We start from the raw sequence: 234,549 nt of genomic DNA on the forward strand, positions 1-234,549 counted from the left end.
CTCCTGATAAAGTCACTTCAAAATTAATTTATTACCGTAATAGTACCATCTTAACCACTCTGAAAAATCTCTGCCAAGAAATTAAAATCTAGTCGTCTATTGTGGTTGAAATTCACAGGTCTTAGGTTCGATCCGTGGAGTGAAAATCAACATTAATTTCTATTCTTTAAGAATGTTTGTGTCCTTTCGTTTGAGTTTATTCTATGTTGTCTTTTCGTCTCTCACTTATTTAATGACGAAGTATCAATTGCTAGGTTATTTAGCGTCGATGAAATTGTTAATAGCGAGTTGATATTTGGCGAGATGAGGACGAGAATTCGCCAGGGATTACCTGCTATTCGCTTTGAAGTTGAAGAAAATCTCGGAAAATATCATGAATTTCGTCGATGGCTCAAGTTCTGACACTATCTGTGCTCTCCGATGCCGTCAGAGCGGTGGGGGATGTTTCACTTCAAGTCGTAAAAAAAATATCAATTCAAGAGCTCATGCTTAGCGTTGGTTTCGGAAGAGGAGTAAAACTATTTGTAGGAGAAAAGTGGGCTTTATAAATTATTCTTAGAGTTTCTTGCTTTATTCCTATTCTATTTTAAGGGGAAAGACCTACAGGAATGACCAAATATGAGTCAAAATTAACATTTATTTCATTTTTAGTCTAAAAATACATCACAGTATTGACTTCATTTGAACGAAGTTTCAAGATCGTTAGGAAGAAAATAATTGCTTTTACGCCATTTTTAAATAGTCGCTACGCCCCAGTCCCTTTACTCTGTGCTCAAACTTATTCGTTGAATACAGGAGTTTGTTTATTTTACATTTTTCAACATTTAATGTGTAATATCTCAGACAATAATAGAGATAATTGAATAAAATTTTCAGGCCATACTCTCACATTATACAAGAATAATTCTGTGGGAGGAAATTGTCAAATTACAAATAAAAGTTTAAGTTTGAAATAGACGTGCAATTTTTCTTTCTGTTCATAAAAATGCAAAATAAAAATAAAAATTTATAAAAATCATCAAACATAATTTATTAGTAGTCTTTTAGCTTTCATTTAAGAGAAGATCTGTGATTCTATGATACTCTTGAGAGTAGATATATAATTTTTTCTTTACAATACCACTTTCTCTTTGCATTTTTTAGTCTGTGACTGTACCATAAAGGACAAAAGTGAAATTTTTGTATTTAAAAGGCTTGGTACAATGATATAAAACTATGTTAGGGAAATAGAGGCTCTACTTAAAATAATACTCCTCGCTCACACAAAAAAGATTTCGGAACGCACAGATAAAGTGTCAAAATTCTGTATCTTTATACTCGGTTATTTAACGACGCTGTATCAACTGCTAGATTATCCAGCGACGATGGAATTAGTGATAGCGAGATGACATTTGACGAAATGAAGGTCGAGAATTCGCTATGGGATTACTTGACATTCGCCTTACAGTGAGGGAATACCTGGGAAACAAACTAGGTAATTAGTCTAGGCGAGATTAGAACCCGCGCCCGAGTGTAGCCTCGGATCAGTTCCTGGAAAGCCCCAGAGCCTGAAGCCTCAAGTCCTTCTTATATCAATATCGGAAACACGTAAATATCCTAAGACTTGGCTTAACTTGGGATTTCGAGGGCCGCCCGGGACAGATCTTTGCACTTAGGCTTGCTTTAGGCCCATTCTGTGCACCATATGCGATTACTGTCCAAGTCTGTGGTTTCTTTTTTAAAATTAGCACGCAGTAGTACCTATAAAATTGTTAGCCTGTAATATATTATGTTTCCAACCACGTCAGCTATTTGTACGTTACAGTGCTATAAATATTACAAAGTTTCTATTTTATGAGATATAAAAACAATATAGTTTTATTTTATATGTCAGTATTATTTGTTCTATTTTATATAAATGTGTTAATATGTTGAATCTGACGTACAAAGCCCATTGTTTTCATATGTGCATGAAACAGGAAATAACAATCAATCTCAGTATTTTGTTATTCGCAATATATCAAGGCCTACATGGAGAATAATTCAAAGTACAGAAGTACAAAATGAATGCTTTGCAATTATGTAAGTTAATAGTGCAAAATAACGGCAGAGGGGATATATCAAATACTTTAACGACTCCCAAGGGTCCTACCTTGTCGTGATATAGAGAAATAACATTATAGGCTACATAATATATCCACACATTTGTTATTCACTGGCTTTAAAGCCTGGGTCACACTAGGCTGCTAGTATAAATGAGGATCACGTAAGAGTAGTTCCTAAAAGGCTAATTTGCCCGTCTCTTCAGTGTTGTCAGACATCACCAAAGAGGGTAAAGTCACAATACCATGTACTGAAATAATAATAATAATAATAATAATAATAATAATAATAATAATAATAATAATAATTTTATTGGGTTATTTTACGACACTGTAACAACATCTAGGTAATTTAGCGTCTGAATGAAATGAAGGTGATAATGCCGGTGAAATGAGTCCGGGGTCCAGCACCGAAAGTTACCCAGCATTTGTTCGTATTGGGTTGAGGGAAAACCCCGCAAAAAACCTCAACCAGGTAACTTGCCCCGACCGGGATTCGAACCCGGGACACCTGGTTTCGCGGCCAGACACGCTGACCGTTACTCCACAGGTGTGGACAATAATAATAATAATAATAATAATAATAATAATAATAATAATAGCCTAATATAGTATTAACAATAACAATGCCTTGCTCATTTATTTATTTACTACATCTCATCTTTATGTTGGGAGGTGTTTCCTAAATGATTCAATAATTTTCGAAAGTAAATTTTCCTCATGGACCTCTCATACATTATGTTGGTAATTAGTAGATTAGTGTGATCTAATATTAAAATGTATTTTGTCTAACAAGATGAAATTCATTGCTTTGACTAAACAGTTTACGATTGACGAGACCTAACCTAAAAATGTATTTTGTTTTATACTTGAAATGATTAGTATGAATTCTGGAATTTCGAAAACAGAATACCACTTTGAAATGTATACCCTACTTAAAATGCATACTCCCAAGTCTCTACTATGCTATTTCCTCTCTTAGACATTTTAATAAAAATCTGAACACTAAGAAATAAATTACATTTCTGTCCATTAGCAACGTGCATGCTTCATTCATACCAAGTAGGTCTATAAGTTATATTTTATTTAATTGCACTTGCCTGAATATAGCGTTGAATTAGAACCATAACACAATACGACACAACTGAACTATATATTGATATTAATATCGGTATTACTAATTAATTATTAATTACGGTCAAATTCCACAAGTTTAGGAACTTCCATTTCATCAGTTCCCTTTACTGTAAACCAAAATGATTGCTGCCAACATAACAGTTAGAAAATAACTGCCAGTTGTCGTATTTGTGGGTACTTTAAATTTGAAACAAAATTGGTAAAAGAAAATTTAATCTGACATCTAGAAATCACTATAAATGTGAAAGTGGGTCCATGTTTTGTTCTGCCCCACTTTACGAAACAAGAGTCGCGTGAGCCCTCAGCAAGTACTTCGCCTGCAAGATGCACACTTGTAATCAGTCATACTGACTCAGCGATTTGCGGTCTTGCATTATCGTAGAGAAGCAGCACACCAGACTTCAATAGCTGTAGTCGGTTCTGGCGAATTTTTGGGCGCAGTTTCCTATGGACATGTCTGCACATGTTATCCGTCTGTCTTCTTCCAGAACATTGGCAACAATTACCTCTGTAATGAAGTCCGTAGATGGTATCAGTCTTCCAGTGCGTTAGTTATCTTCTGTAGCAATATGACCTTCACAGACTCGTGGAGACCATCGGGAAATGGTACTACGGTCTACTGTAGAGTCACCACACACTTCTCTCCAAGCAATTCATAAATTTCCGGCGACTTATGTCCAATGAATGATCTTTGATCTCAGACACTGACGTGACCTGACTAATTTTCGTATTCCATTTCAATCGCCTAAGCACAAAAATGTTTTTAAGCAATTCAATTGAATGTACACTATTAACGCAATAAATAACAACCTCGCACAACCATAAATACAGGAGCGCATGCGCAATGTGCATTACTTCTGGGATCGCCCTCGTATAATTTTATTACCCATAAACCTATTGGAAAACCAAAATCTTGGCAAAACTAGATAGAATAATTTTAAAATATATAAAACTTCATTTATTTACTCACTTACTTACTTACTTATTTTTATCTATCTATCTATCTATCTATCTATCTATCTATCTATCTATCTATCTATCTATCTATCTATCTATCTATCTATCTATCTATCTATCTATCTATCTATCTATCTATCTATCTATCTATCTATCTACCTATCTACCTATCTACCTACCTACCTACCTACCTATCTATCTATCTATCTATCTATCTATCTATCTATCTATCTATCTATCTATCTGTCTGTCTGTCTGTCTGTCTGTCTGTCTGTCTGTCTGTCTATCTATCTACCTACTTATTTATTTATATTTATTTAATTTAATTTATTTAAACTATTTAATTTATTAATTTAATTTATTTATTTATTTATTTATTTAATTTATTTAATTAATTTAATTTTATTAATTTAATTTAATTTAATTTATTTATTTATTTATTTATTTATTTATTTATTTATTTATTTATTTATTTATTTATTTATTTCACGGTTCTCTTTACGATATTAACAATGAATACGAAGAATCAGTACTTTCTTAGAACTGCCTTTATATCTGTTTGGTAATCACATGAAGACAAAGCACCTTCTCCAGACATTGCAACAGTAAGAAATAAGAGGTAGGGGGTAGCTTTAATGATAGAACACTTGGACGGAATGAGTGCATTAGAGCTTTTTACTTCGTTTCTCTCCATACATGTGGGGCACTGGGAGAGGGAATAAAGAAAGATTTGCTCTTAGCGTGACTTGGCCTCGTGGGAGAGGGACTTGTTGTTAACGACGTACAAAAACAATATATATAACACATGAGTTGGCATCATTTTCAAACACTAAAAATATGTTTCTCCTGCAAAGCCACGTGGTGTAACAAGTTGCCGCATGCCTTTATGTCGGCTTCTTTTGACAATAACTGGCACGTGCAATATTGCACTGCATTTTGGCAAAGAAATATATTCTTAAGCGCTCTATAAATTTTATCTTGTTAATTGTAATGCTACAATAGTAATATGCGTTACAAGAGCGGTATGTTGAAGTTTTCATGTTCGAGGAAAAGTTTGAAAAAGCGAAACGTTTTGAGCTTTTTTAATTTCCGAGAATTGAAAGAAAACATACCGCTCGTGTATCGTAGATTATTTTGTGCGAAGATCATTTATTACATACCTGAAAGAGGAATTTCTAATTAGTTGCAATGAAATCTCCATCTTGGTTTCTGTTCAATGACGGCAAATTTGCAAAAATATATATATATATATATATATATATATATATATATATATATCTTCAACATTGTTGCTTTAAAATGTTTTCTGTGTTTACTATACTCCAGCAGGCCGTGATATACGTCTGTCTTCCCCCCCCCAGTCTATAAATGCGAACTTAAAACAAACGGTAAGGTTATGTAATGATTGAGAGTTTACTTACTTTTTGCAAATATTTAAAAACAATAATTAACAGTGCAATTTAGGTGAAATTGCAGTGGTAAGTTTCCAATTTATAATTATTACTATATTGAACGTCTCTAAAAATAATATGTTAAAAGCCTAAAGCAGTAAAATCAATATGTCACTTAAGCGGTAAGAAGAGGGAAATTGTTATGTTTGTTAGGTTGGGAATACTGAATGTGGAATTTTAGACTTACCGCGGATTGGTTTTGTGCGGAAACCAAGCAAATACGCACGATCTCGCACAAAAGCTTTTTATACATTGCGATTTTTTAATAATTGTTCAATCGAAGACCATGGTTATCGGAAGGAACACAAAGAAGGTAAACCTGCGAATTCGAAATGAGGCAGTGAAACAAGTGGAAAGCTAGGGTGTACTGTAAGTATTAACACGAGCTGCTGACAGGAAGTCAAAAGGAGGCTAGCAATGGCAAAAGAAAATTTTAATAGAAAAAGGGACATCATCTACGGTACTTTGGAAAAAAATAGGTATAATAATAGTGGAGTGCTTTGTGTTGAGAGCGGTATTTTATGGAGCAGAAACATGGACTTTACGATGAAATGAGAAGAAACTACTGGAAGCATTTGCAATGTGGGTACGGAGAAGAATGGGGCGTATGAAATGGCCAGAAAAAATAAGAAATGAAGCTGTGCTAGAAAAAGTGCATAAAATAGAATAATACTGAAACTAGAAAAAAATTGGCTAGCTCACCGGTTAAAAAAAACTACCTACAGAAGGATTCATTGGAAAGAATGGTGAACGGGAGAAAAGTTCGGTAGAGAAAAAGATGTGAGATAATAGAGACAATTATATTATCACACCCTCAGTGCATTAGTGTATCAATTTAAAATTAATAGTTTAGAGAAAATGGCTTCTAAGTTTCAAATTATTACATTAAAATACATTTCACGTTACCTGCAATATGTTATGTATTATACATAACAGGTATCAGGTGATCTGGAATGTATTTAATTTCATCCTTTGAAACTTAGAAGTCATTTTCTTTAAACCAGCAATTCTGAATTAATATGTTAATGTACTGCGAATGCGACATAAGTATGGATTGTATGCGGAGACGAAGAGGCAGGCAGAAAAGAGAGAAAATTGGAGAATGCTGGGTTTGCAGTGAAGTACTTTCCCTTGAGCAGAACACTATAATTGAATGGATGAACGAACGAAGGGACGAATGAATGAATGAATTAATTAATTTATCAATCAATCAATGGGAGTGGAAACAATTAAAAGGTACGCGAAAAAACACTCTTGCAAGGGAGTTTTGAGCTGAGAAAAACAGAATATGTGAGCTCCAAGACTGTTGGTTACTTGTCTCACTCGAGTTTTGCCGTTGCACTGAAGGAATTTTAGAGAAGGTAAATATAACACCTGCGATGGAAATATCTAGTTCACAATAAAAACTTCAAACATTTGTCTAATATTGATGTTTCATTAATCATAGCCCTAATTTCTACAGCTACTACCATATGTTTACTCTTGAATTTTGTATTACAGGTGGCAAAGGCCATGCTGGCCAAAGTCGTATTATAATAACTAGTGCTTGGATTTCTATGAACTGAAACCTCTAGAAAAATGCATGCACTTATGCCCAAAAAAATTCCAAACATAACATAAAAACTTAGAAATATGACGCAAAACAAATTAAATACTGTGCGAAAATTACTTAGAAAAAATTGTTATTCACCATTCAACATAACTGGTTTTGTGAATATTATCTCCCTTAATGTGGACTCGTCGGATTGGGTAGCGTAGTCGGTATAGCGCTGGCCTTCTGTGCTCGAGATGTAAAAGCATTGGTCTCGCTGATGGCAGGGTTGAACATTTTCACCCCTCTTTCCCCCCCTTTCCTTAGAATTCCTTCATATTCCCTATTGTGAAATGTGAATTCAGTTGTGCAGCATACAAGTCTAGTTTTAAGATGTCTAAAGTAAAATACTTGATGATGCATGGGTTTGTTTAAGAGTTTGGTGAAAATATTTTAGTACTGACGGGGAAATTTTGCTTTCAAAATTTGTGAAGTGAAAGTTACGACTCTCAAATGTTTTTCAATTCACCAACATTGCAGTACTGCTAAACATAAACCCATCAAAATAAATAATTCGCTGCAGAAACCATACATCACTTGCTGTTTGAGAAATCAATCTGCAGTTCCTCTCCGAAGCGCATCTGAGTTTTTATAATGATCTTTGTGAGATAGAGGTTTCACCGAACATTCCTTTACAAAAAGTAAATATCCATAATTTCCGGAAGTTCTTAAAAAGGTTCACAACTCATCCTATTCCTTCAGAGACCACATTCAAATTTAAAATTTAAATTATAGTTTATTTAACGACGCTCGCAACTGCAGAGGTTATATCAGCGTCGCCGGTGCGGTGTGCCGGAATTTTGTTCTGCAGTTCTTTTATATGCCAGTAACTCTACTGACATGAGCCTGTCGCATTTAATCACACTTAAATGCCATCGATCTGGGCCGGGATCGAATCCGCAACCTCTATGTTAACAGGGTCACTGGTTGTGTATGAACTATTACCTTACAAGAGCAGGGCTAGAAACACTTAATCGTCACATGTTTGGGTGAAGGAGATGAAGGCAAATCCCACCAGCAATAAACTGGCCACATTCCTAACATTAATTTCCTTTTTATGTTTTGACAATTTACTCGCAAATCCGGTTACCTTCAAATTAGATTTAACCACAAAATATTTCTAAGGAAAGGAAATCTAAAATAAATAACCAAGTGCAAACAAAATCCCTTGCCATTATTGACATAAAACCTGTGAATAATACTTGGAGAATTGTTAAAACTAATTGTAATATGACTAAAATATGCTTTTATACCAATTTGTTGGTCAAATGTAACTTAATGTTAAAATGTGGTAAGATATGAATTTATATGACTAATAAAAAGTCTTGCCATTGTGTTCAGAAAAGCTAGCAATATGTTTAATTTCATTTGAGTTCGTAAGAAGATGTTAGGATAAAAAATATGACGTCACAGAACTCTGAGCCATAATAACACTAGATTAGTAAATTAAATATCTTATTTAATAAGATGTTTCATCTTCTTTTTACTAATTGTTTGTTTATTATTCCATTCATGAAATAATCTTATTAAATATCAGGCGAAGTCTTCATTTCTCTTGCGCTCGCGTATTTTCTCTACATAGTTCAAACCACTTGACATATTATTACCTATTATAATTTTATCACCTTTTTGAACATAAAAAGCGACACATTAGAAATATTACGTAATATAAAAAATATCACTATAAAACACGACTCTGGTTGTGCGGTTAAATAATCACATTATTATATCAATATTTTATAACCACAGAATACCTATAAAACGGAGTATATAATTTCTTCACTATCAATCAACTCACACGCTCCTTTCTGTTTCTATTAGGCCAATAAAGAGTTAAATATGAGGTCTGCGTATAGCATTCATAAATCACCACTGTAATTGAACAAGGAGTTTAATTATGACTATTACACTTTTACTACGTCATACTACTTTTGACCAATAAAACGGTACGAAAGAACGTCTTTCAACCAATCATGGCTGCTTATCGCACAATTTTATCACTTCCCTAGCATTTGTTTATTTTTATCACTTCCCTGGCTTTTGTTTGTTTTTATAACTTCCCTGGCATTTGTTTGTTTGGCAACATTTCAAACTGCAAATTCTCTACAGTACTATAAAACATGCTTTGCGATCGTCATTTGTTTCTCGCATAGATATTCGACTGAAAATGGCGGCTCCGTTCAAACGTTTTGGTGAAGGTAACATTAGTGGAATATAATTTTAGTAAGTCAATTAATATCTATTTTATTGTATTAGAATACTTCATTTCTTCTAATCTTTATATACTTTCTTCTGTTTTTATCATCTCCCTACCATTTGTTTCTTTGTTTGCCAACATTTCAAACTAGAAATCAGTGCTCACGGCTGGTACTTTTATTCGTGACTCATGATTCGTAGTTGTGAGTAAACACTCATACTCATGACTGCTCTCATATTCGTGACTCGTTATTCAGTGACAAGTCACTCGTGGTCACGATTGATACTCGTATTCGTGACAAGTGATTCGTACCTATGAGTAAGTAGTATTTCTGGACTTAGAAAAGACGTTTGACAGTGAATTCGAATAAACTTATGGTGATCCTAAAGAAAATTGGTGTGGATTAGAAAGAGAAGAGGCTGTTCAGTAATCTTTATATAAAACAACGAGTCAAAGTTAGGACAGGAGAAGAAATGTCGGAAGGAAGTGAAATAGGGAGAGGAGTACGTCAAGGATGCTCTTTAACATCTACCCTTTCAACATCTACTTGGAGGATTTAATGAAGAACTGTTTTCAGAACATGAGAGGAGTGATAGTAGGAGGAAGAAGAATAAAGTGCATAAGATTTCCTGATGATTTGGCGTTGTTAGCAAAAGAAGAGGCGATACTAAGGGATATGCTAGTGGAGCCAAATGACAGCTGTGAGCAATATGGGCTGAAGATAAATGCAAATAAGACGAAGACCATGGTCATAGGAAGAAAAATAAAGAAGAAAACCTGCGAATTCGAAGTGAGATAGTAGAGCAAGTGGACAGCTACAAATACTTGAGATTTACTATAAGCAGTAACATGAGCTGCTGCCAGGAAGCCAAAAGGAGGATGGCAAAGGAAACTTTCAATAGAAAAAGGAGCATCTTGTGCGGACCTCTGGAAAAAGAACTATGGAAGAGACTAGTGAAGTGCTTTGTGTGAAGTGTGGCATTGTATGGGGCAGAAACATGGACATTACGATGAAGTGAAGAGAAACGACTAGAAGCATTTGAAATGTAGATATGGAGAAGACCGAAGTGTGTGAAAATGGACACACAGAATAAGAAACGAAGCTGTGTTGAAAAGAATAGGTGAAGAAAGAATGATGCTAAAACTGGTTAGGAAGAGGAAAAGGAATTGGCTAGGTCGCTGGCCTGTTGAAGGATGCACTGGAAGGAGGACGAGGATTTTTCCTCACTTTCTCTTGACTTCCCAAATTCTATAAATTTCATGCCACAAACATTCTTAATTTCACCTCATGTCTTCCCTTTTTGCGCTTTAAAATCTGACACAGATTACCATACGGAATTAAGTCCTACCAGATGTAATTTTATGTTATTTAACGACGCTGTATCAACTACTAAGTTATTTAGCGTCGGTAGAATTGGTAATAGCGAGATAAGGCTTAGGATTCGCCACAGATTACTTGGCATTCGCTTTACGGTTAGAGAAAACCTCAGAATAAACCAAACTAGGTAATCAGCCCAAGTGGGAATCGAACCCACACCCGAGCACAGGTCCGTATCAGTATAGATGTAAATTACTAGACTCTCACGGCCATGGATCGGTACCGATGAGGAACATTTCACAAGATTCGTAGGAAATGCTCAGTTGGCGAGATCCGCTAATTTACGAGGATGGTCAGTTAAATTGATTGGCCATTTTACAAAAGGACTTATGTCTACCCCGTTCCTTCGGTAAATAGAATGAAAATAATTCTGCGCTGTATGAGGGATACACCGGCACTCAGAAAGTCACCCGGTTTTGGGACTGAAACTACAGCTGTGTTGTATGATTTTTAGGCTTTCACGGTGACTATGATTTGAATTAGGCTTTTGGGTAATCCACCGTGTCTTGGAACTTAAATTTCCAACGCTCGGTACTACAGTAGTGGCAAAAAAAAAAAACCGGACCGAAACTTGTAGCTGATTTCAGAGTCTTGTTCACTCCAGAGCACGATAGATTGGTAACTAAAACTTTCGTGGTTCGAATCCTGTCTGGGAAGGAACCTTTTTTTGTTTCTTATTGAAATTTATTCTCAAAACTTTTCGATTGCAGCGATATTTTACTACTTAATTAACTTATTATTCCCAGAACATGAATTTTACCCGCAATCGAAAAGTATTGGGAATAAATTGGAATAAGGAACAAATAAAAGTTTCCAGACAGGATTCGAACCTTGAAAGTCTTAGTTACCAGTCTGTCGTCCTCTGGAATGAACAAGGCTCTAAAATCAGCTACAAGGGTCGGTCCAGTTTTTTTTTTTGCCACTACTATACATACAGATTCCATCATCAGGGTAAAACCAGAGAAGATGCCTACTCTGTTGGGCTCGTTACGCCAAACTTATCCCGACAGTTGTGTTGATTTGAATGCTTTATTTTTCTTTCGATTTACAAATGAAAAGCATGGATATATGATAAGAGAAGTAATTACAGACATGCAATATACTTTCTCTTCATATGAAGCGACATTCCGAAATTAGTCCCAGCGTCAACACATTTTTTACTATGGATCACTCAAAGTGTATCGTACGTGGCTATTGTCATTTTAATGTTGCACAACACGCGATTGAAAATCAACGAGCGTTCGCACAGTTCCGTAGGTGCTCTAAATCCGGAGGTATTACCACAGTCTAGTATATACAGTCACGAAGCTCAATACGTAGTAAATATGCAAACATTAGGTAGTTGCTCACCACTAGGATCGCTAATATCGGCTCATTACAGGCAATGCAAAATTGTACCGGCACAGTCTATTGTTTCTAGCACCCTCAACTCAAGCTTCGTGGCTGTATATAGTAGACTGTGGTATTACCCTACATCAGGTATGCTCATTATCTGACTCCCGATTACGTTCTGTAATCGCGACCTTTGAATGTAGAGCGTGCTGTTCCTCGTTCGAAGCTCGACGGATGACTGCGGAAGGCAGTTCAAGTACTTAGTAAACGTACAAACAGTGCGGGACAATGACACAGTCAAAACCTTCTGTAAGTAAACGATCATTCCGTACAGTGTGGGAGGAAGACTATTTTTGTTGTGAAAACGTAAAGTGTTTACTATGTTGTAAGGTAATGTCAGGAATACTACTGAGCAACATAAAACTATATTTTAGGCTATGCTACCCAGAACATGCGGAAGTGACAGGCAAGCTGTTTTCTGTAATATGAATTCATATATCATTATTATTATTATTATTATTATTATTATTATTATTATTAATATTATTATTATGACTACTACTAAAATTATTGTTATTGTGGTGATTTTATTCCAACAGAAATACATGTTATGATGAAATAATTTTTCAGAGGTGCAACGTGCACTACAGTTTCAAAAATTGAAAGCACTTCATGATACGCCAAACATGGAAAAGAGTCGAACAATTCAGAGTCTACGTTTAGGAGCAAAGTTATGTAGTATGTTGGGAATTATCTAATGCACTAAAAATCCTTCACGGATGGTGAACTTGTAAAGAAATCTATGGTGCCTGAATAAAATATAGTTAATTACATCTCTCTACTGGAACAGCTCAAATGTGATTTCACAGAACATGGATTTAATGATTTTAGATTTATGGAAAGTGATATTAATCTTTTTGTTAACCCTTTCATAGTACATTGAGTACAATCCGTGAGAGTGCAGTTCCAGGACGAGTTAATTGATTTACAAAGTCACGTAGAATTCAGAACTAAATGCGGAGAATATGACTTGCCAAGCATAGAAGTATTCAAAAATGAACAAAACGCAATATCCCAAGATGAGCTTATTCGCTGTCACTCGAAATATATGTGCAAACAATTATTTTCGAGAATGAAGGTTGCTGAATTAAAAAATCAAAATATAGATCCCGATTAACAGATGAGGATCTTTTGTGCATTGCAGTAAATTCGTTGGAAATAGATTTCCAATTACTTGCAGAAAAGAATAGGCCTACACATGTTGAATGTGGGATATGAAAATAACATTATCTATGATATAATAGTATCATAACTGTATAAAATATAATAAATAATGTAATAACTGAATATTTCCTTTCTCAAATTCAGTTTATTATCCATATTTCTAAGACAGTGAGAGCGATGCCACGGGCGGTGCTGCAATGTAGTTGCGGAGCCCAGTTCCTACGCTGTGTGTGTTATGCAGTGCAGCATCATCCGTGTAATCGGCGCTTTTATAATTTTGAGCATACCTGCCCTAGATCATATATACCCAGATAGCTCGGCCTTATAGGCTTTCACGGTAACAACTTTTGTCAGGTTTACTATGCTGGCATCTAGTTGTTACATAAGGAGTTACGTCATAATTCCCATTTGAATTGCATTAGTGACTGTACTGCCATCTCGTGTTCATTTACGGCGGACGGGTGGCGATCCTGGCGGTTGTTCTCTTCAAAGTGCTGCCGATTTTAACATAGGGATGAGCTATCTGTTACATATATATGATCTAAGATATTACTGAGAGAGACCGCGCGGCACTGCTAAGTTTCTACCACAGTCTAGTATATACAGTCACGAAGCTCAATACGTAGTAAATATGTATCCACAGATAGTTGCTGACCACTAGGATTGCTAATATCGCCTCATTACAGACAATACGAAATAGTACTGGCACAGTCTATTGTTCCTAGCACCCTCACAACTCAATCTTCGTGACTGTATATACCGGACTGTGTTCCTATCCAACTTCGACTCCCTCATGCCCGTAAAGAGGGGAGGCAGCGTCATTGGACCTGGTCACACATTCAACATTAGCCTTCGGCTATAGTTATACTGTTACAGTAAGCGTTTGAAATTCTGACATTTTTGTTTCACCACGGATTCCGGAACAGGTGCCCATACTCGGTGCGGGAAAAGACGTATTCTACGTTAAAACTACGAGTTCGCTGTAATTGAACTCCAAACAGAGAAATGGAAAATGTTAAGTTTTCAAATACAAATTAATTTTCACAACAAAATTTAAAACTAAAAGCACAACGAAAGATATTCACTACAACAGTTAGACTAAAATCATAAGGAAAAGTATAAATAATTCTGCATAATTTCTGTTAGTAAAATATTTTTTCTTCCGTACGAAGTATTTTTTCTTCCGTACGTCAAATTAATCTAATATACAAAACGTAATACGAAGACTCGTGGTGAAAATCGCCTTCTTTGGTTTATAGCAGATCAGCATTGTATGTTTTGACTTAAGCTAAGGACCATTAATGCAAAGCCATTTGGCAGGTACACAAATACAATGCTAGAGGATACACAATAGCTCTTTCGGTTACAAAAAGTGGCAGGGGATTTGAGGAAATCCCTATGATTGCGTTTAACATCTGCACAGGAATTAGAGTAATGGAATTATGGTTAATAAATAAATTTGCAGTAAGTTTTAAATGTGCCTAATGGACTGAGTGAAATAAAAAATCACTAAAATAGAATGCATTATTAAAAGGACAAATAAATAACTAATTATGAGCCACAGATAATTAACAATCTAGTATACTGTATAAGCACATGAGAATATCCCGTAAATATTGTTGTTTATCTATTTGTGATAATGCCAAGCTTCTAATAAACTTTCTATAGTTACGCATGTATTGTACATTCGTTTGTTTCGCGTTCATATTTTAGCACATCTGAATAACGTATTTTAATATAAATTATAGGCTATTTTGCAACCATGAATTAAGTTATAATAAACTTTTCCAAGTATGTTATATATATATATATATATATATATATATATATATATATATATAAATGTAACCAGAATTTCAAAAACATAAAATGGAACACTTACTAATACCTAATACTACAGCTTGCAGAAAACTCCCTCTCCTAGTAGTACAACATTCAGTACCTGAAATAGAAATTAAATTTGTTAATTTTAAAATAATGTGAATATAAAATAGACATTAATTTTTAAGATAAAAATTATAGCCTACTCGTAGCAATTCTATTGGACATTGGTGAATAAATTTCTATAAAAATGTCTTATTCTTCTTGAAGAAATTGAATAAGTGAAGGAAATATTATTCTTAATTAACTTTGGTAATTAACAATGCTTTCAATGTGTAAACCTTTACTTCTATTTTCGCCGATGTCCATGTTTTATTCTGGTAAAAACTCTTAATACAGAAGAATTGGTTCCAGGCAGGTATAAGCGAAATTCTGTATACTTTTAGCTGTGTTTCTGATGACAATTGCAGATAGGAGAAATGTAGAAAAAGTCACTCACATTGTCCTGGTCAGCTGCGGCTCGCATTTCTCATTGTTCTATAATTGCGTTACGCGTGTGAAGAAATAGTTCTGCATTTTGGAATTTCACACTACTACCTCAGTAATTACTATTCAACTTGAGTTTCATAGAAAATTCTAAAAGAACCCACACAGTGTTGATAACACGTTAGATAGGACGTACATCTAAAAATTACCAGCACCTAATGCCGTGACCCCCAAGATCACCAGACTTCATACCGTGTGATTCATTTTTGTGGGGTTGTATCAAAGAGAGGAAATTCGTCTCACCGATGTCGCGTGATATCGCAGCCTAAGGGAGCGGATCATTGCAGCGGTTAACACTATCGACAAGTTCGTGTTGATGCGAGTGTGGCAAAAACTAGACCATCGTGTGGATGTGTGCCGTGTTAACCAAGGAAGACGCATTGAAAATTCGTATAAAAAACTGTTTGAGTTCCTCGTTCGTTCTGGATTGGTTTCATACACTAAGTTCAATAGTTTATTTGCAATAAAGTTTTATAACCCGTCAAATCTTCATGAAACGCGGAGTATTACACAAATGAAGAGTACAGGGGAAAAAGGGGAGATGTCCACTTTTAAACAATTCTCAGGAAACCAATTTTAAAATGTGAAACTCTATCATTCCGAATATAATACTGAGAATTTGACCAGCAGTTATTCTGTGACTAAGAACTTTCTTCCCCTGTTCTAAGTGTAGAATGAATTCACTTCATATGAAGTATATAAGGGAATGGAAATCTGAATTTTGCCTGAAAGTGGACATCCCCCCTTTTTCCCCTGTACTCTTCAAATGCTAAATGCCCCAGTACTTGAGTTACGATAGAGACAATTAGAGTACCGATACAAACTCTGTATGTGTAACCTTGAAGTTTGTAATATTTTTTGTATTAAACAACGGGTTTAGATATCAATGACGTCTACTATTTTTTTCTGCTGAAAACAGCATTATTATTTTCTGAATGCAATATTACTACATCTGTATCCTGAATTGATGAGAACAGCGTTTTCTTGGCGACGTAGCTATTCTTTTTCCCTCTAATTCCCCCTTCTTAAAATGTGAATAGGGGTTTGAAGGAAATACCAATCTTCTCTGAGTAAGCCTTAGGGTCGCATGAATGACGTCTTCCTGGCAGCTGACCTCCCTTCATTTTCGAGGGTGGGTTCTGGAAACCCACGTGCCAACTGGTCTGAAACCCGACGCTCGCACGAGTACGCGGACATAAAATATTTATTATACCCACAGCTCAGGAAGGACAGCTGATGTGGAAAATATATCACCTGCTAAACTATAAAGAAAAGTGCGCTGCTTCGGCAAGAGAGGGGGAAAATGACGCAGATTTCATTTCGATGTCTTGTTTAAACTATTGCAAAAAATGAACTAAATAATCCATGTTGAATCTTTCGTACACTACTTATCACTTGAATATAAATAATTGATTAAATGGCGATCTTACTCGTGTTAATTATGTAAGCATGTGTGGCTTACAGCTGTTTCGGTGTTAACATCATCCTCAGAGCCTACTAGATTTCGGTGCTATCTCAACTTCGCTGCCTGTTGTGTGGGTGCGTTCGTGTGATGAAGAGTTGTGTCAAATAGTGTGTGTGTTCTGAAATTGATCTGTGTGTTGAGAATTTGATTAGGGTGTGTTTTAGTGTGTCTGTATATTTCATATTGTTCTAGTGTATTGAGTTTTTGGTTTTTGGGTTGTATGTGTATTTATGTTATTGTATGTGTGGTTAGCATTAGTTATGTGTTCGGCGTATGTAGATGTATGTATGAGACAAAGAACACATTAAAGCAATAACCAGAGGACACAATACATCTACATACGCCGAACACATAACTAATGCTAACCACACATACAATAACATAAATACAGACATGGAAATCCTACACATACAACCCAAAAACTCAACACACTAGAACAATATGAAATATACAAACACACTAAAACACACCCTAATCAAATTCTCAACACACAGATCAATTTCAGAAAACACACACACACACTATTTGACACAACTCTTCATCACACGAACGCACCCACACAACAGGCAGCGAAGTTGAGATAGCGCCGAGATCTAGTAGGCTCTGAGGATGGTGTCAAGTAGCACCAAAACAGCTGTAAGCCACACATGCTTACATAATTAACACGAGTAAGATCGCCATTTAATCAATTATTTGAACTAAATGACTTTCATGCGTTTGAAACCAGAGGCAAAGATTCATAGTAGAAAGATACACTTATAAACTTTTTACTCGTAATTGCCGAATAAAAAAGATTCGTATCTCATCGAAGTATTAAATTGGTCACTAGAGTACTGCAGGATAACTTTCAGAACGGTCTGCATAGCGACCGTGACAGTACTACTTATTCACTTCTTTTAATGGATTTGATTGCGACAGTAGGCCGCAACTGTAAAGCTACGGTTTGGCGACGAAGATCTTTGTCGAACGAACATCGCTGGCGATTGAAATCGCCAGCGTTCATCGTCAGAGAGTGGTTTCTTTACCGGCAAACTTCGTAGGTGGATAGAATTGTTTTATATAGTTGATCAGCTGATAAGTGGATGATGATTTGATAACGTTATAAGTTTTGCCTTGAAAAACAAGTACGGATCTTCAAAGTAGTTAATGTCATGTTTAGAAATAGATATACAGAGAGCTCTTTTAATTCATTGATATTAAGACATCTTGAAAATGAACCCACCAATTTTAAGGAATGTTTCAGACTTTTTCCCGAACAATTTCATTTTGTTTTAAGTTCAATTGAAAATGATATTGTAAAATTATCCACAAAATTTATTCACAAACCAATAAGCCTAGCTTAAAGATAAGCATAACTTTAAGGTAAAAACCAATTATATAAACACTTTACTTTTACTTTTTACAATGTTTTTTTTTTTTTTTTTTTTTTTTTTTTTCATTTAGGAGCATTTATTTAGGAAATAATGTTACAAATAAAAAAAATAATGTGAGGAGGTTGTTGCACTTCTCTCCTTTGCTCGGAATTCCACTTCACTTACTATTTCACACTGAAAATTTTGCTTTAGTAGCTAAATCTGCCGCATTGTGTTTGTGTCCTTCAATTATGAATCACTTTACTCAATTGTATTAACAGTTCTGGTTGTTGCAAAATATAGATTTGTTATTGTTTACGTTGGTTCTTTTTTTTTTGGCTCATGTCGAACAGGGATTTTTGTTTAATCAATTAATATCTCGTCTTCATTAGTGGAGAAATTACAGAAAGATTTCTGTTTTACCGCCATTATGGTATGTATGACATATAAATCACATGTTATTAAATGATTTAATTCATCACCTACTGTAATTTTACAATTGGTTTCTCGGCGATGATCGCCAGGTTTTTGCCTCCAAGGCAAACGCCGATGATGTTCGTCGAGCCCAGCGACGTTCGTTAACGTTCATCGCCGTAAAGAAACCATGCACATTCAAATCAACGGAATAGAATCCCAGCGAAGATCGTCGGTGAAGATCGCAGTAGCCAAACCGTAGCTTAACTCAATGAGCGGTATTTCAAAGAAAAGCCACCTTACTCAGCTTCGACTCCTAGCAAGAGATGAAGATCTAGTTCGTTTACACAAGGATTGGGTATTGGCCGAGTGAGCAATATATACGTGATCTGGACTACTACTTATTCAGCTTGTCCTATAATGGATTATCATAGGCAACGCTTTGCGAAGTAAAAGTTTCAGCGGAGTTTGAATCATATAAAATATTGGTTTATAAAGTGTGTCGTGCCCCACGATAACGAGACGCTATGGAGGGAAAAAATCTTATGTTGTAAAGTAATGCCATTAGGAGTTCAAGAGAGTAACGCTAGCCAAAAGAAAAGAACGAAAGTTTTGAAGTCCTTGTTGAAATATATACAGTTCCGTACTCCGCAGTTTCGCATATACAAATGCAGAAGAGGTGTGGTGGGGGGGGGGGAGAGGTTGAGCAGTTCCGTAGCAGTTAAGGCTGGTTCACAATAAACCGATAACGGAAATGACAACGAGAACGAGAGCGGAAATATTGTTGAAATAAATGTATTTAAATGTGAGCATTCACAATTAATTTTCACGTTCCCGTTCCCAGACTCCGGTAAGCTTCTCGTTAATTGTGAATGCTCACATTTAAATACATTAATTTTAACAAATATTTCCGTTCTCGTTCTCGTTGTCGTTTCCGTTCCCGGTTTATTGTGAACCAGCCTTTACTCCAACCGTGTATTCGCAAATACTAATTGTGCTATAAACATACCAACCATTGGCGCGGCGTAGGTCAGGCGACAGAGCTTTTGTCTACTTATCCGGAGCTGCAGTCGAGCAAGGGTTTGATTCCAGTTTGACCTGATTACCTGGTTGTTTTCTTTTCGAGGTTTTTCCCAACAGGTAATCCTGGCGAATTATCGACGTAGCGTCGTCTCGCCAAATACAAACTCACTATCACCTTCCTAACGACGAACCTAGTAGCTCAGCGTTTCCCAACTTGTGATCGGGGGTCCGCGAGTGATATAAGTAGGGTCCGCAGAACCAAAGTGTGTCTTCAAACTGTATTTTAATTAAGCTCAACTTTTATTACGGGTTTTTTTATTTTTATAAGCTTGCTGAGATATTTTTTGTTTATCTCAGACATTTGAGACACAAACTTTAACAGGAATGAGTTCTTCTGAGAGACTTCTCTTGGCTTCCAAGTTTTGCGTACCTACCCGATATTCTAATCTTCAGAGTCCAACTTTAATTTGTGTTCACCATCATGACAGGGCTGAAGCAACGATAAATAAATTAAACTTGTGGTCTTGCTCAGTTAATGATCGAAAATATGATTCATTTCCCACGCTCAGTGACTTTCTAGCAACACACGATGATGAACTCACGTCCGATAGCCTATCTTTGGAAGTATAAAAAATAGACATTTATTGATTGACATTAAAATTAAGGGAATATGCCTATTACCCTTTCTGCAATGGGAAAAACAATAATTGTATGAAATATTCTTTCTCGGTGATAAATAATAGTTTGTCCATCAAAAAAAAAGGGGGCTGTTGGAATTGTTAGAATTATCTACTGATTTAAGTTTAAAAATCGTGTTTTCGACAACGTTCCTGTTGTAATCTTAGTTGCATGCACTACCCATATATCCCCATGTTTCTCGAATTGCAATAGAACATTTAATTCCATTTGCATCAGCATACTTGTGTGAGAGTATATTTTGTGCTCTGGTCTTCTTCAAGAACAAAACTTGACGTAGACTTGCGACTTAGTTACAGTGTCTGTGATGCTTTCTTTGTAACATGTTTGAAATAACCTGCCTGTCTGTCCGATGTAAGACACATCACAGCCATAACTAAATCACACAACACTTCCACATACGCAGAACACATCACAAACGCCAACCACACCTACAGTAACATAGACACAGACATGGAAATACTACATATCCAACCAAAAAACCAGAAAATTAACACATTAAAACAATACCAAAATACACAGATATACGAAAACACATCTACAACAAATCCTCAACACACAACTTAATTTCAGAACGCACACACTATTTGACTCCACACTACATAACACAAACGCATCCCCAACAAGGGTAAGATACCGGAAGATGCACGCACGGACCATGCACTTCTGAAAATGACTCCCAAGCCGAAACTAGTCAACCAAGGTATTTTTAAACTTAGTTCATTAACATGTGAAAGTAATATATAGTCCATTTTGAATCTTGCGTACACTACTTTTTAACACTTGAATATAATTAATTGATTAACTAGTGGACTTACTCGTGTTAATTATGTAAGATTTGTGCGGCTTACAGCTGTTTCAGTGCTTCACGCACCATCCTCAGAGCCTACTAGATCACGGCGTCCGTGATCTAGTAGGCTCTGAGGATGGTGCGTGAAGCACTGAAACAGCTGTAAGCCGCACAAATCTTACATAATTAACACGAGTAAGTCCACTAGTTAATCAATTAATAATATATAGTATTACATATTTTTTACCCCTTAGTGATACAATGTTAAAAGTTGTGTAATCAATATATATATAAAAATACTCTGTTGTGGCTGAAGTGTGCCTCTCCTTTAATCTTCTTTTTCTTTATTATATTCTGTTTCTTCTCCTTTCGTTGCTTACGTTCCTTTCATGGGGTTACTTCTGCACCTAAAGATGACTCCATAACTAATACAATTCACGTGCCAAAGTATTTTCCCTAAGGTGGCTTTTGCTGCGTACATAAGAAGCAGTACTGCCAATCTACTACAGTTTAAAATTGAATGAATAAATGCAAATCTGGCTTTCAGGTAAAGCTCTCTGTGAAGCAGACTTGAATAATTTCAAGGGAAAAATTGTTCCAGGGCCGGGTATCGATCTCGGAACCCTTCGCTTAGAGCAAGTCACACAGAGTTTGTGTGCGCTCAAAGTTGGGTTTCTGGCGCCTTGTCAGCCCACTTGAGTTGTATGCATATAAAGGGAAAAATTAGGTCGGTGTCGAGTGTAATTCCTGGGTAGCTCAGTCGGTAGAGCATTCGTGCGCTAAGCGAAGGGTCCCGGGATCGATACCCGGTCCCAGAACAATTTTTCCCTTGAAATTATTGAATGGATAAATGTTTCAATATGATATGAAAGGGATATTTGTAAATGCTACCATCGTCCTGGATCGACAATGACTGTTCTACAGGGCCATCACAATATATTGATTTAAATATTCGTTATTTCTAAATGTTAACAACACTGCTCAAATAAATTTAATTTCCTTCGTCAGCACCAGCTAGGGTTGCCAACCTTCCCGGGATCTCCCGTATTTGGCCCTAATTTTTAACAGACTCCCGGCTCCCGTATTTTATTCTATTCGAGCATTTTTCTCCCTTATTTTTGCATAATGTAAAAATCATTATTCTAAACATTTGATTTTGCCGTAGATGATGACTGTTTATATTATGCATTTTGTTGTTCAAGAACTGCATTAAAATGTGCAGTCTTTTTAGAAAGTAATGCTTGCCAGAAATGGGTTTTAGTGCTCACCAGTTTAAAATCAAACAATACCAATTGTAAATTTGGAAAATTGGCCAGTTTTGTTCTAAGCATACTAAGTAGTAATACTCATAAAAGAGAGTGTTTCATCTCATGAACAATAACTGGATGAAACATGAGCACGACACATCTAATCAAATCAGAGCTGAAAACTGCAGTCGTCTTCAACTATTAAGCGAGACAAAATCTGTCTCAAAATATACTTAATTTAAGCCCAGCTGCCGGAATGTAGAATAAAGTCTTTTTTAGTAACTGAACCAAAAACTTTGTATTTTCTATGTTAAATTTGGTCGATTCTTAGTCTCCCGTATTTTCTTAAAAAAAAGTTGGCAACCCTAGCACCAGCTCTAAGTCATGCTGCCATACGGTGTGAGGCAGTGAATATTTTTTGTGACCTGTTTTAAGTGTGAAAGTATAAAAACCGTATCCACTTCTTTTGAAGCTTGGGTGGTCTTGTCCAACTCATTCCTCACTCGTTCTATTTCTTGTGGGTTACCTAAATGGCCGCATAGGGTATACAAAGACCGTCAGCACACGATTGTGAAGCTTCAAAATTAAAATCTGTTACTAAAAATGTTTCACATTCCCAATAATCAGCAATTCCAAACGGCTATGTCTAGTAATTTAATTAATGATAACAGTAACATGACGTCTATAGTGGACGCAACATATTGTGAGGTAATAGCATGCAACTTCAACACCCCCCCCCCCATTATAGCATACGAGAAGAATGAGCTAGGTAGGTTTGCTGCGATCTCTGTAGAACGATTGAAGGTATAAAATGCCGACCACTGATTTTATAAGCCCTAAGATATAAGAGTAAAACCCACGTTCACGTACAATATACGGAAAATAGAAATCCTAAGAATAATGTGTATTTGAGCCCTTGAGAGCAGAAGTGGTGTAAGTCAAAAATGGGTAATGAAGGTTAAAGTTCTGTAAAATACAGCGCAAAGTAGCAATTAATATTCGATTTATTTAAACTATTAGTAGTCAGTGGATAGCACGAAGGGCATATTAATTGCGCTATATTTTACAGAATTTTTGCTTTAAACCTCATTACCCAATTTTGACTTATATCACTTCTGCTCTGAACGGCTCATTTAATTGTAATTACAACACAGTAACATTTATTACAGATTAAAATCATTGCATTTGTGAAAATTTACTAGAATGAACACTTCTAATAGCTCAAATTTCTTCAACGGTACCGGTAAGATATGTATCCAGATAAACAGGTATTACGAACTGCTAGAATCTGCTTTCAGATTCCCTTTAGCTCAAATAGTTGCTGAGTTAAGTTAATAAATTTTCATTAAGATCGGCATATGGCAGGACTTTCACCGCAAATCCAGCATTATCCAATCTTTCCTATTTTCTGCCTTCTTCTTAGTCTCCGCATATGATCCATATATCTTAAAGTTGTCTATCATCTGATATATTTTTCTGCCTCAAACTCTTCTCCCATTCACCATTCCTTCCAGTGCATCCTTCAGTAGGCAGTTTCTTCTCAGCCAGTGACCCAACCAATTCCTTTTTCTCTTCCTGATCGTATCAGCATCATTCTTTCTTCACCCACTCTTTCCAACACAGTTTCATTTCTTATTCTGTCTGTCCACTTCACACGTTCCATTCTTCTCCATATCCACAATTCAAATGCTTCTATTCGCTTCCCTTCACGTCGTCGTAATGTCCATGTTTCTGCTCCATACAAAGCATTTCACTAGTGTCTTCCTTAGTTCTTTTTCCAGAAGATATTCCTTTTTTAAATTATTGCTTCATATCTTTGCAGAATAGATCCCTAAAGTTATCACCGAATTCATTCGAAACTGTTTTAATCAGATTTTGTCCCAACAATTTCAAGTTCGAGTTTCTAATAACAAACCTAATACCTTGAAATTATTATTTTGTTCGAATTATTAAAATACAAGGAATTATATTAAGAATAGCCCTAATGTACAAAACTGCAAAACAATATTCTATTTAACACACACTGTTTTGTTTATATCATTAGAAGAAAGACATTAAATTTGTATCCACAACGCTACGAGGGTTTGTGCGCCAAGCAATATGATCCATTCCGTCTGTAAGAAATGTCACGAGCATGAACAGCTGCGAGGGAAACCACGGCAGCTGGCAAACGGTTCCCCTTCCAAAACCATGTTCACTTTTGAACCAGGTCCGCCTATGAAGAACAGACTTTTATGGACATTTTACGAGCATTGTTATTGCCATTTTGACCTTTGGCATCTCGCATTTTTGCAGCGCGGAGTGCATGCTATCCAAGTTAATCTTACCTCTTAGTTTTGAAGAGTAAATAATGCAAATGAACACAAATCTATTAGCAACAAAACAGCAATTATATATTTAGTACCCATATGTTTATCTTTATTATAAAGAGATATATAACAATTAATTGTTGTTCTGTAATAGCTAATTTAAAATTAATAGGCTTCAAAATGCGAGAGTGCTTGTAAGGATAGAATACTACCTATGAACCAGCATCTTTCAACCATTCTCTTTGAGAAATATTTCACAAATTACATACTTAAGGGATGACTCCACTGAAAATCATGAAAATTTTTCCAAATTTTTTTTAGCTATTTCACTTATTCAGAATTTATATTTTCATATCCCAAATGGATTCAGCTCAATTCTGATTACAAATACTCGTATGTTTACACTTTTTAAATTAAGGCTGGAAGGGGGCGTGGAATTTAAAGAGCTGTCAAAATTGTTTTTCATCGAAGAATTCTTTTTTAAAATTTCTGATTACAAATCTAATAACATTTTGTTGGCTCCCTGAAGTTACTAGATGAATGTAGCGGAGGAGAACATTAATTTACATAAATATTCATTTTATTTTCAAATCTATTTTTCTGTGTTCATTTTTGTTGATTCAACACCAACTTTCTTATGCCAAATATTAATCAATCTGGATGAAATGTTTACTGCAAGTATTTATGAGGTAGCTGTATGTTTCTGTGCATTTATTTTTTTAGAAATGCTGCTAGTTTATTTTATTAATATGTTTCTTAATGCTGCTAGTTTATTTTATTAATATTTGTCTTAATAAAATAAACTAGCAACATTTCTCACAAAATAAATGCATAGAAACATGCAGCTACCTCATAAATACTTGCAGTAAAAATTTCATCCAGATTGATTAATATTTGGCATAAGAAAGTTGGTGTTGAATAAAAAAAATGAACACAGAAAAATAGATTTGAAAATAAAATGAATATTTATGTAAATTAATATTCTCCTCCGCTACATTCATCTAGTAACTTCAGGGAGCCAACAAAAAGTTACTAGATTTGTAATCAGAAATTTTAAAAAAGAATTCTTCGATGAAAAACAATTTTGACAGCTCTTTAAATTCCACGCCCCCTTCCAGCCTTAATTTAAAAAGTGTAAACATACGAGTATTTGTAATCAGAATTGAGCTGAATCCATTTGGGATATGAAAATATAAATTCTGAATAAGTGAAATAGCTAAAAAAATTTGGAAAAATGTTCATGATTTTCAGTGGAGTCTTCCCTTAAATGAGAATTTTTAATATGCTGTTTTGACAATAAATAAAATTTTTCCTTGATACAATTAAATTGCTGAGAACGAACACTATCTGAATGCAACATGTTTTATGATTCTTTTGACTCAGTGTCATCAATTAATTGTTAATCATTAATTGTAATTTTATTCTTCATATTATAGTCGTAATTCCCTGGTAGACGGACAGAGAAGGCTTGACGGCCGGCCTTATCTCTACCAGGTTAAATAAATAAATACTACTAATACTAATCCCGGGTAGCTCAGTTGGTAGAGCAGCTGGCTACGGACTGGAAGGTCCGGGGTTCGATCCCAGGTGATGACAGGATTTTTTCTCGTTACCAAACTTTCAGAACGGCCCCGAGGTTCACTCAGCCTCCTATAAAATTGAGTACCGGGGGGTAAAAGGCGGTCAGAGCGTGGTGCCGACCACACCACCTCATTCTAGTGCCGAGGTCATGGAAAGCATGGGGCTCTACCTCCATGCCCCCCAAGTGCCTTCATGGCATGTTACGGGGATACCTTTACCTTTTTTTACCTTTTTACTAATATTAATCAATTTTTTTTAACTTTTCTGCAATTAGCCTACGTACAAAGCGAAACGATTTGAGAACTAAAGGCATGTGATAACTTAATTGAGAAGGAAAAACTGAAAGTGTAAAGGAATTTCATAAACCGAGTGTCTGACAAACATTAAGAGGGGCGTGGAAATAATTAAACTATCAAGCAAAATCTATTTCTTTTTTTTTTTTTTTTTTTCGTCAGTTGTGAAATCAAACATGTTCATCTACTACAATGAAGATTGTCTCAGTTACTGGTCTCTACTTTAGCTATGAGCCTACTACAGAATAAAAAATGTTAAGAATTAGACCCTACAGTTCCGATGTGAGGCAAATAATACTTTATGGAGTCAATAATTTAAGAGCTTTGTGTAACCTACAAAATTAAGTTAAAATATTTTCTACATGTGAACGGAAGACGTGAATAATTATGTAAAGAGGAAAGCTTCTGAAACAATGGATAGCGAGACAAAGAAACTAACATAAATAATCCATGAATTAGGATTATGAAGGCCATACATAATCTTCAAACAAAATTCGGAAGTTTCCTAGTACCCTAGTTAAGTCAGCCATTGTTGTATAATCATAAAAGATGTACATTTTCCCTGGACCAAAAAAATATTACAAACTGACTAGAATCACATCTAGTAACAAACTATTAAAATTCTTTTCAGAAAGGACCCATTGTGTAAACATAAAAACGACCTATGTAACGAGTACAGAGTACTAGGAAACTACCACCTCTTCAGTTTCCGAGATATGTTTCTGGTTATATTGAACTACAGTACATCGGCAGTTAAATTGTGGTTGAATAATTTTAAAGAAACAGTTTTATAATAAAAAGAGCAAGAATTGCTTGAATGTATTTAAACGTGAGAAAAGTTTCTCGCCTCTAAAATACGTCGCGTGTTTGAAGGAGTCAGCAGTATAGAATATAGCCTATACGTACAACAAAAAATGTATTACAAAGTTTCTTTTACTTCACTGACCTTGATTTGGATGTTTTGTTATTCGTGTATTAATGATAGTTTTAGGGCAAGTGTATAGTTCCATATGAAGGAAGAACAATGTTAAGATCTCATATTAGTGCATTTAACTTCTGGAGGTACATTTTAACATACAAAACATCACAAACATCTACTTTCAATCACACATACGTCCTTATAAAACAACATCGTTACGAGAACAAGCGCTACAATTTACGTACACATATGAGTACATAAGTTACGACACTTAAATTACGTACCTTTTCATTTTGCACTGTAGAAGAACGTGAAACTAAGCTGGAGCTGCAAAAAATGCCAGTAAAGATGTCTCGAACACTTCTCTGTTTCACTACTGATCACCATAAAGTTTTCCATTGGGGAAGGGAACTTATTTCGTTAAATTACAGTACAAATCCACGTACGCGGACACGGAGCACCACAATCTAGTATATACAGTCACGAAGCTCAATACGTAGGGAAATGCATCCATCCATAGTTGCTAACCACTAGGATCGCTACTATCTCCTCATCACAGACAATGCGAAATAGTATCGGCACAGTCTATTGTTCCTAATCCCTCATCACCTCAAGCTTCGTGACTGTATATATTACACTGTGGACGCACTCAACGCCATATTCAATCAGATCAGTTAACCTATTCCAAACAATCGAACACTACATAGCGCTAAAAAAAATATATAGGCCCTACTTGAACCTATATAATAATCTAAATTAAAATTCTAAAAATAGTCCCAATATAAACAGCATACCTACTTACAGATAAACAATAATGAAAGAATGAAGCTCCTACGTTCTTGTCCACACCTGTGGAGTAACAGTCAGCGCGTCTGGCCGCGAAACCAGGTGGCCCGGGTTCGAATCCCGGTCGGGGTAAGTTACCTGGTTGAAGTTTTTTCCGGGACTTTCCCTGAACCCAATACGAGCAAATGCTGGTTAACTTTCGGTCCTGGACCCCGGACTCATTTCACCGGCATTTCACCTTCATTTCATTCAGACGCTAAATAACCTAGATGTTGATACAGCGTCGTAAAATAAAATCTACGTTCTTCAGTTGTTTGGAAAGAAGTAACTCAAAAAATTTAATAGTAAGATTTTTTTAGTTGGTTATTTAACGACGCTGTATCAACTACTAGGTTATTTAAAGTCGATGAGATTGGTGATAGCGAGATGAGGCCGAGGATTCGCCATAGATTACCTGCCATTCACCTTACGGTTGGGGAAAACCTCGGAAAAAATCCAACCAGGTAATCAGCCCAAACGGGGATCGAACCCGCGCCCGAATGCAACCTCAGACAGACAGGCAAGCGCCTTAACCGACTGAGCCCGGTGGCTTAATAATAAGATTTGAATAGGATCCAAGAAATAATACTCCGGAACATTAAAACTACAAAAACTATAAGCATACCCGTACAATCGACCTCAGGACCTCAAACATTATTACTAAAAATGTAGCTATACTTATGAAGAAAAAAAAAGTTTCCAAACATTTTTACAATAGGAATAAAAAAAATCAATTGAATACCCCACCCCCCAGAATAAGGATCTAAGTACATAGGGAAACAATGTACCATATACCCTTATTCCGGGAGGTAGTCAATTTTCATAAATCTGTAAAACTGAGTTTTGTTTCACACCTAATTAGTCTCAATATGCGAGCTGTTTTTAGTTCTAAAAATAAGAAAGCGGTATCTGATTAGGGATTTCTAGTATTACTTGCTGAATCACGTCAGCCATGAGAGCCGTGCGGCTTCACTAATCATCTGGCAGGTGGTCAAAGCAATGGATCTTTTCTGCATAGAAGTTTTTAATACTCCAAAGGAAAAAAAAAGGCTGTAAGAGACGACAGAATGAATGCCCTTCTCTCAGTTCATCAGTTTGGTTCTTGGGGCATAGAGATTGCAGTGCGAATAGTCAAGCAAGAATAAAAAAACTGAGCTTAATAGACTTTTATTTAGTTGTCTCCAGTCAGCGACGAAATTGTGTTTTTTTTTTTTTTTAACTTATTCATGTTGTTGGGCAGTGACTTCCACAAACCACAAAACACTCTGAGTTTTTATTACATTGTCACCATTTTGCTGTTACCAAAAAAAAAAAAAAATTCTCTTCTTACAAAACTTAGGCAGTTTTTTTATTTTTGCTACCTATTTATTTAATATTTTCTTGCATTTCAAACTATTGAGAACTAAAGGTGGTAATGAGAAAACAGAACAGAGAAGACTGAAGGTGATAGAGATGTGATTTTTGAGGTTAGAGACTGATGGACCACAAACGAAATGAAGATGTGGAGGAAGATCTACAAGTAATAGACACAAACGAATTATCGGTAATTAAATTATCGACAGAAATGGTTTGAATACTTAGGCCTACAAAGAATGAAAATAATATTTCCGAAACTGATATTGAACTACAAACCGAAGAATAAATGAAGAAAAGGATGGTTCTTAAAATGTTGGAGTGACCAACACTTCTACTAATCTCGTAATTGGAACAGACTATTAAAGCCTAATCCATGAAGTAGACGAGTGAGAATATTTGTAACAACACTATGACAAACCAAAGGCTTTTTGTGGGTTATTTTACGATGCTTTATGGTTATCTAGTGTCTAAATAAGATGGTGATAATGCTAGCGAGATGAGTCCAGGGTCCAGCACCGAAAGTTCATAATGGATTGAAGGAAAACCACGGAAAAAACCTCAACCTGGTAACTTATCCCAACTAGGATTTGAACCGGGTCCGCTAGTTTCACAGTCAGACGTGTTAACCGTTACTCCACAGTGGTGGACCTCCTAAGTCTTTGGAAGAATTGTCCTATCACACTTTCCACCATAAATTTAAAAGATATTTTCCTTAGATTGAACCTGGCTACTTTGCTAACATGCCATCAGCTGGTTGAAGCACGCCTGGACCCTGTATAAATGCTTAAAAATGCTTCCTATGCCTATTACAAAATTATTAACTTTCGACACTTTGGCTCTTCCATTTGGTGCAACATAATGTCTATTAATTTCCGTTTATTATCTCTCAGTCCATATGAAATAAGAAATTCTATTGAGCCAAATCAATTACAGACGTAGATATGAAGCTTTAGTCACCACAAATAGATAGCCTACAAACTGAAAAACTGACGTAGGAGGAGAATAAATGAATGACAATATAAATTAAATAATATTCATATGGAATTAAATTATCTTTATTTTGAGGCGTCATTCGATATCCAGCTTCAAACACACTGCAGACTAATGACTTAATGTGTTCACTCTAGTTCACTCTATGATTCTTGCTTATCACTCAAAGGTTTCTGAGATATTGCATGTCGTCCTGCACAAACTATTGCACCACACCAATCGAGATGTTAGCTCGCACAGATATTGTATAAGCACAAAACAGAAAAGTCAATGAGGCGAGAAACAACAGGTCAGTAATTTTACTTGGGACCCTCCCAAATCAGGGGCAGAATTCTACTACAAACAGTAAATTTACGACACTAAACCCAGATTTTGCTTCCATCTCGAAGTGTACTATGCTAAGGACTTTTATTCTTTTTGTGGGCTGGATTTGAACCCACGAACTTCTAACTAATCATTAAGACCACGAATTAAATATTGTCACGTACAAATAACAGATGCAAATTACTCAATAGATTCAATATACTGACCAAATGAATTCTATATCAATATGAAGTTATACTGGGTTAACTCCAATTCCTACAGGAGAGTAAAACCATACTCTAGTATACAGTCATGAAGCTTGAGTTGTGAGGGTGCTAGGAACAATAGACTGTGCCGATACTATTTCACATTGTCCGTAATGAGGCGATATTAGCAATCCTAGTGGTCAGCAACTATCTATGGATGCATATTTACTATGTATTGAGCTTCGTGACTCTATACTAGACTGTAGTAAAACTTTGTGAGAGATTTTTAGGTATTTGCACGGCATTCTAGATGTAGATATATTCAACATTTCGGAACTACATCAGCTCCATCATCAGGGAAGATATGGAAAGGGGAACAGGAAAACACATCTGTTGCATTCTTTACCATGAGCTATTCCCCAAGACTGATGAAAACAACACACTTATCTTCCTCCATACCAAAAAAAGTCTATTCTCTTGGAAGCATCACCCATTAATCCCCCTCTAGAAATCGAAACTATAGATCTTTTTGTCATCATTCTGTTGCCCTCAGTGCACCATGGAAGTGATCTATATAGCACTGCATGATCATTAATGGAGCAATGGTGGAATATCTGTACGGAAACGGGAGTACCTCGCGAAAATCTACCACTAAGCATTGTTTTTCTCAATCACAAATTTCCTTGGGCATTCCAGAATTCAAACCTGGGTCACCAGCATGGAAAGCCGGCGCTCTAACTTTCGACCAACAGTGCACCAATTTAGGTAATATAGTTTATAAAAATTTTAACCACAAGCTCCACTTTTCAGAAGAGGATAAAATAAAATGAAAAGTGTAACAAGGATTCATATTTTATTTCTGAATAAAAGTAATCTCAAATTTTAAACATTAGAGTAAAAATTGTTAATTTCTAAAAAGGTAACATGCATAATACTTGTTCAGCACTAGAATACACAAGAGATACAATTCTCATTTGTACTGCAATGCAAGGCAAACTGCGACAGGCACTATAATATGAAAGACAAACTTTCACAACAGCTGAAAATGATTAATAATGTCAATAAGATACAACGCCCAAATATTTGAATACCCCTCCAGAATAAGAATCTAAGTACACAGGGAAACAATATACCATATACCCTTATTCTGGGGGGAGAGGATATTCATTTATAAACTTTTAATGAATTCGTAACATTTAAATAAACACAATTTGACTACCAAAGAAATGCACATCTTCAAAGCTGTCGATTTAACAGATTACATTCGAATCATTTCTAAATCTACTCGTCATGGGTAGTGTATAACCACACTTATAGTCTTGTGTTTGCACTCTCTGTCTTCAGATTATATTGTCGACATTTTATTTTTAAAATACTGATATACTAATACATCTCGTAAGAATGCAAATATTGTCATACAGAAATGAAATAATTTTATTGCTTATTGGTGATGAAATGTTGTCCTTACTGTTTGAAACTATATTTTATTACTTTTCGCTTCTTAGCAATATATTTTTAAGAATGTAACATAATCAAAGTAATTAAATAATAATGACACATAATGCCATTTGTTTGTTATACAATCTTGGTACTGTATGTGAACAGAAACAGTTTCATAAAACTAATAAAAAAATACATTAATTAAAAACATATTATATACATAAACTCAAAAGAGAGTGCATTTCTTTAAATGTCAAAATCAAGTCTGACAGAAAATTCTCACATCACTAATTATTACAAAATTTTTTCATATAATAAATTATTTTGGTTCAATTTCTCTTCTTCAGATGCCAATAATTACAGCTGCAACGTTTGAAATTAAGGTTCTCTAGTAGGGACACCACCAACTTTGGGAAAAAAGCAAAACATGCACAAAACCCAGTTAAATCAATTAATATTGTCTGTCACTTCCATTATATTATTAGTATCTGGTAATTAAAATAAATTGCACTTCCTACTCATATATATACACACAAAATTCCTGATTTAATTTTCAAACGGAAGAATCACAATTTCAATGTTTGTACTTCCTATGTGGAATAAGACTGCCTGTATCGAGCATGCCAATATAATTTAAAGGACCTTTACCAGATCTTACATTATATTTTAATTCGTCTTACATACGAGAATACAACATTCCATAATAATATTACCACAAATCGAATCTTTAGTAACTTATGTTGTATTAAAACTATAAAACAAGCGCACTGCTCTTAAGACAACATCTTCTGTACACTGTACACATCAAGTACTAATAGTAAAAAAAAATGCAACAATAATTGTCTGATTCCGAAATATTATTTAAGCTTTTACATGTATTTCTCCAGTTCTGTATATAGGTACTTTATTTTAATTTTCTTCAATGCATTCTTCTAAAAGAAACGTAAATCCCATTCTTCCCTCTCAAATAAGAATGAATGCAGCAATTTTAAACAAGTTTTATCAATGTGGTAACATTATTGTAGAATATTCTGCACTTGAACAGCGGCAAGAAATAATTTTACGACTAATACAAATATAAAATAGTTACCATCTAACCTATTTATAAGTGCAATATGTATAAAAATGAAGCTGCATTTTCAATAGTGTTTCTCTAACCTCGAGGTTATCCTATATTAGTAAACAACATACTAAACTAGTAGGCTAATAAATTTGAATGGTTAAGTGCACAAAGTATCATCCACTTCAATATTCATGAGGGAAATATACTGCGATCAGCCAAAGGAAATCAAAAGGGACAGAATTTCCTCATTATCTTAAGTCATCAGACACCAAACACTAATTTTAGTCCTTAGCATTGTAATTTAAGAATCGCCACTGCCACCAACATCATTAATAACAAAATTAGCATCTTGACATCACTATCATCATTGTCATCGTCGTCGCATAATCGGAACCAGTCTCTACATAGATAGTGATGACAATTTGGAGTGGTATAGTGCCAAACAAAATTCGAAGAATGCAGAATAGAAGCTGCAGAAATGAGATTTTTAAGAGATAGGAAAATAAATAATGACATTCAAAAAGAACTCAAAATATTCAAATTAACAGAAAAAAATCTCAATATAGGAACGATTGGATGGAGCATCTAGAACAGATGGAAGATGACCGCATTCCAACATTAATTTTAAATTATAAACCGAAAGGTGTAAGGAATGTTGGCAGACCGAGAAGGAGATGGATACAACAGTTGTAATTCATGAGACTGGAACGAGCCAGTTATGGCTTAAGCCCTGAAGCTGATGATTATGATGATGACAATCTTCTTAAAACAAAGTACTACGAACTGCTGTTAATGTACCATGACTTGTACAAAATTACAACTACGCAGAGAACTGGGATTATGCACTATACAAGAATTCATCCACAGGCAGGCAAAAAAACTTTATTCTCAAACCTTAACAATATCTCAAGAGCAGCTTTCTTTTCTCTCGGGAAAAGATCCACTCAACCCACAAGAATCAAGAGCAGTCTTCCACAGGACATTCTATTAGAACCTTCAGATTTATTCACTTCATCTGATGATGAAGACAATTATATAAATTTATCAGATACAGTAATTGTTTCCAAAAATTCTTTTTTCTGTCGCAGAAGGACCTATAAATTGGCTGACCTCCTTCAAGAATCAAGAGCTGTCTTCCACAGGATATTCTATTAGCCCCTTCAGATTTATCCACTTCATCTGATGATAAAGACAATTTTACAAATTTATCAGATAATTATTTTCAAACATTCCTTCTTTTGTCGCAGAGAGACCTGAATTGTCTGACCTCCTTGTTATTTACTTATTGTTATGTTATTTATTTTCTCACAGATCTGTATAATGCTACATACTGAACGACCAATAAAATCTATTTTTTAAAAAATGATCGCAAGATAAAAGACAGTATCCCAAGAACACAATATTTTTCTTTGAAAATTATAATGCAGACTTCTGAGATTTGAAGCTTGTCTTCAAGCGTGTACTTAGTATTTAGATAATGATGCACTAAAAACATATTCACAGACTTTGAGATCATGAATAAACATTAATGTTAAGTTTTGTAGGATTGTAAAGAAGACCAGCATTTACAATTTTAATCTACTTAATTGTTTTCGTTTCTTTCATGTTACATGTGGTCAGAACGATGATCTCCCCCCCCCCCCCCAACTGTTATAACTAGTTTTCAAAATATAATTTCGCTAACTAGCATAGCTTCCCAAATTCGTCATAATGCTGGGTGGGCATCAGTCCCGTACACTGGCTGAAATTTCATGAGAAAATTTATTTCTCCATGAGGTCTTAAACCAACCCTCAGTCTGCAACTTCAGTCCTGGCCTGATGTCTTACACCACAACGCTATGGCGTGTTTTACAATGACAAAAATTGTTTTATGTACAGTAAGTAAAAAACTAATAAAAACTAGCATTTGGATTTATAATAGAGCCAACTTGATTTCGATTTCATTTGACTGACCAATGTAAAAACTTACACGAACACACATACATTAAGTGCACATGTACATTAAGTTATAAATTACACTTTCCTTCTTTATATCATTTTCAACATAATACAAAATTTATGTAGGTCTACTGAAGATATAATGGCGCCTCCAGTGCTTTGTTTTTATGTACAAGGTTCATTTAATAAATAATGCACAGGTTGGTAGAAATGTGAAGTGGAAATGAAAATTACATCAGTTGCAGTTGAAAATTTGAGAAAGAAGCATGTGTGTTAGTTTCGACCATAGTATATTCTGTGTTTAGGTAACGAGAGCTAGAAATGGAGCCTACACATGTCTCGGATACTGTGACAATTGAAGATCCAAGATCGAATCTTTATATGGCAAAACTTCACAGAAATCCACAGTGGAGAGGAGATTGTGGTGAGCTTACAGAGGACTGTAGTACACTTTCTCATTGGGCTACTCGTTTCATGTCAGCTCAGACGATGTTGCAAGGTCAGGAAGATCGAAAGCATGAACACATAAACAAAGTGTGAAACTTGTGGCGGATGTTCTTCAAGAAGATCATCGAGCGACATGTGAGGAACTTTCAGAAGCTACACGGATTTCACCAAATTCAGTATTCCATATTCTGACAAAGAATTTGAAGAAGAGAAAAATTTCTGTGCGATGGGTCTCTCACTGCTTGATTGATGAACAGAAGCAGAAAAGCCTGGACATTGCAAACTTACTGACAGGACCATCACGAAAACGAGTAGCTCAACGAGAAACTGTATTGCGGGCCCCACAAACTCTACTCAAAACACTGTAGAAGTGTGGATTTCTGTGGGGATGGGGAGCTTTGCCATATAAAGATTTGATTTTTGGTTTCAATCGTCACAGTACTCGAGACACATGTACGCTCCATTTCTAGCTCTCGTATGCTATGGACGAAACGAACACACATGCTTCTTCCTCAATCCATCAACTGCAACTGACATAATTCTCATTGGTGTAACATCATCCACTTCACAGTTCTGCCAACATGTGCATTATTTATGAAATGACACTCGTATTTTGTTACCTAGGAACTCACACATTTCCAAATTATAGCATTTGTTAACAAATAAGCATTGGTATAATAAATTCAGAATAGGAATGAATAGCAGTTATGTTATTGCTACATATGCCCTACACTTGCTTCTTGGCAAAGATAGCAGTTAAGAGAATGTAGTTGCATGGAAACTTGTTTAACCTAGTAAAAGAATACTATGAAAAATTTAACGTACTCAGCAAATAGAAAGCAAAAAGGGAGGGGTTAAATTGTATTTTGCTTAATTACGATAGATGAAGAACACTAGTTCTACACTGAAATACAAGTATAACAAGTCTTAAAAATCGTGATATTTAAATAGGTTAAATTTCCTGCATCATTATGAAAACTGATGCATATAATTCTATAAATATGTATACTATCCTCATTTGCTTTCATTATGTATGGAAGTATGAAAGTGCTTATATTACACACTATAAATAAAAAAGAAACCTTAAAAAACTACCATACATTATAAATACAAATCAATATAATTTTCACAGTATTAGACATACTCCGGAATTCAAATGTATCAAACTCAATTTTATAGCATAATAAAAGGTAGTGTAGTGATTTATATTAAATGTGTTTCTAATCATCTAAATCAGTGGTCGTCAGCACTCGCTGAAATGTGCAATGGGTACGCAATGCCATCCCATGTGCACTGTCGTGCAACAGGGAGAGATAGAGAGCATACCCGCTAGCAGCTACGAGAGCACTATAGTGCACTGCGTTTTCTGCGGGTACAAGAGGCTAGCCCCAGCATGCTCTGTACTGACGACCCCTGATCTAAATTATATACCTGAGTGGTTAGAAATAATAAATTTAATGACCTATTAGTCAAAAATGTCTACGATTAAACTGAAATTATCAGAATAATGCTAAAAAATCTATCAGTTTCACAAGTTCAGTGCAATAAGGCTGTGAAACAGAACTACACAATTCAACTATGGCTGGACGTATATAATATACTCGTTTATTCAATTTTAGATGATTCTCTTTTAAAATTCTACTTAATCCTACACAGATAGAATTCGTTGTTGGAACATATATTCAATTGTATAATGGTTCTGTAGCAATGCTGGAAGTGGCTTTAAAGGAGGTGACAATATGCAACTACAGTAATATGAGTAAATACAGGAAGTGTGGTGGCAATAATTTGAAGAGAGTCAATAATTATTTAGAAAAATTAACTTCAAAAATGGAGTAGGATACAAAATACATAGGGCCTATTTAAAAACCTCAATTATAAAAACTACAAATAACCTCTTAGCATGCAACATAACTTAAAAATTACACTAACAGAAAGTTATTCACAACATACATTTATTTAAAGGGTTACTTAAAGATGACGTATCCAAAACTCTCAACAAGAGCCACAGTTTTCCACACTTCCTTTCTTTCGCGTGTTGGACATATTGTGTAGTCTTGTACAATTTGAAACGGATACTGATCTCACATGTGTCTCACTGGTCAACAAGGTGTCATATGAATCATGTCCATCCCGAATTATAAGAAGTTATTGACCTTTTATAAGAAAAAATTATAACAATTTCATTAAATTACCTATGCAAAAAAGCTTTCATCGTATTCATATGTAATTAAACGCAACTCCAATAAAATAAAACTGTTTGAGATAGATGGAAACATTATATAAAGGTATATTAAATTCACATTTTATCAGTCTTATTAATGGTATGCCACACTGGCTTGTTTCCCAGATTTCATATGCATATCAGCTCATACCAGGTCACTTTAAGCACTGCTCTGTAGTATTTAAATTACTCTAAAAGATCCAAGGTATTAATATGGAAAATGACATTACTCATTCACAGTTACTAGTATCTCACCCACACACACACATAAATTCAGAACACTTATTTCATTCTTTCCAATTCACTTTAAGGAATATAATTGCTTGACTTTCTAAATTTAAATGCAACTCACGTAAAATACAAAAAGTAAATATGGTAGCTTCTAATATGACCATGGGACAATTATATATACTGGCTAGTCCTGTCAATTCATTATTGGCAACAGAATTAAAAGAACAAAATGTCAATATTAATGTATACTGGTAATAATTTAATTTTCTTATAATCGTGACACTATATCATCGCCTGAATGCAAGAACTAGGTAACTTGATTTTTAATATTTTGTGACATCGCCTATTTACTTATTTATTGCACTAAGGAATATGTCTCGTTTTCTTTTACCTATTTGTTATATTGGAAAATAGATGTCGCTGGTATCGTTCGATCAGTTACCTAGATCCTGGATTACATTTGTGCGATTTTTGCTATGCTATAAAAGAGGTAACTAAAAAATGCAAATTTCGAGTTACCTAGTTCTTGCATTCAGACGATATTATATAATGTATGGTTGGTTATATAGCATCGGTGGAATCGGTGATAATGGAATGGTATTTAGTGATATAAGTTTGAGTCGCCATTGGATTACAGTTAGTGAAAACCTCGGTGGGGAAAAGCCCAAACAGGGATCTGGACCCACATTAGAGTGCAGTCTCGAACTGTTTATGTTGTACAATGATATTCTTGTCAAAATGACAAAACAAGACCAAACAATGTCAAAAGTTGAAATACCTTCAAATTTTGAAATCATAAAATGAGGTGTATATAAGTTAGCTATTTCACTACAAACAACAATTTATGATACAAATATATTGTTAATGTAAAAAACTTAGGTCGAGTGTTCCATCAATAATAAGGAAGCAACTCTTTACTGGAAATAAATGTCCTGTAAATATTGACATTATGTGGTAATAAAATTACAAAATAAATGTAAAATTCTACACCAGAGGTTCTTAATCTTTTTTGCTCAAGACTAAAAATTAAGTAGGCGTTCAACTTGCACAACCCACGGTTCTATTTAGAATTTAAACAGCGCTAATGTACTAATACTGTACAAGTGCACAAAAATGTGTTGTTATTATATCATAGAGAGACACATTATTAAGTTTTCATTACTGTTCGTAAAAACGTCGTTCTGAAAAGGATTATAATTTTAAATGAAATATTTTAATTAACATTTATTTATTTTTGGACTGGGGAAGGCTACAGTGACTTGTAGGTTAAGAACCTCTGTTTTACACTAATTTCTTATGTAAGATGTAAATTTACACAGACTCAACAATCAACAATTAACACACCATCTTCTAAAAAGGATTTTGAGTTCTCTCAAATAAATCTACTTCCCATGTTTGCTATGTATGTATCTTTAAGCTTCCAGTCGAAAGACAAAATAAAGGCACATGTATAACATGAAATTCTCATATCAATTCACCAAATACATAAAGAAGTCATTATTGTCAAAAATGTATTGCTCTTTACAGACCTAAAATGAAGGTCTGGACGAATAGAATTATTGGTAAATCAGAATACACTTGCAGTATAGTAACAATAATTTAACTATCATATTCTCAACTCTTTAACTTTCTATCTTATAAGATTTGAGCGACATGACAACAAAAATACACAGAAATTACTGTAAGCAAATACAAATACTCTGTCCAGCAAAAGAATGAAGTGATGTAAAGTACAGAATATAAATCTGTTATGGCAACAAACAAGGGTCACTGCAATCACCAGCATAGCTTAGTCAACTGAGATGCTTGCCTGACAATCCGGGCATGAATTCGATTCCTGCTTGGACTGATCACCTGGTTTGGTTTTTTCGAGGTTTTCCTCAACGGTAAGACACATGTCAGGTAATCTATGGCGAATCCTCGGCCTCATCTCGCCAAATACCATCTCACTATCACTAATCCCATCTGTGCTAAATAACCTAGTAGTTGATACAGCATCGTTAAGTAAGCATATAAAAAAGGAGTCACTGCCAATTCGGAGATCTCAAGACCACGTGGCGCACGTGTTTACAACACTTTATTTTTTTCGTTGGACAGATTTTAAGTATAATAAATAATGCTACATTTCGTATACTACAAAAGTAACATTTTTTCTTTTAACAGCAGACAATTCTAGATTTAGCTGAAGAAAAAACATAAACATAAAAAAAGATTTTTATTCTCTCATTATTGCTGAAATTGAAGTAAAGATTTCAACAGGTTCCTGACCAAGTCTTCTTAGAATATCTAGTCAGTTGTACAAGCACATAGGACATTAAAACCCGAATTCCTGAACATCCTTACTTTCAAATATAAGAACATTTTCCTGTAAAAAAAAAAAAAAAAAAAAAAAAACAGAATTTTAAGCAATTTTTCAGCTAACTCTAGAATCATTTAACAGGACATCATGATCGACCAGTGGCGAAGCTACTTGGAGGGCAACTGAGGCAATGCCTACCCAAAAAAATTGTCACTATTAAAAATTATAAATAATGTTTCAATAAATTTCCCTGCCATAATTGTTGTGATTGAGAAAATTAGCCGTTTGTATTGGGTTCTTTGTTCAATGATCAATGGATAGTGGAACAATAGATGTGCTCAGATGAGGAGACCGAGAATCTACGGTTGAGGCACATTTTCCCTTGCCTCGTCAACAGTCTTGGCTTTGCAGGGGTGATTGGGAGAAAGGAAAATAGTGTGAAGTTCTCTGATGCAGAAGGAATTTCTAGCAAACCCCTCCACAGCGCTATGAGGCATGTCTCACGACCAACCACAGCGACTAACAAGAAATATTCTGACTTTCCCGAACTTGAAGTCTGTGCTACCAACTTAGCTACTTTTAACAACTTTTCAGCAACAAAATTAATGAGACTTGAAATTGTTTAAATATAATTTAGCGACTTTAAAGTCTCTTACGAATGAAAAAACCCTTATCTATTGATAACACAGTAATGTATTAGTTTCTGTCTACCCACTCTTTAAATACTGGCTTCGCCACTGTGATCGACAAAACCAGATTTAGATTAAAATGTACTGACATACTACATATTGTCTCCCAACAAGATCCACCACACTCATAGCCTCGACTTCAATGAATTAAAATAAGAATGATGTGTGGAGAAATGGTAAGAATAACTAAAAAAACGATATGCAAAGGGTATGAAAGTGTTGTCCTGAATTACGAATAGGCCTACAACGTTTTTATTTGCTGAAATCTATGGAGTTATTGAATTTTCTGTAGCATACAGAGATTATCAATGTAGTTTATTATGTACAGATGATTTATACGCTTAGGCATACAATGTGTGACAGAAGGTCAATGTGCATCAGCCTACAGAGTTGATTGGGAGGGAAGCAGAAATTTGTCTCCCATCAACTATCCAATCTACTATCAAGATGTAGCACTATCAACCATTACTTCACATTTACAACAGATCACATGCAAGATCAGCACTCACGAGTCAAAACTGTTCAGGATGTTGTGATTGTTATTTGTGAACTGCTTGACCACAACGCTATTGCAAGGGATCTTCAAACTAACAAAACTGTAATTAGATGCAATGATCACAAGAAGGATTGAAAAGGTACAATAAACAGATTTCTTTGTTCATTACTTTCGGTACAAAGTATGTATATTGTGTCATATTGTATAATGCTATTGACCTCCGATCCCTAAACTTATTGCTTAGGATTTTACTTTAAGGCTGGGTTTACACATTGCGATTTTGCAGGAACGATTTTGTGGGACCGATTTTGCTGGATGACAACAACACATTGGTTTAAATGAAACGGTGTACACATTGCCGCAGAATCGGAGCTTGCGGGATGGGACTACAGCATGCTGCAGTTATGCAGGATGCCGCACGGCGGGATGTAGGACTACAACACATGGATTCAAATGGCGGCGTTTACACAGAGCAGTTTTGCAGGATCCTGCACAGGGAGTTTTACAACTACAACTCAAGCATTCAGGTAGTGACGTTCACACAGTTCAGTTGTTATCTGTTTGTGGTCCTGTGCGTGATATTCGACACAGACAGATTTATTCAGTGTGTTCAAGAACACCCATCATTATGGGAGAAAGGGTGTAAAGATTACATGGACAAAAATGTGAGGGAGAAGAGCTGGATTATTGTGGGGGAAAATATGTTTCCATAATGGCAACAAATGACGGAAGATGTGTAATTGTGTAAATTGAAAAAGTATTCGAACAGTTTAAACTCCAGTGACGATTAGACCTGTGATTCCGTTTTTGTGGGAAATGTGTAGACCGATGAAGGGCATCCCATCAGGCAGGAGGTAATAAAACGGGTCCTGCAAAATCGCAATGTGTAGACCCAGCCTAAGAGATAGACTTTTGACATAGATTCATTCAAAAGTCTGTTATTTGTCCATGAAGCAAATTATTATTTTCTTTAATATAATCACGTTGATATTGTTTCCCTACATGAAAAGGGGAGGAGAAGAAGCGGAAGAGGAGGTAAAAGATGACCAGAAAAGAAAGAAAAGATTAAGGTAGGAGGATGAATGAAGATGAAAACGAAGAGTGAAACAAAAGATAGTTCACATGGTATGGAGCCAACATTTTTAAAATTTTTAAAATGCTTTCTTTGAAATATGACAGGAAGTGTTGAAAATTTCAAATGTATCTGAAGAGTTTGTTTACCAAATAAACTGAAAACGTGCAAGAGCACTCTGAAGAAAAAACAAATACACTCTCTCAAAATTACAGTTTCTTAAGGTGAAAGAAACCAAGCTTCTTATACATAACTACAGTACAGCTTAAACTTCTTTAACAAACACAACAATAATGAGATTGAAATATTAACTACAATATTGTAATAAACAATAAGTAGATTCAACACAGAGGCGCCAGTAGTAACTGGTGACATTTATACTTTTTGTTATTACGTAGATTCTTTTAAACATATTGTATTCACGATTATGTATACTGGGTGTTCAGTTCAAAGTGTGTCATGGCTAGCTGTATGCCGTCATGTGGCTAGCCGATGAGCCTAGAGAATTCAATCTTCCTACACTTCCGCAGAGGTGTATAACCTATGAGGCAGAGAAGTTGCCTAGCAAGTACGGCGTTCATTCTGAAGAGTATGTATCGATACATATGGTAATGCCGGTAGTGGCAGGTATGTGAACTGTTTGGAAATACGTACTGTCGGGATATGGGGAGAGGGTTAAGACGATTACTTACGTACAGTATTTGTTGACATTAACTTCGACAGTCAACATGGACACGGAGCATTTGATTTGTGTTGTGGAATGTTACCGTACGCAACCAATGATAACAAATACCCTGCGTACGACTTGCCGGCACAAAACACAGTTCGAAAGAGGTTATGGTAGCACACAGACCGTACAGACCGCCATCTGTTGCTACGACGTTCAAGTTATACCGTATACACGTTCTCAAGTTCAGACTGAAGAACGCCTTAAATAATAGGCAACTTCTCTGACATATAAGCTGAAACTCGCTTCAAATCGGTGACCCAACAACAGTGACGTCATGACACACTTTGAAATTAACACCCAGTATATTCCATGTGTGTTGATTTCATTACAATATGTTGGAAGAGAGATAATCAGCACAAAATGTTCCTCTTAAAAATTACCATCATTACATGGGTATCAAGGAAGTCTTTTGCCCTTACTGAAATAAAAACCTACAGACACATCTGACACAACCTTAAATCTCTATTTCTGGTCCTGAAATCTCACAAGTTTTGAGTTATTTCATCTGTTACTCTTTTTCATTCTCTTCATTACCAACATATTCTCTTTCTGGTAATGAGAAGTAGCTAAAAATTAACACTACTGTAATAAGCAACAGAATATTCAACATCAATTCCCTGATTCTGGTGTAGAACTCTCACAAGTTTTCTCTTTCTCCACCTGTTGCTCTCTTTGGTTGTCATCATTACTGATACATTCACCTTCTGATACTAGTGGAATGTGTTCGTCCTTACTTTTGTCATTAGATTCTGTTGAATTAATAGACTCTGACTTATTTGATACACTCCTGGACTTCAAAGTGTTACAAAATGAGTATGAAACTTCATCCAAGGCACACAATGGAGAGAGAATCTAAAATCAGAAAGAAAGCAGCATTAATAGCATCAGGAATCTAGTTTGTCTCCAATAGGAATTTGATATCTGAAATCATTTTTATATATATTTTTTTTATTTATTTTTTTTTTAACAATTTCAATTATAGAGAATCTCAAGAGACAATACTATGAAGGCAATACAAGAATGAAAGTTGTTGTTGTTTTTTTTTCTAATGCCAGGCATTTGACAATAAAGTCATTTGACCTCTTGCACTCCAATATTTTTCAAAGATATTACCATGGCCAGCTACTGAAGCACAGATTTTGAGGTGTTCCGAATCCATTTCTTGGTTTGAGTTGCACAATGGGCAGTTAGGGGACTGATATATTCCAATTCAATGCAGGTGTTTGGCCAAACAATCATGGCCTGTTGCCAATCTAAATGCAGCTACAGACGATTTTCATGGTAAATCGGGAATTAACTGTGGATTATGATGCAGAGAGTTCCATTTTTTCCCTTGGGATTGTGTTATCAAATTTTGTTTGTTGAAGTCTAAGTATGTAGATTTAATAAATCTTCTCACAGAGTAATACGTAGATTTAGTAACAGGTCTGTAAGTAGCAGTGCTGCCCTTCTTTGCTAAAGCATCCGCATTCTCGTTTCCCAGGATTCCACAATGGAATGGTATCCATTGGAATACAATTCTTTTATTGAGTGATATTAATTGAGAGAGCATTTTAGTTATTTCTGCTGTTTGAGATGAAGGTGTGTGTTTAGAGACTATTGAGAGAATAGCTGCTTTGGAGTCTGACAATATAACTGCATTCTTAAATTTATTGATGTGGCATAGAAGATTCCTGAAACTTTCACTTATTGCAACGATTTCTCCATCAAAACTTGTTGTTCCATACCCAAAAGATCTATAAAGTGAGAAGAGACAGGACATAACACCTGCACCGGCACCTTATTCTCTGGAGATCAAGGATCCATCGGTGTATAAATGAAGCCAGTTTTGTGGAGGGTACCTAATATTAATTGTTTCTAAAGGCAATTGTTTCAGTATTTCAGTGTTTACTTCTGATTTCAGTATTTCGTCTGTTAAATTTAGATTATATTCTATATTTAATAGAGTTAAAGGGTTTGGTTTAATTTGTAAGTTTTCTTTTAAATTCGGGTTACTGATTTTCTGTTTTAATTCGGCACTGAAACTTACCACATTTTTACGATCACCTTCACATACATCTGTTACTGTAGCGCCAAGTTGCAGCTTATCCATAAGCTCAGACAGTTTCCTTGCTTTACGAATTTCGTTTTGTTCTATTATTGTACACAGATGTTCTGTTAACATTTCCTTCCGTTCTAGTTTATCAAATAGGATCAACTTCGCATCAAGAAACTCTTTCTCAGCCTTATTATATCGTTTCCTGAAACCAATAATAAAATAAGGATAAATCACATACCCAGCACCACTGTGTTTTCTCGTAATTTCAGACGTGAAGGTCTGTTATGCAACACAAGGAATAAGGGATAACTAACACGATCTCTGTAACAACAACTTAACTGCAAAATCTTGAATTTGAGATACAGAGCATCAAACATTTTAGATTTCAAAATTTCATGATAACTTCTGCCAATATATTGTTGTCACCTGTGATAAAAATTACTGTCACATCTGTAACAGAAGTTTTAAATATAATAGAGTTCTTTCAAAATAGTAATGCAAGCATATGTTTATGCACATAATTAACCTTACTTTCCTGAAATATTATTCATTTTAAACAACTCGTTTCAACAAGAAGAAAACTTATTCATGTTATCTGTAACGGATGTGACAGTACACACTGCTTATTTTGAAAAAAAGAAAAATGACCAAAGAAAACTTATCAGAAATGAATAATCAGATTGAGATACAGAGCAATGCCTCAGTTTCACTGTCATGTTGCTCCAATGTCCATCAGCTGATTCAAAGTTGGGATTTCAATTTAGCAAACATAAAGTTTCTTGGTGTTTCTGCATTTCTTTCAAATGCAATCTTTATGATGAAAAACCATATAAAATATCTTTAATATAACAGAAATACGTTTAGAATAATAAAATTACATATTTTGGTGATGCATGCATGTGGCTCAATCAGTCCTTAAATTTTATAAAATGACCATTATGCTCATTTCGTATGGAATGGATCTTCAAGCATCATTTTCCCTACTGGTACTTACAGTAAGTATGGGCAGCATTTTGTTCGTATTTGTCTATCTGCTGTGGAGATCTTAACAGTGTGTACAGTTTAAAGGAGGTTTTGACATGAGACAATAGAGCACGTATACAGAATAAAATTCTAAAATGTTTTAATATAATATTAATCTATATTCTTCTCGATGTGTGACAATAAAGGGAGAAAAGGTGTTATTCATATTCAGAATTTGCAAAAACTTTCAGCTAATGCTTAACCCATCCACTTTTAGTTTTTAAAAAACATATGCGCAGGCATGATTATGAAGTATTCTCCACAATAACAGGCAAGCTGTTTTAGAAGTGCTAAAAGTTATGAGCTACATGAAGAAGTAAAGGACAATTGTTGCAGACATCTCAAGTCTTATTAGTGAAATATGTTACTAGTCAGCGATGTATGCACTGGCCACCCTACAGCCTTATCTCATGGCTTAGTTGCCTGATAGTGATGCCTTATTGGTGTCACTTATGAGGTTCCAACCAGTCTTTGGGCTGCTCACTAAACATATATACATGAAGAAGTTTGTACTTCAGATAGAGGTTCTAGGCCTATAAAAAAAAATAAAAAATAAAAACAAATATTGTAGTAATCGACAGGCACAAGGAAAAAATGCTATATTATTAACCCAACAATATAATAATCGAAAAATCTGTAAACCAAATAAAGGATGTTGATACAAAAAAGAAACAATATTACCAACTCTACTGCATCTACAGGCAGAAAAATATGACATTCAATCTTGTGATTTTTTTTTTTGATCGTGAAATGATTTCAAACTTTGATGTCTCATATACAGAAGACTTGGATTTAACATTCTTAAAGACTCCTTAAACATTTTACATAATCATTTGTACAATGCTAAGACTGAGTTCTGAAATTTTTACAATTTTAATCCCTTTTTTCTTTTTTTTTTTACTGTTTGTTAGATGCATTAAGAATAGGTGTGTGCAAATTTTGAGCTCAATCACACTGCTAGTTTCGAAGTTAATTTTATTTTGATTATGCAAATTAGTGATATAATCAAAATGTTTCGCATACAACACATTCACTTACAGCAAGTTTCTATTTTTTCATATGAACCCAGATTCATGGGCAATATTTTAATATTGAGAAATTCAAAATACCTAGTTTAGTTTGGGCACAATACATTTTTGAAAATCAGACATTTATGTATTCATATTTTTTTATTTATGTGATCATTTTTTTAGTTTCCAATTTTTTAAATACTTAAAATGTCTCAATGCATGGACACGTATGAATATTTTGGTAAAATCTGCATGTGCATGGAGGACTGTCAATATCAAAAAGTAGTTTCGAGAAAAAGGCAAATTTGTGAAAAGAGATATAATACTGACTTCTGGAGCTCCTGGAGCTCAAAGAAGACGTAGAAGCATAAAACCACTTACTATCAACTTATTAACTATTATATTAACTTATTATACTAAGATCCCAAGGAATATTTTAGTACAAAAAACCGAAAAATGATACTTTGGCCATTTTTTGTAAAAACTCAGTCCTATAGTCCCGTCGCTCTTATTTCCAGCAGCCAATCACGTTGCAATTCGGCTACATTTAAACATGTGTGTCTTGTCATTCGCTGTTGATTTCGTTATGGACTTCCTAAGGCTCTATAGATACTGGGTGTAATCATCTGCCATTTTCGTTCTTTCCTTGCCATTTGAAGCAAGCAGACGAGAATTTACAACAGTACAAATTTTAATTCCGCGCTCTTTTAGGTGTATTTGTTTAAAATAATAATAATCATCATCATCATCCTTCACGAATTAGGCCTCTGTAGACCTGTTTCGGCCCCATCTAGCAGTCTTCTTAAAGGTCTTCCTGGTCGACGATGTCCTCTAGGTTTATATTGCATCATAATTTTTGGGATTCTTGAATTTTCCATTCTTCTTACATGATCTAGCCAATTATCTGCTGATTTTTTCTTCTACTGACTCTACTTCTAATTGTTCTAAAATTTCTTCATTCCTTTTTCGGTCTAAAAGAGTATATCCTGCTGTCCTCCTCAAAAATTTCATTTCCGTTGCTTTGATTCTGTTCATGTCTTTTTTCTTTAATGACCAAATCTCGCTTCCATATAAAAGGGTGGGTAATGCTAGTGTATTATATATTTTTATTCTTGTAGATTTTTGTACTAATTTAGCTTTTAATGCATTGTTTATTATTCCTAGAATTTGTGTAAATTTGGTAATTTTCTTGTTCACATCTTTTTCATTTTGATAAGATATTTCACAACCCAGATAATTGAAATTTTGCACTTGTTCGAGGCATTGGTTATTGTGTATTATCTTACTTCTGACTGGGTCTTGTCCTAAAAATGCCATTACTTTTGATTTTTGTGCTGAAATTTCCATCCCAAAATCTTTTAATATTTTATTTAATGTATACAATCCTCTTTGTAAATTATCCTCTGAATTGGAAATTATGACTTGATCATCGGCATAGAGTAAGGTATTTAATGTTAGAGCACTGGTTATTTTGATTCCTGATGTGTAGATTTGGTTCCATTTTAAAATAATTTCATTTATATAAATATAAATACATACAGCCTCTCCTATCCAAATGCCATCCTCACCTTCCCGTGGCCCACCCTGTTTCTACCAATGAGGAAATGGCGACCGAGTCACAGCGGTATAACTGTTTCATCAAATGCAGAGGAAATGCTGCATTACAAGCCTGTCCAGAGGCTAAAAGTGGCAGCCCCACTACTGGACTACCTAACGATAAGGCTAGTAACCTATCTTAGGGAAAATTACATTACTTTCAAGCCTCAAACAAGCAGTATAAAATAATAATAATAATAATAATAATAATAATAATAATAATAATAATAATAATAATAATAGAATCAAGGGTAACAATCGACTTAGAGCCATGCAGCTGGATACTCCGGTAATTAAACCTTCAACAAACAGTGCAACATTTGATCCACATACATTAAACATTATAGTCAACAATTGATTTCGTTAGGTATTCAAAAGCTATCTCAACATTCACTTAGCTATTTATTTTTAAGTTTCTCACATTAAATATTCTAACAAGAACGTAATCGACAGGTTGAATTTTTTTCCGGCAGCGAGTCCCACAAAGCGCGGGGCCTGGGGTGACCGCCCCGCTTGCCCCGCCGAAGGGCCGGCCTTTCTATGAGAATCCACAGTTCTAACAGACCTAAGTTGTTACTCTGCAAACTGAGGTCCGCACATATGTTGCTCCCAGTAACTGGGAAACTAGTACGGTACAGGTTTCGAATAGCAATCACTTTTAAAAGTAATTCTTTCTAAACATTTCTCTCCCTTTGACTCCCATCTAAAGTTAAAAATAGAAAAACTTTTGAAGGTGTCAATGTCTATTTTGAACATGACACTTCGAAGTTAGTCATTTTTTCTCCCTTCCCAAAAAACATTTTGATATCGAATTTTTTCTATGCTTTCCTTAGATATTTATCTATGAAACCTAAAATTTACAATGCGATTATCATAGGTGCTACGACGTGATCATGTTTAACGATGCGCAAAATAGCGTCGTCTGCTAACCGCAACTGGCAATGAAAGAACTAAAATGGCGAATGATTATATGTACCTACTCTTTATAGAACCTACTCTTACTAGGACGTAAGCAAAGAGGCGGAGCCACGCCGGAAATAACAGCAACGTGACTATAGTATCCCCTTAATATTTCATTCTATTTTAATGAAAACCAACAATAACATGATGGTAACTACCCATTGAGCAACATATGTTTTGTAATTAATTATAAATATAGGCTAATTAACATTTATACTCAAATATTACTTATTGTTAAATGGTCCTTTGGCTTTTATAAGTAGGCTGGATATTTTAGGTCCCCTAGAATGGACAGCTATCTCATTTGGGAATATCAGTTACTTACTGTGCCTCCATAAACTCATGACTGGCTACTTCAATCTGATCTCTCAGAATGGACACATCATTGCTCAAAAGCATATCTAGTTTCTGCAGCTCGTCTTGGATCTGCTGCAATCTACGAGCTTCTTCAGTTGTTTGTTTCTTTCTGGAAAACAAAATGTAAATAAATATTTTGTTTATATGCTAATCAAAATAAACACCTTCATCTCAAACAGCAGAAATAACTAAAATGCTCTCTCAATTAATATCACTCAATAAAACAATTGTATTCCAATGGATACCATCCCATTGTGGAATCCTGGGAAACGAGACTGCGGATGCTTTAGCAAAGAAGGGCAGCACTGCTACTTACAAACCTGTTAATAAATCTACGTATTACTCTGTGAAGAGATTTATTAAATCTACATACTTAGACTTCAACAAACAAAATTTGATAACACAATCCCAAGGGAAAAAATGGAACTCTATGCATCAAAATCCACAGTTAATTCCCGATTTACCACGAAAATCGTCTGTAGCTGCATTTAGATTGGCAACGGGCCATGATTGTTTGGCCAAACACCTGCATAGAATTGGAATATATCAGTCCCCTAACTGCCCATTGTGCAACTCAAACCAAGAAATGGATTCGGAACACCTCAAAATCTGTCCTTCATTGGCTGGTCATGATAATATCTTTGAAAAATATTGGAGTGCAAGAGGTCAAATGACTTTATTGTCAAACGCCTGGCATTAGAAAACAACAACAACAAATAAACAGGAATCGTCACGTGTATAGTTTTATACTAATACCTTAGCTGAAATAACATCTAATACCCTCATCTTTCAGAAGGTCGAGTTGGAAAATTTTCTTCTGTGTAGAATTTCGTAATCATTTTGGGAGTAAATGGAAAGTTGAATTTAATAAAATATAGTCTGTATCTAATTCGAAGTTTTTCTTGTTATGTTAAGGTCACACTCTGAAATATTATTTGCTATTGTTTAGTCTACTGCAGACTGTGAGTCTGAGATGTAGTAAACTTTACTTACTGTTTAAAAAATTTATTTAATTAGTACGAGTAGCACCACTAACTTACCTGTCTGCGAGAGCCTTGGCCAGAAGCTCTTTCCTCTGACGATTTTGTTCTTCCATTAATTTCTGCCTGGACTGAAATTCGTCTAATGAAGCAGAACTGATGTTACCTTTCTCGGCACTAAGAACTTCATAGCTCTTGCCCTCTTTTATTCTTAAGCACACTGTCCCATGACTTGGACTGGTGCTTGGAGATGCAGTATTGCTTGTTACAGATGGAGTTTCAGTGGTACTTGATACACCACAACCAGAATCAGAACTAACTTCAGCTGTAGCTGAGTCAGTCTCCATACATACCACATCCTGCAAAAGAAGCAGGGCTTTAATATGTTTCTCAGGCATTTCTTGAACACAGTTACATTGTAAAATGTTTCTAAAACAGACAGTATAATAGTATCAGTAATTCTTAAAACAAAACCAACATTTCATTAAGTGCATGCTCTGGTTTCAAGATCCAATGATAGCCCAGCACAAGTGATACAACAATAATAAAGAATAACAGAATTAAAAGTTGAATACAATTAAAATTTAGGTAATTATGCATAACAGCTACAGAAGCGATTTTAAATTTTATTCTTTCCCAAAACCCTACATTTTTACCCCTTTAAAAAAAAACTTAAAAACAAAAGTAGGAAAACAACGTAAACCGCAAAGACTTAATGTAATAATTTTTTATCAAAAACCTTAATTTTCACTCCTTTTTCAAGAGGACAAATATAAGCAGCAATAACCTAAACTAACCTAACCAAAATAGCCACACAAAGACTGAATCAATTTCACAAATTCGTCAAACAATGTCAAACACGATGAACCTTACCTTAATAATTCGGAGGATACAGGGCTGCAGCTGCTCTGAGAATGCACACATTCTCTCTTCCATTAGATATTTACACTTAAACATATATTCTCCCAAATATCCAGTGACGCAACCAAACGAAAAACATCCACAACACTAAGTTTACTACGTGCCAGAAAGGTACCACAACGACCAACTTTCTTCTGTTTCGCATACTTCCGGTATAATCTCCCACAACGGAAGTTCAGATCCGTCTTATTTGCTCTCAACTCATGGCAATACACTTCGCAAATCATGCAGTCCTTACTAATACCGTGATTCACGAAATAATCTACAATATCCTCCTCTCTCAACTCTATACAGATAAAGAACGAAATTCTACACCCATTACAACTCACAGCGATAGACCACCTGCAAGATGAGAAGAATACACGCACCAACTACGACAAACTACAATCATACAGCCAACGACTTAGAGAAACTACTGGGTGTTCAGTTCAAAATGTGTCATGGCTCGCTGAATGTCGTCATGTGGCTAGTCGTTGAGCCTAGAGAATTCAATCTTCCTACACTTCCGCAGAGGCGTATTACCTAAAATACAAGACATAGCAATACCTACAATTGCACACATATTCAATAGTTCCTTAATCACTTCAACTTTCCCTAAAATATGGAAGCAAGCTTTCGTTCTTCCTCTTCCAAAAGTCAAAGTTCCCACCGACCCGAACGACTATAGACCAATCAGTATCCTGCCAGCCATATCAAAAGCACTGGAAAGAATCGTACACAGACAAATTACTAACTACATGAACGAACACAAACTATTCGACAAGTATCAGTCAGGTTTCAGAGCTGGACACAACACAAGCACTGCTCTACTTAAAGTGACCGAAGACATTCGTGAAGCAATCGACTCTAATAAAGTAACAATACTAACACTTCTTGACCTTAGCAAAGCTTTCAACTCTGTAAATTTCGACCTGCTCACCCATAAATTGAGAAATCTGCATTTGTCAGAGACTGCTGTGAGTTGGTTCGAATCCTACTTACGGGAAAGACAACAATGTGTTGTATCCGGGAATCGAAGCTCTTCCTGGCTTAACATAACATCAGGTATACCATAGGGTTCGGTACTCGGACCATTGTTGTTCACAATATATGTCAGTGATATTACATCTCATGTAAGGCATTGTAACTATCACTTGTATGCTGACGACCTTCAATGCTACATCTCTTCCCGCTTAGATCGAATAAATGACGCTATAGATAAATTGAACGAAGACATTGACTCGATTGTGACATGGACAAAGAAATTCCATCTTAATATCAATCCTGGAAAGACACAAGCAATCATATTAGGACACAAACGGCAAACCGACGCTGTAAAGCACCTCGACATTTCCCCCGTTAAAGTAAGTACAGTGCATATCCCTTTCAGTTCTTCGGTAAAAAATCTTGGCATTCACATGGATAATAATCTCAACTGGGACATGCAAATCACAGAAACCTGCAGAAAAGTATATTCTATTATTCATGTGCTAAAAAGGATAAATGTTCATCTTCCCTCTTGCTTAAAAAAGTCCCTTGTGCAGACCCTTGTATTTCCCTATTTTGACTATGCTGACATTTTACTGACTGACCTTTCCAGCGACAACAAAATGAAACTTCAACGTGCTCATAATTTGTGTGTACGTTTTGTAAGCAATGTTCGTAAATATGATCATATTACCCCATCCCTGGAAGCAATAGGTTGGCTTAAACTAGATAAGAAAAGAAATTTACATTCACTTCTCTTTCTCTTCGAAATCTTGAACTCTTCTATTCCTTCGTACCTGTCGTCTCGCTTCACTTACCTTTCTTCCCACCACAATCTGAACACACGCTCTCGCCATGAAACAATACTAACAATACCATCCCATCGCACCTCTTCATACTCATCCTCTTTCACAATAGCCCTGCCAAGACTCTGGAACTCGCTACCTGCTAGCATCAGGGACTGTCGAAATAAAATTCAATTCAAACGCAAACTTACTAGGCACTTGGTCAGTAATTGAGACTCGTTCAGACATGGTTTCTTGTAAATAGTTCTTTTAATCTACCACAAAATATCTCAATATCCGGTAATTTCATCACTATAGAATTTTGTTATTGTAGGTTTAATTTGTAATTTAGTAAATACAAAAATATTCTTTGTTCTTAACTTCTATGATAAAATGTCTAGCTTTCATTAATCAGGTATTCTTGTCGTACTTTAATTTTTATTGTAATTGTAATTGTAAATTTAATATTAATTGTAATCTTATTGTTGATGTTATAGTTGTAATCCCCTGGTAGAGGGGAAGAGAAGGCCTGACGGCCTTATCTCTACCAGGTTAAATAAATAAATCTAATCTAATCTAATCTAATCTAAATGCGAGAGAAGTTGCCTAGCAAGTACGGCGTTCATTCTGAAGATTACTTACCGATACATACAGTAACGCCAGTAGTGGCAAGAATGTGAACTGTTTGGAAACACGTACTGAAGTGAGTTTTTTTTCTTACTGTCGGGATATGGGGAGAGGGTTAAAACGATTACTTACGTATTTGTTGACATTAACTTGGACGGTCAACATGGACACGGAGCATTTTGATTTGTGTTGTGGAATGTTGCCGTACGCAATTGATGATAACAAATACCCTGCGTACGACTTGCCCGCGCAAAACACAGTTCGAAAGAGGTTATGGTAACACACAGAATTTACAGACCGCCATCTGTTGCTACGACATTCAAGTTATACCGTACACGTTCTCAAGTTCAGATTGAACGCCTTGGTTAATAGGCAACTTCTCTGACATAAAAGCTGAAACTCGCTTCAAATCGCTGACTCACAACAGTGACGTCATGACACACTTTGAAATGAACACTCAGTATAGCTCGTAACATAAAGCTATCACTTAACCACAACCATCCAATCATACCGGAAAAATCATCACCCAATAACAACACACAACGCTTTATGACTTAACCACAACCATCCAATCATACTGGAAGACACATCACCCAATAAGAACACACACACTTCAGCCAATCAAATCACAATACATTAAAAGTTATGCACTCAACAACATAGTCTTCTAAACAGGAGAAAAAAACCAAGCTCAATTCTTCTTCATATTTAAAAAAATCTACTCTACCTCAACCATAACTGACCTACGCATGATATACACGTACTAATAAACGAAATTCAATATTAAGCACTACCAAACCACCAAAAATAACAAAATCACTTCTGTAGTTGTTCTGCATAATTACCAAAATTTACAATAATAATAATAATAATAATAATAATAATAATAATAATAATAATAATACAAAATTTAAAATAAGTAAATTAAATTGTAATGTTAATCAATGGATGCATAAAAGTAAAAATAAAAATAACAATAAAGATAAAATTAAAACAAACCATCTTCAAGGAAGAATTTTTTTTAATCTACCGGTATGATATAGGTCTATTATACTATGAGAATAATAGAGATGATGATACAATGAAAATTAAATATTGTATAATTTCTAAAATAATACATAAATGATAAGAGCAAACTAAGTCTATACATTGAAAGGGTCGAATTCGCAGCCATGCATGTTGGCATTTTTAATGCATCCAAAGACTGGTGAAAGAAATTTTGAAATTTTGTTATAGAAAAGTTTGTGGGCTCTCATATCTTTCGACGGAATACATAAGGTAATATTGTTTAAGGAGGAGTCACAGGATATATCACCTATGAGGACTTTACAAAAGAACAGATAATCGAGCTCATGGCGACTAGCATATAGGTTTCGACAACTGAAATATTCACATTTTCTCTCGTAACTATACCTGGAGTTAATGGGCAGAAATCTGAATGAGCATAAAGATATAAATTTTCTTTGGTATTTTCTAATTTAGCCGAATCTGTAGTTGTAATCGAGTTCCAAGGTACAGATGCATATTCGAGTTTTGATCGCACCAATGTATAGTAGAGCATTAAAAGAGAATTAGGCATGGAAAAAGACTAAATTATTGACTGTATTATTCCCAACATTCTGATTGCGTGATTGTAAATGTAATCAACGTGACTATGATAATACGGTTTATACTGTCAATGAATATTCCCAGATCTTTTACATAATCCGTTCTGTTAATTGGAACATTATTTAGATAATATATTTAAATTTCAGTGAAGAAGTTGTTCTAGAAAAGATTATTACATTAGTTTTGGAAACGTTAATTCTTCTTACCATTTTGCAACTAAGTTAATATCACATTGAAGTGATTGAATAATAATAATAATAACAACAACAACAACAACAACAACAATAATAATAATAATAATAATAACAATAATAATAATGATAATAATGTCAAATATCATGTCATGTATTATCTATTCAGTTACTGGTATTCACTAAAATAGCTAGGTAGCCTATCTCTAATCATTTCAAAATACTATACACTGACATAAAAAGTATTTCAAGTTCAATATATAATGTTTATCATACAAGATTGTGACAGAAGAACGTGAATTACGTTGGACACAATGAAAAATGTTTGTACTAATATGGGCTATATAAAACCTTGTATACGAGGTATAACTACAGCACTTACAGATCATTTTTTTTAAATACTGCCCACTTACTATCTACGCACTTTACAGCCTACAATAAACTGTAATTTATTTTAGAAATCAAATTCCCTCTTTAATATGAAGAGAATAACCTTGATAAATAAAAAGTCTTGACATATATATTGTGCTCTTTCATTATTGCAAAGATTTATATTTATTAGATGAACTTCCACCCTCTCTATGCATACATTGTAATTCAAAGTTCTCAGAAATCTATTTTAGTAGAAGTGATAGGAAATACACTAGAAGAAGGCCCGATAATTGAGAGACAGGATTAGTGAGAGTCTAATTCATGTTACGATACTTTTAAAACATCCTGTATGGTAAAAAAAATCACTTTTTTGTGATAAGCATCTGACGATCTAAATTAAAGAAAAGATTAATTTTATTATCAACTTACTTTGGGTTTTGACAAAAATGCTTCCTTTGGCATTTTATCAGTGCAGTTGTTTGGTTCCACTGGTTGCTGTGATTTCTGCAACATTCTTGAACGTGTTACATTCTTCTTTCCTGAGGACTGTGCTATACTGGCTTGACGTTTCGCAACTCGTACTGCAATAGTTGGTTGTGGCTGAGCTAGAAAATATCATAAATATTAATTACCTACGATACTGGAGTTACATTATGTTTATGGAACTTACTAAGTCTACCGTGAAATTAATAGGACATGGGATAACATTAGATAATCTGCTGCCCCTCTCACAAAAAAAGTGTCATCTCAATAAGTAGGCATATCTTCCCTCATGTGCACAGCTTTCGCTACTGTATTCAAAAATGAATGTCTCGAAAATTCCTCATTTTCTCATTATACGTATGAATATCATAACAATGTAGCTCTTCGGTCAATTCAATATTTTTTTACAAAAAGCTTTCATTTCTGTGAGGTGACATGATAAAAGCAAAACAATGGTAAAATGACATAGGTACCATATGTAATAAAAAAACTAATTAATTTATCGTAGCACAACTCACTAAAATTGTCTGACAGGAGATCCACAGTGCACTTTTGAGAAAAATAATTTGAAATTATCAACAGTTACATGAGATTTACAAAGTCTAAATCTGAAGGCATGGTTGACAATCTCAAACTATTCTCCACAACCCAGTCAATGTGTTAAAGCCTAAAATCTCGTATGTAGACTACCTTATCCTTCTGAACGTGTGTAAAATTACAAAATATTAGCGGTAAATTGGCATTATGTCAGGAGTAGGCAACTTGTTCTAATTCCTATTCTCCTAATTACATAAACTGTAAAAAAAAAATCTACAGAAGACTCATAGATCTTCAACAAGTTAAACTACCAACTAATTATGTATTTAGTTCAAAATATTCAACAAAAGATAATGTCTGAAACAGATCGTTTAGTGGGGTGTATTGTCACTTTACTGTCACTCGAGTGATCCTAGTTCAATAAATTAAACAAAATATAATTATGTCATTATTTAAATGTTACCTTCTATTAGACGTTCACATGCGCTAACTTTCTGAATATCTTCATCCGTAAAACCTTCCCACTTTGCCATTTTCACCTTTCATAACTCAAATTACAATCACCGATATGATAGAAACTCTCCTGATGCCATGTATACATTCCTTAATTGCCTTCTTTGCGCCGCCTACCCATCTTCCTTGTGTGGTGTCCTGCCGTCCTGGTTACGCTATTTGACTTGGTTAGATCATTGTGATGATAGGCGTGGAACTCGATTATGAGAATAGAAATAGAATGACAAGACATACAAAGTAAACGAGTAAACCAACGTAATCGGTTTCCCTTAGTTTACACAGCGACTAAAAGATGGCAGTAATATTTAAAATATTCCAGAGCAGTGAAATATTCAGTTCCTCATACGAATAATCATAAATCCTCCGCCACTTGTCAATGACATCTAACATGTGTCATTTAGTTAGTTTTAGCAGACACACTGGTACCGCTCTGTCTCTTCCACTAATCTCTTTATTCATGTTTAAACTATTGACAACGAACACGACACTTACAAAACCGTCGCTAGATATCTCTGCAGATTATCATACTTTACAGTGACTTGAGACCTTGAGAGGCCTGTGAGGCTGTGATTGGGTATCGTATAAGTGATGGCGCGAATTTGGATATTATGAGTTTGTAAGTAAATTCCAAAGTTTACGTCCTTCGTGAAGGTTTGATCATCGTTCCTGAGTTTTAGCCGAAGTGAGTCTTTCCAGTTGTATTTAAATTTTCACGGCTTCACAAAAAATTCTATGGTGAGTGCATATACGCGTATTTTATTCTCAAACGTAAAATAACAAATATGAGAGAGACTTTACTGTATTTTTAGTACTGGTAATTTATTATTTACGAAGACTGTGGTTTACTTATGTCGGTTTCTGCTCTGAAGTAAAACTATGGTTAATGTTATTGGTAACGTAAGTACTACGTTTATTTCAGTGTCATCATCATAACATATTATATATTTAAAAAAAACTATGCTCTATCTTGAATTTAAATGGGCCTATATGGTGCGTTGCTGAAGTAATTCCTCCTGAATCAACACATGAAACTGCTTGCAGACTTTCTTACCTGCTGATCTGGAGCTCTGGCCTCACCTCATCTCTCCAAAAAATTGTATAACTCTTACTTGCTCCACATCTTCCACATCAATGCTAATGTAAGTTCTATGGAATACAATAAATATGAAATGAAATTTTAAAAATGAAAAGCGGCAGTGACCCTCAGTCTTTGTAACTATTTACTATTTTGTTTTACAGAAATCTTGCATGACTAGATCAATTTTTATTGTATAGGCTGTAATATGTTTATAAAGAGTGGCAGTTTATGGAATAATATTTTGTGTTGGTCAAGCTTAAACTTAAAATAGCCTTGCACTTTCATTTACTTAAGTAAATGATAGAAAAATTCTATTTTTAATTACAACAACAAAATTGAAATGTATGAGAGAAATCCTTCCATGTCTCAATGAACTTCAATTGATTTTCTTCTGTTCAGAACTTTTCAGAACATGCAACAAGTAGTTAGATCATTATTATCATCATGGATTGGATCTTCTGATCTGTTCCAGTAGACCTATTCGTACATTTTTCGACCTTTTCTTCTCCTTCTTCTTTTTCTTCTTCACTTCATGGATTAGACTAAAGCCTTTTCCGAATTCACACATTTCATTTTCTCCAGGGCCTTCCCTGTTCTCGATGACCTTTGGGATTGTAAGAACCATTTTTCCTGCTTCCATTAACTTTTTGTATAAGGAATATATTTATAATTTCTGAAATAGATCTATTTCTTTGTTTCTAATGTGGTATGGTATACTAGTAGCTACATAGACCTTCTCAAAATAAACGATGTCATCAGTATGACACTTTCTCATTACCATCTACATTTTGTGCATTTAGAAACAATAACCTATGTCATTTCTCATATTATTAGTTACAGTACGATTATTTAGTCCAGACGTCGCTGGAGATGTGCGCCTGGGTTAGGTGAGTCCATTTAGTTATGCCAAGGGGTTTTTGGGTTAGTCACTCGCTTGCCATCGGACCAATCGGATGTCACGCATGTGGTAGAGCAGTATGTTTCCAGTACAGTTAAGCTGTACCCTCCCCACTACTCCTAGTACTTCCCCCCTCTTTCGCGTTGCTGAGCTGTCAGGACTAAATAATCGGTCTGTACATTCGTGTCTTTGTTACTACTTATGCAGACTTTATAGCAGATATCTATTACCTTGCTCGACAGATCATATACGCGGGTGCGCACGCCGCACGCACGCACACACACACACACACCGACACACTTCCGAACCCACGCAGACTCCTAAATTTATATGAAACAGATGCTAATCCTGCATACAATAGTCACTTCTAGTATTGTTACTGCCAGTACTGTTGAATTTTAATATTTAAATTGTTAAAGGTATTTCAAAATTACCGCATTTACTCGCGTAATTTTCGCACCTCAATTTTTAAACATCAATTTTTTACTTTATTTTTTTCCCCGCGTAATTTTCGGACCCAAATGTTTAAATTCCTATTTAAATTTTCTTTTTACTTTCATTTTAACTGGTCAGTTAAAATGGGAAAGTATGGCGCACCCTGCAGCTTGCCGTCCTTGATCAGCTGTGACAAAGAGTTTATTTGTTGCCAAGGTCACCAAACACTCAGTTAGCATCAGGTTTGTTCCTTGTCTCAACATGATTGGTTCTCCTAAATGGCGGGAATTAGCAGCTGTATGGAATCTGTTCCTATTCCAATGCAGTTCTTTGAAATAAAATGCTGTTCTTCATAATGTCATATCATTTCTTATTTCCTCGCGTAATTTACGCACCCCTACTCAGAACGGATTCCCCCCCCCCCCAAAAAAAGTGTGATAAATACGCGAGTAAATACAGTCTTACTGATTTTTAATTACACTTCCCATACCTATAATACCTATTGTTACTTATTGTTGATATAGTAAATTATGACTTGTAACAGAATGGGCCTGAATATGTTAGGAGAAAATACACAAACGATTAGGGAAAACACGGAAATTTTACTTGAAGCAAGTAAAGCGATCGGTTTGGAAGTAAATCCCGAAAAGACAAAGTATATGATTATGTCTCGTGACAAGAATATTGTACGAAATGGAAATATAAAAATTGGAGATTTATCCTTCGAAGAGGTGGAAAAATTCAAATATCTTGGAGCAACAGTAACAAATATAAATGACACTCGGGAGGAAATTAAACGCAGAATAAATATGGGAAATGCGTGTTATTATTCGGTTGAGAAGCTTTTATCATCCAGTCTGCTGTCAAAAAATCTGAAAGTTAGAATTTATAAAACAGTTATATTACCGGTTCTTCTGTATGGTTGTGAAACTTGGACTCTCACTCTGAGAGAGGAACATAGGTTAAGGGTGTTTGAGAATAAGGTGCTTAGGAAAATATTTGGGGCTAAGCGGGATGAAGTTACAGGAGAATGGAGAAAGTTACACAACACAGAACTGCATGCATTGTATTCTTCACCTGACATAATTAGGAACTTAAAATCCAGACGTTTGCGATGGGCAGGGCATGTAGCACGTATGGGCGAATCCAGAAATGCATATAGAGTGTTAGTTGGGAGACCGGAGGGAAAAAGACCTTTAGGGAGGCCGAGACGTAGATGGGAGGATAATATTAAAATGGATTTGAGGGAGGTGGGGTATGATGATAGAGACTGGATTAATCTTGCACAGGATAGGGACCGATTGCGGGCTTATGTGAGGGTGGCAATGAACCTTCGGGTTCCTTAAAAGCCATTTGTAAGTAAGTAATAGAATGGGCCTTCTATTGCTCTTCCATATTTTTCATTTACCAGGTATTATCTCTCAAAGCTTGCATTTCATTAATCCTATAATTCACGGAATCACTAGATATTCCATTCTTCAATCTCGAGACCATTCTATCCCAAATATTATAAGGAAAACGCAATGTTTACTATTATAGGATCCTTTTATTTCTCTTCACTAGCTTTAAGGATAGGTCTATGACCAGGGATTAAGCTCTAAGGAAAACGCAAGAATGGTCTCTGTCTAGCTGATGTTAAAAGGGTGTGGTAGAAGGAATGGAAAGGCATCTAGTTTACCTCCGATTGTGTGTATATACTCAGCTTTTAACAATCGATTTTTTTGCTTTCGCAATTCACAAACCATTTGTTCAGTTCATGGTGGTCAGAACTCTTAATTTAAATGCTGCATTTTAACACTGTAGGCCTATATTGATTCACTATATTGTACTTACCACTGGATATCAATAATAACAATAATAATAAGCAACCTGCTACCACAGTCTAGTACATACAGTCACGAAGCTTGAGGTGATTTTTTACATTTCTCGCGATACACTGCTCCAAGTGGTTAGCAACTGAAAGTACTAGGAACAATATACTGTGCGATAGTAGTGATCCTAGTGGCTAGCACCTAAAGTTCAACTGTCAATGGATGCATATTCTCTGCATATTGAGCTTCGTGACTGTATGTACTAGACTATGCTGCTACTGAACAACAAACCGAGTGCAATGGGGGATAAAAATACCATTTTTTTTTTTTCCCCACAGTCTGAAAGATTATTCTCATCCAGCTAGAAGTGTTGGTAACAAGTGAATCTCGGACTCGTTTCCTTTTCCACTATTTCAACAGTTTTACCACACATTGTAGTGTGTGACTTTGTTTTACTGTGAGGTTTTTCTGGTACCTAAGAAAAACATTGCCAGAAATTCTAATTTGTTGTTTTTTACAGAAGCATATTTTTCTCATATTACTTCGAGTCTGTAGAGAGGCAAAGAATTTCTATGCTATGTAAAATAATATATCGAGGATAGGTAGGCCTACAGTAAATTATGAATCCCAATCAACACATTAAGTCCCGTGCCGTGGCGTCGCGGTCTAAGGCATCCTGCCTACGACTCACATTACGGAATGCGCACTGGTTCGAGTCCTCTTGGGAGAAGAAATTTTCTCATGAAATTTCGGCCAGTGTATGGGACCAGTGCCCACCCAGCATCGTGATGCACTTGGGGAGCTACGATAGGTAGCGAAATCTGGTTGCGAATGCCAGCTATAACGGCTGGGGGGAGGGATCATCGTGCTAACCACACGATACCTCCATTCTGGTTGGATGATCGTCCACCTCTGCTTCGGCATGTGGGTGTGAGGCCAGCAGCTGGCTGGTCGGTCTAGGCCCTTCACGGGCTGTATCGCCATGGATTATTATTATTATTAATCAACAAATTAAGCTTGTATAAACGTATAATATGGTTATAATAGAGTTTCAAGCCAAATGTGACTATCTCACAATATCACAAAAATTAAGTCTCTTATCTTAATCACCTTGATATCTTAATCTACTTTGTGGTAGGCATGAATAACTGTTACCTTAACTACTAAAGGCTACAATTGTGAGATTAAGTTTGACAGTATTCTCGGTTGAGCTCAAACCTTGAATATCTCCGAAACTATTTCATGTGGATTAGTCATGTCTGGTTTGAAACTCTTTATATGTGAGTGTGCATGTATATTAACTTTACTATTTGTTTCTCAGACTTTCTAGAAAGAAATTTATATTTCTTATAAGAACACTAGCAATAAAGCAAAATATTATCGGTATGTAAACTAAAAACTATTGGAAATAAAAATCTGTTGTTTCTTCTTCCCCTCCCCCCACACCCAGATATAGTCTCTTATAACTACAACTAAAATGGTGTTTGGTGTCAAATTTCGGTAATTTTTTCTAGAGCATGTCACAGCAATTAATCGTGTCATTTATTTATGCCAATCATTGATGAAATTAGTGTATGAGTGACTGGGGCGAGGAAAACTTCTCAACTTCAAACTGTTTTAAGTTTAGAACATTTAACAATTTCTCTCTCCCATATTGACAGAGATGAAAATGTTTGACTTGTTTATGGTTTGAAATTAGAGATGACAGCAGAAAGCATGCCTTATCATTTTCGACTATTTATGTAAGAAATGTCTAACACCCATAGTCTTTTCAATTTGATTTTGAATTAAATTAGCTGTCGCCTCTTTTGATATGGTGGAAATATTGTACAAGTCATAACTTCACAATATAAGAAGTTTGACACTCGGAAATTAATTCATATCACACTAAAAGTAAACACTCTAAATACAGTTTTAAGCTAAAAGTTATATTAATAAGTTTACATACTCCGTCCATTAACATTCACAACTACGACATAAAGGCAGCAGTATCATTCAGTTTGCGCTCCACTCAGAATATATAATGAGAGCTGTCTTTGCTTGATTACGATGTGAGAGATAATAGGTAAGGAATATATGTGCAACACTGTAGCCTATCCTCTTCATTAAGAGTTGTTGTTGTTTTCTAATGCCAGGCTTTTGACAATAAAGTCATTTGACCTCTTGCACTCCAATATTTTTCAAAGATATTATCATGACCAGCCACTGAAGCACAGATTTTGAGGTGTTCCAAATCCATTTCTTGGTTTGAGTTGCACAATGGGCAGTTAGGGGACTGATATATTCCAATTCTATGCAGATGTTTGGCCAAACAATCATGGCCTGTTGCCAATCTAAATGCAGCTACAGACGATTTTCGTGGTAAATCGGGAAGTAACTGTGGATTTTGATGTAGAGAGTTCCATTTTTTCCCTTGGGATTGTGTTATCAAATTTTGTTTGTTGAAGTCTAAGTATGTAGATTTAATAAATCTTTTCACAGAGTAATACATAGATTTAGTAACAGGTCTGTAAGTAGCAGTGCTGCCCTTCTTTGCTAAAGCATCCGCATTCTCGTTTCCCAAGATTTGACAATGGGATGGTATCCATTGGAATACAATTCTTTTATTGAGTGATATTAATTGAGAGAGCATTTTAGATATTTCTGCTGTTTGAGATGAAGGTGTGTGTTTAGAGACTATTGATAGAATAGCTGCTTTGGAGTCTGACAATATAACTGCATTTTTAAATTTACTGATGTGGCATAGAAGATTCCTGGGACTTTCACTTATTGCAATGATTTCTCCATCAAAACTTGTTATTCCATATCCAAGAGATCTATAAAGTGAGAAGAGACAGCAAGTAACACCTGCACCGGCACCTTGTTCTCTGGAGATCACGGATCCGTCAGTGTATAAATGAAGCCAGTTTTGTGGAGGGTATCTAATATAATTGTCTCTAAAGACAATTGTTTTAGTATTTCAGTGTTTACTTCTGATTTCAGTATTTCGTCTGTTAAATTTAGATTATATTCCATATTTAATAGAGTTAAAGGGTTTGGTTTAATTTGTAGGTTTTCTTTTAAATTCGGGATATTGATTTTCTGTTTTAATTCTTGAACAATGGATATGAAACTTTTTTGAGTTTTCAATCTACAGAGAGGACTGTATGAATGCCAATTGTTTCCTGGTAATCTTCATGAAGAGTATATCTTAGTGTAGCAGTTCCCAACCTGTGGTCCGTGGGACCATGTTTTCAAATGGTATTCTAATTAAACTTATTATGTTGTCTCATTTTTTTCAGACAAAATCTGAATTTTTTTTTCCAAATTGAAATAAAAAAGCTTATGCATTATTTTGGTGTGAATAACAATTTCATCAAAATACTTTCAAGAACTAATATACCACAGGTTATTACTCATAATTAAATAAAAATATAATTGTGTGCCTGATATTATTAATCAGAGTTAATCCAGCTATAAGTAAAAATATGCAGGAAGTTACGGACTAATTATGATGCAGTCTACACCAGCCATGCAAGCATGGCTGATGCACATGTTCCTGGCTGGCAGCCAAACTGAATGCTCTGTAGCATTGCTCAAAGATGAGAATTTTGTGAAACATGCCTTTATGCATTATGTTTCATGGCAAGCTCTAATATAGAAAATGAAACAATATGATGTTGTTGTTAGTGCCAATTCTTAGCAATCTTTACACAAGATTTTATGTGAACATATCTCATTTCCTGAGCTACAATGCACATAACCTACTCACATTTAGATTTACATATACCAATAATGAATATAAATGTAACTGGTCCCTTTATTTTGCATTCAAACTGTCACAGACTGACAGACAAGACAAGTTAGGATTGCAAAAACAACATATCCAAACTTAGGAATACTGAAAAACGTATAGCCTACTCTATCTGAGTCAAAATCAGGAGAAGTTTTAGTGTCACAGCATGTCTTTCTTCGCATTATACCATATATGAAATGTACGAATGAAAACAACACAAAGATGTGCATATGCTGTATGTTTTGAAGTTATGTTACAATAGAGGATCAGAAGCAAAGGGGAATACGTGCACTTTAGTTACTTTTGGGAAACATGTTTATGTGTTCGTAAATTTCATAAATTTTCAATTTTAAATTTTAATGTGTGATGTCGCCACTAAAGCTTTTTAGTCTTTAGCTTACCCCAGATGCACTTAATTCATATTTTAGGAATGTCACTTGTACCCTTTGCTTCTGACCCTCTCACTGCAACAGTTAATTTCATAAAGTTATAAGTAACTTACTATTATACAAGAATCACAATATAATGTTATCTCAATATGCAATGTTCAATACTTTCTTATAAAACTATCTAAAGGAAGAGATTCATAAGAAACCATTGTTGCATGCATCACGTCTGCAAAACTCGAAATTAAATTAAATATATTCATGGTAATAGTTTTGAATTAAATAATTTATTAGGATACCAACAGTTACGTTTGTAGTTATATAATGATTTGCGCTTAATTTGCACTGACGAAATACAATTTCTCCTGAATTATGCCATATATTTCTAATGTAGAAATACCACTTCTTACTTTAGCAGAAAGAAAAACAGTATACACATCTCTACAATTTCTGTACACATTTAAAAATCTAAAAAATCACAGCATTTAAACATCAGGTGAAGTTTAGTCACATTTTCATCAAAAGTTACAAAATTATGACAAAATGTAACGAAACAGGCTTCACATTTGATATTACATGATGGATTAACGAAAATTTTATAACACGACTCAAAACAATTACATAATTCTTATTTTTTATGTACACGACAATATAACATACATTAATAAATAATTCAATTCTGGTGAAGGAAGTGCAGTATTATATTAAATGTGTGACAGTAAAGAGAAGTTATAATACAAATCAAAACAGCTCGTATTATTAATGCTATTTAATTGTGAAGGTACTATGTATTTGATTTGATGTCATCACAAATTAAATGTACAAATTTACACAATCGTATATGTTTCTTTGATCTAGAGAAGTGATTCCCAAAGTATTGTTCGAGAGCCAATGACGTTGCAGAAATAGAGCTAAACTATCTAAAAAAAAAACATTTTGTATCATTGCTGTTGTTACAGTGTATAAATATAAGTTACATATTCTGCTTTAGTAAAATAGTTTAATCAGAAACTCGAGAGATCTAATGATACTCCTGCAAGTTTCAAGTCTGAGAACCACTAATCTAGTTCATTTCATGATGATTACTCTTAACCATCCAAAGGAGCATCTGTATTAACAGTATCTTTTTCCCTATACTGTTTACAGTGCAGTATAACCATTGCTGCAAGTTCCTTGATACGAGCATAAGGTTTATCATTATGTATAATCTCTTCCAAAATGTTCAGACCACCTTCCATTTCCACCAGTGAACAATATCTGCTTGCTGCAACAAACAATAGGAAATTACTATGTAACAATTATTAGAAGTACAGACCCATAAACAAAATTGGTCACCTGAATTTTCCAACTTCCAGTTATAGCATACTGCACATGCTCAGTGCTTACATCACCATTACCAGTACTTATGATCATGCACAGCAAGTTATAACAGGAAATTGGAAAAATTCATGTAGCCCAAATTTTGTTTATGAGTCTGTACAATAATATAACTAATCAGATTTTTAAATTGTAAGTGAATTAATTTTGAAAAATGAACGTGAAGGTCTGTAGTTGTAAACTGTGAAGTAAAAAACCTATTTGAGTTGACAAAACTGAATTTTAATTAGCATTAACACAATGGTGTCAAAAGTATAAATATTTGCAATTGTACCGAATTTTAATTGAAGTTTTAAAGAAAAGCTGTCATATTTTCGGAAATTCTTTTGTGCGAGATCGTGCGTATTTGTTTATTTTCCGCACAGAACCAATACGCGGTAAGTGTGAAATACCACATTCAGTATTCCCAACGTAACACACACAACAATTTCCCTCTTCTTACCGCTTAAGCGCGACATTCATTTTACTGCTTTAGGCTTTTAACATATTATTTTTAGAGACGTTTAACATAGTAATAATTATAAATTGGAAACTTACCACTGCAATTTCACCTAAATTGCAATGTTAAATTATTGTTTTTAAATACTTGCAAAAATTAAGTAAAGTCTACTACTCCACGAAACTTATTGCATTCCTGATACAAGTAACATTAAGGAAGCCGTGGAAAAATCAACAAGATTCCAGATGCCGATGTTATTACTGCAATATGTTATATAAATAATATTGTTAAAATATTAAAATGAAAAATAAATCATTACATAACCTTACCGTTTGTTTTAAGTTCGCATTTATAGACTGGGGGAAAAAAAAGATAAGACGTATATCACGGCCTGCTGGAGTATAGTAAACACAGAAAACATTTTATAGCAACAATGTTGAAGAAAGATATTTTGGTTTTCCGAAGTTGCCGTCATTAAACAGAAACCAACATGGAGATTTCATTGCAACTAATTAGAAATTCGTCTTTCAGGTATGTAATAAACGATCTTCGCACAAAATAATGTACGATACACGAGCGGTATGTTTGTTTTCATGTTCTCGGAAATTAAAAAAGCTCAACTACGTTTCGCTTTTTCAATCTTTTCCTCGACCATGAAAACGTCAACATATCGCTCTTGTAACGTATATTACTATTTTGTTGCATGCAACAGTTTTTAAATACAGGTAGACCTCAGTATATGCAATAGATATGTTCTGCAAAATTACTGTGTAAACCGAATTCACATAAAATGAGAATAATTTTATATGCACAATATAGGATTAGGTTCTCACATATTCACAAATTTAGCTTAAAATAATAGGGACATATAGTATTTATATTAGAAACAACCAATATTACCTTTCTAAAACTTAATATTAATGCAGAATTAAATTACATAAGTTAGGTCAGATGCAACAGTGTTCACGAGTAGGATAGTTATATATAACTGTATTATATTACTTTTATTAAATATAATTATTAATGCAGAAATTAAAAATAATACACTGACGATATATTTTAAAGCTGAAACTCAAAATAATACAAAAAAATTATTTTTGAAAGTCCTACTTCTGGCTCATCTACATCAGTGTATTCTGCTAAGTTATTAAATTTGACTAAATGCACCCCCTATAAGGGGTAGTTCCTCTATACAAATGTAATTAAAGCGTGTATACAAAACAAATATGCTACCTGTAACTACTGAAGAATTTTGTGAAAATCCGTTAGATAGGTCTAATTGCACCATCCTATAAGGGGTAGTTTCCCATACATAAACGTAATCAGAGTTTTTATACAAAACAAATATGCAACCTGCAACAACTGTACAAAGTTTCATGAAAATCTGGTTAGTAGAAAAAAAAGTTATTAATTTTGGATCTTGAAAAAATGCGTGCTGTACAGAAGGCAAATGATGGGCACACAAATTACTGATGTGGAATATGCGTAAAAATGAATAATTAAAGAAGTTATATATAGCCTACTGTAGTCAAATGTGTTTATATGGGTTTTATTTTACGCTGTGTGGACTGGTGACCCTTTAGGCAAAGGTCATGACCAACTCCGTATTTAATAAAAAACAAATATAAAAATAGTGATTTTTTTTTTACTGTTGTTGTTGTTTTCTAATGCCAGGCGTTTGACAATAAAGTCATTTGACCTCTTGCACTCCAATATTTTTCAAAGATATTATCATGGTCAGCCACTGACACACAGATTTTGAGGTGTTCCGAATCCATTTTTTTTACTATGTGATCTTTTTTAATTTCTCAAACAGTGTATATACTACCATTACGTATTATATATTATTGTCTAAATAAAGTTCATTCAATTCAAGACAGAATGTCATATACTGAATTTAAATTATTAAAACAGTACAGCCTACAATAATTTCAACTCTTGATATTTTAAAAAGATTACTTACGATAGACTTTAGTAAGATTTGCTAGTGCCCACACAGCCCAGTGTTGACATTCCGGTGTGTGATAAATCTTTGACAAGTATAAGATGGGCTCAAACGACCTATGAAAATGAAAGAAAGAATTATACTTGGCATTATGTTATTTAAAATTACATAATCAGACGAAAAAAGTATTTTTGTTATGTTACCTGTAATTGATATTTCTTTCTGTATGAAGATCCCAGCGTTCTATAGCAGCTACCATTCTCTGCAGCACATCTTCACGTCTTGGTGATTTCAGAGTCCATGCCGCAGGTCCATCTGATGCCATATGAGACAAAACCCCAGCTGCATTGTAACTAACCTGCGCATTGAAAATACATTGAATATGTATAGTTTAATCCAAGAATCTGTATAAAAGAAGAACTTTATTCAAATATAGCTTGTGAAGATTACATAAAAGAGTTTCTTATTTTTGCTTTAACATTATGTTCATTGCTTGGCATCCCATGTAGATCCAAAGCCAACCAATCATTAACTGCTGATCTCATGTCAACATGCCTCAGCAGAGGTGAATGATCAACAACCAGTATGGGGATAATGTGTAGTTAGCATGATAATCTCCTCCAGACATAGCTAGCTTGCAAAAACCGGATTTTGCTCCTACAAATTCATCGCTAGGGCTAGAATTTTCATGATTTAGCATATTTTTTTAATAAGGTCATTAAGTTGCTAAGTATACATAAATACATTTAATGAAAAACTAGTTAAATTAAGGTACTTTGTTAGAGCATATTAGCAATTTTATCATCATAGAGCATATTTTAATGATTTATTGGTCATATTCAGCATATTTTTACCTATTGAAGCTTTTTATATGTTCTTTAATTTTCCTCTGGTAAAATTTTAATATTTCCTTCTCCCCTATTCTGTGGAATGTGCAAAATGGACTTGACTCTAAATGGTCACGAATCATGACAGATATTCGTCTATTGTTTTCAAGCAGATAGGAAAAGTGGTAGTTAGACATCTCACTTGAAGCAACTGGATGTGGAAGTAGGGGAAGTAGTTGCCAAATTTTAGAAAGAAGAGAGTGTGTGTGAAAGAAAGGGAGAGAATTAGAATCAAGTGATACTCTTCATTTTAAATTTGTTCCCATTTTATAAGTATAATAGAAGAATGTAGCTTTTCTATATAGCTACAAAGCTTTGTTAGCTGACAAACAACCATTTTCATTTGAAAATTTTCACAATGTATTCATTGTACATTGCAATTCAGATCTCATAATATAGATACTGGTACAAACTTAATGAAAATAACGCTAATATGTTTTCGCGGGATGTCAGCCAAGTTAGGATTTTGGAATGCTCCAAGCTTTCGACTGCTATCTCTGCAGCCATTTTCAGGGAAGTGAGGTCCGAACAGAAAGTCGAAGGTTATATAGATGTTAGGCTGTCTCAGGTGAAACGGGATTGGTTGGCGGATCGGCCAATCCGGGGTAAGTTCCGCCCCTCCCGGGATTCCTGTGTGAAGTTTGGCGGGCAGCGAGCCCTGTTCCGCCAGTTGGAATCGGTTGCCGTCCTCAGTCTGTGATCTTCATGACCTTGTTTGTAAGAGGGCCTAAGCTGGTCCAAGGCCGGTGTCCATGCCTGACTGAGCTGTAGTCCACCGTCCCTGTGAAAGTTGTTTTTCTCCAGCTTAATCTCTATGGCCTCCTTGATTGTATGTTCCCAATAGTGGCTTGATTTGTTAATGACCTTGGTGTGGTCAAACAGTATTTTATGCTCCTTTTCTATGCTGTGTTGCGCCACTGCAGATTTTTCCGGGTAATGGAGCCTCAGGTTCCTCTTATGTTCTTTGTCTTCTATTGTGCGGCCAGTCTGCCCTATGTATACTTCGCCGCACTCACATGGAATCTTGTAAATCCCTGGTGTCCTTAGGCCCTGACTGTCTTTAACCTGAAGTAGATGACTCCGGATGACTTTCTGTTTGGACCTCACTTCCCTGAAGATGGCTGCAGAGATAGCAGTCGAAAGCTTGGAGCATTCCAAAATCCTAACTCGGCTGACATCCCGCGAAAACATATTAGCGAACCAACGCTGAGAAAGCCTCAAATCATACATACTTAATGAATATAAGTTACCATTTTCTGTTTTGAATAAAACTGATATGCCTTGAAATCCCTTAAATTTCACTTTTTTCTCTTCTGGTAGTCATTCTAGATACAGTTAATACCTTCAAAGTAAACTATAAAAAATATTTGAATTTGTTACGGCATATTTTTTATATTATAGAGCACATTTCTGGAATTTTTACGTCATAAGTGCATATTTTATACTGCATATTTTGGTGATTTTTAGGGAATAAAAATCTAACCCTATTCATCACAATGCTGTAAAAATGCTAACATATTTATTTTATTATACTTGTTGACAATTACTGCATTAAATTATAGTTTCTTATGCAATATCAACAAGATGGGGAGAAGAAAGAACAAGAGAGAGAGAGAGATAAGAAAAAGACCCCCAAAAAGAGACAAAGAGAGTGTATCCTATTGTTAGTACCTCAATTCCGTCACTGCATGAATCCAGAAGATCAGCGAATACAGATACAAACTGGCTCGTCATCAGTCGATGCCTAAGGATCTTAACTTCAGCTACATTTCCCAGCAAGCCCATCATGTTGCGCAGCAGTTCTTCTTTGTCAGGAAATGTCTAAGAAAAATAATTATTCAAATATTTAGTTAATGTGTTTTATGAATTCAAGGTTCTGAACAATAAATTTAAGCATAATAAGCACACTATAATAAATCCATCTTCAGTGTGAGCATATCAAATTTTATGTAGGAAAAATAAGGCATTTAATGATGAGTGTTCTTTAATTGAAAGGTACCATTAGATCTGCTGCATTATTTTTAAAAGTCTTAAAACACAAAGTATACAGCAATACTTAAAAATGCCGACAATTCATTTATTTCAATTCTGCTTTAATAAAAATATTTACTAACACAAGAAACGGAGTTCAGAAATGCACACTATTAGCTTAACAGCAACAATGTTAGCTTCTCCTACTGGAGACCGTGGTTCAAATCCTGGCGAGTCCAAGTGGAATTTGTGTTGGACAAGGACTATATTGGGACAAATTTTCTCAGAATACTCTCATTTCTCCTAATATAGTTTCAGAATTTCTCCATTCGCTATGATCCATACAACAAAATAGACGTGCAAAGTCATACTAACATTGTGATGTGCATACAATTCTGCTGATTCATGGCAAACAGACACAACAAAATATTCATTCATGACAGATATTCTTGGACTTGGTTCAATGTACTTAGAGATACATCACACACAGAATTAAACTAATGTTTTCCCAGAGCTCAAGAATTTCTAGTTAACTCGCTGGTAATCACTTATTCAGTTTTAGCTCCTTACCGAGTTTTCTTGTTTATCTCTCTCATCTTCATTTTGTTAACAGGTAGATTAGAGTAATTTGTTTCAGAGTACTTCAATCTGCTAAAATATGTTTAGACATATTTCTTCTAATTTAAAGATAACTGCTGTTGGGAAGATAATAAAGGAAAATGCGGAAATAATTTCTACATTCATTTTACATAGGCCCTAATTACGTGTTATTTTAGCAGTGTACTATCCATATAACACACATTCATTAGCAGGTGTCATACAAATATAACAAATTCATAAATAACAACATTTCGGTAGAATAAATTATTCTGAATTTCATCTCTTCAAAAAAAAAAAAAACAGCAGATAGATTCATTTGTGCATGAATGTTATATGCGATGTCTGTAATTTTATGAGAAGTTTTAAACAGCAATTATTCCTATATTTTCTATACAAAAACAACTTAGCAGCTACTGGCGTGGCTCAGTTGGTTAAGGCGCTTTCCTGCCGGTCTGAAGTTGCGCTCAGGTTTGGGTTCGATCCCCACTTGGGTTGATTACCTGGTTGGGTTTTTTCCGAGGTTTTCCCCAATTGTAAGGTGAATGCCAGGTAATCTATGGCAAATCCTCGGCCTCATCTCGTCAAATACCATCTCGCTATCACCAATCTCATTGATGCTAAAAACCTCGTAGTTGATACAGCGTCGTTAAATAACCAACTTAAAAAAAAAAAAACAACTTAGTAAACTCAAGAATCTCTAAAGAAAATAATATTTCAACGGATCCTATGTATATCTGAAAATGAAAAAGCTGATATCGTTGCAAAACAGGCAATGCATTTGCAACCAACACCACAGCAAAATGTCATCTTTAACCAGTGCCTTTACTTCAATCAATTCTTATTGTAAAAACCTGTGAATCAATAATTGGCTCTCTTCTGACAAAGACAAATTTTACAGGTCACGCAAAAGAAACCAAAAGACATGAGGATGTACAAAAACTTACGAAAACATATTCAAACATTTTTAACAAGAGCCAGAACAGGTCACACTGTCACACAATCATATCGACACCAATTTCACCTTTCTGACAGCCCTATTTTTCTATAGTGTAATAAATTATAAAGGAGATCTGGAATACATTTTTTTATACTGCACATCCATAAATCTTATATAAAGCAAGTTAAAGTCAACACCAGTCGAACAAGACTCAACTCTGCTACACATACTGATCAGACTTCAACCCTGGCCGCTGGTGACTAGCATCTATAATGAAACTGATCAAAGTACCCCTCATCTGCTAGGCCACAATGAACTATAATGGACTTGTCAGCATTCTGCTGGATGCATTAAGAAGAGTGAATGATTAAACAGCAATTTAAGATAGTTTTTATGAGCTTTTATTATATTTCAACACATTTCTGTCCATATTTCTTTAGAATGATTTAAAAATACAACATCCATCTTATGATTGAAACTTGTTACCTAACTCAGCTTGTGATTCGCCTTTTAATTTCATTGGATATATTAATTATGGTCACGTAAAAGAAACCAATGGTGTCGATCAATGTGCTTAAATATTAAACTCTTCTACTAGTTCAGACTTATGATCATCTATGAATCTATGATGTACTTACAGTACATTCAAACTTATTATGACTATTTACATTTTAGAGACTTACACTTAAGCACCCAAGAAAGAATTCCATTCCCCTTCCATCCAGAAACCTCTGACAGTTGACTGCTGTCTCATCCGTCACGTTCCACATAGTTGACCATGCAACTTCCAATGCATCATCGAAAACTTTTCTCGCTAGTCGGTCCTCAATAAGAGTCAACATTTGCTGGAAGAGAATGTGATGCCTTATGTAATACAGCAATTACTGAATTTAAAGTACAACAGTATTTACAGTGTAAGTGATATATGTGTAAAAACTACAATAAAATAAAACTTCATGATTTTAATTGAAATAACGAGATATTTCGTTTAATACATGAATGAAGAGCTGAAAACCATTTCTTTGTCAGGTGTCGAAAAGAAATCCATAAACCATTTAAAGTTATACAAAATGCTACTTTCCATACCTAATAAATTACTTGAAACTCAGAGAAATTAACTTTTAAAAGCGTGAAATCTATACTAAAAAAATAAAGTTAGATTAAAACGTGTATACAACACAAATTTCTATGTATCATATATCAACATCACGTGGAAATATTGGGAAGCACGAAGGAGAATGACTTCATTGTTAAATCAAGAACATTAAATACATACATATATGAGTAGTTTAATATCAAAGACGGACATCTGTCATCTCCATAGTTTTGATCTAGAGGCAATTTTTTGTTTCACAGTGTTCTTTGTAATATTTAACACAATTTATTTTATAAATGTAGTGTTAGAGTTTGCATATGATTTCACTTTAACTGGAAAGAGCATGAAAAATTGTATAAAAATCCACAGCTATCTAAATTTCTATCTAAGGTCAGATGTCCGCCTTTGATATTAAGCTACTCATATCATACTTCGTATAATTTTGTTTTTTCAACTTTTGATAGGAAAATTAATATAAATTCTCATCCAAACTTGTGCATTTATTATTGCGATATGTATTACATTCGTATTAGCATACGAGTTACAAAGTAATATTCAGCATTCAAAGAGTTGCAAACTTCCTTATTCGTCACTAACGTATGTCAAGTGTGTGTAGAATTATGTAACAAGTCAGTGTCAATATAAATACCTATTTAGAATTGAGATGTAAACATGAGGATCCAGTTATATGAACTCACCAGTGTAAATAAAAAAAGCTGTAATAAATTAGTGCAATACATTAAGATCCAATAAATTTGTCTCACTTATTATTACATATTTCAGTTAAAAAAGAAGTCCTGGAAATATTGTTTTTGTAAATTATGAAATTAAATAGGTATAATATGTAACTGATCTTTAATTAAATTTTATTTACATCGTATTCAGAAAAGAAAGACTGAAATCCTGTTAACACTCATATCAGACGAAAGTTAATTGTAAATAATAGCGATTTTTAAATAATATTCAACAAGTTTTAGTTTAAAAATCATCATTTTTTTTATTTGACAAAGAATTTATTCCGAAGTAAAGATATAATATCAATGGTGTTTAGGCAAAAGGGCTTAACCTTAATTTTTTTAATGTGACTTTTTTGCTGAATATTTGCTAAGTGGGCTTTATTTGCTCATGTCATTTTTCGAATAGCACCATTCAGGCATACTCATACACTCATTAAAATTCAATTATCCAGCAATTAAGAACATGAAGTACAAAATAATTTTTATCACAAGTAATGAATCATTATTTAATAAAATAACACAAAATATTTAATTACTCAAAATAGGTTCTAAAACATTATTATTATTATTATTATTATTATTATTATTATTATTATTATTATTAAAAACCCATTCGTTTATACCTCATTACACTTATTGGCACTTTCAATCATATTGGCACTTTCAATCATAGCTTTATACACAGTATGTTTTAATCTAAAAACTTAGAAATTAAAATTATATACTTATACTTCCACTCAGAAACTTTTAAAAGAAATTCTAGGCTTGGAAGAAAAGTGCTGATTTCTACATTCCGAGTTTTGGCTAACAGTTCAGGACTACTTACAGGTTCCACCATGAGAATAATAAAATATCAGATCTGATGAGTCACCTACTCTATTGTGTTTGTTGTGTGTGCCAAACTAGTAAGAAATGTTAATGTGCATAAAACCATAATTATTTTTAATAGAAAATGCTCAAATGTGTGACCATTACGGTATGTTAGTGTTTAATGATGAGACTTTTAAGTCTCCACATTGACTGTTTAGGAACAGAATTTAGATTTTACACCATGTGTTTGAACTTAATATTTTCAATGTTTAGAAAATACTGACTAATCCCATTGCCAGAACAATAGGCTACAGTATCAGACCTGATCAGTCACCTAAGCTGTATCTATCAGATATGGTCAGCGTTCGGGGTCATCAGACTCTGTTCCATGATTGTACTGTAACTCACACTGCAACAGGGAAAAGGGAGCCAATGTAGCCTCTAATAATAGTGCACAATGTAATCTTTTTGTTACTGAAAACATAAATTGAAATTTAAGGCTGGTAATAATAAGCACTAATCTGAATTACAAGAATCGAGAATTGCTGAAAATGAAGTCCCTCAGCAGCAACACATTCTCGAATCTGCGTAGAAAATTACCATTAACACGCATGAGTTCTTCAGGTGTGATTAAGGCAATTTCTCGACTATTTTCTTTTAGTTCCTTTATTGTGTGAGGGTTATTCTTATAAACCTTGTCTTAAGTTCCCTCACAAATAAAAATCATACAGAGTGAGGTTGGGGGCTGATTGGGGCTACGAGGGAGCCACAACCCTGTGTTGACAACTATATCCTAAAAAAATCTCTGAATCTATGATTTGTAAACAGTGTGTACAGTAGCAGAATCCTGCTGAAAGAATGATTTCTGTCTGTTAGTTGTTCGAAAAAGGGTCTTAATATTTTACATTGATAATGTATGGACAAAAGTAGACCCTACTATTTGGTGTGCATTCAAAAATAAAAAATATACCGAACACCAATCTTTTCATCATAATGAAACTTCATCAAAAGCTGGGAGATTTCTGCATTCCAGTAGCAAATGTTTAGTGAAATGACATGGCCATATAATTCCAACTATGCTTAATCCGAAAATATGACTAATTCAGGATCCACTTTCCTATCAGTGACACTCTCCAGCGTTCAGATACAAAATCAAGCTCTACTTGCAAGATCATGCAGTATCAATTTTTGGACACTATATTTAAGCAATATAGTGACATCTTGCAGAGGATTTCGAAACGTGTTTTTTTCTGAACAAGCCAACAAAGAGATTTTTTTCGGGATATATTCCCATCATCCCGCTTATTTCATTTATTAAATTTTTCTTCCATAAGAATTCTGCATCTGGTAACAAGTTCTTTGTCGTTGAGAAATCCTCTTTGTTGTAACATTTAACAAGTTTGCGAAATCTTTCCTACCTGGAAGAGAATTGACAGGATATTTTCTTGCAAATTGCCTTATCTCTGTTCGCACAAGTTCGTTTTTACATGTGTATCGTACATAAAAACGCTTTGTTCTAGACTATTATGTCGAGACATAACTAACAATTAATAATATCACGCAAAAGCCATTTTAACACAGAACTGAGTAACATGTCAACTCACTAACAGTTAAACTTTAAACCATACTGAGTGGCGTGACTCTGCACCTCTTGGTGTCTATTTCATTCCATGATTAGGCCTGAACTCTTAGAGTAAGGAGCTAGGTTCTGATGACTCCAAAACTACTAACTGATCTTTATGTTAACCTAATGATGGGACCTGTAAGTAGTTCATGGCAATGAAGGTTTTTAAGCATAAACACACAGTGTGAAACTCAAAACTTTGATTTTATTTCATAATGACTACACAAATTTATTATTTTAATAAAACTGCTGCAGCACATCAAAGAATCAATTTAACCACAAGAACATCCTGATCTTCCCGTAACATTAAAGAATATTTATATTTTTTGCCACAAAATTATTAGTCTTATTGCTTTTTTCCCTCCTTGATACACTCTTCACAGACTAAATCATACTTTAACTTACATTGATAGCCCCAAGATCACCCAAGAGTTGCTTCTGGATACCATCAACCTGGCAAGCCAGGGAATTAAGAAGATATATTCCAATCCTCTGCACAAATCCTCCTTGCTCCATTTCTGATACAATGTGTAAAAGTATGTGAACAAGTCGCTCGTAGTCAAACAACTGTTGAAATGAAATAAACATTAAACAAACCTACATTCAAGAAAATATGTTCCTGTTCTCAGCTCTACAATCACATTATAAATTCTACAGTATCAGTAGCCTATATATTCCATAGAATAATCTTTTCACTCAACACTTTCCATGGTGGTTTTCTTCTTTCGCTGCAAGAACTAAAGAAAATGTAGTGATACCCATAAACTAAAATAAAACTTTCAATATCTTCATGGAGTACACATTAAAAATACTCAAGATGTCAAAGAAGTGGCTTCTGGCATCTTGTCCTATTCACTAGCCAGATCTGCCTAATGTCTATGTTTCTCTGTATATACTTTGTAATACAGTAATTGCAGAAAAATAATTTACTTTAAAGTCTCTTATCTTTTGTTTTATTTGAAACTTCAGCTCTACAAGATTCATTTTATAATGTTCATTCTCACATTTTCTTACAAATCCTAGTATTTTTCTTTAACATTGTCTGTTTAAAAATTAACTATAATGTACATCCTTTGACACGGAAAATGGTCGTTCTCCTGTAGCATGAATTTTTCTAAGCATCGTTCGGGTTAATACATGATTCATATGGGGAAATATTAAGCATCAAGGTCCGAGGATTAAGTCAAGTTGTAGCAGCGACATATCTGTGTGTCACGAAACAAAATATTTCCTATGAAGTCTTTATGCTTGGCAATAGAGCTTTTTCTTCTCATTCCAAAGACTGGGGTTCAAATCTATGTAAAACACATACACGTAAATACAGCATACATAATTATTCCCGAGCTATTCCGAGGTGGTACTTAGTCTCTGAACAACGACCAATTTCTGTATTAAAGGGTGTACATACAACATCCTGGCTTCAACTCCATTTTTGTACATTCTGTAAACTGTGCTTAATGACCATCAGGCACACGAAACTAGATTTATTTTTTTAACCTCGAGTACCAAAATTAAAGCATAACTAAGATTCAGTTTTAGTCATTAAAAGACAAACACAAATGTAGAATGTGTGTTTAAAAATTATCTGCTTCTGGTATGGTACTGCTTAGTAGATGCTGTAATTTGGCATTATAGGTTACCTAATCTGGTCTTACTTCGATTCTTTTTTTAAAGACCAATTACAAACTTAAATCTTTGGCATTTGGATCTTCATTAATTTACTTTTGTGCAAAATCTCAAGTTTGTTCAAACTAATTATTACATACCACATCTTCCGGAATTTTGAACTGAAAGAGGGTAAGACAGCCATTTCTCATCATTGTGTCATCTCCTTTATGTGCACTCATCCCATTTATTAGAGTACAAATTATTCTTCGTTTTTCTTTTACTCCAAACAATTGTCTTTCCTTACTCTTGACTATATAGAAGAGAGTTGCACTGAAAAAAGTACACATAATTAATATTCATTAACTATTCGAAGGGACTTGTCTGCCTAGTCAACAGGATAATAAAATTTATGACCGACAGACAAACACACCCTCGTACCCTCTCAAATTTTGCAAAGAAAACTTGTTTTTAATCTTAGTGACCTACATATTTGGTACATTTCTTGAAATTACACGCTGTTTCAAAATATTGTTTACATTAAAACAGTACGTCCAAAATATTATTTCCGTTTTGAACAGTAACAGGCAGTTTCTGTTTTATTCAGGAAAAATTGCACATAATACATATGAATTTCGTCGGGACCAGTAAGTTGTTCTGAAATACACAGGATTCCAGATTATTCAGATTCTGATTTGAACAGATTTCACTGTAATAAAATTAATACTACGCCACTGTAATCTAACATCTGCCAAAAATTTTATCATAAATTCATAATGTTTGTTATAGTGTATTTATTCACATAATGCTTCCAGCTTTGTACGCAATACCATTAATATTAGGAAAACAAGCACGATGAATACTTTCATTTAAGTTTGTACAGACGTCAATATCGATTTTTCAACTTTACTTACTTCTTAATATGTGTCCAGCTATAAGCTGATTACACAATGTCCACTGTAAATCAAATATCTCAACTATGAAATATCACACTTATTTTCGTCACCACTACTCTTCTGAAATATAAGTTCAGTATTTACCTTCCAGAGATCTGAATATGCTTCTCGGTAAGATGTCGGTCCATTGCTTCTAACACAATACTCAGTGCATAATTCACGTTTTGACATGTCTCATATCTGAAGAGATGATATAAATCGTTAAGAACTTTCTGAAGGACGTCAGGTCGCTCAATATACGCAGCTGCTGCTACTAAAATTTGATCTTCATTGGCGTCACCAGAGACCTGAAATGAAAACATCCATACACGTTTATTTTCTTTCTATTTTTGGTCAAAATATTAACAAATCCTATTACTGTACTCAGACTAACCATTCTGGCTGGTATGTCATGTCGACGGCAAGCTTCATGATGTGTTCCATACAGACCTAAGAAGTCAAATGGGTTGAGGACTCTTGAACTAAGACCGGGTATATCTGTCTGAGGGACTGACACTTCATGCTGACTTTCAGAGGCTGGACTATGCTCTGCCACACCTATAAAATGTTCACGACAAAATATAATCATAAACACATACTTCATTCATAATGAACTATGCTTCTACTATGGTTAATGCATTAATTTTATTTTTACAATTAGCTCTTTTTTCAATGTGTAATTTCTTTCCCAGTGTTCTGAAACAGATCAACTCACTGCCACCATCTATCATTATTTGAATATCAGATAATTTGATATTTTTTATACAAAGCATAATTATTTTCATAGTACATTAGCCATTACACAACTATCATTATTTGAATACTAGATAAATTGAAATTTCTGTATACAAGGTACAATTATGTTGTTGTTTTCTAACGCCAGGCGTTTGACAATAACGTCATTTGACCTCTTGCACTCCAATATTTTTCAAAGATATTATCATGACTAGCCACTGAAGCACAGATTTTGAAGTGTTCCGAATCCATTTCTTGGTTTGAGTTGCACAATGGACAGTTAGGGGACTGATATATTCCAATTCTATGCAGGTGTTTGGCCAAACAATCATGGCCTGTTGCCAATCTAAATGCAGCTACAGACGATTTTCGTGGTAAATCGGGAATTAACTGTGGATTTTGATGCAGAGAGTTCCATTTTTTCCCTTGGGATTGAGTTATCAAATTTTGTTTGTTGAAGTCTAAGTATGTAGATTTAATAAATCTCTTCACAGAGTAATACGTAGATTTAGTAACAGGTCTGTAAGTAGCAGTACTGCCCTTCTTTGGTAAAGCATCCGCATTCTCGTTTCCCAGGATTCCACAATGGGATGGTATCCATTGGAATACAATTCTTTTATTGAGTGATTATTAATTGAGAGAGCATTTTAGTTATTTCTGCTGTTTGAGATGAAGGTGTGTGTTTAGAGACGATTGATAGAATAGCTGCTTTGGAGTCTGACAATATAACTGCATTCCTAAATTTATTGATGTGGCATAGAAGATTCCTGAGACATTCACTTATTGCAATGATTTCACCATCAAAACTTGTTCCATATCCAAGAGATCTATAAAGTGAGAAGAGACAGCACGTAACACCTGCACCTTGTTCTCTGGAGATCAAGGATCCGTCGGTGTATAAATGAAGCCAGTTTTGTGGAGGGTACCTAATATTAATTGTCTCTAAAGACAATTGTTTCAGTATTTCAGGTACAATTATTTACTTAGCTATTCTGCTGTGATTCATTCTCATTGCATGATTTTGCCAGTTTTTCTGATATTTATTTTTAAATTACATTTTCCACTTTCAGCTTTTGTCTCGTTTAATTTGTTTTGTAATCCAATGGAGTATAATCCATAACAGGCTTCGGCTGTTTCACCTACCACTTCTATTACTTTCTTTTGTTGAGCTGTCAGAATCCATATTTTGTAGCCATATAGTAAACGGGAAGTGTAAAAAATTTTTTAATTGTTTCTCTCCTTATCTTCTTCAGTAGACTTTGCTTCCTATTAAATGTTTATATCTATTAAATTTATTGTTCAATTTATTGTTTTTTTCATAAGCAACAGACCATCCCAAATAGCTGAAGCATTTCACTTGTTCTACAATAATATAATGTATTATAATCTTTGCCTTCAAAGCATAAAACCTTTATCTCCTTTATTGAAGTTATTAAATTATAATCTTTACAGTATTATTTAAAGTGTACAGATGCTTTATAAGGAATTTTCTGAGTTTCCAATACTACTTGGTCATCTGCAAATAGAAACGTATTTATAGGAATTTGTCCAATAAAATAATTTGATTTCAAATTCATTTGTCATTCTTTGTTGACTTCGTAAGGAATACTAAATTTTCAAATACTTCATATATACCACTAATTCCTTAACAGTATTCGTTGGAATAACTGTCACTTCAGCAAGTTCTCAAACTTTCAGTCAGTCTTCCCTCAGAAGATCTTCGATATGACAGATATATTCATAAGCGTTCTTTAGCCTGTAATAAATCTACTTAGGCTAACAGTTATTGCTTGTAAAAATCGAATAACTATGCGCACTTCAAGTTTGGAAATAAATTTTAATAGTTATATCACTAATTTTCTTTGCTTTCTACACCCCATCTAAGCAGGGAACAACGAAACTTGATTGGCTACTACTACTATTGCCTTCACTGCTGACTACAGGAACAGTTGACCACTACAGGTCTCTAAAGTATATACAAGGTGGGTCAAAATTTGCTTTCCCCAATATCTGTATATGTGTACAAGTATGAAACCTGAGAACGAATATTGGGGAAAGCGACTTTTAATCCACCTTGTATGTGCCGAAAATTGTTACCTGTAACTTTTTTACCAAATTAACCTCATAAATAAATCCAAATAAACCAGTACTTCATAGTGAAGGTAGCCTACTTCCTTTCCACACACCTGTTCCTGCTAGATTGGTCCCAGAAATATCTAATGATGCTAAGTGTGGCAGATTTTCAACAAGCATGGCAAGCGTCTGATTCTCGTTCCTAAATGTACCGTGCTTCTCCTTTGATTGTGAGATATCTAGATGCCTGTTGGTGAAACAAACACACTTAAAATTATTACTATTGAATAATTACATCTAAAGTACAGTCATATAATTAAACAGAATGGCATATAGTGGTATTCAATCTATGGTATACATACCCCCAGTAGCCTGTCTCAGGGGGTATGCATCCACTGTCTAGGTATGTAAAAATGCTGACACTTTATTATACATGTTGATAATTATTGCTGTTTACATATTTTCTTTTACAATATCAACTCTTGTTTTTCCTGGCTTCAATAAAAAATTATTATAAACTATGTTTTATTTAATGATGTTCACAACTGCCGAAGTTATATCAGTATCGCCGGTGTGCCGGAATTTTGTCCTGCAGGAGTTTTTACATACCAGTAAATCTACTGACATGATCCTGTCGCATTTTAGCACACTCAAATGTCACTGACCTGGGCCAGGATCGAACCTGCAACCTCGGGCACAGAAGGCTAGTACTATACTGACTGCACCACCGAGGCCGACCCTGACTTCAATAACATTTCACATAATTGATTAATATTATTATTGCATCAATAACCACTGTATGATTGATAATAATAATAATAATAATAATAATAATAATAATAATAATAATAATAATAATGTACACTCACTTATTTGCATGTAACATCAATCACAGTCTTTTGTTATTTCTTACATAAATAATTTCAATGCAGTTTGGGGGTACAAAGGTAAGAAAAATTTATTTTGGGAGTCTGCTAGCAAAAAAAAATTGAAACCACACATACATACGCAGTGCAACGACTGAAAAATGTGACTGATGCTGAAAAAATTTGTGATTTTAGTTATGAACAATGTGAACATTGTTTATTCAAGGTAATTCACTTCTGCACCTACCCACTTTACACAAGATAGGAAGCAACTGAAAGGAATGACAAAGTCGCGTCTGAATTCTGTTCATTGGTTTTCCTTGCAACCATTTATAAAATGGTTTTCAAGTCATCAAGCCTTTTAATGGTGCTTTGAGTTTTGGAAAGAAATGTACAAGCTAATTACACTCATAGCTTAGTTGTCAGTACGACAACTCATCCTGCCCTTGGTTTTCTGTGGTTCTCCTCGGGCACTAAGGCAAATGTCAACATGAGACTTAAAAAAATGTACCTATTCCTTTCCTCAAAATTTTACCTTTATATTTCTTAGTAATTTCTCTAAATTCGCGTCATTTGCTTTCTCCAATGGACTTTTACTTCTTCTGGTTTTGGCTTCGTCATCATACATCTGCAGTCAATCTTGTCTGCCAAGCAGCTAACCTTCTTAGAGGCGCGCGCACTTGCGTGCGCGAAAATCTTTGAATGTAAGGGCTGTGATGAAATGTTTTCTTTCGTTGCCTGATCTACCCTGTTTTAAATTGAGTTAATCTTTTCAGGCATTTGGCTAAAAAGTTAATTCATGTAAATGACGCTATGTAAAGATTCATCTTTATGGACGAGGAAAGCTTAGTAAAGACAATTAGTTTTGGTTGTCTATAGATGAGTTTCTGAGGTTTCCGAAAAGTCTAACAACTAGTTTATTTTTAAAAAAGAAGAAAAAGGACAACCCGGGCAATGTTGGGTGCTTTCAGCTAGTTAAATATATATTTTTTTTACATAACAGTGTCGTTATTGATACACATGTTACCAAGAGAAAGTAATATCAGAACCGAAGGATCACCCTGTACTTATATAGTTCTGGTCGTGTCTAATGCTTTTTGGAGATTGAATTCATTAAAGAACACATGTAAAACAAAGAAAATAAAAATGATACAAGGCAAAACTCTTTGTTTGGTAGCAACTCATCTCTAAATTAATGTTTGTAAACAAACCAACAGATGTAGTCTTTTACTGGTGTTTTAAATATACCAATTAAGTTAAGGGGACACTCAACTATATTTTGGAACTTTTTTCCTATTTGACCAATCTTTTTCAAATTTGGAGAAAAAGTTTAATATACACATGGAAAGTAACATGCAAAATCTCAGCTCATTAGATCCAATACTTTTCAAAATAAAAAATATTCCAATTTTTAATCAATCATTAATTGAAATATCACTTTTAATTATCATTTTTTATTTTTTGACTTTGTGCATTTGACTATGACTTCTCAATGAATAGGGGAAGAATTCTGCGTATTGATTTAGTTCTGTCACGTAAATTAGTGTAGAAATTTAATTTTTTATTTCTATGACACTTTTTCTCCAATTTTTAAGTTGAGTGTCCCCTTAATTACATGTTTCTTAGAATAGTCACATTTCCAGTTAGAACTATATATTTTATGTCTTCTCCGTTACTGCATATGTAATGCATGTGAGGAGATCTACATTATTCAATGCTTTATTGTATGCTCAATTCCAGGGGCTATTCTATTCAACATGCTTTGTTAATAGTAATGATTTATGAATAGAGATATACTGTAGCCTATATTAAGTTTATAGGTCTAATAATGAAGTACAATATCACTTTCGGAGGTACATTAATTTAGTTTATTTTTATACCTAATCATAATTATGATTTAGTATATTATTAAGACCAAAATAACAAAAACTTGTGTATTAAATGTATTAAGAATATTTAAGCAAAATGATGAAAAATAAAATACTTCTAGTTGGGGGACAAATTGTGATTCTTTAAGGATCTGACATATGATTTATAACCTCAAACTCTCAAGTTACGTTAAATATTATTTTATTAGAAACACCTTGAACAGAATTCGAGTTTTGGCAGTGTACCTGTAATTTTGTGAATAAACTGTTGGACATCGTTCAAGTAAACTGTTGCCAAGAACTCTCAAAACGTGGTTCTCGTATATCAATGATCTTTGAAATAAGCAGGAAGTCATAATTTGCTTGGATGTAAATCCTATTAATAAAGAATAATTACCATCGTACCAGTCATAAAACTTTTAGGATTTGAGATGTCTTAAAAACAAAATACCAATATATCAATAACTCATTATGAATTGCGTTAAGAGAAGTGAAATCTATTTACAGGACTGTAGACTATGTAACTAATCACGTCCATGAACTAAATTAAGACTTCGGCTAAAATGTTATTTTCAAGAGTAGTTTAAAACACCAGAGCTGTGAAATGAGGAAAGGAAAAATAGCACACAACATAATAAAGTAAATATTTAATGTTTTAAATTAAAGTATAAATATACCATTTCACATTAAAATATAAAGTGAAAAATGGCATACAATTATTAACATTTGAAGTAAATATATATAAAGTTTGAAGTTAAACTATAAAGATAATATTTTACATAAAAATATAAAGACAAAATAATTTATAAACAGTAATAAACATATTTAAGTATGCTATAGGCCTACTTGTCATTCTCGACATCTGAGGGGCTATCATGTTCACCATTAGATACAAGGTCTGTGGGTTCACACCCAGTCAAGAGTGACAGGTTCTTAAAGGCAATAAAATCCATAGTAACTTAATATGAATTCCTTCTGAAAAACTGATAGCCCATGTTGTAGGTTTAAAACACGTAAAAGAACCATGTTCCAGAAAGAGATGGCTCTAAGCAAAATTCCTGGCCATTTCTTGCCCTTTTAAAATGTGACGGTAGCTCAGTGCACTTGTACAAATGGCCAAAATGCATGTACATCCACCTCGAATTCTAGTTTTCTTATAAAATATAAATAATACGAAGTAGTTTAAATTATATTAAAAACAAAAAAGGTTTTCAAAAGGTGATTTTCAACATCAGCTGATCTTTTGCCTATAATGACAGAATTTTTATTATGGTGATAGTCTCCACAGCGATGACATTTTTCTGGCCCTTGTCATAGCATTGTTTAAGGCACAATGCCTGGATTCACATTATGGAATGAGCATTTGTTGGAGTTCTAATGGGGGAAGAATTTACTCATGCAATTTTGGCCAGGTTTGGGACCAGTGCTTACCCAGCATCATGATGAATTTGGGGAGCCACACTAGATATCGAAATCTAGTTTCAGAAACCATCTATAATGACTGGGGGAAGGCAGGGGAATCACTGTGTTGACCATATGTTACTCCTGTCTAGTTGGATGATCGTTCACCTCTGCTGAGGCTTGTGGATGTGTGGCCGGCAGCCAGGTGGTCGGCCTTGGCCTTCCATGGGCTGTCATGCCATGAATTATTTATTATAATAAATTGTTTCGAAAGTAGATTACTCATGATGAGATATGTGTCTAATATTAAATATTTGTAACCTATTTATTAGAATGAGATTTATTTTACATTTTACGCACTACAAGTATCCATAGGTGTGAAAGAAAAACTCTTGCACTAAAATTTAAAGTAAATTTAACAAACTGAAACATAAATATTGTTGGTCTATGCAGAGTAATAAGAGCTGTGAAATAATTTATATGAAATAAATAACTGAAGTAATTAATTTTGTTAGAAGTGTTATGAACAGGGGCGGATTCATATGCACTAAAATGACAAAATATGCATGCACGTATGCATTTAATGGGGGAGACGGTTGAAATTTCAGTCATTTTCAGTCAAAAATCGCATTTTCGTTTTCTTGTGAAAAATCAAACAGTCTCTTGTTTATATGTTGAGAAAGCTTCAATGTTCTGCGGCATTTGAAAGCATAAAAATTATGCATTATATAAATGATTGTACCCTTGAATTTTAATTGCATGCAAATTTTACAAGCTGTTTTCTCACACTTTTTTTTTCAGCATATTTCGTCAGGTTCGAAATGTAAAGGCTCTTACAATTTTGATGCTACAAACATGAAAATTTACTGCATGTTCTATATACTGTGGTTAACAAAATATTTATGATTACATGAATACTTTTTAAATTAAAAAATGAAATATTCATAGTGGCAATTGAAAATTTTTATTTCGGTTATATTTCCCCCCCCCCCTTTTGTAGAAAAGATATAGGAAAACTACCATCTAACGTTTTTCTAAATATGCCATTGGTCTTGCAAAAAAAAAAAAAAAATACTGAAAAATTGAGCGACACATTTCATTCTGAAATATACAAATTTTTCGAAATATTTTTGTTAATAACTCAGAAACTGATTGACTCACAGAAATGAAACTTCACCACATCATTAACTATCACACCGTGATTATGTGTACAAAAAATCAAGAACGTAGTTTGAAAAATGTAGAAAATAGAAATTTCACCCCTTGACTCCCTTAAAAATCGGGTATATAAAAAACCTATTTTATTTTAAGCAATTTACTATTACTAATGGTTTTTCTCTTATACATAAGAATATTGAGACAACTTTATTTATTTCTGCTGGAGTTGTATGTTTTTCTAAATTGTCAGGCAACAAGCTTTTCCTATTTTTTTTAGTTGGTTATTTAATGACGCTCATCCCAGTGTTCCCCAACTCTGTGTGTGTGTGTGTGTGTGTGTGTGTGTGTGTGTGTGTGTGTGTGTGTGTGTGTGTGTGTGTGTGTGTGTGTGTGGGCGTGCGTGCATGGATATAATTGTACATATAGTATGAAATGAGCAAAAAATTATAGCAAATAACGGCCTGTGCCAGTATATCATGATGGGGATTTACTTAGGTTTATTAGTTTGTTACTCCAGTCATATTTGTTTGAAGTCTCTATTGCATTCAATAAGACAGATTTGCCAAGTAAATAACTACCATACAAAAGACACTACAACTTAACTCCCTGAAGCTGAACCAAGTGGGTAAAAAAACAATCAATGTTCCTGGTACTGAAACTGTTCCTCTCATCTGGCCACTGTGAAGTCATAAGACTGAAATCTCTCTCTCATTACTGGGAGTGAGAAAAAAATTGTGCTTTGTTTAGGAATTGACTGACCTACGTATTCATTAGTGTGGCAAGAATAAAAAACACCATTTTTTATGAGCCATTAGCTCATCCCAGTGTTTCCCGTCAGTTTCAATTTTATTTTGCACATATGACTTGATATGAATGAATTAACTAAATATAGGCCATTCGGTATCTCGTGAAACTTACCTGCACTTAAGGTGGAGGAAAAATTGGACTGAGAAGCCCTCACTAAACTTCGACTTGCAAGTCAGCTGGCTCACTTACCCCCACCATGCTATGAGCTATGAGCTATGGTGTACGAATGCATTTGGTTTCACGAGATAATGAATGACCTATAGTAAACTATCTACAATGTATTTTATCTTATAATCATTTAACAAAGTTTTCAACTACTAACCAATACAGTCCCAGTTCTTTTAGCAACATCCATCAAAATGTGAAAAAGTTTGTTAAAAGTCTACCGTGCCAAATGTTAAATATTCAACTGCAGCATCATAAAATGATTTACTGTTCAAATTGAATTCATTGTTGCAGTACTATAGTAAAATTACAAACATTTTTACATATTGCTTTTAAAATCAGGAATTGTATTTACAAAAAAAAAAAAAAAAAAAAAAAAAGTGCCCTCAAAACGGAACAATCCTGATGTATCAGGACTTATGGTTAATCAACAAGTTACTGTATGTGTCATTATGGTAGAGAAATTAGCATACATATATAATATTAAGTACCTAGCTAGAATATTTAGCTCAATATGACATATGAGGCTATCAAGTGCAAAACTCGCCTTATCCAAAATTAAAAAAAAAAAAAAAAAAAAAAAAAGAGTTACATATGGGATGTTGTACTTCTTACAGCTCTCTCTCTCTCGCTCGCTCGCTCTCTCTCTCTCTCTCTCTCTCTCTCTCTCTCTACTGATATAGTCGGTTTGTGCAAATATTGTCTAATTCCCCTTCCATAGAGCTCAGAAAACTACTATCAAATGCAAAACTGTCCACATCCATAATGGCTTTTCCTGTTTTCTGATGAATCACTTTACCTGGATAAGGCGAGTTTTGCATTTGATAGCCTCATATCTTGAACTAAGAGTTAGCTAGGCCTATATTGCATGGAATTGTTTGATAATGCGGTAGCTAATTATTTTTATCTCTGCCAAATTTACATATATATTTGTTTCCAAATCTGTATTTATAGCAGTTCTTAAACATGCTAAAACGAAGATGTAGTTGATCGTATATACAAGGCATAATAAAAACCTAAACTAACCAAACTTAACCTCTCACAGATTCGTATATGCAAGGTGTATACGCGGAATATTGTAGTTCCCTTTGTACGTATGTATATGTATATATGTTGGGACTAAACTAGCACTGAGGTAGTTTTCTTCGTATTCCGCTTATAGCCCCTACACCTTGCATATACGAATCTGTAACAGGTTAGATTTAATTAGTTTAGGCTTTTATTATGTTCTTGTAGCTATATAATATCAACTGCATCTCCGTTTTTATTTTCGTTTTCAGCATGTTTAAAAACTCCTAAAAATACAGATTTGGATTATATATAGTATATATAAATTTGGCAGAGACAATTATATAGGCCTATAAACTTGGCAGTGATAAAATAATTACCGTCATTTCCCATAACTATGGTCCTGGAATACAACTATGGTCCACAACACATCATTCAAATGTTGTAGCCTACTCCATAACGTAGTACTCGTTTATCTTTATTTTTGCTGTACTATAGTTTGAAGTCAAGTCACTGCAGCTATCTACGAACGGTTTATGTTACTTGTACAACGTTTTTTGAATGGTTGTATCGTGGACCATAATTGTGTTCCAGGACCATAGTAATGGGAAATGACTGTACTAATAACACCATGATAATTTGGGTTGCAGGTAGATTAAGTTTTATTTATTTCTGTGTATAGGTATGTCTACTTAAAGTGGGATCAAGTTCTCTATAGTTGCAAATAAAATAGTCACATTGAGCCACGTCTTCTTAGAGGTAACTTAACTACCCTATTACAGTGAGTCCCAGTGAATGTTCCAGGTGTTTTTGTCAGCTGACCAGCACCAGGTCCCCCCCGTTTCTTCTGCTGCTGCTGCTTGCATCCACAAATTTTGCCAGATAAATATATAATATATAATTTATTTATTTGACTTACCTTAAATTTACGAGCTTACAGAGAGATCCAATTGCATCTTGTAGTCGCTGTACATTATACAGTATTAATGAGATGAGATTTTTTAGTTCACATAAGTAAGATAAGTCTCCTAAATCAAAACATCCTGACAAATCGAGATACGTCAAGTTGTGTAAAGGGCGCAGAAGTAATGGAAAGTAAATCTTCTCCCCATCTACTATGAAATGTCGAACAGCCAGACGTCGCAAGTTAGGAGTTCGTAATATATATCCTCGCTTATGGTAAACACTGATGCTCTCTTTCTCTTGCACATGTGAATTAGCTGGAAATAGTGTGTCAGGTAACAGATTTACTGATGATCCAATAATCAATGACAATAAACTGTCACCACTCTCATTTATGTGAACCAATGATCCTTCTGTGATATTGGAACAGTTTGCTATATCCAATTCGATTAACTTCTGATTTAAAAGAGAGCACAGTCCATCATCTGTAATACTAGAGTTTCTTAAATGGACCCTTTGGAGTCTTGTTGTTTGTGGGTTTTGAAATATGTTTATAAAGCTGTCGTCTAATATATGACCACCCTGTTGGTAAAACTGCAGTATTTTTTCACAGATTTCACTAGGGAGAGCAAGACCATCCTTCAGCTTGTAATCCTTTGTAAATGGATCAACAGAACATATGGTGTCAAGATGATCGACCACATACTTTAAACACAACTCTAATAATGTCTCCGGTGCACTATCCTTACACAACGTCAGGAAAGGCAACATAGTCATGGGGACTTCTGCTGTCCTCCAACTGCAATAATGAAATACTAATTAGACATTTATATATTCATAGAATATAGTGACCTTTATAAATATAATGTTATGTATTTCATTAGAGATTAAAATTATCATTGTTAACAATCAAAATATGAATCTTCTCACAACAATCCAAAAGGACACTGTCAAGCATGTCACAAACTACGGATTTAATTTTAATGGAAACAACCTATTCGTAAATCGTGTTTATGCTTAGAAAAATTGTGGCTAAATGCATTGCATCAATATTTTTACAAGTAAAATAACTATTTATGCAAATAATGTATATGAATTACATCGAACTTAAAACGAATCCTTACCTTCAATGATTAATCCGTACAGATGTTTCTCCATACACACATCATATGCGCATGCGTAGTGTCTGTCATCAAGGTCGGCCGAACTGAACTCGCGATAGTCGCATGTGTCGATATTTCTGGGCGATTTAAATACCCTATGTAATAAAAAAAAATATCTAGCTAATTTAAAAGCCAATTACCTGTGAACCTTGCGACAAGAATCTCTGTAAGATATATAGGCTGTTTATTCCGTGATGAAGACTTCTTTTGCGGTAATCGCTGTCAAATAATATGCCAGTAATAAGTTAAAACTGTAATTACACAATTCGCATATTTCTTATCCAATGCGCATTTAATTTAATTTATTGGTGTAACCCAATATTTTGGGTTTACCCTGCGACACAGAATAGCTCACAATAACATTTAATGTAAAAGAACTAGGCTATATACGATTTAAAGTCACAAAACAAAGGAAAAATGATCATTCGTGAGACAGACCTACGGTCTTATATTTGCATAAGTTCAGGTCCGTATTCAGAAAGTGGTCTGGCTGGGCTATGCTGACGTTATTTTTATACAAATTTAAAATACATATTCCGACCAAAATAAAAATCCTCATTCAAATCAAGATCTTCTAGCGACTGGGTTATTAAATAAAAAATGAATTATACTTACCTTGCAGTGCAAACACCATTTATTGTGTTATTCATAGTAGAACGAGCTTATGGACTAGAAAATCCTTATGAGTAATAGAACTACGGTATTTTTATCACATTTTGATGGAATGGCCTAAACATAACATGCATTTGGAATCTGAGAACGTTTTGAGGGAATTCTCCGTTAAACGAAATAGGAGTTTGGATTTTCTGCTTCATTTTGTGTTATAGTTAGTTTGAATTTAATTAATTTCAATTAACATCGTATTAAACTATAGTTACTATATACAGTGAATCACAGTGAAAATGGAGCACATACGGTATTCTTTTACAATTCCTTATTTAAATACACCTTTTTCCAGTGCATTTTTTGGCTAAACTAGAATCTAGAGAATAGATACCATAGACAAATAAATAGATCAACGCGTAAGAATTAATCTCTCTTCTAACTCGTTGAAATAGAGCCCGTTCGCAAACTCGTGGCACTAACATGCGCGAGCTTCTTTCTGAGACTTCGAAGTGGGGGGGGGGGGGCAGTTTCTGTGTATGCAGGCGACTGCTTACTCATAGAGCGTATTGTTCAAACATCCTCCCCCCCCCCCACCAAGCAAGACTCTTGGGAGAGTCCATGTAAATGGATGCCAATTCGTCTTTTGCGCATGTGCCACGAGTTTGCGATCGGGCTTTACGTCCCTTCGTACTCCGCTTATACACCTTCAACTGTTTTCATTTGTTTCTTCAGTCTCACCAACATAACCTAGCGTGATATTACGCAAATTTCACGCTAGTGTACAGTGGAATTTGTACGTTATGTTAGCTTTAATCCTCTATTACATATGATCTAGGCTTTAATTTAGGCTTTTCGTATACTTTGCACATAAGAATCTGTGATAGGTTAGGTTAGTTTGGCTTTTGGTCTGCCTTGCATATACTCAAAATTGTCTAGCACTAGCAAAAATTGATGACTTTTTTTTTAGTGACATCAGTGCTAGTCCTGATCACATATACAGCTCATGCATTTTGTCCTAGATCATAGTATATATGGATCTAGGATTTTGTCAAGACACTCCTTGAACTCGGTATACACACGGCCGACCTTCCCTTCTACTCCTACCCCCCGTTTCCGTACTGCATATCGCGAGTGTCTTGAAAAAATGCATGAGCTGTATCTCTGACTGCATTCTTTAATTTGTTTTTGCCTATAACATAATCAGTAGAGCCCTGCATTTTGTCACTTTGAATACAAGTTAGGTGCACGACAATCATAACTAACTTTGCTTGGTACGGAGAGCACTGTAAGTTAAAGCAATTTAATCAACAGGGAAGCAGTCTCGCACAAGTTCCAAGGTACTTTGTGTTTACATCTATTTATTCGTGTTACTGTGTGTATGTCTGTGAATAAAAGAAATAGTACTCATGGTCAAAATACGACTTGAATTTCATAACAAAGTGTTTATTTAAAGGCAGCTTATATGCAGTAAACTATTATTTTTACAAGGGATAGACAAAACTCAAAAATTTTCAAAGCCCAGCACATTTTGCCCACACATGCAATAAAGATACATTTACTGAACTATATTAAACTTCAATATTGTTTTTATTATTATTATTATTATTATAATATTATTATTATTATTATTATTATTATTATTATTATTATATTATTATTATTACTATGATTATTATTGCTACTATTATAATTATTTATTTTCCAATGACAGGTACTGAGATTTATATCTTTTACCTAAACACAACTTCAATATATATAAAAGACATAAAATTCAAAAGAAGAAAATGTCCTTCATTGTATCATTAAGTTCTTCGCCTCCCAGTATTGATCACACTCTTCCACATTGGTTAAGTAGGTGGTACCTGTTCATGTCTTCTATTATTATTATTATTATTATTATTATTATTATTATTATATCATCACCTTCAGCCCTTACTGGAGCAATTATCATACCATATTATTAACTGATCGAAACTTAAATACATAATTTTTGATCCAATTTTATATCAACATCTATGTCAAACAGGGTGACATATTCTACGTGTAGGTGTATTCCTGATAATAGTGTAAAGTTTTCTTTTGCCATTCACAGGCATCTCACAGATATTAACAGCTAAAGAAAATTGTGTTACGTCTTATTACATGCTTTCAATGTTTATTTTCTGAGGATTTTGTAACAATATGTGTGAATGAATAGTAACAGTATGAGTGAGTATTGGTGTAACAAAAAACAGTACATACTGTACTACTACAAAGGCAATAGTGTGTAAAATATTATATTTATCACCTTCACTATATTCAGCTTATAGGCTATAGTCTTAAGAGAACTGTTACAATCTATAAAGACTTTTCTTTCCATTGCTTGTTGGAGTGTCGCAGTTATCTTCTCCCTGTTGGTCTGTAATTCAAGACTGCCCTAGGAATTGTTGCTCTGGACATTAAGTTAACATTTTGACTGCAGTTATTTTAATACCTAATGTATATATTCCAGTATTGGTTTCATTTCTAGTTCATAATTTATTTTATGATCCTTCATAGCATACCTAGTTGTATGCATAAATTTCATCTCATTAGCTGTAAAATTCTGCTTTCCTCAAAATCCAGGCTTTATTCCCATAAGAAAGGTCAAATCTTGCTAAGATCTTGTATATAACTCAAAATTTTCTCGGGCTTCCAGCCAGGTCATAAGTTGGTGATCCACCAACATTTCGAGGATGTTCATCTTCCTCATCTTCTGGGTTAAATGATAAGGAGCTGGGTACCCTTAGTTATCATTTAACCCAGAAGATGAGGAAGATGAACATCCTCGAAACGTTGGTGGATCACCAACTTATGACCTGGCTGGAAGCACCGAGAAAATTTTGAGTTATCATGTCGCCAGGAAAGCTTCAGTAGTTATCTTGTATCTTAATATATGAAATTGAATGTGGGTATGTATGTATGTGTGTGTGTGTGAGTGTGTGTGTATGTTCTCTATACAAATCTACACGCTTTGACCGATATGTGCCAAAGTTTGCACATTTAACCTTCATAACCAGGAGAAGATCATAGGCTACATTAAAATTGTGCAAATGGAAGTTAAATTAATTAAATACACTCAGGGACAAAAAAAACCGGACACTTCTATATTTGCTTGTATTTTGTTGCCAATTATTTCAAAAAGAAACAAAACCCATTTGAACAAAATAATGTTCCATTTAGCACCTTATACGACAACATTTGAAAAAAATAAAAATCTCTGATGAGAAAATTTACAAAAATTTACAAAGGGCGTATAACTATGGCATCGTTTGGTCTAACTGTTTTTCCATTTTATGGTGCCTTAAACATTAAAAACTCTTTTTAGTAACGGGTATTACTCCCTCTGGCTTGAATAACTGAATCCATACGTCTTGGCATGCTCTCAATTTGGTTTGCAATGTCTTCTTGAGGAATAAGTTCCCATTCTTCGCCAAGTGCTCGCCTCAACTCTTGTAACGATTCTGGTCTCGGTGTCTATTCTTAACACGCCGTCCCAGCATGTCCCACACGTGTTCAATTGGGTTCAGGTCTGGACTCCTTGCTGGCCATGGAAGAACATGGATTCCCACTTCTTGGAGATAATCTCCGACCGCATGGGCAATATACAGCCGTGCATTATCATGTATTAAAACAAAATTATCGCCTACAAATTGGCCAAATGGCACAACATGATCAGCCAAACATTCATTTATATACCTATCAGCTGTTAGTCTTCCATTTTCAACAAAAACCAACTCTGTACGAGCATCCGTACACACTCCTGCCCAAACCATCATTCCACCACCTCCATACGGCACATTTTCGGAAATGCAACACTGTGAAAATCGTTCTCCCCTCCTTCTCCGAACTCTTTCACGTCCATCAGGTGAGCACAGATTGAAACGGGACTCATCGCTGAACAGAACACAGCTCCACTGTCCATTTCTCCAATCCCTGTGATCATTTGAAAAACGCAGTCGTTCAACTCGATGCATCCTGAGAAGTCTGGGACCAGTTGCAGGTCTACTTGATATTAGTCCACTTATTTTCAACCTCCTTCTAACTGTTTTGGCCGACATTGGGCGTCCATGCATGTTAACAAATTACTGGGCTACACTAGTAGCTGGCAGGTTGCGCTCCCTAAGAACTCTCAACACCATATACCTGTCTTCATTTTGATTTGTAGCTCTTGGACGACCCGAACCTGGTCTTCTGGGATATTCTAGGGTCTCTCTATACCGTTTTATGGCATCATGGGTTGTGCTTCTAGCCATATTCATAACATTTGCAATGTAACGTACACTGCGTCCATCATCGTAAAGGGCTACAGCTCGAGCCACATCTTCAGGTCGAATCTTGTTTTAAGACAAATGTTACAACCCCACTTAAACTCACAAAATGTAAAAATAAAGAAATAACGAATGATAACGATAATGAAGCACAAAATGGTTGAGACAAAATTGTTATAGCTGAGACTCCGAAAGCAAAATTGGAATATTTGGTTGTAATGGCTTGTTTATAAAACAAAAAACAATCAACAATATATACACGTCTCCATAACAACAGATGGCTACCATAATATTGCATGAGAAGATAATATTTTGGAAAATACCAGCAAATATTAAAGTGTCCGGTTTTTTTTGTCCCTGAGTGTATATAAAAAATAAAAATAAATAGATCAAATATTCATGTATTATATTAAAATGCAAAATCTTCTACAGTCAATTGTTCTTTATTATTGTCTGTTGTATTCAACATAGACTTTCACGAGGCCTAGGAAATTTCAACACGAAATTAAATTACATTGTTGTTACACATCATAAAGGCTAAAACTAGATAATTCATGCAATAAGTATCTTTACGCAGTCCAGGACCGTATTATGAATTTCTCGATGCAGTTTTGTAGATAGTGAGCAGACTGTTTTATCCAATTGAATTCTAGAATTCTTTCAAACTACAAGGATTGCTACCACATAATTTACTTAATATTGAATAGCCATAGTAGACCTACTATTGCGAAATATTGACTCACCAAAATTATGCACTAACAAGAATTTGTGTCAAAAACTCATGTGAAACGTAATATGAGTGGCAATATTAACTTGAAAAACGAAAGAAGATGATGTTTTTATCCCACGTATTGCTATTATAGCCATTCGATTTTAAGCAATTATTGTAAGTTATAGTAATATTTGCGATAATATTACAATATTATAATATTTCAATAATAATATAGAGCCTATTTTACTGTTACTGTTAACCCGTCTTTATTAATAAGTTATGGTCACTAATGACTTGGCCGTTTATAGAAAAATATGATTTTCTGTTGTGGTAGTGTTCTACATTGTCTTCTCCAGGAGAGTGAATTCTGATGAGTATAGTCTCTGTTACTGCAAAACACCCTGAAATCCATGTATTTGATAGAATCCATCCGTTACAGATTGTAGTTTGGCTTTGAAGGAAATTAAATATATTGTGGGCAGAAAGGCTTAATAAATGCATAATGCCGAGGTACGATAAATATTATCATCAATCACAATGTTAAATATCTTAAATATCCCTGTAGCATAAGGTATTAATGTTATTAAAACTCTATTCATAGGTGAGATGGAATTATTTCGATTAGTCAGTTTCTTTGGATATTAGTGGCACTTTCTTTAATATTCGTCACTAGGGAGGAGAAAACATAAGTAAATATGGTTCGTTTTGGTTTTATATAGTTCCCTTGCCAAGGTCTCCGATAAGTCTAACAAACAGTTTATTTAGAAATAGACCAAAATTTAAAACCCGGGCAACACCGGGTAATTTAAGCTAGTATATTTATAAAATGCAAAACAAGTAAGCTATTGTTTACAAGTTAGGTATACGAAATGAAGAGTTTATGGTGATGGGTAGCAAATATGTGTGGTGAACAAGGTTCTGCATAACTAGAACATCCCTATTCCATCATGGGATGAGATGGTCAGAACAATATACACTGTAAAATGGGAAGTATGGTTACCCTAACTGCGTGTTTAATAATGTTCAAATACTCACAGAATCGTAATATAAAAGAGAAAGCTATATTTTTATTCACCATTTTAACCTTATGACTCCTAACACCAATTTTACTCAATAACTGTATCACTTAAAAAACCGAAAGTCGACTTTTGTTTCTTGCATGCATGCATTAAAATGAGATATTATGGCATTTAAATCCCGATCAGTTATGTATCACAGAGGTATTTAAATTTAGGTGCCAATAAATCCATGCTGTGCGTTTTGATTTGCTGTTTCCAGGAGATAGAAATGGGTATCTCATAAGCTAAAATTATAATTTATGTTATATCAATATGTAAATTTAATTTTACATAACTGTAATGTAATTACTGTACTTAATTAGTACATTATGCAACGAGCCTATAATGATAGTAATTAAGAATCGAGTATGGATATTTATGAAACGAGCGCAAGCGAGTTTCATAATTTTCATACGAGCTTCTTAATTACCATTATAGGAGAGTTTCATACGACTTTTTATGCTCGACCATATTTCTAACTTGAAATTACCGGTATTCAGATGTATACATTTTATTTGTATCTGACAAGATCGGAAGTGACCTTGTTCTAGGTCGTGAATTGTGAGATGTGCGCAGACGCGAAAGTATTGATTTTTTCCGAGGAACAATAATGTCATTGACCTTGACGTAGTCCTGTTAAACTTGATAATATTATAATATTATAACCTTGATTATTGAATTCGACATTGAAAAACGAGATGACAAATTGAATTTATTTGAATATTATTTACAATTAACGCTAATTATTATAGTAACAGAACATAACCTTCTGCGACGGTATTGGATTTCCAGCCTCCGTGACTTTTCGCTAATTCTCTTTCGATTGCATATCCGAGAATAATCGATACTTGCGGTTTTATAACGGTACAAAGCTGACTTGTCATTGGCTGAACACATGTAAGCTGAGTTATCATTGGCTGAAGACCTGTACTTTAATGAGTAGGTGTACTTTAATGACATGCATTAAAGGACTGCTACCAGATGTATAATTAGTACATTTCGGCATGGTCGAGCATAAACTTATTTAAGCAAACTCATATTTTATGTTACAAAAGCATTGTATATTTCATTTGTTTCTTTTTTTCCATTCTGTATTTCACATTGGAATAACATACTGACTAGGGGAATATCTTATATTTCTGGAAATTACCTGTAATGACAATTTTATTTCTCTAACTTCAAAACTAGTCTCTGGAGTCATCAGACCTTAATTGCCAAAATATCTAGAGTATAATTATGCAATGACATTAGAGTGAACGTGATGAACTGATTGCTCACATGTTGGGATGACCTCCACAAGCAACCTGTCATGTTCTGACACATTCAGAAGTGCAATAATATGGATGGTGGCATTTTTTAAAACTACGGGCACATTCTCCTCAGACAGTTTATGTCATAGTCCTGAAATAACAATTGTGCTTCAGATATCTATTCCTCTTTTAGGAATGCTACTTCATCTGCATTATCTTCAAGTATGTTATAAGCTTTGCTTCAATTTGCTGTAATCAATTTCAGGTATATTTTCATCAAAAGGTAGAAAAAACCTTACAAAAACAGTTGCTGATGCTCTCCAGAGATTAGTTTTTCAAGTACACACACTAACATTAATGCAAATCCGACTTGGGTCACTGTCACGGTACCAATGGATTAGAAATGGAGTGACTTTATCAAGGTACAGCTAACACCAGTAATCAGTAACACAAAAGGTGTTAGTTTCAAGTGGCTTACTACCAGCGTTTTAGGACAATTTGGCTTAGTTATGTATTTACAAAGCAGATAGCATAAGTATTCATGTAAGATAGTTCATAACCTTGAAAATATTGACTGTCACCCAATACCAACATTCTGTTACCCAGGCTGAACACAGGTGATCCATAGATTTTTACACTTCAGTCAGTCAAAAAGTTAACAAAGAATTGTCAACAGTTGTGAAGTTTCTTCGGTATTATTTGCGAAGTATGATATTGTATGATTAATGAAAACCATTTCCAAACCATCTTAAATAGAATAACAGAAACTTGATTCATCTAATAACTATTGAAGCCATATGATATGTTCCTGACAGCCCAGAAATTATTATCCAAATGCATCATGAACAGCTCTTTGTACAACTAACTTCTTTATGTTGTTATTGCCAGTAGCCACTCCAAACAGTGCATTTGAGCATCGTAACAGGCTTAATTAAATCAGTAAGAATAAGGCAATAAACAATATGGGGAGTGACTGGGAATAGAAACATTCATCCTACAATGTTTGGAAATATATAATGAGTAATGGAAGAATATACAGCAAAGTAAAAAACAGTGAAATTAAATATCATAATCATAAGTTAATATTATATTCATTATATACAATTAATACATTTCGAAATATTTAACTCATAATTTATTAACCATCATGGCATTCATTATTGACACAGAAATAGCCAGGGATAGACAAATCCCAGGTGCCAGGTCATCTAAAAAATTTTATGTGCCACCTGAGTTTTTTTAGAGACCAAATTTTTTTTAAGACTTTGATTTCTTTATGTTGCTATGACTAATACATTAAATTAACAAAAGTGTCATAGGAAGAAGTTCAAGTGTGTAATGTGTTTAATTAATTATTTTATATTATTGTTTAGTATATTTTAGTAAATTTATCTTTATCTTGGTTTGAATGATTTTCTCACTGCATGGGTTAAATGTGGTGTCTCCTGCAAAAGAGGGGCTGGCACCTGGAGTTCTGTCTATCCCCAAGAATAGCGAAAAGTGTGTACTCTGGTTCCCAATACATAGCCTATTATGAAAGTGAAGAGAAAAGTGGACTTAAGAAATAAAATAAATACAACATTTTGAACTTCAGAGACTAGCTACATGTCAATATTGAATGATAAAAGAAATACCAAAGCATTTTACAAGTAGAATTTTTAACCTCAAATGCTTAATTCAAAATGTTACTGTTTCATAACAATGATGTGGAAAATGTGTAAATGACTAAACGTTACACTTCTAGGAAAGAAAAAATTATATACATAATTTGGTTTCCAATTCATATACATAAACTTTTGAACGTCATTGATACATGTATTACTGATACCATATATCAGGGAGAATATTTGCATGTTCTGCTAATGTAACAGTTGCAACTGCCTGTGAAGTTTCATCCAGAACAATTTCAACTACTCTGGTAGGAACAATATTATCTACTAACATATCATCTGATACTATGGTACAAGCAATTCCTTCACTAAGCGGGTCTTTACTTGTGTCGTCATCTACTGCAATTGTCTCTAATTTAAAGTTCATCTGATCTGGAACAGAGTCGTCTGTAACTCCCCACACTGTAGGCTGCTGGACGGCTTGTTTAGGTTCATCACGAATAACCATTTTGAATTCACTCTGTTGGGTCTTTGTGTGAAGCATTTCAAAGTCCCCATGTATTTTTGCAAGATGTGTAGCATACTTATGTCGAGTAGTGAAACCACGCTTGCAACTCTCGCAATTAAAAGGATAAACACCCGTATGAAGAATAAGGTGTCGCTTGAGTGTTCCTCCCACAGGGAATGTTAATGGACAATGAGGACATTTATAAGGACGTTCACCTGTATGTTTTCTTTTATGTACTGCCAGTAATGATGAGTGGCGAAACATTCTTCCACAGAAACTGCACTTGTAGGGGTAGGGATTGTCGTGCCACTTACGATGGATCCAATAAGTGCTTTGGAAACTAAACTTACGACCGCACACATCACATATGTATCGTTCTTCCTTGGTATGCATGCTTCGATGTTCCTCCATCATCATTCGGGACATGAAACCTCGGCCACAATAATCACAACAATATTTGTACTCACCTGTATGAACTGCAACATGATGCCTGAGTCCAGTTTTTGTCTTAAACACTCTTTTACAGATGTCACACTCAAAATTATCTTTTTCTCTTATATGTCGTAGTTCATGATTTCTCAGAGTTTTCGCTTTCATTATTTCTTTTCCACAGAATCGACAATGTGGATCTCTATGTACCGCATCCTTATGATCTAGAAGTTGCTTCTCTTTTAAAAATGGCTGATCACATTCATCACACTTGAAAGAAAATCTTTCTGGGTGAACTTCCTCATGTACCTTGTAGGCTTTCTTTGTATTAAAGGTTTCATTACAGAATGAACACTTATACATTATCTTCTCTTTCTGATGTTTCTCCTGTAAGTGCTGCTGAAGACTATACTTGTCAGGAAATTCTTCATAACAATAAGGGCACGTCATTTTACCACGAAATTTCTCATGACTCCTCAAGTGAGAAGTCAGTTTCTGAGTGCTTGGCAACACTTTATTGCAGATTTTACACTGGAATGATTTCTGTTTATGGTCTTTAAAATGTCTTCGTAAATCAAACATAGCAGGTGTGCGATAACCACACATTGCACAAACATACGTCTTCTTGCTTTGACCTGTAGTAGGTGCTGCAGCATATAAATCGCCATCATTCATATTCTTCATATCTGGTGGTATATAAGACAGCAAATCCAGAGTAGGTGTTGGCGGAATGTCCATATGTTCACTTTTCACATTGGACTCACACATGTTCTGCAATAAATTATGATCTATTTCAGCATCATCATTGGAAGAAAGTTTCTTTTCCCTTACCATATCAAAAATATCAATGAAGCCATCCTTTGCATTTTCATTATGTTGAATCTGAGGAGGACTATTCTGTACAGTCACTTGTTTTGAAATTTCCTCATTTTGTACTTCTGAATTTTCAATAACTGGTGTTTCAACACACAATGTTGCATCACCTACACTCGATGACATATTTTCAATTCTTACATCGCCTGAACTTTTCTCTGCTTTGCAACACTCAACAAAAGAATCCTGTACTGAGTCAGTATTTTTATCTTCAACTAACATGGTTACTTTATTACTTTCAAGGACATTATCTAAATGCATCTGGGTTACTTTGTGCAGCTGTAGTTCATCATCATTAATGAATTCATCATGACAAGTATTGCATTTATATATAGTTACTGTGTTCTGGTCAAGCATTTCTTTCTTATTAGTAGATTGCACTGCCTTCTCCGTCTCAGCATGAAGTTTTTCAAACATATCTTCGAGACTTTCATCCATTTCAACATACTGATGTCTTCCTTCAGAGTCGATAGAATTCACATCATGTTCTGTGGAATCATCATACAGATTCACTTTTTCAATCTGTAAAAGCTGATTAGGATCTTGAGCAAATATCTCTTTATTTGATTCCTCTTGCTTATGCATTTTTGTATGTTCTGTAAAAAGGGATTCGTTTACAAAAGTAAGGGAGCATACATGACAAGTGTAGAACTCAATTTCATTTTTTCTATCACTGGAACACTCTTGGTCATTTTTCTCTTCATTCTCTGCCATAAAGTTTCCCAATTGTTCTCCCTCAGGTAGCTGTTTCGATGTGTCATCCTTCTGTTGGTCAGAATGCTTTCCTACATCTTCACCCTCTTTATCTAATGTCTCTCTTATAATTTCTGTTATTATACTATTATTACTTTGTTGATGTTCTAGAAAATCACTCTTTGTTTCAAGTTCTGTAGAACACAACTCAGACTTATGATCTTGCATATGATATGTCAGAGAGTCCTTATCTTGAAATCGCTTCTTACAAACTTTGCACTGGAATAATTTCAACACAACATGCTTACGTACATGATCATCAAACACTTTTTTATTATTACACTGATAATCACAAATATTGCATTCGTAACTTCCTACTATATTCTGTTGAGAATCACATGATGCGTCTTCTTCACTACCACTAGCCAACAGAGAATCCTCCACTTGCATTTTTTCAGAGCTAATCTTATGACCTAAATGAGTCTTCATATGAGACGTAAATTCCTTTTCTTCACTAAAGTTCTTGTTACAGAAGTGGCATGTCCAATTGGAAAGATGTGCTTCCATAATATGATTTCGAACATATTTGTGACTCTCAAATCTCTTCTCACATATAGTACATTTGTAAGGTAACTCACTACATGACAAAAAATGAGGCTGGAACAATGAAAGTTCTGATGTTTTAAAATTACATGTTGTACACTTATACAATTTCTGAGAAGTATGCTGAGATGGCTCTTTCTTTGGAATTTGTGGCAGTTCTTTTGGTGTACTGGGAACTTCATCTAGAAGAATTTCGATGGTTCTGTTGTTACTTCCTCCATGTGATGATTCGGGTTCTGATTCACTGTCATGTGAATCCTGTTGTTAGACATAAGAATATAATATTACAAAAATAATATAGTGCTGTTTAAAACACACACATATAATATGAAAACCAAATCAAACACAGGTTAAAATTTCGTAGATATATTATAAATTATGTACAAAAATAAATGTGCATAAATATGGAGTGACTCAAAAGTTACTACTCATTACTGAACTTAGATTATATTTTTAATCTCCCCATGAATTTCAAATTACTCACCTTCTATTTTCATCTGACAATTAGTTACTAATGTAAACACTAGAATGCATTGCTATATAATCAATCAATATGCTGTCAGTAAAGTATCATTTTACCATTCGATCAATTTTTGTTTATGAGTAGTGACTTTTGGGCCACTCTGTATGCACTAGTATTGCATACCTGCACCATTTACGTAGAATAAATGAATTAAAATATATCTTATAGGTGCAGGACACAACTCTAGTACATAAAACATACAATGAATTTCAACTAGTACATGAAATAAAATGTACACTCAAATGATTAACTGGGTGGACGAGACGAAATGCCACTGCTTAACCAAAAGTCTAGCGGCCCTCGCATGCTATAGGAGTGATCTTCCTACTGTCAAAGCGCGATAGTAATATGTGGTACGATAAAAACATAAAAAGCTTACCACCAAAGTGATAGTAATATGCGGTACGATAAAAACATAAAAGCTTACCTCATTCTTGTAAATGCTCTGTAAATTTCTCCTCTGTTAATACACGTTTATTCACACAAGGCTTCTAATTTTGTACAGATCCTGTCTCTTTGAACTTCTTTACTAGTCGGTATATTGTTGTTTTATCCGGCACAGGGGAATTGAGAAATTGACAGTGGAACTTACAGCAACACCTTCTCCACGAAGACTTTTTTGCGAAAGTATTACAAATAAAAGTGCGTTATTCTGTACTGTACAACTTATACATTCGGCACTCAGAACAAAACTGCAAACTGCTTTCTGCAATATTTTATTGCGCGAGATCTGGTAGTCCGAGAATATTCTCTCGATTGTTGCACACGTCTGAGTAAATTGGCGGACTCATTATTACTGTGCACAAGAATGGTAAAAAATATGAATTACTGCTAGATTAATCATTCAATTAGACCTTGCGAATAAATTCGTATGTACTTTGCATGGCATCTAGTCCAAGAATAACACAGCCATAAACCCGGGAGCAGCTAGTGGCACTCTGGCAACTAGTTTTCTGTAGCTTTGGTGGCATTTCGTCTCACCCACCCAGTAGAATCCTACATCCTATATAAACTTAATAATGGCAATGTGTTACCATCTTTATTTGTACAAAAAATGCAATGTAAATAATACCATTCTATTAACAGTACAAAGCAATAAGTTACTAGCTGCAGTATACGAATATGAAGTGTCATGTGAACAGCATAATGATCAATGCTACATAAACAAGAATTTCGGTAACAATTCCAAAGAATACAATTTATATACATCGAATATTTTGTTGTTGAAATGAGACAGGACAATATGATTTCTGCTCATTATGTTAATCCTCCTCTTTACATTATTCATGATAGGGAGGAATGGAAAGGAGTTCCTTTAACCAGTTTCCATCTGACAGTCTGGTATGGTGTAAGACCAAGGATTAGATTTTCTATCATTCTCGATTCAGTTCTACAAGCTGAAGTGTTTGCTATATTAGATTCTGTTTAGAAAAATCTAATACATCATGCAAAAGCACAAATATCTATATCCATTTGTTCTGATAGCTGGTCTGCTCTGGATGCGCTAAATATGAAGAGACACTCCAGGCTGGTCGAAGAATGCAGAATTACCCTAGAAACCTTATCCAGAAGTAATAAAGTAGAGAGAAAAAAGAGCGCGCACGCACGCAAGCGCGCACACACACACACACACACACACACACACACACACACACACACACACACACACACACACACACACACAAAATGAAAAGCAGTGTTCTTTTTCTTAGTCACTACAGTAGGGTTGCCAGATTTCCTAATGGCAGGAAATAATGATACATGTTAATCTTTATACGGTGTTTAATTTGCAAGAAAACTGTCCATTTTATTTAAGAACTGCCTAGGGATAACTCATTTCTTATCAGTTTCTCAAGTACTAATATGAGTAAAAATCATAATCATATGGATAGTACTTATTGAGTAAAATAGTGTTAATATTTAGAGAAAAAAATTTTTTTAATGAGAAAATTATTTATTTGGGACTAACATAGTACACTGGTCAAAAAAAGTTAAGCATATTTCCAGTTTACCCAATAATACCTGATATTTATGTTTCTTTTGGTTTTATGTGGCACGTGTCATGTTTACCAATTCAAACTCTTTCATTTGTTTTAGTCTGCATCACTAGGTAACGTCCAAATCACGGCTAGTAAAGAAAAGCCTGTAATTCGAGCAAAGTTCAGTCAGTGTCATTTTGCTTCATAGTGTTTCATAGTGCAGTAAACAAAGTCTGTAATTCGAGCAAAGTTCAATCAGTGTCGTTTTGCTTCATAGTGCTTCATAGTGCAGTACAATGGCTCGGAACACCCTTACAATGGCAGACCGCATCAAAATCATCACTTTGATGGAACAAAACATGAGACAAGTTAATGTTGCTAACATCCTTCATGTGAATCAGAGTATTGTCTCCAGACTGTGGAGAAAGTTCCAGGAAACCCAGTCAATAGCAGATCGACCTCGCGAAGGCCGTCCACGCAAAACAACACCAGGTCAGGACCGGTATGTAAGGTTATCTGCACGTAGGAACCCTATAGCCTCAGCTACAACTCTGCGCCATGACCTGCGCGAAGCCACTGTGTTGTTGTAAGTAGCCAAACTGTGCGCAATAGACTTCATGACATAGGGTTGTATGCTCGAAGACCACTCAAGACTCCAGCACTCTGTCCACATCACAGGGGTGCTCGTGCAAGATGGGCTAGAGCACATGAGAATTGGACACGAGGCCAATGGACCAGAACTTTATTCTCAGACGAAGTGAGAATGGGCCTACACCCTGACAACAACTCTATTCGCGTATGGAGACGAACAGGGGAACGAAATCATCCCTCAATGACCGTGGAACGTCACCAACAGTTTGGTGGTTCAATCTTGTTTTGGGCAGGTGTCATGTTTGGCCGCCGCACACCAGTGGTTTCAATAGAGGGAACATAACTGCTGCCGTGTATGAGAACAACATCCTCCAACCCATAGTAAGTGGTTTTGCAGAGACTGTAGGAGAAGGGTTCACTCTACAGGACGATAATGCTCGGCCTCATCGTGCTCATAGTGTGCAGCGGTATCTTGTAGAACATGGGATCCGAAGAATGGATTGGCCAGCATGCTCACTGGATATGAACTGCATAGAGCATGTATGGAGCTTTCTCAGGAGAGCCATTTCCAATCGTCCACATCACCCATTAACGATTCAAGAACTCAGGAATGCTGCCTTGGAAGAATGGGACAATTTGCCTCAGGAGAGCTTAGATACATTGGTACTGAGTATGCCCCGTCGCATACAAGAGTGCCTCAGGGTTCGTGGAGAAACAACACGTTATTAAACAGGGTACTGAAAGCACCATCTCCTTTTCTTTGATGATGTACGAATTTCAACTTCCCTTATCTTTTCCGTTGTTTCCAAACAATGCAACTTTTTCATTTCATATTGAGTCCATTGTTAACAAATAGTGTATTTCTACTTTTAAGTTTATTCTGTGGAACCAAGAAACCCAATTATAATTTATCTATTTTATTTTAATTAATAAAAACAGTTATATGCCTAATTATGCTTAACTTTTTTTGACCAGTGTATTAGGGTATCAGAATTTTTTGTTGCACTCTATCCAAGGAATAAGCTGTTAAAATCTGCAGTTATATTACTTCCATCCTTTGTAGTCTGTCACCTGAAATGTTTCACTCACTTTAACATCAAGCAAATTTTGGGCTTCTGAAATGATAACGAAAACACAGATCAATTACACTAACTCTACACAATTTTAATTCCTGTGTGCAGGCCTAAATGAGGCACTACACCATTAACTAGGTGGCACTGTATTAGTTTCCTTTGTTTTTGGGAGGGAGTTTGAAAATGTGATTTTACAGATGCTTTACGTGGCTTAATTTTTAGACTTCATCAAAATAATTTTTTTCTCAAGAACCTCTCATTTCTCCGAAACAGATTTTTTCCCCCCCAACAAAGGCTGGTGCAGAACCTAAAATTTTTATGTTACAGAAATTGTTTTTATATTAATATACATTTGTTCATTTTTCAAGTAAATTAGATACCTACGTCAGTAAATAAATTCCAATAAATATATTATACTGACTTCCGAAAACCATACTGTGAAAATCTCCAATGTATACTGAACAACATAAAGCTCTAGCTTTCATCCTTCGCTCTTTATGTCTACTTTGGTTTCATTCTGCACTCATCGATATCATAGTTACTGACTGCAAACACATGAACTTCAACAGGCTGTAACCCACAAATGCAACAACCAAATAGTCTAAAATTTTGCCAGATTTCTATAGAAGTACACATAAAACTCTGGTCTGGTTGAATTGACATGGAATGACCAATTTGTGCCTAAGTGCTATAGATATTTCTCTCTCTCTCTTTTATAGTTAATAATCAATTGTCTTGCTTGTGAAAAATACATATATATATTTCTTTATGGTAGACATTTCATACATTAGAGACATTTTAATACTGTTGGGAGGATGCCACTCCAGAATCTATAATTTGCGAATCACAACTGAGTCATTGTAACAATTATTATTTGGTCTAATAATATGAGAAAGTATTCACATTAGTGAACTAAAGTCACCTAATTATTTTATGCTAAAACTAGAGTTTGAGAAAGTCATTAAGAGGGAGCATAGGTTGACAGGATTTCAATTTTTGATGCTGATTATGATCTTTAATACATAATAAATTTACCACAACTTACCTCAGAAATTATATATTCTACATCACTTGTCCTATCTTCAGTAGCTATACCAGGAGTTTCTGAAAAAACAAAAAAATTAATAAATAAAATAGAAATAAAATAAAATAAACATATCCTCTGAAATGAGATCGATCAAAATTGCGTTTATTAATAAGAAATTTAGAATGTATACAATTCTTATAGGTTTTATGATAAAAGATAGTAGGCTATATCAACATATGTATTTGTACAAACAAATCACTCTCAACTATGTTTTAAGTAATGTTTATATCATTAAGATCTAAATTCAACATACCTTCAACACTTTTATTTATTATATGTGCCCTTCCAGATCCTAGTTCATCTAGAAGTCCATATTTCATCTTCAAATAACCTGTTAGAGCTCGTTTAACAATGTCTAAATCAGATTCCAGTTTATCAAGATGATTCAACAAAGCACCACAGCGCTTGCAAAGCATATCTTCCACTGATACAACAACCATGAATCCTTCGCCCATTAGCTGTCCTATTTTTGTCGGAAGTCCAGTTTTTGTATATGAAGTATGACTTACCAGCAGAGGTACACCCCTGCCAGTAATTTCTTCATCACATATAAAACAATGAGGAAGAATACTTTTGGAGTACACTTTAGAACGCAGGCCAGGACGAGACCGGTTTTCCTGAAAGCACACAACAAACATCTTAAGTATAAGAAATGACTATAGGCCTAATTATAAATGTATTTAATATTTAATCTGTGTTAAGTTTCAAAGAGAGGTGAAGAGAAATTATAGGTTATCTGAGGATACACAAACTAAATAATGCTTTTCTATAGCTTTTCCAACTTGAATTTTTCTAAGTTCTCTGGTGCGGGAATTTGTTACGGGTTAGGTTAGTTTAGGCTTTTCATATGCCTTGTATATACGAATCTGTGACAGGTTAGGTTAAGTTAGGTTTTCGGTATGCCTTGTATATACAAATCTGTCTTAGGCTAGGTTAGTTTAAGCTCTTTGTATGCCTTATATATACAAGTGAAGTGAAATGTGAGTTTCGCGTTATATTTTGAAATATTCTATTCCTTTATTTCACGTATTAATAATCACTTTTAGGTTATCTACACCGATTAATTCTTTTCAATTTTTACCTACTTTCTAATATGTTTTCCCATTCTCAATGAGCAAGCAACCAAGTAAGACGTGATTGACCGTGAGGCTGCTAACTTAGCAAAGTGCAGTAATATGCGGAAGCAATTTCATAGTGAATAATAAATGAGGTGAAGGATCTGTGGAGAATGGATACTACAAGTCTAAAGGCGACCATCAATAGTATTAACAAAAAATTGGAAGATCTACAAAAGGAAAATAATCTATTAAAAAAGAAGGTGAAATACTTAGAAGAAGAGAAAAGGAGGAACAACTTAATTTTCTTTGGTATTGAAGAACAGGTGAAAGAACAGTCTATGGACATGTATGAAATGATAATGAATGTGTGCTGGGAGTGGTTAGGCATTGACATTGGAAATGGACAAGTGAGAAAGGTGTATAGAATGGGCCATGGGGAAAATAGGCTCATCTTGGTCCGATTAGCAAACCGGATGATTAAAGAGAAGATCATGGATTGTAAGAAAGCATTGAAAGACTCGAGCATTAGTATAGATGAAGATTTCAAATAGGAGGTGAGGTGCAGAAGGAAGGTGTTAGTGCTGTTTTTGAAGGCAGCAAGAAAAAAATGGACATTATGCAAAATTAATTAAAGACAAATTAAAAATTAACGGGGAGTTATTTGATGTTGAATTTTGTTTGGAAAACTTAAATGCGTCGAAAAATGGAGAGAACATTGATGAAAGTAAAAGAATAGAGATAAAGGAGAGAATTAGAATGATTGTTAATAATGGTGGAAGGAATAGAAAAGGTAAAGTTGCGCAACACATGAGGACAGTGACTCAGGAGATTGTGAGAGAAGAATGTCGAAAGAATTCATCGTCAGCAAATTCCACTCAGTTGGTAAAACCTAAGGCAGCAGCTGCACCATCAACAAGGGTTAGGTCTTATATATTAAATAAGTTATATGTAGGCCTATTGTTGAAGAAAATATTTAGTTATGAGAAAGTAGAGAATGATGTTGAAGGTAGGAATGGTTTTTAGTGAACTGAGAATAAGAGAAGGGAAGTAGAATAGTAGTGCATAAATTAGAAGGGTGGTCAAGTGAAAATAAAGGGACATGAAAGACATAATAAGAACAGGCTTCAAGTATCAAAATACGTCTGTGTTTAAAGTTGTAAATAGTGTAAGTAAGGGAATGCTGGCCTAAATACAGAAATGTGAAGGGCCAACAGGACCGAATACGAGGCCTGTCTAAAAAGTATCCGACCTTAAATTTTCCCGCGCAAAGTAGTGATTCTAAGGCGGCGCCACTTTGCACGGTAGAAGGAGGAACCGTAATGCGCATGCTTGAATTTTTTCACCGCATTCGCTTGTGCCAGTCACTGGCTGGTGGTCGCCAAGTAAGGTGCTGTTCTAAGTGTTTGTCGGATTTAGTTTTCTCGTAAGATGACTGAACGAATTGAGCAAAGATACTGCATCAAATTTTGTCAAAAGCTTTGTGATTCTCAAAGTCAAACAATTCGTAAGATTCAGCAGGTGTTTGGGGAAGATGCGATGGGTGTAACACAAATTAAGGAGTGGTTCAACCGATTCAAAGATGGCCGCACATCAGCGGAGAGTGAGCAGCGTTGTGGTAGGCCCCAAACTGCTCGGAGTGCAGCTGTTGTTGAGAGGGTGCGAAATTTGGTGATGGCAGATCGTCGTTTGACCGTGCGGGAGATTGCCGAAGAGGTTGGAGTGAGTAAAGATTCTGCACATGCAATTTTGCGTGATGATTTGAACATGAACCGAGTGGCTGCGAAATTCGTGCCCAAGTTGTTGTCCCCGGAACAAAAAGACCTCCGTCGTGACGTTGCACAGGACCTTCTGGACACCGCCAACACTGATCCTGGGTTTCTGAACACTGTGATTACTGGAGATGAGTCATGGGTGTACGGGTACGACCCAGAAACAAAAAGACATTCGTCGCAATGGAAGCATCCTGAGTCTCCAAAGCCGAAGAAAGTGCGGCAGGTGTGAAGCAAAATCAAGGTGATGCTGACTGTTTTCTTTGATGTCCGTGGAATTGTGCATCACGAATACGCACCGGAAGGACAAACGGTGACAAAGGAGTACTATCACGATGTTCTCCGGCGACTCCGTGATGCAGTTCGGAGCAAAAGACCAGACATGTGGATGGCGAACAACTGGCACTTGCATCACGACAACGCCCCCGCACATTCATCCCAATTGATCCACACTTTCTTGGCCAAACATGGAATTACAACCGTTCGCCAACCTCCCTACTCTCCAGACCTGGCTCCTTGCGACTTCTGGTTGTTTCCAAAATTGAAGACACCATTGAAAGGATCCCGTTTTGAGAGTAGAGAAGAGATAATGCGGAACGCGATCACGGAGCTGAACACCATTCCAAAAGAAGACTTCCAGAGGTGTTTCCGACAGTGGAAGGAGCGGTGGGCTAAGTGTGTGCAAGCACAAGGGGCCTACTTTGAAGGGGATTAGGGTCCCAACCCCGTCAGGTATTTGAAATATTTTTTCTGGCTAAAGGTCGGATACTTTTTAGACAGGCCTCGTATGTTGAGAAATATATATACCGTATCATATATAATATAATATATGAATATGATTTCAAGTCGACTGACATCCAATATGAATTATTTACATTTCAAACTACGGTACCTTCCCCTTGAAAATTAGACCATTTTTCCCTTTTTTCGTTAAAAAACCAGCATCGCGTGCTATAGAAAACCCTAATGCACATCTAATTTTTGCGGAAATGAGCTAGTTAATACATGTAATTTTTACCACGTGAATGTCAATTGCTATGACTCTATTAGATGGACGGTTATTCGAAAAATACTACAGGAATTTCAAATACCTGGTAAACTCATCAGATTGATGGAGATAGCCTAACTATGAAAGAGACAGTATTCTGCATCCAGATACAATGAGAATTAGGGCATTTCTTCAATGTGAACCAAGGTTTGAAACAAGGTGACGGGCTGGCCCCATTACTATTTAATTTAGTGTTAGAGCATGCTATAAGAAAAGCACAGATAGATGTACACAGTACTCTGGAATACAAGTCTACACAAATAGATGATATAAACATAATGAGAAGAGAACAAAGACCAGTGATAAAAATATTAGAAAAATTGGAAAGGACTGCAGCTGAAATCGGTTTGAAAATAAATGAGGCAAAAACAAAGGTCATCATACTCAAAAGAAAAAGAAGAAACCAGGATGTAGATATACAGATCTCCAACCAAAAAATAAAAGTAGTAAATGAATTTAAATATTTAGGTATAACTATCACGCATGACAATAAAGAGAGTTCATAAAAATCCAGAATCGAATTAAAGTCGCTAATAAAGCATATTATTCACTTATTCCTCTAATTAGGTACTGTGGAGCTAATTGCAGAAGTCACATTGAATTATATAAAACAATGATCCGAGTATAATTATATATGGAAGTGAAAACTGGACTTTCACAAAAAAATCACAGAATGCAGTTGACAACTCTGAAAGAAAGGTGTTAAGGAGGATATTTGGACCAGTGGTAAGAAAGGAAAATGGAGAATCCGATGTAATCATGAATTATACACCTTATCCAATGATATAGCTTTGTCAACTTGCATAAAGATCAGGAGACTGCAATGGGCTGGACATATAGTCAAGATTGAGAAGGGAAGGATACCAAGGAGAACTTTAGAGGGGCAATATGGAGGAAAAATACCTGTTGGAAGGCCATGGAATACATGAGAGGGTATGGTTCAAGAAGATACTACCAGTTTGCTGCGATTGCGGACCTGGTAGGTGGCAGCAAGGGATAGAGAAGAATTGGGGAGGCCATGGCCCAAAAACGGGCCGAAGAGCCATAGATAGAATGTCGACTGCACATTTAATTTTGACGGAAATGAGCTAGTTAATAGGTGTAATTTAAGTGTGTTGTGTGATGCTAAATGCGTGAGTGTCGAATGTACATTTCGGGGCGGGGGTACATAGCAGACAGAGCGGGCAGGTACTGTGTAGCAAGCGTGCGGCGAGAGTGGGGATAACTTCCCCTGCTGGCGATCTGTTCTTTCAGATTAAATGTTCAGCACATCACCGCCATTTCGTAGCACCACCATAGTGTATTTTCTCTGGATCAAAAATACAATAGGCCTATGTCGTTGGTATGAAGTGGCAGTGATATGCTTAACATCTGCTCTTTTTTTATCACACCATTTAAATAAGTAACAGCTTTAATATACGGATTCCTCATTGGAAACAATTTATCTTAGACTAAAAGAGCAGATTTGTCTGTTTTTGTCAAATGAGCATCATCACGCTTATGAAAAGCACTTCTCAGTGGCAACAATTTATTTTGTGTCCACAAGGTAAACATTTCAAAAATCACCCTAGATGCACATTGTGAGCTTTACTCTGTATTATAAATTGTGAGTAATCCGAATTGCAATGGGCGACGTTTAATATAGCAACACAATAAATACAATCCCATGTATTAAGTTCATTGCCTGTGCAAGAAAAAAAAAAAGGCGTAACTGACAATACAAACGGTGTATACAGAGTATACAAGATCATTGTTCTTTTAAAAAGGCTCAAATTACGCAAAAAATTTAATGTGGACATAATCTACTTCACATTGAAATACTGCAAAACACATTGGCCAAACACGGTTTCAATTTCATTACATTTGGGAATATGTGACATTTCATAGCATATTTCGATAAACGAATGATTGGCTTCAAATATATTTAATAAGCTCTGCTATTCGTATAACTTCATATAATGTTAGTTTAATTTGCATTACTAACACTGAACTATTTATTCATTTCTAATTATAAGTGGTGGTATACAGGTCACACATTAGTTTTAAATAAATTCCCCTCATTAGTTAGGTTCAAAGGGGCTACTTTCACAAAATGCTTTCTGCCTAACCTTTTTTACAGTTTCCAATGTTACTTTCTTCATGGTTGCACTAATATTACAGAACGTTTTCAGTTATCTCTGTGTTCTCCTGAATCAGGTCCCGAGGTTCTTGCAAACTAAACTACCCTTCGCGACCAACATGGCGTGTAATGAAATATTACAAGTTAAATAATAAGCGAACACTACTCCCGTTACGGTACAGGCTTTGACAATAATTATTAACACAGTGGACCTTATGACCGAATCAAATTAACACCGAAATAATAAATGTTATTTTTTTTAGTTCAATACTTATAAATAATCATTTATCACTTCAACACGGAAATTCATCACAGAACACTACCCAAAATGACGTCAGTATATAAAATGGCGACTAATCTACGTAATCGTTGCCTTGACAACGGTATCGAAACAAAACATTCCTGCCGAATCTATTTGTTTTCAACAATTTTTGCATTTTGATATGAAAGATTTACAAATTATTGCTAAAAATGAGGGCTGTGCCAGCATGGGTCGATAAAGTACACGATAGAGATAAAGTTGAACAGTGGTACGTATATAATAATTAGATTAATTAATTGTTTAACTAATTTTGATATTTCAACTTAGTTTCTGTCCCGCTACGCACAACACGCGATAGAAAAACATTTATTTAAAATTATTGAAAATAATCTCAAAATTGTATCATACCATTCTAAATACAAGATGTGATCACTGCGAAACCTATAAATCCACCTAACCCGTACCAAATACCTCTATTTCTTAAATACCGACGACCTATGATTTTCTGAGACCGGGATTTGACACGAAATTATCATGTAACCTAATGGTATCACCATTATGTTGCACTGTACGGAGAAGTGCTCCTTTCTTAAACCAATCTACCAAAAATCCTGAACAAACCAAACTTAACCTATCACTGATCCTTCTTACGAAAACTCGCCTTCCCCCCAGATATATGTATATTTGTAAAGTTATACCATCTCTCAGTTTCATCAAGGAATAACGCAACACAAATCAGACGTCAGTCCCGTGTGTAGTGTGTAGCGAGATTGAAGATTCAATAGAAAAGGTCGTGTATTTTGTTTAAAAATATATATTCATTACTTTTGTTACAGCATATATGATTTATGTTTCAATCCGGATGGGTCACAACTAGTAGTCGCAGCAGGACAAAGAGTTTTGGTGTATGATACAAGTGACGGTTCCCTTATTCAACCTCTTAAAGGTTTGTTGCCGCATATGAAACAGATGTATGATAGGGGTCACCCATTATTACATTTATTACAATTACAGGCTCTTTCAGAAATTTATTTTAATTATTAATAAAAATTGTTCATTTTCTGACTGCTGTGCTTATTTTGTAATAGGTCATAAAGACACGGTGTACTGTGTCTGTTATGCAAAAGATGGGAAACGTTTTGCATCCGGAAGTGCAGACAAAACTGTTATTATTTGGACATCGAAGTTGGAAGGTGTTCTAAAATATTCGTAAGTATGCATTAAAAGAAATGCATAGTTAAGTAAGTACTTAATGCTGCTGTTATTGTTACATTTACAAAGAAGACTCTACATACGAGTGTAGGCGTGAGTGTAGTTCTTGTTAAAGTACCGGTATTTACTAATAATATTATTTTCACGTATTTTGACTGCCAACTTTTGAGTTATTGAATTGTTAAAGATATGAGAATACTTTGCAACACTGATAAGATTCAGAATCTCTTACTTGTACCTAGTCTGCTGATATTCAACTACAGAGTCCCCTGTTTATAAGTTGTCCACACTAATCATATGCCACTTGGCAGAAAGCAAGCATTGGATGCCAATCTTTGAATAACAGAAAATTCATTCAATAAATTCACTCCTACCTTTACACGAGAGTATGAAAATGCCTGCCTTTACAGTACCTACAGAGATATGATATATGATATGGTCCACACCTGTGGAGTAACAGTCAGCGCATCTGGCCGTGAAACCAGGTGGCCCGGGTTCGAATCCCGGTCGAGGCAAGTTACCTGGTTGAGGTTTTTTCCGGGGTTTTCCCTCAACCCAATACGAGCAAATGCTGGGTAACTTTCGGTGCTGGACCCCGGACTCATTTCACCGGCATTATCACCTTCATTTCATTCAGACGCTAAATAACTTAGATGTTGATACAACATCGTAAAATAACCCAATAAAATAAAAAAATAAGAAATATGATATGATATGACATGATTTTTTTTAGTAGGTTATTTTATATGTTATGATATATTTGTGACGTGACGTGATGTGATAATTTCAATATTGCTTCTCAAATATTATGTAAATTAATTTAAATTAAATTAAAAATAAATAAATGAAGGAATGAATGATTATTCCTTGTGCATTGCACAAATAGGTGGATGATGAATTTATTGAAACTACCTGCAGAAGTATTGTTGTTGTATCTTATCCTACCATTACTTCATTATCATCATATTACCACTTCATTAATGGTAAATAACATTTGCATTTCATTAAATAAAATATGAATAAGTAAATTTAACTTCTGTTCTCACGTGTGTCTATTGTAAGCACTATAAATAATATAAAAGACTCCAATTATTTTAAAACATATGGGCAATTATTCTTTTTCAGTCATAATGATTCAATCCAATGTTTGGCATATAATCCAATATCACATCACTTAGCAAGTTGTGCTGTAAGTGATTTTGCCTTCTGGTCAGCAGAACAGAAAGCTGTTCAGAAACATAAGTCTAATGCTCGTATAAATGCTTGTGCTTGGACAAATGATGGCCAATATTTGGCACTTGGTCTTGGAAATGGCTGTGTTTCAATACGAAATAAGGTATGTAAATAAATTTGTAGTATTAACATAGATAAACTTGTACATAGGTTGATTTTTTAGTTCTGGCAACTATTTTTTTTTTCTCGATACATAGCATACTTACATGGTTCTAAGTTTTACAAGCCTTCGATGTAGTCACCAGCATTGCATATAACGTGTTCCCAGTGATGTGTAAGCCATTGGATCCTGTTGGCACTGCCTTTTCTGTTGATGGTGCGAATAGAGCGGTCTGTTGCCGGTAAAATGTCTTCAACTGTTTGGAAGAAAATCCCGCGAAGTGGGTCCTTCACCTTATGGATTAGATCGAAGTCACAGGGACTTAAATCTGGAGAATATGGCGGGTGACAGAGCACTTCCCAGCCGCAGCGATTGAAGAACTCAGACACAACTCCTGCTGTATGCGCCCTAGCATTGTCATGCAGAACAATGAGTTGGCTATCCATAAAGTGTCGCCGTATTCTTCTCAGAGATGCTCGCAGGTTTCGCAAAAACGAACAGTAGTACTCCACATTAGTGTTCTGCCTTGTGGGGACGGTATGCTTTAAGATCACACCATCCCAATCATAAGCAAGAATCAGCATAGCTTCACATTGAAGGGGGTCTCCCGAACTGTTTTTCGTGGTGACCCATGATGATGCCACTCGTCCGATTGGCGTTTCAGCTGAAATTCATAAGATCTGGCCCAAGTCTCAATTAATTGTAATGATACACCATAAGAAGACCTCTCCTTCGTGCTCATAGCGCTGCAAGAGAGTATAAGAAGCGTCATATTGCTGCCATTTCTGCATGTCCATTAAATCATGTGGAACCCTTTTGAGGCAATTTTCTGCATTTTCAGGCGGTCCTTCAGGATGTGAAGCACAGTCAAAGGCGCCAATTCTGTATCTTGCACTAAATCAAGAATTGTTAAGTTCCGATCTGTCTCCACTAACGCGGACACAGTCTGTACCGATACATGTTCGTCACTTACTGGTGGGTTACCAGATCGAGGCATGTCAAACACACTTTCGCGTCCTTGTCTGAAGGCTCTAACCCACCTTGCTACCATTCGGTAAGGTAACGCAGCCGCACCACAAGCCTCTTGCAGTCCTTGATGACACTGTCATGCCATGCGACCTCTAGCACATTGAATTTTTAGCCAGCTTCTCTGTTCCTTCTTTGAAAACATTGCGACTGTATTCTGCGACTGCTTGCTCACAACTGCTCGTCTTATTGTTGTCACTGTGAACGGACATGGAGGGGGGGAAGGCGAGTTCATTAGCTCTGAGGGAGGGGAGGCATGTAAGCAACCTTTAGTATAAATGATATTGCTTGGCTCCTTTGCACGACATCGCTGCAACATAGTTGTCACTACTAAAAAATCAATCCATGTATATAATTTGCATTCAGTAACTTACAAAAGAATTGCAAGTTTCTTTGAAGAGAGAAGTTTCAAATCTGAGTTTAATTCTTATTTTCTCATGTGAAGTCCAGAGCATAATTTGGCTTGAGTCTGTGTTGAAAAAGCACATGTGGTGTACAGTATAGACAGCAGAATTTCAATCTTTAACCTCCCACGTAGTTGAACACAATTATATTTTATTTCATAATAAATAGTAACCTGTGTTACAAAGATTGTTCAAAATGGTATCCATTTGCATTCACACATTTCCGACTCTTTTGATGAAATTATAATTGACTCGCAAAAGTCCACAAATAATAATTGCATACCATTAGATCTCTAGAACCCTTTAGAAATTATCCTGTCATCGAATACTTTTCTTATTAATTCCAAATAACTAATCATTGATAGTACAACAGAATCTTGTTGAAAATACGCATTTTGCTTCTCATTATCTCATAATTGACAAAATGGCGTGAGCATTTGTATGCGGTAACGATCAGAATTTCCTGTATCTTAAAAAAGTAAGGACACTATTATTCTTTTTGCAGTTATAGCACACTGTACACCAATTCTGTCAAAATACAACAGAGCTTTGTGTATTATTCGGGGATTATCTGTGATCCACTGTCTATTGTTCTGTGAAGTAAAAAGACCAAGTAAATGAAACCATGCCTCATCAAAGAAAATTATTAGATGTGGAGCAACAGTACCATCAACAATATTCTGTAAAACCCGATTACAGAAATTCACTCAACTTAATGTTGTCATAAGTTCTAATTCTTGAATTGTAGTCACTTTGTAAGGTTTCAGTTTTAAAAATTTAGGAGCTAACTTATATGAGCTGAATTTTTTGGAACACCTACTTTCTGTGGGTAAGTCAGATGTTGATATTTATTTGAAAAACGCTTCAATGAAGTACAAATTTTATCAAGTTTTCGTTCTAGCAGAGCCCTTCATTTTGACTTAGGAATTGGAGCCTTTAAGAATCCCATTTCTCTTAACCTAAAAACAAGTCCGTTTCTCTACATGAAACTGGAACACCAGAGAATCTCTTTCTAAATTTCCTACTACACCACACATCTTGACATGAGGCGATTTTCATATAAGCTTAATATGCGTCATAGGTTTTTTTTTTTTTGTGAACTTCTCAGCTGGCATTTTAATTGCCTATTGTCTAACAATCAAATTTAATTGAAGTAACATTTGAAAGAGCTGGCACTTAAAGTAACGACACATCTTGATCTTTAACAGACTTATCACACTGTGCATTGCATGACATATTTTGACTTTTTTCGGCCCAGACATGAAATGAATGCTCTGTGTAAGTGATGTAAAAAAACACTTTCGAAATGCTTATGGCAATATATGTTTTCAGTATGTGCAATACCGAAAAAGTTGTTTCGCATACCACGTGTCTGTCTCACAGTATAGTTGATTTTTCAAAACTTTTGGACAGATTCTGTCAGATACAGTCAGCATCTACAAGTCAGTAGGGTTATATTTAAGGATAATGCACATAAAATATAAAATTAATATCCTGATTTGAAATAAAAAATTACATTTTCTTTGCGACTTTTTTTATTAGCCTATATAAAGTAGATCAATAAATGAGATGGCACAATTCATATAGAAGGAAAAATTATTTCATAAGAGAACTGAATTATTAGGCACAGAGTTATTTCTTCTTTTCGTTGCAACTTCTCTCAAAGTTCTTGCTGCCTATGGCACTGAAGAGTTGTCATAAAATACTATTGAGGTTGGCACGGGTTCCTCTTACTGGTTTTATTGCCTTGGAAACTTTGCGTTATGTGCATGTCATTTCAGATCGTGTTTTAATTATTTTTTAGTGGTATGAAGGAGGTTAGGTTAACTGTGGTTAGTATTTACGCCAATTTGAATTAATTTCTGAAAAAGATATTAAAAGAAAACATTAATTTTTAATTTCTTTTTAGGCTGGTGAGGAGAAAGGCTGCATAAAGAGACCTGGAGGTTCTCAAACTCCAATTTGGGCAATTGCATGGAGTCCAGCCAAGTAAGTTCACTGAAAAGAAGTAATTAAAATAGTCAAACACTTATTGTTAATTTAAATAATTTTACTCCTAGCTGTTGTCATTTTCTGCAACCAGTATTAACGTGAATTTTGGCAGATGGCTTTGACATTTTCTTATCCAACATTTCACAGTTATAATGGTCTTCATTAGAAATGATGAAATAACACTGAACAAACTCTTTTCGAGCCATACAGTTACTAAGATTAGCGATTTGTTTGATTTTGTTGTGGTATGGTCTTCTGTTTTCCTCCTTCCTCTTTTATCCTTGTCACTAGAAAGTTATTGAAATTTATATTTTCCCCGCCATTCATAAAATATTTTGATATGATACCTCTTGCACAAAAGGAGAGATCTATAACTGAAACTCGATTAATATATTTCAGTATTATTTGTATTCATCATCATATCCCTCACGTATTAGACCCTACAGGATCTGTTACGGTCTCATGCCAGCGCTTTCGTGGTCTGGGGACTGAGTCACAGCGGTATAACTGTTCCAACACATATGGAGGAAATGCCATATAAATGCCTGTCCAGAAGGCTATTAAGGTAGCAGCCCTACCACTGGACTACTGTGCGACAGGCTTGTAACCTATCCACAGGAACTCTATATTACATTCAAGTCTCATAATATTATTTGTATTTATCCTGGTAATAATGAACAGTTTGACTCGTAGACATTTTGTTTTTTCAGCATTAACTTCCCATGATTTTACGAGAAGATTAGAAGAGAACAGCAGTTACGTAGACTTTCAGCTCCCCACTACTACCATTAATGCACAACACAATGTCAATACGGCGGTTGCTGTCGTCTGCGATACAACGAACTTTTCTGTTGATTTTCGAGTTTGGCATTTTTTCCGGTTATTATATGCTTATTTAAGTTGTGTTAACTCTCGCTAGTGGTTTTATATTTTATTTTATCCGTCTTGGTATTTATTTTATTATTGTAAATATTTTTGTTTTATCACTATTATTATTATTATTATTATTATTATTATTATTATTATTATTATTATTATTATTATTATTATTATTATTATTGTTACTATTATGTCTATCATCAGCATTATTATTTGAACTCTGTAAAATTTATGTAGACTACTGGACTGTACCCGAGCACGAGCATATGCTCATTTCGGGTATCTATTCATATGTATTCAATTCAAATGTAAATTGTAAATAAATTTGAAAATTTGAAATTTGAAAATCCTCATCTGTCAGAAAGACTTTTGTACATTTCAATATAGGTATTGTGAAACTTGTAAGCATATACCTTCTCGATGTTATTATGGTGTTCATTGAGCTCTGTTGTTTCTTTGGTGAGGCCTGTGAGTCTAGAGCAGCGTTTTTCAACCTTTTTCATACTAAAAATGTAGGCCTATTTAAAATTCTATGGTACACTTATATAATTTAAACTAGTGGTTCCCAGCCAGAGGGAATTTTGAGGGTTTTAAAGGGAATGTGTTTACTGAATGCTGATTTATGTCACGTTCACTTAATGTTGATTCTTGTGAACTCAATTTTTTTACTACTCTTTTCATTTCTATTTTTCCAGTTTACTACGACAGTCTTTACTATTTTCATTTTCTGCAGTGTGTGCTGCAGCACACCGGTTGAAAATGTTTGTTCTAGAGAAACTAGATAGTCAGGTTTTTACTTTCATGAAATAGTAGAGATTACCAAATTTCATTGTATGTTGGTTATAATCACTGATTTCTGGCCTTGTTTCAATTTGTAAAATGTGTTTTCCCTTTCTGGCTTTAAACCATATGACAATGTTTGACACCATGCTCACAATTGCAGTAACTGTAATATACACTCTGTGCAAAGTTTCAAAATAGGAATTCTGTTACGGACTTAGAATCTGCGGAATCTTGTGATGTGCATAGTTTATGTGTACAGTAGTGGCAAAAAGAACTGGACTGACGGAATAATCGAAGTCCCCAAAATGAGCCCTGCGCATGCCACGCCCGCATTCACAAGATAGCGAGTAATCTATTGAAATTGTTGTAGTTTCGACTGCTGACGTAGCCCATTTCGAAAGCCATTAGAAAATAAGCTGGTAAAATTCATGTTCTGGGAATACTAAGTTAATTAAGTAGTAAAATATCGCTGCAATCGAAAAGTATTGGGAATAACTTTTGTATAAGGAACAAAAAAAGTTTCCTTCCCAGGCAGGATTCGAACCACGAAAGTCTTAGTTACCAGTCTATCATGCTCTGGAGTGAACAAGGCACTGAAATCAGCTACAGGGTCGGTCCGGTTTTTTTGCCACTATTGTATCTAGTGGGTTTTTTCATTAATAGTGTTGAATCTTCTCTGATTATAGTTTTCCTGTTTAATTGTTTGACATAACTTTTTAAGGCTTGTGTATACTATAGATACTGTAGATCTTATTAAAAATATTTACGTTACAGGGAGGAGAACTCTGATGTATTGTGCATTACTGATTGGGGCCAAACACTGTCCTTTTATACGATGGGCGGAAAACTTATTGGAAAGGAGAGAAATATTGGTTTTGATCCTTTGTGTGTGAGCTACTTTAACAAAGGAGAATACTTGTTAATTGGTGGTTCAGACAGAGTATGTACGTTAATGACTAGGGATGGCATTAAGTTGGGCATAGTTGGTGATGAGCAGCCATCATGGGTTTGGTGTTGCTCTGCTCGACCTGATTCTTCTTTTGTGGTGAGTTCTTTAATTTCATACTAACATTTCACAACTATTCATTTCTAGTGTCCATATTTGAATAAAAATATTTGCTTAGTTAACAATCAGCAAATTCTATGTTATCATGATCATAAGATCAAGAAATTAATACATTCGTCTTGCTTGCTTCAACAAGTACCTACAATATAATGTTTAACATAGTCCATATTGTAATAAGAATAATTTAAATTTCATGTTATTAATATACTCGTATACTTGCCTCGGATGATACTTGATCTTATGAACACTTTGCACCTAGCATTCACTTACGTTATGTAGACGAAACATCTTTTCGTCGTTTTACTGGTTTATTAATTATAGTTTTAATTGCATACAAATGATTTATATGGTTCACGCAGGTTTTAACTTAAAATGTTTTAATATGTTTAATTTCTTTTATTTATTGATGCATGCACATGTAAATTGTTTCCACGTAGTACCTGATTCATATTCTTCGATGTCTTGTATACACACTCGTTTGTAAACCTATTTTTAATGTATTCAGTAGGATTGCCATACAAATTGATCTGAAGATGGCTCATTTGAGCTGAAAACGTTCATACAGTAAAATGTAATTTGTAACTTGTGTAATTTGTCACAATTGTATCTCTCAATCAGATAAGAAAAAGACGGCATATTGAAATAAAATTATTTATCAACGGTTATGGCTTATCAGAAATCAAAATAGTTTTAAAATTCTCTCTCATTTTGTTTATATATATTTTAAATTGTATTCCATTATAGAAAGTGTGGCATTGATTATGTGTGCTTATTGTAGGCAGTTGGCTGTCAAGATGGTACCATTGCATATTACCAACTCATTTTCAGTACAGTTCATGGTCTTTATAAAGAGAGATATGCATTCAGGTTAGTATGGTATCAGTAAACTTCTACTCACTATGTTAATGTATGAAGTCTCTTATATAGATTAAATATTACTATTGTTTCTTTTAACCGATTTACTTTTTTATCTCAATAAAGAAGATAAGCATTTATAACTTTTATTCATATACATTTTATACTGGTATGTTTACATTTTGAAATATGTAGAATTTATTTTCTCACTGTTTATCGCAAATTTAATATAATACAGTACAAATTTTATATGATTTCATGTCTCTTCATTTAAGTATAATTAGATTTATAGAGAAGAAATAAAAACATGTACTTACATGACACGTCATTACAGTGGCAACTGCAACTGAATTAATATGGCAGGCATTTTTCGTCGTAATTCCATACAAATTCGAACCTTCATACATATGAGCAAACAAACAAGAGAAAATGAATAAAGAAGAAACAGAGAGGAATTTTGCTTTAGAATAACTTGCATTTGAAGTGCATAAATTGAAATAGTATCTATCAAATTATATTCATTTATTTATAACATACTTTTCATTTAAAGGGAAAACATGACTGATGTAATCATCCAGCACCTTCTGACAGATCAGAAAGTGAGAATCAAATGTCGAGATTTGATTAAGAAAATCGCTATCTATAAACACAGATTAGCTGTAAGTATTATAATGAATATCTTATTTACATACTTAATCAAACCTCTTTTACCTGTAGAGAATTTATACCAACATCATAATTTCTTCTGTCATCTCTGCTACCACTGCCACCACCACCTCCTCTCTCCGCCACTGCTATACATTAGACTTCAGTAGTATATTCGTCCCGTGTGGTGACCAGGAATAAGAATAGTCTCACCATAGCTCATACAGGTCATAAGAGGCGACCATAATGGTACCCAGTGCCTGGGGATATAGCTGGGCCACCCTGTCCCAGGGGTTATAAATATGGAACCTGGTCCTCCAGGTTCAGGGGTTGGATCACAGGGCTGACACCTCTGTATCCGTAAAAATACATCATGTCAAGAAACCTCTTAAAAAATAGGAGGCTAGGGCCCAACATTGGGCTGTTAGGCCATAGTAGTAGTAGTATATTATGGTCCCTAGTCATTACTATAATGTTTCGTGATGAGAAATATTTGCAAATGCATATTTGTACCAAACTGCATATCTTAATGAAACTTAGTAATATTTATGTTTCACGTTTAAACTGTTGTCTAATTTTCTGGAGTTCGGTAAAACATGCAGTTATTATTTACTTCAGCTGACAGCGTGTTTTCTCGACAAAACTTATTCAGAACTTCTTGATTTGACTAGTGGAATACGTACAAATTACTAAAATTGAGCAGAAAGCAATAGTTTTCATTTTCCATCCATCCATAATCCTGCTCGAACGTGGCCTCCCTTAAAAGTCACCTCCATTCAATACAATATTTCATAGCCATATACAAAGTCATTTAAATTATGGTATTATTCTTTGGGGTCACCATACTTCTGCTCAAGCTTTTTTTCATATTACAAAAGAAAGCTTTAACATTAATTTATGGACTCATTGTAAACCTCTTTTTATAAGGTCACAGTTCTTGACATTGCCGTCTATGTATGTATTGGCCTGTCTTCTTTACATTCGGAATAACATTAATAATTACATAGCATGTACTTCTGTTCATAAAGGAGGGGCTTAGAACAAAAAGCAGGTAAGTGACATTATTAAAAAAAAATGTAAGTGCGTCTTGTGATAGCCCAAAAGGATGTTTCTTTGGGATAAAATCAGGGAAGTGATCACACTGTGCAGTGCTGCTATATGGGCATCATTTCGCCAAACTAGTGTATAATATTTCATTGTATGTAGAACTTTAAATGTAATTTCCTCAAAACTAGGTTTCCGTCACTTACCTGCTTTTTGTTCTAAGCCCCTCAAATGTTCTACAAGAAATAATACAAATTTATATATTGACAAATGTAAATACAGTATTACTCAAAATAGTTTTCTATTCTTTGCTTTTAAATTATTTAATAGTCTACCTGTTGATATAAGGAATCTTCCATTCCGAGTGTTTAGGACACGAATGAGGACTATATTATTGGCAAATCCATTGTATGATGTCGATGAGTTTTTTAATATTCATGTATCTTAATTTGTATCCATTGTATGATATCATGTATTTTAAATTGTATATGACGATGCCATACATGTTCCAAATGTTTTTGCAAAATAAACTATCTATCTGTCTGTCTGTCTGTCTGTCTGTCTGTCTATTCTCCTGCTTGTCTTCTTCACCCTCGTACCCCTAACATCTCTCTTGTGTCCTTTTGAATAGCATCTTCCCATTTTGCCTTCGAACTTTCCATGTGCCAGAGATAAAATTCATTTTCTTACCATGTCATCCCCTGTGGTTCCTTCCTATCCGAGGCTCTTATTTGGACTTCTCATACCCCCAGGTGTTCATTTAATCACTTTTTACGATTCATATGAACTCATGGTGGAACTGTTCTTTTTCCCGGTCACCACACAAGAAAATTTTCATTTTATCTATGATAATATGGTAATATTTATTGTCATGAATATCTATAGCAGTTATAGTATAATTCCACATTCCTCTTCATTTTATCTAGTTAGATGGTACTTATGACTTTAAGGTGTGTATTCTTGGATAGACCTCAGTATAAGATAGTTGACAGGAGGCGACTGAAGTTGGTGTGTTTGTTTTGATGTTCCTTGTATAGAGGGTGGTGTGATGTATTAATGAGTTCGTCTACCATTTTGCCTTGTGAAAATTAAGAAATAATATTTTTCGTTCAATTTCAGTAGTTTGTATATAATCCGCAAGCAATTCAATGAGTTCTGAATGAATTTTGTCGAAAAAAAGCATTGTCATCTAAAGTAAAGAATAATTGTCTGAAGAACATGAGAGAAATTAGTAAAGTGCTTCAAAGATACAATAATGATATGGCCGTTAATCCTATCATGTTACCAGAATATAAGTTTCGTCCCCTCACTCCATGTGATATAGGAAGTCCTTTTTAATGCATGAGTTTATTTTTACGAAAAGAAGAAACAAATTGGATCCTGAAAACTCGGAAATGATTGTTGTGTCACAAAGTTTCATACAGTCATGACAAAAAATTAATTGTCTGTATGAGATTAATTTTAATTAAATTAACAATAGCCAATAAGGCAATAACTAAAAAATTAAAGTGACTGCGTTTTTCTTTAAGCCCAATAATTTGATTATTTTCCATTATATGGCTTGTTTTTGTTTCTCATGGGATCCTATACTATAGTAAGTTAGATGGCTCTTTTGCTTTTGATGCATATACAATATTTGCATATTTTGGAATTTTAAGTGCATATTTGCATGCATATTTTAGGGTTATTAATGCGTATAATTCTCAGTACTAGTAATGATATAATATTAATCATTTGCCTACAGTAATACAGAGAAAGTAAAATTATGAATGAATTATTAAATTGTATCTATTCTAATTTAACGATGGTACATGGTATTTAGTCTTATTCTAGACGTAAATGACATAAATGTTCATTATTTAATTTTGTTACTGGGTTTCCGTTACTTTACAGTTCCAATACAGCTAAAAATTTCTAATTTTATTTGTTAAATATTCATTCTTTTACAGGTGCAGCTACCTGAGCGTGTGGTTATCTATGAGTTATATTCTGCAGAATCGACAGGAATGCATTACAGGGTGAAAGAAAAGATAAATCAGAAACTGGACTGCAATCTGCTTGTTGTATGTACGAATCATTTAGTTCTGTGCCAAGAAAAACGTCTACAGTGTCTTACATTTAAAGGAGTTAAGGAAAGAGAATGGGTAATGGAATCTCCAATCCGTTACATCAAGGTTGTAGGTGGACCTCCAGGTCGTGAAGGCCTCCTTCTTGGTTTGAAAAATGGACAGGTCTGGAAAATATATTTGGACAATGCCTTTCCTGTCAGTCTTTTAAAAGTGTCATCTGCCATAAGATGTCTTGACCTCAGTGCATCAAGAAAGAAACTTGCAGTTGTGGATGAGAATAACCAGTGTTTAGTATACGATCTTCAGAAGAAAGATCTTCTGTTCCAGGTTATTATTATTATTATTATTATTAATATTATTGTTGTTGTTGCTGTTGTTATTGTTCTTGTTCTTATTAATATTATTGTTATTGGTGTTGTTAGTTCAATTAATGTTATGTTTACAGGAACCTAATGCTAACAGTGTTGCCTGGAATTCAAACTGCGAAGAGATGCTATGTTTTTCTGGTAACAACATATTGAGCATAAAAGCAAGCAATTTCCCTGTCCATCAACAGAAGCTAATGGTTAGTTTAATAATTTATTACTGTTATTTTGAACATACTTTTGCTAGCAACTTACATGACACAGGTTGATTTATGAAGAAAGACCATAACTTTAAGAGACTTTTGAAAAGTTCATATGAATATGTGTTCGATTTCGAGCAATTACAGAACTGTGGCTGTTTTAATTTAAAAATAGCCATGCTTTCAGAGCTCTAATTCACGTTCAGAGGCTGGTAGCCAGAAAATTTACATTTTATGTTCACGGTTACACACATACCTAGTGTTATTACAGTCGAAGTCATTGTTTAAAAGAGATTTTCGAATATATAGCTCTCTGCTTCAATGCATTTTTGTGTTCACGTGTGAATTGAGTGTGTAGGTTGAACTGAATTTCTATTGCAAAATCCAGAAACAAATATCGTATTGGCATATTCATCAGAGAATTTAAAAAGTATCTTGGAAGTTGTTGTTGTTTTCTAATGCCAGGCATTTGACAATAAAGTCATTTGACCTCTTGCACTCCAATATTTTTCAAAGATATTATCATGACTAGCCACTGAAGCACAGATGTTAAATGGCAAGTTGTAGCCGATTTAAGTGAACACCATATTTTAACGTTTTGGTGGCTACTTCATTCACACACAACCCCCAGAATGTCTGGAGCACCACACCTGCTGTTGGTCGACGGGTCCATTGGACCTAGCTGGGAGATCTTGTTGATCACCAGCTTTCCCTCCTTAAGCCACTGGAGGACGATTTTAGTGCCATGACAGGTCAGCATTAGGAACAGAAAAGTAGAAAGAGGAGGAAGGAAAGGGAAAAGAACCCCTAGGCCTCGAATGCTCTAATGCCGTTGGGGTCGAAGAAAGTAAGAGTTCAGTCAGAGGACTGGATAGGAAAGGGTAAAGAGGGAATTAGGTATTGGATAGAGGAAAATTATACCAAATTCAGTCATTAACTCATCAAGCTGACCAGTGCTAATTGATGAGTAGCCCCTCCCTTTAGTTCAACTTGTAAAATTATGCTTACTAACAGCTGCACCATGGGAAGGTAGGGATGGGACATTACGTATTTGTCCAGGTTGGTTCCTTAAAGCCTTCAATGGGAAGGATTAATGGCTCTCCCCCTGTATTCGACAGATACCCTTTTGCAGCCGTATCTTGGAAGTAGAGTTCTATCAACTACTGTTCATTTTAGTTCATGTTAATCAACTGATACGAGTGTTATGTGTACTGATAGTGTCACCAATATTGACATTAATTTTTTTTTATGTTAACATTCACGTGTGAGCATAGTTTCTGTTTTCTTAATTTCAATAGTGTTAGGACAGTCTACTGGTGAACCCTCCCAATATAAAAGAGGATGGTGGAATCTGCTAGCGGTAAGGTTGTGGTTGCCTCAGAACAATATTTAAGATCTTATATTATTATCGTTGTCGTTGTTTTCTAATCCCAGGCATTTAGCAAGCTCATAATGGACTCGTACCAGATACCAAGTTTGACATCCTTATGTGTCCAACATGCATTCATTTTTATTTTCCGAAATGGCGCTCAAACCCAACTAAACCACTGATTTAAATAATTTCATAATGAGGTCTACTCCACAGACCTAACAACTTCTATATCTAGATTCGAACTCATGTATTTTCGTCTGACATTCCAAAAATATTCCTGCTGAAATGATGATGATGATGATGATGATGATGATGATACTACTGTGACGATAAAACAACTACTACCGGTATCGGGGGTGGCACCAATTGGGGAAGGGGGTCCAGCCCACCCAAAATTAATTTCAGTCAACCCTTAGGCCGCTCCCCCCCCTTCCCCAATATGAAAATTAATATTACCAGTATATGAATAATTATATCAGAAGAATTCGCTAATCAAACAGGATTAAAAGGTGGCGCTCTCTCGCCAATCTTATTTAATATAGCATTAGAGAAGATAATATGACAGTTAGACTTAATATCAGCTGGAATAAACCTGGCTGGACAACATAAAGGCTTTGCATATGCTGATGATTTATTATTAATAGGAAGAAATGAGCCTGAAATAACCTAAAGCTATGGCCTTCCTTCATGAATCACTCTGTGTAATAGCTCCCTACTCTCATTTTGTTATAAGTTGTTGGAAATACTTACTGGTACGTATTTTTTGGATTTTATAACATTAAAACAATTGTTTGTATGTATGTATTTATTTACACTAAGTGGGCAAGCACCCAGTGGCAGTGGTATACACAATATAAACAATACACAATACAATTTAACACAACAATTACATATGTATAGGCCCTACATAAGTTTCAATAGTCTTTCACTTTACTCTCATCTCACTCACTGTAGTGGCACTATGACGCATTTCACTGACACTTTAGGACACATTTCACTGACACTCTATAACACATTTCACTGACACTATAGAACACATTTCATTGACGCTATAAATTATCACTGATCAGAACTATTCACTGCACTGTAAAACCATTTCACTGACTCACCTCGCTTCACTGATACAACAGTTCAAATAAGACAGATAATTTCACCCTTACGCATACTTATAAACAGAACTACATTTAAGCGAAACATTTCTAGTCTAAGGCCCTCTTACACGCAATTTTTTAAATAATTTACAATTCAAACCAAGGGAGTAACTCGTCAGGCTAAATAAATACATAATTCGAAGCAAGAAAATTGTTTTCTGAAAATAATATAGCCTACTCATTAATTGTCCGATCTGTGTTTGATTCACTGAATTGTAAACTTCATTTAGATTCAAAGACACGGAGAAGCATTCCAGTTACATTGCAAAATGTTTCTGTTACAGGGATTCGTAGTTGGTTTGTGTGGCTCTAAGATATTCTGTCTACATGTATCAACAATGTCCACTATTGAAGTACCATTATCAGCTCCAATGTATCAATATTTAGAGAAAAAGATGTTTTGGTAAGGACTACTTTCAAGTTAGATTTTATTACTAACTTACGTAATGACTGTAATCAGTGTACTATGTTAACTATAGTGTGTTAATTAAGTATAGAATATTGCTAATAACTCTTTATGTATTCATTTTATGAAAAAATACCAAAAAAAAAATTGTTGGAGATATCTAACTAAAACTTATAGCTATGGTCTCACGAAAATATTGATGCATGTACAGGGTGTGCCAAAAAAAAGAAAACTTATAAATAGCTTTTAAGGAACCTGCAAGCTCATTGCCACCCTCACATAAGCCTGTCATCAGTCCCTATCCTGTGCAAGATTAATCCAGTCTCTATCATATCTCACCTCCCTCAAATCCATTTTATTATTACTTAGTATTCACATATGTATTTGTCATTTTATTATTTTAGGGATGCCTATAAAGTGGCGTGCTTAGGAGTAACAGATGGTGACTGGGAAGCTTTGGCCCATGCAGCTTTGGAAGGTCTCGATTTTGAAGTGGCTAGACTTGCTTTCATACGGATCAATGACTTAAAATACCTTGAATTGATTAGTGATTTTCAGGTAAGGAATCTTATTTTGTCAGTGTTTTTACAATAATTTGAATTTCGTCTGTCACTATTTGAAATACTTAAAAAGATAATGTGTGTTCAGACATTTGGTACAATGATATTATTAATGTCTCAGTCATATTTTTCAGGATAGTGTACAGTTGAGGACAAGACCAGTAGTGTGTCAGGCATACCAATTAATTAGTTTTGTAAGAACTTATTCATATTAAGAAAGTTACTGGGAGTACTGGCTTCCATTTCCTACTTTATTCTAATATATCCTTAAAAACGCAGTTACATAACTAAAATCCTTTAAAGATATGGCCTGCTCCTTATTATATGAGAAAAGAAATCAAACTGAAGAAAAATTAAATAAAGTTCTGTGGAATAATACACCGAACATTAGAAAAAAAAAGTGAAAACAGATTGTAATGAAATTTTATGAAGTAATGGCTTTATTTTATATATATTGCAGGAGAGGCAGCGTAAAGGAGAGAAGGATACAGACCTGTTTCTTGCAGACATACTTGCTTTCCGTTGCAAATTTAAAGATGCAGCCCATCTTTACCAAAAATGCAGGCAGGAACAGAAGGCTCTAAATATGTACACTGATCTTCGCATGTTTGACTTGGCTCAGGTATGTATAAGTAACTTACAAATGGCTTTTAAGGAACCCAGAGGTTCATTGCCACCCTCACATAAGCTCGTGATCGATCGCTACCCTGAGCAAGATTAATCCAGTCTCTACCATCATATCTTGCGTCCCTCAAATCCACTTTAATATTATCCTTCTGTCTACGTCTCGGCCTCACAAAGGTCTTTTTCCCTGTGGCCTCCCAACTAACACTCAATATGTATTTCTGGATTCACCCATATGTGCTACATGCCCTGCCCATCTCAAACGTCTGGATTTAATGTTTCTAATTATGTCAGGTGAAGAATACAATGTGTGCAATTCTGTGTTGTGTAACTTTCTCCATTTTCCTGTAACTTCATCCCTCTTAGACCCAAATATTTTGCTAAGCACCTTATTCTGAAACACCCTTAATCTCTGTTCCTCTCTCAAAGTGAGATTCCAAGTTTCACAACCTTACAGAACAATCAGTAATATAACTGTTTTTTTAAGCTTTTTTGGGAGCAGACTGGATGACAAAAGCTTCTCAACCGAATAATAACAGGCATAACATGGTCTTAATCTTTGCACGTAAAATATTCTTATCAAAATTAATTTATGTAAAGATTAATCTTTTGGTCCTACAGAATTACCTGTGATAGTTACCATTTGTTAGTAATGGAGAAAAATTCACTCCGGCACCGAGGATCTTATCCGAGACCCCCAGTGTAGAACTGGGTGCTCTAACCACTGAGCTACGTCGAAGTTCGGTAACCATCACAAAATTAATTTGTTAATTACGTAAAGAAAATAAATGTACGTGTACTATTGCACCACTTTCAACAGAGAACAGATTTGTTCCTATAAGCAGTTCAGAATGCATTCTGAACTTATACCAAACTTCTTTCGATATATGCGCCAATTGTGTATGGTGTCAGAATTAGTTTGGGATTTTACGTTGGTGGAACGTTTCTTGAACTCTTCTCTCATGGCCTCCGGAGTTTCTTCTCATATTAAAATTATATTCATCTTCCGAACTTAATTCTTCTAAAATATATCGCTATCACTTCCAAATCAGTCATGATGGACTATTTTTTTATTTTAACCTGCCTAGTCTCGAAGCATTTTAACCATAACTTCAGATTAAACCATCTGCTTATGCATCAGCAGTTCAGAATTCTCAGTTCCTGCTCTTAATCGAGAACCAATTTTACTTTTTCCGAACGAGAGGAATATCATAGACGTTTTTCATTATAGAAGGGATGAATAAAAGTTTGGATTTACCGACCTTATTTTTTCGATACTTGGAATATTCACGAAAAACGCTGTTGAAGAGAAAAGGAGTATCTGATTTTGTTTGAAATAAGAGTGAGCAATAATGCGATGAAAATAAAATTCTGATAAACATGTCCTAAAAATTTGGGGTGGATGGGTGAGTGGGAAGGAGGAATTACACGAATAAATCTTTTACAGATTTTTCTTATATAAAATTGTTAGCTATAAAAATATGTCACATACCAGAAATGTCCTTAGACAAATATTCTGAATGTAAAAATATGAGTATGTTGCTTGAGAAAATTGAATATTAAGGTAGCAATTTGAAATCAAGGTAGAGATCAAAAAGTGGCATCCTTAATATCTTTAGTCTTTGGTAATATTGTTGAAACATCATTATCCAAGTACCAGTAGCCAGGTACTTTGATATGACTGTAGCTCAGCATTCATCACTTTATAGTTATAACTAGTGCCTTGTGCAGCAGATGCTGCAAACTAAGTTCATTAGACGTTCAAATAAACATTTTTCAGATTTATTTTCAATGAAGAATACCAGACATTCGGAAAGTTATTTGCATCCATAACAATGAAAGATTCTCTCGACCCAATACTGAAGAGAACCACGCTTGTAAATATCTACACCACACCGCCATTAAATATATGAAAAAGACCCAACCCCACTTGATTAATAATTATAAAAATATGTGATTTTTAATAACATTATTATCTTACGTAAGTTTTATAGCTTTCAGTAACATATACTATAGGCTATAGCTGCCACTCAGTAAAATATAGAAATCAAAATCTAATTTAAGTTTTTCTCTACATCTACTTATATAACCCCAAAACGTTTTACTTTCATATAATCAATATAGCATTAATATGTATAATTTATGAAAAATAGTCACATCATGGCATTAACTACAATAATATTTCATTTCTAATAATGTCATCAAACCACCTCAAGTTTTGTAGTTTTTAATATCCAATACACATCTGTACCCAGAAAATTACACACTACAGAATCGAACCTGTAAATTATTTTTCGTAAGTTATGTTTTTAATAACCAATTTAATTTGAGCTCTAAATATGTCAGCATTCTTGCAGATCATGGCCTTCGTGTAATATTGTTTAGTGTATTATGCGTTTTGTTTTATTCTGAAATGCAACACGGCTGACTTGATGCTCGCTTCACTTCTCCTTTACAAAAAAACAAAGGGAATATCAAGTCAGCCGTGAATGCTATTAGCTAGTTCTCAAAACTGACGACAGATGGATTTTGGAAAATAGGAAAATTATGTTTAAAAATTGATATTTCACTGAAACCTACTACTTTTCCGAAAAGCTTTGAGTTCCAAGCTTCAAAATGAGGGGTCATTTACTAAAATCTGTCGAGCCGTTTTCCCGTAATTTCCATTACCAGTTCAAATTATATATATAGATATATATTTATAGTATATTCAGAAATTATATGAAATTTATTTTGCTACTTTTATTTTAAATAAAACAGGAGTTCCTTGGTTCAGTGGATAATGTTGATCGCAAAGCATTAATTCGCAAAAAGGCAGATTGGGCCAAGAATATAAATGAACCTCGAGCTGCAGCAGAAATGTATTTGTCTGCTGGTGATACACGGCGAGCTATTGAAATCATTGGCGAGAATGGATGGATTGATATGTAAGTCTATACTTAATATGAGCATGCATTTTTACCAATTTTATTATGTTAGATACTGCATATGAAATATAACTCAACACATTTGTGAAATTATCTTTACTAAAATATGTACTTTTTTACATGTAGACCTACAGGTCTAGATTTCAAAAAATTAAACTGGTTTTAATACAAGCTCTTAAGAACTTACTCTTAATGAAACATGATCTGTAAATTTACTTCTTAACAAAGTTCAAGAACTTTAAAATCTTTCGTAATATTTGAACAACACTATATTTCTGATCTTCTGTTAGGTGTTCAATGAAAATGGATACTGTCTTTTTTGTAATTCGTGAACGTATCTTCTATGTTATTTATTGTTTTTCTTCTGTGTTTATTGTGTAATTTGTAATGAAATCATCTATGCTTGTAATAATGTCTTTTCCTAATAATATCAGAAAAAAAAAGAGAGAGAGACTTTTAAAATTTCTTCATTTAAATTTAGATAATAGTACCTTCTTGGAAGAATAATCTTACATGCCCGTATTAACAGGTTGGTGGATGTAGGACGTCGCTTGGACAAAGCAGATCGTGAAGGTGTAGGACTTGTTGCACAACATCTGTGCAGATTGAAGCAACTCAATTATGCTACTGAAATGTATCGAAAGCTTGGAGACGAGAAGAGCATTGTGAAATTGTATGTGGAAGCAAGAGAATGGAAAGAAGCCTTTTCGTTAGCAGAGAGCCATCCAGAATACAAAGACCTGGTTTATGTTCCATATGCCCAATGGCTGGCAGAGAGTGATAAATTTGCAGAAGCACAAAAAGGTATTGCTTTGCTGCAGGAAGTTTTTTCCTTGTATTCCTAGTAATTTTAATTTTTAATCTAATTTAGTGTTAAACTGTTAGTTGTGTAGAACACCAGCCATTTAGTGGGCATTGACAGGATCACTTCATTCTATGTATGCAAATGCTTACCCTATCATCTCTATTCAATCTTCACTGCACAAATAAGTAGCAATCATTCCGAAGACATTTGGAATATACATTAAGGGTATACACTCCTGAATTCTGGTGAAACATTTTAATTTTTACCATTTTTCAATTTTTCCACCAAAAAATCATTTGATCAATGAGAAATATTTGTGCAAAGTTTCATTTCATTATTCCAACTTTATGCGGCCTAAATACTTTATTAACTCTTTTAAAGGGCTGTAAACTAACTTGACCTTTAAATACAATTTCTTGGTTGTGAATTCTTTTTACATTTTTCAGTCCACAAAATTGGTTTTCTCAAAAACTAAGTAAGATAATGCAACGGCATTTATCATACATTTTAAACACTGTTGAAATGTGCCTTATTTTTTAAGTAACTTGAAAAATACAGCCAATTTAATTTTTATGTATTATCTTAAGAAAAAAAATTAAATATTCATCAACAATAATTTTTTATTCCAAACCACAAATTATAACAAAAAACAAATACACAATTCCACTACCTAATTAATCAGCTACATGTTACGCCATGAAACTAGAAAAAAATCTTTATTCATTCATGTGTAATCTGATTTATTGTTGAACATGCATGTTTCTGTTTAATTTTTATAGACAAAATTTACAAACCAAAAAATCTTAAAATTTCAACTTCATGCAATCTTAATGAATGTCTGTGGTGTAATAATCATGATGAAGATCTGGAACACATTCTTCTATACTGTCCATCCATAAACTACAAAAGAAGTAAATTAAAATCATCACTACCAGTTGCAGAAGACACAGCCCTGCAGTATATATTGACTACACCCCAACTCTGGCTACTAGCAACAGGCATCTATAATGAACATCGATCAAAATACTCTTCATTTCTCGTGAAAAACAAAAACTGAATAGACTACAGTGGACTTTATGTTGTTAGCAAACAGCTGGATACATTAAGAAGATTGATTGATAATCTTACTGAAAGAAATTCATTCATTTAGTGTTCTGCGCAAGGGCAGGTCTTCACTGCAAACCCTGCTTTCTCCAGTCTTTCCTATTTTCTGCCTTCCTCTTTGTTTCCTCATATGATCCATATATCTTAATGTCGTCTATTATCTGATACCACCTGAAAAATCCTGTATATACAAACAATATAAAGTATTTATGGCACATTTGAGTGGTAGCATTGCTCGCAACCACTGCAAACGTTTCAACAAAACCAATATAAAAAATACTGCTATTGCAACCCTGAGAATCCTGTTCACACATCACTACTTTAAAGTTGCAAACAGCTGGTTCGGTTGCTGCTACTTTCTGAGTTGCACTGATGTTCACATGTTGCAGAACGCGAGTTTTTGTGTTTTGTATTCTATTGCTGCAGAAGTAGTGATGTGTGACCATACCTTAACAAATTGTTTTCTGCCCAAAGAGAATCAAACAAGAAGTATTGTACTCAACTCAGTGAAAAGAACTAGAAATTTTTCTTCAATACCTTAAACGATCAAGCTTTCCAGATTGGTGTTGTTGAGTACTTCGATGTTCACCATACAACGATCTGTAAAATTATTTACTATATTTCAGCTAATTGTAAGATTATAACGTGGTAAATAACAGGATTAAGTTTCCATATATTACAGAAGAAATTAAAGAGGCAAAAAGAAACTGGACTACCCACTTTCATGTTTATAAAATATTAGATTATTTAGATTGCACTCATGTCAAAATTAATAACCCAAAATAATTTGGGAATTGTTCCATTAAATTCGACACTGTTTACAATTACTACATGTACTGTAACAGTTGTCTGTTATCATTCTCTACAATTTTCATTGTATGTATTATAGGTAACAGGATTCCTATAATGATTTTATGATGCTGAAATATTAACTGAATACCAACTGTTTTGTACGGTTTATAATTATTTAGCAAATATAAATGGCGGAGATTTTGTTTTATTTCAATTTTACCATTCATATGAATCTATTTTTACATTTTTACGTCACATTACCTACATTGAATGATATCTGCTGTTAATAAATCATTCATTAATTACTAATAGGTGGTATATTATGGTATAGTATGTTTGCTCTTTTTTATTTGAACCTTTTCTTTTTTCTTATGCTTCTTAAACGGGATTTTTCTACTGTACTCTTCCTGAGTTAATATTCACATAATAAAGAGTCTAGTTCAGTTTGTGTAAATGAAGTCTTCTTCCATTGCATAAAGTGTAATTTAAAAAATGATACTGACATGTCATTATTAATTTATTTTCAGCTTTTCACAAAGCTGGTCGTTTGGATGAGGCTTTCCGAGTTCTACATCAGCTCACACTTAATGCTGTTAATGAATCCAGGTTTCAAGATGCAGGGTATTATTACTGGGTTCTTGCAAGGCAGTGTCTCGATATTGCAAGTCAAAAGTATGATTATTTATAATGTAATTATTTTCTGTCATTGATATTAATTGATGTTTTACACTTTATTTCATTTTAAGTGTTCCATTGCTTTAATATTGTTGCTTAAGATTGATTTGAAATTATAGTTTAACCACAGTCTACTATATACAGTCACGAAACTTGGGATGATTTTTTGCATTCCTCGGAATAGTTGCTAGCCGCTTGGAGCGCTGTGAGTACTAGGAACAATAGACTGTGTCACTGCCATCATGATCTAATACAGGCCATAAGGCAGACCATGTGACTCGATTAACCCGATCATGAAGGGCGGCGTTTCAACCATATAAATTAATTTGAATGAATAAAGAGTAACATATTTCTCTAAAATGTAGTGTAATTGCATTAATAAAATTTAAAACAATGATTAAGAGACACTTCAGACATAATTCCTTGCGAGTTAAGGTGTAATATTATTTTTGGTGTGAAAATTACGTTGTTCGTATGTGTAATACCTCCCTTTATTTCGATTAAATATTGCGAAATTCTTGTACATTCATTTATGCACGATTCAATAATTTTCAGTTGCACTGCACGAATATTTAGATATGTTGAAATTATAGGTTATGTTTACTGTACCAGCTGCCCCTTTCTGTCTAATTTTAGTGTCTTCAATGCCCTGCCACTACATATGTATGTTATGTCATATGGAAATTATAGGTTATGTTTACTATATTCAACTTATATTCCTACATTCGCAATTATACATTATAATTAAACATAATGTCATGTATGACACCCATCACATTCTATTTGTCTGTATTTTAATACTACAATTGAGTACTGAATTGTATTTATCTACTACCTAAGAGACGAAGTAACACAATGGTACATACACTAATTTCATAGGAGTGGTATGGTAAATTTTCTGTCTACAATTAAGGAAGGTAGATGTGCTAAATTAAAATCACAATATAAATTCGTTTTTATTGAACCTCAAAATAGCTTCCATTCTAAACTTAAAATGTTGATGCAAACAGATTATGTTAACACGTAAAATTCTCTTCACATTAAAATAACACAGTTTTGTAATTATTTCTGCAACATATTATGTAACAAGAAGCAAACGGAACTTATGGACACATTACATTAAATAAAACTTAGCAATGATACACAATAAAGTTATAATATAATATTTCACTGAGCTACATACACTGAAATAGAAAACCCGAACATACATTATGGCCTGGTCTAGATCGAAAAGGCATTGACTGTGGCGTATTTCGCTTTGTTGTGAAAAGTTGTGTAAACTGAGAAATATTCATTATCGGTTGTAATAACTGTAAATGGCTAAAATACAATAATTTGAATAATAATATGAGGCAAGGAGACGTTTGTGGTACTATAAATATTGTAAGAAAAAGAGGTCAGAGTTATCCTTCTTCCGAAAGATTCAGGGAGGTGAGTTTATAAAATATAATATATACTTTATGAAAATAATATATAAACCTTATGTATTTCATATTTCAATAGTGGAAGGAAGGTGTTAATTTTTTCAAAAGAATACGATCTCGAAAGTACAATACATTTTATCGTCTTCTGGGGAAAGGGTCTGTGATGGGGCGATTGTAGCGATCCTGATGGTTAGCAACTATCTATGGATGCGTATTTCAACAGTCTATGTATGCATATTTAGTAAGTATTGAGCTTCGTGACTGTATATACTAGACTGTAGTTAAACCAAGACTTTCAAATATTCATTTATTCATACATGGATCGGCATTGAGTAGCAGTAGAGATGTAAGTGTACATGCTGGCTCCTTTTTCTCCATGGAGACATCCTTCATACTAATTTCTGTTAGAGGCTGAGTGAACCCTAAGGCCGTAAGGAAGAATTAGATCAATGGAGAAAATCTACGACTCCATCTGGAATCGAACCCGCGACCTTCCAGTTTGCAGTGCAGTGTTTTAACTGCTACACTACCTTGCGCCTCCAATTACAAGTATAATGCAATAGTTATTTATGCAACAAGTGGATAATCTTGATGATTATGCCACGAGTGTCAATAAGATTATCCACGAGTTGGATACACTTTATAGCATCTTAGCATTATAAATTGTAGCAAATAAATTATGAAATAATTCGACATCCACAGCTGACATAAGTGTTGATATGTTCGTATTGATTGTATCGATTAGTTGCACCTGGCATTGACATTGAATAAAGAGGAATGGATGACCTTGCAGGTATTACAAACTCTAGTTATACTTTAGGTATCAAATTTTATGTTATAGATGTTCCTTTATTTTGTTAATATAGTTTCTCTGAACCACAGAACTGTTTTATGTGGTATTACAATAGTGATACTTTAGGATGCAACATTTTAATGAGCTGATTTGAACCATTTTCTTGAAGGACACCATGTTTTTAAGAGTTGGCGGTTGTACTGTCCTTTCTCAACCCCCTATATGAAAGGAGGACCACACCTGTCTTTGGTCAGCAGGTCCTTCGGACCTAGCCGGGAGGGCTTACTTGAGTCCACCGACCGTTCCCACCTCTGCCTCCTGTGGGACGCATCTCTATGCCATGACAGGCTAGCATAGATAATTACCTGTTGGTCCACGGGAGATATTTCATTTCTCTCCTACCACTCATTTCTGAGAGGCATTCCCCGATCCGCCACCTGGGGACGCGCCCTCTAGGGGTTACAGGTTCCCCCGAGGGAAACACTCAAAACCAAGCTTTACGTCTCATCACTGGTGCAATTAAAACTACTCCAATTGAAGCCATGCAAATAATCACATCTAATAAACCAGTTGTAACAGATATTGAAACACAAGCCCTTTTAACCTATGAAAAATTAAGAAGGCTTCCAAATTGGGATAAATGGAGTAAATACAAAGATTCTACATTTACATTGAGGACCCAAAATGGATACATACAAGAGGTAGAAAAGCTTAAGAAAATTCTAGAAATACCAAGTGAAAAGGAAAACTTGATGTCTCGATATAATCCACTTAATAACTTCAAAGTAGATTGTTGCCTTGATCTTGATGAAGTCTTCAACAAAAAAGATATAAATCCAGAAATAGCAAAAGCCATTGCCCTACAAACAATTAATAGAAAATATCCACAAAAGGACTGGTTGTACATTTACACTGATTGTCGAAAGACAACCTGGTGGCATTGGATTAAAAAAAAAAAAAAAAAAACTTTACACTGATGGATCTCTCATGGATCAAAATGAAGGAGCTGGAGCAGGAGCTACTTGCCAAGACTTTTCTCTTTATAAAAATGTTGGCAAGTACACAACAAATTTTGATGGCGAAGTTGAAGCCATTTATACATCACTTCAAAATGTATTTGTTTGGCTAAACCAGTGCAAAAACATAGTCATCCTGTCTGACTCCAAAGCTGCAATCCAGTCCATCAGCTCAACTACATCCCCTAAAATGGAAAAAGTAAAAGAAATTCATTGCATGGTAAAACAAATTCAAATGCTAAATAAAAAAGTGGTCTTCCAATGGATCCCGGCCCACTGCAGACTGAACGGTAACGAGAAAGCAGATATGTTAGCAAAGAAAGGAACTTATATCAACTTAAAAACAAATTTCAAGTTCCCATATGAATCAATAAAGCGAGTCATAAAAAGAATAAGTTACAGCGACCAGGCAAAACATCAAAATTCAAAATGGAAAGAATCATTCAAAGATCCAAAACTAATTCCTGATCTACCTCGAAAATCTGCCGTGGCCATGTTTAGATTAATTACTGGTCATGATTGCCTCAGTAAACACCTCCATCGTATTGGAGTACTGAATTCACCTAAATGCTTACTGTGCACCAGAAAAGAGGACATGGAGATGGAGCACCTGGCTAATTGTGAAACTCTTAGGATATTTGTGGACCTTCCATCAAAATATGTTGTTGTTGTTTTCTAATGCCAGGCATTTGACAATGAAGTCATTTGACCTCTTGCACTCCAATATTTTTCGAAGATATTATCATGGCCAGCCACTGAAGCACAGATTTTGAGATGTTCCGAATCCATTTCTTGGTTTGAGTTGCACAATGGACAGTTAGGGGACTGATATATTCCAATTCTATGCAGGTGTTTGGCCAAACAATCATGGCCTGTTGCCAATCTAAATGCAGCTACAGACGATTTTCGTGGTAAATCGGGAATTAACTGTGGATTTTGATGCAGAGAGTTCCATTTTTTCCCTTGGGATTGTGTTATTAAATTTTGTTTGTTGAAGTCTATGTATGTAGATTTAATAAATCTTTTCACAGAGTAATACGTAGATTTAGTAACAGGTCTGTAAGTAGCAGTGCTGCCCTTCTTTGCTAAAGCATCCGCATCAAAATATTGGGAAGTAAGAAGGATGATGACTTCATTGTTAAATCCAGAGCATTAGATACACACACACACACAATAGTGATACAAAATTGTTAAAGATTGAAAATAAATAATACATTACCTTCTGTCTTGCATTTTAATTTCTTGTTACGTGGTGTGCAGAAGCGGTAAGCAAGATAACAAGACGAGTTGCATGCATCCCCACTCAAGCATTCTGGTATTACTCATAGCGAATACGTCATTGTTATTATTGGCACGCTTGTCATAATCCAATTACGCACGATATTGGATGTAGTGACAACCTGTTTATAATGCATATTAAAATTTGGAGTTCATAGAAGACATCCTTCTGACTCTCCCATAAAGCTTTATATTCAACATTGGAAGGATCATTTCATATCAATAACATAGGCATTTGGTTGACTGTGTACAAACTATTACCATATTTTGCAGTTCATTTTACTTTCTTGCTGTATGGTCTTAATGCTTTCTTTTTCAGTGACGAACAAAAGGAAGAAATGATAACTAAATTCTACGAACATGAAAAATATGCATGTATTTATTATTCATATGACACAATTCAGAAGTATTTGGTGAGTTACATTTGTAAATTACTCGTACAACAATTCAATAATATGTAATTTTATATTTTGTCTTCATATTCATTTAATGTTTCAGGATGAACCTTTCACATCTTACATGCCTGAAGCTCTCTTCAACATATCTCGATTTCTAATGAATGAAACCAAAGATCTGCGTCCTAAGGGAGTATCACAGTTTGCTGTATTATATTCCTTAGCGAAACAGGCACGAAATTTAGGAGCATACAAATTAGCTCGTCAGGTGTTAGAAAAAATGCAGAGTCTTCGTGTTCCTCCAAGATTTCAGGTATGTTACCAGATGTTCAGCAGAACAGAATTTTGTTTGTAAAGTTCTTAATTATTTTAAAATAAATAACTTTAAACTTAATCGTATAGATATTTAATGGTGCTGAATTTAAAATTTAGACTTTCATTAATCGCTAGAGTAACTCTCAAAGTTTTGTGTATGATAACTTTTGTGACTGCTGTATATTCATTTGTCACTGGTTTACTAATAGCTAGTTCACAAAAGAAGAGTTGGTGTCACCATCATTCTGGTAATCCTTAGTAACATCTCTCCAAGCAACATGTTTTTTTTCGCAAAGAACCACTCGGCCATTCATGCGCGATAAATATTTTGAAGAAACAGGTTGTATTTTCAATAAAACACTGGTTCAATATTTTCCTTGTGCAGGAATATGTGGATTTATCAGCTCTTATGGTGCGAGCAAAGCCTTACCATGACAATGAAGAGATGCTTCCCATGTGTTATCGTTGCTCTACATACAATCCTCTAATGACAAACACTGCTAATTGCTGTACTAATTGTAGACAACCTTTTGTGCATTCATTTGTATCATTTGGTAAGTACCTATATATATAATTTGAACTGGTAATGGAAATTACGGGAAAATGGCTGAACGGATTTTAATAAATGACCCCTCATTTTGAAGCTTGGAACCCAATTTTCTCAGAAAAAATAGTAGTTTTCAGTGAAATGTCAATTTTCCTATTTTCGAAAATCCATCTTTCGTCAGTTTTGAGAACTAATTGCATTTCAGAATAAAACAAAACACATACTACAATAAACAATAGGCTATTACACGAAGGCCATGACCTGCAGAATTGCTGACATATTTAGAGTTCAGATGGCTCAGATTCTTTCACATCATAATGCCAATATGTCAATCTTCATTTGTGTAATTTTTTGATAACGTATAAAAATAATTTATAGGTCTGATTCTCTGGTCCGTAGTTTTCTGACTACAGCTGTGTATTGGATATTAAGAATTACAAAACTTAAGAATGTTTGATGACATTATTACCATTAAAAATGAAATATTATAGTTAATGCAGTTACACACATAATGCTATATTGATTATACGAAAGTGAAATTTTTTGGGGTTTTATATAAGTAGACGCAGAGAAAGAATTTTTTATATTAAATCTTAATTTCTATAATTTACTGAGTAATGGCTATATATATGTTACTGAAAACTATAAAACTTACGTAAGGTAACAATATTATTAAAAATGATATACTTTTATAGTTATTAATCAAGTGGTGTGGATCTTTTTCATATATTTAATGGTGGTGTGATCCAGATATTTGTATGTGTGATTATCTAATTTTTCTTGGTAGTAATTGAGTATGCTTCCTATTTTAGCTGCATCTTTATACTAGGTTACATCAAAAGGAATTTCATATTTCTCTAGTTTAATCGATTAGATTTGTGATCGCTGCCAAGCATATTTTGTTATAGGGAAAATAGCAGGCCATTTCACTTCTTGCTACTGTGATGAGTAAGTTTATTTCCCGCAACCAGTAACGAATGAAACGCTGAAACTGCTAACGATTTACGATGAACAATTTTATTTAGGGCGCATATAAGATTCTACAACTCTGACACATCATTCGCCTCATTTTCCACAACTCAGCAATAAATTCCTCATAACAGCCTATATTCCAGAAAATATACGAGATAAAATTCATTGTTACACAAATTAATCCAGCAGTATTTGGTAGATCAGTATTGTCTGGAGGAAGCGCAAAAATTACAATTCCTAAGAAAAGACCAAAAGGTATTAATTACTGATAGGGAGGGAGGGGGAGGGAGAGTGTGTGTGTGTGTGAGTGTGATAACTTTTTATGAGAAGCAGTTCTATCATATTTCGAATTTTTCTTTCCAGAACACCTTTCACTCAGTTTAATGGTTTCAATGATTTTATGTATAAATCACGATTATTATTTTACACTTAAAGTAGGATTTATTCAAGAATCGTCTGTTCAATATGCTATATCAGCTACACAGCTTATTTATTTTTAGGGATAATATAGAAAATTGCAGATGTACAGTATATTACGTGGCGAAATAGAAGATAATATAAAGCATAATAATTAATTATATTGTTAACATGTTTTAAGATAGATTGGAGTGAATCATTTAGTTATCATTCACTTAAACTTAGGTAGACTTCCATACATTTCATACACACATACTCACTCTCGCTTTAAAAATGTGTTTCTAAGATTTTATTATTTGTTCATATTTTGGCTAGTACAATTTCATTAGGCACTAAAATGTAGACATTCCTTTTCCATATAACTGAAAAGAGATGTTTTTTATCTTTCTTCTGTTTCAATTAGAGGTGTTGCCATTAGTAGAATTTCAACTGGAGCCAGGAATATCTGATGAAGAAGCAGTTCGCCTGATTGAAGCACCGGTTCCTGTTGCTGAAGAAGCAGAGAACACTGGGTCATGGCTTCAAGGTGACAACTATCAAACAATGCAGTTTGATGAGCCACCTGCAAGTATTGCAGACCCCTTCACGGCTCGACTAATGAGTTTCGAAGTATGTTTTATTTCTTAGTTTTTATATAACATATTACCGGTACTTTAAAAATTACAATAATTTTATAAGATATTACATTAATTACAAAAGTGTATGTCTTTATGAATTGGATTCAGAGAATGTACATTAAACAGTTTTATGAAAATTTTATCATTGGACACTGTATACCTCATTGAGGTGCAGAATTTCTACTGGAAAAGAAATTTGAATTTTATTATGACATGCATGCTGAAATAAAGGTGATAATTTCTAAAACACGGACGGAATTTACATTAACTCCTAGATCACCATTAGATGTTTACTTTTTACTGTCATCTTTGGTAATCTGTCAGTTACACACCAGCCATTGGATCTGAAGTTCACGAGTTCAAACTCGGCCAGGAGCAATGGACTTTAAAGCAGGGTGGATTGATTTAATCAAAGTGATTTTAATAAACTGATTTCTTTTTTAATCTTTGATTTAAATAATTTTTTACATTTTTATTTTAAACATATGAAAATTGATTATGTGTTGTCAATGTTAGGCCTATGTCATTCGAACTTCTAAATTTTTAAATATATTAAGAAACCATTTCATTTATTCGGAGCAACAGTGACAGGTATGCCAACCACACCTACCATTAGAAAGTCTGTAACATTGTTGCAAGTACCCCTAAAGCAAACTCTGGCCGATACTCCTATTACATACAGTAAGCCTTAGCCGACTTTTATTTGAACCTGTGTGTGTGTGTGTGTGTGTGTGTGCGCGCGCACGCAGACGGTTTTTTTAATTATATTAAAATGAATATGTGTAATTTTCAGAATGGTGGTGACGAATTTGAACCTGTAGTTGTGAACCATGCTACACTGCAAGCAATGGAGCCAAGTAGTGTGTTAATTTGTCGCTGGCCACCACCATTGAGGTATCAATTTTACCGCAACTTGCTGCCAGATTTACAGATTACACTTTGTAACTCGTGTAACAAGGTAAGGCTACAGTATAGGACCAGTAAGGTATTAGAAATATGTCATCTATATTAATAATAAATCTGTAGCCGAAATTTTTCTGGTAATTTTCGATTTTCCAAAAATAATTGGTCCTAACATATATAATTAACCGCCCTGAAACCGAAAATCGCTTTTTTGAAATTTTTGTTTGTATGTCTGTCTGCATGTTTGTTACCTTATCACGTGATAATGGCTAAACCGATTTATATGAAAATTGGAATATAAATTAAGTTCGTTGTAACTTAGAATTTAAGCTATATGGCATTCAAAATATTTTATTTAAAAGGGGAGTTATAAGGGGGCTTGAATTAAATAAATCGAAATATCTCCCTTATTATTAATTATGAAAAATATTACATAACAAAAGTTTCTTTAAAAATCATTTCCGATAAGTTTTATTCCATGAAAAATTTTGATAGGACTGATATTTAATGAGATAAAGGAGTTTCAAAATTACAATAACAACGCCATGAAATAAAAAACAAATGACTTTGTCTGTAAGGGGCCTTGGACAACAACAATCGAAAGCTATGAAACATAGCCTACAGAGAATGTTTCTGTGTTTGTATGAAGTAATATCGGAAGCTAAATTAACCGATTTGTATAATTAATTATTAATTCACCAATGGAAAGTGTAGTTTCTCTAGATGGATATAATGCTATACTGTTATTACAGTAACTTCTGAGTGAATCGAGAACAGGTAAGATTAAAATAGCTTCTTATGCACAGAAAACTTGATAGGCATTCGTTTCCTGTATTTCCTAAAATAATTTTTATGACCAAATGAGTGGTCTCTAGATCAAAATGATCGGATTTTAATTTTTTTAATACAATTTAAGTAACATAATAAACTATTTATCCTTCTATCAAACACAGAATGTTCCTGGATCAGATGTCCTATTTTAATTATGTAATTACTTTATATTTATTTCTAACGGGTGCAGCGGAGCGCACGGGTACGGCTAGTAATTATTATAAAAGTATATTCCTTGTAGTTAAAATATTCGTAAGTCCCATTTGGCAGAAACTGAAGTTACAGTTATAGAAAAAATTCTTAGTCTAAAAAATTTGGCCGAAAGCCCTGTATCTTATAATAGAGAACATTTTGGAATTTTAATTTCTTCAAATTCGAGTTAACATACTAATATCCATTATAAGGATCATCATCAAGTAAAATGCACCGACAGGCTAAAACTGTGGAAAAGTATGTAACATCTAGACCACAGCACTATGTGATTTTTAGTACAAGTTTCATAATCAGACAATATCTCATCTGTAACATTATTATTATTAAAAATTATACTATTTGTCTAAATTTTTAAATTGCAACATTATTTAAGTTTCGGTAAAATTGTTATTTAAACAACTTTCCTATGTTCATTTGAAACTGCTGGTAATTTACCTTAGTTAATGACTGGTTTACTGGTTTTGGCTTGATATTGGCCATCTTCAGATTACAGATTCCTTGCTTGTTTCCGTTTTCTACTTATGGTCTTTGGTGATGGGTGTATTTAAGATTAGTGTTGTGTCAAATAGGATGTGCATTCTGAAATTTAATTGTGTATTGATGATATGTTGTGTTTTTGTATGCCTGTATATTTCGTACTGTTCTAGTGTACTTGATTTTTTTTTTTTTTTTTCAATATGTAGGATTTCCATGTCTGTTTCTATTGGTGTTGTAGTTGTGGTTGGTGTTGTGTTCTGCATATATCGTATGATTTGGTTATGGCTATGATATTAAGTAATAAAAGTGTGTAATCAAGATGTATATTGCAATATTATGTGAAAATTCAGTTGAAAGGAATTAATAATAATAATAATAATAATTTGCAGGTATTCCACGTGGACGATTTTGAACTACAAGTTCTTCAGAAAGGGCATTGTCCATTTTGTCGCTCAACAACAAGGAATACAACAAGTGAGGCCAATGAAGAACTTGTTTCATGAAAGCACCGAAGTACCTAACAGTGATCTATGGAAGAGAATATGATCATGACAAGAGGACAAGAGATTATTTTCAGATGGCAAGTACAATATTTTCAATGTATAGAAGGAATATTATTGCCTTTAACATTGCTTCATTGTGTACTGAAATACCAATCTGCATTTCACGTTGGCTAGAATAATGAAAGAATATCCAGGTATAAGGTAATTAATCACATGCCAAATCATCAAAGCTTTCAACCTAGTCGCCAATTTGTATGGTATTTAATGATCAGCTGGTATAAATACGATACAGTAGTCCTATAAACATTTTCGGTCTGGCTTTCTTGAAGTTTATGTAAAAGAGGCTCTTAAAACATACAGACAAATCATTTTTTTTTTTTACATTTTTTTATTTCCTTTATTGGTAGGGTGCCGGATAATTGGTCCAAAGCACTGAGACACAATATTTGAACCTTGTTCTCCCCAAAATCAGGGATCACAGAGGCAAATAGAAAATTCTAAAAGAGAACACCATTCAGTATGCCAGCCACCAGTGCTTTGGACCAATCATCCGGCACTCTACCAATAAAGATAAAAAAAAAAATGTAAAAAAAAACTCTATTTGTCTCTATGTTTTAAGAGCCTCTTTTACTTACTTAAAGAAAGCCAGACCGAAAATTTTTATAGGACTATTGAAGTTATATTTACAGGAAAGAAAGTAACAATAATAATGAAAAATCTCAGTTTAAAATCCATCAATGGTCAGAACATTAAGATGTACAGTATTACAATACCTAACATTTGATGTTGTTTATATTTATTATGTGAAGGTTTCAACAAAGTCTCAGAATGAAATTTTGTTAGAGATTAAACTGTAAAATTAAGCATCCATTAACAATCTTTTGTATCTCATGTATTCTTATGAATTATATTCAGTTGCAAGAAAATTTTCAGCCAAGTTTAAGCTACAATAATTTATTGTATCAGATTGCACCGTTTATATTTCTCATACAATCTATAGTATAGATTGTTAGTATTAGAAGTTTCATATTTATGATTTGACATGGAATAGCCTACAAAGAAAATTAAACATATAAGGGAGTTAACTATTTACACTTTGAAACTTATTCCTGAAGAAAGAACCTAAGGTTGTGAGTATTTCAGAACAAGAACTCGAGATTACTCATCAATTAGACTAATTTACATAGGAGTGAAAATTGTTACACATAGTAAGTTTAAAGGGACAAATCTGTGCAAAGATCCCCCACATGGGGCAAAAATAACTAAAAGTTTCCTTGGTTTTTGTATGATTACATAATATACATGAAATATCAAGGTTGCTTAACTGTACATTGAGATTAAAAACAATAAAAAAATATTTTAATATACCTAAAATGTCATTTCATTTCGTGTTCTACCCAAGGGCATGTTTTTCACTGCAAACTCAGCTTTATCCAGTCTTTCCTATTTTCTGCTGTCCTCTTTGTTTCCTCGTATGATCCATACATCTTAATGTCGTCTATCATCTGATATCTTCTTCTACCGTTCACCATTCCTTCCAATGCATCCTTCAGTAGGCAGTTTCTTCTCAGCCAGTGACCCAACCAATTCCTTTTCCTCTCCCATCAGTTTCAGCATCATTCTTTCTTCACCTACTCTTTTGAACCACCAACGCAGTCCCACTATATTTTTCAGTACCAGTTGCAGAAAAGACAGCCCTGCAGTATATATTGACTACACCCCACCTCTGGCTACTAGCAACAGGCATCTATAATGAACACTGATCAAAATACCCCTCATTTCTCCTGAAAAGCAACAACTGAATAGACTACAGTGGACTTTATGTTGTCAGCAAACAGCTGGATACATTAAGGCCCGATTGTATAAACCATTTAATCTTAGCTCAGAGGTTAAATTGATCCTTGTTTCAGCTGAACTTGGAATTTTGTGTTGTATAAAGTCTAATCTGAGATTAATTTGTCTCAAACTAAAGTCAACTTTGACTGAAGAAATTTCTCCGATTAAGTTAGATGATCCAAGTTCAGTTATTTCTTTTCTGTTTGAAATATACGAGTGACAGATTGTGCAAATAAAATATCCATTATTATTAATATTAATAGATATGTTAGGTACATTTATATATATTTCTTTCAATTTCTTGCCTTAATACACAAACATTCTTATATTTTATAAGGCTCTATCGTGTTCAGCATTATCAAATAACATAACCTATAATTATATTATGTTTATAACAATCATTAATTATTAATGGATATGATAGGTACATTAATAAATGTTCAATTAACTGTATTACTAAACGAAAATTGTCGTTTTATAAAGCTTTATTATGTTTAGCAGTATCAAACGCCATAACATGATAACAACTTGGAGAACAGTCAGCCTTCTTCTTATTGTCCGCCATTATTTACATTACACAAAAAAAAAAAAAAAAACAGTGTCTGCAACAGAGTGTACGGAAAGTCGCCAAAAAGTAGTTGTAAAGTCGCTAGATTTCTCATTATCAACAAAGAAAGCTTACATTTTGTCACTATGGGGTGCTAAAAAGGTCACTAAATCCCTATTTAAGCAATATAAAAGTTAAAAGAAATTGTTGTTGAAAAAGAGTTAAAGTCGCTAATTGGCAACACTGAACAAACCTGTATAACATGGTCCGCGCATCACGTATTTCACCTGTTTATGCGATGTTGCCAAATCATTTTCACGTGAACTTAGATTGCATTTGAACCAAGGTAATTTGATCGCAGAAAAGTTTTATACAATAGAAGAAGTGTCTGAACTCGGTTCACTTTTCGATCTTCGATCAAAGTTGATCTTTAGTCAGGGAGTTTTATACAATTGGGCCTAAGAAGATTGATACTCTTTCGAACACAGCTTCATTTCTTATTCTGCCTGTTCACTTCACACATTCTATTCTTCTCCATATCCACATTTCAAATGCTTCTATTCGCTTTTTTTCACTTCGTTGTAATGTCCATGTTTCTGCTCCATATAATGTCACACTCCATACAAAGCACTTCACTAGTCTCTTCCTTAGTTCTTTTTCCAGAGGTCTACAGAAGTTGCTCCTTTTTCTATTAAAAACTTTCTTGGCCATTGCTATCCTTCTTCTGATTTCCTGGCAGCAGCGCATGTTACACCCCAAGTTTTGATGCTGTCCACTTGCTCTACTGCCTCATTTAGAATTCGCAAGTTTTATCTTCTGTATTTTTCTTTCTATGACCATGCTCTTCGTCTTATTTGAGTTTATCTTCATGCCATACTGCTCACAGCTGTCGTTTAGCTCTAGTAGCATATCCTTTAGTATCATTTCCTCAAATCTTATACCAATTCTTTGAAGCAACTGACCAATGGGATTCGAAAATATTATGGCACTAAGAACCACAAAAAACAGTGTCCTGACCAAGAAAAGTTGTTTGTGAGTTAATTCAATTATGATGAATTACGCCCATTCCTGTATGCCATGGGTTCTGCAGAATACCACAATAAAATTAAGGAAAATAAGAATTGTAAGGTAAATAGAATAGAATTGGAATATATCAGTCCCCCTAACTACCCATTGTGCAACTCAAACCAAGAAATGGATTCGGAACACCTCAAAATCTGTGCTTCAGTGGCTGGTCATGATAATATCTTTGAAAAATATTGGAGTGCAAGAGGTCAAATGACTTTATTGTCAAACGCCTGGCATTAGAAAACAACAACAAATATCTCTAGACATGTTTTTTGCAGGGTCGTATTTTGCGGGCTACCGGTGGTAGCCCAAGGAAATTACAAAAGGAAAAGTTTATAATATAACATAATGTAATAATTTTGTATTATTAGTTTTACCATAGTAATTAAAATTAAAGTAATTGTTAGATATATTTTGTGTAATAATAGGGTCAGCGGTAGCCCAAACCCTTTAACCAGTATACATCACTGGTTTTTTGTAATAAATATTCTAACCTATACCCTAGGCAAATACTAGTCTTAAATATTTTGTTTTAAAACAATATAGTCATAATATTCGTTTTAGGTGACCGACTTTTGACCACAAAAATACTATCAATTTAACTATAACACAAATAAGATTTAGGTCATATTGGGTACAGTAACATTTTAAAATATCCATGTTTCTTAGTTTTAACTTGTTTATATTTGTCACCAGAATGCTGCAGAATATTTAATATTGTTATCTTACTATTCAAACTAAAGAAACTCTTTGCAATCAGTTACAGTCTTACTGATAATTATCATCATTAGTTCTGACTTTTATTAGTTTCAAGCTGCTTTGATTTCTCTGATGCCCTTTTATTGTTCAACATTATGAACACTTTTACTGTGGTCATTTCATCCTGCTACTTAACTTACTGGCTTTTAAGGAACCCGGAGGTTCATTGCCGCCCTCACATAAGCCCGCCATTGGTCCCTATCCTGAGCAATATTAATCCATTCTCTATCATATCCCACCTCCCTCAAATCCATTTTAATATTATCCTCCCATCTACGTCTCGGTCTCCCTAAAGTCTTTTTCCCCTCCAGCCTCCCAACTAACACTCTATATGCATTTCTGGATTCACCCATACATGCTACATGCCCTGCCATCTCTGGATTTAACGTTCCTAATTATGTCAGGTGAAGAATACAATGCATGCAGTTCTGTGTTGTGTAACTTTCTCCATTCCTGTAACTTCATCCCTCTTAGCCCCAAATATTTTCCTAAGCACCTTATTCTCAAACACCCTTAACCTATGTTCCTCTCTCAAAGTGAGAGTCCAAGTTTTACAACCATAAAGAACAACTGGTAATATAACTGTTTTATGGATTCGGAACACCTCAAAATCTGTGCTTCAGTGGCTGGTCATGATAATATCTTTGAAAAATATTGGAGTGCAAGAGGTCAAATGACTTTATTGTCAAACGCCTGGCGTTAGAAAACAACAACAACATAAATTCTAACTTTCAGATTTTTTGACAGCAGACTGGATGATAAAAGCTTCTCAACCAAATAACACGCATTTCCCATATTTATTCTGTGTTTAATTTCCTCCCGAGTATCATTTATATTTGTCACTGTTGCTCCAAGATACTTGAACTTCTCCACCTCTTCAAAAGATAAATTTCCAACCCTTGTACTTTGTCTTTTCGGGATTTACTTCCAAACCTATCTCTTTACTTGCTTCCAGTAAAATTCCCATGTCCTGCTACATGAAGCCTAAAATTTTACTGGGGTTTATTATTACATTACATTAAAAATAGCGAACAATGACTGATGAAAAATACGGGAGTTGGAAGGATAAAAAAAAAATAGCTCAAATGCAGGAGTTCCTGGAAAATACAGGGGAGTTAGTCACCGTAGGCCGTATAACCTAGTTTTTCTTCAAAGAATTTACATATTTATAATGTAATTTCCCCTCTGATTGAGGTTAAGTTGGTTACAAGAAACTTGAAGCACATATTTTAAAATTTTGTCGGAAGTTTTTAACAATATGAAATAGTCTTTGATAAATTTTCTTGTAAAGTACTGAATTGAAAGAAAGCAGGTTCAGTAAATTCACTGTGATAGTAGTTTATTGCTACTTATTAAAGTTGCCAGAAGGATAAAGTGTTGTAATTATTGAGGGAAATCTGTTTATGGAAGATGCAAATTTATCAGAATAACTGGAGACCAAAAATTTGATTCAATAACATACTCCTTGTGAAAATATAAGACATGCACTTTACACAAAACTTTTATTTTATCATAATGGAATACATATTTATTTAATCGGATTTCTTTGCACGTGCTTTCTTGACTGGCAGAGGCTTCTGTGACTTCAGCACAGCACTGGCTCTGCGCAATGCAGCCTGAAATACAAGGATAAAGCATTAGACTCAAATTGTTTAGAAGTATTACTATGCTGCTGGTAAGCCAAACTGGACAGATGTAACACAATGAAATTTTTTCACTAACTGCAAAATTATCACTTTAAGAGCAGAATAACCTTTGTGCTGTATACAGAATAATATCAAAACCATGAAGCAATCTCACTCATATTATATTAATATACTGAGGGAGTGAGTTTAAAAGTAGGTACATGAATTGCAAAATGATACGAGATTTGAAGCTTCTGGACCAGTTGATTTGATGTCTAGGTTTTGAGAGAAGAGCTGGATAATCGGACCAACATTGACTATTAACTTCCTGTTACTGCACAAATGGTCTCACTGTTCAATGCATGAAATACGGTAGAATTCTAGGTATCCTATTTTGCACTCATTTACACTGAAATTCATATTAATGTGGAAAGGCAGAAATTATTCCAGTGCAAAATAATCACCTGAAAACCATTTTTCTGCAATGTAGTATACTTATTAATATATCTAAATAAATACAGAACACATTGTGTTACATCTATTGCAATCTGTGCTTTTTTTTTTAAACCACTTCATACAGTGCTGGGGGTAAAAAAAAAAAACACAATCCGACCAGGTGACTGCTGCAAAATGGTGGTCAATTGATATTGGCTGTTGTTACTGCAACAATAAACTACGTTTCCGAGATTCTGTTACACACTTAACACGTGTATATTGCACACTATTTTTTGGATGATCGTCATTTAAATGAATTTCTTTTTAATTTTAAATAATGCATACATTTGTTTGGTAAGTAAACATTTCTCCTATAAAAAAAAGTCTGAACGTCACTGCCAAGGCAGTATGTGTAAAGAGTCATTGTCGTTTCTGGTAATGAAATTTGTATTAATCTGACCAATGTAAGAGCTTAATTAGAAGTTTTGTAATCATTTAATGATTATGGCAAAAGAATTGGTAGAGGATTTAGTGGATGAAGAGATTGAAGAAGCATAGAGAATCAGTTGTGATAAGTTACTTACAAATGGCTTTTAAGGAACCCGAAAGTTCATCGCCGCCCTCACATAAGCCCGCCATCGGTCCCTATCCTGTGCAAGATTAATCCAGTCTCTATCATCATATCCCACCTCCCTCAAATCCATTTCAATATTATCCTCCCATCTACGTCTCGGCCTCCCTAAAGGTCTTTTTCCCTCCGGTCTCCCAACTAACACTCTATATGCATTTCTGGATTCGCCCATACGTGCTACATGCCCTGCCCATCTCAAACGTCTGGATTTAATGTTCCTAATTATGTCAGGTGAAGAATTCAATGCGTGCAGTTCTGCGTTGTGTAACTTTCTCCATTCTCCTGTAATTTCATCCCGCTTAGCCCCAAATATATTCCTAAGCACTTTATTCTCAAACACCCTTAACTTATGTTCCTCTCTCAGATTGAGAGTCCAAGTTTCATAACCATACAGAACAACCGGTAATATAACTGTTTTATAAATTCTAACTTTCAGATTTTTTGATAGCAGACGAGATGATAAAAGCTTCTCAACCGAATAATAACACGCATTTCCCATATTTATTCTGAGTTTAATTTCCTCCCGAGTGTCATTTATATTTGTTACTGTTGCTCCAAGATATTTGAATTTTTCCACCCCTTCGAAGGATAAATCTCCAATTTTTATATTTCCATTTCGTACAATATTCTGGTCACAAGACATAATCATATACTTTGTCTTTTCGGGATTTGATAAGTTAATACTGGAAAAGTCTAAAAGAAAAGAAAATGTGTATTTTTTTAAATGAAGATTCCATTTGAGTGCAGTAAGTAGTTACAACAGCACTGTGATTTCTTTTGTTTGCATAGCAACCAGAATGTGTCGTATTGTCAACTTAGGAAGCATGTAAACAACAATGGAAGTAGGGGGAAAAAGCATGATCATCCAAAAAATAGTTTCGACTTCCATGATAATGACATGGAATTACTATCACTACAAGATTTTAACAATAAAAAATGTTGGAAAAGACCAAAACACGCATTTTACTATGATGTAACATGCAGCAAACTCTTAGAGCAGTATTTGGAGTTGTTGCACAGAATGTAAAGCAGCACTGTAGTGAAGCATATAAAAGAACGAACTTACTGCAGTACTTCACATTTTGCTTTAAAAAAAAACGCACAGATAATGTTGTATTTTGTACCATCAGTTGTGGGTAGTGGTAATAGTGTGTCTTCACTAATTCAGACTTTATGAAACATCATATGGTACAAAAATACTGAACATATTCGCCGTTTTTTTTTTCATTCTAATTTCATTCCTTATGGTGGGACGTGATCCGTCAAAGTTGCCTACAGAACACATGCCGTGGGTACAAAGTAACATTTTAGACCACACGGCTATGACGAGACATGTTGAAAATAGGAAAAATTAATACACTTACGTTTAATGGGCAGATAATGTCTATGCGTGAGGAAGAGAGGGAGGTGAATTTGGGTCTCCAAAAGTGTTACTTCCAGAGGTGTGTGTTGTATTGTGCTAAGTACGATCATTTTAAATCTGTTACTAGTGTAACTGTTACTATGTGAGAGCTGTCGAATGCACACCTTAATTTTTACGGAAGTGAGCTAGTTAATGTGTAATTTTTACTACGCGACTGTCGATTGCACACTTAATTTGGCGGAATTTAGCTAGTTAAGTGTAATTTAGGTGTTATGCTAAATACATGTCGAATGCACATTTCATTATGGTTGGCTTGGAAGTGAGTCAATGGGGTGAAAAGTAAGACAGAAAGAGCAGCTAACGTGTGGCGAAAGTAAGGTGAGAGTGGAGATAACTTTCCCCTATTAGTAATCTGTTCTTTCAGATTTAGCCGGCTTTAGTATGCCTTGCAATATACTAAATAAAGTGAAATGTACATTTTGCATTGATTTTGAAGCGTTCTAACTCTTTATCTCATGTGTTAAATAATGACTTTTGGGTTAATGTAAATGATGAATTTTTTCCAATTTTTACCTATTTTCTAATATATTTCAAGCCAACTGATGTCCTATATGGATTCTCCAAATTCCAAACTACCTTCCCTCTGAAAACTTGACCATTTTTCCACTTTTTTTTTTCGTCAAAAATACTTTCAATGTCCCGTGCTATAGGAAATCTGAAATCCTAAATGTTAAATGACATTGTGAAACTGAAAATTTATACTTATAACTAATTTTAACATAATCGGATCTTTTTTACGAAATAGAAGTATACCACAGTCTCTTGAAATGTTTGCTAGCTGTAACAATGTTAATTATCGCATACGGTAATAAATTGCAGTCCCATACCTTTGTCAGGTCCGTTCTGTATTTGTTTGCATTCATGAGTTTCTTCAATTTATACAGAGAACGCCGTGGACCACCTTTCATAGTCCTCTTCACTGTTGATTTTGCAGGTTTATGCTGCAATAAATTTTCACATTTATTAAATGAAGGAAGTGCAGAGAGAGATAACCATCACTATAATACATCATAATTTCATCAGTTGTGGGTGATGGTAAAAGGTTGTCATCATAACTTCAGTTAGAATTTTTTACATCATTTGAAATTTGATATAATCACATTTTAGTACAAATAAATTATAGCTGTTGGCGAACCACTTTGCTCCCCTGTTAGGGTCTACTGGAGAATACGATACGGAACTACTATACAAGTTTTGGTAGATAGCGAGTTTTCTAAGGCCGAAAATCAGTGGCAGGTTAGGTTTGTTGAGACTTTTGTCTTGCATTATAATATTACGTCATCGTCACCATCTTTGCTTTATCAATCGGGTATAATATGGCTCTATTGTATTCTTCAGTAATACCTTTTGTTATTGATAAAGGGGAAAGGTGCTCGCGTTTTGCCAGTGGCTATAATTATTTGTAACTACTAAAGAATGATTTTACTTGAAATTTATATATCTAACGATTCACAATTAAATAATGTTCACTTACAGAGGCTTTACTCTTCTTGTAGACTACAGTGAATCCCTTATTATCAGGTGTAGCAACTATTCCAACACTTTTTTTATGAATTAATCCGTTATACCGGAAAGAACTCAGATTGCTCAGATTGTTTGGTTCAGTACTGAATGGTTTTTTAATATTCCTCTTCTTCAGAAGATACGCATTGTTGTTACGAACGATCATCCACGTCAAGTGAGCCGACATTGTGCCGATTTCTGAAAACAAAACCAATTAGGTTACGTATGTACAACTAGCTATATTCAAATTAACAAAATATGCAGTAGGCATTAATTTTATAAGTACCGTACTAAAATCTATGCACGATCATTGATACACGCACATACTTTTCGGTACTTAACACTGCTATGTTCTAACGATCTTACATTTTTTTAGCACTACACTACACGAGACATGCATCAATTTTTGCCATCAGATGTGGGTGGTAGTATATAATTGTCTTCATAAATTCGTCTGACCTACACATTCATCATTTGGCGAAAAGATGCAATCTACGTGACACGTGGGTTCAATAGTCTACAAACAAATTCGGAATTTTTTACTTGCGGCAGTATATTTTTGATAAATATATGGTGTCTCAACATTAATTACTGTGCCTAAAGTTTATAAAACTCCATATGACTGGGAGAAAAAGACTAATTTCTACAAAAACAACTATTATACAACTCACCTCACCCAACAACAGCGAAGAAAAGAGCGGAAACGGAAGAAGTACCATCACGTAATTCGATTGTTTCAAGCTATCGAATTTATCGATAGATGTTGAATCGAAAACAAATGAAGGCATTTGTTCCGTCTATCACCATTGCCAACATATCCTAGATTGTATTGGCTGATCACCAATGCCTTCGAGGTATCGGCTTTATAAATAATTTGTTAGATAACATAATGCACTAATAAATTAAATATTAATTAAACTGCATAATTCGAAGGCAATGTAACTCACAAAACGGCGATCTACTCGAAACACGTATAATCAGAGCTCTAAATAGGCAAATGGCAGGTTACTTTGGTACTTTGAAATGGGTAACTGCAGTCTGCAGTTAGCATAACTCGATGATGGTGACAAAGTTACTGTATACTAAAAAATATGGAAGAAAAAAATGAAATTATATGAATAGTGAAGTTGGACATTATTACATACGACGTTATTTATATTTACTTACATTTCTACGAAATTAAAGATAGTAAGTTGTGTAATATTACAGTACATAGGCCTACAATTAACTTGGTGGTGTAATCATCTTGCAGAATTTTAACAGCTTCAGATGTTTAAGATGTTTTTGCAAACTTGTTTTTATGCCTTTCATACTGCCCTGTATTTTGCATGAAAGACTGACGCTATTCATTACATTATTAGAGCCCATTGGTCTGTTATGGTGTATCTGTTTGGAGGCCTTCCCTGTTTTTTACGGCTTCTCGAAATGCATTCCAAAATTAATTTTGTCACTTAAAAGCAACTACTAAAAAAAAAAAAAAAAAATGCTGAATGTCATTGCAATCTGTGTGACCAGAAGAAGATTTTGTTTTATAGATAGACTGCGACTGCAACCTATGAATTTTTTCCTTTTGACTTTACAATTATATGATGCAATTTACTGTTGGTACTAGATTTATAGAATCATGCAACAAATTAAAGTTATTACCGAAAATAAACTCAAGTAAATATAAGCTGTATGAAATGGCAAGCTACAGTAGCAACTCCCAATATTTTAATGAAATGTTTACATACCATTATTTTATCCTAGGCATGAAGCTAAATCCTGAAATAATGGCAGAAGACAGAGAAGAGCAGTTGTGTAGTGATGATCAGTGGAAAACGGAAGCAACAGGGGTTATTGATGATATAAAAGAACATGTCCAGAACATAGAATTATCGGCCAACATGAGCTCAGATCAGCATATTTATCTCAACATAACAACCTTGGAGAATGTGCATTATTGTATTGAACTTAGTGCTCAAGGTTTCAGGATTGTTGGAAATGCCTATGATGATAAAACACAACCTGTTGATAGATATTTTGAAACCCTGTATGGGCTAATGGATCTTATTAGCCCTTCATATAGAATTTCATTCGGTAATTCGCTTATGAGAAGACTTGAAGATATTGTATCAGAGGAAAATGATAGTGATAAAAGTGTTTAATTTTCATGTTATAGTCCTGTAGGCCTATATTTCATTACGATAGCCATTAATTTAATGTAATTTTTCCGTCAAGCTGCTGCCTTGTATGTGAGATAATGGTGCGAAAAGAAAATTATGTTTTAATTGAAGTTTAATTCAATTTAGAAACTGAAGTTTTTCCGAAACTGAAATGTAGCTACGATGTAGTAGAAATTTTGAACACTTTATATAATGTATTCCTCTCTTCTTAATGAGATATTGCTTGATATGGGCCTAAAATAAAATAAAAAAGTGGTATGGTTGGCAGTTTTTAATTCCACATAACATTACTGTATTGATTGTAAGAAAGACTTTGAGATTTAGTTTCAGTAAGACTTTTCAAAATATTGTGAACATGAGTCGAAAATATACCACAAAAGAAAATAAATTTGTAATAGGCCTACTTAAAATAACACTTTATTTTCATATAAAGCCGTTATCTGCCCATTATTTAGTGAGTTGAATATCTTTCTTCAGAAAATATTGAGACGCATAGTAATATTCTAGCAACTATAAATGTGATGATATAAAATATATGTTTAAAGAAATAATAAAATTTATGGATGTACTGTCTCTTTGTGCCAGCTATAACGATGTTTTCTGATTTTGGTTGAAATTTTTTGAAGTCATTACTCATGCTAGCAATGTACTTTTGACTCATTAGAATACAATAGGCCTACACCTATAGATAATCAGACGTCGTAAAATTCAAATCGAACGCCTCGAACGCATCTGAATTGAAAATATCAGTGATTTAGTTGGGAAAACAAATTTACAGAAACTCACCTTATCAATTTGGCAATTACGAAATGGATTCCTGCCGGTGCCCGGTACTGGATATCAAATTCGGCATCCACATATTCCGCATGGATACAATTTTATTTACTGGAACGACGTTCCAGTCCAACTAAACCACTGCATAATATAGATAAGTATCTGTATTTGTATCTTTCATTCTCATTCTTTGTGTGTGTAAATATTTATTTATACAATTTCAACAATACAACGGACTTTTTTTCTTCAAGTACATTGCTTACTTCGAATCATATCGCCCATTTCAATTGCATGTTTCCCGCCATCTCTGTTGAATTCGGCTAGGCTGCTTCTGAATCTTGTGAATTTAGATTGTAGCGATCACATCAACTTATAAGGATGGATTGTGCGTGATTATTTCTATTGTGCAGTTAAATTTGTAAAACAGTCTTAAGCTGTATTGTATTTGTTGCGGATCTCTTATTGGGCTGTTGGTGAGTACCTACATATATTAAATTTACTTTAAATTTAATGGTCTTTATTTCCACAAATGAAAAGGAAAATGGTTCTAATTATTTCTTTTTTAGCGACCATAGTTTGATGAATTATACTGTATAATATGGGATAGATTTGAATAAAATATTATGGAGAGAGGATGTGAGATTTGAACGATATATTGCTTATTATTTTGCGTGTTACATAAATCAGGAGTCGATAAAAAAAATCAATTTTCGTTATTTTAGTAGTAAAATGTTTTCTTAATGTATAGGAGATGTTTATTTCTATTATAATCATGTGCGAAGTTTAAGGAAAAAATGTAATGTCGGTGAGAAAGGTACGGAAAAGACTTTACAAGTTTAGTAGAAAATACTGTGCAACTCTTGAACTGGATTGTAACAATTTGAGGAAACAATATATTTTCGTTACCTATCCGCAATTAACTTTTCAAAAATTATACTTAGAACAGAGAGAAGACTGATAGGGCAGTAGAAATCCATTGGGCAGGATGTTGGAATGATTTAATAGAAACTATAATGGATTGTTTCCATTGTAGAGGAAAATGCGAGCATCTTTTCTGTTCTTAAGAGACTTATTATGCTTATAACCTCTAAACGGGATATCTGTTGTTCAAAACATTAATCAGATCTAAGATCACATATGGATGCCCAGTTTGGGGTGGTGCAGCACATTGTCATCTAAATAAATTGCAAATTTTTCAAAACAAGTTTTTACGAACAGCTATTAATGCACCTTGGTACATAAGAAACAATCAGTTACACACTGATCTTCAGGTTCAACCAATAAAAGAACACATTAAAAAGCTTTCCCATGATTTCTTCTTCAGTCTACCCCTTGCTTCCCCTACTGAAATCTTCAATCTTGGCCAAGACTTAACTTCTCTTTTCAGCATCCGTAACAATGCCAGTTCACACATTCATAATGAATTTTGCAAATTCTTAATGAAACAGTTAATCATGAACAGCTCATTCTTTTACACTTTTTCTTCTAAATGTTAAATATTTTAGCAAAGTGTTCATAACATATGAAGGGTACACGGGAAAAACGAACAATGTCCCAATTCCTTTAAGGGTGATATCGTTATCTAATTCATTGTATTACTACAAACTTTAGTGTTATTTTTACCAAAAGTGGTAAAGCAGAATTAAGACCACGGATACACTCATCATTTCCTTCATTTCAAGTAGAAACACCAATAAATTTTGGAGTAATATACTGAAATAGATCATATCTCACCCTTAATGGAAATGTGACATTTTTCCCGTGTACCCTTCATATGTAATAATTATTTAAAATTTTTCAATACGACACCTACATTACGATTTATGTAGGATACGGGATAAGAATCTCTCTCTAGGTTTTATACTCAGAATTACTGTTCATTTAAACATAAATTGTAAGGCTTTTAGAGCAGGGAAGCATAATAAAGTGAAAAAAATCTACTTACCTTGTATCTTTTTATACAGCTTATCAGCTTTTCTATCAAATTTTTTGTGACACAGATCTCACAAGAAGATGATAACCACTCATTGTCAGTCCCAAACAATACAGGTAAAACAATCTACTTATTTGTCTGAAAGCACTCTGTTAGCCAAGGATATTTCTTATACCATGAAAACTGAAAATTTATATTTTGTCTTCCTCCACCCACGATTTTAATATGTAAATGTAGTGTAGATCTCCTGTCTTTGTAAGCACATTTTGTTTCATACGTCCAACTTGCAAACAGTTTCTCTTTTAATTCTACAAATAATGACCTCACAATGTTCTTTCAATATGAGTCATTTTACACAAAATTAAATACATAAACATACACACATGCACATCAAGTTTGTCTGCTGAGTTGGCTCTGTAGTAGCGTATCTGCCTCCAGACTAGCAGGCCCAGGTTCGATCTCCAGCAGGGTAAGAAATTTTCATGTAAAATTTCTTCCTTGGGACTAGGAAAAATGGTGGTGTACAACTTCTAATCGCTAGATTATGCACCAATATGCCTGGATCAAATCCCAGATCTCTCCATAGTGTATACATATGTAGAGAAGATATACAGTGATATCAAAAACTTCTTTCTTACATTTTTATTGTACCTTGTTTTTTTGACTATACCTTGCAGGCCTTGTTTAATCGTAAGTTTTAGTTGCCATGGTAATATTTTACACTGCATAGGTACAATCAGGGCATAGTTAAAAATGCAAGGAAAAAGTTTTTGATGTCGCTTTATATCACTGTTGATAGTGATTCGTCCATCAAACAGGGGCGTTAACCCTAGCAGCCTCCTTGGTGCTATTCGGCAGGAGTAGGCTACATGTTGGCACCGGGTTCTTCCTTCTCCCTTCCTCATCTCCATCATTAGCATTACTCATTCCGTACACTACACTTACCCTAGAACTCTCCACAGATACATATCATGTACAGCATGACCTGCCGAAGTGGTGTCCAACTATAAAATGAGTCACAGTTCTGCAATTTGTCCGCAATATGCGGATCCCGAATCACCTAAAGTGAAATGAGTAGGCATTGGATACACACCATCATCAAATTTACCTGCAATTTTTGCTCTATGCTTTGTGTTTTATGTAAAGCAAGGCAGAATTACACTATATAACGCTTAGAACTGGCCTACATGTACTGAATTCTAAATATAAAAATGTTATTGTTTATTAGCTACTATTCTGTGTATTCTTTAGAGAAAGAAATTGTTATTATGAAAAATCTTAATGAAAAATATTTTTGAAAGAAAGAAGTAAAAATAAAATTAATTTGCAAATATACTTTTACCTCGAAAGCTAAATATGACTATCTCGCTAATTTAATGATTATATGAACCAGTTAAGAGCAATTTATTATCTATCGGTACTTATTACATTGAAGAATATCGCTTATATATAATTATTATGAATACAACTATTAGGATGAAGAGGTGCCAGGACAAGGAGCCACAGAAGTACAGTAGGTTGCTGTAATGTTCTAGCAACAGATGGCACCACGTGCTCGTTTATGATACAGTGACTCTAACTTTTTTTTAAAAAGATAGGACATGACAGTTAAGCGGCCGAGCTTGGAACTACTACTATGGACTACCAAGCTGCCAGTTGAATGTTAAATGTTATGTTTTATTTAACGACGCTCGCAACTGCAGAGGTTATATCAGCGTCGCCGGATGTGCCGGAATTTTGTCCCGCAGGAGTTCTTTTACATGCCAGTGAATCTACTGACATGAGCCTGTCGCATTTAAGCACACTTAAATGCCATCGACCTGGCCCGGGATCGAACCCGCAACCTTGGGCATAGAAGGCCAGCGCTATACCAACGTGCCAACGAGGTCGACTGCCAGTTGATGGAAGCTATATAGCAATTGACATTAAGATGGCAGACGTTAAGACATTCATTGACAATTGACGCGAAGATAAGAAAACAATACAAAAATCGACAGGGAATCAAAGACGAAACTACCAATGCTAACATTGTGTGCACAATGAATGTCGCCAAGAGAGCTATTAATCCTCTCAGTATTAAGTACTCGCCACGTGGGAACGGTAAATTTGGCAACTCAACCGTTGTTACCATAGCAACAGGCCTACCACGCTATGTGACATTCAATTGTTTTTCCCATCGCAACGCTCCTGTCATGTTCCATCTTTCAAAAAAACAAGTATAGTCACTGTAGTTCATGATACACTTTATGATCAATAGGGCTATAATAGAACGTTCTTGTTTATGATACAGTGACTTCATGGAACATGGATGAATATAATATATTCATGGTGACTGTGTATACTCAATGCAAATTTATATACTGTATTATAAGCAGCTTTCTACAGCAACAGAATCTTCAACATCAAAATAAATTGTCAATACCGTATTCTAAGGGGGAAAGAAACTGGCCACCCTACCCCATTATTTCCTGGCCTAGTTACCTCATAAGTGGTGTCATGTTGGTATCACTTGTGAGGTTCCTAAATAAGTTTCACTTAAAAAATTAGCTTGTGTAATAACGTGGAAATTTTCGTGGTAACCATCAGTTCCATATTACTTACCAATTATACCTGCTAATCTGTTGTATCTCAATGTTGAAAGCTAGTCATTAGCTAGCGTTTAGTTTGTTTTGAAAAATTCATAGTGACAACATAATAATTACAGTATATTTATTATTAGAAAGAAAGACTCGCAATGCATTATGATTAACTCATAATTTGACACTAGATCTTAGAGTTGTATAAAATTTATCAGAAATATTTTAACGTGATAGGATGTGAAAGATATTCCACATTTTTTATGAAAACATTACGCTACCGAGATGACAGGCAACATAAAGGCAAAACTTGAATTAGTTGATATAACTAACGGGCTATTCTCATTTCGTAAAATATTATAAATGTTGTGCGAGATTTTTTATTTTTATTTTAGCACTCATAAATGTAGAAATGTCCAACGTTTAGGCGCATTTAGTTAATAATGTGGGAACAGTATCTTTAGGTTGACAAAGAAATGTGCAGTCTCTCTACAACGTAAAGAAAATCGTCTTTGCTGGACTATTTCACTTCTTTACATTGCGACACCATCATGGTATTAGGGGTTAGCGAGCGGGACTCATGCTCCGAGGCTGCCTTCCGGTTGTGAGTTCGAATCCCACTTGGGCTGATTATTTTGTCGGTTATTTTCTAAGTTTTTTTTTTTGGAGAAATATTGCCGTAGAAATATTCCATCAGGATCCATCTTAAGAAAAAAAATTATGTTCATAGTACGTATGAGAGACTCTGTGCAGAATTAGTCCGGAAATTGGTGATTAACTTATCTGGCTATCTGTAAATAAAACTACTGAGAGCATGGGGTGCTAAATAGCCTATTTAATTGTTGGAAAGTTGAGTTCTGATGTCCCTCAAAAGCGAATTTCGTTTGTAGCAGATAATTGATCAGAACTAACTCTAAATCGTAATAGCAGTAGTGATTGTGGTGGTATATTATTATTATTATTATTATTATTATTATTAAATTATTGTAATAATATGGTAAATTTAGATAAATATTATATAATTAGTTTAATATTATTATAAGCACTTAAATAAATTTAAGAATTTTATAACTTACATTGAGCCAATTTTTAACTTAATTGTCAAAAATTATTTTACTTTAGAGCCTAAACTTTAAAGCCTATTTTAGGCACCTATAATCACATTTTAGCGACCTAAAATTCCGAAGTCTAATTATGACTTTTTTGCCTTGTTTAGTTCTTCTCTAGCCACCTCTGCAATTTGTACATATAATTGTGAAACACCCGGTATAAAGTAAAGATTCTGTATCCATTCGTTGTAATTTATGTTTGCTTATATACTGACACCAGTGATTTGACGTTATCACTGCTTATTCCAAGAACACTTACTGATATGCAGAGGCAAATAACAGAATCTTCCTTTTAGTCAGTGATATTTAGTACACAAAAGTCTGGACTTTTCCCCACTGTTCGGCATTTTCCGACTTGATTATTATCAGCATGTCCCATTATGTAGTAGTAATTAAATATCGTTTTACATCAAAATAAATTTAATAATGAATATTTGATGTGACAGTCTATTTAAAATTACAAAATAAAAAGCATTGTAATATGAAGAGGCAGTGGAAATTAATTCGAATTCCTGCCCTAGCACTTGAGATATTTCCTCCAAGCGTGAAAGAATCTTCAATTAAAACTGTCGACGATTATGTCTCTCAACTCCAAGCTACGGAGAAGGGAGGGACTCATGTATTCTTTCTTTGGTATTCATCTGATACTTACATTAAACTACCAAAAGGATCTTAGTAAATACTGCCTGTCGTTTCTTTCCAGACTCACGTTTCTTAATTATTATCAAATTCAAAATGTGTAATCACAATAATAATATTTGGACTCACCTTTCATAATCATTATCAAATTGAAAATGTGTAATCACAATATTAATATTTAGGCTCACTTTTCATAATTATTATCAAATTCAAAATGTGTAATCACAATATTATTATTTGGACTCACTATTCATAATTATTATCAAATTCAAAATGTTTTACTACAATATTAATATACGGATTACTTTTCATAATTATCAATTCAAAATGTGTAATCACAATATTAATATTTGGACTCACTTTTTATAATCATTATCAAATTCAAAATGTGTAATCGCAATATTAATATTTTGAACTCACATTTCATAATTATTATGAAATTCAAAATGTGTAACCATAATATTAGTATTTGGACTCACTTTCCATAATTATTATCAAATTCAAAATGTGTAATCACAATATTAATATTTGGACTCACTTTTCATAATTATTATCAAATTCAAAATGTGTAACCACAATATTAATATTTGGACGCACTTTTCATCATCATTATTATTATTATTATTATTATTATTATTATTATTATTATTATTATTATTATTATTATCATCAAATTCAAAATGTGTGGTCATAATATTAATATTTGGACTCACTTTTCATAAGTATTATCAAATTCAAAATGTGTAATCGCAATATTAATATTTGAACTCACATTTCATAATCATTATCAAATTCAAAATGTGTAACCATAATATTAGTATTTGGACTCACTTTTCATAATTATTATCAAATTCCAAATCTGTAACCCTATTATTAGTATTTGGACTTACTTTTCATAATTATTATCAAATTCAAAATGTGTAACCACAATATTAATATTTGGACCCACTTTTCATTATTATTGTTATTATTATTATTATTATTATTATTATCATAATCATTATTATTACTATTATTATTATTATTATTATTATTATTATTATTATTATTATTATTATTATTATTATTATTATTATTATCAAATTCAAAATGTCTATCCACAATATTAATATTTGTAGCTAATCATATTACTACTGTATTCCCCTTTGATATATTCCATTATAAAATTAAGCATTTCTGTACGACTATAGGCCTAATGAATAAACTGACTGCTATAAAACCATTAGAATAGATTATCATGGATTATAAATTTGGTATCTTTAATTTATTTTTAGGTAAAATAGGTACTGCATTGGATTTTTAATTGTCCTCGATGATTTAGTGGTTAGGCTACTATGTGAGACCGATGGATCTGAGTTTCGCGAATTCAGACTCGCCCGAGGGCTATGGGTTTTAAAGTATAATGAAACACCTAGCATGGTTTCCGCCGGGAAAGAAGTAAAGCTGTGAGTCCCAAATGGTATATTTACTGCGCGTAAAATAACTCTGAAAGAGAGCTCTAAACAAACTCTGTCGATAATTTTTCGCTCAAGTTGAATTTTGACATTGAATAATCTCTCGATTATAAACGTCGTTAAATACTGCTGTGCTGCTGCTGCTGCTACTGCTGCTGCTCCTCCTGCTGCTACTACTACAACTACTACTACTACTACTACCACTACCACCACCACCACTACTACCTATTAGATTTCGACTTGAACCAGCAATAACTCACAAGGTGTAGTTAAGTCAGCCCAGTGACCGTAGAGCTGGAAAATTTCACAGATTTAGAAGAAAATGGGCATTCAGGAAAAGAGGAATTTCTATTACATATAGAAGATATAAATATTATGAATATTTAAATTTCTCATTTTGTGGATTTCATTACTTTTTAGGTATGAATAGGCGTAGTACATCTATCCGAGTCCATTTTACATAAGTAAATACCTGGAAGTAATTCTCGGTAAAAGTTTGTCTTCGAAGTTACAAGTGGAAACGAGACTAAATAAGGCTTGGAACTCATTGTGGACCTATGGAACATTTGCTGCGATGTGGAGACCTAAGTCTAAGAAAGCTTACTGGCTCCAAGCCAACATCATCAGGCCATCAGCAACCTTTGCTTCGGTAGTCTGGTGGCCAGTGATTCACTAATTTCAGCGGAAAGAATCTTAGTAAAATCCAATGGTTCACCTTAATGGTTGTAATATGAACTGAGCGTAAAGACCCAATTGTCGCTTAAAAAAACTGTTTGCCTTTCTGTATTAGACTTTTGTTGATTCAGATTCAAGCAAGTGTTACTGCACATCAATTATGGAGTTTGGACTCCTGGTGTAATTGTCCCTCTCAAACAGGACACTGGACAGTTCTAATATTATTTCCATATATAGTACGAGATCGGATGGTATGGATCCATATCACAACTTAGACTCCGTCAAGTATGAGGCTGTTATTTAATACAGAGAAGACTGACTGAATAATCCGAGATATCTCCAGATATCAATAGATTCATTAGTTTACGAACGTCCCCAGAATAGGGAGGAATTGGGCAGAGTTTCACGGCGAGGCCTCTGATATGAGACTCATTTTTTATGAGCAGATATTGAGGAGCATCGAATCAAAATGCACTTACTCCAACGAAAATACTTTTCAGAAGGAAGCAATATTTAATTGATCAGTGCTTTTGAAGCAGATATTATGTTTTCAGACATATTTTAAGGCTCATTTAGACAAGGAGAAAGCATTTAAAGCAAGATTGTCAAAGCGCCTGCACTGCGTGCTCATACTACAAGCAATACAAATCCAACAAGGTTCACTTCTTAGCAAGATGAAGTACAATAATCGCTCTTAAAAAAAATGTTATGCGGGTTATTGAGAGCACGCAGTGCAGGTGGTTTGACAACCCTGTAAAAGCAAATCAACAATACCGATTATTTATCGACATAAAAGTAAGGGAAATTTTAAACACGTGAAATGGACTTAGCGCATTTTGATTCGACACTTCTCTTTTATGTAACTGTGTTTCAGACATCTTTGCTGTTTTAATCTATGTCAAGCAAAAATCAGAGAACTATAGGCCTAAGTGTTTACTTCTATAATCCAGCAGCTCTGAAAGAATTGATAACAGCCAGAACAACATAGAAACTGATGAGTTAATGTGAGGTTATGTTAAACGAAATTTTTGCCTAGTTATCAGTAAGACATTATGGTCTCTGGCCATTCACAAATTAGGAACAATGTTGTTGCCAAGACTCAGGTATGGGTACCATATATTATCTAAACAAAGGTGCTGTATGTACGATAGATCAATGAAAGGCCAGTCATTACGGAATATATTCTAAGAATAATCTATTACTGGATCCCAACAACTGACTCACGAACTAATTGAAAGACCTAATGTGAAATAAAGGAATATTTAAACATAGAGTATGTTTTTAACACAAGCCAAATAAGAAGTATAATTGATGTTCTTATTGATCATTGCACTCCTATTAGACATCTACAAGTAGTCTACACAATGATTCTTAGAGAACCGAACCCAATGTTTTGTCTGCAATTCACAAACAAATATAGACAAATGCAAATTTGCCTTTCAGGTAGTAGCTCCCTGTAAAACAGGTTTGAATAATTTCAAGGAAAAATTGTTCCGGTGCCGGGGGTAGCCCAGTCGGTAGAGCGTTCGCGCGCTAAGCGAAGGGTCCCGGGATCGATACACGGCCCCGGAACAATTTTTCCTTGAAATTATTCAAATATACGCAAAGTTATAAAATTTGCAGAATACCTTGGTTCATGTGAAACACGTGCACATCACATTAGGTACTGGAAGTGACAGCCTTTCTCCTTTACGCACGTTTCGACGCTGTACTTTATGTTTTATTTTATGTGTATCAACATCACATTATCAATTTCCTTATTTCCTTAGAGATGTCCTCTAGCTGTTCCAGGGTTTGGGCACTTCAACTGATTTTAAATACTGATTAGTATTCTAATAAAGTTTATTTTGATATTTTACATTTTTTTGTATTTCTCTCACATTAAATTTTGAAAAAAAAAATTGTTATGAATCTTTCAAAATTTAATAAATAAAGTAGAAATAAAATATAATTTATGTATATAATATATTACTCCACTATATTAATGCATTATATTTTGTATTTATTTTACAATTGTATTATTAATACTTTTTCATTTTACTTTATTATTGTTTAAAGGGGTCATCGCCCTTTGTACTTTCTAGTTAACCTTCTCTTCTGTGTATTTGATATAAATTCATTGTATTTCTTATATTATTATTTTGATATTTTTCACTTTACTTTTGCTTACTTATATTTGATTACTTGAATTAAACAATTAAATAATTATTTTACAGTAGGCTTAAACTTGTAATATTACTTTTTAATTATTCAATGTAAACTCCACTCCCGGCCACAAGCTTTTGCTTCATCGGGAGTGCCAACAAAAAAAAAGTACTATTATTATCTTTCAAATAAAAATTAATATAATATAATATAATATAATATAATATAATATAATATAATATAATATAATATAATATAATATAATATAATATAATATAATATAATATATAATATATAATATAATGTAATGTAATGTAATGTAATATAATATAATATAATGTAATGTAATGTAATGTAATATAAGATAATATAATATAATATAATATAATATAATATAATATAATATAATATAATATAATATAATATAATATAATCATATTTGTAAAGAGAATAATCAACAACACAACCATACCTTAATCCTATTTTAAATTTGCTTTAATCTTTTCTGCCAGATTTCCTTACCCAGTGAAACGTTTCTTAATGAACGCCTCTCAATAGGGAATAACTCTTGTTAACGGATAATTTACCTGGCATTTACACATGTTCTTATACGAAAATAACTTTCTCAGTAGTGAACTTGTCAGTAACTAAAGCGGAAATCACTTACACGCATGGAACGGTTTACATTTTTCTCAATAGAGGACATACTCAAACACGCAAACCTTTTTATTCCATAATTCCTCACAACAGCTCCTAATAACTGCTATGCTGTAGCCTATAATTACTGTTTCAGAATTGAAGTTATTGATAATAATTTATGGTGATCTAGAAATATTAAATCAGAGTAAAAATATAAATAATAATTGGTTTTTTAAAATATGCTATATTAAAATGAGGTATTTTTTTCACTTTGACTTATTCATATTATACAGGATAGTTAAATAATAATAATAATAATAATAATAATAATAATAATAATAATAATAATAATAATAATAATAATAATAATAATACAGACCCTAAGAAAAACCCCAACTGCTACCTCGTCCACTTGCGTGACAGTCCCTTGCTCTAGTCTGGAGTCTAGACCACGCAGCCATTGCAGGGATTTAATATAGTCATGCTTAATTTTTATGGAGATACGTAAAAGAAATAGCCATGTCTACAGCATCTACCACCAAAGCGAATATAAAAGAACGAATATGTGAAGCGTATAGCACTATTACACCCTATATGTTGGCAAATGTTAGAAGAAACTTCCACAGAATAATTTTTTAGTTGGTTATGTAGCGACGCCGTATCTACTACTAGCTTATATTTAGCGTCGATGGAATTGGTGATAGTGAGATGGTATTTGACGAGATGAGGCCGAGGATTCACCATTATTACCTGACAGTTGCCTTGCAGTTGGAGAAATCCTCGGAAAAACCCAACCAGGTAATCAGTCCAAGCGGGAATCGAACCCACGCCCGAGCGCAGCTCCGGATCAGAAAACAAGCGCCTCTGCCGACTGAGTTACTCCGGTGGCTCTAAAGAATTAATAAGTGCTTAAATGTCGATGGAGGTTACTTTGAATATGTACTAAATTGATGCAAAATAATAGTTTAGTTCACTTATTATTTATTATCTTTACTTACTATACCTCATTTAATATATCTGGACCTATATGTATATTGGTTATTTAACGACGTATCAACTGCGATGTCATCTGGATTCGCTGAAATTGGTGAAATACAGATAGTATTTTGTCGAGATGAGACCGAGGATTTGCAATGAATTCTTTGACATTCGCCTTACAGTTGGGGAGAATCTTGTAATAAACCCAATTGTAATCAGTTGAAATGGGAGTAGGCCTATATCTTAATCCTGAGGCTGCGCTCTAGCGTGGTTTCTAATTCTGATTCTACTAATTACTTGATTGGGTTTATTTCCGGATTTTCCCCAACTATTGTCTCATCTTACCAAAATGTAAATGCTTAATCTGATCATGAGGAGTTTAATGGAATTCTTACACTTATATTGTCTTGTTGATTTATTTTTTAGGTTCTAAGAGTGCAAGAATCGTCATGTTGAGAGACGTCTCTCTCATAACCATCTCTCCATTGCTGTACCACCGTCTTGGAGGTAAAGTACTACTCAAACACAGTACTTTTTATAGTTGCTTGGTAACTCTCAAATTCGCGATAGGTCTAGACTCTAGACGATGGAATTTTAGGTCCCTTTTCTCTCTCTCTCTCTCTCTCTGATATTATACAGGGTGATTCATGAGGAGTTACCGCCACTTACGGAGCTTATTCCTGAAGACATTTTGAGCAAAAATGTCATATAAACATGGGTCCTATTCTCAATATTTTCAGAGTTATTAATTTGAAGTTGTTAAAAAAATATATTTTTCTTTAGTTTTAAGCGTAAAAGAAAATTACAATAGAGAATGAACTATTTAGAAGTATAATTTCTTTAATTGGCTAGTATTCTGGAGCTAAACATGTGTTGTTAATCCATAGTAGTTTCGTATAGAAATTTCTTTCAATTTTTTAACTACAAAATTATATTTTTCTTACGCACTTATCACAACAAATTGTTACAAATCACGCTATTATTGTAAACTCTTTAAGACTGTACATTAGGATGCAAAATTGAACTGTAAAGAATCAAGTTACTAGAAGTAGTGTGATTTGTAACAATTGTTGTGATAAGTGTGTAAGAATAATGTAATTTTTAGTTTAAAATTGGAAAAAAAAAATCTGTACAAAGCAACTAAGGAATTAACAACAGATTTTAGCTTCAGAATATTAGTCAAATAATGTATACTTCTAAATAATTCATTCTTTATTTGTAATATTCTTTTACCCTCAAAACTAAAGAAAAAAAGTATTTTTTTAACAACTTCAAATTAATGTGGTAAATCTGAAAATACTGAGAATAGGACTCATGTTTTTATGACAGATTTGCTCGGAATGTCTTCAGAAATAAGCTCCGTAAGTGGCGGTAACTCCTCTTGAATCACCCTGTATGGCATTGAGACTTCGTATTTAAACGTTTCATTAAAAATTAAACTTAAAAAAGGATACTTAATAGTGTCGAAACTGCTTATTTTCACGTTTTTGTCTATATTTGCCTATTTCTAATTAGAGGATACTTTGAGATATTTTATTCCCTTCTTGAAGACTTTACTTAAAAAATTCCCACTGAATGGAAGCCAAGTGGTTTCTCGCCTGGAATTTAATTTCCTTCACGTGAGACCGGCATTTTGCGCCTCGCATTCCACAGTTCTGCGCTAAGTAGTTTAGGACGATCACGTTCCCTTCATCTTTGCGCGATCCACTCGAGCGCCTATTGTGTCTCCGATGCAGTTCCATATTATTATTTTTATTTAACTCTACTTTTATTTAATTATGGTTGTTAAAGCTAATGTCAGTAGTTATTACTCGTAAATATGAAGCTCAAGTGCTTTACAGATCACGTAAACTGCGAGTAATAAACGAAATAGGCTACTTATCGTTAGATAACGTGAAAGTTGGAAGAACATTGTGTAAATACACTCGTAGGTGTGAATTAAGACTTTGACGTTGTTCGACGTGACCTGAGATTCGTCAGTTTCTTTCATTGTGCCATATATAGAAAAACATTCTTACTTACTTATAGCTTTTAAGGAACCCGCAGGTCCATTGCCACCCTCACATAAGCCCGTCATCTGTCTCTATCTTGTGCAAGATTAATACAGTCTCTATCATCATATCCCACCTCCCTCAAATCCATTTTAATATTATCCTTCCATCTACGTCTCGGCCTCCCCAAAGGTCTTTTTTCCTCCGACCTCCCAACTAACACTCTATACAATACATTTCTGGATTCGCCCATACGTGCTACATACCCTGCCAATCTCAAACATCTGGATTTAATGTTCCTAATTATGTCCAGTGAATACAATGCGTGCAGTTCTGCGTTGTGTAACTTTCTCTATTCTCCTGTAACTTCACCCCTCTTAGCCACAAATATTTTCCTAAGAACCTTATTCTCAAACATCCTTAATCTCTATTCCTCTCTCAAAGTGAGAGTCCAAGTTTCACAACCATACAGAACAACCGGTAATATCACTGTTTTATAAATTCTAACTTTAAGGTTTTTTGACAACAGACTAAAAGCTTCTCAACCGAATAATAACAGGCAGTTCCCCTTTTTTTCTGCGTTTAATTTCCTCCCGAGTGTTATTTATATTATTTTGTTACTGTTGCTCAAAGATATTTGAATTTTTCCACCTCTTCGAAGGATAAATCTCCAGTTTTTATATTTCCATTTTGTACAATTTTCTGGTCACGAGGCATAATCATATACTTGTCTTTTCTGAATTTACTTCCAAACCTATCGCTTTACTTGCTTCAAGTAAAATGTCCGTATTTTCCCTAATCGTTTGTGGATTTTCTCCTAACATATTCACGTCATCCGCATAGACAAGTAGCTGATGTAACTCGTTCAATTCCAAACCCTCTCTGTTCTGTACTTTCCTAATGACATGTTCTAGAGCGAAGTTAAAAAGTAAAGGTGATCGTGCATCTCTTGCATTAGCCCGCGGTGAATTGGAAAAGCATCAGAAACTAGCCTATACGGACTCTGCTGTACGTTTCAATTTTCGTAAATAATTTATTTTATTGGGTTATTTTACGACGCTGTATCAACATCTAGGTTATTTAGCGTCTGAATGATATGAAGGTGATAATGCCGGTGAAATGAGTCCGGGGTCCAGCTCCGAAAGTTACCCAGCATTTGCTCGTATTGGGTTGAGGGAAAGCCCCGGAAAAAACCTCAACCAGGTAACTTGCCCCGACCGAGATTCGAACCCGGGCCACCTGGTTTTCGTAAATAATTTTCCACGCTGTTTTACTGGTTGGAGATATAAAATTAGTTGGATTATGACAGGGAAAACTGCAATAGAAAACCAGCTCCATCATCTTCTTTGTTTACGGCAAATTCCATTTGGATTTGCTGGAATTTTGACTCGGGTTTTTGGCGTGAGAAGCTGATACTGTAGCAGTTCCATTAACAGTGTGCCTTGGTACACTTTATATTAACAGCGCTAACTAAAATGTGTTTTATTAGAAAATCCTCAAGCCACTTCAAACACGTTTAATTGAGCAACCCTACTGCAGGCGAAGGCTATCGTCATACCGCCACTCAACTGCCCCCTACACATGTGGTCCTTCACAAACCAGGGCGACAGCAGGACTGCGGCGCGGCGGGAGAATCGATTGTTACTCTCGGAAAGCACTAGTGCGGTAGGCCTATGTATGTCAAAGTAATGCCACTCAGAGCTGCAGTTCTGTAAGACTTCTTGTTCTTGTCATAATCTTTATCTATGTTACGAATTTTATACTACGTTTCCTTCTTCATACAAAGGTGCTTTCAATTATTCATTCAATTTTTTTTTCTGTCCAAGAATAGGTCTTTCATTGCAAACCCAGCATTCTCCAATCCTTCCTATTTTCCGCCTTTCTGTATAGGTAGCCTATGTTATTTACATTAAATTAAATGAGATGATAAAATTGTTGTTTTGACAAAGAGGGATAAGTTAAAGTCTATTTCTGAGTACGTACGGGCTATTCCATATGAAATCGATCAGTAAAAAATTTCGCATTTTTTATACTCTAATTTTTTCCCTATTTATACAAGGTGCTGAGGAGAGTGCATTTTCAAAAATATACTATCGAAAGTCAAACGGTTTTCATATTATTGAGCGACAAATTTAGCGTATTTTATAAAAACAAGCCTCTTTCAGCGCTCAGAACTCTGGAACCATTTACTGCAGAACATTGAGCTAGAGCTCATTTTGAAGCTGACATTTGGTAGGTTATGTTAAGAGGTAATCATTTTTATTGTATACAGAGAAACAGATAATCTGATTTTACTTACTTTTAGGCTTTTTGCCAATTTGTAAAAATGTAAAAAAATATTGAGAAAAAACCTTGCATTATTAAGAGGGATTCGGCATTGTTTGGTTAGTGGTACGGCAATAAGTTTCGAGAGTATTAAATAGATTATTTTCACACGCCTAGACTTGAACGGCGCAGTACCGCACGCACTGGCCGAGAGATGATGATAAGCGAGCGTTGGGCGTCATTTTTACTCCTGTGTTTATGAAAACTTGTGATAAAGCTAGCACAACCATGACTGCTAGACGACACATCACGTGTTTATGTCTCCTGGCCTTGCTTACCTCGGCTAGCTCCCGCCTCACAGTCAGCTGGTTAGTTCTCGCGCGTACTATTTATTTTCTTTATTTGATATTTTCAATACTTTCTTATCAACGTGCCATCAGTAAAAAAATATGTGTTTATTTGTACTTTCAATGCGGAATCTAACTATATATTTTAAAAATATTTTTTCCTTGGCAAAGGCGTCTTAATGAGGAAAAATCTAAATTTCTCCGTTTCCATAAAAAGTAAGAAAATCTATTTATATATCAATATAAATTTTAATTTCTCAGCATCAAAATAAACCATGATTTTGATCATTGGGTGAAAGGGTTTCGGAGCTACAACAGTTTAAATTTGCAAATTTTATGAAAATACCATAAATTTAAATATTTTAAATTTAAACACTATGAAGTTCTGATGCCTCAAACTTTGCACAAAGCATCGTATCACAGGTCTCTACGTACAAAAAAGTTTTATTGTATTTAGAAATATTGTAAGGTCAATTTTCTCTAAATTTCGGTCGATTTGAGATGGAATAGCTCGTACGTACTATATTTTCATTGTAGTCTTTTTCAACAAACGACGCTTATGAATATTGCTATGTTCATCGTTTGAGAGTTAAGTAGTTAACGGTAAATATTGAAATGGAATGACATCACTTTTAATGGAATAGTAATATTGTTTTCCTACTAAAATGGAGGGGGGGGGGAGCGGAAAACCCAGCCATTTGGTCTACGTAAGATTGCGTAAGCACGAATGCTCAGAAATTCAAATTTTCAGGCTGACGTGGGACATTAATTACTGCCTTTAAATAGATAGGAATGCTCGGTATTACTATGAACGCCGAGCTCTACAAAACGTAAAACAGCTTCATGAAATGGCGATAATCGTAACAGATGTAATAGTTATTCGTAATAATTACTCAGAATCAACAAAATGAAGTACAGGAGAAACGCATGTCTACTTGGTTTTCTAACGCCTATAATTAATTGATTACCATTTTTATCAACATCTGTACATGTTTGTAAATAAATCGGAGTGACACACTTGTATTTCCATCGATCAGGCCACCTGTTTACTTGACCCTGCCCACGCTATATACAGCATTTCTTGTCGTCTGATCCTGACGTGCGAGAGCATTGTGATAACTAGGGCTAGGTATTTTATGATGTAGCATATATTTTTTGGTAGGACTGGTATGTTCCTTAAATATATATAAAGGATTGTTATGAAAAACTAATTGATTTAAAGTACTTTGTTAAGCCATATTTATGCATATTTGACCATTTCTAAGTGATAGAGCATATTTTTTAGTAGGTAATTTAATGATCATATTCGACATATTTTCACTCCTTCAAGAAGTAAAGAACTTTTCTCATACTATTGCTTTCTTCCATGTTCATTTGAGATGTTAAATTTCTCATTTCATTTTCATTTTTTTTATTCCATTTATTATATTCCATAGACCTTACATTAGCAATGAAGCTTTAAGATGTGGAACAAGTCAAAATTTTATAATATTACAATTACAATTACAATTTTTACAAATTTTTACATTTTTTACAATATTTTACAATTTTTACAGTTTTACAATTTTCTACAATTTTTTACAATATTTTGGCGAGATGTAATGAGATGAGATGAGGCCCGAGGAATCGCCAAAAGATTATCTGACATTTGCCTTATGGTTGGAGAAAACCTCGGAAAAAACCAACTACAGAGGTGTGAAAATTATTAGAATAATCTTAATTTTAAAGGTTTTTTAATAGATCCTTCACAAATATTAATTGAATTGATGAATATTGGTATATATTACTATACTGATGTAGGATATATTTACTACTAACAATGCCGGAAAACATTGTTGTACATTGCTATTTTTCTTATTTTACAATTGTTATGGGAATTCAGAAATTATTATATTATGTTGGCGGAATTGGAAACATAAAAAAATATATGCACAAAACAGATGTATAGTTCATTTGAACCTTCACAACAATGTAAACGCAAAGAACAATTTGTTTAAAGCATTTCTTAATTAATTTTTGATGTTTCCAATTCCGCCAACATAATATAATAATTTCTGAATTCCCATAACAATTGTAAAATAAGAAAAATACCACTGTACAACAATGCTTTCCGGCATTGTTAATAGTAAATATGAGTAGCTTAATATCAAAGACGGACATCTGTCGTAGGTAGTAGGTAGTAGGTTATTTTTACGACGCTTGATCAACAGCTTAGGTTATTTAGCGTCTGGATGAGATGAAGGTGATAATGCCGGTGAAATGAGTCCGGGGTCCAGCACCGAAAGTTACCCAGCATTTGCTCATCTTGGGTTGAGGGAAAACCCCGGAAAAAACCTCAACCAGGTAACTTGCCCCGACCGGGAATCGAACCCGGGCCACCTGGTTTCGCGGCCAGACGCGCTGACCGTTACTCCACAGGTGTGGACGACATCTGTCGTCTCCATTGTTTTGATCTAGAGGCAATTTTTAATTCACAGTGTTCTTTGTAATATTTAACACAATTTATTTTGTAAATATAGTGTTAGAGTTTGCGTATGGTTTCACTATAACTGGAAAGAGCATGAAAAATTGTATAAAAAGCCACATATATCTAAATTTCGATTGAGGTCAGATGTCCGTCTTTGATATTAAGCTACTCATATATCCTACATCAGTATAGTAATATTATATGCCAATATTCATCAATTCAATCAATATTTGTGAAGGAACTATTAAAAAACCTTTAAAATTAAGATTATTCTAATAATTTTCACACCTCTGTAGGTAATCAGACCAAAGGGGATGAAATGAAGTGAGGCAGAGGACTCGCCATAGACCATCCGGCTTCAGTTCCACAGGCTGGGGAAAACCTCGGAAGAAACCATTTCTCAGAATTGCATATCGCATTTTGTTTCCTGGAAAATGGTAAAATGTACACCAATATCGGGCTTTAGCTGTTTTTTACTTCTACTTTAATTATTTTATTATGACATTTGCTATTGTTAATGTAGGACTTTAGTTGTTTTCCACCCACGGTTCAGTTTCTTTTTCGTCATGAGTAACAGATGAAGCCGCATATGATTTTCAGACTTGAACTGTGAAAAGAGCCAGCTGCGTATGAACAGTAACCAACATAGTAACAAACACGGGAGCCAGCAGTGTACCCATCAGAACACCGAACTTGCTGGCCAGCAAGGAAACAAGCAAGGAAAAAGCACCGTGGGAATTGGGCTTTACTCAGTCACCCTTTAAAAAGCAAAATACACTGCCAGGCACAAAAAACGCAACACTTCATTTTTCTTGGAAATTAAGATTTATTTTATATTTCTGAATGTTATCTTCTCTTTTATGGTGCAGTATTAAGTTGTAGTCAAATTTAAAATTCCGTTTATGAAAAAAGTTTGTTTTTATAAAAATTTGATTGAATTTTTGCAATAAGGACATAAGTAACACAAAATGTTTACACTGTTTTGTTTCGAAAACTCATTAATTACCCGCTTTAACATTTCTTTTTGTTTACTGCACTTCACTGATACTTTCTTCTCATCTTTAGCTACCTCTCACACTTATTGTCATTAAACCTCTCAGGGATCCTCCTGATTAATGTTGCATTATTCTCCTGAGGAATCTTGGAGACCCTCCCGCAAGGCCTTGTAGAGACGCTGACGGACCTTTTTTCCCAAATTACTCCACAGTGTTCGATAGGATTCAGATCCGGACTTCGAGCAGGCCATGCCATGAAATTAATCTCCACCTCGTTCTGAAACTGCTGCATAAATTGGGCCACATGCGTGCGATGACGGGCATCAGCAGAAAACTATCACCAGTAAATGGAGCAAGTGGGACAACATACTACTGAAGGATTTTCTGCGCGTACTGATGTGCTATAAGACTCCTATTCTCAATGAAGACCAGCCTTGTCCTTGCTATCAAGCTTATCCAGCCCACACCATTACAGAACCACCTTGGAAAGCGACCCTACACAAAAATGTGCAGAGGAATATCCTTCACCAAGCCTCCTTCACAAAGGAGCATTGTTCTTTCCTATTAAATTACCTTCCAAATCATAATGCAAGAGTTATTAAATTCCTATTCAGTTTTTTTCAATCGATCGCTTTTGCATAATGTGGAATAGGAGATGGTTAAATTATTAGAAAAGTGCGTTCATTTTATTGATTTTTTTTTTTTTTTTTGGAGAGCTGTTTGAACAAAGGGCTCGGAATAAATATAAGTATTTAATAAAGGGCTCCTGCGAGTCCCATCCAGCACACCCCTGTAAGACGGCAGATCGCAATAAAATAAGGCAAAATACAGGACAGCCTAGGAAATTCAGAGAGTTTGCAGCCCTTTCTCCATTCCATAGGTAGTATTCGAACCCGTGCACAGTGGGCCAGACTGAGTCGAAAATGGGACAAAATTTAAAAAATGAACTTTTTTTTACAATACTTTTGACAGTGTATACCAGGGATGTCGAACAGCGCTCTCAAGCTGTGAAACGATTAGGTATTGCTTACTACCTGCGCTGGAGCGGTGAGGTCAGTCTACTCTTACTGCAGCAGAGTTCTGTACGCAGTATGTTTATCAACTCTGGCGGCTGGTATGGATATGGAACGATGTTTAAATAGTGAATGGATAGATAAACATTTCTTTATCTTAAAGGGCGGAAAGGCGCATTGCTTAATATGTATAAAGAAACTTTGATACGTAAGCCATAATAATATTAAAAGGCATTTTAATTCAATGCATGCTGAAGCTTATGGAGCAGAAAAATTATCCGGTTCCGCTCGTGAAAAGGCAAAAGAGATATGTCTGGAATGTTTTTAAATCTCTAAGTTTGTCCCGTAATATTGTTGCTGAGCGCATGTCAGAAATGGGAGATAACTTGGACGGACAACTGATAGCAAGAATGAAAACTTTTACTTGTTATGCACTAGCTCTTGATGAAAGTACCGACCGCAAAGATACGACGCAGCTAGCTATATTCATAAGGGATGTCGATTCAGATTTCAATGTTCATGAAGATCTTGTAGATGTCATTTTACTAAAGGATCGAACTCGAGGAGGAGATATTTTTGAATCTGTAACAAGAACTATGAACAAATTTCAAGTCATAGTAAGATTAATTAATTTTATACATCAAAACAGTTTACGTTTTTGAACTTGCACTGCTACAACACATTCACCTAAAGTTGATATTTTAAACATGAATTGGCAACATTATTATGATGATTTATTTCTGCCACAAACGAACAACATTCATGAATGGTCCAGTAGATAAAACGATATTATTATTATTATTATTATTATTATTATTATTATTATTATTATTATTATTATCATCATCATCCATCCTTCCTCATGTAGACCTACATTCTTCGTTCATCAAAGTTTTCAAGTGCAAATCTAAAATGAGCGTCTAAAAATTAGTAAGATATATAAAAATTATCTAAGTACCAGCCGCCGCATTAATAGTTTCACTTTTGTTTACGATCATTCGCCCGGTCTGCCTGCTACCTGTGTTGAACCGTTGCTAAGGAAGGAGTGAAGGCTCTTCAGTTCACAGCTCGAGAGCGCTGTTCGACATCCCTGGGCTAAACGAACCCTTTTCTGCCACTGTCCTAGATTTTCTGCGCAACTTTCACACACTCAGGATAGAGACCGATGGCGAGCTTATGTGAGGGTGGACATGAACCTCCGGTTTCTCTGAAAACAATTTGTAAGTAAGTTGATGTAGCGTCGTTAAATAGCGAAGAAGAAATACATAAATAGCATAGTTGTATTCCGACAGTAATGAAAACATTATAGTGGTATACCATGAAGTTCCTGCTTCTTATGAAGATGCCTTCGTCACTTTTAAACCTGACAAATGTATCACATATGTTGTAAGAGATACTTGATTTTTAAATTCCATTATTCGGGGAATTGAACATTGTCGAACACTCATTTCCTTTCTCAAAATATTTCTCTAGCATCACCTATATTCTAACAAAATCTATTATTATTTCGAAAAGATGTACAGTACATACCGGTACTTATAATACGGAAAAACAAGATCTATGTAATATACCTAAATTTAGGTATATCAATGCATTAATGCAGAATAATATGAATTTATATCTTATAAGGTATATAATAAATGTCCTAAAGAACTATTTCATTTGCACAGGAATGTTTATCGGAAACGAATTGCTGGTTGGCTGATTGACAGGTGTTTTTATGATATTGATTACTTTTTTAATCTTAGTGATATAAGTTTTTAATTTATTTGTGATTATGTGGTAATTTTATGCGTTGATTATTTGTGATTATGTTTGGATGTGATTTCATTTATACTTGACTAATAATGAAGGGCACATTATTGTGCTCACAGATATGTATGTAATAAAATAAATAATGGTTTATTCTCGATCAACCTATAGTTAAATGAACCAATTAGGAAACGTGTCATAGACATAGACATAGAAGGGAAAGAGAACCTCGCCCATGGCTGAGTAATTATCCTCTCTGCCATCTACCGTGGCGACAAAGGTTCGAGCCTCGTATGGGTTATGAAGGAATTTGTGGAGGACAAAGCGGGCGGGGAGGGTTTTTCCCCGGGTTCTCCCGTTTTCCCTCACTATTATTAGCATCATTCCACAAACATTTCATAATCACTCTCACTCTGCGAGATCTCGACCCAGGTTTCTATAACAAATAAAAATGACTGAAAATTGTACACATTTATATCTAATAAATTATAACAAAAAAAATTTTGACACTGCAGTACATAGGGATGCTCCATTTCCCGCTCGATAAGCGCTTTTATACCTCTACTACTGCTTACACAAAGTATTACATATTAAACACAGTAAGAAACACGGTCATTAATATCTCCATGGTTACTGTACATATTGTAATATCCAAGCATTCTTTCAATTGTACCACAACTATAATTTTGCTCTCGACAATCCACAACAATGTCGAAGTACAACACTAACTTCAGTTGCCACGGAAATAGTTTAGTTTCGAAATTATTCCAAATTATATGTGCACACTGAAGGAGAAATGTAGGAGATATTTTACATTTTAGGAGAATACAACGCATGTAAGTATTGTTTTATAATTAAATGATTTATCATTGGAACTAATGATATTATATACTATGAACAGTAATGTCACAAGTGCTGATAGTTTCCGATATGTACAACACAAATTTCATTACCACAGAAATAATTTCAGGCTTGTAAAGATATTGTGGTATAAGTCTATATCAGAAGAATGTATGAATGTTTTAAAATTAAATGATATATCATTGGAACTAATATATACTAACAACAGCTTTTAAGGAACCCGGAGGTTCATTGCCGCCCTCACATAAGCCCGCCATTGGTCCCTATCCTGAGCAAGATTAATCCAGTCTCTATCATATCCCAACTCCCTCAAATTCATTTTAATATCATATTATATTATATTATATTATATTATATTATATTATATTATATTATATTATAAACTATATTATACAACATTAACGGAGGTAAAACTTTATCTGAGAAATTCTTCCAAAGGCAGTGATTTAAATTCACATATTACCATAAGATACAAGATACAAAATGTTTCCTCATTCCTCGTACACTACATTCGTTGTATCACACTCCATACTAACAACCTTTCACTGTGTGACTTTGAATTTCAGAAACGAGCTTTATCTTCGAACGAAATTCAACAAACAGTATATATCAGCAACTGGTAGACGCAAGTGTTTCTACTAGTCATCACGCTTCCACTGGTACGTAACTCTAAAATCAAGCAATAATTTTGGAAGACGGAAATTTCACCATATTAATTCAGCATATTTATTGATGTCTGCGAGCGCAAGTATTTTAATTTCCCAGCAGACTTCCACTGTGTAAATCTGCAATCAAACAATAATTTTGGAAGACGGAATTTCACCATAGTATATAATTCAGCATATTTACTGATATCTGGGAGCGCAAATATTTTAATTTCCAAGCACGCTTCCACTGTGTAAATCTGCAATCAAACAATAATTTTGGAAGACGGAATTTCACCATAGTATATAATTCAGTATATTTACTGATGTCTGGGAGCTCAAGTATTTTAATTTCCCAGCACGCTTCCACTGTGTCAATCTGAAATCAAACAATAATTTTGGAAGACGGAATTTCACCATAGTATATAATTCAGTATATTTACTGATGTCTGGGAGCGCAAATATTTTAATTTCCCAACACGCTTCCACAGTGTAATTCTGTAATCAAACAATAATTTTGGAAGACGGAATTTCACCATAGTATATAATTCAGCATATTTACTCTTGTCTGGGAGCGCAATTATTTTAATTTCTCAGCACGCTTCCACTGTGTAACTCTGCAATCAAACAATAATTTTGGAAGACGAAATTTCACCATAGTATATAATTAGGCATATTTACTGATGTCTGGGAGCGCAAGTATTTTAATTTCTCAGCACGCTTCCACTGTGTAACTCTGCAATCAAACAATAATTTTGGAAGACGGAATTTCACCATAGTATATAATTCAGCATATTTACTGATGTCTGGGAGCGCAAGTATTTTAATTTCTCAGCACGCTTCCACTGTGTAACTCTGCAATCAAGCAATGAATTTCACCATAGTATATAATTCAGCATATTTACTGATGTCTGGGAGCGCAAGTATTTTCATTTCCCAGCACGCTTAAACAGTGTAACTCGCAATCAAGCAAAAATTTTCGAAGACTCAAACTTGACCATAGTTTATAATTCAGCATATCTACTGATGTCTAGGTGACGCAAGTGTTTTCATTTCCATGCACGTTAAACAGTGTAACTCGCAATCAAGCAATAATTGTCGAAGACTCAAACTTCACCATAGTTTATAATTCAGCATATCTACTGATGTCTAGATGACGCAAGTGTTTTCATTTCCCTGCACGTTAAACAGTGTAACTCGCAATCAAGCAATATTTGTCGAAGACTCAAACTTCACCATAGTTTATAATTCAGCATATCTACTGATGTCTAGGTGACGCAAGTGTTTTCATTTCCCTGCACGTTAAACAGTGTAACTCGCAATCAAGCAATATTTGTCGAAGACTCAAACTTCACCACAGTTTATAATTCAGCACATCTACTGATATCTGGAAGACACAAGTGTTTTCATTTCTTAGTCCTTCAACTCTGCTCTTCTCTACGGAGTAAAAATATTTCAATTTAACATCTAATGGATTCTGAGACGCTCAAATATTTTTACTCAACATGTAATTATTGTATCTCAAATGCTCAGGTGTTTCTGATTAACATCTACTCTTGTCTGAGAGGCTTCCAATAGTTTTGTCTCAGAGGCTTCCAATCTATTGGGATCTGAAATACTTGAATGTACAGTATATACTTAATGGATTCTGAGAGACTCAAATCTTTTACTCAACATCTAAATATGTCTGAAAGTCTCAAATGTTTCTACTTAGCTACTACTTGTGTCATTGGGCCTCAAACTATTTGACTTAACGTGCTTCAAGTGGTTTCATTTAACGCCTATTGAGGCCTGAAATACTCGAATGTGTCTACTTAACATCTGATGGATTCTGAGAGCCTCAAATGTTTTTACTCAACATCTAGTTATGTCTGAAAGGCTCAAAAGTTTCTATTTAACTTCTATTTGTGTTATAAGGGCTCAAATAGTTTCACTCAACATATATTGAGCTCTGAAATACACGAAAGTGTCTACTTAACATCTAATGGATTCTGAGAGCCTCAAATGTTTTTACTCAACATCTAGTTATGTCTGAAAGGCTCAAAAGTTTCTATTTAACATCTATTTGTGTTATAAGGGCTCAAATAGTTTCACTCAACATATATTGAGCTCTGAAATATACGAAAGTGTCTACTTAACATCTAATTGATTCTGAGAGCCTCAAATGTTTTTACTCAACATCTAGTTATATCTGAAAGGCTCAAATGTTAATATTTAACATCTATTTGTGTTATAAGGGCTTAACTAGTTTCACTCAACATATATTGAGCTCTGAAATACTCGAATGTTTCTACTAATCATCTAATGGATTCTGAGATGCTCACATTTCTCAGCTCAACATCTACTAGTTTGTGAGAGTCTCAAAAGTTTCTAGATAGTACCTAAGGAATTTTGAGAGGCTCAAATGTTTGTATTTGATAGCACATGTCAATTATGCTAATCTACATCTCATTATTATATCAGCAACATATGATTCGCACTATCTAAATAATTTGCTGTATGTGAGGGGCTCAAATAATTTTATTTGCAAGCACTCATCAATTGTAATAGTTTACATTCCACTTTTAGATCTGGCAGAAAAATTTGTTATGGTATACAATAATTCATGCATGTTCTTCTGTTTATCTTGTAGAGTTCTGCATTTAAGTGAATGCAAGCAAATGTATTTTGACTTTAAATTCATTTTTATGTCGTGGATTTTACTGCTTTCTTGTAACAAATGTATTTTTAATTTATTAATCATGATATTGTATTCTATACGTAAATAAATTAATAATTCAGTGATCTCCTTTTATATAACGAATACTGACTATTTTAGGAATGTAAGTTATTGTTAGTAAGCTTTTAATAATGCTGTTTTTCAATTTGTAAATAATTTAACAAAATAAGTGAAACTTTTAACAGGATCAGAAATAATTGGGCGGTAACAAGTTTTCTTGAAACATAAATCACAAAATGGATTACAGTAAAATAGCAAGTATGAATAAACGAATGGTAGCTTTTGCTTAAAAACTGTGTTAATGTGGTCTAGGCTTAATGGACAATATAAATAAACATCAATGCATTTGGTAGATGTAGACCAGGGATTTTGAACAGCGCTCTAAAACTTTGAAACGATTAATACTGTTTCCTACCGTAGCTGAGCTGAAGCGACAATCAGCCATCTCGCTGTAGCAGTGTTCTGTACGCAGTGTGTTTATAAACTCTGGCGGCTGGTATGGATATGGAACGACGATTCAATAGTGAGTGGACAGATAAATATTTATCTTAAAGGACGGAAAGACACATTGCTTGAAATGTAGAAAAGAACTTGGATACATTAGCAATCATAATATTAAAAAGAATTTTAATTCTACACGTCATGCTGAAGCTTATGGACCAGAAAAGTTATCCGGTTTCACTCGTGAAAAGGCTGTAGAAGAATTAAAATCAAGATTGAATTCAGAAAACCTTCCATCATCATCGGGTGTTAGTAGAATAAGCTTGATTCGTGCTAGCTACAATATTTGTGAAATTATTGCAACGGCTTCAAAGCTATTTACTAACAGAGAATTTGTGAAAGGCTGTATCACAGCTACTGCAAAAGGGATATGTCCGGAATACGTTAATGATTTTAAATCTATATGTTTGTCTCGTAATATTTTTGCAGAGCGCGTATCATAAATGGGAGATATCTTGGAGGAGAGGAACAACTGATAGCAAGATGAAAACTTTCACTTATTACTCACTATAGCTGTTGATGAAAGTACCGACCGGAAAGATACGGCGCACCTAGCTACAGTATATTCATAAGGAGTGTCGATTCAGATTTCAGTGTTCATGGAGATCCTGTAGATGTCATTTCACTAAAGGATCGAACTCGAGGAGGAGGAGGAGGAGGAGGAGGAGATATTTTTGATTCTGTAACAAAAACTATGAACAAATTTCAAGTCATGCTAAAAGTAATTAATTTTTTACATCAAAACAGTTTAAGTTTCTGAATTTGAAGTTGCACTGCTACAACACATACACACAAAGTTGATATTTTAAACATGATATTAACAACATTATTATTATGATTTATTTCCGTCACTAACGAACAACATTCATGGAATGACCCATTAGATAAAACATTATTATTATTATTATTATTATTATTATTATTATTATTATTATTATTATTATTATTATTATTATTATCATTATCATCATCATTATCATCATCATCATAATTCATCCTCAAGCAGGCCACATTCTTCGGTCATCAGAGTTTATCAAGTGCAAATCTAAACTGAGTTCCTAATCAATTGGTAAGATGTATAAAATTTATCAAAGTACCAGCCGCCGCAGTTTCGCTTTTGTTTACGATCATTCGGCCGGACTGCCTGCTACCTGTGTTCAACCGTTGCACTGTAAGGGAGGAGTGAAGGCTCTGCAGTTCACAGCTCGAGAGCGCTGTTCGACATCCCTGGTGTATACTCATAGTAGGGATATTGGTGAGCACTAAACTTATGATGCATCATCGATAACATGTTTTAACAACTGCGGCTACAGCCTTGAAAGAGAGCTATTGTAACCGGGCGGTAGCGCACCAGTCAGTCCTAGGCCGTGCGCTTGAGACAGTGGTGTATGTTACGTGGTCATATTCGTGAATAAAGAAATAACAATGGCTGAGAATGTTAGAACAAAGGGTAGGTTTTATTAGGAATATATGTAATTTTGAATTGGTTTAAATAGAGTGTAAATATTTGCGATAACTTGGAGGGATGCAATTTAAGCTAATATATTTTAGTTTTCAATATTTAAACAGAGTTATAAAGTGCGTGTCACTCGATGTCACGAAAATTTTTGTGTCGCTAGTTTAAACAAACCCTATAGATTGCAGAAAAGTCGTATTCAGCTGCAGCTACTTGCACTTTTCTGTTTAATGTGCAAAAATTCAGATACTTACGTATTATTCATTACTATTCCAGATGACCGTTGTTTTTTACGCTGTGAAATCATGGAAGCCCTGCTACAAAATAATAATGATAAGGCAGCTGTTCATGAGTTTGTAATTTCATAATTAGGATTACGTGAAAATTGTCAACACGATTTTTCTTCAGAACTAAAGAAAACAAATAGTTCATTCTGCAGTAATTTTAATGAAAGATAGCAGAATTGCTACAGAATGAAAAATAAATAGGAAGAAAAATATGGCAGTTCGTTGGATCAAGAATTTAAGCTACCCCCATGTAATAAATTTCATGTTGAACATGTAGCTGGATGTTCATAGTTCATAGTGTTCATAGTCATTCTGGTCATCCAAGAAAATTGTTCTCTGAATCATCTAAGAAGACCAAGAGGAGGAAAACTGAGCATCTCAGAGAAGCTGCCTATCCTGCTGCGCTTGCTCTTGCTACTCAGATAAGTCTGAAGGCTTCTGGTAAAAAGAAGCAGCTAAATTAATGGAAAATCCTCTAAGTACACCAACCCATACAGCAAAAATTCCAACTGCATATAACGAGCATAGTGGTTCCTGCAAAAATGTTGCAAAATATAGTGGTGATGACGTTTTAGCCCTGATAATGGATGCAAAATTATCTAATACACTTTATTGAGACTGCAAGCAAAACCTAGAAATGTAGATTTATATCCAACGTACAATGAAGTTCGTGAAGCAAAGCTGCATTGCTATCCAAGTGATATTACTGTGACAGAAATAAGTGCAGAAGTGAAGTTACAGAGTCTATTAGATCATACAGCCAGACGAATTTATGAAAAGTATAAAGGAAGAAATTCAGAGTCGGTTTCGAAATGAGATGGGACTTCTTCTGGAAAAACCTAAACCAGGGGGAGTGGAACCTCAAACGACGGGAATAATGCTAAAAGATTCTTCTCAAATCCCGAATTAACATCATCCATAATCGGGATAGACAAAGACTTAATTATGCGTTTTGCAGTTGTTCTTCGAGTAATTTCTAGTGGAAGAGACATTAAAGTTGATTCTTTCAATCAATATGCGCTAGAAAATGCAAAATTGTTCGTTCATAAGTATCCCTGGTTTAACCTCCCAGCTAGCGTACACAAAATTCTCATCCATGGGTCTCAGATTATTATTAACTCATCTCTGCTTACAATTATCTGAGGAGACTCAGGAGGCTCATAATAAAGATATTAAAACATATCGAGAGCCCCACACAAGGAAAAGTTCTCGTAAAAACACAATGACAAATTTAGTCAACAACCTTCTCATACAGTGTCTCTCATCCTTATTCGTACATATCTAATTTAAACTAATAAGACAACATTATGTACGAAATAATTATACTCATATACTAATAGTAGTGTACCATGCTTTAAAACCATTTCTTAGAACGTTAATTTACAATCAGTTTTTATTTTAAGCCCTAATTAACAAAAATATTAATAAACACATTACTTTGAAAGTAAAACTGTATGTCATTTATATTCGTACACTTGAGTAATTTTGACTTATTCGAGGGTGCCGTGCCTTAATGGTAACAGCGAGTGTGCATTGCCGCGTGATCTAGGGGTTGTTTTGCTTCAGCAGTCAGTTCTGTTCAAAATGGGCAAGTCGAAGGAACTAAGTCCCGAGCTGAAGGAGGCGATAGTTAGACTGACTCTTAAAGGTTATTCTTTACGGAAAATAGGCAATATAGTAAACAAAAGTCATTCCACGATACAATACGTGGTTAATAAATTCAAATACCGTGGATTTACTGCAAATCAGAAGAGAAAACTAAAAGAAAAATACTAAATGAGAGGGAAAAAAAGGTTTAAAATAAGACATAAAATCAAATCCACGGTCAAGTGTGCCGAAACCACGTTCTCTCATGACAAAATCACAAGGAAGATTGTTAGTGAAACAACTGTGCGACGTGTCCTATATAAATATGGATTTCATGGTATAAGGATAGGAAAAAGGCCCTTTGTAAGTAGGAAAAATCGAGATTTAAGAATTAAATTTGCTAAAGTTCATGTAAATAAGGAGCGAGAATTTTGGACAGTGATGAGACCAAGAATAATCATTTCTGATCCGATGGTCCCCATAGAGTGTGGAGAAAGGAGAATGCGGCCGATAAAGTGGATAACAATCTTCCCACTGTGAAACATTGAGGTGACGCCATAATGATTTGGGTCTGTAAGTCCTCGAAAGGCGTGAGTAACATCGACTTAATTGATGGAATTATGGACAAAGTGGTCTATAACAACATCTGGAAAAATAATGTCAAGGAAAGTGCAATAAAATGGATTTGCCGTCTGTCTACATTTTCCAACAAGACAACGACAGCAAACATACGGCCGAAATGAACGAACACTGGTTGATATGGAACGTCCCGAAACAAATCCATACTTCTTCTCAATCACCCTATCTGAATCCTATCGAGCATTTGTGGTCCAGACTTAAGGAGAATGTACTTAAAAATACAATTTCGTCCAAAGAACACCTCAAAACTGTTGTGCTGGAAGAATGGCGAAATTTCACTCCTCAGCAATGTAAAACGTTGGTAAATTCCATGCAGAGAAGCTGTCAGGCAGTGATCAAAGCCAGAGGATATGCAACTAGGTATTAGAACGTAATTGTTTGTTATTTATGTATAGTTATTTAATTTTGTTACTAAGTGTACGAATACAAATGACAGATAGGCTAGAGAAATTATATATTTTGTTAAATTTTGTTTGTTTACATGTTTATGGTATATATGGAATTTATTTTTTTGTTTTATTTGTATTCATAATGCCACTGAACAGAATTTCCAAAGAGAATGTAATACTTTCATTTCATGTGTCTTTTATCATCAGAGTTGTTACATATTTTCACCTGTACGAATAAGACTGATAGACACTGTATCTTCCGATCCTCTCATTTCAAATATCAGAAAGTCGCATAAAAAACAAAACTCCTTTGTGGAAGGAAGCATTACAGCTACTGAAAGACTCTAGTGAGGAAGAAGAAAGAAGTGCCATTCATGAATAAAATGTCAGTAATGAAAATGTAATGATGAGGAATCAGATATTGAATAAGAAAAACTATTATGTTGTGAAAGTGCTTTTAACTTAAAGAAAAAGTGAAAAATATTGAATATCTATTGATTTTATGCATCCAAGAAAACAATAGAGACATAAAATAATTTTGTCCCATTTTGAGTCGATTCTGGCCCACTGTGCCGTGGCATGGCTTCAAAGCAACACTGAAGCTTAGCGCATTGACCTTTAGCCTGTTGAAGACGAATTAAATCACTGAATTATATCAGCATATCGTTGTCCGGCAGCATTTTTTTTTTGCGCCAAGTCGATAACATAATCACATGTGCGTCCTAAACAAACATTGGAAGCGCTGATCATAATGTACAACCAGTTTGCTAACAGCTACAAAGGCCGGTAGGAGCAATTACATAACGTGTGTGCTAGGGCACTGCGCCTCTCCCACCACCTACCCCAGACACACGTCACGAGAGTGGGGAGGGGCAGGGTTAGCAGTCCCGTTGAGTCAGTCCGAAGCGGAGATCACACCACTCGTATCTATTAGCGGACCGCTGCGGCTGCATCACCCGAGGCGACCATGAGACGAAGTGTTCCAGGAACACGCACTGCTGTAATGATTGTGCTCTGTGACCACATGCGAATATTTGACCTAAGTCCGCTTCATGCCTGCAGAATATCCCACATTTTACGATGTATTTGAACCATTTGCAAGGGCATCGCAAGACAGTATAACCTTATGATAAATGGTCGCCTGTTCTGGCCTGGTGAAGGATTATAGTGAGGATCACGTAAGAGCAGTTTCTGAAAGGCTAATTTGGCCGTCTCTTCAATGTTGCCAACTAATACCAGATATCACCAAAGAGGATAAAATCACAATGTCATGTACAACAACAACAACAACAACAACAACAACAACAATAATAATAATAATAATAATAATAATAATAATAATAATATACTATTAACAATAACGATGTGTTGCTTATTTACTTATTTACTACATCTCATCTTTATGTTGGGAGGTGTTTTCTAAATGGTTCAATAAATTGTGAAAGAGTAGGTCTATAATTTCTTCCTGGACCTCTCGCACATTATTTTGGAAATTAGTAGATTAATATGACTTACTAACTTACTTACTTACTTATTGGCTTTTAAGGAACCCGGAGGTTCATTGCCGCCCTCACATAAGCCCGCCATTGGTCCCTATCCTGTGCAAGATTAATCCAGTCTCTACCATCATATCCCACCTCCCTCAAATCCATTTTAATATTATCTTCCCATCTACGTCTCGCCCTCCCCAAAGGTCTTTTTCCCTCCGGCCTCCCAACTAACACTCTATATGCATTTCTGGATTCGCCCATACGTGCTACATGCCCTGCCTATCTCAAACGTCTGGATTTTTATGTTCCTAATTATGTCAGGTGAAGTATACAATGCGTGCAGCTCTGCGTTGTGTAACTTTCTCCATTCTCCTGCAACTTCATTCCTCTTAGCCCCAAATATTTTCCCAAGAACCTTATTCTCAAACACCCTTAATCTCTGTTCCTCTCTCAAAGTGAGAGTCCAAGTTTCACAACCATACACAACAGGTAATATAACTGATTTATAAATTCTGACTTTCAGATTTTTTGACAGAAGACTAGATGACAAAAGCTTCTCAACCGAATAATAACAGACATTTCCCATATTGATTCTGCGTTTAATTTCCTCCCGAGTGTAATTTATATTTGTTACTGTTGCTCCAAGATATTTGAATTTTCCACCTCTTCGAAGGATAAATCTCCAGATTTTATAGTTCCATTTCGTACAATATTCTAGTCACGTGACATAATCATATACTTAGTCTTTTTGGAATTTACTTCCAACCCTATCGCTTTACTTATGTCAAGTAGAATTTCCGTGTTTTCCCTAATCGTTTGTGGATTTTCTCCTAACATATTCACGTCATCCGCGTAGACAAGAAGCTGATGCAACCCGTTCAATTCCAAACCCTCTGTGTTATCCTGAACTTTCCTAATGGCATATTCTAGAGCGAAGTTAAAAAGTAAAGGTGATAGTGCATCTCCCTGCTTTAGCCCGCAGTGAATTGAAACAAGCATCAGATAGAAACTGGCCTATATGGACTCTGCTGTAAGTTTCACTAAGAAACATTTTAATTAATCGAACTAGTTTCTTGGGAATACCAAATTCAATAAGAATATTATATAAAACTTCTCTCTTAACCGAGTCATATGCCTTTTTGAAATCTATGAATAACTGATGTACTGTACCCTTATACTCCCATTTCTTCTCCAGTATCTGTCGAATACAAAAAAATCTGACCAATAGTCGATCTATTACGCCTAAAACCACACTGATGATCTCCAATAATTTCATCTACATATAGAGTTAATCTTCTCAAAAGGATATTCGACAAAATTTTGTACGACGTCAACAAAAGTGATATTAAGTTACTGCAGTTAGTCTTGTCGCCCTTCTTAAAAATAGGTACGATTATGGACTCCTTCCATTGTTCTGGTGCAATTTGATTAATATGATTTAATATTAAAATGTATTTTGTCTGGCAACATGAAATTCATTGCTTTGACCAGGACGACTGAATTCGGCGTAGCTCAGTGGTCAGAGCGCTTGGTACGTAGAACCAAGGACCCGGGTTCGATCCCCGGCGCCGGAGCGAGTTTTTCTCTAAAATATTAAACGTAGTTTTTTAGTTAATGTCTTCAACTTTGAGCGACTGTCCTTGAGCTTCACTTTAATGTGGTCATTACTGGCTCTGCTCGATTTTCAAACTTTTCGTCGATTTTGTAAAAGAACTTCCCAACATTGTATCGCAATATATTATAGTAATAAGGCATCGGAACTTCGTTTACAACAGCCTACTTACATAAACGCAATTTAGTACAAATGTGATAATTTAGATCCAGGTTCACAGTGAATATTTCGTTACGACCCTGATCAGAGGTTACGAACAAGTGTAATTATACTATTTCATGTCTCACACATGTCAAAGTAACGGAACCCGCAACTATACCGCAATGGAGTACTGTTCTTTGCTTCCGGATTCAGCAGTCATTATCGACCATTAGTATAATTATATATGTGACGTATCTATAATCCCGCATAGCCTATATGTATTCGAGAAACGTCATTTCTAACAAATAAAGAAGCGTATGGCTCATCTTAGTTGTGATACATTGAATTAAAGGTAACTTGACCGGCTAAGTAAAGTGAAACTATATCAGTTATTTTTGGTAGTAAGAATAAAATACGTAGTCACGGAAATTTCAAAATCAGACACAAATAAAATATGATATCTGAAATACAAAAATTGCCTTTCGTCCGCGTGTGGTTCATCTTTCTCGTGATCCGTTGAATTAGTTTGAATGGCTAAATAAATTGAAATTATATCAATTATTTTTGGCAATTACATTAAAATATCTAATTACGAAAATATGTTTGTGTCAAAGTTCAGACATGAATCAAGACGTACTATTATATTTGAAATTAACAAGGTATACAAATGAGCCATTAACTAAATCAAAGAAGGAAGACAAATTTTTATGACGTATAACTACACGTATGCCTACTGTAGAATACATATGTTAATAAAATTAAAAATATTAGACTACAAAAATGCAGGCTAAACCTAAACTTTTGTTTTTAAGAAAAGAAATAAAGAGGTTTAGAGTGAGACGAAACGAAATTTTAAAACATTTTTTAGGTTTCACACGACATGGGTCACCAAAGTACGAGTATGGCTGAAATAAAATCGGCGTGAAAGGTATAACAGAAGTGAAACAAAGGTTAATTTATCATACACATAATCATAATCATCGTATCATATTTAATGTCTGCGAGAGTTTGTTAAAATAAAATTCATTTAAAATTGTTCCAACGCTTTTTTGGGCGTCCAAGGTTAATTGATAGCAATGTTATCTTAAAACATGAAAGTCTCGCATCGTGGCACTCACGACTCAATACTACTCATGTGTGACATGATAAAGACAAGAATCCACATTACCATAACAAAAGCGAACAACAAAATTTGCTGCTACTACATAACAACGAGCGAAATAAATATAGCGGTTAGCTCAATATGGAACTGCTAACAGCGTTGCAACGCCGATATCGTTGTATTTATGGTGTTCAGGCAAGTTTAAAATATGAATCATTAATGCTATCATATCGTACACTTTGAGAACGGAATCCATTTATAAGACGATGAGCAGGCTTAGCAAATTCGTACCAAACATTCTTGTTATGGTGCTTTGCTATTGTGGGTGGCTGTGCTTATGTGTTAAGCTCGTTTCCTTTAGCTCAACCTTTCCTTCTGTTACGACTATAATATTTTCGTTGTAAGAATAATCCTATAGTAAACAATGGCACGTGACTGAAGTGAGGCTTGATTGGCCGCAGTTTGGCGCCAGATATTCTCAGTAATTGACCCCGCCCATTGTTATACATTCTGTTTTATGTTAAACATTTCCCGTTACTCGTCCAAGTAGACCTAACCTCACTACTATGCATTAGTTTGCTTGGGAAATTGTTACTTTATAATTTAATTGGATTCAATTCACTTAACTTGTTATATACATTCAACACTATTTGTTTCTCTCCGCTTTTGAGAGGGTTTCCACTCTTATGTTTAGTAACCACACACACCGAGGATGCAGAAGCCGTAGCCTACTATCACGTGCTTACGAGAAGTAGCTCAAGTGACGCCAGAGTATTGCAAGAACAGACTACCTCGATATTACTCTTAGTATTCATCCGCTTTCAAAATAAATAACAAAATATAAAAGTAGCTTTTCTTTTACATAGCGTTTTACATATGAGTAAAGTTATATATTTAATCGTATTTAATAGCTAGAATTCAATTTTTATATTCAAATAATACAAGGTTATGGTTTCCAAACCCAAGCACAGAAATTACACATACCTAACAACATCAAACACCTACATTACATCAAAAACAAACATAACACAAACGCATACAAAACATATCTACATCTAACACACGTCACTCACCATACAAAACTAGAAGAAATCATAACACACCAACGAAATAATATCCAACATCAGCCACAAAATAAAGAAACGACACAATACCAAGACAGCAAAACTAAAAACACAACAAACAAAAACACACAAATCATACAGACATGGAAATCCTACACATACAATCCAAAAACCAAAAACTCAACACACTAGAACAATATGAAATATACAGACACACTAAAACACACCCTAATCAAATTCTCAACACACAGATCAATTTCAGAACACACACACACTATTTAACACAACTCTTCATCACACGAACGCACCCACACAACAGGCAGCGAAGTTGAGATAGCGCCGAGATCTAGTAGGCTCTGAGAATGATGTCAAGTAACACCGAAACAGCTGTAAGCCACACATGCTTACATAATTAACACGAGTAAGATCGCCGTTTAATCAATTAATTATAGATTTTTACTTTTTGTCACTTCAAAATTCTCTTAAGTTCCTGAAATGAGACGGTGTGATTGAAGGGAAACAGGTAGCCTTTAGGCTATGAGCCCACATAAATGTTAAATTATTCTTCAGAATTCTTGCAAGAATTCTTGTGTACATTTTAGTTTATTTTCCCTCTCTTTCCGCCTCTCATTGATTGAGGGCTTTAATGTGTACCTGAAACAGAAGCTGTAGTTGGTGCTGTTATGACGAGACTCACTAAACTCTGACGCGAATGACAGCAGAGATGGTTATGTCATGTCATAACATAACGTTTGAAGCCAACTACTGCGGTCGTGGTGGACTAATTGCGTGGCCTTCACTGGATCGGATCCCCACGAGATTTTGTTTATCATTTTAACATATTGTATGGACAGCGACCCTGGAGCATTATTGATCTCCAAGCTTTTGCAGAAATCAGGCGTAAAATATGAAATCACACATTGAAGGAACTAGCTCCTCGTTATGGTTTATGTCGTGTATGCATTGATGATCACTTTGAGGTCTGATGTGAGGAAAGAGAACGAAACGCCAACTTTGTAGAGAGCATTTTTTACTAATAACTAATAATAAATAGTAATAGTTTACATTTGACAACTTCATCAATTTAGCCATATCAAGTAAAGCATTCTATATAATGATAAATGAAGTGGAAAATATATACAGTTTATATATAGAGTGGTATAAAAGTCTCCATAGATGGAAAATGCATACGTTTATTAATCAATATAGCATATACTGTAGATATGACATTCCGCACAAGACAAGAATCTTGTGACTTCATTGTTTATTTTCAATGTGACCACCATCACAAGTGATGCAAAGCTACATAGTTCTTTCCATTCGTGATGAAAAGCGCTCAGGACTCCGGTGATATGGTGGCGCAGACATCGATGATCGGTCTTTCAAATGCTCACGGTTCACCTAAGCTTTCAAGTGACCGCTGACATAAAAATCAAGAGTATTAGGTCCGGGGACCATGTCGGCCATTCATAAGAACCCAGACGGCCAATTCAACACCCTGGAAATTGTTCACCCAACAACTGTCGCACTACCATTCCGTAATTGCGTGGTACCTCGTCTTAAAGGAAGAATGCCGGGAATTTTACTACATTCAACACCATTGACATGACAGTGTTGTCCAGCATCTTCATGTGTATGCCACCTGTTAGGTTCTGTTTAGTTGGAAATGGGACCGAAGATACACACCATACAAAACTGGCAAGATAATTTTAATATACTCCTCCTTACTCAATGACATCTTCCCTAGTTATTATCGAAACAAAAACAAACATTATTATATGTAGCCTACGGAGGCGTTTACCCCGCCCTCTATATTTGTAAATAGAGAGGAGACTGAAACATATTGGAAAAAGGAAAAATACGCCTAAAGACTGTAGCTCAACAGGTTCTCAAAATCCATATAATTCCGAACATGTCAATAAAAACAGAAAGATCATCCAAGAAAGCTATAAAAGGAAGAAGAGAGTTAATGGTACATATCTCATGCTTCTAAAGATATAATTCAAGAAAGAGAATATAATGTAGCTTCAGTAAAGAAACTCCACCTTCATGCAATTATCACCTACACATAACAAAATTTGACATTTGACAGAATAGATAGTCTGAAATATTTAGAGGTACAAATAAATTCAATTGACAACCTAAAAGATGGTATTTTAATTAGAATTTAAAATGCAAGTCGATCTTATTATGTTTTATTAAACATTTCGAGAAACAAATTAATTTAAAGAAAGTGGAAATTACATTTATGCAAAACACTGATTGCTCCTGTAGTGATTTATGCTTTTGAAACTTGGATAATTACAAAACGATATGAACATAAATTGAAAATCTTTCAACAAAATTTTGAGGAAAATATTTGGTTAAGTACTTGACACAGGATCTTGCGTGCGCCGCTGCTCTCTTGTCCTCTCTCTGCCTCTCTTCTGTTACGAAGCAGTGACCTTGATCTTGCTTGATTCGTCTCGGAATGCCCTTTTTTCCTGTAGGACTTGTCGGTACTTTCGTATTCTCTCAACATTTGAATTTTGAAGCATTTTGAAAATTCACAAATTTTCACGACCATTTTTTAATTAAGCGTCTAGTTTAACTTGGATAATTTTTTTGTCCACATTTAGTCAGTCTCTTCACTCTTAATTGAAAGACACCTCAAACGTCCGGATTTGACATAAATGACCGCCGGAACGCAGTTTTCGAGGCTTGTTTTGTCCCATCCGTCTCGCTGGCCTTGTGATTCTGACCGGTTTCGTGAGGATGTTTACGGTTGAGGGACTCCTTTATCTACATGTAGTATAATTTTCGTTTGGTTATATTAATTTGTACAAAATATATCAGCGATTTTATTGTAACATTTTCTTTTGACAATGTTACCTAGGGGTTGTTGACCTACCTTGCCGAATACAAAGACGCAGTTGTACGTCGAAAACGGGAGAACCCTGAGGAAAACTCTCACAACCTTGGCTTTTCCACTACAAAATGTAACTCCACCATCGCTGGGACTTGAACTCGGGTCCGCAGTCGTCGTAAGCCATCGCTGTGCCAACTGAATTAATAAAATGACATGGTCGGTGATAACCTTGGCTTGTAGATTTCTTTTCAGGCGACAGTGACCTGTGGGCTGCCGTTTCATCACTTCATCATCCTCGCTGGATACTTTGGAACATTCCCCAAATTTTGTAGTACATGCATTGATATTATACCCTAAAATAGCTGAAGGTCTCTTCATTTCTCTCTCTTCACGTTCACTGCAATTAGAACTGCAATTTCACAGCCGAATAATCAAATCACTGACTATAGCGTAGGAAAAGCGCTTCAAATGCAGTTGATATTTGAATATACAGTACGTGTGAACGATGAAGCTGTTCTCGCAATATTTCGCCCGGTTTTCAATTTGTAATCACACTTGGCATTTTACGGAGTGCAAACTATCCTGAACGAAGTGTACCTTGATTCACACGCCTTGCCAGCACGATCACACATGGCTTGTGCGATTATGCTCCGTTATGCAACTGTCGTATTAGAGGAAAAGTTCGTCATGGATCGCGCACTCGAGAAGTAGGGTTGGATCGGGGTTGATAAGGGCTCACACCGACATCGCGTGATTACATAATGATTGAGTGCAAATCAAATTATTATGCAATGGGTACATGGACCCATGATACAGAGGCTGGACTGCAGAACACGATTTCCATATTACGCCAGCTGTAACCAGCTCCAAGCTATGATTTCAGTTTGTGACATCTGATGACGAAATTCTGCTACGAAAGTTCACTCACGGGGATGTTTTATGTAATATTCCGTTATCAAACTTACTTCTGACCCTAAATCTTCCACTGAAATTGTAAAGAAACGCCAATACACTCGTAATACTTCAGTAACATAAAATCTTCATTAATCATTCGCTTCAAGTGACATGGTGGTATACAGTGAAGCGATAATAGCAAAGGAAACAAGTGCTTGCGGAAAACTTGTTTCACGGCCTATTTATACATATCACAAATCCCTCAGAATGTGCCTAGGATCGAGCTCCTGCTCATGTGAAAAGCCGTCAGCTGAGCTGTGCTGAAGTCCAATTTTTATCAGTGGCGTAGCGTCAATGTAAGCTAAAAAGCTTAGCTTCCCCAATTAATAATAATTTCGCAATATACCTGCAGTTTGTGGAGAAAATTATTTATTAATTTTAATAGAATTTATATTTACGCGTTAAATATTGTGATGCGGCAGCTCAGGATGATTTGTGATGCAGCAGTAAACAAGAAGCCTGCACACACCAGCTTCCAAGCAGACTGGTTTCTTCCGTGTAATCCACCCCGCAGATTTTCCATCCCTTTCTAACTAAACTACCCTAGTCGCAAGGCTCGCAAGAAGCTAGCTTTAACATTTAAAATAAGTAGATTCCGAGTTATCCCTTTTCGTCAGTTGTGTTCAGTTGAAGTGTTAGTGTGCATTGTGGCTGATATAATAAATAATGAGCGAAATAACAGTTCCTGACACCAATTTACTTGAATTTTTTTAGGACAATTGTATTATCAAGACTGACTTACGAACAAAAGTGTGATTTAAAAAACAAATGACTGACAACCTTGCTGTCAATGAAGGAACAACCAAAAGACAGACGCATACTTACGTAATGATACTAATATTTTGATTTTTCTAAGTATGACAGGGAGTGAGCTAATGTTATACGTATACGTGTCTATTTGTTAAGAGATATGTGTAAACCGTGAAATCATGTTTTACTATGTATCATTTGAGGTCATGCCTTATTGGTGTTACTTACGAGGTTCCAACCAATCTTCGACTGCTGACTTGAAATTGACTACTATTTATTTTAAGACTGTATTTTTGTAATACGTTTTCTCTTATTGCATGAAAGACAGCTTGAGTTAGCTTCCCCTGCTCAAAATTTCATGCTACGCCACTGATTTTTATAACTATAAACTTTTGAAAGTTTAACATCGGAAGCTGGAAATAAGAATCTAGATACGGAAGTAACGGATGTATAATTAAACTTCCCTCTCTCCTCCACTCTTTGATGCGTGGTCACTCGACATCAAATCTGAGATCTAAGCGCTGCGCAGATCCTTTGGAGTGGCGTTTCACTCGCGCCGCACTCTGCAAACACATGCGAGTGACGCGTCCTGATAAGATTCCTTTCCGTCCCCTCTCTAGTTGTCAGCAGCATCATGTTAACGTAATAATAGTTCTTAATGACGAGGCAAAGTTCCGAGTAGGAAAGGAAAATTCAGTTTTGTATTACATCAGACAGTATCAACTGAATAGTTACTTTTTTCACTTTATTCAAAGAGAGTTTCTGTTGAGTTTGTTACAAACTTTGGAAAGTGATCATAGGTTCACGCCTGGCTGTTAGGCAACTCCTTTGCCCTCTTGTCAATTGAGATGCGGGTATCTAGGCGGTATTTTTAACTCGCCTTTTCAAGAGCTTATTTGTGTTTTTTTTTTAGTTCTGTATTATATGTGTCCATATATTTATTAATTATAACATTATAAACTGTATGATATACATTTATACGAAGTTCTGAAAATGGAGTCTATTCAATTCGTTGCAAAGTCGCGTCTGGGTTCATATCCTGTCTACAGCGTAAAATGTTTCTCTTTTTCTGTGTGATATCTGGTGTTGTCTTTTAGATGAAGGGACTACGTTAGGAGAATTCTTACATGTGCCTAAGAAATAATGTTATGAAGGTATGAAAAATCTGGATACATACCTATATATTGTAAAAGGTGAAACGAAATCTGGATGGACTTGAACAGCTACGTTATTACATGTTGTTATCTCTTGTTATAGACCGCAATACTGCTCATAATTTTATGCTATTAAATTCCAAACAATAAATTTTCGGACGAATATAACACAAATAAAGAAGTAAGACAAGGTTACGATTATTTCAAATTATTTTCAAATTATATAAAACAAGTAACACAATAAAAATGTGAATACAGCCCACAAATAAAACTATAGGGTGATCCGTTTGGGTATGAATAAAATAAAAACACCGTAAAATATTTACTACTGAACTTTATTTGTTGAAACTTTGTGCATACAACACTGAAAGATGAGAGATTCCTCAGAGCTCAACATGACCCCCATTGCGCACCCTGCACAACTCATAACGGTGATGCAATTCAGTCCAAGTCCGTTGTAACATAAGAGGGATGATTTGTTGAAAAGCTGGAGTAACTTTTCCTCTCAGATCATCAGTGTTTCTGGGTTTCTGTAAATAGACAATGTCTTTAACAAAACCCTACACGAAGAAGTCAGGAGGAGTTAGACCCGGGGAGTTTGGGGACCAGACCAAGAGATAGCTGCTTCTCGTACTGGGTTTCGCCTGTGATCTCTTGCATGTTTTTTTACCACAGAAACTGTTTCCACAAATGTTCGATACCACAACATTATGGAATCGTATTTAGGCACATTACGCACACCATAGGCTACTCATTTCGAAATTCCCTTTGAACTCTTTTAGCATTCTCAAATTTAGCATACCAAAGAACATATTGTGCCCGCTGTTGATTTGTAGTACTAGCCATTTTAATCATCTACGATTTTCATTTGTCCTTTCAGATTATGCCTTTTTGATTGTCATATATTGAAACTCCCATCTTTTAATCATAATATAACCAGCAAGAAATTTTTCCTACTATCATAATAGCTTTATAATAATAAATTAATATTATTCATACCTAAACGGATCAGACTGTATATTGCAATTATGTTGTGTGCTGGTATCCAAGTTTTGCCAAGTATTTTTTTGCAATAACAGAAGATTATTTACAATTAACAGCATTTCATTTAAATGAAATTGCTAAAAGGTATGATATGGAAATATCCTTAACAAAACCTAAAGCCATGGATTTTTTAGTAAAGTAAAAATTGAAATTGAAGGAATAATCATAGAACAAGCAACAAATTCAGTTACCTTGGCCACTCAATCTCCGAGCATAGAAATTATATTGACATGAAATTTAATAAATACAAACAATTAAATGTAGTAATAAAAACATTTAGGTAAACAAAAACACCAGTACAAAATTGCGTTTACACAATATCACCTCAAAATCATGTCTTAAATAACGCAGTAAAAACTGCACACTCAGCAAGGAAACATAATAGAAAAATAGAAGCTGGACATGTGACTTTTTACCATCATTATTTGCATTATTACACAGATATAATTCACAAAAATAAAAGTCTCTGTTGTTTCTAAAATAACATTTAAAATTCTTATACTAGGATCACATTTTTTAGAACAGTAGATAGACAGAAACATACGTAAATCACAAATATACATACATTGTAGACTAACACTTAAACACCAAGGTAAAATACTTAACAAGTAGGCTACAACCTACAACGTACATACTTACTTCAAATATAGTAGATAATATTTTTCAATATATATATATATATATATATATATATAAAACTGAAGCGACTACGTCCACAGGATGAAAAAAAGAAAGTATCATATAGGCCTGTTACGAATTATTTTAATTTAAAATCAAGGGAATCTGTTAGAGACATTTTTAGAAATTTTAAAATCTTAAAGAACCGTTAGTTCTTTATTTATAAATAGAGATCGGAATCTTAGTCACTATTCTTGAAGTTAAGTGAATACGAAGTTAGTGCAATGAGCCAAATGGCTTAACTAAGGATAGTGTGCACGTGGTGATGTACGATGTAATACTACTCTCGCATCAAGGACGGGACTGTGTTGTGTATTACAGAAAATAAACATAGTATTTACTGTAAATTTTTAACTTAAAATGTTACTATTACTACTCTTAATGAAGTATTATATTACAACAATCTTTGATGTAAAATTTTAACTTAAAATATTACTGTATCAGAGGCACTACTCTTAACATGTTTAAGTCTGTATTGCAATAATATTTTATGTACATTTTTAACTTAAAACGTTACTGTTTCATATTTACCGCTCTTAATGTGATGTTTAAGCCCATATTACGATAATCTTTGTTGTAAAATTTTAACTTAAAATATCGGTACAACTATAACACAGGTAGACCTATTGCCTTGAATGAAATGTTTAAACCTATATTACAATAACTTTTGCTGTAAAATTTAACTTCATAAACATTGCTAAACTGAACTATACTGTACTTGTTTAGGAGGAAGGAATCTGTTGTAGAATTACCCTGTAGCGCGCGTTACAGAAAAAGAAATTAAATGGTTATTGAAAATTACAGGACATCTTATTATTCAAAGTCTGTCTCAGTCAAGACGCTTTTGTCTCGGACCGTTCGATGTGAAGGTGATTACACGCATTCTTATGAGGTTGCAGCATACTGCATCGGACTTTCATCCCGGGACATTTGTCCGATGCAGTATGCTGCAACGTCATAAGAATGCGTGTAATCACCTTCATATCGAACGGTCCGAGACAGAATATCCGATTCAGTATGCTGCTGGATCATGTTATAAACAAGTTAGCACTTCACATAAATTAAAAACTTGTAATATGAAGAAGTTTAAGTTCGTGTTAAAGGACTATTTATTTTCACAATGTTTTTACTCACTCCAAGAATTTTATTATAATTAAATATATTGGCACGTTCATCTGAACAAAGAACGGCAGCTGACAAAATGATATATGATACACTAAGATACGATATCCTTTCTTTGCATACCAGCTATTAGGACACCGAGATCTGGAAAGAGCCACTCGCGTGGCTCAGTCGGTTAAGGCGCTTGCCTGCCGGTCTGAAGTTGCGCTCGGGCGCGGGTTCGATCCCCGCTTGGGCTGATTACTTGGTTGGGTTTTTTCCGAGGTTTTCCCCAACCGTAAGGTGAATGCCAGGTAATCTATGGCGAATCCTCGGCCTCATCTCGCCAAATACCATCTCGCTATCACAAATCTCATCGACGATAAATAACGTAGTAGTTGATGCAGCTTCGTTAAATAACCAACTAGAATAAAAAATCTGGAAAGAGCAAGACAGCGTTGGAAAGATCAGGTCATAAGCCTGAACGTTCATAATGATGATTATATTAAGTTTACTCCATTTATTATTTTGGATGTGTTAAGAAAAAGATTATTGTACGTAATGAGATCAATGAGACGGAATACAAATATAGAATAACTGTTGGCAAAGAAATAAATTCGTATGCAGTAGCTTAGAAATAGTGAAGTGCGTGTTGACATTTCTCTGCTAGCATAATATTAATCTCCAGCTAACAAGCAGGAATGTACCAAAATACATATCGATCTTCACGGAAGGTAATTTTAGATACGACGTAAGAGTGCAGGAGTCACAACTTTCTTTCTGCAGAGCTTTCAAGCTCATGACGCAACTATGACGTCCGACATGTAAGATAGTGATCTCTGATGTTTCGCCTTTAATTTGTGTTGAATCTGTACAATGCTATACGGATGCTATATATGATTTAAAATATTAATTTCTTAATCGAGGATTTAAAAAATGATTGTGTACTTTGTCCTTAAACTAAAGGGTTCGGGCAGCTTACGGATCCTCCAAGATAGTGACATAAGAAATACTTGACATACCAGTGTATAGATTTTCCACATTACATAAATTAAGTTATAATAATAATAATAATAATAATAATAATAATAATAATAATAATAATAATAATAATAGAAAGACACTCTCGTGATACATTAAAAAATTTACTGTGAATTTTATTTTAAGGAAAATAACATTATAATTGCGATATATTTATGACATTGACTTGTTATTTTCTTGTAATTCATTATTATTATTATTATTATTATTATTATTATTATTATTATTATTATTATTATTATTATTATTATTATTATTATTGTTGTTGTTTAGCCAACTGTCAGAAGACAGGCCTGAACCTCACAAGTGATACCAAAAAGGCACCACTTATGAGACCACTAGGCCAGGAGATAATGGAGTAGGGTGGCCAGTTCCTTTCCCCCTCCATTGCATACATCGCCGACTAGCTACATATTACACTAGTCACACTTCAGATGCATACAAACAATTGTTTTTCCTCTGATACGTATCGTCAAGTGAGATGTACGCCCTGATAATAGATCTACATATCAGCCAGAACTTCAATCAGAGCATTATTATTATTATTATTATTATTATTATTATTATTATTATTATTATTATTTACACAACACAGAACTGCACACATTGTATTCTTCACCTGACAATTAGGAACATTAAATCCAGACGTTTGAGATGGGCAGGGCACGTAGCACGTATGAATGAATCCAGAAATGCATATAGAATGTTAGTTGGGAGGCTGGAGGGAAAAAGACCTTTGGGGAGGCCGAACCGTAGATGGAAGGATAATATTAAAATGGATTTGAGGGAGGCGGGATATGATGATAGAGACTGGATTAATCTTGCTTAGGATAGGGACCAATGGCGGGCTTATGTGAGGGCGGCAATGAATCTCCGGGTTCCTTAAAAGCCAGTAAGTTATTATTACTATTATTATTATTATTATTATTATTATTATTATTATTATTATTATTATGCATGACTATGTTCGGAAGGTAATTAAAAATTGACAAGACAGTCGGAATTGATAGCATACCGAATTTTATTACAGAAAATATACATTACTTCGAAATTTCTTTTTCTTTGTCCACTCACATTTTTATTACAAGTATTAAAAGTATTTTATTACAAGTATTAAAGATTGTAAGTTTCTTAGTTTATGGAAACAAGCTGCAATTATTTTCGTATTTAAAAGTGGAAAAAACATGCTATTAGGGCAACCTTTATTCTAAATAATTTCAAAGAATACATGCTACATTCATATTCAACTCGAGATATCTATCTTGCAATTGCCTCATTCACATTATTTTTCTTAATTTTATTGTGGCATTCCAAAGAACCCATGGCGTACAAGTATGGGTTAAATTCATATAATTGAATTAACTGGCAAATAATTTTTTTCTCCACCAGGACGCAATGTTTTTTTGTGATTCTTGGCGCCATAATATTTTCAAATTTCTTCAAAGAATTCCCAAGTCTTTGATGAATTATAACATGTTTTATGCTCGACCATGCCGAAATGTAGTAATTATACACCTGGTAGCAGTCCTTTAATGCATGTCATTAAAGTACACCTATTCATTAAAGTTCAGGTTTTCGATTATTCTCGGATATGCAATCGAAAGACGAGGGAAACGTCACGGAGGCTGGAAATCCAATACTGTCACAGAAGGTTATGTTCTGTTACTATAATAATTAGCGTTAATTGTAAATAATATTCAAATAAATTCAATTTGTCATCTCGTTTTTCAATTCTAAATCAATTTCCAGGTTATACATTCTCTGCATTACATCAAGGTCAATGACATTATTGTTCCTCGAAAAAAAAAATCAATAATTTCGCGTCTGCGCACATCTCAAAATTCACGAGCTATGAACAAGGTCACTTCCGATCTTCTGTCAGATACAAATAAAGTGAATACTTCTGAATAATTTCAAATTATAAATATGGTCGAGCATAAAAAGTCGTATGAAACTTGCCTATAATGGTAATTAAGACGCTCTTATGAAAATTACGAAACTCGATTGCGCTCGTTTCATAAACAAACATACTTGCTTCTTAATTACTATCATTATAGGCTCGTTGCATAATGTACTATTTGTTTACTTTCAAGACAATAAATTGCTTTTAAAATGTTGTAAATGATTTTACAATAAAACTAGTAAAGCATTGACAAGTCTTCTGAAGCACTGCATTTGACGAAAATTTGATCGTGTAAAAATAGCTTTACAGTGCATGTTTTCAATCATCAGTCACACAGAGGGACATCCGTGGCGTGGAGTTACCACGACTCCTGGCCTCTATCTAAAATGTAAAACAATACAGAGCATTACATAACAACGTACCCTAGGCGGGTCTGAAACCCACGGCTATGCCTACAGTCTAGCTGTTGTGTATATCGTAAGCAATTTTGCTTTCATTTGTACTGTTGCAGCTTGCTAATTATTATTTCAAACTTTTCTGGACTTGGCCCTTGGACTAATTGTTGCTTTTACTTCTAGACCTTAAAACCATCAATAACCCAATAAATGATCTCATTAATACACGATCCTTTTATCTCCATTAGAGATTATTAGAAGCCAGTGTCTATTAATCAGGTTTTTTTTACGAAGGAAAGGTCATTTTATCAAGTTCAAGGTCTGACTAACATCAGAAGCTTGTATGACTTGCATGATTGATAAACAATCCGGTTATGGCTGATGCGATTCTGCCTACATAACCTACATTAATAAAGGTTCACATAGCACAAGCGCTGCATGACCTTTGTGGGTTCCATGTGTCGCTGTAGCATGAAAGTGGCGCTTCTCAATGGCGTACTGTGGAGCCGCTGAGATGCGGCGTTCTGCGCACGATCAGCTGTGCTCTTATCGATCTGGCGCCCAACCAGCTTTCTTCCCATGACAGTGAAGTCCTCCGTAACATTTTATGCACAATGTATGAGGTCAAATTGATAGTTCATTCTGCTATTAATTGCTTATTTGCAAATGGCTGCCTGGTATCGATAAACTTTTGCCCATGATAATTCTCTTTTATTTCTACTGAGATACTGCGAAAAATCGTGTTGAGATTTCATAGAAATTACACTTTTTCAGCAACCTAGATATCGACATGCAAGGGCAAGTTTTGTGGACGAGGTGGAGGACACAAGAATGTATGTCCCGGTAAACAATGATTCAAAATGAAAGAAAATACAGCGTATACAGTTAAACCTGTGGAGTTGACCACCACACTAACCTTGCCACCTCTCATATTTTCAGGGGCGTACGCAAGGGGGTGAGGGTTAGCGGTTAAAACCCTCCCCTTGAACTTAAAAAAATGATATATTTACATTTGAATATTTTTTTTATCCATAATCGTTTTCCCTTCTCTAATTTTTCACTGTCACATAAACAAAATCTACATCGACATAAGGCATAGTCCTCCTACTCCTCCTACAATATTCTTCATGTCAGTTTCACTCTTCATCCTTGGTGAGTTCCATTTTCCATTATTGTGTTTAATTAAACTTATTTAGTTATATTTCATTGTTTCCATGTATTTTCCTGTTGTGTAAAGTAGAGTGTTTTACCTATCATATACAAATAACTGTTGACTATATATATATCATCATCATCATATCCGTCACGTATTAGACCCTACAGGTTCTGTTACGGTCTCATGCCAGCGCTTTCGTGGTCTTCCCAATTTCCTCTTTCCTCTTGGTACATAGTAAGAATCTGTTTAGGCCATCTAGTGCGATCCATCCTTTCGACATGTTTTTTCCACTGAAGTCGATATTGTTGAACAAAATTAACTATAGGATCCATTTTTAGTTCCTGCAATATGTCCACATTTTTACGGTGTTCCAGCAAAGAGCATCCCGCTGTTCGTCTCATGAACCTCATTTCAGCTGTCGTCAGCCTTTGCTCATCAGCTTTTCTGATTGTCCATGCCTCGCTACCGTAAGTGAGGACCGGTCGAGCTAGTGTCTTATATACCTTTAGCCTTGTTTGTTTTTGAACATGGGAGGATTTGAAGACGGTGTTAATGACGCCAGTGATTTTTATAAATGTAGATATTTTGTTCGACATATCTTCATCAGTGATGTAAGAGAGGTTATAACCTAAAGGAATTAACACGTTCAATTAAAGTATTATTTATCATGATCTTACTTGGAATTGGATTCTCTCCCGAAAATGCCATGACTTTTGTTTTCTCTTTTGAGATTTCCATATTGAAATCTGAGGCGGTTATTTGCAAATTATAAATGGCTCTTTGTAAAGCATCCTCTGTTTTAGCGATAATAACCTGATCGTCGGCAAACATTAGTGTATCGAGAACTGTATTTCGATTAATTTGAATTCCAGCATGATGACTTTGCCTCCAAATGTATAAAATATGGTTCATATATATAATAAACAACAGAGGGGAAAGACCGCACCCTTGTCTAACACCTTGGTTTATGGAAGTCCAGCTAGTAGTTCCGCGTTCAGTTCTTATGGCAATTTCATTTTGTTGATATAAATTATACATGGAGAGAATGATTTTGTTTGGCACATTATCATAGCGTAAAATCTCTAAAAGTTTATTTCTATCAACGCTAACAAATGCTTTTATGAAATCAATAAAAGCCAAGTGGGTTGGAATATTAAATTCTCTGTGCTTTTCAATTAAAATCTTCAAGGTGAAATATACTTATACCCCTGTAATTTTCACATAATTTTTTGTTTCCTTTCTTATAAATGGGTACTATAATGGCTTTTTGCCAACTTTCTGGGGGTATATATATATATATATATATATATATATATGATTATTGTGTAAGTGTAATAATGACACAAACATTCTTAGTATACAAAATTAAACAAAAGTTCAAATTTGTTAAACATTGTATGGCTGTGAAAAGATTTTATAAGGATATTCATGAATATAATAATAATACCGGTATATAAAATTTAAAATACCGATAATGTAAATTGTAAACAATTTTAATAATAACCACCCCCTTGACAAAATCCTGCGTACACCACTGCATAGTTGGCCATATTTTTATGAAACCTGCAAATTACTAGGCCTACATTCCTTAAACAGCATTCGAAAATTTCTCCCTCTATCACTCAAAAAAATACTAGTGGAAACACTAGTAATGCCCCTCTTTGATTACTGTGACTGACCTCAATGTTAACCAGTCACAAAGAACGTGTTCATAATTCTTGTGTTCGCTTCGTCTGCGATGTCCGTCGCGCTGACCACATTACCCCATTCTTCAAAACTCTAAACTGGCTACGGCTTAACGACCGTAGAAATTTTCATTCCCTAGTTCTCCTTTTCCAAGTCCTTCACACGTCTTCACCTACCTACCTACCTTGCCTTCCGCTTCAGTTACCTATCATTGTATCACAATCCCTTCACATGCACGCAAAATAGCCGCATACTAGCCATACCAACACATAAGACATTATCGTATTCATCATCATACACAATCTCGCTATCGCGCTTGTAGAATACCCTACCCAGGGACATCAGAGACTTTCGGAATTTAACAGTGTTCAAAAGCAAACTCATGAAGCATTTTCTTACTGCGTAGAGTGCAATGCAGTAAACTGAATATTCTAACTTATTGCAAATGTTCGAAATTGTTACTGTTTTGTTCCGTTTTATATTTGCACGGTCAGGTACCTACTTCTAGATATTTAATCATTTTTCTTAATCACTAATATGTTAGGTAGACAATATACTGTTTTAGTACCTTTTGTGTCCATTGTGATCTTATGTTCCTACTAGTATATATATATATGTCTATATATTATTTCTCTCATTATTTTTGCATTTGTACTTTTGTATTTGTATCTGTAATTTTATTTCTATTTCTTATTTGCTTCTTCTCTCTGCATTTGTTTCTTGCATAATATCTATTTGTATTCTGGTGGTGTGGTAAAGAAGGCCTGATGGTCGTAACTTCGCCGGATTAAATAAATAAATAAATAAATAAATAAATAAATAAATAAATAAATAAATAAATAAATAAATAAATAAATAAATAAATAAATAAATAAATAAATAAATCCTAACATATTATATACGTGGCCATTAGCCTACTCCTTAACTTGGCCACCTGTAGGCCTATATCTTCAGTCTTGGCTATCATTTAACATATTTTACTATACTGCGTGTTCAATTCAAAGTGTATCTTGGCTCGCTGTATGCCGTCATGTGGCTAGCCGATGAGCTTAAAGAATTAAATCTTCCTACATTTCCGCAAAGGCGTATTACCTATGTGCCAGAGAAGTTTCCTGGCAAGTACGGCGTTCATTCTGAAGAGTACTTACTGATACGTACGGTATTGCCGGTAGTGGCAGGAATGTGAACTGTTCGGAAACACGTACTGTGGTGAGTTATTTTTCTTTATGGGGAGAGGGTTAAGACGATTACTTACGTATTTGTTGACATTAACTTCGACTGTCAACATGGACACGGAGCATTTGATTTGTGTTGTGGAATGTTGCCGTTACCGATGATAACAAATACCCTGCGTACGATTTGCCCGCGCAAAATACAGTTTGAACGAGCTTATGGTAGCACACAGACCGTACAGACCGCCATCTGTTGCTACTCAAAATAATAAAACAAGTGTCTTATAATTTTATATAATACTGTACTTGATATGTATGTACAAAATCTGAGGTATCTAACCGTATAGCAGCTACCTGCTCTGTGGCCCAAGTGATAGCGAACTAGTCTTCCATCTAGGCCAGGGGTCGTCAGCACAGAGCACGCTGGGGCTAGCATCTCTTACCCGCTGAAAACGCAGCGCACCATAGTGCACTGTGTAGCTGCTAGCGGGTATGCTCTCTATCTCTCCCTGCTGCACGACGGTGTACATGGGACGGCACCGCGTACCCGTTGCACATTTCAGCGACTGCTGACGACCACTGATCTAGGCGGTCCGAGTTCGATTCCCGGCCAGGTCGTGATGGAATTTGTGGTGGATAAAACAAACTGAGGGTTTTCTCGAGATATTCCCGTTTCCCTCTATTAATCCACCAACACTCTCCATCTCCCCTCATTTCATCTATCATCTGCTGGGTTGAAGTCTTGGGGTAGTACGGGTTTCCGATGCTCATATAGGAAGGACTTGGGACTCCGGGCCCCTGGGCTGATCAGGCTACCGCGAAGCCGAGGCAGGATGGCCCACTCACTACCTGCATGGGATTGACGAATGCCACTCGAGCCACCTATCAGACTTGGACAGTCATCGAATATATATATATATATATATATATATATACACACAGGGACATCACTTTATTTTTACCAACATTTTTAACATTAAGCTGGCTATACTCGGAAACACTGTCACCCCCTTCCATTACAGGAGTTTGGTGTTACTAGTGCAATATGTAAACACATCATTTTACTAGCTATAGGAGGAGAGAAAAGTAGTGTATTCATTTATGTTACAGGGAAATACGATATTACGATTTTCAGTTTGTTTAATACTTTTACGGTATTTTATCAAAATACAGTACAGTAGTAACAGTTTTTTTTCCACATACTCAACTCTTCAGGCTGTTGTATTCATTATATAATGGCTACTTTATTCAGCATATTACCGTACTTTCGGTAACTCTAATCTTCATTTCTGCTCAGTCCACACAGATAAAATTATTCAGTCATGCTACACACTGTACCTGTGCGAAATAAGCAGGGGAGGGCATTTATGGAGATCACGAAAATGACGACATAATAGATATACAATAGATTTTTACTAATCTTTACGAATAAAGTGATTCTGATTAATAATATGCGGATAAAACAATCACGACAATTCGCGAAATAGAGTTCTAATATTGAAATATGAACACATTCGCGAATTATTATTATTATTATTATTATTATTATTATTATTATTATTATTATTATTGTGTCGTTTTATAGCGAATTTCATATTTCGAGTTCTTTTTTCGGATTTTTTTTTTCATTTGAATTTGTTATACATTCAAGTAGGCTACATTACGTGGTATTCCAGGTGTTCTGATTACATTAGTGAACTGAAAAGACGGAGAATTCAACATTTCACTAATAATTTGAACGTGCTAATTTGAGGGCTGCAAGTTTTTTTCGTTTTTAATGAATGTGTGTTAAATACATTCTCAATGCTACAAATATTGTCTATTGGCCATACCGCATCTTTACCTGAATCCAACGAACCTTTAATGTTAATTATTTGGAAAGTAATATTCATACTGAGTTAATACTCCAATTCCAAAATAATTGTATTTTCCAAAATTCCAATTAATATCCGGACAAATCAATCTCCAACAATCTCTGCCGACACCAATATTAAAAAACGCAAATGATAAAATTAATCTCCATAAATACCTGCCCCTGGAAATAAGCTACAATAATATAGGCTCTTCCTTCTATAGAAAACGCAACCATATTTCTGAAACACACTATACTCTGTACTGTTTACTTCACTGCTAGCAGACTTCGAATGCAACAGCGGCCGTAAGTTTGTGTGGCTGACGGGAGCAAGAACATTACTGCAAGGGGTAGGAGTCAAGTACATTTAGAAACGCAGTTACAATAAAAATGCAAGTAAAAATAAAGTGATGTCCCGGTATAAGGCGCACAAAGGGCCAAAACATGCCTAACAAGTAAACCTTCAGGTGGGGTAAGAAAACAAAGACTTACCTTTATTACCATTCGATTAAGCATTAAAAGCAATACAAAATACGTAAATTTTACAACTCGAACGCAATGAACACCAGAGATCGCGACCAATCAAGATCAAGTTGACATGGGCTACTTAGATTGCAAACAACTATACCACGCAGAAATGCTAGACGCGTGAGCGAAGACAGTAGTCGTGCTGTCAGCTAGTTTGTACCTTGCAGTTTATTGTGTAATGTTATGTGTAATGAGCTGAAGATGAACCCAGTGAATATAATGATTAAAATTTTGGATAAACTAAATGAAGGGGGTTATAAGGAGACAGTGAAATGTCGCGGAAGGAACTTGAAATTGTTATGATATATATGACTTATTAAAGAGTTATGAATCGGAAGCAGTTGAAGAAAGTCATACTCTGGACACTGATGAAAATGAACCATGAAATGATGACAATGTCATGCCTCATGTACGAGAATGGGAGACTGAAAAAACAAATACTACGTCAGAAGAGGAATTAAGTACTTCACAAAGTTCCGGTTCTCAATACGCTCCGTCCCCTCCAAAACATCCCGAGTCATTGGCTTTGAAGAAAAATGTGAAGTAACAGAGTATTGGATTCTGTCAGGTGTACCGACAAACAAAAAGAAAAAGTTTAACCATAGGTCATGGAGCAGTATGAAGCATAAATTCACTTGGTTAACACACGAAAGTCAACTGTCAAAAGATTGCAATTCATAAATCGTATTTGGTGGTAGATTTTGGACAGTTTGGACATATACAATGATGATCAAGTGTTTAATACAGATGAATGTGGGTTCCATAAGGAAATGCCTTTCGGCAGAACATTAGAACGTCAAGGAACCAGTAAAGTGTATGGTGTCGTGCAATCCAAGGGGGCAACTACACATTCCTACACTATAACGCCGGTGGTTTCTAAAGCTGGAAAACTGATGCCAAAGTTACTACTTATTCTCCAAGAACCGAAAGGTATAAGTCAAAGAGTTGCGGAACGCATTTTCCAAAGTGACAACCTTGTAGTAAAATGGACTTCGTCGGGAAAAATGACCAAAAAATATGGATACAATTCTTACGAGAAATATTCCTTCCTAATCCTGCAACTTGCAATCTTCTGCTGTTGGACTCGTATGATGTCCACTGCGACGAAAATACAATTAAGCAACTGTTAGAAGAAGGGGACTATGGTCCTGAAAAACTAGTAGTTAAAATCATACCACCAAATAAGACTTATAAGTAGCAATCTCTGGACAGATACTTTTTTCGAATGTACAAGCATATGATTTGACACATTTCTCATAATGTAGATTTTGATGATTCATGTGATACATTACAACAACGCAACAATATACTGAAACTACAGTCGCTTGTTTACCTGAAGTGTCCTTCTCCACGATTCCAACAGGCGCATGGGTATGGTTGGGTGTTGGCTGAATTGGGATCCAGAAGTGGACAACGTTTTCAAAACACTACAGAGTACTGTATCCGAAATGTACAAGGAATATGTACGATCTGTGCAAAATCAGCCTGTATAAAGTGCGGGTGGTGTACTGACAATTTGTGTTTCCAACATTTTGCATTAGCTATCACTGTTGTGCGAAATATGTTTCTGGATAAAAACAAATCAGATTCTGGAATACGATGCGTTAAGTAACATGATGACCACATCATCGTTTTCCTTCTTATGCATTAATCGCTAGTTGAAAGTATGTTTTCTTGCTGCTTGAAGCCTCGTGTTCTGGGCTGTGTATCGCACTTGATAATTACAGTCGAGTTACGACATTTTAGGATTATTCATATTTTATTATGCTGATTCCAAAAATATAAGTTTCATTTTCATTGTTTTTTACCTCAGGTGAAGGTTTACTTGTAAGTGTACAGATCCGTTAAATTTGTAAATAAATAAATAAATAAATAATCATATATTTTCCTGGCGTGATGAAGATTTCTGACATATCTTTGCCTACAATTATTTTGTTAATGTCCGGTTGTATACCTCATGATGGTAAAGCCTTATTTTTTCTAAACCGACGCATGCGAAGTGCGAGGCCCGCCTCGCACAAATCCGGACTACATGAGTAAGGCCGTGACATCGGTATACTTGTATTAGTTTCAGGTCGATTGAAGGTGACACAAGACGCCGGACGTGTTTCAAGTACAGGCAGCTTAAGCGAATTTGGCACACGCCTAAGCAAGCACTTTCCGTGTTTTGTATACGATTATTGCATAGCCTATTATAAAATCAAGACAATACAATTATTGTATATCAGGGTAAAAGGAGTCATTAAGATGTTTGACGGAAACGATGCAGCTTCCATAAATAATGCCCAAACTCTTCTTAGTCACCCCCCCCAAAAGAATATATGTTATCTAATTTTGGATTTATCCCCTCTACAATCGAATGTCTCGAAAAGATTGGTGTGAAATTGGTGGAGCAAATTTCGATAGTAAATAATCTCATCTCAAAAGTGAATGATCTGCAAGATGATATAAACAAAAAAGTATGTGCGAATATGAACACAGTAATACGAAAAAAAAAAAACAGTGGTTTCAATTCATTATGCAAAATTGTAAGAGTTTTGTCAGATGACAAGTGCGATTGTTATCAACTTAAGGTGGAAATGGATATGTGAAATATTTTACATATGCGCCCTTGATTTCAACCGATGTTGAACGCAGTTTATTCGCATACAAAGTTATACTATCCGACACTCTGCAGTCATTTTAATTTGAAACTTTGAAAATGAATGTTGTTGTTTATTGCAGCAGAAACCTAAACCAGGCAAACAACATGCAAGAAAAGTAAGATACGGAATAGATGTGATAAATAAATTCATGTAACAGTTAAATATAGCGAAAGCAAAATTGTACGCCATATAGTACGTTTTCGGAATTCTAAAAGTGTAATTGAAGAAAAAAAAACAAAAAAAAAAAAAACAAATCTTTCCAGACTTATGTTTTACCACATTTGTGTGTGACAATTTAAGTATGATTTCCAACAATTACCCTCAACCTCACCAGCAGTTTATACTTTTCCGATATTAACCCTTATATACAATGATTGTATTGTATTGATTTTGTAATACACAATAATCGTATACAAAACATGGAACGTGTGTCAAATTCACTTCCGCTGCCTGTACTTGAAACACGTGGACTACATTCTGTGCGGCGTCGTGTGTTCACCTTCAATCTAATACAAATATACCGATGTCACGGCCCTATACATGAGAGATAGTAGGTGGTTTCTATAGCTACGAGGTATGCAGACTACCTCTCCTGTAGTCCAGATTTGTGCGAGGCGGGCCTAGCACCTCACATGCGTCGGTTCATAAAAACCAAGGCTTTACTGTAAGCCTACCAGAAACTCAGGAGTCAAAAATGTCTTACATTATTTTATAACTCCGAGAACCTACGTACTGCCAGAAATTCCATTAATTTGAAGGGCAAACGCAGACTTATCAGTATTAACACTCACGAGTTTCTTATCAAGTAATGATTTGTAAGAGTACCGGTGATTATAACGTAAACTGTCCGCATTGAAGTGTGTAATCCTCACGATAACATGTCAAATGTCAAGCGTAGAACTGGTTATAATCAGTTGACGCTAGCTGAAAAATTATAATCCCGCTCTTGCCCATGAGCTCCCGCGGAATATGTATTACAGTTCTGCATTGCGCAATACAATTTTGTATTATTTATTTTTTCCTAGCAACTTTATTCTCGCCGGCTTTGCCTTCAATACTGTTAATTTTCATAAGAAAACTAAGTTCTTAAAACAAAAAGAAATTAAATATAATAATTCTTTCGTGCCAGTAAGTAAAAATAAATAAATAAATTTTCATGGGTCCTCACAATACAAGTAATTTAACAATAAGCAGATTGAAAAAAAAACACTATGCAATGCAAATAAATCAGGTTTACAAAATATTTTGATCTTTTATTCGTTTATGTTGTCACCGATTTGGAAACTTCAAACCTGTGTCCTGAAAACTAGCTATTTTGACTTATGCTCCTACTTTCTGGCACCATAATCTTTAAGATAACTCCTACGACGATCAGTCATGCAAGCATAAATAATATTATAACTTTTCAATGTCAAGTGACCTACATATATTTAAGAAAACTTGTTCTATAATTCATTCCCTCAAACACTTGACCAACGTCCTACCTTTTAGCCTGAAAAAGAATCTCATTCAAACTTCAGTGATGTCCCACTTCGATTATTGCGATTTTATATTCACGAATATAAATAGACCTACTGATCTTGCTCACAGACTGCAGCGTGTTCACAATATCTGTGTTCGTTTCGTTTCTAATATTAGAAAATGCAATCATTTCACTAAAACTATTGTCTTGGAATCCACTTATAAAAATAAGACGCTTCAACTCCCTCTTATTACTATTTAAAATCATCCGTACCTTCACACCCTTTTACCTAATATCTCGTTTTGTTTACCTTTCACTACCTCGAACCCGGAACATGTACAGTAGTGGCAAAAAAAAAAACGGACCGACCCTTGTAGCTGATTTCAGAGCCTTGTTCACTCCAGAGCACGATAGACTGGTAACTAAGACTTTCGTGGTTCGAATCCTGCCTGGGAAGGAAACTTTTTTTTGCTCCTTATTCAAATTTATTCCCAATACTTTTCGATAGCAGCGATATTTTACTACTTCATTAAGTTATTATTCCCAGAACATGAATTTTACCAGCAATCGAAAAGTATTGGGAATAAATTTGAATAAGAAACAAAAAAAAGTTTCCTTCCCAGGCAGGATTCGAAACACGAAAGTCTTAGTTACCAGTCTATCGTGCTCTGGAGTGAACAAGGCTCTGAAATCAGCTACAATGGTCGGTCCGCTTTTTTTTTTTGCCACTACTATACCTTCTCTCTATTCCTCAGCACAGAATAGGCTATCCTTCTACTCATCTTTGAGCATATCAATTCCACGCCTCTGGAATTCTCTCCCTGACTATGTCAAAGACTGCCGGACATTATCAAATTCAAATTTAAATTAAAAAATAACATTCTAGTGCATGGAATTGCTTAACACATAACATATAATAAATAATTTAACTATGCTGTTGTCGGTTTTACCCTTAAATCTTAAATTTAATAGTTTTTGTATTGTATGTATGTATGTATGTATGTATTAGTAGTAGTAGGTTATTTTACGACGCTTTATCAACATCTTAGGTTATTTAGCGTCTGAATGAGATTAAGGTGATTATGCCGGTGAAATGAGTCCGGAGTCCAGCACCGAAAGTTACCTAGCATTTGCTCATATTGGGTTGAGGGAAAACCCCGGAAAAAACCTCAACAGGTAACTTGCCTCAAGCGGGAATCGAACTCGGACCATCTGGTGTCGCGGCCAGACGCGCTAGTTCTTACTCCACAGGTGTGAACTTGTATGTATTTATGTATGTATGTATGTATGTATGTATGTATGTATGTATGTATGTATGTATGTATGCATGATAATAAAGGAAATAAGGGGTTCGTTGCAGATGTCTGCGAGGAGAGCCCTCAGTCTTAGAGAATATTCTGCAATGTTATATTTAATGTCCAGGGTGATTCAGAATAACAGTGAAATACCTTAATACAATAGGTGACTCCTACACAAATATTTTGAGATAGACATGATAGGTATAGCCAATAATTTTTTCAGTGTAGTACGGTTTTAAGTTGTGATATCCTCTGGAAGATGCGCAACAACTTCTGCAATTTAACCTTCAATCGTCAGCTGTCTTTCTGTTGATATAAAGTAGTGTATATTCAAAAAGACCTGATTTGTAAACAGGTTTTAACATTACATCATTATGTTTCATGTCTTTGCGGCAACAGGAAGTTGATGTTCAAAGTTATAACCCCTGATAGTGTTGTAAGCAGTAAGCATTAGAGCAGCACACCATGGAATACTTGGCTCTTATGAAAAATCGTAGGGCAGAAAGACGATCGACTGGCAAATGAAGATGAAAGTACAGAACATGTTACATACATTCTGGCAGATGCCTAATCTTCTATGTCTCTATGATCTTTTGCGAGAGACTGAGGATTTTTCCGACCACTCGTACCTTATTTTAAAGTATTCCAATGACTAATAAATGCTGGAAATATTGTCACATCCTCGAAGGATGGAAATTAGCTATTGTGATTCCATTATAATAAAAAGAAAACCGAAAAACTGTAATAACTAGTTTATTAAACTTAGGTATAAAATATATGCAGACATAGCAAATTAACGCCTACCAGTCATTTCAGAAGCCCTCCTATTAGGAGAGCAAACTGAATTAAGAAGAAACCGTTCTTCAATGGACTATATGAATCTGACTTTTTGGGGGGCAAGTCAGGAAAAGTAAATTTGTGGGAAATTAGAAAAAAAACTATGTTAGAGGAAAACTATTTGGAAATATATAATTCCGGACATGTTGGCTGATAATCTAGATTAAGTATGTTGGTTTTTAAAGTAATTATACGCATTTTATTGCGATTTAAAATGTGGAAAAACCGTTCTTTTAAAAGAAATCATTTTTATAATATGTAAAAAAATAAGATATAGATTTCTTAGAGGCATTCTTGAATTAGTACTTCAATAAAAATGATAAAATTCAACAAACAAAATTGATAATAATGAAAAATGGAACAAAAATATAAAAATACCATGAATGATAAATAGAAATTAGTCTTTTCACTTTGGATTACTGTTTTTCAGTAATTGTACGTTGCATTGCTGTCTGTAGGCCAGCTGAAAAGTTTTTCATAAAATGTCATAGGGTAAATTAGGGTCTGTTGGACAGTCGGGCATATTGGACACTTTATACTTCAACGTGTTACCTCGCCACTTGTGGCACCACATTCTGCTAACTTCCGTCATTGACATTCTAGCAGAATGTGGTGCCCACAAGTGGCGAGGTAACACGTTGAAGTACAAAGTGTCCAACATGCCCGACTGTCCAACGGATCCTAATTTACCCTATGCTCACTTTGGGCGTACTGCTTCAAGTTTTCCAAGTCTTGCATTTTTTCTGTTTTATTGACACTTTTCCTGCTAGGTAGACAGGCTTGTTGGTAGAGGAACACATTCTCGATGAAGTGCCATGAAAAATGTGTGGTTTATCAATCCATTGATATTACTGGATTCTTTGATGTATCCAACTCTGTAATGTGTGTAATAAAAGTGGAATAGGCTACAGATTGCAAAATTGATTATCTCATTTCTTTGTTTGTTCCTTGTTTCTTCAGAAACAACAATCCTTTTCTTAACATTTCTTCCGTTTTCAGTTGTTCAGCTGTTTCCACTCAACCACCATTGCCAAATTATAGTTATTTACGTTACAAGACCGTTGTGTGGAGCTTAACATGCGAGAATGGAATTTAACTAAACAAGCGACAGCGAGTTTAGTTATCCATGTGAGCATGTTGAGTTCTTATAACGGTCGTGGGTTGCACAACTTTTTGATATTTTGAATGGTAGCCTATATCTTAAGAGGAAATAAATTAATAATTCAATTTTTTATGCTCGACCATGCCGAAATGTAGTAATTATACACCTGGTAGCAGTCCTTTAATGCATATCATTAAAGTACACCTACTCATTAAAGTACAGGTGTTCAGCCAATGACAAGTCAGCTTTGTACCGTTATAAAACCTCAGCCAATGACAAGTCAGCTTTGTACCGTTATAAAACCGCAAGTATCGATTATTCTCGGATATGTAATCGAAAGAGAATTAGCGAAAAGTCACGGAGGCTGGAAATCCAATACTGTCGCAGAAGGTTATGTTCTGTTACTATAATAATTAGCGTTAATTGTAAATAATATTCAAATAAATTCAATTTTTCATCTCGTTTTTCAATTCTAAATCAATTTTCAGGTTATACCAGAGTAATGTTCATCTTATTCTGTGCCAAGGTCAATGAAATTCGGCTTCGGAAAAAATCAATACTTTCGCGTCTGCGCACATCTCACAATTCAGGTCAGTTCGCACATAACCATAATTTTGAATACTTTCAAGTTAGAAATATGGTCGAGCATAAAAAGTCGTATGAAACTTGCCTATAATGGTAATTAAGACGCTCGTATGAAAATTATGAAACTCGCTTGCGCTCGTTTCATAAACAATCATACTTGCGTCTTAATTACTACCATTATAGGCTCGTTGCATAATGTACTATTATGTCCTTGCAACAGAAATTATTGAGAATTTGTATATATAATAACAATTGAGAAATGTCTTACTATGATAGGAAAAATGTCATAATCAGTTACTATGGTAGGAACATAAAACAAAAGTGTTTACTACAATTGGTTTTGTCTGAGATTAATTTGTTGAAATGGATTGCATTGAAATTCCTAACTAAATATTGGTAGAAGCAGAAAAAGCAAGCCAAAGAACTATACAGAGTGTCCCATTTATCTTGTGCACCTATTATAACTTTTTTTGTTTGGATAGGTACTGAAATTTTTGTTTTTGAACGTTATGCTAGAACGAGGGGCTAACATGAATGTGGAGATTTGGTGCATGTAACTACATTATGGTACAAGATACACGTGACGACATCAATTTTTCAAATAGCACTACATACTTTAATCATGTTGCATTGATTATACACATTAAGACGAGTTAGAAAATGTATCACAATGTCACCTTCCTAATCAATAACAACAACAAAACGAAACAAAAACGTACTTCCAATGTGATAATGTTATGCTTTGAGAGTCACAGAAGATGTTCCAAATGGTTACCATTCACATTAATGCACATTCGAAGGCGTTCCTCGAAAGACCGTATGACTGCCCTACACGTTGCTGGCTGAATGGACACACAAGCCTGTCGTCTGGTGTTGTCAGAATGTTTTGGTACACACTGTCCTTTACAGTTCCTCACAGGAAGAAGTCGAATGGCGACAGGTCCGGAGAACGTGCAGGCCACTGTACGTGGATTGTGGCGTCGACAGCAAACGCACAACACACGACGTGTACGGAAATCAGTCGTCTTTCGTTTTGTGTAAGTTAATGCACAAGATGAATGGGACACCGCAACAAACGGCACATTCTGATGTCATTCATTTTGCATTTTGTTGTTGTTATTGATTGGGAAGGTGACATTGTGATACATTTTTGAACTCGTTTTAATGTGTGTAATCAATGTAACATGATTAAAGTACGTAGTGCTATTTGAAAAATTGATGATGTCACGTGTATCTTGTACCATAATGTAGATACATCCACCAAATCTCTACACTCATGTTAGCCCCTCGTTCTAACATAACTCTCAAAAACAAAAATTCCAATACCTATCCAAACAAAAAGTTATAATAGGTGCACAAGATAAATGGGACACCCTGTATACTAGGAAAATCGCGAGATCGATGTTATAAGGAGCTGTCACTATTTAATTAATGGCGAAAAAATAAGGCAGTGAGTGAGATGTTAAATGAAACGGTTGTGTTGGCTTACGTTTCTACGTAAAGTGTAAAATAAAAGATGCTAGCCCGTTAAGTCGTACTTTACTTACATAGAGCCACCAGCGTAGCTCTGTCAGCTAAGGCGCTTGTCTGTCGATCTGGAGTTGCATTCGGGCGCTGGTTCGATTCCCGCTTGGGCTGATTACCTTGTTGGGTTTTTTCCGAGGTTTTCCCCCCAACCGTAAGGTAAGTGTCAGGTAATCAATGGCGAGTCCTCGGCCTCATCTCGCCAAATACTATCTCACTATCACCAATCCCATCGATGCTAAATAACCTCGTAGTTGATATTGCGTCGTTAAACAACCAAGTAAAAAAATTAAAAATAATAAATAAATAAAAAAACTTACATAGATGCACCTCTGTTAAATAATCTTTACGATTCAAAATATCATGAATATTTTTAAAGTGGCGCATGTCAATGACTATCGCCCATTTAAAAATAAATGTGATTTTAACTTGCCTCTAACAAGCCAACGAACAATGTTATTGGCGCAATTTCAAACAAAAAGATGCGTTTATCCATGTACTTTCGAAACTACGAAAAAAAAAAGGAAAATGTCAAAAGTGATGACATATTCCCTTTCAAAAAAATTCAATTCATATACAGAGTCCTTAATAGGTCTTATATGGCTGCGCGCTGGTTCGAGTCCTCATGGGGGAAGAAATTTTCTCATGAAATTTCGGCCAGTGTATGGGACCGGTGCCCACCCAGCATCGTGATGCACTTGGGGAGCTACGATAGGTAGCGAAATCCGGTTGCGAATGCCAGCTATAACGGCTGGGGGGATCATCGTGCTAACCACACGATACCTCTATTCTGGTTGGATGATCGTCCACCTCTGCTTAGGCATGTGGGCTGAGGCCAGTATCCGGCTGGTCGGTCTAGGCCCTTCACGGGCTGTAGCGCCACGGATTATTTTATTTATTTATTTATTTATTTATTTGGCTGCTGTAGCACAGAATCTGGCTCCCGGGCCGCAGGTCGAGTATCAGCCGGTAAAATGTTATCTACAACAGCGGAAGCAGAAATGGATTATGAAACTTACCTTACTCATAGATACGAAGTATGTATACAGATGGACGGACAGACAGACGAACAGCGTGTCCAGAACCACATTTTCTTATCAGGAATGCTGAAAATGTGTACTTCCAAGGAAATCTCGAAATATTTTTATTTTTATTTTACAGCAACACAATATATTCGCTTTCTACTTCCTGTAATGAAGAAGCTCAAAGAGAATACTTTCTGTAAATGCTGCTAAGGAAGTGAAAAAAGAAATTGAAATATTATAGCTCTTCTGCAAACGCTGCTGATAAATTTGAAATTCGCACAGAAAGCGTTTACTTTGCTTCACTTTGACACCTCTTATCTGTACTGCTACCAGATGTCACCATCGTAAGCACGAGATCTAGTGATAACGCAGATGCAGAGAGCTATTATATCACAAGTTTGCAGGGTTACTGCAAGTGTATCAAACTCTGCATCCATCCCCGGGTTCAAGAGTTTCTGAACTACGTTATAAGGACGTGTACTATTCCACTATTTTATGATGTAATGTATTTGGGTGACGTAACATAACGTGTGATCCAGCCTTTCAAAGAAGAAGTCAAGTATTGAAACAAGTTTAAACTGGAAGTACATTTTATATCTTAAATGAAATCGACTTCGATAAGAGTATTTCATAACATTTCCCAGGAGTAGTAACGACTCTAGTTTCGACTTCTTAGCCATTTTAGATATAGTATGTAGAAATTCAAACAGCGAATACACTTATATCTCATCTTTATTTTGAATTAACCTTGCAATTTTTCGACTGCTTCTGTCCTCTGGATATAATGGTAGGCCTATTCCTAAACATTCACACGTTCTTGCGCATTTGGTCACCTGTATGTTCAGAAAACGTAGAAAAATTAGAAAGGTATGCCTCAGACCCAATACCTATAGCAGACAGATAAATCTCCGCTTATTGTATCTTGTACAATAATGACTATTTCGTTTATATCACGTCATTCCATTTTCGACCAATGAAGTGTAATGAAATTTAGAATTCCAACCAATCACAGTCAGACTTTGCGATAATTTCTGCAGCTGGATTTATCGCTGTCAATTTATCGCATGGTCGTTCTTTTGTTTAGTCGTTGTCGCCAACTGTTTCCCCGTAAATTGATGATCATGAATACATTAAGATGCAACTACACGGTTAAACGTTTCTTTCAACTTCAAAGCAATGAATGCAAGATTGAATATTAATTAATATATTTACGCAGTGAAGATCACGTTCAAAACGGCGCACCATGTAGACACAAAATCTTTATGCATCTTAATTGAACGTACCTTTTAAACTTGATTCTTTCAATATTCTTCCCAGATTGCACGCATACGCGATTGGAATATTGAACTGTGTAGATACAGCTTTAGTTCCGTTACACACTAAATCGAGAATGCGTTTGTCGAGCTATAAAAAATTCTTTCGTGTAGCACTGATTGTAAGTAACGGTCGAAACAAGGCACAGCTGACATTGGTCCTGCTTCCACAGGTAACGTAACCTAAAAAATTGTAGCCTATAACATTTGTATTGAAATTAAACAATTAATAGACGTTCAAATTTATGTAACATCATCCCATATCCAACTCAAAGACCTTGCATAGTAATAATGGCTTTGATCAAACTGCCTTTCGTATGGCGTAATAAAATTCGTGTTTTAATTAGGCCTATCTATACAGAGATGGCTTCACTGTGTAGCAACATGTCTCGCTGTGAATACATAAGCATTGGTATATAGCTGTCCCCACTGTTACTGTTAAATTAAATTATGATTTCAGCAGATAATGAAAATGTATTTATGTTATAATAATAAGAGAAAAGTGTAGTACATATAATTAACACTGTTAAACCTGTATTTCGCTTTTCGCAATTGGC

General features: G+C 34.7%; 5 protein-coding genes and 1 long non-coding RNA gene across 6 annotated transcripts; 2 read left to right on the top strand and 4 right to left on the bottom strand.

The window, feature by feature from the left end:
• Positions 1 to 44,575: 44,575 nt before the first annotated feature.
• Positions 44,576 to 59,311, bottom strand: Gorab (Golgin, RAB6 interacting). Its single transcript, XM_069815363.1, has 6 exons — positions 59,031 to 59,311; positions 57,977 to 58,152; positions 52,138 to 52,436; positions 51,066 to 51,206; positions 46,143 to 46,353; positions 44,576 to 44,965 (listed from the first exon to the last, which is right to left on the bottom strand). Exons 1-6 carry the CDS (start codon positions 59,098 to 59,100, stop codon positions 44,723 to 44,725), a joined length of 1,140 nt encoding a protein of 379 aa, XP_069671464.1. The 5' UTR covers positions 59,101 to 59,311; the 3' UTR covers positions 44,576 to 44,722.
• An 8,420-nt stretch (positions 59,312 to 67,731) lies between these two features.
• LOC138692234 (protein zer-1 homolog) lies at positions 67,732 to 94,659 on the bottom strand. Its single transcript, XM_069815366.1, has 12 exons — positions 94,535 to 94,659; positions 93,427 to 94,209; positions 85,348 to 85,481; positions 82,821 to 82,984; positions 82,532 to 82,734; positions 81,653 to 81,824; positions 80,292 to 80,453; positions 76,303 to 76,464; positions 73,783 to 73,932; positions 71,428 to 71,582; positions 71,243 to 71,340; positions 67,732 to 68,727 (listed from the first exon to the last, which is right to left on the bottom strand). The coding sequence occupies exons 2-12, from the start codon at positions 94,185 to 94,187 to the stop codon at positions 68,552 to 68,554; spliced, it is 2,337 nt and encodes a 778-aa protein (XP_069671467.1). The 5' UTR covers positions 94,188 to 94,209; positions 94,535 to 94,659; the 3' UTR covers positions 67,732 to 68,551.
• An 8,888-nt stretch (positions 94,660 to 103,547) lies between these two features.
• LOC138692237 (zinc finger protein 845-like) lies at positions 103,548 to 118,763 on the bottom strand. The gene is made up of 4 exons (XM_069815370.1): positions 118,441 to 118,763; positions 112,711 to 113,074; positions 112,416 to 112,474; positions 103,548 to 107,462 (listed from the first exon to the last, which is right to left on the bottom strand). Exons 1-4 carry the CDS (start codon positions 118,471 to 118,473, stop codon positions 104,307 to 104,309), a joined length of 3,612 nt encoding a protein of 1,203 aa, XP_069671471.1. The 5' UTR covers positions 118,474 to 118,763; the 3' UTR covers positions 103,548 to 104,306.
• A 1-nt stretch (position 118,764) lies between these two features.
• Oseg1 (intraflagellar transport protein Oseg1) lies at positions 118,765 to 155,221 on the top strand. Its single transcript, XM_069815371.1, has 22 exons — positions 118,765 to 118,981; positions 119,550 to 119,659; positions 119,802 to 119,922; positions 121,051 to 121,261; positions 124,598 to 124,677; positions 127,117 to 127,387; positions 128,187 to 128,275; positions 128,814 to 128,922; positions 131,902 to 132,348; positions 132,467 to 132,586; positions 135,394 to 135,512; positions 135,920 to 136,073; positions 136,536 to 136,697; positions 139,460 to 139,626; positions 140,156 to 140,430; positions 142,855 to 142,999; positions 147,833 to 147,926; positions 148,012 to 148,221; positions 148,609 to 148,777; positions 150,563 to 150,768; positions 151,570 to 151,734; positions 153,590 to 155,221. The coding sequence occupies exons 1-22, from the start codon at positions 118,923 to 118,925 to the stop codon at positions 153,701 to 153,703; spliced, it is 3,597 nt and encodes a 1,198-aa protein (XP_069671472.1). The 5' UTR covers positions 118,765 to 118,922; the 3' UTR covers positions 153,704 to 155,221.
• Positions 155,222 to 159,401: 4,180 nt separating this feature from the next.
• On the bottom strand, positions 159,402 to 164,339 carry RpL28 (ribosomal protein L28). Its single transcript, XM_069815373.1, has 4 exons — positions 164,202 to 164,339; positions 163,502 to 163,728; positions 162,855 to 162,968; positions 159,402 to 159,529 (listed from the first exon to the last, which is right to left on the bottom strand). Exons 2-4 carry the CDS (start codon positions 163,715 to 163,717, stop codon positions 159,446 to 159,448), a joined length of 414 nt encoding a protein of 137 aa, XP_069671474.1. The 5' UTR covers positions 163,718 to 163,728; positions 164,202 to 164,339; the 3' UTR covers positions 159,402 to 159,445.
• Positions 164,340 to 164,390: 51 nt separating this feature from the next.
• Positions 164,391 to 166,719, top strand: LOC138692240 (uncharacterized). The gene is made up of 2 exons (XR_011330033.1): positions 164,391 to 164,718; positions 165,280 to 166,719. It is a non-coding gene; the product is annotated as an uncharacterized lncRNA (long non-coding RNA).
• Positions 166,720 to 234,549: the final 67,830 nt, after the last annotated feature.

This window comes from Periplaneta americana, chromosome 16 (assembly GCF_040183065.1).
Source record: "Periplaneta americana isolate PAMFEO1 chromosome 16, P.americana_PAMFEO1_priV1, whole genome shotgun sequence".
Lineage (NCBI taxonomy): Eukaryota > Metazoa > Arthropoda > Insecta > Blattodea > Blattidae > Periplaneta > Periplaneta americana.

Excerpts from the sequence above, each read along its gene's own strand:
- Gorab (XM_069815363.1), bottom strand. The coding sequence starts at position 59,100 with ATGGCAAAGTGGGAAGGTTTTACGGATGAAGATATTCAGAAAGTTAGC. Across the intron at positions 52,437-57,976 it reads CATTTTTGTCAAAACCCAAA|GATGTGGTATGTATGGAGAC; the intron begins GTAAGTTGATAA and ends CTTCTTTTGCAG. Across the intron at positions 46,354-51,065 it reads CATGAGTTTATGGAGGCACA|GAAACGATATAATAAGGCTG; the intron begins GTAAGTAACTGA and ends TATTGGTTTCAG.
- LOC138692234 (XM_069815366.1), bottom strand. The coding sequence starts at position 94,187 with ATGACTATGTTGCCTTTCCTGACGTTGTGTAAGGATAGTGCACCGGAG. Across the intron at positions 85,482-93,426 it reads TGTAAGCTCGTAAATTTAAG|GCATCTAGATATCTCACAAT; the intron begins GTAAGTCAAATA and ends TTTCACCAACAG. Across the intron at positions 80,454-81,652 it reads TCAAAATTCCGGAAGATGTG|TTGTTTGACTACGAGCGACT; the intron begins GTATGTAATAAT and ends TCATTTCAACAG.
- LOC138692237 (XM_069815370.1), bottom strand. The coding sequence starts at position 118,473 with ATGAAGAAAGTAACATTGGAAACTGTAAAAAAG. Across the intron at positions 113,075-118,440 it reads CATTGGAAACTGTAAAAAAG|GAAAACCGGTCTCGTCCTGG; the intron begins GTTAGGCAGAAA and ends GTGTGCTTTCAG. Across the intron at positions 112,475-112,710 it reads AATAAATAAAAGTGTTGAAG|AAACTCCTGGTATAGCTACT; the intron begins GTATGTTGAATT and ends TTGTTTTTTCAG.
- Oseg1 (XM_069815371.1), top strand. The coding sequence starts at position 118,923 with ATGAGGGCTGTGCCAGCATGGGTCGATAAAGTACACGATAGAGATAAA. Across the intron at positions 143,000-147,832 it reads CTCGATATTGCAAGTCAAAA|TGACGAACAAAAGGAAGAAA; the intron begins GTATGATTATTT and ends TTTCTTTTTCAG. Across the intron at positions 150,769-151,569 it reads CTCGACTAATGAGTTTCGAA|AATGGTGGTGACGAATTTGA; the intron begins GTATGTTTTATT and ends TGTAATTTTCAG.
- RpL28 (XM_069815373.1), bottom strand. The coding sequence starts at position 163,717 with ATGTCGGCTCACTTGACGTGGATGATCGTTCGTAACAACAATGCGTAT. Across the intron at positions 162,969-163,501 it reads ACAAGAAGAGTAAAGCCTCT|CATAAACCTGCAAAATCAAC; the intron begins GTAAGTGAACAT and ends AATTTATTGCAG. Across the intron at positions 159,530-162,854 it reads ACAGAACGGACCTGACAAAG|GCTGCATTGCGCAGAGCCAG; the intron begins GTATGGGACTGC and ends CTTGTATTTCAG.